The following is a 261,072-nucleotide window of genomic DNA, read 5'->3' as shown; positions in this document are numbered from 1 at the left end:
GGCACAGGGTGACTGACCTGAGCATGTTAGAGCTGCTCCAGGCCTACAAGCCCCTCCTTTCGCAGGAGGATCCTTGCTCACCCAGCCAACCCTCCCCACCCCCTTCTCATTTCTGCTTTAGCAGGAGTAAATGTAAACATTTAAAGGGTCCAGAAATTTAAAAGCCACAAACAAAAACTTAGATGGAACCAATCCGGACCAAGACGGCAGTGAATCTGGCCTCCCGCACACCCCGATTCTCAGTACTCCCTGACTTTAGTATGTCTGCACATTAAAAACACACCCACCGGCGGCCAGGACCAGATGTTAAGGACCAAAAAAATAAAAGAGGTGGCACCCACTCCTTTGGACAAAGCCCTGCCCCTTCCGCATGGGCAAATGCACAGCCTGCCCCCCTCCCTTGGGCTTTATTTACTCCAGTTAACCCCTCCCGCCAGGTGGACCAGAGGCTGATCTATCACCATGCTTTGGCCACTGAATAAAGCTTGTGCCCTGCTGATCTCTGCTTCATTACTCACCTACCCAAACAGAAAAAGGACCCTTCCCTGCCACTGCCACCGAGGCAGCTGACCTGGTTAGAGAAAGAACCCTGACACCCAACCCCGGGGACTGCTGGCGGGAAGCACCCACTTCGGGCATCTCCAGGGCCCCCAGTGGGTCTGGGAGCATCTAGTCAGACTTCAGAGGAGACTTTAACAACCAAGACAACTTGGATAGCGTCTCCCCTTCCAGCCCCTGCGAGGACTGGTTCAGGTTTGTTAGAGGACCAAGCGGGTCCCCCAGGGAAATCGCTGCGAGGATGCATCCTCCTTAACTGTTAATCCCCCCAGGTCCGCCCACTGACAGACTGCTTATTTTCTTTTGCAATACCGTGTGCCCTGACATAAACTGGCAGACAGGGAAAAGCTGGCCAACTACTGGCTCTCCAAATTCGGCCGTTCTTCCATCTGACCTCTGTAATGTACTGCTAGCACTGGAGAAAAATGGGACAAGATCCCCTATCCAATTTTTCAGAGCTTTGCCAAAACAGCCTTTACAAGAAATTTGAGGCTAGTTCAAATCTCTCTCCCAGCCCTGGAATCTCTGTCTGAGGATCTTCCAGACTTCTTGCCACCACCCAGGGTGGCCCCTGCCCCTCCTACAGCTCATAGGACGCCCCTACTTCTTCCAACTCAGCATCCTTACCTGCTGCCCTCGCTGCCCCAACTCTCAGCACAGCCCCCAAGGGACTAGTCCAATGCACACCCGTAGTGGCGTCCAGTACCAGCTCTCTGGAAGCAACAGGCCATTCCCCGTTCAGGAGGTCCCCACTGGGGAGGGGGATGACCACCATGTATGTCCCCCTTCCCTCCCTCAGATCTACAAAACTGGAAGGATCGACCCAAGGGGCTGAAGGAAGACCCTCGGGAAGGCCTGAATTTAGCCCAGGGAATACTCTACACACGTTCCCCCACCTGGGCAATGGCCAAACCCTCCTGGACATCTTATTCTCCGGGGAAGGAAAGGCAGTGATTATAACTAGTGCAAGGGAGGAAGCCTGTCAACAACACCCTCTACACCAGCCTTGAATCCTGGCCATTCCTGTCACGGATGGGGGGGGACCATGGAGAAGAAAATGGTTGGCAGTGCCTCACATTTCAGGGATTTCATTCCTTTTTGTTTTGTTTTTTTCCTTTTTTTTAGAGCTGCATCCACAGCATATGGAGGTTCCCAGGCTAGGGGTCGATCAGAGCTGTTGCTGCCAGCCTACTCCACAGCCACAGCAACGCCAGATCCGAGCCACGTCTGTGACCTACACCACAGCTCACGCCAACACCAGATCCTTAACCCACTGAGCGAGGCCAGGGTTTGAACCATCCATCCTGCCTCATGGATGCTAGTCAGATTCATTAACCACTGAGCCATGACGGCAACTCCTGTTTGTTTAGTTTTTTTTTTTTTTTTTTTTTTTGGCCTTCCCCATGGCATGGGAAAGTTCCCAGGCCAGGGATCAAACTCATGCCACAGCTGTAACCAGAGCCACAGCAATGACAACACCAGATTCTTAACCCACTATGCCACCAGGGAACTCCACAGGATTTGATTCCTAAGGGCATTCAGTTGGCTGGGAAGAAACCTATCAACTGGAATAGGGCTCAGGGTGGTATCCAGGGGCGGGAGGAAAACCCCTCGGCCTTCCCGTGTACACAAATGTGAACCTGGGGGCAGTGGAAGGGAGGGCCACTTTAAGCTCCATTTCACTTCCCAGAGCACCCAGACAACAGGAGAAAGTGACAGAAGTTGGAGGGAGGGCCCGCCGTGCCAGAGGTGGGGTCTGCATTTTGGATGTTAGGGATCTGGAGGTGGATGCCAGGGAGGATAGATGAAGAGAAAGAACTGTCAGTGTTCTGGCTTCAGGGATTCAGGATCAACCAACTTCCAGTGATGATGCACCCCCAACCCAGTGACATGGACGAACTGCGCTGGGTTTCAAAGACCATGCCCACAGTGGAGAGAAGGGCTCCAAGCCAATCAGCATCCATACCGCCTGCAGGAGGGCCCCTGGACAGGGGTGCCCCAATGGTACTGGAAGGGAGCTAAGGGACACAGTGTCCTGGCTCATGCTCACTGGTCATACACGTGAAAGAAGCAGAGAACCTGGAGGAGCCTCGGCTGAACCTGACTGTGGGGGGTAAAAAGGCTAACTCTCTGGAGTTCCTGCTGCGGTGCAATTGGATCGGTGATGTCTCTGCAGCGGCAGGATGCAGGTTCAATCCCCAGCCAGGCACACTGCTGCCACAGCTGTGGCTTAGGTCCCAAGTGTGGCACAGATCTGATCTCTGGCCTGAGAACTCTATGGAGTATGCTCTATGGCCATGCAGCCAAAAAAGGAGGAGAAAAACCAAAAAAGGTTGACTTTCTTTTTTTCCTTAGAGCCACACCACAGCATATGGAGGTTCCCAGGCTAGGGGTCGAATCGGAGCTACAGCTGCTGGCCAACACCACAGCCACAGCCACGCCAGATCTGAGCTGCATCTGCGCCCTACACCACAGGTCATGGCAACACCGGATTCTTAACCCACTGAGCGAGGAGGCCAGGGATCGAACCCACAACTTCATGGTTCCTAGTTGGATTCATTTCCACTGTGCCGTGACAGGAACTCCAAAAAAAAGGTTGACTTTCTTTTTTTTTTTTTTTGTCTTTTTTTTTGTTGTTGTTGTTGTTGTTGCTATTTCTTGGGCCGCTCCTGCGGCATATGGAGGTTCCCAGGCTAGGGGTTGAATCGGAGCTGTAGCCACCGGCCTACGCCAGAGCCACAGCAACGCGGGATCCGAGCCGCGTCTGCAACCTACACCACAGCTCACGGCAACGCCAGATCGTTCGTTAACCCACTGAGCAAGGGCAGGGACCGAACCCGCAACCTCATGATTCCTAGTCGGATTCGTTAACCACTGCGCCACGACGGGAACTCCCCAAGGTTGACTTTCTAGTGGACACAGTGTCCACCTACTCAGCCTTGAACACCGACAAAGCAAAAAGATGAAGGATAACTCTAAGATAAAGCGAGCAGAAGGGAGGCCGCAGGGATATAACTTTATAGAGCCCCTGGAGTAGGATGCAGAAGGTAGAATGCTGTCTCACTCTTACACGTACCAGAACGCCGCTCAGCTCCCCTCAAAGGAAAAGATGCACTATACAAACTGGGAGCTACAATTCACCTCAGAGACCAACACCTTACCATCGCAACACCCAAAGCTCCCTTCCATTTTGCAGCCCAAGTGCGACTGCCCTCTGCCAAGAATAACAGCCTGATTGACCCTGAGGGTCCCCAGTAGGGACCCGGGACACCATGGGCAGAGTCAGAAGGGCACCGCCCCTCGTAGTCAGGCTGTGACCCAGTCACAATCACCCAAATAAAAACACAATACCTCTTAAGCAAAGAAGCCTTAGCAACACAAAGCCTCCTCAAGCAAGAGCTCCTTAGACCCCGCTGGCCCCCTTGCAACACTCCTCTTCTGCTGGTAAAGGAGCCAAATGGGAAGCTCAGGACCTCTGGGCTGTAAATGAAGCTACAGAGGAGATTCACACTGTGGTGCCCAACACATCACCGCTCTACCTACGCCCTGAGAGGACCTGGTACTCCGGGTTAGAGGCCCTCTTGCGTGTGCCCCTAGCTCCAGAATCTCAATACATTTTTGCGCTTGGGTGGCAGAAACCCTGACAGCATGGGAAAATAACAATTGTGCTGAATGTTTCTGTATCTCCAAGGATTTAAAACCTCCCTATGGTTTTTTTTTTTATATTTTTTAGGGCCGCACCCACAGCAAGCACATGGAGGTTCCCAGGCTAGGGGTCTAATCCGAGCTATAGCTGCCAGGCTACACCACAGCCACAGCAACGCCAGATCCGAGCTGCATCCTCGAACTATACCACAGCTCACGGCAACACTGGATCCTCAACCCACTGAGCGAGGCCAGGGAGTGAACCCACATCCAGATACTCGTCGGGTTTGTTACTGCTGAGCCAAGGACGTTGGTCACCTCAAGTTAGAACAGGGAGCTATTCAACAGTGGATGACATTTCACCACCAGCCCCACCAAAGAGCTTCCTCACCACGATGCAGTTAAGGTCTTAAATCACCGGCTGAGGGAGGATACAGCTGCAGAGGAGAAAGCGCACACCTCCCTCTGGCAGGTAGAACACTTAGGGTTCATTACAGAAAAGGGGCAAAGGGCCCTGTACAGGGAGAGGAAAGAGTTGCCAGATGGCGCCTCTAGTACAAGGAAGCAGCTCTGGGGTTCCCAGGATGGTCGGGTCCTGCTGCACAGGGATCCCTAACTGTGGCTTAATCGCTAAGCCCTTGTGAGAACACTGAAAAGGGGAGGAACTTGACCCCTTCCAGGGGACCCCCAGTTGTGACCAGGCATTTCTGGAACTGAAAAACCATCTCATGAGACCCCCAAGTTAGCTCCTCTGACCTGAGCCATCCCGTCCACACATACATGCATGAGAAAGGAGGAGCTGCCCTGAGCGTTTACACAATCGGGGACCTCTGACTCAGGCTGCAGCCTATTTTTCTAAAACTGGTCCAAAGCACGAAAGGAGGACCCCATGCTTAAGGGAGGGGGTCCTCAATGAGGCTGACAAATTAACCTCTGGACAGTCCCTGACCCCCACTAGCTCCAGCTTCTCATAAAGAAAGGGGGCACACGGGTCAAACCCTCCAAGTCCAAGTCAGGCTTCTCTAAGATCCTTCTCTCTTCCTACCAGTTCCCCCAGAACTGAAGTCCTACACTCCCACCTACACCCCAGAAAAAAGGGGAAGGGCTTTGAGGTGGAGCTTTTTTTTTTTGGCTTTTTAGGGCCATGTCCGGGCCACATGGAAGTTCCCAGCATAGGGGTCGAATCAGAGCTGTGGCCGCCGGCCTATGCCACAGCCAAACGGGACCTGAGCCCTATGACCTACCCCGCAGCTCATGGCAACGCCAGATCCTTCCTTACCCCACTAAGCAAGGCCACAGATCGAACCTGCATCTTCATGGATATTCGTTGGATTCATTTCCATTGCACCACCACGGGAACTCCCCAGATGGGGCTATTTTAAAAGCCCAGGATTCCCAGGGTGGGTGGTTATGACCATGGGCAGCTGCCCCTCCCATTGGCCACTGCACTGCGCCAGCCGGGACGCCCGCCAGAGCACAATCACAGGCAGGGGGCCCCCATACTGATTGCTCATCACGTCCATGACGGCCCCGTTTCTCATGCCTCCTTCAACAGGTGGTTAAAGCTTGCCTGTCCGCCTCTGGAATAAGCCCACCACTCACCACATGCACCCCCCACCCCCAGAAAGGTCAAGGGAATGACCAACACCCAGCATAGAGCCACATACCCAGGTCAAGACAGATACACTGATTTGGGGGGGGTGGGCATGTAGAAGTTTCAAGACCAGGGATCAAACCTCCACCACAGCAGAGATAGCACCAGATCCTCAACCCACTGCACCACCAGGGAACTGCCTGGCAAACTGATTTTACAGTAATATCCTGGCCACAAGGAAATCTTAGCTATCTGCAGGGTTTTGACCGACATGTTCTCAGGCTGGATGGAGGTCATCCCCATCGAACCAACACTGCCCTGGAGGTCTGTCTCGATGGCGCTGCTCAAGGGACAAATCCTGGGTTTGGGCTAAGTCCATCCAGAGCGACAATGGCCTCCCTCTGTTTCAGACTACCGAGGGAGTCCCTAGAGCTCTAAGAATTAAATGGGGTTTACGTCCCATTCGGAAACCACAGTCCTCAAGAAAAGTAGAATAAGTCAAACCCTCCAGAGAAACTGAGCCAAACTCTGTCAAGACACTCATCAACCCTGGATCCCCCTTCTCCCCACTGCACTTGCGAGAATGGGACTCACCCCTCGAGGAAAGCTCAGTCTGAGTCCATACGAGCCCGTACACGAGAGGCACGTTCCTGAAGGACCAGCTCCAAGATCAACCTTAGGGACACAGCTCGACAGAAACATGCCTTACAGAGAGGGAAATAATCCCAGCTTTCCACCGCAAGACAATCGAGCCACCTTCCCTCCTGGCATGGCCATACATCCTTTCTCCCCGGGGACTGGGTTTATTTGAAAACTTGGAAGGCTGGAAACCCACAAGACCAGTTAGTGAGACCCCAAGTGGAGAGGACCTTATCTAGTCAACTCATTCTGCCCTCAAATTACAGGACCCATCCTACCAGAGGGAAAACATCACTATGTCTGAGGAAGAAGTGACTGGGCCACCCACTCGTTACCCTTGTGAACGTGTCACAGACCTTAAGTTCCTCTTCAAAAGGACAAACTTACCACCAACTAAGTAATGCGGTGGACAGGCTGAGTATTTGGCCTTGCCATTACTATTGCCTTACTTGACTTCTGGTGTTCTGCCAAATGCCCTTCTCTGGCAAACATCTTGACTGTCCATGCTGGATGTTAACACAGGAAACAGGATGAAGAGCCATTATGGACAACTCTTCCTTATATTCTCTGCTCTATTTCAGACAACTATCCATGCAGAATGGGAACTTAATGGAATCGCAAATTTCTTGCCCATGGGCAAAATCTATCCCAGGGCTGGTCCGTCACCCACATCCACAGTGACGCCTATGGATGAAAGGTGTTACATCTTACCCCTGAGAATGACGACCTCACTCTCACCTTGGCTCACAGCTCTGCCAAATTTAGCCCTCTTGAAGTCCACGTCCCACCGCAACATAGTTGCCTGCTTGGCCCTCACCCCTCATGTTAGCATCGCTAACAAACACAAAGCACTCACTCTCAAGTGCCACCACTCTAACTGATCTCCCACTTCCACCGCCCCATGAACGGCCACCCCCCCAAAGGGAAGAATCGACAGTAACACCCTGGAGCTGCTGTGAACTCCAATCAATGTTTCTCCCATTACCTCACAATTTAAGCGCCCTGGGATTGACTCGTGTGGAAATCTCACCCATTGGTGCCCTCTACTCTGACTCCGTGAATATACACAGGGACCAGATGGGAGATGCACCTGCTGGGAAGAGACGATGTCTGATGTTTAGTCTATGGCTCTCCCAAATTTCTGGGGAAAAGTCACCAGTCAAGAATTCCCCCAGTGACCCCCAATATGCAGGTGGGCTTCTCTTCCCACACTGCAAGGCCACCGCCTCTTGGGCCAGCCTCTTATGAAGGTGGTTCAACTCCTCATAAGTGCACCAGGCATGGGCTCCCTCTGGGTACCTACCTGTTCCTTTGGAGCCCAGGGATAAACCACTTGCCCTATCAGAACAAACCTAGCCTACCCTTGCTTAGATGATGCCCAGTTTGTGCAAAATGCATGCTACACTAGCTAAGTTTTAGGAACCTAGGTATAACCATTCATAACATCACCCAGGCCTGAGACAAAAAGGCAATAAAACTCATCCTGGAAGGAGTAGGGATTGCTCTGGGCCTGGCAGCCCCCTGGGAGGTTTTACGTACTACGAAATCACGGCACAAAATCTCACATGGGCCCTTGAGAACTTGTCTAAAAACATGAGGGATGCCTTCCAAGGATCCCCTACTTCTCTGGACTCAGGAGCAAATACTGTCCTTGACTATCTCCTGGCTGAGCAAGGGGGGAGTCTCTGCAGTTACCAATAAAACTTGCCCCACACTCTCATCAGACTGAGATAAACATAAAAGAGATACAAGAGCAAGCTCAGAGGTTACAAAGATATAACACACAAGGTCCTAACCCAAGCTCCATCTGGAATATAGTCAAACAGGGCCTTCCCAATAAAACCTGGTATCTTCCTCATCTTGATGCACTAACTGTTATTAATCTCCTGATCATCTTCAGGCCTGGCCTCTCGAACAGCCTTGTCAGCTTTTTTAGTAAATGGTTCAGAGTCCTCAAGCTTCAGCTGATACTCATACAGGGGGGTATAAGCACTGGGACTGCTGCCTGGTGACAATCAGATATATTTTAGGCAAGTCAGGAACAGCTCTGCTACAGAAAAAAACTATTCCCCAAGTTCAACAGGAAGCAGCCTCAGAAGACACACTTTCACCCTCAAGAATGAGGGGCAAAGGAGTTCCCGTCGTGGCGCAGTGGTTAACGAATCCGACTAGGAACCATGAGGTTGCGGGTTCGATCCCTGCCCTTGCTCAGTGGGTTAAAGGATCCGGCATTGCCGTGAGCTGTGGTGTAGGTCGCAGACTCGGCTCGGATCCTGCGTTGCTGTGGCTCCAGCGTAGGCTGGCAGCTATAGCTCCGATTCGACCTCTAGCCTGGGAACCTCCATATGCCGCGAGAGCGGCCCACGAAATAGCAAAAAGACAAAAATAAATAAATAAATAAATAAATAAAATTTAAAAATTAAAAAAAAAAAGAATGAGGGCAGGGAGTTTTCACTGTGGCACAGTAGATTAAGAATCTGGCTGCAGCGGCTCCAGTTTCTGGCCTGGCACAGCAGGTTAAAGGATCCTGAATTGCCACAGGTGTAACGTAAGTCATAGCTTTGGCTCAGATTCATTCTTCTTCTTCTTCTTTTTGTTTTTTTTATAACAACTGGCCACTCCTGCAGCATATGGAAATTGCCGAGCCAGGGACAGAACCACAGCCACTGTAGAAACAACACCATGTAGTTATGTTGTGAGCCACAAGGGAAGTCCTTTGGTTTGAATTCAATCCCTGGCCCAGGAACTTCCATAGGCCTCACCTGCAGCCATTAAAAAAAAAAAAAAAAAAGAAGAAGAAAAAAAAAAAAGGAATGAGCAATAATAAGGAAGGGAGTAGTTTGTCACCAGAGCTGCTCCAGCCCTTTCCTCACAACCTATCCACCCTGACCTTTTGCAGGAAGGAGGTCCCTGCTCAAAACCTGCCAACCACCACCCCACCTTTTAGTAGGAGTGAACAGAAATCTTTAAAGATTAACTTTCAGTTAATCCTAATGCATAGAACACGAAGACACATACACACAAAAACAAAACCACGAAACCCTGCTGGGAGGAAAATGGTGGCAAATCTGACTTCCAACAAACGCTGTCTCATTATGTGTGGATTTTACTACATTAGCTTATTAAATAACACACGCATCCGCAGCCTCGACCAGACATTAAAGACCAAAAAAGATAAAAAAGAGGTGGCACCCCACTCCCTCGGAAAAAGCTCAGCCCCTTCCCGCGTAGACATACACACAGGCCTCCTTGTTAAAATTAAGCCCCTCTCGCCAGCTAAGAAGCTGATCTGTGAGTTCGTTTGTTCACGCGTCTCCATACTTTAACTGCTGAATAAAGCTTGTGCTGTGTCCATCTCAGCTTCAGGCTCCACGGAACAGAAAAAGAACACCCCCTAGGAGACATAGAGCCTAAGCCGGCCCCCAACAGGGTCCATATGACACAATTCGGTAACAGGGGCACTAGGGAAGGCACCACCCGGGCCAGGGGCCCCCCAGACGCAAGTTACACTCGCCGGCACGTGTGCGCGAACGGGGCACGGAGAAACAGAATACCAACTGTCCCAGCACCAGTCTGGTCCTCATAAACTTCTGGCAGGCAGCACGCACACGTTGGCCCCCGCCTCACAAACAGCATTTATGGAGATGGAACTGGGAGTGGGGTGGGGTGGGAAGTGGGCTGCTGGCGCGTCGCGATCACATGTTGGCTCGTTCTCGCTGCAGCCGAGAGTTGTAGGCACGGGACACGGTGTTCCAGGCGTCCATGTAGCGGTCCATGCACATGGCGATGCACTTCTAGGGACGGGGAGGGCGCGGGGCTCAGGTCTGGACCGCTGGCTGGGACCCCCAACACTCCCAGCAGCGGACTGCGCACGTGCCCACCGCACCGCCCCGTTAGTCCGCGCAGGCGCAGAGACCTCCCTGTCGGTCGGGGCCCACGACCAGTCTGGCTCCCTGGGTTTTACCTGCTCCGAATTGTCCAAGGAGCCCCCCGGCTTCCCGATGCACTTCCGGAAGCACTTGTCCGTCATCCTCTGTGGGGACACACGAGCGCTCAGTTGCGACTCCTCTCCCAGGGGCCCCGACCACCCTCAGCCCCGCCCCCGGCCCGGCCCCGAACCTGCAGCAGCTCCTGCGCGTTGGCCACGGCGATCTGCACTTTCACCTGCTCCATGATAAGCCCCGGGTCCAGCTTCCCGCTGCCGGAGCTCCCGAAATCCGAGCCAAAGCCGCCTTCCATATCTCCGCAAAGTCAACTGGAGTGCGGCCGCGTGCGCCCTCCCCAACCCGCGCCGGAAGTGGGCCGCCCCGTGGACCCACGGGAAATGGAGTCCGGGCACGAGGGAGCATGGGCGGGCGGGATACCCTTACCGCGCGGGGGGAGTCCCGCGCATGCGCAACAGGAGCAGGCCGCCGCCGATTTCCCCGAGACGGATGGAGGCCCAGGGTTCCGCGCTCAGGCCCCGCCCCCCGCGGGTCTCGCCGCGCGTGCGCACGAGGCGGCGGGCACTTCTACACTAGACCTTGAGCCCGGGGAGGGACATGGGCGTGTCACGTGGCCAAAGGGGCGTTGGTGAAACCCGTGGGTGAGGAATGCCAAAAACTAGGATAGCGGGTCAAACTAGGAACATTAGAGGATGAGAGCTCCCGCTCCAGCTGGCTGGCGTCGGAGTGAACTCAGAGGGAGATTTTTAAAACCAAAATGTTTATTGGAGTGTTGTATAAAAGTTTCCAGTCATAAAAGGTATATTACAAATCATTGGAGAAAGCAAAACACACGTTTGGCATGCATCTTAAAAATCACCCACAGATGTCTGAAATGTGTCCAGACAGCCGGGTTCTTGAAGCCGAGTCCACCAGCATGTTGTACAGATGATCCCTTACGGGTTGGAATTAAGACCTTTCCAGTAGCTTTAATGTCCTTGAGGAATGTCAGTCCCAACTCGGATATGCTGATATAAATAGAACTGCTGGGAAGACCGTGTGAGTAAAAACCCCAAGTCAGAAGCCTTGCTGTTAGGAAAACAGCTGAACGCCCAAGTCTTAGGTGAGCACCCAGGCCCCGGGGGAAAGGCAGCAGTGTCTCCCAGGGATTGCCTTGCCGACCTCATCCTTGTAGGCCACTCCTTCCCTGGGCTGGGCCGAGAATGAGTTTTCTCTAAATTGGTGCTACAGTTACTTGCAGTCACATGACAAGGGCTTAGAAAAAAGAATCACTTCGGCATCATTTAAATGGCTGAAAGTTAAGCATGTTAAAGGGCAAGTGCAAATTGTTTCCTAGGCTATGGCTGCCATTTTAACATTGGACTCTTGTTTCCAAATACTTGAATATCCACAACTGTTATCCAACTCCAGCCATAACTGGCCACCAGCCCAGCATACCCACCAAAGGCACCTCAGTGCCTGCCTGGGCCACCTCTAGGGTCCACTCAAGACCTCATCCAGGCAACTGTGGGGCAGGGATATGACCAAAAGGTGGCTTTGAGGCAAATCACCTGCGAGGAACAATCCCAGCCAGGGAGCCTGGGGGCTCTTGCAGGCCCCAGTGCAACCCTGGGGCTGGTTTTTCTGGGCCGGCAGTGAGGGTAGGGCCCTCTCCCTTCCTTCTGGGCCAGAAGCCCTGCCTGCCAAATTGTGTCAGCAATTCAGACCCAAAAGCCAGGACATAGCTTTGACCCCCAAATTTCCAAAATACCTTGAAGGATGTGGCTGAGCCCAGTGCAGTTTCCACATGATTAGGGGTCACCTCCACCCACCCTCCCAGCACCTCATCACGCCCTCCAGACCCTCACTAGCCCTCACTTCCTGCTATGGGGAGGGGTGGGGAACAGCCCACGGCCTCAGAGGCCTGGAAGCCTCTCACTCTTGGGGAAGGTCACACACTGGGTGGGGATGGTGCGTTGCCAGGGCAGGAAATGCTCACCAGGGGCCTGCACCTTCCCCGAGAGGCGAGGCTCTGGTGAGATGCGTCTCCTTCCACAGGGGTGTCCCTGTCCAGGAGCTCAGTGGCTGTGGACTTAAAGCCAGGGGCTGCGGGGAGATTGTGGACTCAGCAGCAGCGCTGGTTTTATCACATGGGCACTTTCCTGGCCAGGCCTTGTGGTGAGCAATTCCCAAGGAAAGGAGGCAGAGTGAAGTCCGAGGGGCTGGCGCTCAGGCTGCATAGAAATTGCCCGCTTTCAGGGGCCAGCCTGCCTCCATGGCTCAGTATTGCGTCTCTAAGACTCAAGCTGCACTTTCTGAAGGACGTTTGCCGTCCGGTGCTCAGGGCCCACTGAGACGGTCCCCCTACGCCACCCCCCAAGGGGGACTGTCCTGGTGACCCTGGTGTGTGAGCCCCTGAGGTGGGATACCGGCAATCTGTGTACTGACCAATGTAAAAAAATAAATATCCGTTAAAAAAATAACTTCTGTGTATCTATGTGGCAGGGGTGTCAAAGGTAAGCTGATGTGGGGAGGGGGTCTCCGATGGCCAGAAGCTGAGCACAACGTGGAGCCATCGTGGAGGGGTCAGCTGGCACTGGCAGGCCTAAGACATCATTTCAGCAAGGAAGTTACAAAGGAAACCAGCACGTCACGATGTGCCCAAGGACACAGAGACAGCGGGCCCCCTCGCGCAAGGCAGAGCCAGAGTGGGGAGTCCAGTGGCTCCTCTTAAGTCACCCTCCTCCCAACAGGGGGCAGGGAGTGGTTACACGTGGATGTGCGGGAGCCCAAGGCGTTTGCCTCTGAGGTTGTCACACTGGCCCCTCCACACTTAGCTGGGCACAAGTTTTAGAATGGGATCGTCCCTGTGCCCCAGGCTTCCCTTTCTCCTGCCCCACCAGGTGAGGAACTCAACTGCAGAAAGCTCCAGAAACCTGAGGGTCCAGCAGCCAGAGAGAGAACCAGGGGGCCCATCCCAGGCGCCCCGAGTCCCACCGGGAGAGCAGGAACAAACTGCCAAAGCCCAGGCTGGAGGCCAAAGCCTGTGATTCCCAGCTGCTCCCAACCCCTCACCCCGTCCCCGCTGGGCTGGGTCACCAACGTCCGATGGGACACCCCTGCCCCCCACCAGGTCAGAACCTGGATTATGAATTTGGTTTTTTAAAAGCTTAATAAAACAAACGACAATTGAATTCCTGCAGTTTTGCTGTCCACCTCAAGACCTCCTCTTCACCCTGGCCCCCAGCCGCAGTGGAGACCGAGGCAGTGGACAGGCCCCAAAACCAGCAGCCTGTCAGCCACTAGCTTCCAGGGCCTCGAATTCGAAGGTGAGATGATGGGGCACTGAGACAGTCTGGACAGTGGTGATGAAGGGTCCAGGGAAACCCACCGACAGGAAAGATCAGCAGAGACCCACCCCCACGCTCTGGCAGTTTGCTTAAAAATTCTCTAGAAATGTACCAAGGACTAAAGCCAATGATATAAAAATAGTCTTCAGTGGCTCTGGGTAAAGAAAGACGTGTGATGAGGCGCGTTTGGTTCACATCACGCGGCAGCCTCGAGAGGTGGTCCTCGGGTCCCCCTGGAAGGAAGCGTGGACAGCTGCAGTCAGGTGAGCCCAGGAGGGCATGCGCCCACCTGGCCAGGCAGGTAGCTGGTAGTTCCCCCACCCCTGTCAGAGAGGGGCTGGACCAGAGCCACCACAGGAAGCTCGCTCCCAACAAGATGACAGGGCTGGTGGCTTCAGCCTCAGTGGCCCCTGTTCCAGAACCTTCCATGTCTCCCTCACCTATGTTCTGAGCTAAATGACATGTTACAGTTATTTCAGACCCCAGAAGAGTCTTATATTTACATCTAATTCAGTGTGGTCCCCGGGGCCCCCATCAGCTCCCGAAGGCCATGAAGTCACCAGCCTCTCACTATGGAGGAGAGATGGGAACAGGGCTCGACGAGAACCCTTGGGGCTGCACCAGGTCCCTCTGTGATGGAGCTGGCTTTCAACACTCCACTCCTGGGGTGCCCAGGCCAGTACCTGAGGACCACATGATAGCCAAGCCCAGGAGACAAGGACTCCTGGCCCCGCGGCTGTGAGCGCTGTGGCCTGGCCAAGGCCAGCTCTGCCCAGGGCAGCCACAGGACCAGGGCCCGTGGCAGTGGGGGTGGGGTGGGGTGTTCCTGCGCTGCCCGGAGCCTCTACCTGCTGATGGAAAAGATCCTCCTCTCCAAACTCAGCGGCCTCGTCCTCAGCCTCCTCCCCATTCTCGGCCTCCCGTGCCACTGAGGACTGTTTCACGGTTCTTATGGCCACTTCCTGTGGGAGACAAGAGCTACAGAACACGCCGACCCCAGATGCCAGGGACTCAGCTCACAGGTGAGGGTCACGGTGCTTGGATGCCAAGACTGGCCCAGGCTCCACCTCCAGAGGGACCCCAGGACTGAGGTGGAGGAAGGCACCCACCTCCCCGTCAGCGTTGACCAGGACGGTCCGGAAGCTCCCACCAGTGCCCCAGCTGTTCTGGCTCTTCCACACGAGCGTGGATGGGGGGCTATGAGCCACCCCTGCACCGGCCGCCCACACCTGGGGACACAATAGGAGAACCTCTGGGTTAATGTCGGCTCAGGTCCCAGAGGCATGTGCCACCAGCCAGCCCTCTATCACAGGCCCCCCTGATGCTCTGGGCATTTAATCCTTCCAGGCCTCATGGGTCCTGCCCGAGGATGATCATCAGCAGGGTAGGAAGAAGAGACTGAGGTTCACAGTGGCCAAGGGCTCTCATCTCAACAAATAGGCCAAGCTGGGATGGGAAGCCCTGGACCCTGTGCCCGTTACATCTCTCGCCAACAGCTGCCAGCCTGGACTCAGGCGCACTGCCACTGTGGGCCCTGGCACATCACCTAGGCCTCCCCAGGGCTGCAGGGAAAGCCTAAGAAAGAAATGCTGGTCCAGGTGATCCGTGATAGCAGGTGGCTGATATCAGAACTGTGTCCCCCCACCCCTTCCCAGCCGCTCCTCACACCCTGTCCCACCCACCCACTGGCACCCCCCAGCCCACCTGCCTGCCCCTCCGCAGCCACCTACCGTGACGGTCTGGCCAGCCCGCAGCACGTACTTGGGCGTGAACTTGTAGGCGATCTCTTCCCCTTCTAGGACCTGCCTCTTGATCCTCCAGTTGCCCAGAGACTGATCCTGGCAGGGAAGATGGACAATGGCACACAGTTCGGAGAAGACCCCAGGGCCTCCCAGCGGGTGGGGGTGAGTGGCCTCACCTTGTCCGAGCTATTCTTCAGCTGCACAAACTTGCCCTCCAGGTCAATCTCTTCTATGCTGATGCTGCCCGAGGCCGAGGCCTGCTGGGCCATGTGGAAGCTGCTGCTGCTGCTGGTACTGCTGCCTGAGCCGATGCCGCTCGAGCCCGTACCCAGCGGCTCCTCCACCTCCAGCCGCTTCCGCTTGCTGCGGCCTGAGCGCCCAGCCATGGACACACTGCTGCCGCTGCTGCTCGAAGTGGCTCGCGAAATCGTGATCCGCGATGAGGGGCTAGGGGACAGCTTCAGCCTGCAGTGGGGAGGCGGTGGGAGGCAAGGAGTGACTGGGGGCTGGAGAGTGGATGGTTCAGCACAGGACAGTGCCAGGTGGACAGACAGCTACACTCAGCCACCCACCTACCCCCTCCTTGCCCCCACCTCTCCTCCTCGCCCTCCAGGAGTTTGCGGTAGGCGTTGATCTCCATATCCAGGGCCAGCTTGACGTCCAGCAGCTCCTGGTACTCAGCCAGCTGCTGCTGCATCACATCCCGCATCTCTGTCATCTCCCGCTCCTTGGCATCCAGCATCTTCCGGAATTTGTCCCGCTCCCCTGCCATCGTCTCCTCCAGCTCACGGATCCGGTCCTCAGCCGCGCTCGCCTGGGGTGGGGGTCCACACATGTCATAAGCAGTGGCCACCCAAGTCCAGGCTTCCTCCCTGCTTTCCGGGGCCACAGGCAGGTGGCCACAGGGCTGAAGGTGGGAGGGAAGGCCCCCCAGCATGGACTGTGGACAGAGCCCAGGCCCTGGGAGAACCGAGGGTCCAGCAGCTGGGCAGCCCACAGCCCCACTCAGGGCTCAGGGGCAACAGGGGCAGGGGAGGAGGACAGGGCATCACTGGGTGCCTGGCATTCACGGCTGTGCCACCACCAAAGTCCCAGGGCTGAGGGGCTCAAGAGGTACCTGCTTCTGGAGGCTGGAGAGCTGGTAGCTGAGGGACTCAAGCCGCATGCGGGCTTCCTTCAGCTCCTCCCGGGCGGCGCTGGCGGCCTTGTCATTCTGGTCGGAGCTCAGCTTGGCGTTGTCCAGCTGTGGGGACAAGGTGATGTGAGGGCCCGGGTGGGACAGGGGAGCCAGCGTGTCCCGCCCTTCCACGGCCGTGCACCTTGGCCTGGTAGGTCTGCTCCAATTCCAGCTTGTAGAGCCGCACTTGCTCATCGTGCTGGGCCCGCAGCTCCTCCAGCGCCTGTGCCATCTTGAAGTCGTACTCTTGCTGCCGGCTGCTGTCCACCTCCACCAGGCGCCGCTCGTGCCGCCGCCGCGTCTCCCGCACCTCCTGGGAACACAGTACATGCTGACCGCCCTGCCCTGCTCACAGGATCCCTGACAACCATGGGGCTGGGTCCCTTGTTCACTCCCTACAGCACATGTCACAGCCACCGCACCTAGAAGCGCCCCACCTAGGAGTCCCAGCTGACGGCTGAGCAACACACGTGTCCTCCATGCACGGGAGCATCACTCAGCCTAAAGAGAGAAGCAGAGACACTCGCTACCATGTAGAGAGACCCTGAGACCATGATGCTCAGAGAAGCAGACACAGAAGGACACACGGTGTGGGAGTCCATGGATGGAAAAGGTCCAGAACAGACACATCCAGATATAGGGAGTGGGTTCCGGTTGTCAGGGGCTGGCAGGGAGGGATGGGGGTGACTGCTGAAGAAGATAAGCTTTCTTTTGGGGGTGATGGAATGTTCTGGAATTAGAGATGATGGTTGCACAACTCTGAATTGTATTAAATATCATTAAATTAATTGTATGCTTTAAAAATAGTTGTTGGAGTTCCTGTCGTGGCTCAGTGGAAATGAATCTAACTAGTATCCATGAGGATGCAAGTTCGATTCCTGGCCTCACTCAGTGGGTTAAGGATCTGGTGTTGTCATGAGCTGTGGTGTAGGTCACACAGACACGGCTTGGATCCTGCGTTACTGTCGTTGTGGTGTAGGCCAGCGGCTAAAGCTCTGGTTTGACCCCTAGCCTGGGAACCTCCATATGACGCGGGTGCAGCCCTAAAAAAACAAACAACAACAACAAGAAGTTAGGTGAAAAAAACCAGAATGCTCATGGCAATGGGTATAGAGTTTCCTTCTGGGGAGATGGAATTTTCTGGAATGAAGAGGTGATGGCAGCACAACTCTGAATGGACTACAACCCACTCTAAACTATAAGCTTTGAAAACTTGCTCCTACGGAACTATTTCAATAAAGCTGTTACCAAAAGAAGAATCCCTAATGGAGCCCATCCCAGGTGCCTGGGGTCTAAGACAGATACTGGCCCTCAGGACAGCAGTGGGCTGAGACAGTGACCAGTCGACAGACACCTCCGCCACACGCACCAGAAACTGACCAGATGACAGTGGGGTGAAGGGCAGGCGGGGCAGCTCCAGGGAAGGGAAGCTCTTTACTACAAAACTCAAGCTACAGAACCCAGGCCCTCATCACGAGCACGGATTATGAGAACAGCGGGAACATTTCTAAAGGAAGCCAAGCATGTTTACAAAGACCCAAGAACATGGCAGAACACCCTCTACAGCCCGCCTCAGAGACCCCTTGTGGGGTACCCTCCTGCCCCCTACAGCCTCCTCACGGGCTCCTCGACAGATGTGGGCTCCACCTTGGAGCTCCTGGCAGCTCTAGCTAGAGCCGGGCCCGGCTGGAGCCAGAAGCCACTGCGCAGCTGCATGGACATCCTTCCCACCAGCGCTCGTCCCCAGAAGTGAGCACCAGAGCGCCCGGCCCCAGGTTCCATCCTGGCTATGACAACACAATGGGCTGTGATGAGGTGGGAGGGCCCAGGGGACAGGCTCAGGAATGCTGGGTGCCCACACGAGCACCCTGCTGGCCCCAGCGGGTGCAGAAACCCCACACTACCTGCCGGGGACCCCTAGTGGCTTCAGGCCAGGTCTGGCCACGCCAAGGAGCCGAGGCCCAGAGGTCCAGAGATGAAGAGGTCAGGATTGGGTCTGCCGTGGGTTGAATGGTGCCCCCCCAACCCCCCACCCCCAAAAGGTGTATCCATGTCCTGATCCCCAGGACCTGTGAGTGTGACTTTCTTTGAAAAGAGGACTTTGGACATGGTTAAGGGCCTCAAGAGTATCCCAGACTATCCGGGGGGCCCTTAGTCCAAGGAGACAGAGGGAACACAGCCATGTGACGATGGAGGGAGGATCAGGGTGTCATGGCCACATGCCCAAGGACACCCGGACCCCCAAGGCAGGATGGAGGGGCACCCAGGCCACCGAGAGGGACCCACCTCCTCAAAGACATCCTTGCGGAAGGCCAGCTCCTCCTGCAGGCTCTGGCAGCGGTTCTCCAGGTCCACGCGCATCAGCGTCTCCTTCTCAAGCTGCTTTTTGGCCACCGCATGACCGTCCTCTGCCTGGAGACACAGGACAAGAAGCTGGTGACTCTGTCTGCTGCAGTAGGTGCTCCTCGGGGCCCCAGGATCACCTTAGACACCCACGGGGCATGTGCGGGGCCAGCCCCCAGCACCGCAGACGCTACCTTGGCCAGCTGGGCCCGCAGCTCCGCCACGTCATTCTCCAGGGCACGCTTGTCACTGAGGGCAGCGGCCAGCTCCATCTCACTCCGGTGGAACACGGACTCCAGGTCCCTGATGCGGTCCTGGGCCCCCATGAGCTCACCCTCCCTCTTCTTGGCGCTGAAAGTCAGGAGTAGAAGTTAGTGGGTAGCCCAAGGCCAAGTTCACACCTGTCTCTGGGCCCGGGGCCCTGATCAACCCTTGCTCTCAGTAACGGAGCCTCATCTTCTTCAAATCTGCTCTGCACCACACGCCCCAGCAGCGACTCAAAAGAAGCCTCGAGGACATCGATGTCCTTCTTTGAGACTTTTGGACACAGGAGGGATCAATGAGGGAAGGACTCTAATTTTTTAAAAAATTCATCTATAATTTATGAAAGTTATAAATTAAAACCCTGACCTTGGAAAAGTTGATCTCATTTGTAAACTTAAACTATTTCAGGTGACCTCGCCCTGCTTCTAATAGACAATTAATGGCTTGCAACTATAAATATGTAAGATACAAAGGATATTTTAACACATAACTCTTAATAGAGTGAGCATTTCTGATTCTTGTCCTATGTCTTCTTGGGGCTGAAAGCTTCCCCAGTTCCCCAGCAAAGAACTGAAACTGAGGGAGTTCCCGTCGTGGCTCAGCGGAAATGAATCTGACTAGCATCCATGAGAACACAAGTTCAATCCCTGGCCTTGTTCAGTGGGTTAAGGATCCGGAATTGCCGTGAACTGTGGTGTAGGTCGCAGATGCAACTCGGATCCCATGTGGCTGTGGCTATGGTGTAAGGTCAGCGGCTACAGCTCTGATTTGACCCCTAGCCTGGGAACTTCCATATGCTGCAGGTGCGGCCCGAAAAAACAAACAAACAAACAGAACTGGAACTGGGCCATGCCCAGCAACAGTGGGGACACGCAGGGTCTCTCCCCATGGACACCAAGAGGTGGAGCAGCATCCCTGGCACCCCCTCCACCTGCCTGGTCCTGACAACCACAGACATCCCTGGTATCCCGAGGGCAGGTCCGTCCAAGGTGAGAGCCACCAGGGACACCACACCTTTATGGAGGCATAAAGCCCAGTGACTTCAGCTGCCAGGCTATGTTCTCAACACCAGCCCTTGAGACAGGAGCTCTATGCAGGCGTCACACCATGAGGGTCTGGGGTCCCCCCAGCCCATGCTCTTGAGCTTAAACCACACAGCCCTGGTTCTTTACCTACAAGGGGCTACAGACCCCATTTCCCCAGAGAGTTTGGGGAAACTAGAATCTGTGCACCTGCAGGCCAGCTTCATGGAAACACTGTCTATAGGGCGGAACTTTTCCGTGGGTGGAGACAACAGAGATCTGCTGCCCCTCAGATGTGAGTGTGTGTTTCAAGGGCAGATGAAGTGGTGGGGGGCCCCACAGAAGCTATACTTCCACGGCCCGTGAAGGAGGGGGGCCTGGGCCTGAGGCCTGGGGTGAGGTGTGCAGGCCTAGACAGCAACGAGGCCAGGGTGATGGAAGCACGGCGTCAGGAAACGTAAAAAGCTCAACAACCTCACCCCCTTCTAGGGTTCTGCAGAACATGGAAGGGGCCAGAACGGAGGGGCACTGGCGGCCTCATTGGCTTAAGTGCCTGCTTCTTAGGAGCATGAGGCACAGTAGGGCAGATCCCGCCCCCGCCTAACACTAATTCCTGGAGGATTAGGCGGGAGAACCTGGCCTGCTTCTTAGGTCCTCCAGATGGCCACCTGCATTTCTGTCATCACAGGGTTTCCAAAATACTCTAGGAAAAGAAAAGCACCAGCCAGGGGGGTTCACCTTGTCGGGGGTTACATGTACCCACGTCTCTGCAGCAAGGGCTCAGCTCTCAGTGTGAGGGCCAGCGGGCAGCCCAGGAAGCCTTCCTCCCTGCCAGGGGGGCCAGGGAAGGGACCATTCTGACTGTGGACGGTCACAGGAGCCTTTGACACAGCCCAGGGACTGGGATGGCACTGCGCCACAGGCACCATTGGTGGATGGTGGAGCTCGCCAGCAGAAAACACGCTGCATTGTCTAATGGCGTCCACTTTGAGTTTAAATTTAAAAAGGCAGGAAAGAAATGTGCCAGATTGGCAGAGGTGATTCTGGACTGGTCGAGGATCTCTTTAAATTAGATGCATTATCTGCCTTCTCAACTTGGGAAGAACAAAGATAAGCAGAAAGAAATGTGAATTTTTGGCCCAGAGCAACACCCAGGGTTAAAGGTGTCCAGAAGGTTCCAGAATCCATGCTGCTACAGAGAGCAGCTGGAGGCAGGCAGTGCTGACTCTAGGGTTTTCTTAATCTATTCCAAGAAGCAGAGATCACTTTTTAGTTCAAAAACATAATAAGGAGTTCCCGTTGTGGCTCAGCAGTTAACCAACCCAACTAGTATCCATGAGGACACAGGTTTGATCCCTGGCCTTGCTCAGTGGGTTAAGGATCTGGCGCTGCCATGAGCTGTGATGTAGGTTGCAGACACAGCTCTGATCCTGCATTGCTGTGGCTGTGGTGTAAGCCGGCAACCATAGTTCTGATTTGCCCTAGCCTGGGAACCTCCATATGCTGTGGGTACGGCCCTAAAAAGACAAAAAACAAAACAAAACAAAACAAAAAACCAAAAAAAACACCCCACATAATAAATGGGGAGTTCCCTGGTAGTTCAGCAGGTTAAGGATCCAGCATTGTCACTGAAGTGATTGGGATCACTGCTGTGGTGTGGGTATGATCCCTGGCTCAGGAATTTCCACATGTCATAGGCGCGGCCAAAAAAAAGTCTATTAATTATTAAAAAAAAAAAAAAAAGAGTTCCCGCTATAGCACAGTGGGTTAGGAACCTGTAGCTAGGAATCTACAGTTGTATGTAGGCCCTCAGCTTCCCGGGGTGGGAGACACAAGAGGTGACACAGGGGCTGAGGCTGGGCTCTGTGGCTGGGGCGCCCCTTCTCTGGGGAAGTAGAGTCAGGCCCAGAACTACCAGCTACAGTGGATTCAGTCCCAGCAGAGCTGCTGGTTTTTTGGGGTTTTGTTTTTTTTTTTTTTAGGGCCACACCTGCAGCAAATGGAAGTTCCCAGGCTAGGGGTTGAATTGGCGCTGCAGTTCAACCTAGGTGGGATCCAACCTATGCTGCAATTTGTGGCAATGCCGGATCCTTAACCCACTGAGTAAGACCAGGGATAGAACCCGTGTCCTCATGAACACTGTCGGATTCTAAACCCACTGAGCCACAATGGGAACTCCTGAGCTGCTGGGTTTCACATTTTCCCATGGTCAAATTATGTTGGGGGTATAAAGGTTCTGGACAGGGCAGCCAGAGGGCCAAGCCACAGGGGCCATCCCCGCAACCAGCAGCCCTCTCCCAGAAGGGCTGTCCAAGTTGGGAGGCCGGCACAGACAAGAGCACCACCACATAGAGGTCGACCACCCCTGCCCTGGCCCCCTGGTGCACCCTGGAATCAGGCAACATCACACCAGCAGCACCCCCACCTCTTGTTGGCCTCTTCCAGGTCGGCTCCTAGCTTCCCGATTTCTATCTGCAGCCGGGCCCGGTCCCGGGCCGTCTCGTCCAGCACCCTGCGGGCATCAGCCAGCTCCGACTCGTACAGCGTCTTGATGCCGCTCACCTGGGGGCACAGCGAAGCCAAGATGAAGGCCCCCCCACCCCCGACACAGCACCCACTCACCCAACACTGCCCCGCTGGCTTGGCCCCGCCAACCCCGGGGCTATTCCATCCTGCCTGCCGCCCATATCACTGGCCCCCACCAGGTTACATGCCAGCTGGGCACACAACTCAGATTCCCTATTGACCTCCTTGTCCCCCCACCCCACATCAAGGGACACAGGGCTGTGTTTACAAATGTTTGCAACTAATAGGACTGCGAGGCACCACCTCACCCCACGAGGATGGCTACGTCCATTGAGAATGTCAGTGAGGACGGGGAGAAAACAGAAGCTCCACACACAGCTGGGGGATTAAAAAGGTGCAGCCGCCACAGAAGTCTGGCGGTTCCTGTGACGGCTAAACACGGCAACCACTGACCCAGCAATTCCTCTCCCAGGCATCCGCCCAGGAGAAAGAACACACACAGCTACACAAAACCTGAACCCACCCGTTCACAGCTGCCTCACTCCTAACAGCCCCAAGGTGGAAACAACCTAAGTGTCCATCAACAGATGGACAGGTCGGTCCCTTCACACTCAGGAGCATCACTCAGCTGTGAAAGGGAGAGAAGCAACCAACACTCACTACCACGTGGATGGATGTTGAGACCATGGGGAGAAGCAGACAAAGAAGGACACACAGTGTGACTCCACGGATGGGAAACGTCCAGAACAGGCACATCCGGAGACAGAGTGGGCTAGTGATTGCCAGGGGCTGCAGAGAGGGAGGGGAGGTGACCACTAAAGTCTAGATATATATATATTCTTTTGTCATTTTAGGGCTGCACCCATAGCATATGGGAGTTCCCAGGCTAGGGGTCGAATCAGAGCTGTAGCGGCTGGCCTACGCCACAGCCACAGCAACACCAGATTCAAGCTGCGTCTGTGACCTACACCATAGCTCACGGCAATGCCAGATCCTCAACCACTGAGTGAGGCCAGGGATCAAACCCACGTCCTCACGGATACTAGTCAGGTTCATTAACCACTGAGCCACAATGGGAACTCCGGTTTCTTTTTTTTTTTAAACTGTGATTTTTTTTTTTTTTTTTTGGGAGGTAGGTGATTATGTAAGTTACAAGTTCACAACATTCACACACTTTTTTGTGATTCACAATTTTTAAAGGTTGTAATCCATTTGTAGTTAGTATAAGATATGGACTACACTCCCTGTTATACAATGTATCTTTGCAGCTTTTTTGCTTTACACATAGTAGACTGTCCCTCCTAATCTCCTACCCCTATCTTGCCCCTCTCCAGGAAGGGGCTTCTTTTGGGGGTGATGAGAATGTTCTAGAATTAGATAGTGGTGATGGTTGCACAGCTCTAAATATATGAAAAACTACTGAACTTAAAAGTAGGGTTTGAGTGGGTGAAGTGCATGAATTATACCTCAGTAAAGTTGCTAAAACCCCGGAGTTCCCGTCGTGGCGCGGTGGTTAACAAATCCGACTAGGAACCATGAGGTTGCCGGTTCGATCCGTGGCCTTGCTCAGTGGGTTAACGATCCGGCATTGCCGTGAGCTGTGGTGTAGGTTGCAGACGCGGCTCGGATCCCGTGTTGCTGTGGCTCTGGCGTAGGCCGGTGGCTACAGCTCCGATTCGACCCCTAGCCTGGGAACCTCCTTAGCCTCAGGAGCAGCCCAAAGAAATAGCAAAAAGACAAAAAAAAAAAAAAAAAAAAAAGTTGCTAAAACCCTTTCTGGGGCTGGCAGAGGATGACAAGGCAGCTAGGTTTGAAAGAGGCACCATTTCCCACACAGCTACAAGTAGCAGCAGGTGTCTGTGCTGGAGGTTAGCTGAGCTCCTGCGAAGGTCATTCCCCTCCTTTCCATGGAAAAGGGCCCTGAGTTGAGGGAGGCTCAGGACAGCTGCCAAGGACTTGCTCCCTAGCAGGGTGGCCACCATCCTTGTTGGCCTGGGACCGAGCAGATGTGGGACTTTTCAAAGTTAAAACAGAATGTCATGGAGCTCCTGTCGTGGCACAGTGGTTAACGAATCCGACTAGGAACCATGAGGTTGCGGGTTCGGTCCCTGCCCTTGCTCAGTGGGTTAACGATCCGGCATTGCCATGAGCTGTGGTGTAGGTTGCAGACATGGCTCGGATCCCGCGTTGCTGTGGCTCTGGCGTAGGCCAGTGGCTACAGCTCCGATTCGACTCCTAGCCTGGGAACCTCCATATGCCGCGGGAGCAGCCCAAGAAATAGCTAAAAAGACAAAAAAAAAAAAAAAAACAAAAACAGAATGTCAGGACAGATCAGGACAAATCAAGAAGAGGTGGGATTTAACAGCCAGTCTGAGACGCCCACCCCCTATGGCCTGGGTCTAGCTATCCTGCCTCAATCCAGCGCCCCTGGTGATTTCATCCCTCAGCAGGGACCCATTTCACAGATGGGAAAAGCAAGGCATAGGCAGCACAATGCCCTTGCCTGAGCTGTCAAGGTTCAGGGTGCAGCAGTCTCCTGGGGCAATTCTGAGCTGCCACAAAGACAAGGCAAGCTTCTCCCTCCTGTGCCCTATCCACCCACCTCCATTTCAGCCTTCTGGAATGAACCCCACAGTCACCAAGGGTGGCCGATCCCACTATCCAAAGATAGCTGGACGCCTGGGTTCACACAAGTGTCTTTGCCCTTTCTCCCACCATCTCACCTTCCAGAACTCTCTGAAGCCCAAGGGAAGGCCTGGCACCTAGGTAGGGGCCTCAAGCAAGATCTTCAGCTCCACAGACCAGGCTCCTATGGGGGCCCTTTCTCTCTGGCCTCTGCTCAGGGCAAGAGGGGCTCAGATGGACCGATACAGTAGGAAATCAAGGGGAGATGGGAACAGAGGCTGTGCAGCTCAGGACCAAGGAAACCCAGCACGTGACACTTGTCCACTGTGGACTTCAGCTTTAATTTTTTTTTTTTTTCGTACCCTGGCATGTGAAAGTTCCTAGATCAGGAAATGAACCCGCGCCATAGCAATTGCTCAAGCTGCTACAGCGACAACAGCAGATCCCTAACTTGCTTCACCACAAGGGAACTCCCTGACTTTTAAAATATTCCATTAATGGAGTTCCCTTCATGGCTCAGCAGTTAACAAACCTGACTAGGAACATGAAGATGTGAGTTCAATCCCTGGCCTCACTCAGTGGGTTAAGGATCCGGTGTCACCGTGAGCTGCAGTGTAGGTTGCACACACAGCTTGGATCTTGCGTGGCTGTGGCTGTGGCCGTGGCCGTGGCCGTGGCCAGAGGCTACAGCTCTGATTCAAACCCTAGCCTGGGAACCTCCATTTGCCGCAGGTATGGCCCTAAAATAACCGCCCCCCAAAAAAATCCATTGAGATACCACTGTGCCCCTGGCCCGGCCTGCCCATGAGAAAACAGCAGGTGAACCCAAGGGGGGAGCACCCACAACATTCCAGACACCCCTCACACTGTCCAAGACATTACGGACCAGGAGAGGTGAAGGAACTATCACAGCCCAGCAGGGTCCAGTCAGGAGGCCCAAGGGGTCCTGGGGCCAAGAGGACATCAGGCAACCAAGGAGACCTGAGCAGGGCTGAGTGACGTGGGAGCTGTGCCACACTGACTTGAGACACTGATGGGGACTGTGTTGCCCTCACCTGTCTGTGCACCTGAAACGCCTGAGAACTAAGCTCAAGTAATTCAAACACATCACATGTTCATCTCTGCAGCTGAGAACTTGGGGACCCCACCAGACCCTTGTCCTGGACCTGCTCCGGCCATCTTGGCTAACTCTGGGGGTCTTGGTAAAGTGCAGGCAGACTGCAGGATCCAGCTGGTTCCCTTCCAGATTCCCTCCCACCCCCGCTGCAATGAAGTGAGTCAAGGTCATTGGTTAGTTTCCCAGTGCATATGTTATGTTAAGTGTGCAAAAACATTATGTCTAAAAAAACAATATACATCCTTATTTTAAAATACTTTATTGCTAAAAAATGCTAACCCTCTCCTGAGCCTTCAGTGAGTTGTAATCTTTTTGCAATAGTAATAGCAAAGGTTACTGATGACAGATCATCATGATGAATACAATAAAATGAAAAGTTGGAGGAGTTCCCAATGAGGCTCAGCAAGGTAAGAATCTGACTGCCATCCATGAGGACACAGATTTAATCCCTGGCCTCACTCAGTGGGTTAAGGATCCAGTGTTGCCATGAGCTGTGGTATAGGCTACAGATGCGGCTTGGATCTGGCGTTGCTGTGGCTATGGCGTAGGCCAGCCGCTACAGCTCCAATTCAGCCCCTAGCCTGGGAACTTCCACATGCCGAGGGTGCAGCCCTAAAAAGACAAAAAAGGGGCAAAGTTTGAAATATCTAGAAAATTACCAAAATATGACACAGAGACCTGAAGAGAGCAAATACTGTTGGAAAAACGGTGCAACAGACTCGTCCAATACAAGATTATTACAAACCTTCAATTTGTGAAAAACACAATCCCAGAGTTCCAGGCGTGGCTCACAATTAAAAAAAAAAAGAAACCAGAGTTCCCACCGTGGCTCAGTGATTAATGAACCTGACTAGTATCCATTTTTAAATGGCTAAGTGAAAACAAAAAAGGTATTTTGTGACACAGGCGATCATATGAAACACACATTTTGGTGTGTATAAATAAAGCTTTATTAGCAAGCAATGTGGCCCACTCCTCTGTGTACTGTCTGTGGCACTGTCCCCAGAGCTGCCTGCTCCTACCTGAGACCATCTGCACGCAGAGCTGAAAGCAACTCTCGCCCTTTCCAGAAAATATCTGCCGAACCCCATCTCCAGCACTGGGACGAACAGATGGCTGGTGTCACAAAGGCTCTTTCAGACCAGTAAACAGGTGTTCTCTGGACAGCCCTGGGCACAGCTTGGGCCTTTTGTTTTGTCTTTTACGGGGCTGCACAAGTGCTGAGCTTAAGGAATCCCAACAAATGTGCTAATGTGTTGCCGTGGTGGGAGTGGGGTTCATGTAACCCGAGATGGCCTTTTCCCGGGGTCCCAGACTTGCCCCCCTGAGGACCTGTCTGTGTCCCTGGGGAAGAAAACCATCTAGGTTTAGAACCACAGGCAAACACTGGTTGTCCCCAAACCAGTGCTCAGCTCCTGCTTCCTGGGTCCACCAAGGGAACCCTCACCCCACAGCAATGGGACACCTGGGCAGTAAGGGAAAGAAAGCAAAGCCTGGAGGAACTTAAAACCTGGCTGAGGAGGCTCCCCCGGGAAGCCTGCTCCCTCCCTGGTCCCCTCCTGCCCCCAGCACACAGGATCCCTCTCACAGAAATCTGGCCAGCCCCCAGCCTGCCAGAAACCCTCCGGTGACATGTGCACTTGGCTGTTCACCCCGGTACCGCTCAGCCGGACAATGTATAGCTGACTTCCGAGGGGAAAGGCCAGGCCAGGCTGGGCTTGCACACGGGAACTTTCCTCTACTTTACGCACTTGGACACTTCGGCTCGATTACACACACACAATATGCTCACAACGTTTTAAATGACATCATCAAAGGGTTCCTTAAATGGCTTCCCAGCCTTGACAATGGCATTTGGGGCCAGACTGTCCTCTGTAGGGGGCCATCTTGGACATTGTGGGGTGTGGAACAACATCCCTAGCTGCCACCCGCTCAACCCAGTGGAGCCCCCAGTATGACAACCACAGATGTCCCCAGAGTTTACTCAGTGTCCTCTAGAGGCACAGTCTTTACAGGTGAGAAGCGGCCACACAGTTAAAGTGCTGGGTCCTACCATACCACGCCTTCTGTGCAACTGACCTACTCACCACCAGCCAGAGCCCAGGCTGCTCCAGGAACCCTGCCGTGCCCACCTATCAAACACCGGACCTTTGGTAGCCCACAGCCATTTCCGGGTCACTTGCTCCACACAAGAGGTTATTGGCTCCCTCCACTGACCCACTACGAGGGGCATTTGTCACCTCAACCCCAAGCTCTAAGAGAGCAAGGTCGTGGGAACCCCCTATTCCAACTGGGGACACACCTGTCACCTGGGTGCCCTAGATCCTGAGCACTGCCCTCAGGCTCACAGTGGGGCAGGGCCTCCCCCGCTCCCACCCGCTGGTCCTGTCCTGCAACCACCTCAGCAGCTGGAGAGTAAGTCCTGATGCTGCCCAGACATACGGGGCCAGATCAGGATCTCCAGGCCCAACCCCTGCAAGCGCTCTAGGGCACAACCCCATTCGGTGGGACCGGCACCCCCAAAAGTCAGTGTGGTGGTTCATCCCGCTTGCAGGCAGGACAAGAGGCAAGGGGAATGACCACAGGCTCTGGGTCAGGCAATTCCAGCCCCATTGTACAGATGACAAAACCAAAGTTCTGGGAGACTGAGTGACCTGCCCAAAGTCACAGATTAAAAGCAGGGTTTGGATCCCAAGTTTTAATCAACCCCAGACCACCTAGTACACACTAACAACCACGAGATCTTCTCACTCCAGAACACCCAAGCCATACCTTATATCCAATCCCTGTCTGGAGACCATTAACCAGGAACAAAAGAGCCCATGGAGTCCTGTGGATACCTGTCTCTATTTTTTTTGCTTTTATTCCAAACAAATGTGAACTCATTGTGGCCCCACAAACAAGCCCAAAAGGTGGTTATTTATTATTTCCACTTTACAAAGGGGACACTGAGACACAGAGAGGTTTAGTGATTTGCCCAAGGTCACACAGAGGCTAAGTGGTTCCCAGAAATATGCCTCCCCCCAGCACCCCACCCCTCTTCTCCTCCCAGAAGTCGGTCACTTGGCCCATTCTCTGGATGGGGAGGAGCTAAATGCTACCTTCAGGACCTAACTGACCCTCCCACGGGGGAACCACGTGGTGGTGGGCACTCCTGCCCTGATTTAGAGAACCTGCCCTTTGGTTGGCCTAACCGGTGGGAGAAAGGGAGGGCATTAGGTTGGCAGCCAGTCAGGACAGACCACATCCAAGACCCCCAGACACCCACCCTCTTGAGCGCAGGGCTTATCCAGGCCCTACTCCCTCAGTCTGCACCAAAACTTCCCCTGGTTCCCCAAGACCTCATGCCTCCCCTACTCCTCATATTGCAGGGAAAGGGAGAGGCAGGGGCCACAGACTATTAGGCTTCCATCAGCCAAGGGGGTCTTGAGGCCCAAGGGACCTGGAGACATCAGATGCTTCCCCACCCACCCCAGGCCCTGTTAAGACTGAGCCTACTGGAGTTCCCGTCGTGGAGCAGTGGTTAATGAATCCGGCTGGGAACCATGAGGTTGCGGGTTCAGTCCCTGTCCTTGCTCAGTGGGTTAATGATCCGGCATTGCCGTGAGCTGTGGTGTAGGTTGCAGACATGGCTTGGATCCCGTGTTGCTGTGGCTCTGGCGTAGGCCAGTGGCTACAGCTCCGATTTGACCCCTAGCCTGGGAATCTCCATATGCCGCGGGAGCAGCCCAAAGAAATAGCTAAAAAGACAAAAAAAAAAAAAAGACTGAGCCTACTACTCAGCCCCATTCCAATCCCCAAACTCCCCAGGATTCATCACTGGACCATTGCAAAGTTCCACAGAGAACCGAGAGCACCTGAGTCACCCCAGGAAACCCCCTGAGAGCCTCCACTCCTCCTTAGAACCCCCTCAGAGAGCTGTGGCCTCCCAGTCTCCTTAGAGACCCCAAGAAACTCCAAGTTTTCTCCTAGGACACTTGAACACCCAAACACATCCCAAGATTCCCCAAAACTCCCTTAGGGGCAAAGCTTATGCTGGCTCACATCCCACCATTTAGGGGCCCCCTAGATCTCCTCGGACTCTTCGGTGGGTGGGGCCTGCCCCACTTCCACCACTCCCACAGCCCCCCTCCCCACTCCTCCAGGGATCCCTCAGGAAATAGACCAGCCCAGTCTGCATCCCTCATTCAGGAACCTCCACTGAGATCCCATCAAGTATGCCTCAGAGGATAGGTCTCCTCCCGTGTGTACCCCTTGTCAGGGCACCCACAATCCCCTGGGTCCCCTTCAAGGAACTGGTCAGCCTCAGAATGCACTCCTCACTCGTGAAATACGTGAAACACCTGCTCCAGTGTGCACCCCTCACTCAAAGCTCCCCAGATCCTCAGGGACCCATCAGAGAACGGGATTCGCCCTAGTCTGCACCCTTCTCAGGGGATCCCCAGATCGTCCGGGATCCCTCGGTGGATGGGGCCGGTGCTAGTTTCCAGCTCTTGCGGGGGTGCTGTACCCCAGAAACCCCTGGGGTCCCTTGTAGGCGCCCATCCTGACCTCCAACCCTCACTCAGGATCCCTTTAATCTCTCGCGGGGTCCCTCAAGCAGGGGCACGCCCCAGCATGCAACCTTCACTCAAGGGATCCCCGAGATCTTCCCGGACCCCTCGGTGGGCGGAGCCAGCGCCAGTCTCCACCTCTCGCATGGGAGATGTCCCCCAAACCCTCTGGAGACCCTCAGAGGCCGGGGCCCAACGAAACGTGCGACCCTAGCCCGGGGCCCCCGCAACCCCTGGGGACACCTCGGTTGGGCAGAACCCGCCCCAGTGCCCCCTCTCGCACGAGGGTCCCCGAACCCCGTGGGACCCTCGGAGGCCCGCCCGCCGTAGCGAAGATCCAGGCGCCCGCGCCCACCTCGCGCGTGGTCACCTCCTCCTTCTCGGAGATCTTGAGGAGGAGCCGGTCGTTCTCCAGCTCCAGCGCGCGGACGCGGTCGATGTAGTGCGCCAAGCGGTCATTGAGCTCGCGCAGCTCCTCCTTCTCCTGCAGCCGCGACAGGCGCGTGGGCGACAGCGGCGTAGCGGGCCCGCCCGCGCGGCCAGGCGGCGGCGTGGCCATGGCAGCGGCAGCGGCGGCGGCGGCGGCGGCTCGGGGTCCGCGCGGCTCAGAACGGCGGCCGCGACTCGGCGGGCTCATTCAATCCGCGCCGCCGACCAAGATGGCGCCCGCCGCCCGCCGCCGCCACCGCCACGGGGCAGCCTGGGACTTGTAGTCCCACCGGAGCCGCGCGCCGCACGCCGGGAGCTGTAGTCTCCCGCTCCGTTTCCCTCGCTGTCATCAACTCAGCAGGCGCGGGACGACTGCCCAACTGCCCGCTCCAAATTCCAGCTCTGCCACTGTGTGATGCCTGGTTTCTTTTCGGGCCTCAGTTTCCCCACTCATGTAACCTACCTACCTCTTTAGAGCCTCATTAAAATTAAATTTGGTGAAGAAACCTCAGAAATATGTTCCGTGATCTCACCCATATGTGAAATCTAAAAATCCTGAAACAACACCAAAAATCCCCCAGCCGCTTATAAATAGTGTCAGGTTGTCCTCCGAAGAGGTTTACCAATTTCCAGTTTTGAAGCAATGTGTGAGATTGTCTGTTTTCCTACATCTGTCAATCCTGAATCACTAACTTTTATTTGAATGTCTTATTATGTCTATAAGTAAAGTTTTGCAGTTCTCTCTTGTGTGTATGTGTTTCTTTCTTTTTTAAAAAATTGAACTTTGGTTGATTTACAATGTCGTGCTAATTTCAGGTGTACAACCCAAGCTCATGTACACGGAAAACAGATTGGTGGCTGGAGTGGAGGGTTTGAAGCAGTGAAGGGCATCAAAGGGTGCACATTTCCAGTTATAAGATAAATGCCATGGGGATGTTATGGGCAGCATGATGACTATAGATAACAATATTGTATTGCATATTTGAGAGTTGCTAACAGAGTAGATCTTGGGAGTTCCCTGGTGGCTCAGTGGGTTAAAGATCACACTGCAGTGGTTCTGGTTGCTGCTGAGGCATGGGTTCAATCGCTGGCCTGGCACAGTGGATTAAGAATCCAGCCTTGTCACAGCTGTGGCATAGGTCACTACTGTGGCTCAGATTCAATCCGTGGCCCAGGAACTTTCATAGGCTGTGAGTGTGGCCATAAAGAAGAAATTCTCATCACAAGAAAAAAAAATCCTATAACTATGTATGGTGATGAATGTTACCTAGGCTTATGGTTGTAATCGTTTCCCACTATATACAAGTATGGAGTCAGTAAGTTATACACCTGAAACTAATAGGTTATTTATACATCAATTTTAAAATATCTCAATTAAAAAAAAAATGCTCAGTGAAAGAAGCCAAACACAAAAGGCCACACAGTGTATGATTCCACTTATACAAAATGTCCAGGAGTTCCATCGTGGCTCAGTGGTTAACGAACCTGACTAGTATCCATGAGGATGCAGGTCCGACCCCTGGCTTCACTCAGTGGGTTAAGGATCCGGGGTTGCCATGAGCTGTGGTGTAGGTCACAGACAAGGCTCAGATCCTGAGTTGCTGTGGCTGTGGCGTAGGCCGGCAGCTACAGCTCCGATTCAACCTCCAGCCTGGGAACTACCAAATGCCACAAGTGCAGACCTAAAAAGACAGAAGACAAAAATAAAATAAAGTAAGATAAGATAAGATAAGATAAATAAAATAAAATAAAATAAATATCCAGAAGAGACCAAAAAATGGAACAAGTTCTCTCCAACTTGGTGCTTTGGACATTTGGGCTCCACTGCTCCCTCTGGTGGAGAACTGACTTATTCACTGAAGGATATTGATAGACAGCATCTCTGGGCTCCAGTAGCACCCCCACCCCCTTCAGCCAGGACAACCAAAAATGTTCCTGTTGCCACCTGTCACCAAAGGGGCAAAATCTCCCTCAGTTGAGAACCACTTCCTTCCTCTAACCCTGGCACTTGCCATCTGTTTTTTCTGCCTCAAGAATGCCTCTTCCCAAACATCTCACCTCCAGGAGCTTGGCGCAAACAGCCTTGCTCACGGACCCCAACAAAGCACACACTGAGAACTCGGATTCCTGCTCCAGCCCTTGCAGGCGTTGGGGGGGAGTCTCCCCTTAGTGCTCACCTGTCTTGAACCTGATCTTCACTAACATTCCCCTCTTACCAGAAGCAAAGCCCCCACCCCACCCCAGCACCCCACAGGTGTGAGTCCCTGGCTAGATCATGACTATGCGGTCCTCTCCAAAGTTACCTTTATTTGTGGACCCTATGCTGTCACCTTGTCCACAAATAGAAAAGAACTTTGGTAGAACATGATGGTGTTTAAAACAAAGTACGAATAAGTGATACCACAGGAGGCAGGGCTGGAGGAGAGAAAAATTATTGAGGTTTGGGTTTGGGGCTTTCAGGGGGTCATCTTTCTCCCCTCCACGCCCAGACTTAGCTGCAGCGCCCTCCCCATCAGAGCTGGGCCACAGACCAACTTAATCCCCACCTCCTGCCATTCAAGAGCCTGCAGGGTCCCATCTGGCACCCACCTCGCTGACCCCTTTTGGCACTTGAATGTTCCATCCACCTCCAGGTTTTTGCCTGTGCTGTTCCCTGCACCAAGAATGCTGTTCCTTGTGCCTCAACCACGGGCCTGGGCCTCAATCTTCCCGTCTGTGAAATGGCGTCGGATTCCTATTCTCTGCCCAGATCTGTGCCCCGAGCTCTCCCCTCCACGGCCCCCCCGCGGACCTCCGCACCCGCAGGACCCCCGGGGGGGCTGAACTCCAAGTCCCAGAAAGCCCTGCTCTTCCCAGGGTTGGGGCCGGGTCTTTCTCTCCGCGCGCTCAGTTTGGGAGGCTTCAGCAATTTTCAAATTTCGGCGCTGAGCGGACGGGGCGGGGACAACTGCGGCCAGGCCACCTCCCCATTAGCCCGAGGCCCGGGCAGAGAAGCTGGTCTGTCCACTCCGCTGGCTCTCCAGGCTCGACAGGCGGCAGGGGCTCTTGGTCCATTTCCAGGACGGGAAATTGAGGAACGGGGTGACCCGGGGACCTGTCCTGGGACCCCCAGCAGGGGTGGGGCGGAGGCGAGATTAGAACCCGCGGCCCTCTAACCCCAGGGCGCTGGAAAGTTAACAGCCAATTGCTGCCTGCTTTGAGGCCAAAGAGTGCGGGCGGTGGGAGAGAAATCCCGAGCCAGGGGTGATCCAACCAGTCCCTCCCCACTTCCATCCCCCATCCCCTCCCGCTTCTTCCCTCCCCGCTGCGCGCGGGAGTTTGGCGCCAGATTTTTCAAAATCTCAGCTGAACGGCTGCCGCTGGCTCCCAGCCAGGATCGCGAGACTTGATTCTAAATTCTGGCGCCTGGATTCGGGGGACCGCGGATTCTGGAGTCTGCACTGGAATCTCTCATTCCAGAGCCTGGACCTGGGGGGCTGTGGATTCTCCATCGGTCGAGTGGCACAGGTTCCAAAGCCTGAACCTAGGGGCCCCTAATTCGCAAACCTGTACTAGGGGGCTGGGATTCCAGAGCCTGAATTTGGAGGGTCCTGATTTCAGAGCCTGGAGGAAGGCTGGATCTTGAACCCAGATTCCAGAGCCTGCAGGCTAAACCTGCAGAACTAGGGAGCCTGGGGCTGGAACCCTGAAATCCCAATTAAAGTGCTGGGCTGGAAGGCATAATTAAATGGACAGACACTGATTGGACCTTTCTGTGAGCCCTGCATTGGGGCCACATCAGTGAGAACAACAAAGATCCAGCAGGGAGCTGACAAGTACAGAGTAGAGAGACAAAGAAAAGAGAGACCTAACAACTGAGTGAATGTATGGGGTGTTAGGATAGCAAGTGGGGAGGAACAAAGCAGGACAGGGGGCTTGGGTGGAGCCTGTGAGGTAGGGGGTGCATTTTTTTTTTTTTTAAGCATATGGAGGTTCCCAGGCTAGGGATCAAATCAGAGCCTCAGCTGCCGGCCTACACCACAGCCACAGCAACGCCAGATCTGAGCGGCATCTGAGATCTACACCAGCGCTCACGGCAATGATGGATCCCACTGATCAAGGCTAGGGATCGAACCCGCAACCTCATGATTCTTAGTCGGTTTCATTTCCGCTGCACCACAACGGGGACTCCAGCGGGGGTGCATTTTTAAACAAGGTGGGTCTCTTGGAGGAGGTGTCACTGGGGCAAGGACTTGAAGAAAAAGAGGGCACTATTCAGGTGAACAAGTCGGGAGCCACCTTCCGGGGAGAGGGACGAACCAGTGCACAGTCCACACCCCACAATGGTGGACATGGCAAGGGACAAGAGAAGTTCCAGTGGATGAAGCCAGGTGTTAGAGAAGGAAACATCTGTAACATCTGTGTATTCGTTATCAAGTGCCGTGTAGAGAAATATAGTGGCTTAAAACCATTCTGCTGAGCCAGGTAGGGAACTCCTGAATGTCTCTGTTCTTTAGGCTTGACAGCTAAGTTAGAGACACTCTTTGTGTATTTGATGTATTTCCCATTTCAGAAATGAAAAAACCCAGATTTCTGTTGTGGCTCAGTGGTAACAAACCCAAATAGTATCCATGATGATGTGGATTTGATTCTTGGCCCTGATCAGTGAGTTAAGGATCCAGCGTTGCTGTGAGTATGGTGTAGGTCACAGATGCGGCTTGGATCCCACATTGCTGTGGCTGTGGCCTAGGCCGGCAGCTGAAGCTCAGATTCAACCCCCAGCCTGAGAACCTCCATATGCCACAGGTGCAGCCCTAAAAAGATCAAAAAGATAAAAAATGAAAAAATAAACCACACTTCCTCATACTGCTGTATAGAACAACATGGTCCCAACAGAAACAGAATATCCCACAAAAACAAAATGATAATTATGTGACCAATAGAGGCAGTTAACCTTAGCAAGGGTGATCATGTTGCAATGTATAAATGTATCAAAACAATACCTGAAACTTAACACAGTGTTCTATGTCAGTGATATCTCAATTTTAAAAAGGAATATCTTCCCAAAAAAAGTAGTTACTAAATATTCTAGTAGCTGCTTTAAAGAACGAAAAGTTTGTGATTAGCAAATGCAAGCTATTATATACATGGACTAGATAAACAAGGTCCTACTGTAGAGCACAGGGAACTATATTCAATATCCTGTGATAAACCATAGTGGAAAAGAATATGAAGAAGAGTATATATGTATGAATCACTTTGCTGTAGGCAGAAATTAACACTGTAAATCAATTATACGTCAAAAAAATAAATTAAAAACAAATTATCAACAAAATCCCTTCCAGAATGCCATGTTTAAAAAAAAAAGTGAGGGAGTTCTCTTCGTGACTCAGCGGTTAATGAACACGACTAGGATCCATGAGGATGCAGGTTCTATCCCTGGCCTTGCTCAGTGGGTTAATGATCTGGCGTTGCTGTGGTGTAGGCACGCAACTGTAGCTCTGATTCCACCCCTAGCCTGGGAACTTCCATATGCCATGGGTGTGGCCCTAAAAAGCTAAAAAAAAAAAAAAAAAAAAGTGAAAAGAAACAGAGAGAATTTTCGGGGGGGGGTTCCCATGCCCACGGCCTAAGGAGGTTGCCAGGCTAGGGGTCAAATCAGAGCTACAGCTGCTGGCCTACACCACAGCCACAGCCACACCAGATCCGAGCCTCAACTCCTAGCTATACCACAGCTCATGGCAATGCCAGATCCTTAACCCACTGAGCAAGGCCAGGGATCAAACCTGCATCCTCATGGATGCTAGTCAGATTCATTTCTGCTGAGCCACAATAGGAACTCCAGAGAATAATTTTTAATATGTTTTACTTAACTTGACACACTCAAGATATTCTAACCAATACTGCAATCAACATACATTTTTTTTTTTTTTTGGCCGCATCCAAAGCATCCAGAAGTTTCCAGGCCAGTGATCGAACCCAAGACTCAGCAATGACAACACTGGATCCTTTAACCACTAGGCCACCAGGGAACTCCAGCATCCACAAATTACTAATGAGCTATTTTATATTCTTTTTTTTTTTTTCCTTACACTAAGTCTTCGAAATCCAGTGTGGTTTTTATACTTACAGCATATTGCAACTTGGATGCTAAATTTTCAACAGTTTAAGACAACAATAAAGTTGTGTTTAAGGGGAAAGTATTTAACACCATTTCTGTTTGTGTGTTTTAGTTAAATAAAATTAAATTCAGTTTGGAGTTCTCCAGCAGCCTAGTGGTTAAGGACCTGGAATCGTCACTGCTATGGCTTGGGTCCCTGCTGTGGCTCAGGTTCACTTCCCAGCCTGGGAATTTTGGCATGCTGCAGGCACAGCTGAAAACAAATAAACAACAACAACAAATTTTAATTAAATTTGAAATTTGATTCCTTAGTCAGTCTAGCCATATTCTAAGTGCTCAGTAGCCTCAGGTGGCCGCTAGCACCTAGCCAGCACAGGTGGAGAGGATGCTAAGAAGCCACCCAGGCAAGGGACTATAGTGACGTGGGCTGGGGTCGGTACTGCACTTTTTTTTTCTGGGACACCTGCCACTTATGGCAGTTTCCAGCTAGGGATGGAATACTCGCCACAGCAGCAACCCAAGTTGCTGCAGTGACAATGTCAGTTCCTCAACCCGCTGCACCACAAGGGAACTCCTAGTGCCACTCTTAGACCCACCTGTCCCTCTTCTGGACCTCTCCCCACACCTCCTTTTTCAGCCGTCACTCCAGTACCCAGGACTCCAGAACCCCCTGTTTCCAACACCTGGGCGGATGGCCTCTCCTAAGGCAGGTGGTGCCCCCAGTCTGCGCACCCCCAGGACCTAGAGGGGACAGAGGGGAGCTATTTTGAGGCATGGATTTGTGGGCTGATCTGCGTGCAGGTGAGGACCCTCCCAATACAGGACAAGCCTTGGGGAGACAGAGAACAGGATCTACAAAAGGAGGAATGTTCTAGAATTGTTGCCATATTGCTTTGTTCTCACAGCTTTATCAAGATGTAACTCACATACCATCTAATTCACTCTTTAATGTGTATGATTCAGTGGTTTTAGTACGTTTACAGATATGTGCAGCCATGGCCACAATTCTAGAACATTTTCATCTCCCTGAAAAGGAACTCTGTCCCCATCAGCAGTCACTCCCCACCCCTGCCCAGCCCCTGACAACCAGGAACCCACTCTCTGTCTCCATAGATGTGCCTGTCCTGGACGTCACCCATCCATGGAGTCACATACTGCGTGTCCCTCTGTGTCTGCTTCATATCACAAGTGGCCAGGGGAAGCCACACTGGGGGTGGGGGTGGGGACAGGGCCAGATGGTGCGGGCGGGGGACGAGCAGCAGGGACAAAGGGCCTGGGGCAGTACCATGCCAGGCACAGTCAGAGAACAGTGGGAAGGGGTTCCCACTGGGGTTTTGTGTTTGGAGGGTGAACAGAAGAGGGAAGTGGTGAGACCCCCAGTTTGGGTGGGAGCCCTCTGGGCACCGTAGGGAGAGCCTGCTGAGGGTGGCAGGGGTGTCTAGGGAGGGAGGGGTAGCTTTCAAGGTAACTGCAGTGGGGAAGGTGTACAGAGCATTTTCTATGGGCCAAGCCCAGTCTGGGTCTTGGATTTTGTTTTGCTGTGTTTTACTTTTTTTGGGCTGCGCCCCAGGCATGCACACGTTCCTGAGACAGGAATCAAACCTGCATCACATCAATGACAATGCCAGATCCTTAACCCACTATGCCACTAGGGAACTCTGTAGGTCATGGGTTTTTGCAATCCTTTGGACAAGCTGATTTTCCCAGAAAAGGGAGTTTCAGAGAGGTTAAGTCACCAAGTACAGGACACATAGCTTGTGAGGGCTGGAGTGGGAAGCGGACCAGGCGAGCCTGACCTCAGAGCAGAGCCTTCCCTGGACATGGAGTCAGAGACATCCTGGCCTCCTCCTGCAGTGGCCACTGCCCCAGGCCCCGCCCCACCCCCACCCTCCTCTTCAGTCTCCCCAAACATGCTCTGGCCTCCTGACCTGTGCCCTTGACATCTCTGCCACCTCGTGTGTGTCGCTTCCACCTCCTCCCAGCCCATCCTGTCTTCCCAACATCTCAAAGTTCAGGTGATGACTCACTCTGACTGGAAGCCTCTCCTTAGGGACAGAAATCATGTCTTGTTCATCTTTGGGAAAAAAAAAAAAATGATGTCTCTCCCCTGCCTCAGGCATGCCAATGGCTTCCTGGCACAGCCCAAGTCACATCCAGAGCCCTCCCATGGCCCCCAAGCCCCACCTTGCTGATCTCCCCTCTCTTCCCCCCACTCTGCTCCTGGGAAGTGCCAGGTGTGGCCCTGCCTCAGGGCCTTTGCACATGCTATGCCTGGAGCTCTCTCCCTTCACAGATTACCCAGCCCTGCTTCTTCATGCCACTCAGGTCGCAGCTCAAATGTCCCCTCCTCCAAGAAGCCCACCCTGACCCACCCCACCCAAGGTAGTTGTGTTACCACCCCCTATCTTGACACCAAGTCAGCACCCAGTAGGCCTTCAATCAACACCTGAAGGTGAAACAACCTCCCCCATTTAGAAAGCAGTTACTTGGAGTTCCCGTCATGGCGCAGTGGTTAACGAATCCGACTAGGAACCATGAGGTTGCGGGTTCGGTCCCTGCCCTTGCTCAGTGGGTTAACGATCCAGCGTTGCCGTGAGCTGTGGTGTAGGTTGCAGACACGGCTCGGATCCCGCGTTACTGTGCCTCTGGCGTAGGCCGGTGGCTACAGCTCCGATTCAACCCCTAGCCTGGGAACCTCCATATGCCGCGGGAGCGGCCCAAGAAATAGCAACAACAACAACAACAACAAAAAAGACAAAAAGACAAAAAAAGAAAAAAAAAAAAAGAAAGCAGTTACTTGAGTTCCCCTTATGGCTCAGCGGAAACAAATCTGACTAGCATCCATGAGGATGCAGGTTCAATCCCTGGCCTCGCTTAGCGGGTTAAGGATCCAGTGTTGCTGTGAGCTATGGTGAAGGTCACAGATGCAGTTCAGATCCTTTGTTGCTGTGACTCTGGCATAGGCCAGGAGCTACAGCTCCAATTGGACCCCTAGCCTGGGAACTTCCATATACTGCAGGTACAGCCCTAAAAATACAAAACAAAACAAAACAAATAGAAGGCAGTTACCAAGCACAGAGCCCTCTTCTAAGTGTGAACCAGAATGAACATAATTGTGCCTGGAACAATCCTAGATTGTGCTGTTACTTCCGTTTTGCAGAGGGGGAAACTGAGGCACGGGGTCGTGGAATGACGTGCCTGAGTTCACGCAGCTGGTCAGGAGAGAGGCTGGGGTCCAAAGCCAGGCAGGCAGAAGTCTCTTGGTCACCCCATCCCTGCCCTGAGTCCCACATTCTCCTCACCCGCCCTCACACCCCTCCTGTCTCAGCTGGCCCGTTCCTGGTGAGGACCTATACTGGAGCATGCAGACAGACGGCTGCCTTCCCACTGCATCCTAATCCCGTCTCTCCATCTCCTGGGACACTAGCCCCAGCAGGGGGCCCACCCTTGTAGCCTCATCTAACCCGAATCTCTCCCAAAGGCCCCTCCTCCAGTACCCTGCCATGAGGGTTAAGGCTTCAGTGTTTGGATTTGGGGGGCACAAACCTTTGGTCCATAGCACTTCCTGTGATGAGAGAGGCCCTCACCATTCAAATGTCCCTCCCCAGGCCTGGGAGTCCCAATCTGGCAGCATCCCAGCACCCATGCTGGGAGGGAAGCTGGTTTCACCCTTGCAGGCGGACCAGCGCCCCAGCCTCCTAGAGACTTGGCTTCCCCCTCTGAGCACGTGACATGGCTCTCGTCACCAGGTGTGCTTGGGGTGGGGTTAAGGTGGGTCCCAAGAAGCAGGGCTGGGACTAGGAAAAGGCAAGAACTGCGGCATGATGAAAAACCATATTTGCATGTAAGATTTTTTAAAAATCAAAACCAATGTGGGAGTTCCTTTTGTGGCTCAGGAGTTAACCAACCCAACTAGGATCCATGAAGACGCAGGTTCCATCCCTGGCCTTGTTCAGTGGGTTAAGGATCCAGTGTTGCCAAGAGCTGTTGTGTAGGTCACAGACGCAGCTCGGATCCGGAGTTGCTGTGGCTGTGGTGTAGGCCAGTGGCTACAGCTCCAATTAGACCCCTAGCCTGGGAACTTCCATATGCCGAGGAAGCAGCCCTAGAAAAGGCAAAAAGACCAAAAAAGAAGAAAAAACACAAAAGACAAAACCAAGACAGAAAAAAGAAAAAAGACATAAATTTAAAGATTAAAAAAAAATATACTGATCTTATTCTGGACTAGTGGTGATGCTGCTGCAAACTTGTGACTCTACAGAAACCCCCACTGAACTGGATACTCCAAAAGGGTGGATTTTATGGTATGTGAATTTTTCTCCCAATTTAAAAAATGAGAGGTAAAAAAAGATGATCTTGCTGACTGAGTTTCTGGAGCCCCTTTCAATCCCACGCCTCCCAGTTTCTCTTCTTTCCTCACCCTAGTCCAGGCATAGCCCTGTCCTTCCTCTGCATCTGCCACATCAGCCTCCCCGCAAGGCGCCAGGCCTCTGTCTGCCATTTCCTGTCTCCACCAGGAAACACCTACTCATCCTTCCAAACTCCCTTTGCTTATTCTCCTCCCAGACCCACATCCCCCAGCCTCCTCCCTCCAGACTCCAAGCATCTTGTGTGAACTCTTGGATCTTGGGACATCCTTGGACCATTCAGCTCTGTGCCCTTGGACTATACGGCACTGTCTTCCCAGGGCTCTGTTCCACCTCTGGAAATGGCAACAATCACACAGGTGCAATTTTGTAGGCACTGCAGGTGAAACTGCTTACAAAAGGCTTAGCATGAAGTAAATGTTCAAGAAGTTTGCTCTTATGAGTATCTTCAATTTAAGGCAAAGTTCATGTTAAAAGTGCTTATCTGTTCTGGCTCAGAGGAAATGAATTTCACTAGTATCCATGAGGATGCAGGTTCGATCCCAGGCCTTGCTCAATAGGTTAAGGATCCAGCATTGTTGTGAGTTGTGTAGGTCGAAGAGGAGGCTTGGATCCCATGTTGCTGTGGTGATGGTGTAGACCGGCAGCTACGGCTCCGATTTGACCCCTAGCCTAGAAACCTCCAGATGCCATGAGTATAGCCCTAAAAAAAAGTGCTCACATTGACCACTTCTAGAGACCAGGGATCTCATTCGCCAAGTGGGTGAGAATATGCCCTGTCTTTTGGCTGGTGAAGTCCCCAGATGACGCGTTCTCTGTCGGGGTGGGTGGGGGGGGGGTGAATGCTTCCCCCACCCCTGTAGACTGAGTCACTTCTAGAAGCAAACAGGGAGAGCCTTAGGGCTGCACTCAGAAGCAAAATTTAAGGGGCTGCCAAAAACTCAATCATCAAGATAAATATTTTAATGCAATATTTTAAAAAATCAAAATCAGGAGTTCCCGTCGTGGCGCAGTGGTTAACGAATCCGACTGGGAACCATGAGGTTGCGGGTTCGGTCCCTGGCCTTGCTCAGTGGGTTAACGATCTGGCGTTGCCGTGAGCTGTGGTGTAGGTTGCAGACGCGGCTCGGATCCCGAGTTGCTGTGGCTCTGGCGTAGGCCGGTGGCTACAGCTCCGATTCAACCCCTAGCCTGGGCACCTCCATATGCCGCGGGAGCGGCCCAAGAAATAGCAACAACAACAACAACAAAAGACAAAAAGACAAAAAAAAAAAAAAATCAAAATCAAAGCAAAAAAAAAAATTCCTGATGACTAAAAGATCAAAATTACAAGTAAAGATAGGATCTGAACTTGCACCTACAAAACTCACCTCCTTGCCCTCTGCCCTGTCAGATCATATCTGTATTTATTTATTTATTTGGGCCACATTCACAGCATATGGAAGTTCCCAGGCTAGGAGTCAAATTGGAGCTACAGCTGCTGACCTACGGTCACAGCCACAGCAACGCCAGGTCGGAGCTTCACCTGCAACCTACAACGCAGCTCATGACAAACCAGATCCTTAACCCACTGAGCAAGCCCAGGGATAGAACCTGCATCCTCATGGATACTGGTTGGGTTTGTTATCACTGACCTACAATGGGACATCCAGATCATGTCTGTACTTAAAATCTTGACTTTTGTTCATCATGGGTGGGGAGTTCTTGACATACATTTCGGTTAAAAATTTTTGCAGGGGTGGAGTTCCCGTCGTGGCACAGTGGTTAACGAATCCGACTAGGAACCATGAGGTTGCGGGTTTGTTCCCTGATCTTGCTCAGTGGGTTAAGGATCCAGCGTTGCCGTAAGCTGTGATGTAGGTTGCACACGCGACTCGGATCCGTGTTGCTGTGGCTCTGGCGTAGGCCGGTGGCTACGGCTCCGATTAGACCCCTAGCCTGGGAATCTCCATATGCCGCGGAAGTGGCCCTAGAAAAGGCAAAAAGACAAAAAAAAAAAAAAAAATTTGCAGGGGCGAGCTCCTGTTGTGGCTCATTGGAGATGAAACTGACTAGTATCCATGGGGACACAGGTTCAATCCCTGGCTCCTCGCTGTGGATTAAGGATCCAGCATTGCCATGAGCTGTGGTGTAGGACTGAGGCTACAGCTCCCATTCGATCCCTAGCCTGGAACCTCCATATGCCGCAGGTGCAGCCCTAGAAAAACAAAAAATTAAAAAAAAACTTTTTTGGCTTCACTCACAGCATGCAGAAGTTCCTGGGCCAGGGATCGAAACTGTGCCACAGCAGCGACACAAGCCACTACAGTGACAATGCCAGATCCTTAACCTAAGGAATCACCAGGGAACTACTAAACTTTGAGTTCAGAATTGTTGCTCAGTGGTGGGTTGAAAACCTGACATAGTGTTCATGAGGATGCATGTTCAATCCCTGGCCTTGCTCAATGGCTTAGACCCAGTATTACCACAAGCTATGGCATAGGTCACAGATGTGGCTTGAATCCTGAGTTGCTGTGGCTGTGGCTTGGCCAGCAGCTGCAACCTCAACTGGACCCCTAGCCTGGGAACCTTCTTATGCTGCAGTTAAGGCCATAAAAAAAAAAATTAAGGCACAACATTGTAAATCAACTGCAATCAACTACATTATTTGCTTATTTGACGACTGAGTTTTGTAGCATTCCCTTAAAATTTGTGCCTGAGGTGGTGGATGCTTCACTCTCCTCACCATACAACCTGCCCTGGTTCCGATAAAACTTTGTGGACAAAAACAAGTAATGCAACACAACAATTACTGGAAACCACCCCTATGCCCAACAACAGGTGAATTGGATAAACTAAATATGGTCTATCCATGCAATATATTAGTCAGCATTAAATTAAAAGGAGGAAATTCTTTTTTTTTTTTTTTTTTGCTTTTTTTTTTTTTTTGAGGGCCGCACCCGTGGCATATGGAAGTCCCTAGGCTAGGGGTCGAATCAGTTACAGCTACTGGCCCGTGCCACAGCCACAGCAAGCCAGGATCTGAGGCTCATCTGCAACCTACACCACAGCTCATGGCAACACAGGATTGTAAACCCACTGAGCAAGGCCAGAGCTCGAACTTGCATCCTCTTGGATCCTAACCAGGTTCGTTAACCACTGAGCCACGAATGGAACTCCCAAAAGTAGGAAATTCTGACGTATACATGGATGAGACTTGAAGACATTATGTTCAATAAAATAAGTCAGACACAAGAGGATGAATACACTATGATCCCATCTATGGGAGGTTCCTTTTTTACTATTATTAAAGTATACTTGATTTACAACATCTCTTCAATTTCTGTTGTACAACAAAGTGACCCAATCACACACAGTTTCCTGTGCTGTGCAGTAGGAGCCCATTGCTGGTCCATTCCAAATTTAACAGTTTGCATACAAAAACCCTGAGTGCCCGTCCATCCCACTCTCTTCCTCCTCCCTAAAGGATAAAATTCATAGAGACAAAGTATAATGGTAGGTGACAGGAGCTGGTGGTAGCTCATGTTTAACTCCCAGGAGTTTATGTTGGGAATGATAGAAAATTTTGAGGTCTAGATCACGGTGATTGTGACACAGCATTGTGAATATATTTAACACCACCAAACAGTATGCTTACAAATGGTCAAAATGATATATAGCACGCATATTTTACCATAAAAAAAAAAAAACAACAGGGGGGGAGTTCCCGGTGTGATGCAGCAGAAACGACTCCAACTAAGAACCACGAGGTTGTCGGTTCCATCCCTCAGCCTCACTTTGTGGGTTAAGGATCCGGCATTGCCGTGAGCTGTGGTGGAGGTCGCAGACACTGCTCGGATCCTGCGTTGCTGTGGCGTAGGCCAGCAGCTGCAGCTCTGATTCAACTCCTAGCCTGGGAACTTCCATATGCCGCGGGTGTGGCCCTAAGAACAAAAACAAACGAAAAACAAAACTCGCAGCCCTGGGCAGTAGTTTACTTGATTTTTCAAAAAATTGCATCTATAAACTTATTAAATACATGTTGCACATATAAAATACTGTGTATACAAAATACTGCCGCTGTTACCTCAGTCCTCCTCCTCACCCGGCCCCCGCCGGTCTGTCCCTTCCGGCGCTGCGGGCCGCAGGGACCTCGTATGGCCGCCAGGTGGCGCCAACTCGCCTTACAGCGCCCAGAACATTTCGCGCCCCCACGGTGGGCGGCGCGGAGGCGGCGGGATGCGTCAGCTCGACCGCTGGCCGAGGAGCTGGGGGAACCGAGCGGCGGGGCAGAGACCAGACCCCAGGCTGGCGGGGGAGGGGGCGCAGCTGTGAGTCACCCGGGAGCCCCTGATCGACCGTGGGAGAAAGTCCTACGCGGGCCTGCCCGCCTGGCTCGTGAACTGCTTTCCCGGGGAGAGGGCGAGGCTGGCGGCAGTCCCAGAGTGCGGCCGTGCCTGGCGCACAAGTGTGGTTCCAGTACGAATTAACCCGTAGCTTGAGGGAGTGGAAGCCTCACGAAGCCTCAGTTTCCTCTTCTACATCATGCAGATAAGCATAGCCCTTGCTTCCTAGGTTCTTGGGGATTAAGAGATAAGGCAAGTGATAGGGGGAGCCTGATACACAGTACTCTCAATACACTCAGCGCCCTCTCCGGAGGGAGGAAGTAAAAGTGGCGAGCATCGCGGGAAGCGTGCCAAGGTGGCAGCACGCAACGCCTGCAAAAATGTTTTCCCTCGATCTCTCTCCGGCCTCTAATTCCCCCACTGTCAGGTGAGGCGCGGAGGTGCAAACAACCCAAAGTGAGGCGCCAGCAGGGGGCGCGGAACCTGCGAGGCGGAGCCACCTGCACCTCCCACGCTCGCCCCACCCTGAAACTCGCGGCGGGTGGGGAGGGGGCATCGCGTCTCGGTCCTAGGCTTTGCAACCCTTGCTTCTGGGTACCTCGAGGCGGCCTCTTACGACTACCAGGTCGTAACTGACTCTACGGAGTGCGTACTGTGTACCTCCCTATTAAAGTCAAGGCTTCCTGCAACCCAATGAGGACAGTGTGCATTGTCATAGGACAGGTGGGGACTCAGGCCGCCTTCGCAGCCCCCAACTTTGGAGACCTGGAGGCAGTCTCCCGCAACCATCACCGCTTGCTTGTTATTCGCTTACTGCGTACTCCTAATTTTATTTTGCACTCCTGCAACCCAAGGAGGCCAGCGCTGCATTCCCATTAGACAAGGGCCCAGAAAGTTAAGTCACCCTGGGTCTGGGGTCCCTGCAGCCTGGGGAGATCCCGGAAACCATCACTAGAAAGGATCAGGCTGCAAACAGTGCTCTCTCCCCATGCAAAACCCCAGCAGGACTTGGAAAGGTGCAGGCCGGGGACTCTCCGAGGACGGGGAGGGGATTCCAGGCCCCCCCGAAAGTCAGGGCCGCCTGGCGCGCTGGAAATCCCGCGCGCGCCCCGAAACGCGGCTCGGCTGCCGGGAAATCAGGAGAAAACTTCTGCTTTTTTTTTTTTCTGGCACTCAAACTCCCCGCTCCCCCCCTCGCGCCCTCCTCCCAGCTCTCGCCCCCACGTGGGGCGCCCCCGCACGGCGCCCCGCCCTCTTCCCACCGCCAGCCAACCGCGGCGCCTGTTTCTCTCGCCTTTGTTTTTCCTCCAATAGGAAGAGAAGACGGTCCACCGGGGCCACGCCCCTATTGTACAGTCTATAAGTGGCGGTGCCCGCGGCCGCGGGTTCAGATTATTGAAGCTGAGGACTCGCGCTGTTAGCGGTCGCTTCCTGGATTATTTTTTGCTGAGGTATTTGCAATCTTTTTCGTTTTTTGTGGAGAGGATTTCGCTGCGATCTGAAGGTCTAGACGAACGCTCGGGCTCCGTGGGAAGGCTTTGGGCTCTCCGGCCTCGGATTTTTCATTTTCATCCTTGGAACTGTCGTGTGGCTGTTTTCCACTGTGGATTATAACTGCAACATGACACTGGAAGAGCTCGTGGCATGCGACAACGCGGCGCAAAAGTAAGTAACCGGGGCCCCGCCGCCTGAGGTCGGCCGGGCCGGGCGGGGACCGGAGTACCCGGTGGCCGATCCGGCGCTGACCCCCATCTTCCTTGGCTCCAGGATGCAGACGGTGAGCGCCGCGGTGGAGGAGCTGCTGGTGGCCGCGCAGCGCCAGGACCGCCTCACCGTGGGGGTGTACGAGTCGGCCAAGCTGATGAATGTGTGAGTCAGACCCCGTCCCCGGGATGGGCGCGGGTGGGGACTCCCTTCGCTTTGCACGATCCTTGCTGCGCCCCTCTCTTGCATGGGGCTGGGACATCTCCATGTGTCCCTACTGTGGGTTGAGGGCCTTTCTGCTTTCTGAGTGGGGAGGCTGCAGTATCCCGGTGCTGCATCATGTGTAAGCAACCTCCCCATCAATATCCCTGCCTTACCTCCCCCCGCCCCCGCCCAGAACCTTGAACCGAACATCACCTCCATCCCACCGTCTGCAGGCATACACGATTCCCGGCAACCTGCGGTGTCTTTGCTTTTGCAAACTCCGCGCTGCGCGGTGGCCCCTCCCCAGTCCCCAGCTGACCCATCGCCCTCCTCTGGCCCCTCAGGGACCCTGACAGCGTTGTCCTGTGCCTCCTGGCCATTGACGAGGAGGAAGAGGATGACATCGCCCTGCAGATCCACTTCACCCTCATCCAGTCGTTTTGCTGTGACAACGATATCGATATCGTGCGGGTGTCAGGAATGCAGCGACTGGCACAGCTGCTGGGCGAGCCGGCCGAGACCCAGGGCACCACTGAGGCCCGGGACCTGCACTGCCTCCTGGTCACGGTGAGCTGGGCCTCCGCCCTGCCCCGCCCCACCCGCACCTGGGCCGGTGTTTGTCAACAAAGCCGAGCTGACCGGTCTGCACCAGCTCAGCGCTCAGCCACGTTAGGCATGTCCCGTGGGCAGCCCGCTGGCCTTAGGGCCTCATCACCCAGCGAGCTATTTTGAGCCAGCTTGTTTTCCCCAAAGGGGCCCTGGGAGGGGGAGGTTCCCCACCCCCTTCTGGAGCTCCCACTGAACCCGGTCTTCTCCTCCCACAGAACCCTCACACAGATGCCTGGAAAAGCCACGGCCTGGTGGAGGTAGCCAGTTACTGCGAAGAGAGCCGGGGGAACAACCAGTGGGTCCCCTGCATCTCCCTCCAGGAACGCTGAGACCCTTCTGGTCAGAACCTGTTGCTGCCAAAAAATAAAACAAAATAAATATTTGACACCCCTCCCCCCAGAACAACCCCCCAAAACAACCCAACCCATGAGACCATCGGGGGCAGGATCACTGGAGACTGAAGACAGGAGAGGGGAGTGCGCAGCGGTGCCCAGCCTGGAGCAGCACGCCAGAAGTGGCCACCGTGTGAGGAGAAGATGGGACCCAGGCCAGCAGGAGAGGGGACCCCGGAGCTCGGGCCTGGTGACAGAGCAGAAGCTGCGGTGGGGGAGCTGCTGCCTCCCTCACAGTGGAGGGCCTGGACTCCACATTCCGGGAGTGGGGTGAGACTGCACCCCCATCCTTCTTGAGACGGGAGCTGTCATCTGCAGATGGGCCTTGCTTGGCAGAGGGTCTGCACCCTGGCCAGGACTTAGACTTTGGGACTTGGGAGCAGGGGCTGAATTTGCTCTGTACCCAGGAACTCCCAGTTTGCAAACTAAATAGACAATCTATTTTGTTACTTGCACTTGCTACTTGAACCACTGAAAGAGAGATGGGAGGCTTACAGATACATATATTTTTACTTCTACTATGACGGCCTTGTAATAAATTTCTAAAGCTTCTGGGTTCTTGCATACTTGTGCCCCGGCCTCAGGGAGCTACTGGGACCCCTCTGCCCCACCTCCCGCTGGCACTCCAGCAGCGCTACCCCTGCCCACCCACCCCCTCTGCAGGCTCACCAGGAAGTGTTACTTAAGTCCGAGTTAGCTGCTCCAGGCTCCTTGCAAAAACAGTGCCTCTTCTCTCTGCAGCCGGCGCCACCCAGGTCCAACAAATCTTTGACTCTTTTTTTTTTTCTTTTCCCCTCCTCCTGCCCCATAGCAATTAAAAGACCGGTTTATTACGAAACCTGGCCGCCGTGCCTCTGCTGTTACTGGCTGTTCTGGAGCCAACCCCAAACTCTGGGCACATATAGATGCACCCCTAGGGGGCTGGCCGCGGCCCCTGGCTGTCCAGCCGGCAACGTAGCCCAGGTCCTTAGAGGTCAAGGGGGCACCTGCGGCCACACTGCTAGGGGGGCTGGGAGCTCAGAGCTGCCTCTGGGCTTGCGCTTTGCAGGAAGTTTTGGGGATCACCCCCCAAGGGCACCCCCCGACACCCAGGTCTTCCTTCTCCCAGGATGGGCCTCTTCACTGCACTAAAGAAAAAAAGAATTTTTCTTCTCTCCCCAAACCGAAATCAACAAGCAGAAAAATATCCCAAGGAAGTCGTGCTGATGGCCCAGTTGGGCTTGGCACGCTGCTCTAAACCGAAACTGAGGCCTGGCCGGCCACCTCCCTGGTCTCCCCAAGTCGCAGGCGTGGCGTCGCCCCCCGCCCAGCGCTGGGAGCTGGGATCGCGGCCCACTCCCTAATTCCGGCCTCAGTCTTGCCGCCTCTGCAGCATGGTCTGCAATACCCCTTCCTCTACCCTGCATCCCAGGCCTGGGAACCCAGCCGGGAGGAGACCCGCGGACCAGCCGCAGGCCGCGACCTTTCCACGAGGCCCCACGTGGGCGCGTGAGGAAAACCCCGGCGGCCCCCTCACCGCACCCCCCGGGAGTCACGAGGCTCGGGGGAGCCCCGCCGGGGGAGGATGGGGGAGGGACAGAAGAAGGGGGAAGTCCCAGAGCGAGAGGAGGGGGAGGGGCGGGGATCCCTCCAGGCAAGAGGGGAGATCCGGAGAAGGGAGGGAGGAAAACTGGGGAAGGAGACTCCCTGTAAGGGGTGGGGGGAGGGGGGACGCTAAGAGGAGAGACCAGCCCCGAGGTGGGGGGGAGGGAGCAAGAGAGATGTGGGACGGAGGGGAAGGGAGGGAGAAGCCAGGGAGTCTAAGAGGGGGGGTGGAAGGAATCCCTGTAGGGATTAGGGGGAGTTTGAAGAGAGGCTTTAGGAGTGGGGGGAGGGTGTGGGGGAACTCAGAGGGGCTAAATTGGGGAGGGGGAGAAGGGCTGAAGGAATCTCTGTAGGGAGTGGGGGAAGGGAATGAGGAGACCTGAACCCCAGGGGAGAGTCTAAGGGGGCGTGGTGGGGGAGGAGTGGGAATCCTGTTTGTTGGGGTTGGGAGCTGAGGAGACTGGAGAGGGGGGATTTTTCACGGGAGAGGGGGGGATGGGGGGAGATGGGGAGGAAGATCCCTGAAATGGACCTGGGGAAGGGTGAGCAGAAGCTAAGGGACCTCGGCGGGGGTGGGGGGAGGGGTCTCAGTAGGGAAGGACTAAGGTGAACAAGAGTGGGCCCAGTGTCCCGGTGGTGGTGGTGGTGACCTGGAGTTCCCCTGTCAGGTGGTCAGCTAGAGGAGGCTCCCAGAAGGCTCCACCCATGGGTGTAGGCCACTTAGTCCCCAACCTGACTCTGGCAATCCAGAAAGGCTTCATGACCTCTGACCCACTCCTCCCTAAGTCCCCTATGCAATGGGGGCAAGACTCTCGGCCCCAGGGCTCCAAGGAGATTCAGGGCATGCATGGGGCCCCAGCTGTGCGACTCTGAGGTGGTGCCTTAATCTCTCTGTGCCTTCAGTTCCCCCCTCTGAAAAATGAGGATAATAATGCTACCTACTTTATAAATTGCTGAGGTTAAATCTTTAGATTAGCTCTTCCGACATAGGAGGTATAAAAAGGATTACCCGTTATTACAAGTACCACTATTATCAGCACTATTATTATATCTTCTGCATTTCTAGAATCATCTCCTTTAATCCTCTCACAGCCACCCTGTGAATTAGCAGAACCCAGGCTAGAGTGAGGAGAGTGGGACACGCCTTTGGTGAAAAATTTAAGACAGCAAGCGCCCCAAAACTCAGTTGGCAAGATAATTTTCAGACATTGTATTTTTTAACTCGAAGGCAAACCAAAAAAAGTGAGAAAGAGTTCCCACTGCGGCACATCGGGGTTGGCAGTGTCTCTCCAGCACCAGGAGGCAGGTTCCATCCCAGGCCCAGCACAGTGGGGTTAAAGGATCCGGCCCGTAGCTGTGGCTAGATCCCAACTGCCGCTCAGATCAGATTCCTGGCCCAGGAACTCCATAAGCCGCAGGGCGACCAAGAAAAGGATAAAAAAGAGAGAGAGAAAATCTCTTGGAGACCAGAATTGTAAGTTCCGATACGATCAGCTGATCTGTCCCTTGGACTATTCGCGAGCACCGCTCCTGACCCCGTCCGTCTCGATTTAAATTTAGGATATTCAGGCGCAGTTTGCAGGGAGAGTAAAGAATTCTCCAAGGGGGCGTGGCTTTCCAGGAGGGGCGTGGCTTCCCCAGGGAGGCGAACCCAAAGGCTTGGAAGCCCAGCTCCACGCTGAATGGGCGGAGTCGCGGCTCATAGGTCCTAACAGCAATTCTCATTATCATCATTACTGCTATTATTACTATTGCTGTTGTCTTTGTTGATATCGTTAATAAAAGCATGGAGTCTCCCTAACCCAACCCAGAACGGCTGTTTCCTGGAGTTAATAACAGCAGCTCGGCTTATTCCGTCTTCCCTGCGTGTAAACACCCTTAAACTTAATCGCGGTCCACGGAGGAGGATGCTGTTCTCCCATTTTCCAGGAGAGGAGCCTGAGGCCCAGAGCGGAGGAGCCACAGCCTGGCCAGGAGTCTTGAAAATCCAGGGGATGGGGGGCAGGCTGCACCCCAATACACTTCCCCACCTCGAGTTCAGGGAGGAGTGGCCACAGGTCACCAAGGCTAGGTCACTGCTGCAGGTAGCCTTCCCTCCCTCCTCGCCAGCCATTGCGGGCTGCCAGCATCAGCAGGACGGGGCGCGCAGCGTCCTTCTCAGCTCAGCGTCCTTCTCAGCTGGGCACGTGCGGCTAGGGTGTACTCGCTTCTGTCCACACCTACCCCCTCAGGACTGAGACACACCGGCTCACAGGCACACCTGGAGATGCACTAACAGCTCCCCAAAACTCATAAACACTGCCTCCCCAAGGGTTCCCCTGGAACACCCGACCTCCCTTTCCATGTCTGTCCCCCAAACACGCAGCCTCCATCAAGTGTCTGTCTCCACGTGTACACACACACACCAACGTGGACATGGACACAATCACATGCATGTTGACAGATGTGTAAATACAGCTGTGCTCCCTGTCCCAGGCCTCAACAGTGGGTAGGCTTCCCACTATTTCCCTGAACTCTCCCTGTCCGGGAAAGAAGGATGGCCTCGTGAGCAAGTCATGAAGTCCATAAAGTCCCCCTAGACTTGGGGAGCAGGCGGGGGTTGGGGGGGTGGAAGATTGCAGGAGTGAAACAGTCAAATATGGCAGTGCAAATGGGAGAAGCAATATGATAAGAGCTGACGTTGCAATGGCCCAGCCCTCAGCCCTGTTATCGTTTATCATCTTCGAAACAACTCCGTGAGAGTACAGTTATCCTCTGCTTTTTTACAGAGGGAACACGAGGGTTCAGAGAGGAGCAGGGACTCACCCAAGTCACACCGTTGGACAGTGGCAGAGTCAGGGACCAAGCCAAGGCCTGTATAATTCAGAGTTAGAACTTTATGTATATACAGTTAGGTACATATATATGATTGAGATATAATTCACATATCATAAAAGTCATCCCCTTAAAATATAATTTAGTGGGTTTTAGTATATTCATCAAGTTGTATGATCAGCACCAGGATACAACTGTAGAACATGCTGTCTCCCTAAAAAGAAGCTCTGTCACCCCTGACCACAGTGGTTGTGAGACCCTGGCTCCGCCCACTTCCCCTGCCTTGCACCTGCCCTGCCCTGTTTGGAATGACAAATCCATCCAGACATCCTTTGCTCCTCATTGTCTTCAGAGTTAGGCTTCAGGGCCAAGAGGGCTGGGAGAGATGTGTTTTTTTCAGCCCAGGCCTCTCATGGCCAAGCCCCTCATGCGACTCAGTTTGCACTTCATGCTTGTGGCATAAAGATTCAAGTCTGGATCCAGAGTCACGTATAACCAGAGAATGACCCATCAGTGACCTCCTTCTTGGACAGACTGTTTTGTCCCTAAGGGAAACACACTGGCCTGCCAAGTGCTGAGGCCTGGCCAGACACAGTGACACCACCCAGCCTGGGGACGCTGGAACCGGGCGTAGAGGCTACTGACCCTGTGCCCTTAGGCAAATTGCTGCTCCTCTTTGGGCTCAGTTTCCTTGTCTGTACAATGGGCATATTAAAGCAAATGCCCAGCTCTGAGGCCATCCTGAGCATTAAATGAGTGAAAATATGTAAGGTATTTAGAACAGCAGGGAGCCCTCCAGAGTCCACTGTCACTGTGCATATCCGTAGGTGACTGTTGATCTGATTCTTTCTGCCTCTGCACGTGTCTGCCTCTCAAGCTGTGTCCCTGTGAGCAGGGATCCGTCTCTGAAACTGTGTGGCCGTGTGTTTGGGGGGTTGCGTCTGTGTTAAGTGGGATCCTGGCCTCGAGGTTCTGGAGTCCCCACAGCAAGCCTGGGACCCAGAGCTCCTGACCTGCTGGGGTGCCACCATAACACACTGGTTCCCGGTTCCCATTTCCTCAGGATGGACATCTGAGAAAAGGTGGAGGTAGGGCTAGCTCCTTCTGAAGCTCCCTCCTGGTGGCCTCAAGTGTTCCTGGATGTTCTTCCCCTGTACCTTCATGTGTCTTTACCTCTGTGTCCATGTGTCCCCCTCTCGTAAGGATATCGGCTGTGATGGATAGGGCCGCCTCATGACCTAGTCTTAAACTGATCACCCCCAATGACCCTTTGCCTGATCAGTTCCTATGCCCAGGGGGTTAAGACTTCCACATCTTTTGAGGGGACACAATTCAACTCACCCCCCCATTACCCAAACCTGAATCCCCAGTCCCACATGAGGACACGTGAGCCCCCCACGGTCACATGCAACCTTTGGTTTCCCAACCAAGTGCTCAGCAGCCCCAGAAACCCTGAATGCGTGAAAACACACGCTCAGAGCCACTCACTGCTCTGACACACAGATAAAGGAACACGCTGCCTCCAGCACATTCGGGGCCAGGGAAGGAGTGGGGCGTTCATTTACTCACCCACCAACCTCACGCTCGTTGTTCTAGGGTGTTCTTGGCGGCTGACAACTCCCTGGTACTTCCTGCCCGCCCACAGTGAGATCAGGAAAGGCCAGGACAGCTGTGTGGTGTTGGGGATGAGGATTGTTTCAGGTGACCTCAGGGTGGCCCAGGGAACCTGGATAGCTAGCATCTCAGGAGTGGTTCTCAGACCTCAGGGGGGATAGCAGCCCAGGGGCTCAGCTTCACACCTCTGGGTCTTTTGATTCTTTCCAGCCCCCGGGGGTACCCATGTCTGGGGGAGATGAGGATCCCCCTCTCCTGGAAACAGCAAAAGGAATCCAGGCACTTTTCAGCAAAAGTGTTGGGCCTGGCTTCTAAATAGTGTTTCCTTCCTTGATCCCAGAGGTCAGGGTGGCACCTCTGGCCCTGTCCCTTTTGTCCTCATCTTTCCCCCTTCCCTCTGCAACCCCTACCCAAGGGCTTCCCAACTCCTCATCTTAACCCATGGTTCCTCTGCCTGGGGGGGCCCCCCACCCCCGGAAAACCACACCCCCCAGGCAGCTAGCAGTACTTCACCTGCTCTTTTCTCTCCTGACCCCAGAGACCAGGCAGAGAGTGCGGCCTCCCTACTAGATTTCCCTGTGGCCACGGTGCCCCAGGCAAAGGGGAGTGGAGGGACCTGGCCATGTCTGCTGGTAGGGGAAAGTCTGGGAATGATGCCCCTGGAGTTGTGCACCAAGGAGTCAGGGAGATCAGCAAGCTGCCACCCCCAGCCCCCACCCCCACGTGGACAGGGAGGCACCAAGTGGTCAAGTTCACTCAGCAGTTTGCAAATATCCAGGGACCCATGAGATAGCCTTCAAAGACCCAGAGTGACACACACTCCCAACCCACCCCAGTAAGTTGGGGGTGGCAGCGCGCTTGCACACACACACACCCACACACCAGCTCCATCTGGGGAGGTTCGCAGCTCCTCCCCATTCTTTCCCATTCCTTCTTGTTCCCCCAGCCCCCCACCCCTGCGGGGCGCCAGATTCCCAACCTCAGGATAGCACCAGGGCTCAGGTTGGGTGAGGGGTGTCCTGGGGCAGCCGAAGACTCTAGTGCACACGTGCGTGTGCCCACCCCAGGTATGAGCAGGCGCATTGCAGAGGGTGAGGCCGCGATCGCTAACGACATGACCTGCGGGCGCGGGGTGGCGTCTGTGCCTCAGCGTACACAGCAGGCGTGCAATAAATGCGTCTGGGATGGCTGGCAGGGTGGTGGAAGGGCAGAGTTCTGGCCAAACGGGGAGGGGCAGCCCCAGAGCTCTGGATTCGAATCTAATTTCAGCCGCTAACCAGCTATCGGCGGGCACACGCGTGACTGTTTCCCCCTTCAATAAAGGAAAAGCCTAACCGCCCTCCCACGCGGCGAGGTGAAACCAGAAAATGCCCCAAAGAGCTCTGCAAAACGCTCGGCCTGGAGAACCCTTATTACTCCTTCCCTCACCCAACTCTCCCGCCGGACACTGGGGGAGGGGCGGGTTGGAGGGCCCTGATCCAGGCCCCAGACTCCCCTCCTTCGCCACTAGGCCAGAGTCCCAGCTTCCTTCCTTGTTCCTTAAATTGGATAATTGGAGTCAGAGGCGGGTGTATGAGAGATAGGAATCCTCGAGTGGGCGAAATTCAGGGGCCCGTCTCCCTACTGTCCCCACGTACCGACCCTCACCAGCATCCCCGCAGGTGCGCCCTGGGCGCGCAGCCTGTGCATGCAGAGCCCCCAGCGCCGGCCGCGACCCCCTCCCATGCCCCGCGGTGCCAGCCTCCCTGTAGTGCCCGCCAGGCGCGGTGTCTGCGGCGGGCGCAGCATGGTGATGGTGGGGGGTGGTCCAGGCCGGCGGCGGCTGCGGCGGCCCGGGCGGCGTCTCCCCCCTCAACCCCTGGCGGCAGGGCGGCTGGGCCGAGGGCGGGGCGTCTGCACAGACCCTCCTTTTGTGAGCGGCGCCTTCCCCAGGCCGCCTGGCGCGCAGGGCCCGGGCACCGCGCCAGCGCCCGGAATAGCCTCCCTGCCCTGCCGGCTGCCCCACGCCCCGCCGGAGTCGCCTGACCTGCCCGGCTGGCGCGGGGGTGGGGAGCTGGGCCGCGGCGCGCGGAGCTGCGCGTACGAAGCCTGTCGTAGGCAGCCGCTCTCCTTCTTGCAAAGGCTACTGTGGGCGGACCACAGGCCTGCGTTCAAGGCCTACTGTGTGCACGCGCCCAGCTGCCTACAAACACCTACAGAGAGCAGATACCCTCGCATGGGCCAACGCCCACAGCGCGCAGACACTGACATTAAAACACCCCCTGGAGTTCCCGTCATGGCTCAGTGGTTAAGGAATGCGACTAGCAACCATGAGGTTGAGGGTTCAATCCCTGGTCTTGCTCAGTGGGTGAAAGATCACGGGGTTGCCATGAGCTGTGGTGTAGGTTGCAGACGTGGCTCTGATCTGGCATGGCTGTGGCTGTGGTGTAGGCCAGCAGCAACAGCTCCAATTAGACCCCTAGCCTGGGATCCTCCATATGCTGCGGGTGTGGCCCTGGAAAAGACAAATAAAATAAAACACCCCCTGTGTGTGGCCCTCCCACTGTACCCAGGCACAGACATGCTCACCAAGGTCCTTGAGCAGAGGGAGGCTTCTGTACTATCAGAGACCCCCATCTTTGCAGGCAGCAGGTAAAAACCCTGGTTCGAGCACATCTGCACGGACATGTACCGTGTGTGGTCACCAGGACGGCAAACACATTCCAAGTTCCTGTGTTCTATGTGTGGACTCCTGACTCAAGTGGATTTGGGGTGGGAGGAGTGTGCAGGGCACCCACTGAGAGCTTTTGTGGGTGCCTCAGTTTCCCCTCCTGGAGAAGAGCTCTGTTGTGCTGGGGTCGCTGCTGGTTCTGGCTGGGAGGGGCTCTGAAGGTGTGGAAGGAAGTGGGCTGCACAACCCCTCCTCAGTTGTGGTGGACTCAGGCCTGCAGGGCTGCGGGCAGGGCCTCCTGCCCTTCCTGGAGGCCCGGGGGAGGTGTGAAGGCAGGCCAGCTTTGCAGGCTGTGCGCCAGCGGGTGGCTTCCCTGAAACTGGGCACAGCAGCTGGGAGAGGTTTCCGGGCCCGCCCGGCCCCACCTGGCCCCGGGCATTCTCGGCAGATGGGTGGGGTGGGCGGGCAGTGCCAAGCGGGAGCTGAGCCCAGCCTGCACATGCCCGGTCAGGAGCCACCAGGCATGTGTGCACACCTGTGTGCCTGTGTGTGTGAACTCTGCAGCCCGCATGCCAATGTACATGCTGGGCACACACACTGGCTTACACCTGTGGACTGCACACTCAGCCAACAGCCCCAGTCACCCTTAGGCTCCACAGGACAGAAATGTTTGTCTGCTTCAATGACTGTGTCTCTAGCGCCAGACGGTTGGTTGGCTCTTGTTAAGTTTTTGTGGGTTGGATCAGTGGAAAAGTGGACACATCATTTTGCAACTGTGTTCCCTACATGGTGGACACTTATACATCTGGAAACAACAACAAATTCCTTGGGCTAACTTTCTAGCCATGTCTGCAGGGGTGTGAACAGATCACGCCTGCACACACACCTGTGGGTACCATGCACACTGAGGAGGAAATGCATTCCCCTGCAGAAATGAGCCAGGTGTACACACACAGGCCTGCCTAGTGGATACACACACATTTCTGTGCACACAATCTTCCCTCTTCCCTGCCTGCAATCTGCCTGTGCTGTCCACATGCCACCACGCTTCTGGGGCCACTTGGGTTTGTAGGGGCTCATCAGGGCACCATAAACTGCCCCCCACTCCCCAAACATCTGTTGCCAGGTGGCCATGTGGCTTGGGATTTCTATCATTTGAGCTTCTCCTCGGGCCTAAGCTGTTTCTGCAGAAGGCCCCGGAAAACATGAAGATGGAATTGGCGGGGTCAGAGCTATGCAGGATGGAGGGGGGCTTGGAGAGGTAGCTCCTGGACACCCCCAGGAACCATCCTTCCATTTAGCAGCCTGGAAAACTGAGGCCCAGGGGGAGGGGGATTGTGAGAAGCAGGCACCCTGGCTGGGCCCCTTTTCTTTCTCATCCTCTTGTAGCCGAAACAGTAGGTTCCTACAGTTGGTCTGCAGCCAGGGTGGGGACAGGAAGGTGGGGACCATGGGGATGAGGAGGCCTCAGGGTGGAGGGTGCCTGTCTGTATCCTGGAGACACAGAGTGAGGCCGGCAGCCCAGAAACGCCCACCTTGGCAGACAGACACTCACAGAGCTGACAGGGACCCAGTCTGGGACAAACACTCATTGGCTCTTTCCTGTCCTGTCCCAGATGCTCCCTCCTCAGCCTCCAGATGGGACTCCTGGGGTTCCTGTCCTGTAGGAAGTGTGTATGTGTGTATGTGTGTGTGTGCATGCGCGTGCCTGCGCGTGTGCTTGGGTGTGCATGTGTGTAGGTGTGTGCTTGCTGTGTTTGGTATATATGAGTGTATATGTGGGTGACATGCATTTGTGTGTATGTGGGTATTTGTTTAGGTGCACGTCTTTGTGAGTGCCCATGTGCACACACACACGTGTTTGTGTATTTATAAGCATGTGTACATGTATTTGTATGGATGTGTTTCGTGTGTGTGAGCACATGTGTTCCTAAGCACATGTATTTTTGTGTGTATGTCCACACATGTGCTTGTGTGCTTAAGTGTTTATGTGCTCTGTGTGTGTTCTCACGTGTGTGTCGGAGAGGGAGGTGGTGCTCCATGAGTCCCCAACATGCAAACTTCATATTTAGGGATCGACTTTCATGGGTTTGGGGCCACTTGTGCGCACACACATACACCAACAACAAGGGTAGTAATAATAACAGCTAGCTTCTATTGCTGCTTGGTCCCATTTCTAAACACCCCTTTTTTTTGGTATTGCTTCCCATTTCTTAACACCCTTTTTTTTTTGGCTGCACCCATGGCATATGGAAGTTCCTGGGCCAGGGATCAAACCCAAGCCACAGCAGTGACCCAAACTGCTGCAGTGACAACAGCAGATTCTTAACCTGCTGTGTTGCAAGAGAACACCACTTTTTTTTTTTTTTGGAAGCTAAGTTTATAGAGGCCTAATTCACAAATAGTAAGTTCAGGCTCTTTAGGTGTACAATTTGAGGAATCCTGACAAATGGGTACATCTATGTAACCCTTACATAATCAAGATTGAGAACAGATCCCCCCCCTTCCTGTCCCTTTGTGTAGTCAGTTCCCTCTCCCACTATCAGTATCCTCCCCCACTACCAACCCCTGCCACCACCCATCTCCTCTGTCCCTACATTTGGCCTTTTCCAGGAAGTCATATAAATAGGATTACGCAGAACCCAGCCTTTTGAGTCTGTTCTTGAAACTCAGCAAACTGCCTCAGAGACCCATCCACGTTGCTACATGTGTAAGTAGTTTGTTCCTTTAAAAAAATAAAAAATAAAGATACAAACACATACCATAAAATTCACCCCTTTGAAGGGTATAATTCCGTGGTTTTTAGTGTATTCAGACCGGTGCAACCGTCGTCTATAATTCCAAAATATTTTTATCACCCCCCTAAAAGAAGCCTGGTCCCATGAGCAGTCACCTCCACCCCCTCCCCCAGCCCCTGACAACCAGGAACCAATTCTCAGGGTCTGTGGCTGTGCCTTTTCTGGACATTTCCCATCAATGAAGTTTCACACTATATGGTCTTCTGTGTCTGCTTCTCTCACCGGGCATCAATATTTCAAAGTTAGTTTGTTCCTCTCTTTTCTTTTTTTGCCTTTTTAGGGCAGCACCCGAGGCATATGGAGGTTCCCAGACTAGGGGTCCAATCAGAGCTGCAGCTGCTGGCCTACACCACAGCCACAGCAACACCAGATTTCAGCCGAATCTGCAACCTACACCACAGCTCACAACAATGACAGATCCTTTAGCCACTGAGTGAGGCCAGGGATTGAACCCACATCCTCCTGGATACTAGTCAGATTCCTTTCCGCTGAGCCATGACAGGAACTCCTAGTTTGTTTCTCTTGATCACTGACTAGTATTTCAACCTATGGTCCCACCTGTTTGCCTGTTCACCAGGAATGGGGAGCTGGGTTGTTTGCTGTTTCTGGTGGTTAGGAATAAAGTTGCTACAAATATTCACCACGGAGGTGTGGACCTAAGTTTTCATTTCTCCTGGATAATACCTAGGAGTGGGGTTACCGGGCCCCCTGGTGAGAAAACGCTTTACATTAATTCATTTATTCTTCATAAACTAGGAAGGAAATACTATGATTAGATGCATTTTACATATACAGAGAGTAGATGTTCCCACAAAGGCGCGGGCGCACACAGACACAGAGCAAGCTGGGATCTTGCCCCGATCACCCACAGAGGCCCGCCAGGATCCACGCACATGCCCAAGACTCCCAAGGGCGCACACACGAAGCAGCCGGGTTGTCACGCCCCACACCCCCGGAACAGACGCCGGTGGGGCCTGCAGACCCAGACGTGCTACAGACACACTGCGATTTGTTCATCTTTCCAGCCAACTCGTCTCGTCCTGACAGTAATTAGCTCCCAGACTGGCGGGGAGACGGTGAACAGGCTCAGAGTCATCGCCGCGGCTCCACGCCCACAGGCCACCGGCACCCTTGTGTGTGGTGGGGGAGCGGGCGGGCTTGGTGCCCCTCCTCCTCTCCTCCATCACAGACAGGCCCTGCAGGGTCAGCTAGGGTTTCCCACCCTCTCCTCAGAGCCAGCAGAGGCTCTGTACACAGATCTACGGTGCTTTCCATGCGGTATCCCATGAACTTGTGCATGCCTGAACCCCCCAGGCGTGCAAGTGTGTCGCTGCACCGGGACCCGGGCACTCCACACTCGGGGAGCGTGTGCACGCGGCTGGGTGCTCCTGGAACTTGCGGGCGCGCGCCCAGGGCCGGCGTGGCGGGGGTGGGGGCGGGGCGGGGGGGGTCTGAGTTGGATCACGCCCCGCCCCGCTGCTCTGACGGGCCGGAAGACCTGTGGCGGCGGGCACTGGCGTCACGGATTTCCACTGGAGACCTTGCGCGGGGGCCGGGATTCCCTGGCGCAGGAACGCCTGTGACGGCGGCGCCCGCCTGCGCCCGCCGCGCGGGGAGGTTGGACCTGGCTGGGATGACATCAGCCCCAGCGTTGCTGGAGCTGGCCTGGGCGGGAGGAGGATCTGGAGAAATGAAAGTGATTCTGGCTGCGGAATCGCGCCCCAAGCCTTGTACTTGCCCGGCTACGGGTTGAGCGCTGTGTTCCGATCAGCCCTGAGCCAGGTGCGGCCAATGTCCCCATTTCACAGGTGTGGAAACTGAGGCTCGTGGGCCCTCACCTGTGAGACTTGCATGCCTCAAGTCCTCATCTCGGGGTTCTCAAAGAGTCACCCAGTCGAAAGAGTGAGGGGCCGGGGCTGGAAGCCCCCTTTTCCCAGCCCCTTCTGGGGTCTCGATCCCTCACCCACCAGTGTCCCTCTCTTTTCCGTAGCGAGCGGGCTCAGAGAGGGCCTGGGCTGCCCTGGCGCCACCCAGCAAGTTGGGCGCTCAAGCCAGGTCTGTCCACCCTGTTGGTCTCTCCCCAGCTCTGGCCCCTGCGGTGGCCAGAGGCGTTGCCGGCGTCAGAGCCGGGCGCCCAGGCTGCCCGGCGGGGTGTGCCCACCGGCTGGCTGCCTTTGTGCTGAGGCCAGGACGAGTAGACTCTAAAAATAGCCTGGGAGGAGGCGAGGGCTATTTTTAGCCTGCGTGGCGGGGCTAAGGCCCTCTCGATTCCTGGGTCAGCAGCCCTCAGGCCAGGGAAGTGGGGAGGGGGAGGGGACTCCACTTTACAGGGTCCTTACCCTTCCTGGGAGTTCCGACCCCTCCAGGTCTTGGGGTCAGCACCCTCCGCCCCCGGCCCTGTTCAGTGCGTAGCCAGCCCTGGGGAGGGCGGCTGGGGAGAAAACCTGGGGCGGCGGGGGGGGGGGGGATTGCCCGAGGCCACCTTTCCTGAAACCCCACCCGTTTCTCTAGCTGCCCAGGCCTTTTGTGGGGCAGGGAGGCTGCTTTCTATTTTGGGAAGGTGTTGGAATAGTTTATCCGGCTAAAAATAGCCGGTTTGGGGATTCCTCCACCCAGGCTGGCCGCTCCGCCTCTCCACCTCCTCCTCCTCCTCCTGGCTGACCAAAGGCTTGCCTGGATCACAAAGGACAGACAAGGACAAACAGCCCCCAGGAGTAGGGGTCTCCCTTGGGGCAGACCTAGTGGGGCGATTTCCTTGTTTCCTGATTGTGGGGGAGGGGCCGCTTAAGGGCGTTCCCACGTTCCAGGTGAGCCAGACTTTCTGGCCTCCGTGACATCTCACATCAGAATTCCGTCTCCTGGGCAGGGTGGGGCTTCCCCGACTCACCTTTCACCTCCTTTCAGGGTTGTGACTGTAGGCTCTGCTGTGAAGGGGTCTTGACTTCTACACTCTGGCTGAGGCGGGGAACAACATTCCCAAGAGGGAAATCTGCATGCGTGGGTAAACCGAGGCACAGAGGATCCAGGGCAGGAGTGGGACCCATTTGAGGCTCATTCCCCAACCATTTCATCTCTATTTACACTTGAGAGTTTAACAGCTGGGCAAACTTGAAGTAGTGACTCTATCTCTCTGTGCCTTCAGGAAAATGGCATAATAATCACGATAACGATATTGTAAAAACACAAGTGCACAGATTAGAGACTTTAGAACGGAGTCCTAGCAGGTGATGGAATGGGCAGCCCCAGAAAGGATGCTGCGATGGTTGGCTGGAGCAGAGAACATTTTGGGTTCCAGGTGGCTCCACACTTTGAGGCTTGATGCTCCTTACTCATAGTCCTTGAAGCTCAAAGGAGTGACCCTTTGCTATAGATCAGGAAATTGAGACCCTGGGATAATTTCATGGGACAAGGGCCTCATGACTGGTGACACATGGGAAGCCAGAGAGGTGTCCTGACTGTCTTGGCTCTGACCTGCACCATATTCCACAGCTGCCTTTTGCATTCATTCACCCGTTCCTTTCCTTCACTCACTCGGCAAATATTTGTTGGGCACTGTATGAGTTTCCTATTGCTGCTGAAATAAGTCACTGCAAACTGCCTTAAAACAACGCAGACTGATTCTCTTACAGTTCTGGAGGTCAGCAGTTTGAAGTCCATCTTACTGGGTTAAAATCAAGGTTTCTGCCAAGTCCGCCCATTCCTTTTGGAGGCTCTGGGGAGAATTCCTTTCCTTGCCTCTTCCAGGTTCTAGAGGCACCAGCCTCCTTGGTTTATAGCCCCGCAACCAGTGGCCTTTTCTGTTGCCTCTGCCATCACATCACTTTCTCTGACTCTGAACCTCCTGCCTCCCTCTCCTAAGGATCTTGAGAGGACATGGACTCCCCAGGGGGAATCCAGGATCATCCCCAGGTCAAGATCCTTAATCTAATCCCATCAGCTAAATCTGGAAAATATTCATAAATTCCAGGCATTAGGACAGACATCTTGGAGGATGGTGCTTATTCAGCTTACCCTAGGAAGCCAAGGAGGCACAAAAGCTGACAGGTGCTTGCCCTCAAGGAGCACGGGGTCCATGGCCCTGTGGATCAGGTGGTCACAAGGATAGACATGATTATAAACAGGGTTGCCAGATAAAATGCAACACACCTGGTTAAATTTGGGATTTTGGATAAATTTTTAGTATCTATATACTATTATATTTAACAATATCTGGGACATACAATTAGATTTTTTTCTCCCAGGCTAGGGGTCAGATCTAAGCTGCACCTGCCAACCACAGCCACAGCAACGCGGGATCCTAGCGGTGTCTGTGACCTACACCACAGCTCAGGGCAATGTGGGATCTATAACCCACAAGCGAGGGCTCAAGCCCGCATCCTAATGGATACTAGTTGGCTTCTTTTCTGCTGCACCACAATGGGAACTCCCAGAAATAATTTTTTTAAGTATATGCTTCATTTAATATTTGAGTTGTACTGATACGAAATATATACACTACTCCCGTGGGTGACTAGACCCCAAATTACAGTTCGGCAGGAAAGGGTTTTTATCAGAGGCAACAAGGTAATATGTGTGTTAGGATCGCATTGGCCTTGGCGTAGAGAATAGGCATAAGCACAGAAGTACGTTCTTCACCCAGCTTTTCATTTAGCGCTGTTCCAGGGACTTGCAGTATCTTCCAGCCTTTGGGTGGGCGGTCCCATGCTGCAGGCTTGTGCTAGCACATGCGTATCGCGCCTCGTGCCCTCCAGCTCACTGGTCCTCTCGCCCAATCAGAGGCCGAGCCTTAGCTGGGTCTGAGGGTGCACGAGCTTCCGCGGCTCTGGCGCCTTCTGTGCAGCCTCCGCGGGATGGCGGGGGGGGCGGAGCCTGGAGGTGGGCGTGGCGTAGCGCCGCTTCCCGGGCAGTGTGCCCTGAATGCAGACTTTCCGAGGCTTTTGGACGGGTACCGGGGCTGCGGAGCATCTGGGAGGGCCCGGCCGGCGTCTAGAGACCCCGGGGTGTGGCCATTCCCGCGCCTAGTGCCCTGCCTGTTGTGGGCGCGAGCCTGGGGGCGGTGCCCGCCCTCAGTGGCTCCTCCCAGTGATTTGGGCTGGAGGTCGAGGCTCTTGGAGGGGGCGAGGCTCTTGGAGGGGGCGAGGCTCTTGGGGGGGTGTCTCTGGTACCCCGGTCTCCAGGGCCGGCCTGGGAAATAGGGCGATGGCTGCGGCTCCCCTTCTGAGAAGGGGGATTGGATCCTCCTCTGTGGCCGCCCGTCTTCGGAGAAATGGGCAGGAAGTGGAGAGGAAGTGGCGGCCCCCAGCCCTGCTGGCAGGTCCTCGGTCCTGGGATGGATGGAAAGGCAAGCCGCCTAGACTGTCCATCTCCCCGATCGTTCCCCTGGATCATAGCAGCCAAGACAACGGGCGATGTGTCTCTTAGTGTTTTACTTTTACCATCCTGCCCTGTGATTTTTGCTGCCTGGCAAAAGTCTGGCAGGGAAGATAAGACCCTGGAACAGAGAGTAAATGGGGCTTGGCATTTGGCTGGAAGGGCCCGAGAGTCAGAAGAGAACCCGGTTCCTGGGACTCTTTAATCAATAGAAATTGATAAGAGGCCACAGGAGAAATTCAGGCACAGCTTTACTGGAACTTGTGCTTCCGCAAGAGGGAGCAAGAAAAGTAACAGATTCCCTTTCTGGATCCTGGTGGAGGGGCAAGCTGGTCCCTTAAAGGTGGTGAGGGTGGGGGCAGATTGCAGGGTCAGATGGGAGGGGTGGTTTAGGTGGTGTCCTCCCCCCCCCCCTCTGCCCTTGGTGATGTTGTCTGCAGGGATCATGCGCAGGACCCTGCTTTTGCTCACCACACTTCAAAAGTGTCAGTGGGGCTTTGGCCTTTTTTTTTTTTTTTTTGGTCCTTTTGTCTTTTAGGGCCATACTCGCTGCAAATGGAAGTTCCCAGGCTAGGGTTCAAATTGGGGCTGGTGTATGCCAGAGCCACAGCAACTCGGGATCTGAGCCAAGTCTGTGACCTACATCACAGCTCACTGCAACGCCAGATCCTTAACCCGCTAAGCAAGGCCAGGGATTGAACACGCAACCTCAAGTTTTCTAGTCGGATTCACTTCCTGAGCCAGGATGGGAACTCCAGGTTTTGGCCTTTTTGTATCTTACTCTAAATAATTGTTCCACTTGTGTGGGTGTTCCTATCATGGTGCAGTGGAAGTGAATCTGATTAGAAACCATGAGATTGTGGGTTCGATCCCTGGCCTCCCTCAGTGGGTTAAGGATCCGGCGTTGCCATGAGCTGTGGTGTAGGTTGCAGATGTGGCTTGGATCTGGTGTTGCTGTGGCTCTGACCTACGCTGGTGGCTACAGCTCCAATTCGACCCCTAGCCTGGGAACCTCCATATACCGTGGGTGTGGCCCTACAAAGACAAAAATAAATAAATGTTCCACTTGTGTATGTGTTTGGTTATTCTTAGTCCCTTATAATTTCTTTGTATTCTATTGCTGGAGGAGACCCTTGATCACGTGAAAGCGCTGCAGTAGAGGGTCCCAGATCCCAGCCTGTTTCATTTGTCCCACAGGCCAGGGGATGTCAAGGGCATTACAGAATCTTAAGACTGTCAGCCAGTTTTAAGTGTTGGAGGCTTATTATGTACTTTATGCCTATTAAATATCTTTACAAGAACCTGGTGCTACTAATTACCCTTGTTTCACAGACGAGACACTGAGAAAAAGAGAGTTGAGGGGCCGAAGTCCCCCAGCTAAGCTGGTGGTGGACAACCTGCCCCTTTACCATTTCATGGCTTGGCCTCTGGTTGGGATGCTCTGAGGCCATGAGACATGCTGCCCAGCTGGCCCCATGTTCCTGCCCTCCCAGACACTCAGAGGGAGATAGTGGGTTCCACCAACCTGGGCACTCCAGACAGCCTTCAGGAGCCCACAGAGGGGATGTCTCCAAGGGTGCTGGCCAGGAAAGAGACCAGACAGGAAGGTGGCTGGGACGAGCTGGCCGTAGACTCAAGCAGCAGGAGTGTCAGGGGATGCCGGCCCCCACTCCTTCCTCCCAGATGGGGGATTTCTAAGACCAAAGGGTGGGATCTTGGCTCCCTTTTACCGCCAAGCCAGAACTGTTTCATGTCTCCCACTAGATGGGGGACTGTAGCTCTTACCCCATAGGTGTGCCTAGGTTGTCCCAAGAAATTTTGAGGCCCTGGTCTGGGAATTCCTCCTCTACAGATGCAGCTTCCAGGTGGCTTTGGGGATGGGGACATGAGTGTTTGTCAAACTCAAAATCCTACTAGGAGTTCCCAGGTAGCTCACTGGGTTGAGGGCCTGACATTGTCACTTCCGTGGCTCAGATTCAATCCCTGGTCCCAGGGGACTTTCACATGTTGTGGGTGAGGCCAAAAAACAAACAAACAAAAACTTCAAAACCCATCTAGACTCTCCTGAGATGTGGGGAGGGGTTGGGGGCAGTACAAGCAGAATTTTCCTGAATGTTCTGTAGGGGAAGAACTAACCTTTCTCCTGCTAAAAGCCAACCTTCTACCCAGGACTGGAGGCTCTAGAAGGGGGTGTGTCATCACATGCTCCAGAATCCCGTTGCCATCAACCTGTGATGATTCATCTTCTCAATAAAAGGAGAGGAGTTGAGTTAGCAGACATCATTAAGATGTCTCTAGGAGTTCCCATTGTGACTCAGCAGAAACGAACCTGACTAGTATCCATGAAGATGCAGGTTCGATCCCTGGCCTTGCTCAGTGGCTTAAGGATCTGGCATTGCCATGAGCTTCAGTGTACGCGCAGATGCGGCTCAGGTCCCACTTGGCTGTGGCTGTGGCCAGCAGCTGAGGCTCTGACTCCTAGCCTAGGAACTTCCATATGCTGTGGGTTCAGCACTAAAGAGAAAAAAAAAATCATCTCTGGAAACCTAAGAACAGAAGACCAAAGTTATGAGAAGGGATGTGGTCCTGGCCACCTGCTGGCTGGCCCCACCCACCTCAGTGTGGAGCACAGACTGCATGCTGACCTGAGGGAAAAATGTCTTTCTCAACTTTGGGTTTGGGGTCCTTCCCAGAGTGATAAATTCAGGCAAGAAAGAGCCTGACATTCTTAGAATTGGCTCTCTAGAGAGGCCTTGCATCACTTTTTCCATTGTAAACTCTGTGCTGGTATCTCCAGACCAGCTACACATGGACAGCAAAAAGTGCCGAGCCTTATGTGGCCACCCAGGGGGAACTCCCTCATCTGGGACACCTTGCTGCCCTTTGGGGTGTTTCCCACAATCATCTCTCTGGATCTCAGTGGTGGGGAGACTGAATCCTGAGCCTGCCTCATTGGCTACTGGGGCTCCAGAGTCCAGCCCCTGCCTGTGAAGGTCTTCCGTGGAATCTCAGACACTCAGCAGGGTGGGCTTCCAGAGGAGGGCTGATCCCAGTGGGAGGGGTTTGAGGTTGGTTGTGGGTCAAAGGCAGAAGTCCTGATAAACTGGATTAAAGTCATTGCTTAGATAAGAACTTTTGCATCCACACCACGGCCTCACGCTTTTTTTTCTTTTTCTTTCTTTCTTTTTTTTTTGGTCTTTGGTCTTTTTAGGGCTACACTCACGAGATATACAGAAGTTCCTAGGCTAGGGGTTGAATCAGAGCTGTAGCCTCTGCCCTACACCACAGGCACAGCAAAGTGAGATCCAAGCCTAACCTGAGTCCTCGTGGATACTAGTTGGTTTCGTTGCTGCTGAGCCGTGATAGGAACTCCCCCCTCCCCCTTTTTTTTTTTTCAATAAATCACAGCAGCAGCTTGTTGTAGGATCTTAGTTCCCAGACCAGGGATCAAACCTGGGCGGCAGCGGCGCAAGTGCCGAATCCTAACTGGATCACCAAGGAACTCCCAGTCTCACACTTTCTTTAGTATGAAAACAAACCTTCCAATTATTAGAAAGATTGGTGGGAGTCAGATGTCAGCACATGTCCAAAGGTTTCTCGTCAGTAGAGTCTATTGGTGCCAAATGTTTAAGCATAGAAGAATGCCTGGAGACGATATGAGAAAAAGAACGTATGTATATGTCGACTGGGTCACTTTGCTGTACATCGGGAATTGGCACACCATGGTAAACCAATTATACTTTAATAAAAAAAAAAGAATGTTTGATATGAAAGGTGAAGACAGGTGTGGAGAGGCACTGCTCGCGTGTCTTCAACGAGGGAAGATTACCCTGGCTTCTGGGAGTGCGGTCAGTGGATAACCCTCAGCTGGCAGCCCCTTGAGGAAGCGCTTCAGGTGCAGAGGCTGCTGGCCCCAGGTCAGCCCATCCAGTAGCTCATCAAGGTGGAGGGAGAGAGGCCATGAGGTCAATTCTAAAGGACTGTTCCAGCTCCAGAGCTCCAAGTTCTTTCTTTCTTTTTTTTCCCAAGTCCTTTCTAGTAAACATCCTGAACAGGACGACTGGGTCTGTGTGTGGGTGTGTCACATCTCCTGTAGGGAGATGAACTTGAAGTTACAGAAATGGTGAAAACAGACAGCAGACTTGAGTTTGCAGGGGTGGGGGAGGGAAGGATTGGGACTTTGGGATTAGTAGAGGCAAACTATTCTCTATAGGATGGATAAACAAGGTCCTCCTGTATAGCACAGGGAACTAACTGTATTCAACCTCCTGTGATAATGCATCATGGAAAAGAATCTGAAAAAGAATGGATATACGTATAGCTGAGTCAATTTGCTGTACAGCAGATATGAACACAACATTGTAAATCAACTATACGTCAATAAAATCATTTTATATTTTATTTTATTTTTTTGCTTATTAGGGCCACACCCGCAGCATGTGGAGGTTCCCAGACCAGGGGTCGAATCAGAGCAGCAGATGCTGGCCTATGCCACAGCCACACCAATGCCAGATCTGAGCTGCATCTGCAACCTACACCATAGCTCACGGCAACGCTGGATCCTTAACCCACTGAGTGAGGCCAGGGATCGAACCTGAAACGTCATGGTTCCTAGTTGGATTCATTTCTGCTGCACCACAAAGGGGAGCTCCTATTGATAAAATGATTAAAAATATCTTCTAACTTGAAAAGACAAAAGCAAGGAAAAAAAAAAAAAGAAATGGTCAAAGAATGGTAGGACTAGTCTTTCAGAACTACTGCAGGATCTTTACAGTTCCTATAGTTCTTGTTTTGACTTCATGTTACTGGTGTGAGATTCATCTCGGTTGTGGATTGTGCCTCTTACTGTTATGAAGATACCCCCGAAGGTCTCATTTGGTGCTTTTGGCCTTGCTTTCAACTCTGAAACTAAGCACCAGTGGTTAGACTGACTTGCCCAAGGTCACAGGGAGGCCAGGCAGTTTCCACTTGTTGAAGTTTTTAAGTGTGTTTAAAAGAAGAAGAGGAAGAAATCTAAAAACAGGATAAAGGAATTGTAGAAGGAAAAATATAGGTTGTAGTAGAGAAAAGGCAATACATAGTTTAAAAAGGGATGATAGGATTTATAGACATGAATTTGCTGGGCACTACAGAAGGCGTGGTTGGGAGATGGGCTGCTGATTTAAAATTGTGTAATGGATCTGGTCTTCCCATGCTTTTCACTTGTGGTTTCTTCTGAAGAGAGCATCCAAGTCTGAAGGGGCGCCAAGGCCAGTGATGGAGTTGGATATACATACATCTGGCACCTTAATCCTGAGTTCTCACCACCGTATTCATGTCCCTATTCTGCACTGCTCAGCATTTTGTGTTGATAAATTAAAAGAGCATGATGTGCTGGAATGGCCCTGTGCCATAGTCCTGACTGCGGGGAGGCTGCTGTCATGCAATGGTTCTGAGCATCTGAGTTAAAGGTGAGCCTCTTCATTTCATAAATAAGATGCAGTCATTTTGCTTTGAAAGGGACATAGTACATATTTTTTTTAACTTTACAACACCTCCTGAGCAAGGGTTTTGTGAAGGAGAACGCCATGTCAGTGAACACTTGTACACTGCGTTTCTTAAAAAGTTGGTTGCAAATGCAAGAAAGGTTACAGGTTCCCGTCTTCTGAACAAACTGTCTTGCAAGTTCCTGTGCTGAGAGGCAGGCCAGCTTTGTGGGGCTTCGCTTGCTCCCCCCACAACCATCCACGTTTAGAAGGTTAAATGCTTACCATCGTGACATTTGCAATTTTTGAACAAGGTGCCCTCAAATTATGGATCTGGTCCCAAAGAGAGGCCTTGTGACTCAGAACTTGCCATTTCTCCCCTCTTGGTTTCAGTGAACTCATGCGTGGAAGGGGTACATCTAAAAACGATACTAGTGTCTTAAGTTCGTGTATCGACCTGATGGTCATTCCGAATTCCTTGCTGACTCTCTGGGGAAGGTCCCACATAGTTCGTTCCAACTCAGCCCTTGGACTGGACCGGCTGGCTGCTGTCCTGTTTATAGGGTTCCCAGAGCTGATTAGAAATGTTCCAGACTCCTTAGCATGAAGGGTCCTGCCATCCCCACCACCTCCCCTCCCCTGCCCGACTCCAGCACACCTGGCTCCATGGCCCCCGGCCTTGGCTGCAGTGGCTCTGTCCATCCGATGTTGTCACTTCTTCCCACCTCATCTCCCAGCCCCAGGTTAACCTTAGAGGTGCCCAGTTATGTGACATTCCTGGGGCTGCCTAACAAAGTGCCACAACAAGGTGGCTTAAGACAACAGGAATATATCCTCTCAAAGTTCTGGAGGCCAGAAGTCCAAAATCAAAGTGCTGACAGGGCTGATTTTTTTTTTTTTTTTTGGCTTCACCCACAGCGTGCAGAAGTTCCTGAGCGAGGGATGGAACCCTTGCCACCACAGAGACCTGAGCCTCAGCAATGATAATGCCAGATCCTTAACCCAGTGTTCCACCAGGGAACTCCATGAGCTTGTTTTTTTTTTCTGGAGGCTCTAAGGAACCACCTCAGGCCTCTCTCCAGCTTCTGGTGCTGCTGGCAATCCTTGGCTTGTGGCTACATCACTGGATTTCTGACTCCATTGCCTTGTGGCCTCCTTCCCACTGTGAGTCTCCCTGTGTCTCTGTATCCAGACCTCCCCTTCCTTTCTCTTATGCAGACACGATCGCTAGATTTAGGGCCCACTGGGATCCAGCATGACCTCATCTTCACTCAATTTCACCTGTAAATCTACTTCCATCTAAGGCCACATCCAAAGGTACGGGGGTGGGGGTGGGGGGTGGTTAGGACTTGAGCATACAATTGCGGAGGGAACAATTCAGCCCAATGCACGAGACCAGCTCATGCTCTGCAGCTTCTCCTGGGCCCTCTCCCTGAGTCTCCAGGTGGAGTCATGTCTCCCACTCTGTGGACTGATGACTTCATAGAATTTGCTGACTTCATTCAATGTCCCTGGGCCATAAGCTATGGACTGGCTCTTCATACTGAAAGCAGGGAGTGTGTTTGCTGGGAGCACAGTGAGTTATATCCTCAGCACAACAAAAGAATTTGGAAACATCTGTTGCAGTGGGTAGACCCATGTCTTCCCCTAATTTGTGCTCACCTGGAAACTCACAGGGTGATCTTTCTTGGAAATAGAGTCCCTGTGGATATAGTTAAATTAGATGAGGTCATGCTGGAGTAGGTGGCCCTGCCAATGACTGGTGTCCTTACAAGATGGAAGTGTGCACACAGCCACATAGGCCTTGTGACAACTGAGGCAGAGACTGGGGATGAGGACACCAGGGATGGCCAGAAGCCACCAGAGCTGGAGGGGGCAGCAGGGGCCCTCCCCTGGGACTTCAGAACTTGGGGAGGGTAAGTGTCTGCTGGGTTTGTTTTTTTGTTTTTGCTTTTTAGGGCCAAACCTGTGGCATATGGAAGCTCCCAGGCTAGGGGTCAAATTGGAGCTATGGCTGCAGGCCTACACCACAGCCACAGGAACTCAGGATACGAGCTGCATCTGTAACCTACACCACAGCTCATGGCAATACTGGATCCTTAACCCACTGAGTGAGGCCAGGGATTAAACCCATATCCTCTTGGATACTGGTTGGGTTCATTACTGCTAAGCTGCTAAGCCACAATGGGAACTCCTAATCTTATACTTTTTGTTTTTTTTCCAGGAGAAAATTTTTTTTTCAGTTATATATATATATATATATATGTTTATTTCAGATTATTTTCCATTATAGGTTATCAAGCTTTGAATATAGATCCCTGGAGTTCCCACTGTGGTGCAATGGGATCGGTGGTCTTGGGAGCGCTGGGATGCAGGTTCGAGGCCTACCTAATTCTCTAACAAGAAATGGGAAAGCCCATTGAAGCTGGTGTCCACTTGTCTATGCTGCTACCTAAAGCCCGGTTCCAGCCATGAGCCTCTTCCCAGGGCAGGTCGGTGGTGGCGGTGGCAGGGCAGCTGTCACCACTGTCATCACCATCACCACCACTGGAGCCAAGCCCCTGCATGCCACCCCATCCCTACAAGCAAGCAGTGGCCAGGGAGCCAAGGATGGTACAGACCCATGAGGAAAGGGACAGTGAGCCTTTTTATTGTGGATTAATTCACTTGGTATTAACAATTCCACACAATATTAAAACACTGCAGGAAAGTGGGTATGGCACACCTGGAATTTTTTTTTAAAAATCAGAAATAAAAACCACTGGACATCCAAACACAGTTGGGGTAGAATCTGCTAGAAGCACAGTTTGCTCTGAGAACTGGAACTGGTCTTGACAATGTTTGGCAATGGTCTCTGCAGACAGAGAAGGAAGGGGCAGGGTATTGACATATGGCTTCTTTTCAGAGGACCCCGCACAGGCTCTTGAAGGACGAGCGACCTTTGGTGGCCTCACCGTGTCCCGGAAACTGCCTCTGGTCACTCATGCTGGGATCAGGGGTCCGATGGCCTTTTCCTGCCTGCCTGCAGCTCGAGATGGATGAGCTGCCTGGAGGCCCAGCGACGTCTGGACAGAGTGGCCGGGACATCAAAGGAAGAAAGAGCACCTTCTGCCCGGCCCAGAGGTTTGTGTCCCCATCCCGTGGGCCAGAGGTCACAACCCAGTCACTTAATTCTCGGGCTGGGGGACACCTTGGGAGAGAAAGGGGGAGGGGAGAGGAGGCTGTGGGAGGAGGGAGACTCCAAGTCACCCAGCCCTGCCTTCTTGTGTTTCCTTCACTCCCCTGTGACGTGCTTGAGACATGCTGGTTTCCCCAAGGTCCACTCCTGGCCTCATGGGGGCACTTACGGCCGCCAAAATACCCTCAAAACGTGTTTTCATGCCGACACGTGCACAAGGAAACCACAAGCAGAACACACTGTCACGTGGGCACTGATGCTTCAAGCCTGCATTAGGGACACTGACGATTACTCTACAAGGAGGAAAGGAAGGGAAGAAAGAGGCCCTTTTTCTTGGCTAGAAAGAAGCCCAGAGTGGGGCCTTGCTGACAGCCCCCCCCGGGCTCCGAGACTGTGGTGCTTGGGCAGGGGTGGCCTTGGGTGGGTGGATGGGGAGGACAGTGGTCCAAACCTTCCAGGAGCCTCAGTTTACCAAGACAGCTGGGCCCCTGGCATTCCCACTAGGGGACCCCTGGCCCAGGAGGGGACGATGTGGCCGCTGAACTCAAGTTCCTCCCACCCCTCAGCCAGGGGTCCTGGGCTTTGCTTCCCACTGGCTGCTCGGGTCACTTGGGTGGGGACACGCAGTGGGGCTGGGCTTGGCACAGCTGGCAGGGCAGGGGGTGGAGAGAGAGGGGAGGTCTGGGCCCTGGGGCTCTCCTGACGCTGATCAGGACCCCTCCTGCTCTCGGGGGCCAGGAGTGCATGGCCCCGGCTTGGGCTCAAGGGATTAAGGCTTCTGACCCAGACCAAACAGTTACCAGTCAGCAGAAAGCTGGTGGGGGGGTCCTCGCTGGCAGATGCGCTCTGCCAGCTGCCCCCCTCTGCCCCTTGGCTTCAGTCCCGCCATGCCCTGCCCCCAACTGGGCATGCCCGGGGTTTCTAGAATGAGCTTTGTTTGTCCTGCTGCTCTGTCAGAGTGCAGGCTCCCTGTGCAGTGAGAGGGGGCAGCATCGTGGGGGGGCTTTGGGGACCCTCCCCGCCCAAGTGCTGCTTCAGAGAAGCCAGACTCCCCAGGCCCCAGGTGCTCCCGGACCAGCCGGAGAGAGCTGGATGCCAGGGAGAAAGTTGGCCTTGGTCTGCACCCTGTGTGGGCCGGCTGCGAGGTGCAGCCATGCAAGGTCTGAGACCCAGGGGCACGAGGGGAGCTCGGGGCTCTGGGCCTGGCCCCAAGTGCCTTCTGCCGGCTGCCCAGGATGCTCCTTCTAGGCCTGGGATTCTGACCTCCTCCCAGGTTGCAGGCAGCTGGACCCAGAGCTCAGGGCGGGAGTCCCGGCAGCTGTTGGTAGTGCTGGCAGGTGAGGGCAGGTGTGCGTTGGGCCTGTCCTCCTGCCTCCCATCCTTTAACTGTCCTTGTCACACAGAGGAAACAGCAATTGTAAAAAAGCCTCTGTCCTGTCCCCAACGGTCAACTCTAGGACCTCACATTTCCAAGGATGTTGGGAGACACATCTCATTTCCTCCCGCAGATAAGACGCTCCACGTGGTAGGGCGATAGTGCAGAGGGAGCACTGAGAGTGTCTCTCGAACTCCCCGGCCTTCACAGCTACTTCCAGATAATCTCACACCTTGTTACACCCTGAAGCACCAGGCAGCCCTACTCACTGCGTAGGCCTCCCCAGGCTGCATTTCTGTTTGAAAAATGGCCTTGGAGATGCAGAAAGTGGAGAAAAACAAAGCAAAACAAAACACAGAGGAGCCGAATATGACCACAGCCTCTAACTGCCCACGCCGATGTCTCGTGCTTAAAACAAAAGAAAACACAGCTGGCAGGCACAGTGACCAGACCCCTGGGCTGAAAACCCATTTCTGGGACGGGCGGGGTGCCCAGGAAAGGGCAGGGGCCGCGGCATGGCTGTCGGGTGGCACATGCCATACAAAAGCCACACAACAGGGTGACCCTGGGTGACAGGGATGCATTTCACAGGCAAAGCCCCCCTCCCGGCCCCTAAAATCCACATGTGCAATGTCACACAATCCAGTTTAGCTCTAGGTTCAGCCGATGTAATCTGATTTTAGCGGTTTGGAATAACAAGTTTTCAAATGAAAGGGAGAAAAACTTCCCCCCCAAAAGGTCATTATGTCCCTTCCCAGCCCCCACCCAATCTTATTCTGCTTGAGAGCCCCCCCCCAAAAAAAAGCATCACATCATCAACCTGGCAGAAGTCATCACAAACGGCCAACAGTGTGAGACTTGCCACCTGGCCGGGTTGCCCAGGCCAGCGGCTAGTTCACCCACCTCCTTCCCATACCCTGGCCCAGCTCGGCTCTGAGCCACAACCCAAAGGTCAACTCAGTTTTCAAAAACTGTTAGCACACCACTTGGGCATTTCAGTTATTTCCAATCGGAAGCGGTGCAGAAGCCCGGCCCTTAAGGGGGCTGCATTGCGGGGTCTGAAAATCCATCTGAAATCAGAGGATCCATCTTAACCCATCTGGGCAGTGGCAACTTTTTGCATTTCTTTTGGAATTAAGAGTTTTGCTGGACTCTGTACTGAATGGCGCCCTGACTGGAGGCTGGGTGTCGGGGAGGAGTTGAGCGCAAGAAAACAAAGCTATAAGATAATACAAGGCTTCTTGTCCTTAAAGGGGTTCTCGGAGGCAGGGACTCCCACGAGCAGGGGGTCATTCCGGGCGTGCTGCTCACAGTAGCTCATGAGTTCAGATGAGGCTTTGGAGACCTGCGTGTGGGCACAAGGAGCAGAGAGGAGAGATAAGAAGGGGCCGAGGTACCCCTGTCCACTGCAGCACAACTCACAGAGGCCAAAAGGTGGAGACAACCCCAGTGCCCATCAGTGGTGATGGATAAATAATTCGGTCCCTCCACACAAGGGAGCATCGCTCAGCTGTGAAGAGGAAAGAAGCACTGACACTCGCTACCACGTGGACAGATCTTGAGACCACGATGCTTAGTGAGAGCAGCAGACACAGAAGGACACACAGTGTGGGATTCCATGGATGGGAAACATCCAGAACAGGCACAGCCACAGACACAGAGAGCAGGTTCCTGGTTGTCAGGGGCTGCGAGGGGGAGAGGTGATGCTCATGCGGCCAGACTTCTTTTTGGGATGATGAGAACATTCTGGAATTGGATAGTGGTGATGGTTGAATTAAATACCAGACTGTTTAAGATTAGAGAAGGACTGAGCCTTCTCCAGCAGCTGTGCAGGGTTTGAAGGTAAGGGTCAGATGGATTCAGTCTAAGACTCCATCTCTGCCCAAGAAAGGGCCTGGCAGGAAGATCCCTGCCTGTCCACCACCCCACGTGGGGACAAGCCCTTCCACCTTTCATTCTTGGGCCCTTTGACCCCTTGGGGTTTCAGTGGCTCTGGTAAAGGGCCTGATCCTTAGGACCCTCTGCATCAGAGTCCCCCAGAGAGGAGGGAGACAGGAAGGGGGGGTGGTGGTGCTGGTGGGGCCGGCTGCGCTCTGAGAGCCTATCTGGGCTCCCCCCGCCCTGGGCTCCTCGTTGGTCACTTCGGCCTCCCCCACCCCCGACGCAGCCCCCTTCCCATCCTCGCAGCCCATAGGACCAGGGGAAGGAGTAGGGGGAGAGGAGCGCTCTGGTAAGTCTGCGGAGGGGCTGTTGCACCCCAGACCCGTGGCTGCCGGCTGGGATCTCATTGCTCCGCTTGGAAGATGAGCCTTCCTGGGCCCTGGAGACAGAGGTGCTACGCTCCCTCTGCCTCCGCTTCCACCCGGCCGGCCTCTCAGGGCCGGCCTGGTCGCCGTCTTGGGGCCGCAAAACCTCAGGCGGGACTGGGAGGGTGACCGGTCATGCCCGACTCTGCTCCTACGTTCAAAGCTCGCGGGGAGCCTTCCCAGCATCAAGCCGGCAGTGAGTCAGCGCCCTCCGCCAGCGCCGGGGCTGGCTCGGAGCAGAGGAAAACCACTTCAATGGGGGCCTGCTTTGCCTTTAGGCCCAAGGAATGCTTTGAATGCTCAGAGTCCTGGAATATCCAGACGCCCCGTGGGAGGCCCCCAACACTCCCAGGGCGGTGCAGCAGTCTCCTCCCCACCTGGCTCTGTGGGGGGTGCAAGGAATCACAGCAACTCCCACCCCTCCGCCTGGGCAGTGTCTGCACGCCCCGCCATCCCTTCCTAAGGAGTCCCTACCACCAGCAGCCAGAGAGGATGACGGCGCTGAGGGAAGCAAGGCCTGAACAAACATGAGGTGATGGCTGACTTCATGTGTCCACTTGGTGAGGCCATGGTACTTGGCTGTCTGGTCAAACTGCTAGCCTAGATGTCTCTATGAAGGTATTTTTAGATGAGATTAACATTTAGGAGTTCCCCTTGTGGCTCAGTGGAAATGAATCTGACTAGTATCCATGAGGACATGGGTTCAATCCCTGGCCTGGCTCTGTGGGTTAAGGATCCAGCATTGCTGTGAGCTGGTGTGTAGTTCGCAGACTCGGCTCAGATCCCATGTTGCTGTGGCTGTGGTGTAGGCTGGCAGCTGCAGCTCAGATTGGACCCCTAGCCTGGGAACCTCCATAGGCCGTGGATGCGGCCCAAAAAAACAAAACAAAACAAAAAAAGCATTTAAGTCAATAGACTTTGAGTAAAGCAGATGACCCTCCAGAATGTGGGTGGGCTGTATCTAATCAGTTGAATGCTTTCAGAAAAAAGACTGAGGGTCCTTCAAGAAGGAAGGAATTCTGTCTCCCAAAGGCCTTGGGACTCAAGCTGCATCAGCTCTGCTGACTTCAGACCTGCCAGACCCACACTCCCATGAGCCAGTGCCTTAAAATACCTCTCATGCTCCCCATCTCGCTAATGTATATGTACACTCCTGATTAATCCGGTGGGTAGCTGCAGCATGGCTAATGTGGAAGCACAAACCACCCGTGTCTTCCAGTGGAGACTCCTTGGCCCTCACCTTGCTGCCTGCAAGCGGGGGTCTGGGGCAAGCATCAGCTTTTTGGAGGCAGTTCACCAATCTTTGCAAAGAGGATATGGGTTTGGTGAGAAGGTGATTCTGAAAAGTGTCAGGCACTTTTGTCATGTGAAAAGGCATGACTGGCCCATTGGTCTAGATGCTTTGAAGCCCAAGATGTCATCCTGATGGCCACTTTAGATTCAACTATGAAAACAAATGTGGTCCCTCCTCACACAGAGAGATCACCGAGCTCTTGAAAAGGAGAGAAGCACCAACACTCGCTACCATGTGGACGGACCTTGAGATCATGATGCTCAGTGAGAGAAGCAGATGCAGGACACACAATGTGTGATTCCATGGATGGGAAACATCCAGAACAGGCACATCCACAGAGACAGAGAGTGTGTTCCTGGTTGCCAGGAGCTGGGGGAGGGGAACGGGGAGTGACTGCAAATGGGACAGGGCTTCTTTTTGGGGTGATGGAATGTTCTAGAATTTATTGATGATGGTTGCACAACACTTTGAGATAACCAAATGCCACTTGAATTGTGCACTTTAAAAATGGTTAACTTTATGCAAAAAAAAAAAAAAAAGAAAGAAAAAGAAAAATCCTACAGAGCTGACTGACCAATTATGCACTATGTTATTTTGCTTTGCATGTTCCTGGTCCCTGATGGGTTAAGCATCTGTGAGCAGGAACTGCCTGTCCCTTTTCTTTTCTTTTCTTTTTATTTTTGACTGCACTGTGGCCTGTGGAAGTTCCCAGGTCAGGGATCAAACCTATGCCACAATAGCAACCTGAGCCACTGCTCAGGTTGATATTGTGACACCAGATACTTAACCTGGGAATTCCTGTTTTTTCCTTGTTTAGCACAAAAATAAAAAATGTTTTTTCTTTTTCTTTTTTATTTTATTTCTTTTTTAAGGGCCACACCTGTGGCACATTGGAAGTTCCTAGGCTAGGGGTTGAATCAGAGCTGCAGCTGCCGGCCTGCACCACAGCCACAGCATTGCCAGATCTGAGCTACGTCTGCAACCTACACCAGAGCTCACAGCAACACCAGATCCTTAATCCAGTGGGTGAGGCCAAGGATCAAACCTGCATCCTCATGGATACTAATTGGGTTTGTAACTGTTGAGCCACAATGGAAACTCCTGTTTATTAAAAAAAAAAAAAAATGCAATCAATGCAGAGTGAAGTGATGGAAGTAAACAGTGAAAGGCCCTGTGTCCTCCTTTCCCCAGGGCTGGGTCTCTAATTTCTATTTGCATCTGTTACAAAGGAGCTGGACAGAAATCTGAGGAAAAGGGGGCAGAAGAGAAAGTGCCTGTCTCATGCTGACCCTTTTAGCAGGACCCAACATGGCCTACACTGACTGGTCAATCGCCAGTCTAGATGTCTCATGAAGGTATTTTTAGATGAGATTAACATTTAAATCAGTGCATTTTGAGTAAAGTGGATGACCCTCTATAACATGAGTGGGCTATATCTAATCAGTTGAAGGCTTTCAGAGAAAAGACTGTGGTCCCTCAAGGAGGAAGGAATTCTGTCTCCAAACGGCCTTCAGATTCAAGATGCATCAGCTCTTTCCTGGGGCCATCCAGGGAAGGACCCCCTAGGGCTGGGACTGCTCACAGAACTTGAGGCCTGGCTCTGGTCCCCCTGTGTTTATAAAGTATACTGGCACATCAAGTGTCACAATCACCCGCAATGTATGTTTACATCAATCAGCTGTCCTTCCACTGAGAAAACTGAGGCTCAGAGAGGTTAAATGAGTGGCCCAAGGTCACATAGCAAGAGGCACAGCTGAGTGCAAACCCCTGCTGTCCTGCGAGCCTCCATGCCCACCGTTTGCTGAGGTCATGCCCAGGGTCTCTCTCTGCTCACCTTGATGCGCTCGATCCCGGCCTCGATGCGGAGCTGCTCCACCAGCTTCCGAGCCTGGGCTATGTTGTTAGTGGCTGACATTGTCTGCCATCAGCTTTGGGCCCCTGTCGTCCAGAGAGCTGTGGGGGGAAGCAGACAGATGGGAGATGGCTATGAAGTCCCAGGACTGCAGGTAGAGGACAGAGAGGAGGGCCACCCCAGTTCTGACCGTTAGCCACAGATCTACCATGGGCATCCGTGGGAACATACGTCTTTATTTCTTAGGGATAAGTGCTGAGGAGTGCAATTGCATGTTTAATTTTTTTTTTTTTTTTTTGTCTTTTTGTCTTTTTGTTGTTGTTGTTGTTGCTATTTCTTGGGCCACTCCCGTGGCATATGGAGGTTCCCAGGCTAGGGGTTGAATCGGAGCTGTAGCCACCGGCCTAAGCCAGAGCCACAGCAACGTGGGATCCGAGCCGCGTCTGCAACCTACACCACAGCTCACGGCAACGCCGGATCGTTAACCCACTGAGCAAGGGCAGGGACCGAACCCGCAACCTCATGGTTCCTAGTCGGATTCGTTAACCACTGCGCCACGACGGGAACTCCTGCATGTTTAATTTTTTAAGAGAATGCTGGACTGTTTTCCAGAGTGGCTGCACAATTTTACATTCCTACCAGCCAGGTACGAGCGACGTTTATTTTTGTAATTCAGCCATGCACATTTTTTCTATTCCCTACGGCAGTGAAGATTCTCCCCCCACCCCACCTTTTTTTTTTCCTTTTTGGGCTGCACCCACAGCACATGGAGGCTGGAGGTTCCCAGGCTAGGGGTCTAATCGGAGCTACAGCTGCCGGCTTACACCACAGTCACAGCCACATGGGATCTGAGCCACGTCTGTGGCTTACACCACAGCTCACAGCAACACTGTATCCTTAACCCACTGAGAGAGGCCAGGGATCGAACCCAAAACCTCGTGGTTACTAGATGGATTTGTTTCCACTGCACCACACTGGGAACTCCTGAAGCGTCTCCCTTTTCCATCCAATCTACCTTTAGTGAGCCCTGGGAGAGTGGTTCTCAGACAGGGCGGTCCTGCCCCCAGGGGACATTGGGCCATGTTTGGAGACATCTGTGGTTGTCATGACTAGGGGGCCCCTGGCTGCTCAACCCCCCACAGTGCCCAGGACAGGCCCCCATAGAGAATGACCCAACCCCAAATGTTGACAGTGCCAAGGCTAAGACGCTGAACCTGATCCCTGCTCACACTACACCCCGGAACAAAGCCCTGGTGGGTCAGACAGTGTAGACCAGGGTGGCCCCCAGCATCTGTGAGTCACCTCCCCTCCCTCCCACTCAGGTGTGTATTTAAATGTGTGCTGAATCCTAGGACCTCAGGGGTCAGAGGGTTGTGGAACCCAGTGTACTGGGGTCAGTGGAATCCCTAACCCTGGGGTCTCACCGGGGGACATACTGCCCCCAGCGGACACTGGGTGACGTCTGGGGACCTCTGTGGTCACAACAGGGGGAGGGTCTCCTGGCATTGAGATGGGGGCCAAAGAATGACTTGGCCCCAGTGTGCACAGTGCCTGGGTTGAGAAAGCTTCCAGTGGGACCCTCATGGTGTTAGCTTGGGGTCTGGGGTGCAGAGCCCAAGTTCAGAGGTCCGGGGAGCCGCCTGGCAAGGCTGACATTTACCTGGTCATTCAGTAGCACTCTGTGCTTCTGTCATGCTACACTGTACCTCTGTCTGCTCCCATCAGGAGAAATGGGTAGCTGCAAAAAAGTAACACTTTCATGTTTTCAAAAAATCTACTTGGCAATAAAAAGGAATGTACTCTGACCTGGCACGTCTTGGATGGACCTCCAGGGAATTGTGCCAAGTGAAAAGGCCAGTCCCCAGAGTCACCAGCGGTATGGTTCCATGTGTAGGACATCTCCGAGATGACAAGGTCACGGAGATGGTTGCAGGGGGTGGCCTGGGAGGGGCCTGGATGGAAAGGTGGGTACCAGGGTCCTCGTGCTGCAGGAAGTGACTGTGGTGGTAGGTTCATGAGTCTGCACAGGGATAAACTTGCAAGAGATGTAATATACACCCAAGCACAGCTGCGGGAATCTGTGTCAGATGGGTGGTCGCCCCACCCCGGCTGTGACCCTGCTTGCACTGGGACATCGCGACCACGGGGGGAAACCGGGTGAAACATGCAGGGACTTTCTGTGATTTGGTACAATTGCGGGTGTATCTACAGGGATCGCCATCCAAGTTTCCATTAAAAAAGATCCCTGCCACATGGCTGGCTCTCTGCCTTCCCGCCAGACACCCAGGGCCCTTTCTGGGTCAGAAAAGGCCCGCATGTGTCTGCTCTGGGTGCACAGGGCCCACGTGTGGGCTTCCAGAGGGCTCTGATTCAGTAGACAGCTTCAAAGCGGCCACAAAATATCCAACTCAGGGAAAACCGCCCTTGGTTCGGCTTAAAAATACCTAAATTACTCAGCGCTAAATATAGACGCTTGCAGAGAACAAATGGGTGGCCCCATGGTATGTTTTCCTTGGAATGCTGGGGAGTCCTGCTCAGCACCCACACTTGGAGTGGCCACCAGGACCCCAGGAGCCCTGGCCACCTCATGGGGCTACCTCCAACCATGGTCTCTGTCCTAAGCTCTGCACCGCGGGCTTTCTGTCTGGCACAGGGCCCTGAGAGGCTCTGTCTGGGCTGGGTTACAACTCCGACGGCCAGAGGCAGCTGCAGTGGGGTGTGTGTGTGAGTGCACACACGTAGGTATGTTTATGTGTATGTGCAAGTGTGAGTGTGAGTGCATGCACACGTGTGTACATCAGTGTGTATATATCTGTGTGCATGTGTGCACGTGCATGAGCGGCTGAGCCGCCAGGACCAGACAGACTGTTACGGCAGCCTAGGCCGCACACTGAAGCCCTGGTCCTGGCAGGTGTTGCCGTCAGTCGCAGCCTCACAGGCCAGCGTGCCCCCCAGGATCAGGTCAAGTCCCACAGGATGGGCGGCGGTGGTGCTGAGTCAGCCCAGGCACAGGCCTCACCAGCTGCTTCTCCACCAGAGGCACGTGACAGCCACGGGCACCGACCTGGCTGGGCCTGCCCAGGCTGGTGGAGCCTTAAAAGGCCCTGGAACCAGGCAGGGCCCTGGGAAGCTCAGGGGAGAGAGCGGGAGCAGGTGGCTCCAGGAGTTGGGGGTGAGGTGGTCGGAACTGCAGGCAGTGGTCAGTCTCCCAATTGTGGGTTCAGCCTCTGTGGAGAGGCCGGTTGAAGCCTGGTGAGGCCAGGGTCACGACTTGGGGTGAGGTTTGCCTAAAAATAGAACCTTAACAGAGGCCACCAGGCCCTGGCTGGCATCCCAGGAAAGGGCTAGGAAGTCACCGGGTTCAGGCTGGCGCCCGCAGAAAAATCAGAGGCACATGGCTGAAAGGCAAGGACCGGGAAGGCCAGTGCACAGGGGACGCCTGGGGAGCTGTGCTGATTATGAAGGGAGGGTCATTACCCACATGTTACAGATCTGGGCTGAGGTATCAGGCCCCAGTGCACATGAGAATTAAATACGGCCGGGGAGAGTGCTATTCTCGATGGTGGACTCGGGGATGGCCCCTCCTTAGAACAGGGGCTCACCCCTGAGGCACTGCTGGCACTGCGGCGGGTCACTCTCCGTGGGGCTGTCCAGAACACTGGGGGTGTGCAGCAGCCTCCCCAGCCCCCACCTACTCAATACCAGGAATACTCCCCACCCTAGTCATGACAACCACCGACGTCCCAGTCATGGCCCTGTGTCCTTTGGTGGCAGGAACCTCTGGGTTAGATGAGGCCTCGTTTTCACAACCAAAGAAATTCTGTATAAAAAGCCATAGAATGAAAAAGAAAATATTCACAGGTTGGTGAAAATGTACAGGGTAATGATTCTCTGCTACGGAGAAGTTACGTTCTATCAACTGAAGCAACAGAACAAGGGGAGAGGCTCAAAAGCTATGATCATATACAAGTATCTACAACTTCTTCATGGCAAATTGATAAAACTATAACCCCCAGACCAGTGACTAGGAAAATTCATGGCAGTAATAAGCTAGAAGGTGGCCTCTTTGTCACCAATGAAATATTAGGAATGGACTCACTTGAGTAATTCATGTAAGACGTGATTTAACTGGTAAAACACAAAGTGAATGAAGCAATGGAGGGAAGTAGGCTGGAGGAATCATGAACTGCCACCACTTTGTTTAAGTGGGACACCAGGAAGCCACAGAAAAGTGGCACCTGATGGAGACAGGAATATGCTCATCCCCAACGCTCTGGTCTTGTCAGCCGACCTCAGTCTCACAAACTGGACATCAAGAGCTACAAGGCTGGGAGTTCCTGTCGTGGCTCAGTGGTTAGCACACCCAACTAGCATCCATGAGGATGCAGGTTCAATCCCTGGCCTCACTCAGTGGGTTTAAGATCTGGCGTGGCCATGAGCTGTGGTGTGGTGGCAGATGCGGCTTGGATCCTTCGTTGCTGTAGCTGTGGTTTAGGTTGGCAGCTGTAGCTCCAACTTGACCTCTAGCCTGGGAAGCACCATGTGCCAAGAGTGGGGCAATAAAAAGAAAAAAGACGAAAAAAAAAGAAAAAAAGAGCTACATGTCTGTCCCCTCAAATCCCTCGCTGGGGCATTTATCCCAAGGGTAAAAACCAAAAGAAATAAAAAGTTGTATATAGAAGATGTTTACAACAGTGTTATTTATAATAGGTTAGAATGAAAAGCACATGTTCTGCAATGGGGGAATGATGGATTCAATGGGGTGTTTTCCTGGTGGAGCCTTAGGCCACTGTTATAAATGGTACCTGAAGATGTGGAGACGGGAGTTGTTACATGAAAAAAAAAAAAAAAAAAAAAGAAGGGATATGTATGAAGTGAGGATGTACTGTTATTTACCACTATATTAAAATATACGTGGATAAAGGCAGAAAGGGAACCTCGAAGTGACAGTCTGGTTAGTGATTGTTCTTATGAATTCCTTTAATGAAATGATTTCCATTAAGGTCAGTTTGCATCCAGGAAAATCCTTGCTTTTGGACGTGCAGTTGATGAGAGCTTACATACGCCAACAGTCCTCCTATAGCCAATACATTATCAGGAAAGCTGTGGTGATCATTGATGTACAGGTTTTTGTAGAACCTGTCTCCATTTTTCCTGGGTAAACTCCTGGGCGTGGGACTTCTGGCCACTAGGAGAGGTGTATATTTAACTCTACAGGTTAAACATTTTCAAACAATTTCCAAAATCAACTCACTATTTTGTATTTTGAAATAATCACGGGCAGGCAGTTGCAAAAATAGTACAGAGAGTCCCGTGCACCCTTCTCCCTGCCTCCCGGGATGGTGACATCTTATGTGACTGTGGGACAATATTAAACTGGGACCCTGGAATTGGCCTGATGCTGTGCTGTGCTCAGGCTCTACCAGCCCTTCCACGACTCATTTGTGCAGAAGCGATTTCAGTCATCACACATCCCTCCATGAAGGTCTGGTCTAAACATCGCCTGTCACGGCCGTTGTCCCTGACTGAGAGCCAGGTTGCTCCCTGCTGTACCTCCGACAGAGCCAGGCCACTCGCCAGCAGACCTGCCACTGAGACCACCCCCACTGACATCTGTGGCTGGATCATTCTCTGTGGGGCTGTCCTGAGCACTGCAGGGGTTTGAGCAGCATCCTGGCTCCCAAGCACTCTGTGCCAGGAGCATCCTCAGTTGTGACAACCACAGATGTCACCAGACAGTGCCCAGTGTCCCCAGGAAGCAGGATCTAAAGCTTTTATGAAACTCTCTCATCAGAAGAAACCTTGCAGCCAAAAGAGGTTCATTTAGGTAAAAGGCAAACAGCTTTTTGGAACTGAAATGGTTCAGTTTGAACTGAATGGTACTGACTGAAATAGAAGTTTGTTTCAAAAGGGGTTTAAATTTCTTTCTTTTTTCTTTGTCTTTTCTAGGGCTGTACCCGTGGCGTATGGAGGTTCCCAGGCTAGGGGTCTAATCGGAGCTGTAGCCGCTGGCCTATACCAGAGCCACAGCAACGTGGGATCTGAGCCAGGTGTGAGATGTACACCACAGCTCACAGCAACGCCGGATCCCTAACCCAATGAGCAAGGGCAGGGATCGAACCTGCAACCTCATGGTTCCTAGTTGGATTCGTTAACCACTGAGCCATGATGGGAACTCCCAAAAGGGGTTTAAATTTCTTAACTTCCACTGACCTTTGTGACTGGCAGAAGTCACATGGGGCCAGGGCTTCCCTCAAACTCAATCAACAATACACTTGGAGGCAAGAGCACAGGCCCTGGGGGAAAGCACAGGAGGCGGAGCCCTGTGGAAAGTGGCAGACCTGAATTCTGCCCAAGCTCCCAAAGCTGCGTGTGGCTTGGGGAAAGTTATCTCCCTGCTCTGAGCTCTGGGAGCTCTGTTCACTGATCAGAGCGACACTCCCTCTCAAAGCAGGGCCTAGTGAACCTCTAGGTCCCCAAGCTCCTGTGCAGGAGAACAGGGACCCCAGATGCTGGCAGCCATGGGGAGGGCCCTCTTTCAGGAACCCGTAGCAATTGCGTAATGTAAACACAGTTGTTGGTGAGCCAGAATGAGAGATGAGGTGACCTGGACTTTCTGTGCCCAGTGAACGTGGATGGGCCGGTTTGTTGGAAGCTATTGAGAAATCTCGTTCCACTCCAAGTTTGCTGGCTCTGAGGTGGCCTCGCCCCTCACCTGCCCAGGGGCTTGGGCAGGGCAGGTTGTCACCAAGCCCACCTGGCCCAGGGGAGATCCAGTTTGAAGTGGATCATATTGCAACTAGGGGTGGATGAAACAGAGCCAGAGCTGGAGAGACCTGAAATGGTCCATTTTCTTGCCCTCTGATCTGACCTGTGCAGGCCCCTCCCCTACTGAGCCTGAAACAGAGCTGAGGCTGAGCTTCTTTCGGCTGGGCTCCGAGCCCCAAGAGTCCCTGATGCTGGTCATGCTCAGTCACTTTCGTGCCGGTTTTGGACACAATTAGCATCGGGTGACCCTCCGTTGTGTAACTTGCCTGCTGAGTCCACCGAAGTCATGGGTCTCGGGGAGAAGCAGGGCCTCCTCCCAAGGGACAAAGGCCACCAGTTCCTGAAGATACAATGTGCATTTACAGCCTGGCTCTGCCTTCAGTCTCAGCTCAGCCTCCTTAACCCGGAGAGGAGAGTGGATTCCCATCTGTCCTCCTGCGGTTCTGAGATCACGATGACCTACATCAGTGGCCCCCTCCTCAGCCCCCTGGACTTTGGATAAAAATCTCTACCTGCAGATTTTGCTCATATGATTGTGGGCCAGCTTGTGTGGACAGGCTCTCCTGCTGAGGGCAACTGGCAAAGCTGCACAGAATAGAGAAACTTGAAGGCACTAGAGGGCTAGTAAGAGAGTGAAGGACTTCCATCCAGGAGCTAGGGGAGGATGGAAGCCCAGAGGTCTGGTTTTGGAGCTACTTTTTCCTGGCGGGGAGGGTTTGCTAAGGGGCTGAGTGATACCTCTATTGGCCTCACAAGGCTAGGGGTGCAGAGGTGGAGGTCCAGGGCCTCCTAAGAACAGAGAGATTGAGGTGCTCTCCCTTAGTATAAGCAGAGATAAAAGCACTTAGTATAAGCAGGGACAAAAGCCTTCTAAGAAAAAGGTCCATAGGAAGCAGAAAGACCCTCACAGCTACTGCCTCTGAGTTTGGCATAACCTTAGTCCCTGATACTGAACTGAGGCAACCTTAGATTGCTAGCAGCCCTAGGTGCTGGACAGAAGTAAACGTATGTGAATCCTTTCTGTTGGAGAACAACAGTATCTTAGGCTTCAAATTATTTCCACAAATAAGTCAGCAATCACAATATCTAGCACACAATCAGAAATGACCAGGCATATGAGAAGACAGGACCACGTGAACAAAAATCAGTAGGAGCAACAGGCAATACAAAAAGACTCACAGGGGTTCCATACACTGGAAGTGACACATTCTTAAAATAACTACGTTCAGGAGTTCCCATTGTGGCTCAGTGGTTAACAAATCCGACTAGGAACCATGAGGTTGTGGGTTCGATCCCTGCCCTTGCTCAGTGGGTTAAGGATCCGGATTGCCATGAGCTGTGGTGTAGGTCACAGACACGGCTCAGATCCCAAGTTGCTGTGGCTCTGGCATAGGCCGGTGGCTACAGCTCCGATTAGACCCCTAGCCTGGGAACCTCCATACGCTGCGGGAGTGGCCCAAGAAATGGCAAAAAGACAAAACAAAACAAAACTATGTTCATTATGTTCGGGGATTAATAGGTAAGATTGGAATTTTAGCAGCGAATTGGAAACCACAGAAAAAGAATCAATGGACATGTGGAAACTGACAATATCTGAAATGAACACAATGGAAGAAGTAGTATCATTGGAGGAAATTAAAGAGAAAATCAGTGAACTAGAAGATAGGAAATATCCAGAATGAAGCATGGAGACACAAAGGGAAAGAAATCACAGGAGACAAGGTCAAAGACGCAGTGGATTACACGGTCTGATCCACACGTAACTGGACCTCTGGAAGGAGAGAGAGAATGAAGCCGAAGCAATCTTCGAAGAGATGGTGACTGATAATTTCCCAAAATTGATCAAAAAAGGACTCTAAATCTGACTAGGAACCATGAGGTTGTGGGTTCTATCCCTGCCTTGCTCAGTGTGTTAAGGATCTGGTGTTGCCGTGAGCTGTGGTGTAGGTCGCAGACGTGGCTCAGATCCCGAGTTGCTGTGTCTCTGGTGTAGGCCGGTGGCTACAGCTCTGATTCAACTCCTAGCCTGGGAACCTCCATATGCCGCAGGAGTGGCACAAGAAATGGCAAAAAGACAAAAAAAAAATTAAAAAAAAAAAGTGACCCTTAGCCACAGATATAAGAACCCTAGAATCTGCAGGAAAAATATTTTATTTTTTTGACTTTTTTTTTTTTTTTTTTGGTCTTTTTGCCTTTTCTTGAGCCTCTCCTGTGGCATATGGTGGTTCCCAGGCTAGGGGTCTAATCGGAGCTGTAGCCACTGGCCTACACCAGAGCCACAGCAACTTGGGATCCGTTAACCACTACGCCACGACAGGAACTCCAGGAAAAATATCTTAGAAACTAACAGAGAAATGGCCAATGAGCACAAGAAAAAGTTCTCAGACTTCCTTTCATGGCTCTGTGGAAACCACTCTGACTAGCATCCACATGGATGCAGGTTCGATCCCTGGTCTCTCTCAGTGGGTTAAGGATTTAGCATTGCCTGAGCTGTGGTGTAGGTTGCTGATGTGGCTAGGATGCTGCATTGCTGTGCCTGTGGTGTAGGCCAGTGGCTACAGCTCTGATTTGACCTCCATATGCTGTGGGTGTGGCCCTAAAGAGACCAAAATAAAGAAATAAATAAATAAATAAAAAGAAAGAAAGAAAAGTTTCTCAATGACTAGTTATCAGGGGAAGTACATGGGAAAATCATCAAAGACTGCTTCAAAACCACTAGAGTGGCAAAAATCTAGAAGACTGATAGGAGGATGTGGAAACACTGGAAGTTTCACATTACTGACGGGAGTGTACCGCAGTACTACCACTCTGGAAAATGGGTTAGCAGATTCTTAAGAGGTTAAACACATACTTAACCTATGACCTCGTAATTCCTCTCTTAGGGATTCATCCAAGATAAATAAAAACATTTCCACAAAATGACTTGTACAAGACGTTCATATGTCTGCAGTTAAAACAGCAAAAATTGGAAGTAACCCAAATGCCCCTACAGGAGTAATAGGAGAATGGATAAACAAACAGTGGTAACGCAAGGATCTGGTGTTGCCACTGCTGAGGTGCAGGTTCAATCCCTGGCCCCAGAACTTCTGCATGCCTCGGGCACAGCCAAAAAAAAAAAAAAAAAACACCACTCTGTCAAGTGAAGGACAGACATTAGAAATATTCTCTATCTCGACTGAGGTGTTGGTGTACACAGGTTATAGATTTGTCAAAATTCATCAAACTATATGTGTAAAATCGGTTCATTTTACAGAAGAATTAGACCTTAATAAAATCAGTTCACTATAAAACAAACAAACACAAGCTGCAGGAGAGAAAAGGACAAACATTTTGACAGACCCATTGAAAATTCTAGACTTGGTGAAAATAACCGTCAAGAATTAGGGTAAAAGAAAGACATTTTCAGACAAATGGAAAGACTCCGTCACCAGCAGATCTGCCTTATTAAAGGCAAAATATGGCATTTTGGTTACTGGGTTCCAGGGGTTGGAGTCCCTAGTACTACTTTGGGAGGTGGCTCATTTGAATTGTGTGATTTTTCACACAGAAAAAATGAAGTTAGCATCTAAAACAAATATACATATGTTTCCATCTGCTGCAATGGGTCCAGAGCTAGAGTGATGGGGACCAGGCCAGCCATCCCTGGAGACTTCTCGGTCTAGCTGACCCCTCCCTCTACTGCCCCAGAAGGGCCCTCAGCAGCCCCAGACAGACTCCTTTGCCCCCTCCCCACCCCCTCCATCCCTCCTCTCAACAGCTGGAGCAACACCTGAAAACATCTTTGAGTCTGTCCCTGCCCTACTCAGAAACTCCCCAGGGCCCCTGAGCCCTCAGAAAATCAAGTACAAAGTCAAAGCTTGTCACTCAGTCACTCACTTTCCTCTTCCTGGAATTCCACCCCCCAACCAGCCTGCTTGCTTTGGACTAAATGTTGTGTCCCGCCAACCCGCACATACAGAATGCATGATGAAGCCCTATTCCCAATGTGACGGTATCAGGAGGTGTGGCCTTTGGGAGGTGACTGACTAGGTCATGAGTGTGGACCCTCATAAATGGGATCAGTGCCCTTAGAAGGGGCTGAAGTAACCAGAGTTCTCTTTTTCCACCCCCTGGGTAGAAGTGCTCCCCAGGTCATGCAACGCACCATCCTGGGCCTTTCTGCGTGGGGTCACATCTTGTATGGGGACCTGTGTTCACCCAGGTGATTGGTACACCTGTCTGCCTGCCTCTCCCAAGGGCTGGCAGTTCCTTATGATATCTTTTTCTCAGGATGTTTTTCTCAGAAATATCTTCCACTCTGACCCCCTGAAGCATCATCACAGTGTGACTGCTCTGCCTAAAACCATCTCAAGTTGAAATTTTAAAGAGAAATAGGATATTTCACATCCACAGAATCACACAATCTGTGTCCTTCTGTGTCTGCTTCTCTCACTGAGCATTGTGGTCTCAAGGTCCATCCATATGGTAGCAAATGTTGATGCTTCTCTCCTTTTCATGGCTGAGTGATATTTCATCATATGCATGGAATGACTTTTTTTTTTTGGCTTTTTAGGGCCACACTGGCAGCGTATGAAGGTTCCCAGGCTAGGAGTCCAACAGGAGCTGCCGTTGTCGACCACAGCCATGCCAGATCCAAGCCGCATCTGTGACCTACACCACAGCTCATGGCAACACCAGATCATTTAACCCACTGGGTGAGGCCAGGGATTGAACCTGCAACCTCATGGTTCCTAGTTGGATTTGTTTCTGCTGGGCCATGATGGGAACTCCCTGGAATGACATTTTTAAGTAAACATTTTGCAAAAAAAAAAAAAAGAAAGAGGGAGTTCCTGTTGTGGCTCAGCAGTAACGAACCTGACTAGTATCCATGAGGACGTGAGTTCAATCCCTGGCCTCCCTCGGTGGGTTAAGGATCTGGTGTTGCTGTGAGCTGTGGCATAGGTCGCAGACAAGGCCTGGATCCCATGTTCCTGTGGCTGTGATGTAGTCTGGCAGCTGCAGCTCCAATTTGACCCCAGCCTCAGAACTTCCATATGCCGTGGGTTCGGCCCTAAAAAGAAAAAAAGAAAAGAAAAGGAGAAAAAAAAAAAAAAAAAGAAAAAGAAAAAGAAAAGGAAGAAAAAGAAAAGCCCTCATCTTGGTGTTGAAGTAGAAGCTATATATTTTCCTAATCAGAAGGAAAGTACGTACAACCACTATGGAAAACAGTATGGAGATATCTCAGAAAAATATAGAAACTTTAAATATAGAACTACCATATGACCCAGCAATCCCACTCCTGGGCATGTAACCAGACAAAACTTTCATTGAAAAAGATACATGCACTCCTATGTTCATTGCATCACTACAAACATTAGCCAAGGCATGGAAACAACAATCAGCAAATGTCCATCGACAGATGAATGGATTAAGATGTGGTGTATATACACAATGGAATATTACTTAGCCATAAAAAAGAAAATAATGCCATTTGCAGCAACATGAATGGAACTAGAGACTCTCATACTAAGTGAAGTCAGTCAGAAAGAGAAAGACAAATACCAGCGGGGCACGGTCCCTGTATCGTCCATGGCCCAGTGCATTTGGCAAAGAGTATAGACATGGGGGGACCCAGGTCTGAGGGTCTCCACACACTGGGGGGTGATGCTTCTTTTTCTGAGGAAGGACTAGGGCAGAACACTGGGGACATCAGTGACACCAGCACTGGGCCTGGGGCAGGCCTGAGTGGCCACCAGCGTCAGAGAAAACCCTGAGTGCCTCCTGTCTGGTTATGGTTTGTAAGTGATGCTGGGGATCTTGGAGTTCCCGTCCTTTTTTTTTTTTTTTTTTTATCTTTTTCAGCCACACTCACGGCATACGGAAGTTCCCAGGTCAGGGATCAAATTTGAGCTGCATCTGTGAACTACACTGCAGCTGTAGCAACACCAGCTCCTTAACCCACTGTGCCAAAGAGGGAACTCTGCATTTTCTCCCAGGACATGAGCAGGCTGTCCTGCCAGCTTCCAACACGGCTACACGTGTGTGCTCCTGAGAGGCCCCTGCATAATCACCTCTGCCCCCATGGAGGACAGCCCCTCCCCACCCCCCAGGAGGACTTATCATGTCTCTGTTCCTTTGCTACTGCTGGCTGGTGTTTCCTGGCAGTCATGTCTGCTTCCTTCTGGCTGGGCGGGTTAGATGGGGTAATGGGCACTCCCTCAGGCAGGCCAGGCACTGTGGGCTCTAAGGTGGCTTTCTACTCTGGGTCTGCCAGGATGCCTGACATGACTATGTGTCCGGATCGCTCTTGTGGCGGGGTGGGGGGAGGAACACATGGCAGACAGGGATCTGAGACCTTGTTGGAGGCAAAGCCAAGAAGCAGCCAGCCAGCCTGGGGCCCCGAGGCTGAGGCGCAGGGCAGATGGGAGAGTGGGATGGGCATGTAGCCCAGGCGGCCAGGGAGGACACCCCATCCCGCAGGGCATCTCTGGCAGGCAGACACAGAGGCCCCAGCAGACATGCCCCCTGCTCAGCCTGCGATGCCATCTCAGCACCGGAGGTGCTTTCCGGCTGCTCAGGAAGCAGTGACAGCGAGAATGCCATGCCTGCAATGGCTTTGAATTCCATACATAGCTCGCATAGCTGGGAGGGTGCCGCTCGGCCGGCCTGAGAAACGACACCGGCCACCAGTGCTGCCTCCTCACCAGAAGAGAGGACAGGATGCCAGTGGAAGCCTCTGAAAGTTGGCTGCTTCAGGCTGCGTAGAAGGAAAAGAATGTGAAAAATGTGGCTGGCGGGGCAGAGGCAAGGGGAGCAGGGCCTTCGAGGAGCGGCTTCTGGTTCTGGTGGCCCTAGAGGGAGCTCCTGAGGACCCCGCCCCAGCCGGCCAGGCTGTCATTTCCACAACCTGCAGAATGTGGACCTGCAGAGCAGCCGGTTCCTGGGAAGCCACGGCTGCACCTCTTCCCCCAGGGAGGTTCTAGGCAAGACCTAGACTAACTGCTCCGTTCATGGAAAAGCGGGTCACGTAGTGCTGGAGGATTGAAAACAGGGGGTTCAGGACTCTGTTCTCCCCCTAGCCCGCTGCTCCTCTGTTCTGCATCTCAGAGATACAACGACTAGAAGCAGCATGAGCTACCAGGCCTGGGATGAGGTGAGGTGGGAGCCCTGGCTCTCAGAGAGAGAGAATGTCCCCAAAAGGCCACCTACTGTCCTGAGGAGGATGAACTAGTCCAGGGTCTGTCCTCCCCCTGTCCCCCTACAGCCCTGCTGACACTGGTGCAGGTCATTCACTGTGGGAGGCAGAGCAGCATCCCTGCCCTCCCCACACCAGAAACCCCTTAGCTGTGACAACCACAGGTGTCCCCAGACATAGCCCCATGTCTCCAGGGGGCAGGACCACCCCTCCAGTTGAGAAGCACTGGATTAGAATCCCTTGACAGAGCCCTCATGTCAATGCCTCTGTCCTGAATTTTGCCATTAATGACAACAGGGAGGCTCATGAGACATGGGAATGAAGGTTTTATTTCTGGGGTGTGGTGCTGGTTTCAGGGCCTACCCTGAGTCAGGGCTAATGCCCCCCCCCCCACCTGTGACCTGGAGTGACCCCCCTGGGCCGCACCTGGGGGACTGGCTGGCAATTATGAAGCCTTTGTCACACACCCCACCTTCACCAGCAACCTAGCAAGGGCCTCGTGGGGTCTGTCCACACCTCTACGATGACGCCCAGTGACCTTGTGCCATCCCCTCTCTAAGTGTGCAGCACCCGAGAATACTAGGGGACATGGCTCTGGGGCCACCTTGTGTCCATGATAGGGGCTGTCCTTGGTGGGCCTACTCTAATCAGGGGAACAAGGGTGAAAGGGATCCCACATGAGGGAGAGCCCTTGTTGCCAGCTCTGACGATGGAGGTGGCTAGGTGACAAGAAATGGAGGAGGTTGCAAGGGAAGGGGAAGCCCAGTGCTATGGCTGCAAGGAACTGAATTCTGGAACAACCAAAATGAGCTCCAGATGAGGCTTTCAACTGCAGCCTGGTGAGGCCCTGAGCAGAGAGGGTGGCCATACCTCGGCCTGACCACTGACTCCCAGAACCATAAGCTGGACTCGATAGCTTGTTAGGTGGCCTGGAGAGCTGATGTGCTGGCCAGGGGGGCCTGAGAGGGGTCTTCTGACTGTCAGCCTGCTTTTTTCTAGCACTTTCTGTGCTAGATGCTGGTTGTGGGGCTGGCATCCACTCTTCCCGCTGGGCATGGACAGGACACTGAGCGGCTGCCCTTCTCTTTTGCACCAGCCCTGAGGCGCAGGTAAAGTGTGCAAACCAGAGGTATTCCTGGCGGCTTCTCCATCAGCAGGCCACCCTGCTCCAGGACATGAGCACCACATGCATGTCATCTCCTGATGGCACAGGAAGTCGGCCTTGGTGAATCCCAGCTCAGAGCCTGGCTGCTTCCAGGCAGTTCTGAAATCCTCCTCCCAGCCTCCTCATCCAGGCAGCTGGGGCTCGTATGGCCAGTGAGCTGGGTGAGTCAGAACCTGAGGAAGGTGGCCTTGTGGAAGGAGGCGGTGTTGGGCAGCAGGAGCCAGTGTCCCTGTTGTCCCCAGCCTTGTCCTGGGCCTGCAGAGCTCTGCTTTCGGGAAGGGGTGGGGGTGTGTGTGTGGAGGGGAGGCAGGCAGGCGGCAGAGACTGCTTGTCCTCGGAGAGAACAGAAACAGCCTTCATTTTGCTTTAAAACTTCCGGAACCGGTAGCTTTACAGCTCACCGAGCTTCTGAATTCTTTCCTCCCAGGGCCCGGCAGTCTGACCCTCATCCCCGCCTGACATTAAAGAGGAAGGAAAAAACACAAAACCCTCCCAAACACAAACCTCCAGCCAGATTTGACAGGAGGACAAACAAAGCAGGGGTGGGAAAGCAGGCTCTTCCCCACCGGGGCTAAAGAACTGCTCCCGCTCCCGGTACACTGCGTTCAGAAGCAGAGGAGGCGGGCGGGCTGCTGTGTTAAAGAGGAAAAAAAATCCCAAAGCAAAACAGAATGAGATGAGGTTTGGGAAAGCAGGCTCCGGGCTTCTGCTGAGAATAAGCCACCCTCTTGCAGGGCTGGGGAGCTGGCTGGCTGATGGCTGCACCAGTGTGCACCGTCATGGCTGTGGACCTTTTCTTTTCTTTCTTTTCTCTTTTCTTTCTTTCTTTCTTTCTTTTTTTTTTTTTTTTTGGTCTTTTTGTCTCTGTTGTTGTTGTTGTTGTTGCTATTTCTTGGGCCGCTCCCGTGGCATATGGAGGTTCCCAGGCTAGGGGTCGAATCGGAGCTGTAGCCACTGGCCTACGCCAGAGCCACAGCAACTCGGGATCCGAGCCACGTCTGCAACCTACACCACAGCTCACGGCAATGCTGGATCCTTAACCCACTGAGCAAGGGCAGGGATCGAACCCTCAACCTCATGGTTCCTAGGCGGATTCGTTAACCACTGCGCCACAAAAGGAACTCCCTTTTCTTTCTTTCTTTCTTTCTTTCTTTCTTTCTTTCTTTCTTTCTTTCTTTCTTTCTTTCTTTCTTTCTTTCTTTCTTTCTTTCTTTCTTTCTCTCTTTCTCTCTTTCTCTCTCTCTTTCTCTCTTTCTTTCTTTTTTTGCCTTTTAAGGCCGAACCCGTGACATATGGAGGTTCCCAAGCTAGGGGTTGAATCGGAGCTGTAGCCACCAGCCTACGCCACAGTCACAGCAATGCCAGATCCAAGCCGTGTCTGCAACCTACACCACAGCTCACTGCAACACTGGATCCTTAACCCACAGAGTGAGGCCAGGGATCGAACTCACGTCCTCATGGATGCTAGTCAGGTTCATTAACTGCTGAGCCATGACGGGAACTCCATGGCTGTGGATTTCTTGCAGAGAACAACCTGGCACCAGTGTCTGTGGTGCTGAGGGGGGAGCCCTGGTCTAAGCTCTGCAGAGATGCACGCACATTGTATGTTAGGGTGATCAGCTCAGAGGGAGGGGCAGGTGCCTTGCAGGGTCCTCAGCAGCTGGGGTGGGATGGTCTCCTGGTCTTGCCCCTGGCCCCAAGCAGGGTCACACAGAGAGGGGACCTGTGAAGGGCCACTCCCACCACACTGGCATTGGGACTTTACTACAAAGGAGACAAAATCTCTTACAGCCCCCCAGAAGCCAGGAGCCGAGCTACCCCCTACCCCCAGCCAGGGCTGGCTCTGGGCTCCCAGCTCTGGGCCTGAGCTTCTCCAGGGTCAAGGTCACCCTGGCCTGGCGTGGAGAGGGCTGGCCATGTAAGGGCCTTCTGTGACCTTGTGCATCGTGACCTTTGGTGGGATGCGGGGGCTGTGAAAGACCAGTTGGGTCTTTGCCAGGCAGACGTTTCCCAACAGAAGGCGCGTACCCCCTAGAGACCAGCGTCTTGTGACTCCCTGTCAGCTGGTCCTTTTGTACACGGGCTAAATTGGGTCCCCGGGCAGCTATATTTAGAAAAGGCTAGGAAAAAAAAAAAAAAAAAAGAATGAATGAGATGCCCACAAGCGAGGGGAAAACAGAGCTGCAGGGCAAGTGGCCGCCCTCGACTGAAGCCCGGAGGCGGGAGGACAATGAGCCGCGGTGACAGAGGGTGACAGTGCAGCTGATGCAGGAGCAGAAGAAAGGGCCCTCTCTGTCCACCCAGAGGATGACTGTAGTCATGTGAGGGTGTGCAAGCTGGGAACCAGGCCGGGCCAGTGCGCTGAGTGCCCGTGGATCAGGTCACCCCTGTTCTCAGCTTCCCGGCACCAAGGAAATGCCGTCACCCTGGCCCCGTGAGGGTGTAGCTCAGAGCTAAAGGGCAGGAGGCTGTGAGAGAGGGAGGGCAGGTCCAGGCCTTCCCACCTGGGCCTGGACAAACTCCTACACATCCTGCAAAACCCTGTGAAGTGTCACCCCCTCTGAGAAGCTCCTGGTCCACTGTCTGTGCACAGGCCGCATCAGAATCCTTCCTTGGGGTATCCCACAGCTCCCCGGACCTTCCTTGGGCTGCATTTCCTGTGGCCACCAATTCCCACAAATCTGGTGGCTCAAAACCACACATTGATTATTTCACAGCCCTGAGGACAGGAGTCTGACTCCGGCCTCATGGGGCTAAACCCAGGTGTGGGCAGGGCCGATCTCTCTGGAGACTCCAAGGAAGAGTTGGTTTCTGCCTCTTTCAGCTTCTAGAGGTGCTGCATCCCTTCTTCCATCCTCACAGCCAGCAGCGCAGCATCTCCTGTCTCTCTCTGCCTCTGATCCTCCTGCCTCCCTCTTATGAGGACCTTGTGACGACACTGGGCCCCGGGGGAATCCAGGATCACCCCCATCTCAGAGGCCTTCACTTAACCCCCTCTGAAGAGTCCCTCTGCCACATGAGGTCACACGTCCAAGCACCTGGAAGTAGAGAATGTGGGCATCTTTGGGGGCTGCAGCTGGAAGCTGAGCACCAAGGGACCATCTGGATGGGAGGGTTTGGTTACAGCAGTTCAGGGCGTTTACAAAGGAGGCTCCTTCCAGGAATTCACTCTGTCCCCAGGATGAATCGCTTTCCAAGGATAGGCCTCCCAGGGGCAGAGGACCTGGCCACACTTGAAGTCCATGGTGGATGCCACTGGTAGGCATGTGCCTGGGATGGCGCACTCTGCAGATCAGGTGCAGTGCTGCTGAGGACGGACCTCGGGCCTGGGTCACAGGCTCTAGCTTCTTGCTCTGAGCTCTGGGTCACTGGCCAAGATGGCAGCACCAGTGTGACCAGTGGTTCCTGAGCATTGCTGTTCCACCTTGATGTTGTTAAAAAGAGCTGGAACCAAACAGACCCAGAGAGGCTCTCCCCAGGGGCTAGCTAGAGTAGGGACATTTTTCATGTTAAAAAAAGAGGGCCAACAGTATAATTACTTGAACAACTTTAGAGAGCTGCCTGGTGTGGGGAGCCAGACTCTAGAGCAGAGGGGGCACTGGTGAAATCTAGGGACATCTGTGGTCTTCCCAGCAGGGGGAGGCTCCTGGCATGGAGGGGGTGGGGCTAAGGGTGCTGCCCGATACCCTGCAGTGCCCAGGATGGCCCCCCACAGAGGACGGCTGGGCTGTGTCAGTGGTTTGGGGCGGGGAGGGGGGACCCCCGCCCAGGGTCCTCTTTCCTGTGAAATGTATACATTGTTTTGGCTCCATCAGTTTCAAGGGAGAAGCCCGGGTGAGCCAAGGCCACTGCTGTGGCTCCTGGGGCACCTGCTGTAGGCTCAGGCCACGCATCATTAGTGTTAAAACTCCTGAGGGGCCCCAGATGCTCACCAGGTGTGGACACAGGGGTTTGCGGTCAAAGCTCAGGATGTCCTGCGCTGCAGCAAAGCATCAAAATTTCTGGATGGAAACCTGGCTTGGCGCTGACCTTTGTGTGTCCTGGCTGGAAGCCTGACCTTCAAGCCCAGCACCGAGGGGTGGGAGATGGAGGGGGGCAGAGAAGCAGCAGTCTTGTCTGAGATGCAGGTTTTAGCCTCAACAAAAGTGCTGCTGGGCTGCATCCTCATAGGACATGGAAGGGGAGCACGTGTGGAACTGTGGTGTCTCCTGTGGAATCTTCCAGAGGCCAACTGCAGAACTACTGCTCCTGGTGATCCAGGGTGCCCTGAGCCCCCTGATTGGTTGGGAAGGAGGGATGTCAGGGCCCGGGTTCTCGAGGGGGTGCAGAAAGCCCCCGGCCAGAGTGAGTTAATCTTGGCTTCCAGCGGCCTCTGCCCCAAGATGAGGTTTCGCTGACCCGCCCGGAATGTCTAACAATGAGACTGAGTGTCTGGTTCAGCTCACGCTGACATCTCCTTTCTCGTCCATCCAAATTCCATTACGCCTTTTCTTGTTAATGCAGAAACGCAGCCAAGCCCGGCTGCCCGGGAAGCACCAAGGTCTCCTGCTGCTCTCGCCAGAAAGGGGAGCCATGGCTGGGGGGCTGGGTGCCTGGCTCTCAGGGTCCCTGAAGGACTTAGGAGAGGTGGCTTGGGCTGGCACCGCACATTAGGAAGTCTCTAATGCATGGGCCCTGTGGGGTCCTCACAGGACTCTGCGTTCTCAGAGAGCCAGGCAGAGCTGCCAGACCTCTGCCCCTGCCCTGGAGCCCCTCCTTGCTGGCCGGATGAAGCCCACATGCAAGGAGCAGTAGGTGACCTGTAGCAGCTGCTGGCAGCCTCCAGCTGAAAGGCAGCAGGCACCCAGGACCCAGTGCCTAAGGTAACAGCCTCGAGGTAACAAATTCTGCCTATACCTCAGGGACCCTGGAGCAGAGTCTCCCCCAGGTGAGCTTCTGGGCAAGAACATGGCCTGGTGGCCTGGTGGGACATGGAGCAGAGGACACAGTTAGGCTGTGCCTGGACCACTGACTCGCTGTGAGATGATGAGTGGGTGGAGCTTGGGATAGTTTGTTATGCAGCATCACTAACTAATACAGCAGAGGGGCATGACCTGCAGAGAGGACCCAAGCCTGCAGGAGATGGACGGGGATGTGGCCTGATAGGGCCTGCCAGGACGCTCCCTCATTCTTCCCACCAGTGTCATGTCACTTGGGCCTGCCACTCCTGAATTAAGTTATGCGACTGTAAAAAGAGTATTAATAGAAAATACAACACTGATGTAAAAGACATAATAACATCTCCCTCCTGACTCCAAAGTCTTTGACTAGAATGACTGCTCTAGGAAGGTACAGTGTATGTCCTGCTTGGAGAAGCCAGTCCCAAGCCACGCAGCTGGGGAATGATAGGGCCAGGAGGCAGCCAGCTGTGGCTCCCCAGTCATGTCAGGGAAGGGGCTACATCAGGGAAAGAGATTTGCTGATCTATCAATTCCAAGCCAAAGAGCCTTTTTTTTTTTTTTTTCTTTAGGGGCCACACCTGCAGCATATGGAAGTTCCCAGGCTAGGGGTCGAGTCAGAGCCAGCCTATGCCACAGCCACAGCAACACCAGATCTGGGCCCCATCTGCGACCTATGCCACACCTTGCGGCAATGCCTGACTCTTAACCCACTGAGCGAGGCCAGGGATCGAACCCACATCTTCATGGATACCAGTAGGGTTCTTAACCCTCTGAGCCACAACAGGAACTCCAAAGAGCCACTTTGAAAGGAAAGCATTCATCACCAGCCACACTCCTTGGCGCCTTTTCAAACAAGTCACCTGGAACCCCACTTGCAAAAGCCCAGGACTTTCCCACCTCATCAGAGCCCCGTCTCCTCCCTCGCTGTCTGTGCCTTCACCACCTACTGCAGATGTGCCTAAGTGCACCCACTTACACCCAGATGGGTCCCATGCCAGGCATGGCAGGGACGATGCCTCTGTCACGGCAACCACCTGCTGAGATAGAGCCTAGGTCTCCATTCCTGTTTTGCACTCTTCCCTGCTAGACACTTGCAAACATCTGTCCCCGTTACCCTGGCATAGCCCGGGGATGTTGGGAACACAGGAAAGAAAACAAATCGCTGTGATTCAACTTCTCTGCCTCCTCCTCTTCTCCTTTTTGACAGCTTTGCTAAGATATAAATTCAGCAACCAAGCAATTCACCATTTAAAGTGTTGCCTCATTCAATGGTTTGGGGGTATATTACACTATTAATTTTAAAAAATCATGATAAAAATATATAGGTGACATAACTTTTGCCACTTTACCTTTTTTTTGGGGGGGGGGCGTGTCTGCAGCATGCTGAAGTTCCCGAGCCAGGGATCAAACCTATGCCACAGCAGTGACAACACCAGATCTGTAACCTGCTGCACCATCAGGGAACTCCTCATTTTAACCATTTTAAAGTATACAGTTCAGTGGCAGGTGTACCAATTATCTGGGTGAAAACAGGTCCCTATACAAGATGTGACCCCACACAGGGAGGCCCAGGATGGCACACTGCATGATCCGGGAAACACCCCCAGCCAGAGGATGGGGTCAGAGGGTGGAAAAAGAGAACTCTGGTTGCTTCAGCCCCTTCTAAGGGCACTGATCCCATTCACAAGGGGCCCACCATCATGACCTAGTCAGTCACCTCCCAAAGGCCATACCTCCTGATACTGTCACATTGGGAATAGGGCTTCGACATGCATTCTGTGTGTGGAGGTTGGCGGGACACAACATTTAGTCCAAAGCAGGCAGGATGGGGTGGGTGGGGGGGAATTCCAGGCAGAGGGAAGTGAGAGACAAGCTTTGACTTTGTACTTGATTTTCTGAGGGCTCAGGGGCCTTGGCGGGTTTTTGAGGAGGGCAGGGACAGACTCAAGGACATTTTCAGAAGTTGCTCCAGCTGTTGAGAGGGGGATGGAGCAGGTAAGGATTGGAGCAGACGCCCCAGGCAAACTCCTGGCCCCCACCATGAACAGTCACTCCCACCCCCTCTCCAGCCTCTGACACCATGAACCCACTCTGTCTCTGTTGATTTGCCTGTTCTGGACATTTCATGCCAGAGGAGTCACATACTGTATGTCCTTCTGTGTCTGCTTCTCTCACTGAGCATCGTGGTCTCAAGGTCTATCCATGTGGAACCAGCTGTCGGTACTTCTCTCCTTTTCAGGCTGAGTGATGTTCCTCATCCACTGGTGGGCTGGGGTTGTGTCCACCTTTTGTCTGCTGCGACTCATGCTCTGTGGACACACCTGCACAAACCTCTGAGCACCTGGCTTCTCAGAGCCTGCCTCCTCAGCTCACCTTCTCACCGAACTCCCATGGCTATCCCCGACCTAACTCTCTCAGGGAAAGTAGCGATGGCCCCAGAGGGCACTGAGGGGTCCTCTCCAGGGGGGCAAGTGGCCATGGAGCCTAGGAGACCATGTGATGGTTAATTTTACATGCCCAGTTTGGCTGCCTAGTTATGCATATGGTCAAACATTCTTCTGGATGCTTCTGTGAGGGTGTTTCTGGATGAGCCTGCCACTTAAACAGGTGGACGCTGAGTAAAATGGACTACGCTCTGGGACACATGTGGGCGCATGCCTCATGCATTTGCATGAAGGCCTGAACAGAACAAAAACCAGGCCTCTCCTGAGCAGGGGGAATTCTCCAGTGACGGGCTCTGGGTCTTCACTTGGCAGCCTCTAGTTTAATTCCTTAAACTAACTTTCTCTATTTATACATCATTTTGGTTCTGTTTCTCTGGAGAATCCGGACTAATACGGACCACCAGGTGCTTTGTGGGTGGAGACAAATGAGCTCGAACCCTGGCCTTGTTGTCCACCAGCCCTGGGCCTCTCTGACTCAGGGACTCCTCGGCTGATAAGCCTCAGTTTGCTCACCTAGAACCTGCTCCCTGGGGCTCCTACAAGAACAAAATAAGAGAAGGAGCTGGGCCTGGCTCACAGGAGGCACCTGATAAACATCTGTTGGGCTGCCGAGGGGGGTCGGCAGGAAGTGGTGTGGCAGCCAGCCGGGTGCGAGGGAGCAGAGCCAGGCCTGGCTGGAGCTGGCTGACGTCACTGGCCAGAGCTCTGTGTCTGCAGGTGCTGCAGCACAGGGACCTAATCCCGCAGCACGAGGCCAGAGCCACTGTCCTGACACCTGAGTCTGGTGGCAGTGGCTCTGCTGTGATCCCCATACACGTGTATATCCCAGGGGACCTGGTGCAACTGAGCCCTAGACCCCCTGTCAGGAAAATGGGGTGTGGACCCGTGCTTCTCTAACCAAGAGCCTGAAAGGACCGAGGCTGGGGGAACTGGTGACCACTGGGAAGTATCGGGTTTCAAATAATCATCTTCACGGTCATTATTGCTCCTGTCGGCTGGGCTGGGGTATGGATGGCAGGGCACTGGCCCCAAGCATGAAATCTGAAAACTGTCACTGTGATCACATTTTTTTTTTTTTTTTTTACTGCATCAGTGGTATGTGGAAGTTCCTGGGCCAGGGATTGAACCCTCACCAAAGCAGTAACAACACTGGATCCTTAACCCACTGAGCCACCAGGGACCTCCCAATGATCACATATTTCATGCAATATTTCTTTAAAAAGTCAAAATGAATGCAAAATATCCATGATGAATCAGAGGTCAAGGTTTTCATTAGAGACAGGATCTGATAGGGCTGGGATTAGGGCGAAGCAATCCTCTTTGTAACTGAAATTTTTAACCTTCACCATGGATTTTTTGGGGCATGAACTTAGATTTTTAGGACATATTGCTACATCAGGCTACAACATAGCAACGGTGACAGTGTTTCCTAGTGTCCCCTTCAATTCTACACCTGGGGCGAGTGTTTAGCTCTGCTCACTCTGGGCAGTCTCTGCCTGGGACATCTGCAGGCTGCACAAAGCAGAGGTGTGGCACCCTCAGGGACAGACAAGGTCCAGGGAGCTGGAGAGTTTCCATGTGTGACCACTATGATTAATGATGAGCCCTGCATGGGCCAGGCCTGTGTCAGTGCCTGCAATCCTCCTTCGAACTCCCGGGAGCTCTCAGCCCCATCTCATCAGTATGGGATGTGAAATGTGCGCTCCAGGCTACACCTTGGATGGTGGCAGGGACCTGGGTCCCTGAGATTCAGCCGTGTCACCACGCCATACAGCAAAAGCTGCTCAAAGGCCTTCAGGACTCCAGGATTAAGTGCCCTGTGCGTGGAAGCGTGCAAGCCTGGGCTGAGGATGCTGGGGGGTGCAGGTGGCTCTGGCCCTGCTCAGGTGTGGCTGACTCAGGCTCTGTTCACAAAGCAGTGTGGGGAGTTCCCGTCGTGGCGCAGTGGTTAACGAATCCGACTAGGAACCATGAGGTTGCGGGTTCGATCCCTGCCCTTGCTCAGTGGGTTAATGATCCGGCGTTGCCGTGAGCTGTGGTGTAGGTTGCAGACGCGGCTCAGATCCCACATTGCTGTGGCTCTGGCATAGTCCAGTGGCTACGGCTCTGATTCAAACCCTAGCCTGGGAACCTCCATATGCCGCAGGAGCGGCCCAAGAAATAGCAAATAGACCAAAAAAAAAAAAAAAAAAAAAAAAAAAAAAAGCAGTGTGGGCTGCAGATAAAAGCCCCCTGCACCCTACTGGGCCATTAGCCGGGGCCCCCCGGGCAGCACTGGCCATACCGGAGGCTGTAAGGGGAGCCCCACAGAAAGACTCTAGGGTGACAGGGAGCAGGGCCCTGAAATGTCTAGGAAGCACACGGTCCCTCAGAGGTGGGGAGGGAGCCCCAGAGCCCTCTGGCTTCTCTCTAGCCCAGGGTGTTGAAATCCCAGCACCATGGGTACCAGGTACCCTCTGGGACCCACCCCGTGGCTACGAAGGGCACACAGAGCCAGGAGTGCTGTGGGTTAAACCATATCCCCCAAAGACACACTCCAGTCCTGACCCCTGACCCTTGGGAATGGGACCTTATTTGGAAATCGGGTCACTGAAGATGTAATTAGTTAAGATGAGGTCATACCGGAGTCGGGAGCGGGGCGGGGGGGGGGGTGGTGGTGTCGCTAAATCCAGTGACTGGTGACTGCATGAGGAGAGGAGACACACATACAGGGAGAGGCCAAGTGAAATCAGAGGCAGCGACTTGGGTGGTGCATCTATAAGCCAAGGACACCAGGGATGCTGGAAACCACCAGAGGCTGAAGAGGCAGGAAGAACCCTCCCCTGGAGCCTTCTGAGAGGGGGGGCCCTGCTTTACCTTGGTCTTGGTACTTGGCCTCTGGAATATGAGAGGATGCACTTCTGTAGTTTTAAGCCCCCAGCCTGTGGTACTTTGCCAGGGTGGCCCCAGGAAGCCACTTGGGGGCTTTCTCGCAGCCCCTGCCAACCACCAGTGCCTGTGCCCCAACCCTCAGAACGGAGCAGGCCCTGTGCCCTTGGGCTGTACACTGTGTCTATGAAGCAGGCAGCCCTGTTCCAAGGCATTAAGAGAGGCTCAGGGAGTTCCCGTCGTGACGCAGTGGTTAACGAATCCGACTAGGAATCATGAGGTTGCGGGTTCGGTCCCTGCCCTTGCTCAGTGGGTTAACGATCCGGCGTTGCCGTGAGCTGTGGTGTAGGTTGCAGATGCGGCTCAGATCCTGCGTTGCTGTGGCTCTGGCGTAGGCCGGTGGCTACAGCTCCGATTCAACCCCTAGCCTGGGAACCTCCATATGCCGCGGGAGCGGCCCAAGAAATAGCAACAACAAGAACAACAAAAGACAAAAAGACAAAAGACAAAAAAAAAAAAAAAAAAGAGAGGCTCAGACTGCTGTATAGCACAGGGAGCTATATCCAATCACTTGTGATGGAACATGATGGAGGATAATGTGAGAAAAAGAAGGTATGTATATGTGTAACTAACTGGGTCCCTTTGCTGTACAGCAGAAATGGACAGAACATTGTAAATCAACTATAATACAATGTTTTTTTTTGTTTGTTTGTTTTTGTTTTTGTTTTGTTTTCAAAGAGAGGCTCAGAGGTGAAGCAGTGAAGCCCCACCACAATCCAATCCCCCCACCTCTTCAGCAAGCCCCACAGTGGGTCCCCGCTGCCTACGTCCTCGATGGAGAAAGACGCTCTTTCCTTCCCAAATCAGTGGTGGAACCCATGGAAATGAAACACCAGGCTCAGACAAGCACAGGGGTGGAGAAGCCACGGGGCCCTGAAAACAAAAACACCATGTGCAGAAACCCGTGGTGAGGGTCGAGGGAGAAAGTGACAGCTGCAGACGGCGTGTGAGGGAGGGTCTCAGTGTACAAATGGACTTTACGAGTAAAGGGACGAGGGGATGGGAAGACCCAGCGAAAACCAAGGCCGGCAGGAGGAAGTGAGAAACTACGATCAACGAAACAGAGAGAAACGAGAGGGGAACCTGCGAAACCGAAAGCTAGTGCTTTGGGAAGAGGGGGGCAACTCTGGCAGGCCTTTAGACAGACTGATGGGGAGACACCAGGGACCAGGGTCAGGGACCAGAGCCGGGCGTGATCAACGAGCATCTGGTAGGGGAAAGGCTTGTAGGAGGATGCTGCAGGCTCCAGCAGCCAGCGGATTAGGTAATCTACACGAAATGGACCAGTTTCCTGGAAAGGCACGTGTTTTCCAAACCAGTTGTGGCTCCAGATCCGGCTCCCGACGGTTCGCACTCACTTCGATGCCCAGCCCTATGCTTTTCCCGTCCACAGCCCCCTTCATCTCGGCACCATGCTTGGGAAGAGTATTGTTTCTGTTGCAGGAGATGAAAGGAATCCGCCTGAACGAACGTGGCTGAGCCACTGGGAGGCGGACCTGGGGTTTGAACTTGGGTTTCCTGGCAGGGGGCCCAGCGCTCTTTTTGCAGTGACACAATTCCCAGTGTGTCATGTGCGCGTGAAATACTTGGGCTTGTTTGTTCCTTTTCTAAAAAACAAGGGATTCCAAGCTCATGAAGTAAGATAAAACGTTACATACCTTTTTCAATTTTTCCAAGAAGCAGCACCACTCTACCCTGTTTAGAAAGAAAGAGAGAGAGAAAAAAAAATCGTGGTTAAATATTTTTAACTTAATTATCTCCAGCTTTTCTCAGAGAGATACTTGGCTGTCGCCAAAAATGTGGCATTTGATTTGGAAACTGGCTGTGTCCTCCAGAGAAACGTGGTGGGGGCGGCTTCTGGAAAACTCACTTTATTCTTTACAACCGAGCCATTCAGGAGGGACAACTGCTTTTCTTTGGGGAGGCGGGAGTCAAGTTTTCTTGCAGAACTTGTATTATTCCATTTTGGGACATGGGGACCCCAAGCTTTGAAATGGAACCGAGCCTTGGCATGTAATGCTTGGGGTTTTTCCGTGTCTCGTTTTCAGCTTTGATGGAAGCCACGTGCCAGGCCAACAAAGGGAGAGGTGGAAAATTCGATGTTGGGGCAAAGCCATTAACCTTGGGTGGAAGAGGTGACAGGTATATGGGGGCAGGAAGGCGAGGGGTCTGAGGCTGGCTGCCTGGGGTCAGAAGGTCACCGGGAAAGGAAGGAAGTCCCTGTGATCAGCCCCGAGGGCAGGGTGGGCTCTGATGCTTTGGAACTGCTGTTTTCCAGGGGATGGGAGCTCCTGCTCCAAGCGGAACCCTGTACGGAGCCAAATCTCTGATGATGGATGCACACAGTGTGAGGGGTCCTGGGGCTGCCACGTCCAGCTGCCAGAGTGACCCCCTAGACTGAACGCCACACTCCATGCTGCACTCACCAGCTGCCCCAAGGACACACCGCCCAGGGAGGCATCATGGGCTACAGAAGCCTGACTTGTGCTGTGGGGCTGACAACCAGCTCGGTCAGAATGATGCCTCAGCCTGTGCTCCCAGGACCCTCACAGCTGCTGGGCCACAGGCCACACTTGCAAAAGCCAGCAGTTAGCCCACCCTTGAGTTCTCGGGGAGCCATCCTCAGGGCCCATTCTGCTATCAGTTGCCCTGGAGGGTTCAACTGAAGCCCCAGCCCCCAGCCCCAAGCAGGCCAGACCTCCTGAGCTACCAGGCCATGAGCAAGGCTGTTTTCCTCTGGCTTCGAAGGTCCCCTGTGGGCTCTGCAAACCTGCCCCTCTTCCTCTGCAAACGTTAGCTCTTTCTACAAATCAATGGAGTTTTTTTCACCTACACAAAGGGACGTGCTACTGCTGCCACTCCCAGACCAGAGCCCAGGGCCACTGAGGGAGGCCCAGCAGGTCTCAGCCATAGGAAGGAGGTGGCCGAGGTGGCTTCTGGCCCTTGGCACTGCTGACCTTGGGGTTGTCCTGGGCACTATGGGGTGTGGAGCAGCCTCCCTACCCCACCCACTCGGGGTCAGGAGCCCCCAGCTGTGACAACCACAGACTGGGGGCAGAGAGGCAGAGTCACACTGATGAGACACACAGACACAGAGCAAGGCACCCAGCGGGGTGGTCTCCTGCCCTAGGCCCCGGGAGGCCAGGGACTCCAGCTCCTCCCTGCTGAGCTGGGTGTGCCAGGCCCCAGGGTGCCAAGGCCTCTCCTCCCTGCACAGCCAGGCCTCTGAGGGCCAGCCTGAGCATGATGCATGGATGACAGTGTGGGAACAGGGGTGGGGGTGGGGGTGATATATAGGGTCCGGCCTCATCATCTGTGGGTTCTGTACTTGGGAATTCACCTACTTGCTAGAAAGTATTTGTAACCCCCAAACTGGTGTGGGGTGGGGGGAAGTCTGCAGTCATTTGTGGACACAGGCAGAGCAGTAAAACATCTGAGTCACTGACAAGCATTTTCCCAGCTGAGGTGGAACTGGGCGGTAACCAGGGTCCTTTTCACCATTTACGGCCATGGGGTTTTTCTGCTTCTTTTTTGGCTGCGCCTGCAGCACACAGAAACTCTTGGGCCAGGGATTGAACCCACACTGCATCAACGACAACGCCAGATCCATAACCCACTGAACCATCAGGGAACTCCACATGTTTGTTTTCTGGTGGGTGATTCTACCACTCGTAGAGCTGCGGCTGAGCACAGGAGGCTGGGACGAGCCTTATGGGGAGAAAGTAGGTGTGTCAGACAGCTTCGTTCAGGCATGAGTTACGGCGCTGCAGGCTGTGAGCTCAGTGGGAAGGAATCAACAACGTGTGTTAAACAGGGTGTCTTTTGACAGAAATGCACATACTGTCACGAGATTACGTGTGGGTCGGTTGTGACCAGAGGCTTACAGGAGCCTGACCCTGCATGTCCCCAGGAATGACCACTCATTTAGAACTGCTCCTCATAACAAGAACCACCTGTATGTGTATTTTCTCTTCTTTATGACTCTGAAAGTAACACAGTTTCATTTTACCAATTCTGGAAATCACGTAGAGTAAAAAAAACATCCATAACCCCACCACCTTCTTTTTCCAGCCGTACCTGTGTCATATGGAAGTTCCCAGGCTAGGGGTTGAATTACAGCTGCAAATACCAGCCCACACCTCAGCCACAGCCATGTGGGATCTGAGCCGCATCTGTGAACTCTGCTCACGGCAACGCCGGATCCTTAACCCACTGAGCGAGGCCAGGGATCAACCTGCATCCCCATGGATCCTAGTCAGGTTCATTAACTGCTGAGCAACAAAGGGAACTTCTCCATTTTTTTTTTTTTTTTTTGTCATTTTTGCCATTTCTTGGGCCGCTCGCACAGCATATGGAGGTTCCCAGGCTAGGGGTCTAATTGGAGCTGTAGCCACCAGCCTACACCACAGCCACAACAACCCGGGATCTGAGCTGCGTCTGCAACCTACACCACAGCTCACGGCAACACCTGATCCTTAACCCACCGAGCAAGGCCAGGGGTCGAACCTGCAACCTCATGGTGCCTAGTTGGATTCGTTAACCACTGAGTCACGACAGGAACTCCTTTTTTTTTTTTTTTTTTTTTTTTTTTTTTAAAGCATATACGCCTACCTATCCATTTTTACAAATTCAGGTCCTCTAGACTATTTGACCATCTGCCTTTAATCAATTTTCTTAACGTCATACTGTGAGGGAATCATTATTTTCCCATGGCATCAAATTCTTTTGCATGGCATGCAAAAGTTCTTGCCCAGGCCAGGGATCAAACCCGCACTACAGCAGTGACAGCACTGGATCCCCAACCCACTGAACCACCAGGGAACTCCAGACCATGAATTTTCAAAGTGTATGCACCTGTGTCACCATCACACAGGTGACACAGGACATTTGCAGGACCCCTGCAGATATCCCAGCATCCCCGCCAAAGTAAATCACTGTTCTGATGGAATTATTTATTGTGATAATCATCATTTTCGTCATTATGATCATCCTGACTTTCCCTCCTGAAGAAAGGAAAGAAGGTACAGATTCTCACTGCAAGAGGAGCAGCTGGTCAGGTGGGAAGAATGTCCTAGAAGATTCTAGAAGGTTCTAGAAGCCAGCTTGCCAGTATCTGCTGGAGGGGTGGTCGAGGAGTAGGTCTTTCTGGCCTGAGGTGCACAGAGGGGGCTTTGAGCAAGCTCTGGCCCTGGCTCATGTTGTCGGTCTGTCCGCCCACTGGCTCTCAGAACCCCGACGCCCCATCTGTAACATAAGGACCCCAGGGCATTGCTCTCTGGGTCACAGTGAGGACAAAAGGGGACAAACACGGCCCAGTGCAGAGGAAGGCACCAATCTACAGCAACGATTATAAGAAAAATATGATGGATATACAACATAACACAGAGGTGCGCTGCATTTTACTGTGCTTCATGCAGGTTTGTGGCAACACATTCCGCCAGTAAGAGTGTGCTGCTCTGCCCTGAATGCCAAGAAGTGGTTTTGGGGCTGGAATCTCCTCCCCGGTAGGATGCTGTGCAGACTGTTGAAATGACAACCAACGACTGAGAATATACGTAGCTTAGTTGATACGGCAGAGCCGGGGTTTGGGAGGACTGACTCCATTTGTGAAGGGAGTTTTCCTGGGGGGTAAAGTGCTGTCAGACAGCAGCACAGAGAAGCTGTCTGTGAGAGGAAGAAGCTATCTATTCCGCAGACTTCACTGTTGAAAAATTTCACCATTTAAGAAGCTGCCACAACCTCCCCATCAACATAGAGGCAGGACCCTCCACAAGCAAAAAGATTACAACTCACTGAAAGCTTAGATGATGGTGGTTTGGTTAGTGTTTTTTAAGCAATGAAGTCTTTTTTTTTTTTTTTTTTGTCTTTTGAGGGCCGTACCCACAGCACATGGAGGTTCCCAGGCTAGGGGTCGAATCAGAGCTGAAGCCGCTGGCCTACACCACGGCCACAGCAACACGGGATCTGAGCCACGTCTGTGACCTACACCACAGCTCATGGCAATGCTGGATCCTTAACCCTCTGAGCAAGGCCAGGGATTGAACCCTCAACCTCATGGTTCCTAGTCGGAGTCCTTTCCACTGCACCACGACTTGAACTTCTGAAGTCTTTAAAACAAACAAACAAACAAAATAAAACTAAACTAAACTAAACCTGAATTGTTAGCAGTAGGAGCTGGCTGGCTCCAGGGTCAAGGGCCTGGCTCTAGGGCAAAGGTCTTTGGTCCTGGGGCTGACATGGGCTACAGCTGAGGATTTGATCCTCGTTTCGTGGATGGTGGAGGCTGGGGAAGATGTGGCTGGGCTGGGGTCACACAGGATTGTGGTTGGGGACATCATGGTCACTAAGTGTTTGTCATGGGTCATAAGTTGAATTTCCCTTCTTTCTCCTGAGGCAGGTTATGAATGCTTTGCAGACTTGGCTTCGGGGTCCCTGATGCTTCTGGAGACACACGTAGTTCTGTGGCTCACCAGTGAGACAGAGAAAAATCCCAAAACCCCTGGTTCCTTGAGTCTGCTTTTTCATTAGCAAGGCCCTGCTTTCCATGCAGGAGTTGGGGGAGATCTTCACACATGTGTACGAGTGTGTGTGGGGAGGGAGTGGGTCACTAGGGCAAGGGGTCTCTCCCAGGGCAGTTCTACCCCACTGGGGACACTGGGTCATGTCTGGGGACATCTGTGGTTGTCATACTGGGGGATTCCTGGCCTCATAAGGGGGCGGGTGGGGAGGCTGCTCCACACCCCACAGTGCCCAGGGCGGTCCCCGAGAGGATGACAGGCCAATGTCAGCAGTGCCAGGCAGGGGACCTCATCTTGGCTGCTGCACAAGCACTCTTACACCGAGGCAGGGACTCCCAGACCGGCCTGTGGCAGCAACTTGGGGTGTCCTTGCCTAAGTTCTCATCTTGGCTGGTCTCAGCTCAGCTGCTCAACTGCCAAGGCCTCTCCTGGAGAGATTAAAAAATAGATCATCTGCTTTTTCTTTTTTTTTTTAAAGCCTGAGAGCACATCGCCCAGCAGAGGAAGCTGCCGGGGCAGTGAAAGAAACCGGAAGTGCTTCTTTTTGATGTTCTACCAGCTCATCTGCAGAGGCAGGAGGGTAATCCCCTTCCTCCGGCGTTTCTCTTAGAAGTTTCTCTGCATTCTACTTCTCAGAACGAAACTGGGCTCCTGGGCAGGCACTTACGCCCTCCACCCACACGGGGCTTTGCAGCAAAAATCCAACGGATTTGGAAGGTTCACATCAGAGCAAGGACCCTGGTGCCCCGTGACATCCCAGAGTGGCTGCCACCACCTCCCCGCCCCCGCCTCCTGTGCCCTCAGCCTGTCCTTGGCCCAACACGAGGGGTGTCCCAACTTGTCACATCTGCAAGGAGAGACACCTACAGCTGACTCTTTAAAAAAAATGACAAATAAACATTATATGTGTTTTTTTTCAGTTGAAAGCTATCCTCACTTTCAGTATTTACGACACTGGGGTCAGGGTCACCCTGTGGGGGCCTGTCCTGGGCACAGATGTGTGAGGACGGTATATCTGCTCCCACTCCCTCGGTGCCAGGAGCCCCCTGGTCATAACAAGCACAGATGTCCCCAGACTTGGCCCAGTGACTCCTAGGAGGCAGAGTTGCTCCCACTGCTCTTCTACTGAGAACTTCTGTTCCAGGATTCTTGCGTTAATGTCTTTGAATCCCTTCAGTGGATTCGTTTTAAGTAGAAATTTTTGCAGAAGCTCCCAGGCCAGGGATTGAACCCACGCCACAGCAGCAATAAGGCCGGATCCTTAACTTTCTGTGCCACAGGGGAAACTCAACTTACTTCCGGATCCTTAACTTTCTGTGCCACAGCGGAAACTCAACTTACTTTTAAAAAAATGGATTCATATTGAGATACAACATTGTGTAAGCTTCAGGAGTTCCTGTCTTGTTTTGATACATTTATTTATTGTAACATTTCTACCTACCCCTCACATCCTTCCCTGGCCTGAGAAGGATTTGAGGTGCTTCCATGAGGGCAAAAAAGAAGTCATTGAGGAGACAGCGATGTGGTACTTAGCGTGGGAGGGGAAATGGCAGGAAGAAATTAATAAAGTAATTTAAGAAAAGAAATAAATAAGGAGAGGTGGCAAAGTGGGGGTGACCGTTCTGAGAAAGGACTGTCTTGTACTCATTTTAAGTATGGGTACTTTTCAACTATACGACAACAAAAATAATATCCACTGGTTACAGCTGGTTGGATACTGTCTGCCAAATATCCACCTGTCCCCACTCCACTGAAGCTCAGCACATGGCTTTCTTTGGACAAAGGGTCTTTGTACTTGAAAGATGTTAGGGATCTAGGATGAGATTGTCCTGGGTTCAGGGTGGGCCTTAAATCCAATGACGGGTGTGTTTATAAGAGAAAGTGGGAGAGATCTGATGCTCAGACACACACAGGGAGAGGCCGCAGGAAGATGAGGCAGAGAATGGGGTGACTGGCCACAAGTCCAGGACCCCACACCACCCAGAAGCTGGAAGAGGCAGGAAGGGTCCCCCTATGGAGGGTGTACTTCTGGACTCTGGCCTGCAGCAGGTGAGAGAATGTCTGCTTGAAGCCACCCAGCTTGTGGTCCTTTGTTACAACAGCCTCAGGGGGAAAAAAAAAGTCTTTTGGTATGGGACCTTGAGTGGGAAGGGCTCCCCTCCCGCTGCTGGACCAATGGGCTCTGGGCACTTGGGGGAACACAGAGAGGGTGCCCTGACCCTCACACAACTTCTGAATCTCACAGGGTCAAAAGATCTAAGCTGCTGGTATGGGAGAAAGGCATTGGTTGGTTCCCTGCATCCAGGATTAAATCGACCAGAACTACAGACATTTGGGATTAGGAACCCCTTAGCCCAAGGTTCCCAAACCCTGGAATCCCCTGGGGGGATGCTGCAGTTGACCTGGAGCACTCAGGCAGTGGTCTGGGTGTGGCCCACTGGAGAGGCCCCAGGCGACTGCTCTGGGCAGCCAGGGTGAGGACCACCCCCCCACCCCCCCACCCCGCCCCGTGAGGCCAGCCCACACCCACAGGAAAGGGAGGCCCAGGAGTTCCACGTGTTTAGTGCTCCCGGATGGTGAGGGTGGAGTAACGCGTCCAAATGTTTAATGATGGTAGGAAACAAATAAAAGATTACATTTCCGCCCTTGGGGAGCTTTCTGGGCAGTTGGAGGAGGTGGGAAGGGAGGGGTTCTTAAGATGCATAATAGACTACTGTATGTCATATAATGCTACATAATGAACACACTTTTTTCTAAAAGGTCAAATATTTCAGTTTGGTGGCCACATAGTCTCTGCAGCAAAGACTCAATTTAGTAGCCCCCAAAGACAACATGTAATGAACATGCTGTGTCCCAATAAAACTTTATTTGCAATCACAAGCAGAGGGCCAGATTCTACCACCTGGCTTCAGTTTGCAGAACCCTGAGCTGAAGAGATGAACAGCCTCTGAGGTTAAGGAACGGCAGTAACTTAATACCGTCTGACCCTGCCATTCCACTCCTAGGTATGCATGTCCCCAAGAGACATGAAAACACATGTCTGCACAGAAAAGTGTTCCCTAACGTCCAAAGGAGTATTATCCATACTAGGCAAAAAGAAGACACGACCCAACTGTTCATCGATGGGTGAATGGATAAACAAAATGTGCTGTATAGATGCATATAATAGAGCATCACTCAGCCTGAAAAGGAGAGAAGCACTGACACCCACTACCATGTGGACAGGCCTGGAGTCCACAATGCTCAGTGAGAAGCAGACACAGAAGGACACACAGGTTGGGATTCCATGGATGGGAAACGTCCAGAACATACACATCCACAGACAAAGAGAGAGGGTTCCTGGTTGTCAGGGGCTGGGGAGAGGGAATGGGGTACAGGGTTATTTTGGGAGTGATGAAAATATTCTGGAATGAGATAGTTGTCACAATTGCACAACTTGGGGAATGTACCGAAAACACTGAATTGTATACTTTATTTACGCATTTACTTTTTATGGCTGCAACTGCATCATGTGGAAGTTTCTGGGCCAGGGATTGCATCTGAGCTGCAGCTGCAGCAATACCAGATCCCTTAACCCACTGTGCCAGGCCAGGGATTGAACCCATGACTCTGCAGTGACCTGAGCTTCTGTAGTCAGATTCTTAACCCATTGCATCACAGTGGGAACTCCCAAATTGCATTCTCCAAATGGGTGAATTTTATGAAATGTGAATTATATCTCAATTATTTTTTTTAAATTTTTTTATTTTTTGCTATTTCTTTGGGCCGCTCCCACAGCATATGGAGGTTCCCAGGCTAGGGGTCGAATCGGAGCTGTAGCTGCCAGTCCACGCCAGAGCCACAGCAACGTGGGATCCAAGCCGCGTCTGCAACCTACACCACAGCTCACGGCAACGCCGGATCGTTAACCCACTGAGCAAGGGCAGGGACCGAACCCGCAACCTCATGGTTCCTAGTCGGATTCATTAACCACTGCGCCATGATGGGAACTCCCTCAATTATTTTTTATTTTTTTGTCTTTTTGCCATTTCTGTGGCTGCTCCCGCGGCATATGGAAGTTCCCAGGCTAGGGGTTGAATCAGAGCTGTAGCCACCAGCCTACACCAGAGCCACAGCAACGCGGGATCTGAGCCGCGTCTTCGACCTACACCACAGCTCATGGCAATGCCAGATCCTTAACCCACTGAGCAAGGCCAGGGATCGAACCCGCAACCTCCTGGTTCCTAGTCGGATTCATTAACCACTGAGCCACGATGGGAACTCCTCAATTTTTTTTTAAAGTCTGAGAGGCTTCCTACAGTAGACAATGTCCGTGCCCAGAGCTTGAGGGTGGGTAAACCCTGGCTGGAGGCCCCATGACAGGCCCTAGCTGGATGGTACCTGGAGTTCAGGCAAAGATGCAGGTGGTCAGAGCAGAGTGGATGGAGGATCCATAGCTGGAGCCAGGCAGGTGTGGTCAAAAATGGGCAGGCCATCCATGTAGAGTTTGGGTCTCTTCCTGGGCCTGAAGGAAATTTCTGTGTCGGTAGTGATGGGTCCAGGGTGGAAGGACAAAAGCAGGGTCTCACTATGACTTTCGAAGTCCCCCTTCATGAAAAAATATTAAATGTACTTAACGACAACATAGGTTTAAAGATAGAGACCATCTGGGCTGGATTACTATATTCATGGATTTCTTCTTTAAATTAAAGCCCTCTTGTGGGCTTCATGGATAAGCAGTCCTGGAGACCAGGTGGGAGGAGAGGCTTTCAATAGCCAGGATGAGAACCATGTGAAGGACATGGATGGAAGCTGTGATGGGTGGAGAGGAATTTAAGTCGTTGACAATGTGGGGGAGGGATCGAGGAGGATCTGAAGTTCAGGGAGGCCCTCTGCCAAACCAAAGAGTAGGCTGTGGGGAGGGAAGAGGTGGGCCTGAGACTGGGGGTATCTCCCCAGAGGACCAGAAGTTGGGCCTCTGTGCCCATCCTCCACCCCCACCCCACCCTGTCGCTAAAGGCCTGACCAGGGGTGATAGAGCAGGGCTGGCGAATCATTGCTGCCTGTAAGGTGGTCGGCAGTCAGTCCTGTCCTAGCAGCTCTCTGGGCCTGAGCAGGGAAACAGCAGGGCATGTGAATGGATGGGCTTGGCCCTGTGTTGATAAAACTTTATTTACAAAACACACAATCACCATGGGCCATGATTTTTGCCCCCTGGTCTGGAAGCTCCATCAATTCCAGTTACATGCTGACAGTGATTTTCCCTAAAACATGAGGTGCCCTTACCATCTGCAGATTCATTTCTCCTTTGGAGTCTCCCGTGTCCTCTTATTTACACGTTGTCTACACCAGCCAAGGGGGTGCATGGGACAGTGACTGGCCACACAGCTGGAGATGCCCACCATCCACCACACTCCGGTCAGAGGGGCAGACGGCCCAGAGCAAAGACCAAGGCTTCTTCCTGAGCGCAGTGTGAATGGAGCCAGCATCTGCCCGGGTGACAGGAGACACCGGGTGCATGGGGGCTGCTGCTCAGATGCAGAGTGAAGGGAAGCAGCTGGGAGGCCTGCATCCATAGAGCCCGCCTGGGAATGGCCCTCACGGCCGGGTGTCGACATGGGGAACAAGTCTATACACGCAGATGCACACCCTTTACACTCACAGTCATGTGCACAAACACACACACAGACTTAGACACCCCTACCCAATATATACACACACTAACACATCTACACACATACGCACACCTCCACATACAAATACGCACATATACAAACACAGCCACACATACAAATGCACACACATACACACATACCTCCACACATACAAATACACAAACACACACATACATACACACCGCCTCCACTGTGGTCCACATACATACACACATATACTCACCTACACATTCGAATACATACACACCTCACATACACACACATAAAAATACACATGCGTTTCCGTTGTGGCTCAGTTGTTAATGAATCCGACTAGGAACCATGAGGTTGCAGGTTCGATCCCTGGCCTTGTTCAGTGGGTTAAGGATCCGGAGTTGCTGTGAGCTGTGATGTGGGTCGAAGACTCAGCACGGATCCTGGGTTGCTGTGGCTGTGGTGTAGGCTGGCGGCTACAGCTCCGATTAGACCCCTAGCCTGGGAATCTCCATATGCCGTGGGTGTGGCCCTAAAAAGACAAAAAAAAAAAAAAAAAATACACATGCACCCACACACACATCCACACACCTACAGATACAAATATGCACACTTCATATACATACACCACACACACACTTTTGCATATAGATGCAAATACACACAGATAGACACACATACCACACACACAAATACATGATGATCACATACAAATACACATATACATACACAAATATACACATATACAGAAAACACGCGTACAAATATACACACACAACACATACAAGCACACAGAGTTACACACCTACACAAAGACATCTATACATACATACAAACACATGCACACAAACGGAAGCTTACACACACACACACAAACACGTAATTACACACACAAACACAGTTCATCAGTGGGAAAAACCACAGTATGAAAAACCTGGTTGAATCCATTAAACACAGAATTAAGTCTGTCTAATTTGGTCTCATAATGGCTACAAAACAGACTGTAACATTTAGAATTCTTGCAAGAAAAGCACGTATGTGATACATAGTTTGTTGAGATAATACTAGACCAAGTCCCCCTTGGCGCTGCTGACACTGGGGCGGGTCATCCTCTGGGGGGCCTGCCCTGGGCGCAGTGAGGTGTGGACCAGTATCCCTGGACTCCACTCACTTGATGTCAGGAGCCCCCCAGGTGTGACACGCACAAATCCACTTTCTATCCGAGTGGACTGGTTTATTGTGGTCATTTCTGCTGGTGGAGCTTTAAACTGGTACAGCTCCTGCCAGGTACCCAGTCTGGCAGTTACATACAGAAGGCTGATTCTCTCTGAGCCAACACAATTCTGCAAAGCCCCAAATATGTGCTCTCGGTCTCTGCCCAAGAGGCTGAATACTACACAGCAGTGAAAAAGAGGGGGCAGATTTCCACATACTGATGTGTAGAGTGCTAGGAGGGGATTATGTCGGGTCAAAGGGAGTGGGTTTCCCTGACTGAATGGACACCATGCAGGTCACAGCTCTGGGTACCCCTCTCCCGTCAGGTTCTGTGCAGATGGAGGAGGCCGGGCTGGCACGTGACCGGAAGATACACACCGTGTCTGTGCCCTGTCCCCTCACATCTGCTGTCTTCTCCGCTCTCTGCAGAGAACCATCTAGACACCTCCCATGGCTGTGTGTCTGCAAGAAGCTGGAAAAACACTGCATGAACGTGACAGACCTTGGGAGGTAGAGGCTGGCTGTGGAAGGAGGCCGAGGTGCCGGGTTCTGCAGCTCCAAGGAGCAGGGACATCCCCAGGTGGAAGCTGCCTCACCTCACCTCCAAAACTGGGTCTGCCAGGAGCCACCACACCTGTGCTGGGTGGAGTCCAAGTAAATCCATCCAGCATCCCCCGCCTCCACTGTGGTCCACCCATCACCTCTGTGGGGTGGGTCTCACTGTACCTGCACCTGGTCATCACATGCTAAGCGCTACAGCCTGGCCCACTGAGGATCTATGCCGGCGTATGCCACACCAGAGCTCGAGTTTTCTCTCCAGGAAAGCCTGCTTTGAGTTTAAATTTAATTTAAAAAATTTAATTCTGTGAGGCTAGAGGATTGAGCAAAGGCTCAGAGCCAGAAGCATGCAGAGAGGGGGTTGTCAGAAGGAAAGCAGCTGTCCTGCATTGGCGTCCCAGAAAGGCAGGTGCAGGGTGAGACTTTTTATTTTCAAATTGTGGCAAAATACACATAACTTAATATTCATCATCTTCACCATTTAAGTGCACAGCTCAGTGGCATTAAACACATTCACACTGTGCAACCATCCCCACCATCTCCAGGACTTTCCCTTCTTTCCCCATGTGTCCCCATGAGACTGACTCCCCCTCCCCTCCTGCAGCCCCCGCCCCACCATCTCCTTCCTGTCTCTGTGGATCTGACTCCTCTAGGGACCCCCTGGGAGTGGAGTCAGACAGTCTCTGCCCTTCTCTGTCTGGCTTCTCTCACTGAGCATCACGTCCTCAAGGTTGATCCACGCTGAGGCAGGTGTCAGAATGCTCTCCCTTTTTAAGGCTGAGTAACAACAGCAAAAAAGCCAGTCACCCAATGGAAAAATGGGCAAAAGACCTGAATAGGCTGTTCTCCAAGGAAGATATACAGATGGCCAACAAACACATGAAAAAACGCTCAACATCCCTGATTATAAGAGAAATGCAAATCAAAACTACCATGAGATACCACCTCACACCAGTCAGAATGGCCATCATTAATAAGTCCACAAATAACAAGTGCTGGAGGGGATGTGGAGAAAAGGGAACCCTCCTCCACTGTTGGTGGGAATGTAAGCTGGTACAGCTGCTATGGAGAACAGTGTGGAGATACCTTAGAAATCTATACATAGAACTACCATATGACCCCGCAATCCCACTCTTGGGCATATATCCAGACAAATGTTTCCTTAAAAAAGACACATGCACCTGCATGTTCATTGCAGCACTATTCACAACAGGCAATACATGGAAACAACCCAAAGGTCCATCAACAGATGATTGGATTAGGAAGATGTGATATATAGATATATATATACACACACACACACACACACACACACACACACACACACAATGGACTACTACTCAGCCTTAAAAAAGAATGACATAATGCCATTTGCAGCACCATGGATGGAACTAGAGACTCTCATACTGAGTGAAATAAGTCAGAAAGACAAAGACAAACACCATATGATATCACTTATAACTGGAATCTAATATATAGCACAAATGAACATTTCCACAGAAAAGAAAATCATGGACTTGGAGAATAGACTTGTGGCTGCCTGGGAGGAGAGGGAGGGAGTGGGAGGGGATTGGGAGTGTGGGGTTATTGGATGCAAACTATTGCTCTTCGAATGGATTTACAATGAGATCCTCCTGTGTAGCATTGAGAACTATGTCTAGATACGTATATCGCAACAGAACAAAGGGAGGAAAAAAATGTATACATGGAAGTGTAACTTGGTCCCCATGCTGTACAGCAGAAAAAATAAATTAAATTAAATTAAAAAAAAAAAGGCCGAATAACATTCCAGTGTGTGGATGGACTATGTTTGTTTATCTATCATCCGTCCGTGGACATTTGGGTTGCTTCCGTCTTTTGGCTGTTATGAATCATGCTGCTGTGATTTACATGCTGTGATTACAGGTTTGCCAGTTATCTCTTCCAGCCCCTGATTTCAATCCTTTTGGATCATTCCCTGATCCAGAAGTTGAATTGCTAGATAAAGTGGTAATTCTATGTTTAGTTCTTTGAGGAATCGCCAGACTCTTCTCCATAGTGACTGCCCCATTCCCATCAATAGTGCATGAGGGTTTCAATTTCTCCATGTCAATACCTGTCCTAAGTCCTATTTTTGTCTGAACCTCAGTACCCTCATCTGTTGAATGGGCTCATGGCTCCTCCCACAGGCCTGCTGGGAGGCCCCACGAAAGACAGTGTTTGGATGTCAGACCTTGTTTTGCTTTTAGGGGACCTTTTCCCCTGAGCTGTCAGGGAACCAGGGAAGATATGCTGGTTGGCTTCTATCTTGTGTGTGTGTTTGTGTGTGTGTGTGCACGTGTGTGTGCACACCACCCCTGGGGATTCATCTGGAAAGCTGCTGAGAGATGAACAGCCCAAGAGAAGACGCTGCCCTCACATACACACAGACACGGATACATGTCGCGTGTATGCATGTCCCCAGAGCAGGGGTCACAGGGATGATGGCCTCCGAGACTGAGTTTCCCAACCCACGGCAGGACTGCCTCAGATGACGTGCAGACACGCAGCCCGGGCGGGCCTGGGAAGCCGGCAATAAAAACAAACACGCCGGGGTCAGTTCCGGCAGAGAGCTCCGTTCGGGTGTGCACGTGGGGTGCTGGGAATCTGCACGGGGTGGGGTCTGCCCCTTCCTGCAGGGCTGCTGCGGCTCCGGGACGTGTGCAGAGCCAGTGGAGGACAGGGTCACCAGCGGGGGAGGGGCGGGGCGGGGGGGGGGGAAGGCTATAAGTGGTGGCTGGCAAGCCTCAGACTTCTGGCAAAGGGGGAGACTTGGCACCCCTTTTCTTCTGAGTTCACTGACTCTGCACCAGTCACCAGCTGTCCCGCACATGTGCAAAGCTCTGGCGGTCTGTCTCCTCCACAGGCTTGCAGGCTGGGTACTAGGTCAGTGGATTTGCTATACTGAGTAACAAATCATCACTATCTAGTACCACAGGGTTTGGGAGTCAGGGCAGAGCTAAGTCCTGGGCCCCAAAAGGCTAATCCAGGTGAGGCCTGGGGCTGTCTTCTTATCAGAACCTTGACTGGGGAAGGGCCTGCCTCCTAACTTCCCCAGGTTGTTGCTACAACTGGCCTCCCCTGGCTGCAGGGCTGGGGTCCCCACTCTGGGCTCTCAGTCCTGGCCTCGGGGCCCCTCCATGCACCCTCTCAGAATGTGGCCCCTGACGTCTTCAAGGCCAGCAAGGGAGGGTGTCGTGGAGAGCCTGCCAAATCCCAGTTTTACAGGGCATCACCCACTCCCAGGTGTGACATCTGTCACCTCTGCCACCTTCTCCTGGCTAGAAGCAAATCACAGGCTTTACCCACACTCAGGGAGAGGGCATTATGCAAAATGTGATACTGGAAGGGTCAGCATGTGCCTGAGACCATCTCCCTGGGCTGAGAAAAGGCAGAGCGAAGGTTCATGGTTCCCTGAGGTGGCCGTGCCGGGCTACGAGGGGTGGGGATGCCCTCCAGGTAGGCCCTAAAGTGGGGAAGGGCCTTCCAGCAGTGGATCTGGCCATTACACGTATTACTCACAAGTATAACTTATATGTAACACACGTATACACACAAACACATATATATGCCTACATATATACATTTGAACAAATTTAAAAAGAAAACAGGGCTTTCCCACAGAAAGCATATGGTATTCATAAGCAGCACCACATCACAGACAGATTTTTTTTTTTTTTTGGCTGCATCCATGGCACACGAAAGTTCCCAGGCCAGGGATTGAACCTGTACCACACCAGTGACAACATCAGATTCTTAACCCACTGAACCACCAGTGAACTCCAGAGAGTGGAGACTTTTAGAAGTGAGGCTCTGAGGCTCTGAGATGTGCTTAGATTCGGCTGGAGGCAAGAGTTCAGCCTGACCCCCTTCCCAGCCTGGGGCACTTGCAGAAGCGGGTCCTGGAACCTGAGCACAGAGGGCAGCCCTGTGAGGACTCGCCTCCTATACAATAAAAAAAGCTATTTGTGTTTTTCTATTTGACTCTCTTTCTGTATGGTAGGCTTGATTCTTGGTGGAAGGAGGCAGAATATGAACAACAAAACAAACTGCACTCAGGGTGAGGGCAGGTGGGCTGTTGTCCTTTGCTTGGTCAAGGGCAGCCTCAGCTCCCACGGTTCCAGGATCCAGGGAACCTGGGCAGAGAAGCACCTGTCCGCCACACCTATGAACCCCTCGGCCCTGATCAGGGCCCAGGTCTTTCTCTGTAGGGGGCATTGGGGGCATGGAGCAACATCTCTGCCCCACTCCCACTAGGAATCATCTGGCCCCAGTGTCCACAGAGTCAGGCATTAAAGGAATTCCAAGTCACATGCTGGGAAGGGGTGCAGCAGGGCTGGGAACCCCTGACTCCTGCATCCCAGGTCGGGGTGTGGACCCAGACTGACCCCCCTGCATGGAAAACCACTGGCTCTGGCGGGGTGCCAGTGCCGTCTGTCTGCAAGGGGCCAGGAAATGGCTGGGAGGGACGGTTAAACAGACAAACATCCCGAGAATGCAAACCGCTCCTCCCTGCCCTGGAGGGACCCTCGCTCCTGGGGTCCTATCCCTGGACAGGTCCAGACACAGAGGCCCGGAAGGTGGCCATCCAGATGCATCTGACATGTGTCATGTTAACAAGAGCCAAAGAGGCCACACCCAGCAGCTCCACCACTGTCTCGGGTCACCCGTCTACAAAGGGGCAGCTGGTGACCCACCTGGAACCCCGCAGGGACCTGAACCCCTACCCTGGCCACGGGGGCTGGTTCTGGGAGCCAGGTGCCCGCCCAGGATAAGGGAAAGCAGGAAAGTCACAGGATGGATGCGGGGCAGGAGGTGGACAGCAGGACTGGGCCAGAGTGTAAGAGTGCTTCCGCTGGAAGCCTTGGGAGCGTACGCCTGCAAGTCTGGAAGTGTCTAGGGTGACGAGGGGAGACAGGCAGCTCTGCCTGTTCCTGGTCACCTCCTTGGTGACGTGTCCACAGTTCTGGTGATAAGGACATAGGAGTCTTTGGGGACCATCATTCTGCTGGCCACACACAGTTTTAAAATAATTTTTTTTTTTTTTTAAGGGCCGCACCCACGGCACATGGAGGTTCTGGCGCTAGGGGTCGAATTGGAGCTGCAGCTGCCAGCCTACACCACAGCCACAGCAACTCCAGATCTGAGCTGCATCTGTGACCTACACCACAGCTCACAGCAAAGCTGGATCCTTAATCCACTAAGCAAAGCCAGGGATCAAACCTGCATCCTCATGGATGCTAGTCAGACTCATTTCTGCTGAGCCACAACGGGAATTCCTAAAAGAATTTTTAAAAAATGATTGCCCATATTTAAAATCAAGCTGTTACAATAGCTGGTATGAATCACAGGGAGTCTGGGTGGTGGTACCTCAGACCTTCAGGGGGCCTGGGATCCCAGGATGTGTGAACACTGTCCTGCAGGCCCAAAGAGCTCTGGAGGCCATCCTGGCCTGTCCCAGCTCATGAGCTGTAACACTCCCCGCTGCATATATGCTTTCATGAGTGAGGGTGGGGTGAGGGGTTGAATTGCTCCCCGCCCCAGTTCCTGTGTTCCTAACATGAGGGTATTAGGAGGCAGGGCCTCTGGGAAGTGCCTAGGTCATGAGGGTGGGGCCCTCATGAATGGATCAGCGCCCTTACAAAGGAACTCTTACCAGAGAGTGAATGCCCTGGCCCTTCTGCTGGGGTGAGAAGATGGCTGATATGAACCAGGAATTGGCCCTCATCAGACATCGGATCTGCTGGTGCCTTGATCTTGGTCTAGAGCCCCCAGACTGTGAGGAATAAATGCTGTTGTGTATTAGCCTCTGGTCTCTGGCACTGAGAAACAGCAGCCTGAATGGAAACAGTCACGGCAGGTGTAACTGTTAAGGGGAAGTCACACTGGAAGAGGGTGGGCCTAGTCCAGTATGAATGGTGTCCTGCAAGAGAGGACATTTGGCATGGCCACACACAAGGAGAGGCCACACAACAATGCAGACAGAGACGAGATGATGCTTCTACAAGCCAAGGGACATAACAGGCTGCCAGCCACCCCAGAAGCCGGGAGAGCATGGGACAGAGCCTCCCTCAGAAGGAGCCGCACTGCTGACACCCTGACCTTGGATGTCCAGCCTCCAGGGCTTTGGGGGACAGATCCCTGCTGTTTAAGCCCCCAGGCTTCTGGCTGTGCTAGGTGGCCCTGGGCAGCTCAGCAAGTGGCATCCTCTGGGCTGACAAGGACCATGCAGCAGGAGAGAGAACACAGTTCCAATTCTATAAACAAGGAATCTAAAACGGAGAGAAGTTTCCAACTTTCTCATCACTGCAGTGCCCAGCTTAGGTCACGCTCCTTCTCTTGGATTCCCTCACCCTACCCCAAGCCCACCCACCCGCCTGCCAATGGCCTTTGCTCTGCCTTTTCTTCCAACTCAGCTTGGCTCCCTCCTCCTCCAGGAAGCCTTCCTGGCTTGCTCTTCCCTGGGCACTGTCTTAGAGCCATATCCTCTTTAGCCACTGCAGTCTACATGGGGACTTTAAGTCATCTTTGCATCCCCAATGTCCGGCCCTGAGCAAAGGCTCAATCCATGGGTGACAAACTTTGAAGGGAGCAGTGGGAGGGACGTGTGTGGGGAGACGAGGGCCCAAACACCACAGCTGAATGTATCCCCCCATCCTCCGCCCGAGACCTCCACCCCTGTCTGCACAGGAGAGCCCTGGCTGGTCCGGACACCTCTGCCCATCTGCCCAGTTCTTGAGGGCCTTTCTTCTCCCCTCTTTAGCTCCAGGTCAGGCTATGAGGCAGATTCAATGTGAATCTCACAGGACAGTCTCTGCAGTCCCTGGGTCAGAAGGTTCTTTGAGCAACCCCAGCCTGATAGTCATCTGCGCTTTGGCCTCCTTCCCGCTTCCAAGAGAGTTTTCTTTAAGGACAGAAAGTTCCTGATAATGAGACTAGAGAAACAACAAAAAAAGGACAGTCAAGGTGACAAAATGGTGGGGTGGTGGTGGTGGATGCCAGGTGTCAATTCCCTCACTTGCAAATCGCCCAGGAGGGCTGGGGGTGGGGTGGGGTGGGGGGGAGGAGCAGTTCCCAAACCGTGGGAGGGTGAGAACTGGCCCTCTGCTCATCCTTGGTGTCCAGAACACAGCAGCAGCACTGTCACACCTGCAGCCAAATCCCCAGGGAGTGGCTTGGCACCCTGCCCAGTAGTGACAAGGTTTCCTGCTCCCTGCTCTATATTCTTGGGACATCAGCTCTTCTCCTTCAGGAGGGAGACCATAAGACATGCCCTACCCCCCTACCCCCCCAGGTGCCTGGCGAGGTTCCTCCCAGTCACTCCTCCTCATTCAACATATGTGTGTTCGGAAGCTCTACTCATGGCCAGCACAACTTTGAGGGGGAAAATAGTACAGTTTTCCCACGAGAATGTGTGGCTGTTTGTTCAACATGTGCTAGGTGAACAGCAAATGTTTAGGGGGGATGGGGGGGGTGGGAAGGTGTGCATGGTAGCAGTTTGTGCAGGGCCTGGCCTGTGGCCTACGGCCTGCTGGGTGCCTGATGTTTGTTCCCATAATTCTCTTTTTTTTTTTTTTTTGTCTTTTGTCTTTTTGTTGTTGTCGTTGTTGCTATTTCTTGGGCCGCTCCCGCAGCATATGGAGGTTCCCAGGCTAGGGGTTGAATCGGAGCTGCAGCCACCGGCCTACACCAGAGCCACAACAACGCGGGATCAGAGCCCCGTCTGCAACCTACACCACAGCTCACAGCAACGCCGGATCGTCAACCCACTGAGCAAGGGCAGGGACCGAACCCGCAACCTCATGGTTCCTAGTCGGACTCGTTAACCACTGCGCCATGACGGGAACTCCCCCCCATAATTCTCTTTAATGCAGGATGCTGATGTTGTCCTATGAGACCTGCTCATCATCTCTGGCTTGGATTAGGACTTTGGTCAATGACTTCCTGATTCATCACAACAAAACAAAAAGGCAAAATGGGAAATACTTTGTCACAGGTGCAAGGAACAAAACGTTGAGGTCCTTGTTATATAAAGATCTCCAGGAAATCACTAAGAGATGAACAAACCAACTTAATGAATGTGGGATCCTAGATAGGATGGACAATGGAGAAAGTTCATTAGTGGAAAAACCAGTGACATTTGAATCAGTTCTATGCTTTAGTCAATAGTACTGCAGCAAGATTGGTTTCATAGCTTTGATAAATGTTCTGTGGTTATGGAAGAGATTTTGACCAGGGGCAAGCTGGGTTAAGTGTTTCTCTTCACTGTTTCTGTACCTCTTTCATAAGCTGCAAATTATCTCAAAACCTTCAAAATGAACTGTTAACAATGGACATAAAAATCAACCAAAAAATTACCACTACAATGACCATTATGAAAAATTTAAAACTCTCTAGTCCTCTAAAAATTATAGGGAAGGACATCTCTGGTGGCTCACTGGGTTAAGGATCCAGCATTGTCACTGCTGTGGCATGGGTTCTATCCCTGGTCTGGGAACTTCCACATGCCATGGGTACGGACAAAAAAAAATTATAGATAGTTCACTAAGACATTACTTTTGGACTTTAATCCAAGGAGACCAACAAACCCTGGTACCTGGATGCACAGAGGGGTCTGGGCCGGGGCCGGGGGGCGGGGAATGGCTATGATAGACAACACGGGGGCTGGTGACAGAATTTGGATACAGATCATGGCTTAGATGAGACTGTGTCAGTGTGAAATTTCCAGATTTTGCTAACAGTCCTGCGATTCCATAAAAGAATGTTCTTGTTCTTATTAAAAACCCACTGAGGTATTTTAGGGTTAAGGGGCATGACGTCTCCAACTTAACCGTAAATGGTTCCAAAGTCATGTGTGGACTTTCACACAGGAACAACTACATAGATATACAACTGTATGTGTATAAATGACCACGCAACTATGCATACTGCTATACGTACCCTGTAACTCTGTATTCGCTCTCTATGTGCACATGTACACTTAGGCAACACATGTACACATGTCTACAAACACATATATACACAGAAAGAGTTATACGTAAAATAACAAAGCAAATGGAGCAGATGTACACAATTGGCAAACCTGATATCAAAGGTATAAGGAGTACCTTGACTTATTCTTGCAAATTTTGGGTAAGTTTAAAATTATGCTGAAGAAGTTCCTGTTGCAGAGCCATGGAAATGACTTCGACTAACAACCATGAGGTTGTGGGTTTGAACCCTGGACTCGCTCAGTGGGTTAAGGATTCGGCGTTGCTGTGGCTGTGGTGTAGGCTGGCAGCTGTAACTCTGATTCAACCCCTAACCTGGGAACTTCCATATGCCACAGGTGCAGCCCTAAAAATGAAGTAAAATAAAATAAAATTACACTGAAAACAGTTAGAAAAGACATCCTGGAGCATACTTTAACAGCAATGACCTTCAGACTGGGACAGTGGGTGAACTTCTATTTATTTTATTTTAATTTATTTTTAAAAATTATAGTTGATTTACAATGTTGTACCAATTTCTGCTGTAGAGCAAAATGATTCTTTCTCTATATACAAATATACACAGACACACACACATTCTTTTTTATATTCTTTTCCATCATGGTCTATCCCAGGAGATTGGATACGATTCCCTGTGTTATATAGCAGGAACTCATTGCTTATCCATTCCAAATGTAACAGTTTGCATCTACTAACCCCAAACACCCAGTTCATCCCTAAACTTCTACTTTTTTTTGGAGGGGGGGTTCACACATGTGGCACAAGGAGGTTCCCAAGTTAGGGGTCTAATTGAAGCTGTAGCTGCCAGCAGCCTACACCACAGCCACAGCCACATGGGAACCGAGCCAAGTCTGCGACCTACACTACAGCTCATGGATACGCTGGATCCTTGACCCACTGAGCAAGGCCAGGGACTGAACCCGAGTCTTCGAAAATACTAGTCGAATTTGTTAACCGCTGAGCCATGATGGGAACTTCAAATTCACCCTTTGAAGTGTACAAATGAATGACTTTCAGTGTCTTTTCTTTAAACCTGTGTGTTTTCTGAAAAAAAAAAAAATTTTTAAACAAATGAGCAAGCATTATTTTCATAAATAGGGGGAGGGAAACTACTTAAAAATACCTCACTTTTTTCCTCTTTACAAACTGTGGACCAGCTGGGAAGACAGAGCTGTGGAGCTGGAAGACAGGCGGGTGAGAAGCACCCAGGCCTTGGAGATGGCCAGTCTGGGGCCAACCCCAGTCTGGACATCGCCTGGGTTTTTGCTGAGCCTCGGTTCCCTCGGAGGAGAAAACGGAGATTGGATTCACACATGCTCCCCCGCCCTTGTGGAAACTCAGAATAAACACTACATCTGGATCCAAACAAACACAACCCCAAGTCGTCACTGCGGCAGAGAAGGCGGACACGGCCTGGCCAGGGACTTCGGTCATCGAAGCAGTTAAGTCACACAGCCAGTGTGACCCAGATGTGCTGGGTGAGAGGACCCTTCACCTCAGGGGTCTCTCTGCCCGAACCCATTGCCCCAGCCTGGCCATGAAGGACACCAGAGAGATCCTAAGGGAGGGACTTTTTACACAATCCCTGGCTAGTCCTCAAAACAATTCAGATCATCAGAAACACTCTGAGAAAGCCACAGCCCCAGGAGCCTGAGACGTGATAACTAGACGTCATTGTGTGGGTCCTGGGACAAAAAGAGGATGCTAATGGAAGGCCTGGTGACCACGGAATAAACTAAACGGTTGGGCCCCACTAAGGCTGTAAGTTGTCAACTAGGGGGAGGGCGGGTGATAGGGAGACGGGCACTCTCTGTACCGTTGGCAGCTTGTCTGTAAATCTAAAAACAACCACAAAAGGGAAGGTTTACTTAAAAGGTAATCAGAGCTGGCCAAGCAGTTCTGACAGCTGTGTTTGGTGACATCGTCCTGGGAGGCCATGTCACAGTTCAGGCTACATACTGTTGGCAATGGTGAGGCTGGGTTTTGGCTGAGGGTCCTGCCCCTCTGCAGGTCATAGGTCACCTTTGGGTAAATAAATGGTTTTTTTTTTTTTTTTTGGTTTTTAGGGCCACACCCACAGCTAGTTCCCAGGCTAGAGGTCTAATCAGAGCTATAGCTGCTAGCCACAGCAACGCCAGATCCGAGCCACATCTGCGACCTTCACCACAGCTCACAGCAACGCCGGATCCTTAACTCACTGACGAAGCCATGGATCAAACCCACAACCTCATGGTTCCTAGTTGGATTCGTTTCCACTGAGCCACAATGGGAACTCCGTAAATAAATGTTCTGTTCCCTGACAATGCTCCCCCAGTGATGTCAGCATCTGTGGGTACTGACTTGTGTCCCCACAAATGACATGTTCAAGTCCCAACTCCCCAGGCCTGTGAGAGCAATTTTATTTGGAAATAGGGTCACTGGATATGATCAATTTAATGCGAGGTTGTGCTGGGGTAAGACATCCTGCGAAGCTGAGGGAAATAAGGACACGGAAACACACAGGGAGGCCACAAGCCAAGGGATGTGACGTAAGGATGCCAGGGACCCTGGGAACTGAGACAGCAGGAAGGACCCTGCCCTGGAGCCTTTGGTGGGAGCGCGACCCTGCCACACCTTGATTTCTGACTTTCAGCCTCCTAAACTGAGAGAACAGATCTCTGGTGTGAGCTGCTTGTGTGCGGTCCAGGCACTCATGCAGCATGTGACAGGTGACAGGCCGGTGATGCCGAGCTGGGCCGCCATAGTTCTCTGTCGGTGTGGGAAAGGTGTTTTCTGAGCCCTTCCTTCCATTTATACATATATATATATATATATATATATATATATATATGTTTTTGGTAGGGCCGCACCCGCGGCATATGGAGATTCCCAGGCTAGGAGTGTAATGGGAGCTGTGGCCTCCGCCTTACACCACAGGCAAAGCAATGTGGGATCTGAGCTGAGTCTGCGACCTACACCACAGCTCATGGCAATGCCGGATCCTTAACCCACTGAACGAGGCCAGGGATCGAACCCGAAACCTCATGGTTACTAGTCGCCAACCACTGAGCCTCGATGGGAACTCCAGCCTTTCCTTCCTTTTTTTTTTTTTTTTTTTTTTTTTTTTTTTTTTTTTGTCTTTTTGACATTTCTTGGGCTTCTCCCGCAGCATATGGAGGTTCCCAGGCTAGGGGTCTAATCAGAGCTGAGCTGCCAGCCTACGCCAGAGCCACAGCAACGTGGGATCCGAGCCACGTCTGCGACCCACACCACAGCTCACGGCAACGCCGGATCGTTAACCCACTGAGCAAGGGCAGGGACCGAACCCTCAACCTCATGGTTCCTAGTCGGATTCGTTAACCACTGCGCCACGACGGGAATTCCTTTCCTTCCTTTTGCATTTGTTATAGAACAGCCTCTTCCGCCCTCTCCTTTATGGGGGCATGAGAAATCCAGAAGGTAGGACGTCCTACAAGACTCTTGGGCTTTAGAAAAGAGGTCGCTTCCGTGTGAAAGAAACAGACACCAAAGGTGGAGGCTGTTCCTCCACGGACGGAGGCCACGCTGGTCACTAGATACAGTGGGGTTGGGACAGGGCTCTGGTGCTCAGGAAACAGCCACCAAGCCCCAAAGACACACTCGAGGGGTGACATGGAAATTTCTGATTTGGGGCTGGATACCAGGTGACATAAGGATGGGGGTTTTGTGCTGAGGTACATGCTGGAATATCTGGGGTCATGGGCATGATCGTTGCCTGCAAATCACTGCCAGGTGGTTCAATGAAAAGTGTGTGCAGATTGATAAATAGATAGATGACAGGGAGATATATCAACAGATGACAGATAGATAGATTTTATGTATGTGTCAAAGAGATGGTAGAGAGACAGGTAGGTGACATCAATCAATAGTTAGAGGATATATAGCTAGACGACAAGTAGACAAAGATAAATAGATGAGGTACAGGAGAGAGAAGACAGATAAACAGGACCGACGGGTGACAGATAAAACAGCTACAGACTCCTCCCACAACTTAGTGCTCGTACACACATAAACTTCACACAAATGCCAAGTCTCCTCTATGGGATCCTAGAACTTTCCCAAATCTAAGTTTTCTGAGACACTCGACGAGAGCTTCCTTCCTGCCTCCCCCCACCACTGGTCTCTGTCCATAGACCAGGCACTTCGTCCTGCCTGCCCCTGCTAGGTGCTGCCCCGTGGCATCTGCAGAGTTGCTCCCCACCACCAGCCTGGCTGCTCTGTGCCCTCACCACACTCAGCCATCCTTCTGAGACCTAAGCCTGGCCCCATACATCTCTGGTGTATTCCTGCCCTCCCGACCCTGCACTCTGGGGCACTGTGGACATTCAGGGCGGGTTACCCTGTGGGGGGCCGTCCCGGGTGCTGCAGGGGATGGAGCAGTCTCCCTGGCCTCCACCCACTCAATGCCAGGGGCCCCTCAGTTGTGAGGACCACGGATATCCCCAGGCACCTTAGGGTCATGGGTTGGGGGCTTCACTGTGGCCGACTTGCAGACCCAGGAGGCGATGAGGGAGAGGCTGCAGTCAGACCCTTCCTGAGCTTCTGCATCTGGAGATGCTGCTTGGACCAACTGTTTCCTAATGGGATCCGGGGTCTCTCCTACCCCCTAGACCTCCTCTGTGCCCCCATCCTCTACTTAGGGAGGGCTCCGATGACCAGGGCCCTGGAAGGTGGACAGACAAGATGCTCCTTGGGTGGTGATTTCTATGATGAGAATCTCAGCTGCAACGGAGCTGGGCTGAGGTCTGGCAGCATCCCCAGGCCCCAGGGAGCCAGTGGATCCAGCACCTGGGCCTGGGAGCACCCGGGGGCTGGGGCTGTTATGACAACGTGGAATAGGATGCACAGGGCAGGCCCCACTACCCCGACTGGTCAGGGGCTGAAAGGAGGCTTTGCCCAGGAGGGAGGGGAGCACAGCTGGGCTGCTGAGTCATCTCGGGGCTCCTGCATTTCACAAAAGGTTATTAACTCCAGGCAGCATCATGCCAACCACTGTAGCATGAAAGGAACAAGATGCTGGCTCAGGCTCCAGGGGTCCCCAGGAGCATCTGACCATCACTCGTGAAACAGAATTCAGAGATACCAGGAAAGCCCATGACTAATTTCCTCAGAGGGTCTTCATCTCAGCCAGGGTGCCCCCGCCCCCACACTGCTAACATCACAGGTCATTCTCTGTGGGGGGATGTCCTGGGGTCTGTGGGGGTGCAGCACCCCTGGCCCCCACACCCTAGATGCCAAAAGCCCCCCAGTCGTGACAACCACAGATGTCCTAGACATAGCCCAGCGTACCCTGGGAGGTGCAGTCGCCTGGGGGGAGACCCTTGCTAGGGGACGGCCAGTCCCCACACCCCGCTACTGCACACATCAGGAATAGGGCCATAGTCAGGACTAAACACATCAGGGTGAGAGTGAGGGAGGAAAGAGGCCTGATGTTGGGCTCTGGGCTCAGAAGGAAACAGGGTCATGAAGACATGATGAGTCAGAGAGAGCATTTGGCTTACAGGCCCCGGCTGGCTCATCTCTGAGGAGCTGGTGACGGCACTTTCCTTCCCAGAAAACTGAGAGGTATGGATCCACCCTCAGATAAGGACGGGGGCCCTTGCTGCAGGATTACGTGGAAGGGAAGCTTGGTTAAATCTGCGAGCTTCCGTCTTGGTGGCCCCTCTCCCTGTTCTCAGCGTGGAGCCACGTGGCAGCACCTTGCTCGGCAGACACTTACGAGCGGCCCTCACTCCCTTCTGCAGCTTCGCTGGGTTTCCTGAGTGTACGTGTAGGAAGGAAGGACTGTCTAGGTCATGGCCCCCACCTTTGCTTCCTGGCTCGGGGCTGGCGGCAGGATCCCCCACCTGGCAGAGAAGGGGCCAGGGAGCAGCACTGGGGACCACGAGGCCGGGCAGGGGTGCTGGGCAGCGGGGGCCAGCAGGATCCGGAGGGTGGTGTCCTTGAGCAAAGGAAACTCATGGTGGGAGAAGGTGTCTGCAAACGTGTGAAGGGGCAAGTGACAAGGAAAGTGGAGGTACTGGCTTGGAATTAGGATCTCGGTGTGACCGCACAGCTTCTCTAGTAGGTAAGTAAATAGACAGACGGAAAAGTGCTAGAAAAAAAATGTACATACATAGATTCTTAGATACATGACACATGGATAGATAGGTAGGTAAACAGCAGATACATCTAGCCACCTAGAAGCCATGACACCTCAAAGGCCCACGAGAAGCCAGGGCTGTCCCCAAACAGGGCTTGATGGTCCAGGTGAGATGTCCTTCATCTGGCACCACAAGACCTAAGGATTTCTCTGTAGCCGTGGAGCAGCGGACCCCAGCTGTTCTCTGAACCCAGTCACCAATCCCAGACATGTGCCCGAGATCTCAAACTTACAGAAGCAGGTCTCATTGCTTGGCCACCAACATCTGGCCCAAGGGGAGACTTGCTCACTCCCAGATTCAACCAGGGATGGGCACAGAACAGCTCAGGCCCCATCCAGCCAACAGCTTGCTTTTGTAAATAAAGTTTTATTGGAACACAGCCGCCCACATTCATTTACAAGTAGCTTTTGGAGTCCACATGGCAGAGTGGGAGAGTTGCAACAGAGGCCTTCTAGGCTCCAAAGTCAAAAATAGTTGTTCCCTGGCCTTTCAGAGAAAAAGTCTGCCAACCTCTGCATGAAGTTGACCTCGGGTGGCTGACAGCTCTCGATGGCGTTGGGCATGTTGCTGGTCCTCCTCTGCTGAAAGGCTTCTGGCACTTCTGCTCCATTGTCACAAGGGGACTGCTGAGCTCCCTGCTGCCTCTCTGAGCTGAGAGAGAGGATGTGCTGGGGGCCCTGGCCTTCACTGTCCTGGTTGGAAGCTTCTGAACACAGTCTCTTTCCAGGCCAGGGACTGCCACTCAGAGGGCTATTGTCCCTCGCTGCCAGGGCCCTCACAGGGGCTGCTGGGCCTGTGTGTTTTTAACTGCCCTCTTCCACTAAGCTCCCCAGTGTCCTTTTTGCTTTTAATTTCTGCTTTAAAAAGTAATTTTTGAAAAATTTTGTAATCATTACAGATCCACAGGAAGTTGCGAAAACAATGTGCAGGAAGTCCTGTGGACCCTTCCCCTGGCCTCCCCAGGGGTAGCATCTTGCATAATTATAGTCAGTATCATAACCAGTGTATCTTCATCTGCTTGGACTGCAGGGATACCACAGGCTAGGGGAGCTTAAAGCACAGACATTCGTTTCTCTGGTTCTGGGGGCTGGAATCTGAGATCAGGGTGTAGGTGTGGCTGGTTCCTGGTGAGGGTTCCCATCCTGGCCTGCCTTCCTGCTGAGTCCTCACCCAGCAGAGAGTGCTCTGGTCTCTCTTCCTCTCCTTATAAGGACACTAATCTCACAGAGGGGGTCCACCCGCATGACCTCATCTCCTCATGTAACCCTAATCCTTCCTAAAGGCCCTACCTCCAATATCCTCCCACCTTTCAGCCATGGGGTGGGGGGGTTTAGATTAGGGCTTCTACATAGGAATTGACACAAACATTCAGTCCATTGCAACCAGGAAACTGACACTGATACAACCATAGAGCATACTCAGATGTCCCTGGTGTTCTGTGCACGTGTGTGTGTGTGTGTGTGTGTGAGAGAGAGAGAGAGAGAGATTCTATGCAACTTTAGCACACATGTACATTCATTCCCTTGCTATCAAAATCAAGACTCAGTTCCAAGACATTGCCCCCCCGCCCCATCTTTCAGCCACACTCCCCCCTAATCCTTTCCCCAATGCACCTGCTCAAAGACCCAGGGTCCTCCACAAAATATTAGCAAACCCCATCAAGCAATGTATGAAAAGGATTCTACACTGTGGCCACATGGGGGAATGCATGATCGGTTTAACATCAGAAAGCTGGTCAACATAATCCATCCTGTTGACAGAACAAAGGACAAAACTCATGAGATCATCTCAAGAGGTGCAGATGAAGGTCTGACATGTTTCCATGCTCCTCTGTCACACAGACACTCAGCAAATTAGGAATAGAAAAGAATTTCCTGGAGTTCCCTGGTAGCTCAGTGGGTTAAGGATCTGGCCTTGTCACGGCTGTGGCATGGGTTTGATCCCTGGCCTGAGAACTTCCACATGCCATGGGTGCAGCCAAAAGAAAGGAAGGAAGGGAGGGAGGAAGAAAGAAAGGCATCCAGATCAGAGAGGAAGAAGGAAAACCATGTCTCTCCTTGCCAATGACAATCTGGGTACAAACTGCATGGCAGAGCACTGGAAGAACTAGCTAGTCTGGGAGCCCAGAGTCTCTCCTGGGCTTGGCTGGGGGTGGGGGTGCCGGCTGGGGTGATGGGGGTCCTGCCAAACTGTGACTGGCCTTTCCAGCCTCATCAACTTCCTTGGGACACCCTGAAGGGCATCAGATTAGAGAGTCCCACTGAGATAAGCCCCTGACGGGCTCTCTGTAGAGGGATAGGTTGTAAACAGACCTCTTAAAACACGTCATGAGGGTTTTGCTTTTTATTTTTAAAGTCACCAGCTGCCCAGAGCCCAGCACGGTGGGTCAAAGGGCCTATTCTTTGGCTGGGAACAGTGAGGGGACAGAGGGCAGCTGGAGTCAGAAGCGAGCCCTATGAGAATGTTGTCCCATCAGGGGCCATATTTCTTCTCTGTCCTCCTCTGACCTCTGCTCCAAACTGTCTGCTGACGTGTCTGTCCTTGGCTGCTCGGTAGGAACCCCAAAAGCAAGGTGACCAGCCCTTCTGGTCGAGTGTTCTAAGTTCCGCAACTGAGAACCCTCAGCTCCAGGAAACCAGGGCAGCCCAGACGGCTGCTCACCTCAGAAACTTCTCCAGCTGGTCCCCTTTCCTTCCAGGCTCCCCCTGGGCTACATGGCACCATCGTTCTCCTTGGTGGCTTAGGTGTTACACTAGGGACCCCATGCTGTACCCCAGCCAGGTCTCCTCTCAAATCTCCCATGCGCCTCTCAGCCTTCCTACATCATTCCCACCTCTACTCCTGCATCTGGTCCCCTCCTCCTTGTCCAGGCCATGGGAGCAGGGAGGGCGCCCCTGGGCCCTGAGCACAGAGAGTTGTGCAATGTTTATTATCATTTAAAACATCACCACCCATGATGGAAGACAGTATAAGAAAAGGAATGTATATATATGTTTGACTGGATCATTTTGCTGTACAGTAGAAATTGGCACATTGTAAATCAACTATAATTTAAAAACAGTGAAAAAAAAAGAAAAAAGAAAACATCACTGTACAGTGCTACAACACAGATGAACCCCAAAATGTGCTAGACACAAAAGACCACATACGGTGTGATTCTACTTACAGGAAGCATTGGGAACAGGCAAATCTACAGAGACAGAGAGTGGGTTATTGGATGCCAAGGGCTGGGGCGCTGGGGGGCTAGGAGAGATTGATAGGGGGACAGGGTCTCCTTTGGGGGTAATGGGAATGTTCTGGGTGTACATGGTGGCGGGGGTTGTCAACTCTGTAAATATATTAAAAACTGTTGAGTTTGTACACTTAAAATGGTAAAGTTTAGAGTATGTAATTTTTTCTCCATAAAGCTGTTAGAAAATAAATGATAGGCAACATTATCAAGAGGTTAGGCCCTTCATCCAAATGAACTTTTCAAAGGCATAGGTTTTTAAAAGCATTAGTTATATATTTTTTAAAGGATTGAAAGAGTTATGGGGAAAACAGATCAGGTAAGGGAAAACGAGAAGGAGATTTTCAATTTTATCCATTGAGCACATAATCATTTTCACATAGTTTATAGATTAGAAAACCAGGGCTTAGAAATGGTAGAATTATGTGAATTGTATGTCAGTAAAAGTGCTCCCCATCAATTGATCAATCCATCCATCCATCTACCCATCCACCCGCTTATCCATCCATCCATCCACCCACCCATCCATTCATCTGTCCATTCATCCACCCATCCACCCATCCATTCACACACACACACACACACACACACACACACACACACACTTGCTCAAAATGGAAGAAACACAAATAGAATTCAGGATTTATAAATCATGGTCCAATACTATTCTTATCCTTTAAAAATGTCAACACCTATTTTATTTCTCAAAGTTGAGCACGATTCTTATTAGTACATTGTTCCCTGGATTCCTGATGCTCTTGGTAACCTAGCAACGTGACGTCTCTCAGAGGATAAGGTGGAACATTCTCCTGCAGCATGTTCCACTCACAAATAAGCGCTCCGCACTCAGAGGGCTGTACGAACCAATGATTCGGAGGGTAAAAGTTAGCAGCCCTCCTCGGCATCTGTTACAAGATTTGTAAAAAACACTTCTAGGTGCCCGTACTATTTCCCACGCTACCCTGTCTCCACTCTGCCCTGCTTTCTCTCTTGTAAGATGCCAGAAATGCACAAGGGATCCAACCTCGGCATTTCACCGACCCCATGAACAGCCTGGGAGTGACAGGCTGTTGCCCACTGCCTGTATCTTGAAGGACCAACCCCACCTACTGAGCTTCAAGGCAAACCTTGCTTTTGTGAAGTCAGGTTGAAAAGCAATGGTGGCTGGCATTCAAGAGGTAAAACATAATTTATCCTTCTTATTTATGCCTATTTGCTATTTTCTAGCTTTTTCAGAATACTGTCATTTGAAAAAAAAGTTAATTTTTTAAAGGGAGAAATTATGGGGGACCAAGCATGTGACTTGGAGTTCCTCTCTCTCCCAACTGCTTGACAAGACTCTTCACCTAAAGAACCAGTGTAGATGGAGTTCCCATTGTGGCTCAGTGATAACAAACCTCAATAGTATCCATGAGGACGCAGGTTTGATCCCTGGCCTTGCTCAGTGGGTCAAGGATCCAGTGTTGCTGTGAGCTGTGGTGTAGGTCACTGACATGGCTTGGATCCTGCGTTTCTGTGGCTGTGGCTGTGGCTGTGGCTGTGGCTGTGGCTGGCAGCTACAGCTTCGATTTGACCCCTAGCCTGGGAACTTACATATGCTGTGGTGCAGCCCTAAAAAAAAAAAAAAAAAAAAAAAAAAAATGTAGAGGAAAAATTTTTCCCAGGGCTAATGACTAAAGGAAACCCTCTTCCACACTTGGGGAGATTCAGGATGGATGAGAGGCATAAAGTCAATAAAAAGAGCAAACTGGAAAAATTACTCACAGCATATGTAATAGACATATAAAGAGCACCTAACAAATCAACAAGAAAGCCTCAGGAAAAATAAAGGTACTTGAAGAGATACAAACAGCTGAGAAGGGGGAGAGAGGGGAAGTGATCTCTTTAATAACCAAATAAATAAATTAAATCAAAGAGACATTATTTTTCACACATTTGACTGGCAAAACTTTTACATTTAATTACTAACCATTATAGTAAGGCTGTGGGGGCAATGGTTCTGCTGAAAGGAGTTTAAATTGGTATAAGATTTGTGGAAGGTCATTTGTCAACTAACTCAATTTTAAATGCGTGGGGGAGCATATGAGAAATCTGTACCTTCCCCTCAATTTTGCCATGAACCTAAAAGCCTCCTAAAAATAAAATCTACTGAAATAAAATAGAGCATACTTATTGTACTGTCAAAAAGTGATGGTCGAAATATACTGCTACATTTTTGTTACAGATGGAAAAGTATAAGTTGTTTTATTTTTATTTTGTTTTAATAAAGCTCTCCCTCTGTCACACGACTTGTTTCTAGCAACAAAGCAGACTGCATTGCTTATGTCTTCCCTCCTGTAAAACCCAAGCAATACTGGATTGAAGAAAACTAACATCCTGGCTCACAAGAAAGGAAGAAAACCAGCAGAGACTCAAGATTCAAGAGAGCTAAGGACCAGAGTGGGGAGAGATGGTGCCAAGGCTGTCAGGCTGAGAGCCAGGGTGTTAGGCTCAGCCACCAGGACCTTGGTGTTACTTTTGTGTTTTTGATCTCTCTTTCTTTCTTTTTTTTTTTTTTTTTTTTTTGTCTTTTGTCTTTTTTGTTGTTGTTATTGTTGCTATTTCTTGGGCCGCTCCCACGGCATATGGAGGTTCCCAGGCTAGGGGTCCAAACGGAGCTGTAGCCACCGGCCTACGCCAGAGCCACAGCAACGCGGGATCTGAGCCGCGTCTGCGACCTACACCACAGCTCACGGCAACGCCGGATCCTTAACCCACTGAGCAAGGGCAGGGACCGAACCCGCAACCTCATGGTTCCTAGTCGGATTCGTTAACCACTGCGCCACGACGGGAACTCCTCTCTTTCTTTCTAAGTTATAGTTTTAGGTTTACAGAAAAATTGTGAAGACAGTACAGAGTTTCCACATATCCCACACCCAATTTCCTTTTTTTTTTTTTTTTTTTGCCATGCCCAACTATACAGAGGTTCCCAGGCCAGGGATCGAACCTGAGCCACAGCAGTGACAACACCAGATTCTTAACCACCAGGCCACCAGGGAACACCTCAAGTTTATACTATTGTTAATTTCTGGCAGATCTGTCTTAATTAATGAACCAATATTTATATATTATTATTAATTAAAATTCGTATTTATTCAGATGTCTTTAGTATTCCCTAGTGTTTGTTTTCTGTCATAGGATTCCACCCAGGATCCCATGCTACATTTGGAGGTTGTGATGGCTAATTTTATGTGTCAACTTGAGTGGGCCAGGGGGTGACCAGATACTTGGTGAAACAGTCTGCTATCAGGGTTTGTCTGATGTTTTCCTCATAGTTAGACTGGTGTGATGGATTCTGGGGAGAGATGCTGCAGAGACAAAGTGTCCCTTCCATCCCAGGACATGATGGGGACACACTTGGTATATGTGAAACCAAAAGCACAGGGAAAAATAGAAAAACTTGTGCATCAGAGGACATTATCAATAGAGTAAAAGGCAACCCACAGAATGGGGGAAATCGTAGGTCCAATGAGGGGTTAATGTCCAGAACACATAATGAACTTCTATTAAACCAACAACAGCCTGGTTTAAAAATGGGCACCTGAGTGGACATCTCTCCCAAGAAGACATACAAATGGCCAAAAACCAGAGGACAGGATGCTCAACATCACTAATCATCAGAAAACTATGAGTCAAACCACAGGAGATTGCCCTTTTCGCCCATTAGGATGGCTACAATGAAAATAAAAAAGCAGCAATAGAAAAGAACAAGATTGGTGAGGACGTGAAGGACGGAAAGCCCACCTGGCTGTGCAGAGGTGCAGTGAGACATCCACCTCCATCTGTGTCTCTGGGCTTCTCTGAGGATTGGTAGCCATGGTCCTGTTCTCACCCCAAGTGGCTTAGTACCTGGAGCTAAGAAACCATCCTAGGAGTTCTTGTTGTGGCTCAGTAGTAACGACAGTGACTAGTATCCATGAGGATGTGGGTTTGATCCCTGGCCTCGCTCAGTGGGCTAAGGATCCGGCATTGCTGTGGCTGTAGTGTAGGCCGACAGGTGCAGCTCGGATTTAACCCTGGCCTGGGAACTTCCATATACTGCGGGTGTGGCCCTAAGAAGACCAAAAAGAAAGAAAGAAAGAAAGAAACCTAAAAGGTGGTCCCACACATTTGAGGAATCTACTAGAACCCAGCAGCTGGGAAGAGACATGCTCTCAGCCCAGGCCACCCGGGGTCCTCCCAGCTAAAGCAAGTATGCAGTGCACCCAGCATTTTCACACACCCCCACCTCCATGGAAAGGTCTAGAAAGGTCAGAGGTCGAATGGGAGCAGCAATCACATTTAGCACGTGATTCTCATCTGGCCGTCCACTTAGCTTTTTCCATAAGTTACCCAGTTGCATGCTCACAACAACTTGGATGGTTATTATTCCACCAGCAAAGAAGGAAGCTGAAATATAGGAGGATGAAGAAACTTGCCTGAGACTCGTAATTATAATTCATGGGCAGATCTAGACTGGACACTCGGCCCTCTGACCCTCACATCAATGGTGGTCAATTCCCATCTACCCCACCCTCTCGACGGGGCTTGATTCCAGGGAGCAGGGCTTGCTATTGGAGATTTCCACTTTCTCACACGTGTTATTAGATTTATGTATAAATACATTCTCAACGGAGCGGGGAGAGGTGTGTGTGAAACTTGATTTCTAGGGAAAAGAGAAAAATCTTTATTCTTTTATGCATAAAGCACAACTGTGCAGATAGTGCATAAACAGATATGCACTATCTGCACAGTTGTGCTATGCGACAGACCTGTGTTACTGGCATTTCACGGGTCTTCCATAAGGAGAATTTTTTTCTCATCAACACCTTTTTAAAATTTTTTATGGCTGCACCCTTGGCATATGGAACACATGGAAGTTCCCCAGCCAGGGAGCGAATCCAAGCCACAGCTGTGACCTACATCACAGCTGTGGCAACACAGGATCCTTTAACCCACTGCACCAGGCTGGGGATAGAACCCATGCTACCACAGAGACAAGGCCATCCTTAACCTGCTGCACCACGGTGGGAACTCCTCTCATCAACTCTTTGATTATGAGAACTCCAATTTCTTCCAATAATGAACAACCTCCAAAGGTGAACAATTAAGATTTTTTTTTTTTTTGTCTTTTTGCCATTTCTTGGGCTGCTCCCGCGGCATATGGAAGTTCCCAGGCTAGGGGGTCTAATCGGAGCTGTAGCCACCAGCCTACACCAGAGCCACAGCAACTCGGGATCTGAGCCGCGTCTGCGACCTACACCACAGCTCATGGCAACGCTAGATCATTAACCCACTGAGCAAGGGCAGGGATCGAACCGGCAACCTCATGGTTCCTAGTCAGATTCGTTAACCACTGCACCACGACAGGAACTCCATCTCCAAGATTTTTTAATTGAATTTTCAGAGTTCCCATTGTGGCTCAGCAGTAACAAACCTGACTAGTGTCCATGAGGATGCTGGTTCAATCCCTGGCCTCACTCAGTGGGTTAAGGGATCCGGCATTGTTGCAAGCTATGATGTAGGCCGCAGATGAGGCTCATATCTTGCATTGCTGTGGCTATGGCACAGGCCAGTGGCTACAGCTCCAATTTGACCTCTAGCCTGGGGACTTCCATATGCTGTAGTGCTGCCCTAAAAAGACCCCCCCCCCAAAATTGAACTATAGGTGACTTACAATGTTGTTAGTTTCAGGTGTACAGCAAAGTGATTCAGCTATATATATATATATATTATTCTTGTGCACAGCCTATAAACTTAGCACTCTCTGCATCTCCACTTGGCATTAGCTATTATTTCCCCCCATGTCAAGATTAAGCTAGTAGCCAAGAGATGTAGTGCCAGCCTTAAACTGTTGCACAGCATCTCAGCTCATCTTTATGGCACCCTGGATTTGCCTACACACTTCAAGATCCCATCTGAATTTCCTAGTGTCTAAACCACTGTGGATTCTAGAGTGTGCATGTTTATATTCTGTTAAAGAGCTGTGTTAGCTCAGTTCTCTCTTTCCAAAGTAGCTTATTCTGATTAGCTTTGTCATCGTTTCGCCGCTCAGCATGGAAACAAAATGAAATTCCAGTTGGAGGGAGGGAGGGAGATGAAGCTGGCAATCTATTAAAGAAATAATAAATATCCACTGAATGTGGGAAAAAAATTAACATCAACATGCTGGTGGTTTTTCAGATTTTTTTTTTTTAGGGCCAAAGATGCGGCATATGGAAGTTCCCAGGCTAGGGGTCGAATTGGAGGTACAGCTGCTGGCCTACGCCACAGCCAGAGCAACAGAGGATCCAAGGTGCATCTGGGACCTACATCACAGCTCGTGGCAATGAGGGTTTCTTAACCCACTGAGTGAGGCCAGGGATCAAACCTGCATCCTCATGAACATTAGTTGGGTTCGTTTCCATTGAGCTGCAATGGGAACTCCTTCTATTTATTTATTTATTTAATGGCCACACCAAGGCATATGGAAGTTCCCAGGCTAGGGGTCAAATTGGAGCTGCAGCTGCTGGCCTACACCACAGCAACACCAGATCCATAACCCACTGAGCAGGGCTAGAGATCAAACCTCAGTCCGTATGGATACTAGTTGGGTTCATTACTGCTGAGCCACAACAGAAACGTCATAAGATTGTTTTCCATGTGATTCTGTTTCTGATTTGTAAATAGGTTCATTTGTATCATATTTTAGATTCCATATATAAGTGGTATCATATAATATTTGTCTTCCTCTGATTGACTTCACTTATGATCATCTCTAGGTCCATCCATATTGCTGCAAATGGCATTATTTCATTTTTATGGCTGAGTATATTCCATTGTGTATATGTGCCACATCTTCTTTATCCACTCCTCTGTCAATGGACATTTAGGTAGTTTCCATGTCTTGGCTATTGTAAATAGCGCTGCAATGAACACGGGGGTACATGTATCTTTTCAAACTAGAGTTTTCATCTTTTCTTGGATATATGCCCAGGAGTGGGATTGCTGGATCATATGGAAACTCTATTATTAGGTTTTTGTTTTTTGTTTTTTTTTTTTTTTTTTTTGGTTGTACCAGTGGCATGCAGAGGTTCCGGGGCCACGGATCAAACCCACACCACAGCAGTGACACCAGACCCTTAACCCAATAGGCTACCAGGGAACTCCTATTTTTTTGAGGAACCTCCATACCATTCTCCATAGTGGCTGCACCAATTTACATTCCCACCAACATTGTAGGAGGGTTCAACACTTAAGTTATTTTTTTTTAAAGTATCACTATGAACTCATATTGTTTAGCTATATGGTATGTCTTTATCCACAGCCAGCAATAGAAAATAACAATTGTGCTGGATGTTTTTAAACCTCCAAGGATTTAAAAATCCCCCCTACCTTTTTTTTTTAAGGGCCGCACCAGCGGCATATGGAGGTTCCAAGGCTAGGGATCAAATCGGAGCTGTAGCTGCCAGCCTATGCCACAGCAACGCCAGATCTGAGCTGCGTCTGCAACCTGCACCACAGCTCATAGCAGCACCAGATCTTTAACCCATTGAGCAAGGCCAGGGATCGTCCTCATGGATACTAGTCAGATTCGTTTCCGCTGAGCCACGATGGGAACGCCAGCATTATTCTTTTTGATGTGCAATTAGGATAAAAAAAAAAAAGTCAAAAAAGGCTGGGCTGGGGTGGGGGCAGTGATCGCAAAAAAAAGAAAAAAAAAAAAACAAGGTTAAGAAAACACTGATTTATACTGAACCAGTATCACTTCCTCATTAATTTACTTTTAAGGGAAGGAAAAAAAGATTGAAGCTGAACTAAAAGGTCACCTCACTATAAGCTGGAAAGGGGTCTAGTTTCTAGAAGCATCTCCAAAAATGGGAAGTTGAGTTTCCAGTGAACATTTCCACTGAGTGCCAATGAAGAAGAGGGACCTGGGGTGGGGGAGCGGGGCATGACAGGAAGTTTGGTGCCCCACGCATGGCTGGAAAAACCAGATGCCACTGGGTTCTGCAGTCTGCTCACAGGACGGCCGGCTGTCCCGCTCTGCGAGTGTAAACACCACGTGATGCTCTGCTGACGTGCGGGCTGCTGTCCCGGGGTAACCCTGGGGAGCCGGCACTTTCCTTCGCTGACTTGAGGAATGTCTGTCTGCTTGAAAATCTACGCTGGGATCTGAGGTTTCAGTTTCACCCATATAAATACTGCACTGGCCTAACCCTTCCTCGGTTCATCCAAACAAACCAGGCTGGTTTCTGAGAGCATTTCAAGAGGTGCTGGCCAGAGAGCGATGCCCTGCTAGCTGGGAAACGAGGGATGCAGGGGCTGAGGGAGAGGATCCTGTGGCAGCCCAGCATGACACTCCCCGAAATTCCCAAATTCCGGGAGGTTTGGGCATGTCTCTAAGGTTGTCAAGTAGGTTGTCAACCTGGGTTTGGTCTGAAACATCGAAGTTCAGAGGCAACATGGAAGGGCTTGTATGAAAGAATCTGGTGGTTCTCCCCCCCGCCCTGACCCCAGGATCCTTGACTCTTCCTTTTTTTTTTTTTTTTTTTTTTTTTTTTTTTTTTTGCTCTTTAGGGCTGCACCTGCCGTATATGGAACTTCCCAGGTTAGAGTCGAATCGGAGCTACAGCTGCTGGCCACAGCCACAGCCACAGCAACACAGGATCCACACCTGCAGCCTACACCACAGCTCATGGCAATGCTGGATCCCTGGCAAGGCCAGGGGTTGAACCTGCATCCTCATGGATACTAGTCGGATTCTGATGCACAACAGTGGGAACTCCTTACTCTTGCATTTTTAAGGTAGCGTCTTCCTTTGTTAACAGACTGCACAGGGTAGGAAAAGGGTTCTCCCCTCGGGAAGCACTGTGGACATTTAGGGCCCTGACATCCTCTGAGAGGTATCCTGGGCACTATACGGGGTGAAGCAGCCTCCTTGGCCCCATTCACCCAGTGCCCGGCTCCCCCCAAAATCATGATAACCGCAGATGTCCCCAGACATGGCTCAGGGTCCCTTGGAGGCCAGAGTGCCCAGGTGAGAACCCTATCTAGAAGAACTTGTGATACATGAACAAGCAACTGTCGTTTGTGGCTTGACCTTAAGGAATATCCGTGGCGCAGCTACTGAAAGGCTGGGCCAGGACTCCTTCTCCCCCGCATCAGGGCCCTAGGCAGGCCAGCCAAACCCTCCTGTAACTCGGGGGCTGCACAGTCAGTGCCCCATGGGGTACTTGCTACTGCAGCCATAGTTGGGTGAAGGCACAAAGGAACGGTGTAGAAAAAAAAGACATGGCAATGCTGGGGAGTCCAGCTGACACCCACGCAAGTCATCGACAACATCCTTTTCCTCATTTGTAATCTCATTGAGAAAGTTACATCTGCAACCTCCACAGGACTTAGAAAAACTTAAGCCAGAAGTTTAGAAAAACAAGTGACGAGTGAACTGAAATGTTGCCTCCGGGACAATGAAAAGGTGGAAACAGCATTTTGTTCCTTGAAATTCCAGGCCTTTCTAGTGCATTTAAAACAGGATGCAATTTGTAAAAATTCAGATTATTGAGTGGCCTGTGTTTAGGGGGTGGGTTACAACAGGTCTCATTATTTGAGCATCTGGTATCATGAATTCAATGGCCATGAGCTGGATCATGAGATACAACCTAAGAAAAGTTTTGTAAAATAAACCCACTGTTTTGCAAAGGCACTCACAGGGGATGCACCCAGAGCGAGAGGGGTAATGCCAAATGGAGCTTCCCCCATTCAGTCCCTGTTCTAGATGTTCTCATGGTGAAAAGCCACGCACTGTGTGATTATTGCTTCCCTTCTTTTTTTTTTTTTGGCCTCGCCTGTGGCATGTGAAAGTTCCCAGGCCAAGAACTGAACCCACACCACAGCAGAGACAATGCCAGATCCTTAAGCCACTAGGTCACCAGGGAACTCCTTAATTTTAACCATACAGCCCCTAAATGCAGGCTGTCCGTCTCTGTATGTAAGTGAAGGTACAGCAGAGTGTTCTGACACTGGAAGGAAAACAAGCTGTGTTTCTGGACTCACGAGGGACAGTCAGAATGTTCTGCCTTATCTTTTTTTTTATTAAAAAGATTTTAATCTTTTTAAAAAATCTAATAATTAGGGGAACACTTTCAAGGCAGCTAAGAACATCAACTCTGGAAGCAGAAGCTCGACTGTCCAGTGGCTGTGGGATACAGGGAAACTGAACTGGAATGGATTTCCTGGCTCGTTGCCTGCAAAATGAGGCCAGTAGTAGCATTTGCCTTAAAAGGCAGATGAGTCAAAGATCTCCTGGAATTGTTGCTCCAGTGAGTCTCATATTTCCTGGTGGAGGGAACTGTATACACTCTTAAGAATGATTGAGGAGTTCCCGTCATGGCTCAGCGGAAATGAATCTGACTAGCATCCATGAGGACACAGGTTCAGTCCCTGATCTCACTCGGTGGGTTAAGGATCCGGCATTGCCATAAGCTGTGGTATAGGTCACAGGCACGGCTCTGATTTGGCGATGTTTGGTGTGGGCTAGCAGCTACAGCTCCTATTAGAACCCCAGTCTGGGAACCTCCACATGCTGAGAGTGAGGCCCTAAAAAGACCAAAAAAAAAAAAAAAAGAATGATTGAGGCTACACTGTATGATAAAAATACATAGACTCTTACACACACAACTGAGTGTAAAACCAGTGAAGTCTGAATGAGCTTTATGGGTTTTACCCCATGTTGGTTTGCTGGATTTGACACCGTACTTTAGTTAGTCGAGATGCCAACAACTGGAGAAGGAAGGGGTCCATGGGATCCCTTGCACTTTTCTTTCTAATTCCCTGTAAATCTATATTTAAAAATTAAAAAAAAAACATACAGGTTGGAATCCTTCTTAGATACAATACCAAGAGCACAAGTAACACAAGGAAAAAAAAGATAAATGGGGACACTTCATCAAAGTTAAAAGCATTTGTGTTTCAAGGAGTTCCCTGGTGACTCAATGGGTTAAGGATCTGGTGTTATCAATGCTGTGGCTCTGGTTACTGCTATGGCCTGAGTGTGATCCTTGGCCCAGGAACTTCCATATACCGTAGGTGTGGCTGACCCCCCTTCCACAGATATGTACAACATTATGATGATAAAAAGGTATTGGGGGGCAGTGCATGAGTGGGGGACCAGGGGGCTTCTGGGAACTGTGTACTTCCTCTCAGTTTTGCTGTCAACCTAAAAATGCTCTAAAAAATAGTTTATCTTTAAAAAAAATTATTGAGGACCCAAACAATTTGTGTTGAAAAAATAACCTGGAGTTCCCATCATGGCTCAGGAGAAACGAATCTGACTAGTATCCCATGAGGACACAGGTTCCATCCCTGGCCTCACTCAGTGGGTTAAGGATCTGGTGTTGCCATGAGCTGTGGTGCAGATCGAAGACGTGGCTCAGATCCAGTGTTGCTACAGATGTGCTGTAGGCCAGTGACTACAGCTCCAATTCAACCTCTAGCCTGGGAACCTCCATATGCCTCTGGTGTGACCCTAAAAAAAAAATACAAATTAAAAGACAAAAGAAAAAAAAGCCTATTTGTAAATTTTTAGTAGGGCTACATTTTTATATGAAAAGTAACAAAAAAAACCCCATTTTTTTTAGGGAGAATAGTGGGGTTTTTGCATTTGCAAATGTCTTCCATGTCTTGCTTGATTGAAAACAGTTGGATGCTCGTATCAATTTCTGTGTTCAGCCTGCTCTGACATCAGAACCCAGTACCTGCTGGGAAACTGCGCACGTGCGTGAGAATATGCGAGCGACAGAGGCCAGGAGCACTTAGCCTTGTGATGCAACCAGGGAGAACCTGCTGCAGACTCTCCCTCCACTCCACAGCTGGAGAAACAAGCTCAAAGTCAGCACCAGACCTGCCCAAGTCCATATCAGTGCAGCTCAAGCAGCGAGTGGCCCGGGACACACCTGGAATCCTGTGCCTCCAAACACCTTGGCTGTGGGGAGGTAGCTCCTGACCAGCAGCACCTCGCCACTCGGTGACTCCAAGGTGACGCGATGAAGGAGTCCTGCTGAGGCCCGTGCCATTTTGCAAGCTCACTGTTCACATGCCCATGTGCGGTATATGCCTCTGTCACCCTTGCCCTGCCACCAGTGTTCCCGCTGCTGGGCAGCAGGAAAAGATAAACGCCTGCAGATGGAAGAAGATATCACTTCCCCCTCCAAGATGCCATCGAGGAAAAGAAAAGGAGGTGGGCATCCCAGATGGTCCTTCCCGCTCCTTCCAGGAGCTGCCAGGAGCACTTGGGAAGGAAGCCAGCTGAGCCCCCGAAGCGATTCTGACCAGGGCTGAAGCACCCTCGAGCTCTGGCTCCACTCTACCCACCCCCTTTCAAGAGGCGTAAAACTCAACACTTTCAAGAGAGAAAATCAGTCTGTGCAAGAGCCCCAGTTACACCAGCCCCCGAGTTGGTGAGCAGATCGCAGATGGTGAGTGGCGGGGACACCTTGGGCCGGGTCCCCCGCGCATCTGAGCACCAGCCACTAGGCTCACAGCATGAGCCGCCTCCGATGGCATTCTGGGAATCTAAATTAATCCCAGACGCCAGGCTGTGGAGCAGAAGCCGGGCTCTGCCCAGGCAGCAGGCCACCCCTCTCCTCTTTTCCGCTTTTCTTAGATCACAATTGCCTTTTATAGCCAGGTTGGTGTTTAATAACCAGAAGAGGTCAGAGGGTGAAAGTAGTAACAAGTGAAGGGTAGGGCATGGGAGGACAGGCCAGACCAAGGCTAGAGCCCAGGCCCTGGGCTCCGAGGCAGGTGCTGGGCCCAGAAGTGCTGAGAGGTTGTAGGTTGGGGGCTGGTGAGGGTGATAGGGAGGGGCAGGGTGGGCATCCCGAAGCTCTGTGAGGAAGGGTGCATTGCCCACCTTCCCTTAATTTTTGCTTTTGGCCACACTGAGGCATGCAGAAGTGCTGGGGCCAAGAATCAAACCCGTGCAACAGCAGTGACACTAGCCACAGCAGTGACAGCACCCGATCCTTAACCCTCTGCACCACCAGAGAATTCCAGTTTTTAAAGATGGAGGCGAAATATTTCGGCCCATGTCTTGCACCAAGAGGCAGACCTGCTGTGTTCTTTCCATCCCACCAGGCTGTAGGGGGATGGTGGTGGCCCTCTGGAGAAGCCCAAGGGATCCAACCATTCTGGGGAAACACGCATGCAGGGCCGAGTTCTCGGAGTCTGGACCCACTGAGACTATGCAGGGCTCATGCTGGCAGGGTGGTGACAGAATTTAGGAAACCCAACTGTCTGAACAATGCAGCTCTGCAATGGAGAGGATAACATATGTGTGTTTTTATCCATTGTTAACAGATTTTTTTTTTTCTTCTTTTTATGGCCGCACCTGCGGCATATGGAAGTTCCCAGGCTAGTGGTCAAACTGGAGCTGCAGTTGTGGCCTATGCCACAGCCACGGCAACACTAGATCCAAGACGCCTCTGCAACCTTGTGGCAACGCTTCATCCTTAACCCACTGAGCGAGGGCAGGGATCAAACCCACATCCTCATGAACACTAAGTCAGGTTCTTAATTCACTGAGCCACAATGGGAACTCCCTGTTCACAGATTTTTTTTTTTTTTTTTTTTGCCTTTTTGCCTTTTCTTGAGCTGCTCCCGTGGCATATGGAGGTTTCCAGGCTAGGGGTCTAATCAGAGCTATAGCCACTGGCCTACACCAGAGCCACGGCAACGCTGGATCCTTAATCCACTGAGCAAGGCCAGGGATCGAACCTGCAACCTCATGGTTCCTAGTCGGATTCGTTAACCACTACACCATGACGGGAACTCCTCACAGATTTTTTTTTAAAAAAAGTTTTTCACAGGGCTTTACAGCCGGGAGGAATTTCAGAGTTTGTCTCATCCAGACTCATTTCACAGTTGGGCCACCTGAACCCCAGAGGGAGGCACATTTCTGTTTTGAGGAACTGAAAGCTTCCTGCTCTGTGCCTCAACCCTGGCGAGAAGCCCTTTCCCCACACCGTCCACGACTTGCCTCAAGGGGCTGCGTCTCCTTCGCCGCATATTTGGGGATAGAGCGTGGGCTGGGGGGCCGCTTTTCCCAGGTTTAGGCAGGGGATGGAAAGAGTGAATTCCAGCTGGGGCTTCCCCCTCCATCAAAACAGTCAGCCCTGCAGGCCCGGGAAAGCAACTGATTTCTGGGGGTTGATCAGGTAGTTACTGGAATCCAAAGCTTTGTTCCACGGATGTTAGCTTCCTGGGGCTGCTGCAACAAACCACACTGATTTGGTGGCTTAAGGCAGCAGAAGTGTATTCTCTGCAGTTATGGAGGCCGGAAGTCTGAAATTAGCCTCACTGGGCTGTGATCCAGGTGTGGCAGGGCCACACTGCCTTGCAGGCTCCAGTGCAGGGTCCTTCCTGACTGTTCTCAGCTTGAGGCCGAGTCTCTGCGGTCTCTGCCTCCATCTTCACATAGCCTCTCCTGTGTCTGTGCTGAACCTCCTTCTGCCTCCTTCTCATACTTACGACTGCCTGTAGGGACCACCAGGATTCTCTCTCCAGAATCGTTGTCCACTAAGGGAATACAGTCACCGGTTCCTGGGCTTTGGGGCCTGATATCTTTGGGGCCATTCTTAAGCCAACCACAAACTCTCTCTCCAGGGCAAATGTGCCCAATGCCTGGGAATGCCTCAATGCCTGGGCCTGGTGGCCCCCTGTGGGAGTTTCCAGAAGCCAGAGGTGGGAGGAGAAGGAGGCTGAAGCAACGAGCGAGGTGGTGCAGTCTCCCTGAGGACGCCCTGACCTGAGGGTGGGAGAGCTCCCGTCTGGGCTGATGAGAGAGTTCCAGAACCAGGCAGTGATAACTACTGGACAATAATGAGGACGTGCCAAATGCCAATGAATTGTCTACATCAAAAAGATTTTTAAAAAATGAAGGAGTTCCCATTGTGGCGCAGTGCAAACGAATCCGACCAGGAACCATAAGGTTGCAGGTTTGATCCCTGGCCTCGCTCAGTGGGTTAAGGATCCAGCGTTGCCGTGAGCTGTAGCTCTGATTCCAGCCCTAGCCTGGGAACTTCCATATGCCAGGGGTGTGGCCCTAAAAAGCAAAAAAAAAAAAAAAAAAAAAAAGAAGAAGAAGAAGATGGGAAATAAAATCCACCCAGGCTCAGCCTTCTATCTGCCAGAGCTCAGCCTGACCCAGGGGCTCGTCCCTTGTCTGCCCCACTTCAGCTGCAGGGCTGTTGTCGAATGTGGTGGCTGTCAGGATCAACCCCTTGCTCACTACTGAAAACAAGTGAGAGGCTTTCTAGGGAGCAGCCCTGAGACAGCCTGCCCACTCCTCCCTGGAAGGTGGCCAGACAGCACACGCAGGACACGGTGCTTGGGGAGGCAGCCCCTCGACAAGAGGGCCTGAGATCAGATGGCATTTGAGAGAAAGGTGAGACAGAGCCAGACCTCCCCACAGAGCAAACCACGTCGGTCTCAACTCTTAAAAGTCAGGACAGTTTGCAGGTGGCGAGTAGGTGGAGGGAGGGAGGAGCGGGGGAGCTGAGGAGGAGAAAAACCGAAAGGCGAGAGTAATATCTGATTCAGCAAAGGTTCTGCCCACACAGGATCTGCCCCGTGAAAAATAGAAACCCAACACTGAGCAGGGGCAGACTTGCAAACTGAGATGACAAATGGGACCGGGGAGGCTTTCTGCCCGAGTGCACAAGCGCCCATGCGTGCACTCGCACACTCATGTGCGCACACACACACACATGCACACACACACGCGGGGCAGGAGAGCAGCAAGGCTATTCTGGCAGAGGCAGCCAGTCCAGCCAGCACTGTGGGTGCCAAGGGTACAGCACATAAGCTCCCCAAGTGACGCAGGTCTATGATCTGGACACAGGCAGCTGGCTCACATGGCCCAGATGCAGGCACACCTGTGCCGGCTTGGACTCAGCCCAGAGTCATGAGGCGGCGACCCTGGCAAGCTGCCCTCACTTCCACTGGACACCCCGGGCCAAGGCGCTTGGGGCCTCCTCAGGCTACTCCTTCTCCTGCGGAGAGCTCAGAGGGAGGGTCCCAGAGCACAGAAGCACAGGACATGGTGGCCCTGGGGCCTCCCAGGGCTGGGGTTCGCTGGCACCCTCTCAGCCAGCTCCTGGCCTCTGTCAGACGCCTGCAGGCCTGTGAACACAGCCCAGCCTGCGTGCCTGCTCGGAAGCCACACTTCCTTCTGCAAGCTTTTTAAAAAACTGAGGTGAGATCTGCAGAAAAGCAAATGAACCAGTTTAAAGGGAACATTTCAGTAGCATTGAGTGCATTCACAAGGCTGTGCAGCCTCAACCTCTGTCCAGTTCCAAAACATTCTCAAAGGAAGCCTCGTCTCCAATAGCATTACCCCTCTCCCTCTCCAGCCCCTGACAACCAGGAACCCACTCTCTGACTGTGGATGTGCCTGTTCTGGATGTTTCCCATCCATGGAATTCCACCCTGTGTGTCCTTCTGTGTCTGCTTCTCTCACTGAGTGTCGTGGTCTCCAGGTCCGTCCACGTGGTAGGAGAGTCAGGGCTTCTCTCCTTTTCAGGCTGAGTGATAGTTCTGTGAGTGGAGGGGCCACGTGGTGTTTATCCACCATCTGCTGATGGACACTCGGGCTGCATCCCCCTTCTGCCTGCTGTGAATGCAGCTATACACTCGTATGTTTGAGGATCTCTTCAGTTCTCTTGGGAACACACCTAGGAGCGAACTTGCTCCGTCATTTGACTCCCTTTCCACTGATGCCCCAGGCCAGGCCTCCCAAGTCTGCACCCTGCAGCTGGCTTCCGGAAGTGTAGCTCCTTATAATGGGCAGGTGCACATCTATGGGGATGATGAGGAATGAGGATCTTCAGAGGGGGCACCCCCAAAACCAAGCAATCAAGGTAAATGATATCTTAACAGGCTGTTGTAAAAAATCAAAATGAAAGCACAAAACTCACCACCGACTGTAAAATTAAGACAGGATTGGGAGTTCCCTGGTGGCACAGTGGGTTAAGGACCTGGTCTTGTCACTGTAGCGGCTCAAGTCGCCACTGTGATGTGAGTTTGATCCCTGGCCCAGGAATTTCTGCATGCCATGGGCGTGGCCAAAAAAAAGAAAATCAAGACAGGATTGTCAACAGTGCCCAAGTCAGGAGGAAAAATCAGAATGACTGATCCTGTCTGGATTTATTTAATTTTTAAAAAGAATTCAGTGAACTTTTATTATATTTATAGTTGTACAACCATCATCAAAATATTTATTTATTTATTTATTTATTTGGTCTTTTCTAGGGCCGCACCCACGGCATATGGAGGTTCCCAGGCTAGGGGTTGAATTGCAGCTGTAGCCGCTGGCCTACGCCAGGACCACAGCAACTCAGGATTCAAGCCGAGTCTGTGACCTACACAACAGCTGTAACTTATACCACAGCTCACAGCAACGCCGGATCCTCAAGGCCAGGGATCGAACTCACAACCTCATGGTTCCTAGTCAGATTCATTAACCACTGAGCTACGATGGGAACTCCAAAATATTTAAATTTTCTTAAACAAATTTTTATTACAGTTGATTTACAATGTTGTCAATTTCTGCTGAAACTTGGTTCATCATGGATTTGTGCTTTGCTTTTGGATTTTCAATAGAAATAATGTTATGTCAAAATATTTTGCTTTTGGAGTTCCCATCGTGGCACAGTGGAAATGAATCTGACTAGGAACCATGAGGTGGCAGGTTCAATCCATGGCCTCGCTCAGTGGGTTAAAGATGTGGCGTTGCTGTGAGCTATGATGTAGGTCGCAGAGGTGGCTCAGATCCCACGTTGCTGTGGCTGTGGCTGTGGCGTAGGCCGGCAGCTACAGCTCCAATTAGACCCCTAGCCTGGGAACCTCCATTCTATAGAACTGGGATGCTAGAAGATGGGAGCATGTGGAGGGTGGGAGTGACGCTCGCCCAGCGTGTCCCAGTACCTGGCACCCAGAAGGGTCCTGCCTGTTAACATCAGTTGGGCTGCCAGGACCTGGGAGAGGCCAGCACAACCCAAGATGACCTATAGGAAATGGTGCACAAGCTAAGGTTTGCTCTTTGTTTTCTGTTGGTCCAGAGGTGGAGGGAGTGGGTGGCCCTGGCCTTGTCCTCTAAGCCCGTTTCCTTGCTGGCAATGTAAAGCCCCTGTTAGTAGGGTTTTGTGGGGACGAGAACAGATTCTCAGTCAGTGCAGCAGGTTCTCAGTCAGTGCCAGGCCCCTCTCCATCTCCATCCCCCCGGGGCCTTAGGATGAACTTTTCAAAGGAGGAGAAGCAGGCTCAGGACAGGTGGCAAGGTGTGGGTTTGTGCCACCCCAAAGCACCTGGCATGGAGACACCATGCTGGTGAGGCCCTTCTGAAAACCAACCTGGTTTGTGTGTGTTGAGGGAGGCGGTGGGGAAGCCACTGGCTTCTCCCCAGGGCAGCAGTTTCCCTGAGGGGCACCTTCTGCCACCCTGCCACCCTATGGGGCTTTAAGGAAGCATGTCTAATTTTCTTAGAAAATTATCTGCTCTGTAGGTGGCACCAGCGGGCACTTCTCTCGGCCCTGCCTGGCCCTGAGCATTGCTCAGTCAGTGTGGCCAGGCCAGGTTTGTGTCCCAGCAGCCCAGTTCCCAGAAAGCAAGGGAGGCTGGGGACCCAAAGGGCCAGCATCCAGTGCCTTGTGTGAGGCCTCCAGAACTGGGAGAGGCTGCATTTCTGCTGTTTCAGCCACTCAGCTCATGGTACGTTGCTACACCCATGCTCGCAAACCAATATGCTGCTTCATGCAGTGCAATGGCCTTCGGAGCCCAGGGCCACAGACTGTCCACCGTAGAACATTCTGGTGGGACCCTGGCCATGCCTGGTTTCCACCCCCAAACCCTCAAAGGTTCATATTGGATGGAGACGATGACATTTCAAGAAAAGCACCTGTCAAGGGTCTCAGCCGCAGGGAGAGGGCTCAGGCAGCCTAGGGATGGACTTTACAACGACCAGCTTTAACGTCTGCAAGATGCTGAAAGAAGGGGTTTGGAGCAGGGTGGGTTGGGGGTATCGTCTTCCTGGCTGGTTTGGTTTCCTGTGGCCAAGGATGCGGACACCTGTCTTTTGAGCACTGAGTTTGAAACTCTTAGTTCCCAAAAGGCAGCAAAGGGAAGAAACTCAAAGTCAGACCCAGGGCAGGCACTGGGGTCACGATGTCAGACCGGGCAGAGAGCCAGTTGGGAGAAAGGCCATAGCCGTCCTCAGAAACCGTCCCCTCCCCCACCCCCCACCCCCAGCCCAGCCGGTGGCGCTGGCCCTGGTGGTGTTCAGTTCTGTACTCTGTGGAGCTAGTTCCCTTCCCCGCCCGCTTTCCGAGAAGCAGGGGGCCCCTGGGTGCCGTGCCCAGGGCTGCCCCCGCCCAGACCGTCGCGAAGCCACTCAGTCGAGTGATCTGGCCCCTGGCGAGACAGCCTGGAAAGGCACCGTGGGAGATGATGACCCAGCACCAGGCTCGCGAAGGTCTCCGCAGACTGACTTCAGGGGAGAGGAATTCCGCCGGCGGGTGTCTAGACTGCGGTGTTTCTGGGATGCAGAAACCGGGAGCCAGAAGGCCGGCGCGCGGGAGGGCTGTGCTGCCACCTGGCGGCCGCGGCTGAACGGGCTGCATGGCCAAGGCCCAGGCGCATGTGAGGTGGCCCCCGGGTGCTGGGGCATCCGCAGTGAACAGGGCAGAGGGGTCCCGGCCCTCGAGGGGCCTACGAATCAGGGAAGGAGCCGTGCAAAACCTGCCTTGATAGAGGGCAGGTGAGATCCCGGAGCTAGGGATTCCACGGACCCCAGGAGGCTGGGTTCCACCACCATCTGACCCCTGAGGACCTGGGGATGCCTCACACGTTTAAATATACACCTGAGTGGGAGGGAGGGAGACTCAGAGCTGGAGGCCACCCTGATTTATGCCATTAGACCCACCGGGATTGATTTTGGAGTCTAGTCTGAGCTGTGGATCAAATTCAGTATTTTTCCAAATAATTAACGCAGGGTTTCTCCCCCTTGGCACTGCTGATGTTGGGGCCAGGTCATTCTCCGCGGTGGGGCTGTCCCAGGCATGTGGGGTGTGACTTCTGCCAGCCGGAGGCAGGTTTACCTTCATAGGCCCCTGCTTCCAAACAGTATCATGGAAAGTTACAATTTGTCACTGCCTGGGTGTGAAGAGGAATACAAACCAGGCTGAATCCTTATTGTCTGTTCCTCCAGGTATTATTCACTGTGGGTTGACTGATTTTAAAAGAATTTAGGAGTTCCCATCGTGGCACAGTGGTTAACGAATCCGACTAGGAACCATGAGATTGCAGGTTCGGTCCCTGGCCTTGCTCAGTGGGTTAAGGATCCAGCATTGCAGATGCGGCTCGGATCCTGCGTTGCTGTGGCTCTGGTGTAGGCTGGCGGCTACAGCTCCAATTGGACCCCTAGCCTGGGAACCTCCATATGCCACGAGAGCAGCCTAAGAAATGGCAAAAAGACCAAAAAAAAAAAAAAAAAAAAAAAAAAAAAGAATTTAAAAGAAGTGAAAGAGGAGTTCCCTGATGGCCTGTGGTTAAGGATCCAGTGTTACTACCGCAGTGCAGGTTCGATTCCTTGCCTGTCAACTTCCAAATGCCATGGGTGTGGCCAAAAAATTAAATAAATAAAAATAAAAAAATAAAAGAAGTGCAAGAAGGCTGCTAAGTGTCTCTGGGGGCCCTGGGCACAGGCCTCCTGGGACGATGGCTGCATCTGTGCTGCCGGGACCACCTTGGGTGTGATGCCGCTTCTCACAGAGGCCTCCCCTCTCCTTGCCCAGGCTGGGTTGGCCCACTCTGCACAGGCCCAGCTCCTGGATGTTTGCTTTGAAGCGTGGGGCACAGGGCCATGTCTAGGGATCCCTGTGGTTGTCACATTACGGGGGATCGGCCCCACACGTCCACAGTGCTGAGTGAATTGTCCTGAGCCTGAACTAAAGAGATGCCTATTAGGCACTTAAAGCTCTCAGGCTGTGGGTGCAGGGGCACTGAAGGAGGTGGGGCAGCCTGACCCATTCCTGCAGGAACCACGTGTTCCATAGCCTGAGCAGGCCACAGCAGGCTAGGGGGCCACGTCTGGGAGCCATGTCAGCTTGAGAGATGGATGGAGGGAGAGTGGGAGGACAGTTTCTACATGGCTGCCTGAGTTTAAGACTTCCCTGAACAGGCACTCACTCCCTGCCCACCAGGTCTTTGCTGAGGCCTGGTTTGGGGTTTGGGGGTTAAAATGTACATAACATATAAGCTGCCATTGTAACCATTTTACACAGTTCAATTCAGTGGCATCAGTGCAAACATTACCTCTATTTCCAGAACTTTCTCATCTTCCCCCCAAAAAAGCCCCAACCCCATCATCACCCTCCCCCAGCCCGACAACCTGGTACCCACTCCCCGTCTCTGTGGATGTGCCTGTTCTGGATGTTTCCCATGCACGGAATCACATAGTGTGTCCTTCTGTGTCTGCTTCTCTGAGCATCGTGGTCTCGAGGTCCATCCACATGGTAGCGAGTGTCAGTGATTCTCTTCTTCTCAGAGCTGAGTGATGCTCCAATGCATGAAGGGAACTCATTTGTTTATCCATCATCTGTTGATGGACACTTGGGCTGTGTCTGCCTGTGTGCACACATGTTTCCCACACCTCAAAGTAGGGACCTGGGAGGGGAGCTGCTGGGCACGTGGCAGCTCCAAGTTTAACTTACTGAGGAAGCACCAGTCTGTGTTCCATCTGACTGTGCACATTAGTTTTCAAATACCAAGACGTCCTCACTTTTAAGTGAGCAGCCAAGGCTGCAAGCAGCACACCCAGGAGGACGGCTAGGGCCTCACAGTGCCAAGGGCAGAGCTGGAATTCGCAGCTGTGGTTCCTGCAGTGGCGTAAGGATCAGCTGAGATCATGCAGGCAGAGCGCCCTGCAGTGCTGGGTGGCCCTGAAGAAGTGGGCACTTGCTGTCCCCTCACATCCTTATAGTCCCCCAGAGTGTGCTCATGCCAGGCTGGGCGGCAGCAAATCCCGCCTGTTTTCCAAGCAGCCACCGCAGGCAATGATGTCAAGTTCCCTAAGGGTCTTTGTCCCTGGGCACCAACAGGGACGAGGGCAGGGCAGACAGAGAACCCCCTGGGGGGCCTGCTAATGTTATCTCGGGGTCTCTATCCCACGGCACCAACTCAGAGGCCTACTTGAGGTGATGGAGCAGGAGAGGTCACAGCCAAGACTGGTGATCAGAGCTCCCCATGGATGATGAGGGTGCTGGACCTGACTGCCGGCCTGTGCCCAGCCTGCCTCGCTGGTCAGGGGAGGATGGGAAGAAAAGCAGGCTGTAACTCGGAAGTTTGTGGTCAGCGTGAACCTCTCACACCTAACATATGCACTGTGGAAGCTTCTGTAGGTCACAACCCAACATGTTCAGGGTCAAGGCATCCAGGCCCGTCATCCTCAGCAGGGCAGTCCTCGAGACACGTTCCATTCCTTAATCACTCCACACATATTCTCCTAAATAAAGGTTTATTGGCATGCAGCCCTGAGCGGTAATTTACAAGGACAGCTCTAAGTCCTCTTGATGGAGGGTGTCCAGTCCACAAAGCCAAAAATAGTCCCTCTTTGGCCATTTCTGGAGAAAAGTTAGTGACCTCTGGACTGGACAACGCCTGACAGACCTAACATTCTAGGTCGGGGAGAGGAACACGTACACAGATAACTGCATGAAGCAGAGACGGTTTCACTCGGTGGCATCCAGGAGAAAAGGAAGGCTGTTCGGAAGGACTGGGGCTGTGGCACCCTCACTGGAAAGGGACGCGGGAGCACAGATCCTAAAGTGATGCGGGCCAGCAGTGCGAGTACTAGGGGGAGAGGAATCACATAGTGTGTCCTTCTGTGTCTGCTTCTCTGAGCATCGTGGTCTCGAGGTCCATCCACATGGTAGCGAGTGTCAGTAGCTCCTGCAACTGTCGGGGGCTGCGAAGATGTCTTTGGCGGTTGGCGGGGAGGGAATGGGTGGCCACGTCCAAAGCTGACCGGCCCTTGGGAGAATGGGGAGCGGGTATGGGGTGGCAGGGGCAGGTCGGGGGTGGCAGGCTAAGCAGGGACTTCACTGATCTGACGAAGCTTCTAAGGCTGCAGCTGAGCTGGCATTTCTTTCCTCCACGTGACACAGCCCTGACTCAGCCCTCCGAGCTGGCAGCCTGGAGGTGAGACCTGTGGACGCTCAGAGGGGTTTGTGGGAGCTGCCTGGGCTGGGCCCTGATGCCCTGTCCACCTCCCTCACCCCCCCACCTGGTGCTGACTGGAAACAGGCAGCTCCCCCAGAGCTCCTTCCTGGGAGTGGGCGTGAGCTTTCTGGAAGCCTTAGGCCGGTGGCCATGGAGCCAGCTGCTGACATCACAGAGCAAGGCTGTGGCTGTCAAGACCCCGGGGCAGGGGTTAAAGGGCTTTGAGGAAACCAGCACAGGGGATCAGGACCACATGTCTGAAGACAGTGCCCCATTCACACACAGGCAGTGATCCAGGGTCCCGTGCACCCCATCCGCTGCAGAGTGGACAGGGCCGCACCAGCCTTCTGACCTCATCCTGTGGACCTGAGACCAGAACCATGAGCTCCCCAGACCAGGAGTTCCGGGAGAGCTCCGAGCTGAGTCATCCCCCTGGCGGGGGGTGGGGGCGTCCTGGGTGCTGCATGGTGTTGAGCGGCTTCCCTGGCCCCACCCTCTTAGGGCCAGGAGCCCCCAAGTCGTGACCACCACAGATGTCCCCAGACATGGCCCAGTGTCCCCTGGGGCAGGGTCACGCCCGATGAGACCCCGGTCTTGGTCCAGTAATGGAAATGACTTTGGAAGCAGCAGCTCAGCCCCTGAGTCTGGACCCCTGTGGGCACAGGATGGGTTTGGGGGTGGAGTGTGGAGCCCACAGAGCTGCCGATTCCGGGCTGCTGCGTGTGGAAGCCGTCAGCATAGACGCTGAGGTTTGTTGCCCAATCCCTGGAAAGCACAGCTCCCAGCCCTCCATGTTTCACGGCCAAGAAATCCAGCAGAAGCCCGGGCAGTGTTCCTGGCACTGCGGCTGCAGCAGATCCCTGTGACACCAAGCTTGTTCCCAGGGGGTGCCGGGAAAGAGACCCAGCTGCCCGGTGCAGCTTCTGAAGCCCCTCCCCCTCAGAGGGCTGGACCTGAGGTGCTCTCACCCTGGGGGGGGGGAGTCTGGGGACATCTGTGGTCATCAGGACTGGGGGTACCCCAGCATCTAGGGCTTGGGGACCAGGGAGGCCACGCCACACTCCACAGTGCCCAGGATGGCCCCCCACAGACCGTGACCCGGCCCCAGCAAACACAGTGCCAAGGGGGAAACCCCGGGTTAATTATTAGAGAAAAGATTGAGTCTGATGCCTGCTTACACTAGACACAAGGACACATTCCTAGGGGTTAGACGGTACGAACCAGGATGACCCCAGACTATGCAGGTGGCCTCCTTTCTCTGCCACTCAGGTTGTGTATTCTGTCTGCACGTCAGGAACACGCTGGGGGCATGGGAGACAGAAGCCACAGTCCTTGTAGCCAGGGGGCAGGGAGGGCAGGGCTTGAAGGCCATCGACCCAGGCTCCAGCCCAGGCAGCCCATGCTTTCCCCAGGTCTGCACGCCCCTGGAGGCCGCCCTGCGAGCAGAATGATCTTTCCCAGATTTTCCTGGTCAGCCCGGCCCAGCTGAAGCGTGTGGAGTAAACAGGGATGGGCGCCAAGGACAGCGGCTTGGCCTTGCTGCAGGGGACACGCTCGGGGGCCAGGGCCCAGCCCAGAGTGCCCCCCCCCCAAACTTCTGGCCTCGACCTTGGAGCTGAGCCAGTGCCGGCCTCGGGCCCACCCTTGGTTTAATGCTCTGCTCTTGCTATCTAGAATCTCCTGGTAATTTTTGAACAAGAGGCCCGGGTTTTCATTTTGTACCAGGCCCTGAAGATTCTGTGGCTGATCCCACAACTGAAAGCGAGTTTCTGAGGCCTCCCAGCTCTGAGCACCATGTGGCCACCAATGCCCTGGGGGAGGCTCAGGATGGGGGTGCAGGAAACTGGGGAAACCCAATGTCACAGGTATTTGAATTTCCAAGCAGAAGAGTGATTTGGGGTCATACCTCCTGCGTCCAGCCTGGCTCTAAACCCAAGTGTCCAGTGTGAGCAGAGATCAGACACAATATTTTTTCTGAATAATTAACATAGGGTCTCCCCCTGGCACTGCTGACATCGGGACCGTGTCATTCTCTCTGGGGTCGGTCCTGGGCACTGTGGTGGGTGGAGCAGAACCCGCCGGCCCCCACCCACTCAATGCCAGACTCCCCCCCCCCGCCCCATCGTGACAACCACGGATGCCCCAGGCATGGCCCACTGTCCTCTGGGAGCAGAATGCCCCCTGGTTGAGACTGCTGGCCTAGCTGAGGGCCTGGGCATTTTCCAGGAGGCAGAGGTGACCCATGTAGGGACCAGACCCCATGTGCCACTTCAGCTCTGACTCTGCCTCAGGGACTGAGAGCCTGGGGCCTCCATGAGTCTGATCAAAAGCAAGAGAGCAGCCTGGACAGAGGGCCATTCTCCAGGACTCCTGGCCATCACAACTCACAACTGTCCATGCACTGCCCACCGATTCCCACCTCCAGCCCTGCAAGCCGCCACCTCCAGGAAGCCCTCAGAGCTCCCTCCTCACCAGCACCCTGCCTTCTGCCTCCAACGCTCCTTCCAATTCCTTAAGGTTGCCATGGACGTGGCCTCCTCCAAGACCTCCCTGGACCTCAGGCTCTCATCTCTTTGCTCAGCCCCGCCTCAGCACATTTCCTAATTTCTTCTTCTTGTGCTTCTCGTTTTCTTAGGTGTCTGTGCCAGCATTGTCCTCGGAAGCCGGGGCTTCACTCACTGATTCACCACTGTGTCTGGCACCTATGACCGTCCTTGGCCTGTGCTGGGCGCCAGGTCAGTGTTTTGATCGGCAGCCTGACCCACCACTCACTCTCCCGCCGCCTGGCTTCTCCACTTTCCCCCTCCTTCCCCTCCTCTGACTGAGGCCACAATGCTTGACTGTACAAGTTCTTTCCTTTAGTCCTTTTTTTTTTTCCCCCAACAAATGTGTACTTTGAAATAATCTGGGGTTTACAGAAAAGTTACAAAGACAGCAGGGAGAGTGCCACCTGCCCTTCCCCAACCACCCTTCCCTGGTCCATGTTTGTCACAGCTGGGAAAGTGATATGGGGACACCTTTTTCAGATTTCACCAGTTTTCCCCCAATGTCCTTTTTGGGCACCAGGATCCCCACACTTTCATTTAGTTGACATGTCTCCTTAGTCAACTCCGGGCTGTGACAGCCTCTTTTCCCCTGCCATTTTATTATTAATTCTTTATTTCCCATTAAAAATGTCAGTTAAGGTTTGTTATCGTTATCTGTAAATGAATTAATAAACATTTAACATTTTTCTCGGTTTTAATTTTGAATCTAGTAACTTCCAATAAATGTAATCCAAATAACACAAAAGCTCTTTGGAAACTTCAGGACCAAAAAGTTGAAGAACCTACATCCTAAAGTGGGGTAGGTGAGCTCTGACCTGGGGCCACATCCAGCCTCCGTGTGGTTTTGTAAATAAAGTTTTATTGGCACACATCCACGCCAATGGATGGCATGGAGGCATTGTTTCTGGCAAGTGTCACGCCCAAAGGGCAGAGCTAAGTAGTTATAGCAGAGACAGCCTGGACTGAAAACATGAAAATATTTAAGGTCTGGCTCTTTATAGAAAAAAGTTGCTACTGTCGATCTACATTGTAACAAGTTTGTAGCAAGTGTTTAAGATCAGGCCAAAACCTAATCAGGGTGTGAGGCCCCCCCAGACATTGAAATACCATCAAAATGTCCATTAGGTAACATCTTTCACAAGCAGTAAAAAGGGGGAGTTCCCATTGTGGCTCAGTGGTAATGAACCTGACTAGAATCCATGAGGATGCAGGTTCAATCCCTGGCCTCGCTCAGTGGGTTGCCATGAGCTGTGGTGTAGGTCACAGACTCGGCTCGGATCCAGCGTTGCTGTGGCTTGTGGTATAGACCAGCCACTACAGCTCCGATTAGACCCCTAGCCTGGGAACCTCCCTACGCCGAGAGTGCAGCCCTAAAAAGTAAAATAACAATAATTATAATAATAATTTTTTTTAAAAAGCAGTGAAAAGGAGAGAAGCACTGACACTTGCTACCATGTGGATGGACCTGGAGACCACGATGCTCAGTGAGAGAAATGGACAAAGAAAGACACACGTGTGGGATTCCCTGGATGGGAAATGTCCAGAACAGGCACATTCACAGAGTGGACTTGTGGTTGTCAGGGGGCTGGGGGAAGGGGGAAGGACTGCTGATGGGGACGGGGCTTCTTTTGGGATGATGGAATGTTCTGGAATTAGCTGGCAGTGATTGTAGCACAACTAGGTACTAAAATGCACTGAACTGTACACTTTAAAGAATGCATTGTATGGTGTGTGAATCACATAGAAATACAGCTGTTACTTCTTTAAATTTTTTTAACTTGTAGAATTAAGGAAAATGAGGCAACAGGCTACAGGACACTATCCTATTCCATCTCCCCACACACCAGGCCTCGTGACCACTGCCCTGCCTTGTAGTCCCCCCTCAGACATAGCAACGGCCCTCACTCTCCCCTCCCCCGCCACTGCACCCTGGAGCAGGGCTAATGGCACCCCAAGAGGTCACTCATCCTGCAAGATCAACACGGTATAAAGAAGGGCAAGAGTCAAAGCCGTTTCCTCTCAAAGCAAACTGGAAAGATCTTGGGCATGAATCCAACATCTTCAAACAATTACAGGCAAAAGAGATCTTTAGGAAGTGTCCCAGCTATTGGTAGGATTCTAGGCCCACGGTGCCAGCCACACCAGGGCCCCGGGGGGTCTTCACAGCACGGAAACCCCTGGCTGGGCAGCCGGCAGCGTGTACAGACTGGACTTGTGGGGCAAAATGCTGGCTCCACGCAAGGCTGTCCTGTGACCTTGGGTAACCTCCTCCGGCCCTGGTTTCCACTGTCATTTATCAAGGCGCGAAGACTCCTGCCGGCAGCACGCTCCACAAGGCGGAGATTACATGACCCGAGCAGGGCTTGTGCCAGGAGAGGCCCCATCCACGGTGCTTTTGTTTGCTTTAGGCTCCCTGCCCTGCCCTGGAGGCCACCGGTCCCCCTTCCCTCCTATACCCTCCAGTGCCTTACTTGAGTTCAACCCAGAGCCCCCAAGGTGGGTTGAGCCGTGTCCCTCAAAATTCATGTCCATCCAGAACCTCTGGCAGTGACTGGTATAAACTGAATTGTGTTTTCCCCCAATTCCTGTGTGGAAACCCGGACCCACAGGACCTCAGACTGGGACCAGGACTGTATTTGAAGACCTGGTCTTTAAAAAGGACATTAAGTAAAATGAAGCCTTGAGGGTGGGCCCTGAGCCAATGAGACCTGGGTCCTTATAAAGAGGGGATTAGGGCAGAGACCCGCACAGAGGGGAGACCACGTGAGGACATGGGGAGAAGGTGGCCATCGAGGCACCAGCCCTGCAGACATCTCGATCTGGGGCATCCAGCCTCTGGCACCGGGAGAGAATAAGCTCTGTTGTTTCAGGCCCTGGTCTGTGGTATTTGGTCATGGCAGCTAGAAAAGACTAGTTCAGTGACCTTATTTGGAAATAGGGTCTTGGCAGATGTAATTAAAGTAAGATGAGGTCACACCGGGATAGGATGGGCCTGAACCCAATGCTGCTGTCCTTATGAGAGGAGAGACACCCAGAGACACAGGGAAGAAGGCCATGTGATGCTGAGGCAGAGGTGGGGTGATGTCTCCACCAGCCCAGAAGTGCCTGGAGCCCCAGAAGCTGGAAGAGGCAGAAAGGACACTCCCCTGGAGCCTCTGGAGGGAGCACAGCCCTGTGACATCTTGGTCTCAGCCTTCTCGCCTCCAGGACTGTGGGAGAATAAACCTCTGTTGTTCAAAGCTGCCCAGTCTGGGGTCACAGGCTATGGTGGCCCCAGGACACTGCCACCCCCTTCCAGTGTCCCCTCCCCCCCTTTGACTGTCCATGGGGGAGCCAGGTCATCCCAGGCCACCTTTAAAACACCGCTCTGGTTAGCAGAAGGTCTCCTCTGCCCACCCTTGTCCTGCTTCTGTTCACTTTTTGTTGTTGCTGTTGACTTTTATCTTTGATGAGATATATCGGTCCACTTGGGCTGCCGTCACAGAACCCCAGACTCTACTCCTCACCATCCTCACCGTCCGGGAGGCTGGAAGCCCAGGATCAGGTGCCGGTGTGGCCGCTTTCTGGCCTGCAGATGGCCACCTGCTGCGACCTCACATGGCGGGGGGAGCTCTGGTTTTTTCACTTCCTTATAAGGACACTAACCCATCCTGGGGGCCCATCCCCATGACCTCACCTAACCCAAGTCAACTTTCAAGGCACCCATTTCCAAACACCATCCTGCAGGGGAGTTAGGGCCTCAGCATATGAACTTGGGGGGCAAAAATCTTCAGTCGATTATTATTATGTAGCATCCACTGTGTGCGGGCCAGGGGCCAGGCATGGGATGCATGAGGCCTCTGCGGCTCCGCAGCGCCTGGCAGGGGAGCTGGCCAGGAGCTGACACAGGCCTGCTGCCCTAACAGCACCCCCTCTCCCCAAGCCCTGGCTCCCTCTGAGCCACTCCTCTTAGTGGAAGTTTTCAAAGAACACGCAGCTTGGCCCTGCAAAAGTTAACGGCCACAGAGGATTCCTAGGATGCAGAGCACATCTAGGGAAAGACTCGGAAACCAGTGATGTCAGTCGTCACAGGAGGGAACGCCAAGAGCTGGGGGCACAGGTGGGAGGGAGATGCCATCTTCACAGGACACCATCTGCATTCTTGTACCATGGCATATTTATTTCTGCAAAAAGTCTATTTTTCTTCCTAGGGGCGCATGGCCCAAGTGAGGGTGGGCGAGGGAGAAGCCATGTATTGATTGGCCCGGCTCCCCTATTCTGCAGCTCAAACTGGGTTCCCTGCATTGCTGGGGGCAGACAGGCGGCTGGGGCCGAGGAGTCGAACCAGAACAAAAAAGTGTCTCATACCCCAAAGAACTGAAAGTGGGGTCTTAAACAGATAACTGAGCACTCGTGTTCATAACAGCATGATTCACAGCAACTAAAAGGTAGAAATAACCCAAGTGTCCATGGACAGATGATGGCTAAATAAATGTGGTCCAGCCATACAACAGAATATGATTCAGCCTTAAAAAAGAAGGAAATTCTGACGTTGCTCTAATGTGGATGGATCCTAAGGACATGATGCTCAGTGAGAGAAGCCAGACATGGAAGGACAAACACTGTCTGACTCCACTCCCAGGAGGTCCCTAGAGGAGTCAGAGCTACAGAGACAGGAAGGAGATGGTGGGGCAGGGGCTGGGGGAGGGGAGGGGGGAGTCAAGTTTCATGGGGACAGAGTTTCAGTTTGGGAAGGTGAGAAAGTTCTGGAGATGGATGGTGGTACAACAATGTGAATGCCACTCAATTATGCACTTAAAAATGGCTATTTAGGATGGTAAGTTTTATGCTATGTGTTTTTCAATGCACACACACACACCAAAAAGATGCCCCAAATGCTCATGGGAGCCTGAGTCTGTCCTGGGGGTGTGTGTGTGGGGAGCAATGCAGCCCGTGTACAAACATGGCAACCCTGGTGGCCCCACAACACAGGTGACGGTCCCCAGCTGGCACCTCTGCCCCCCAAGAGGTGGCTGAGCACATCAAAGTCCTGAGAAGGGCACAGGAACCAGGTCTGCAAACTTTCCTGTTAATTCTCAAGGATAGAGGAGGGGCAGGCGGGCAGGCAGGGGGACCCGGCACCTCTGCTCCCACCCCCAGCTCCTCGGGTGCTTACTGAGCTTGGACAAGTCCACTCCAAGGGCTGAGCTGTTCCTGCCCCAAGAACAGGAAGACAAGGTCAGCTCAGGACACAGAAGTACCGCCTCACTGCTGTCCTTCCTGGTGGACGCGGGGTGGGACCTGCAGAGGGTGCACTCTTGCTGGTCACCTCCCAGGGGAAAGTTCTGTCCCCATGGTTCTTTCAGTCAAGGGGAAGGGTCCTGGGGTGGGGAGCAGGGGCTCAGAGCTCCCCACCAACCTGCTGAAGGGCTTGGGGTCCCTCACTCAGGCCCAGGTTTCCATGGATACCAGGGAGGCTGGACGACCCCTGACACCTTCAGGAAGAAGGAAGGCAGAGACCAGAGGGGAGGGTCAGGGGCTCAGGCAGGAGAATTTCAAAGACAACAGGGTGATGTGACATGCTTCCTGTCCATCCAGAACCCTCACTGTGCCTCCTGGGGACACGGACGGCAGAACTGATAACCTCACCTCCTCTTGCAGCAGCCTTGGGCAGCAGGGCAGTCATCACCCCAATTTACTGAAGGGAAAGAGGGTGGGAGCAGATGCCTGCCTGAAGGGGGTCTCAGAGTGGGAGGTGCTGAGGTGGTGCTGCTTCCCGCAGGCCTGGCGCCAGTGGCCACCCCACCCTCAAACATTGTGGAAACAGCCCTGAAGCCTGCTGGGCCTTTCCCCATCACTGCTGGGGGTGATTGGGGCACCTCACCTTCTCTGTGGCTCAGTTTCCTAATGCAGAAAACCAGGAAATCAACTGATTGCTGCCATGGGTGGGATGGAACCCTCTATGGCTCCCTACTGCCCTCAGGATAAGATAGTCTCTGCCCAAGGCCTCCTTGCTCCCTCTGCTTCACCTTGCACCCTTGCCCACTGTCCTGGAAGCAGCTTCTGCTCCCAAGCACACACCCTCCCACCCCAGTCAGCTCCATGGCACCACCAACCTCAACTCAGACGTCACTTCCTCCAAGAAGGCCTCCCTGAAGCCTTGGGGGAGCACCTGCTGTTGCTCTCAGGCAGTGCTGTCACTATCAGCTCACTCAACCAGGGTCTCAGCTGGAGTGATTCTACTCCTCTCCCACCCCCCCACCCCCGAGCAGTTGGGGACACCTGTGGTTGTCATTAGTGGGAGGCTCCTGGCATTGAATGGGTGGGAGCAGGGATGCTGCTCCACCCCCCACGGTGCCTGGCCCCGTCCAGAAAATGACTGCTCCCTCCTACCCGGCCATCAGTGCCGAGGGGGCCAGCCGGCCCTGCCCCTCAGCATGGGGACAAGGGAGACTTGGTTGACGGTTCACCAAGGGGCCCGTGTGGGTGTGGCCCCATCCCCAGTCCCCAGCTGCCTCTCTTCCCACCTTCTCCGCATGCCTGTCCTCACTGGCAGCCCTGGCTCCCTGGTCAAGGACACCCACAGCTCGCAGCCCAGCTCTCCCTGCCTTCCAGCCGCTTGGCTTTGTGAGCCCAGCACCCAGGGGCCCTGGCTCCAAGCTCGCCTGTCATCAGGCAGAGCTCTCGAATCAGCTGGGACGTTAGTCAGGGAGCCAGGGACAGCATGTCCCATTCCAGGGGACTCACGAGCTGACCTCGGCCCTGGCCGCTGACTCAGCGAGGGAGCCCAGTGTGATCATCACTGCTTTCGGGGCGTGGTGAGTGCGCTCCCTGCAGGCCCCTATGTGTCATGAGTCCTGCTCACAGGCTCGCCTCTCCGCTGGGGAGGTCAGGTGAGGATTCCTCCCCAGCTCATTCCTTCCTTCTTTTGCTCACTTGCTAAACATCCGGCCGGCGGTTGGGCAAGATCCTTGACCTGAAGGAGCTTACGGTCCAGCCTGGGTAACAGATGCAGCTAATTAGAATGTCACAGAACAGTTACCGCGTGGCCCTGGGCCAGTTCCTCAGCCTCTCTCAGCTCCTAGTTTCTCTGTGAGACGGAGCTGGTGATCTCTAATTGGCAGGGTTGAGGTGAGTTTCAGAACGAGCACACCTGAAGGCAACCGGGTAGGTGTGTCAGTCAGCTACTGGTGTGTGACAAGATGCCACAAACGTAGGGTCAAAAACAACATCCTTGATCATCTCCTGGTTTCTGTGTTAGGAAAGAGGGTGTGGCTTAACTGGGTCCTCAAATCGGGGTCTCAAAAGCCTGAAATCGAGGGACTGGCTAGGTTGAGTTCTCCGCTGGGAACTCAGGGTCGCCTCCCAAGCTCATCTGTGTGGTTGGCAGAATCCACCTCCCCGCAGTGGTAGGACTTTTCCTGCTGGTTGTTGGGTGAGAGTAGCTCTCAGCTCCGAGGCTGCATGGCCTCATCCAGCTCATGATGTGGCTGTTTGCTTTCTTCAAGGCCAGTAGGAGAGTGTCTGCCACTACTCTGGTCTTTCTCCCTCTCGCTCTCTCTCTCTCTTTTTAATCTTTTTAGGTCTGCACTCACGACACATGGAGGCTTCCAGGCTAGGGGTCGAATTGGAGCTGTAGCTGCTGGCCTACACCATAGCTCACAGCAACGCCAGATCCTTAACCCACAGAGCGAGGCCAGGGATCGAACCTGCGTCCTCATGGATGCCAGTCAGATTCATTTCTGCTGAGCCACCATGGGAACTCCCCTCTCACTCTCTTTATTGTGATAAAAGGCATCTTGCCATCTTAAATATTTCTAAGTGCACAGCTCAGTGGCATTAGGCACATTCACAATGTCATGTGACCATCCCCACCATCATCTCCAGGACTTTCTCATCTTCCCGAATGGAAACTCTGTCCCCATGAAACACTGACTTGCCAGCCCCTCCCCCAGCCCCTGCCCCACCATCCACTTCCTGTGTCTATGGATCTGACGCCTCTAGACACGCTTCTGATCTCTTGGAAGGGCCCATCCCACCCAGATGGCCCCCCTTGTGATGAACTCTAAGGTCAACTGATTAAGGGTCTTCGTGACACCCGCCAAGTCCCTTTGGCCATATCACACCAGCCTAACCACAGTGGCATCCCACCCATTCCAGGCTCCACCCACACTCGGGAGCAGGGATCACACAGGGTGTGGACACCAGGGGCAGCCGTCATGGGCGCCGTCTTGGAGTTCCACCTCCCGCAGGAGGTGCACAGACGTGGAGGGTGCTGCTATTGTGAAGGCTCCCGTGAGGGAGAAGCACACGGCAGCTCTCTGGGCACAACCCCCCTTACGTGGGGCACAAAGGAGGCAGCAGTGAACTTCGGGGAAGACTTTACTCCAGCCACGGGCTATTTCAGCAGGCCTCAGAGCTCAGGCCGAATGGCTGGGCGAGGACAAGGGACGGTTCTCACCCCCACAAAGAACTGGGGTCCCTCACAAGGATTCTGGCCCTCCCCGTCACCCATCTCTTTGGGGAACCCTCAAGAGGCAGCACTTGGCGGCCCTCCTGTGGATAACAGGACTGCGGTGGTGACAGCAGGCCCACCTTCTGTGCTTGAAAAGGTCAAGTGAGTCACCTGGGGTGCCTGTGCAAGAGGGAGGTGCATCTAGATCTGAACCTGAGCCTTCTGGTGCTGGTAGCCCCCACAGACATGCAGATGCCCCCCCCCCCGAGAATAAACCCACCAGAAGGGCTGGCTACCCACAGAGGTGGCAGATAAGCCACACAGAGCTGTGGGAAAAGAGTGCCGCCGCCCTGCACAGCAAGCATGGGGCACAGCACCACCGAAGGCTGGACATTCGTGTTTCTTCAGCCCCGCCTCCCCCCAAACCCCCGCCCTGCCTCCCCCCAAACCCCCGCCCCGCCACACACACAAGCAGGAGGAGCTGACTCCACTTTGCAGACCTGTGGTGGTTCTGCACACCCACAAATGAAGCAAAGCCAAATTCTGCGCACATGATACATAGCCCGGAACTCTGCACACACAGTCCCCACGCCAACTTCCTATTTTCGCGCTAGAGTTACGTGAGATGTCACCACTTGGGGGGAAGCTGGGTAAAGGGTGCATGGGACTGCTCTGTACCATGTGTGCAACTTCCTAGGGATCCGGAATTACTTCACATGAAAAGTTGTCGTTTTTTTTTTTTTCTTTTTAGGGCTGCACTTGCGGCATATGGGAGTTCCCAGGCTAGGGGTTGACTCAGAGCTACAGCTGCTGGCCTACACCACAGCCACAGCCATGCCAGATCCAACACATCTGTGACCTATGCTGTAGCTTGTGGCAATGCCAGGTTCTTAACCCACTGAGTGAGGCCAGGAATTGAAACCGCATCCTCACGGACACTATGTCAAGTTCTCAACCTGGAGAGCCAAATGGGAACTCCTCAAATGAAAGTCAGCTGAAGCCATGGGTCTGTTTAGGTGACTGAGACAAAGCAAACTAAGGCTTCTTCAAACACCCTGACTGGCCTATGGCACCCTGGCAGTACTCCCCAGCAAGGAGGGTATGGAGGGCGGAGGGGGAGGGTGAAGAGACCCTTTGCTCAGCTCTGGTGAAGGCTCAGTGTGGCTGTGTCTGGAATAACCGTGTTCCCTTCTTCCCCATGTGGCCAGCAGGATTCTAACTCCTCAAGCCCCTGCCCTCTGCAGACCAACCCCACAGTGTGGACAGGAGTGTGAACCTCTGATAAGATTCTATTCCTCTGATTAGGTGATTTTGCACAGAAGAAGGCATCTGGGGGAATGTAATTAAAGTGCCAAGTCAGTTGACTTTGAGTTCATCAAAAAGACAATTCACCTGGGTGAGCCTGACCTAATCAGGTGAGAGACTAGAGGGAAGAAGGAACCAGGGAGGAGACCACGCCGCCAGGCCAGACTTGGGTGGCCTCCAAGAGCTGAGAATCGCCATAGGTGGTGGCTAGCAAGACAGCAGGAACCCTGTCCTGCCAATGGTCTGAGAGAACTTGAAAGTGAGTCCTTTCCCAGTCGAGCCTCAGATGAGAACTCGGCCCCAGCCAAGCCCTGTGGAACCCTGAGCAGAGGCCCAGCCAACTGTGTCCACACTTCTGCCCTGACAGGGGAGACATAAGCTGCTGGGTATGTGGTGGCCTGTTATGCAGCAATAGCTAGCTAGTATACTCCCATGTGATGTCAGAGCAGAGTGCCTGGGGTTTTACTATCACTGTCATACTTAGTCACACACAAGATGTTCCTCCAGATCAGGAAATTCCAAGGGTTTTGGGAGCTGGAAGCCGAGAACTGCGGCTGAAGTACAAAATATGTATTTAGCAAGATCATACCACCCAAAGGACCCACCTCTAATTACCACCACATCGGGGGGTAGGTTTCAACATTTGAATTTGGGGGGACACTAATGGCAATTGGAAACAAGCTCCCAACACCCCAATTCCCTGTGATACTGTATTTGTGGTACCTGCTCAGGCCCCCACCCCCACCCCCAACTGCTGAGCACATCCCCACCCAGGCCTCCCCCGGCTATACCTCAGTCCTGTTACCCACACCCACTGTGTACTTGGCACACAGACATGAGTGTTTTAGCCTGGTAGGGCCTGGCACACAGTGTCTGCTGACTCAGAGGACAAAGTGGTGGGAGAAGGAGTAAGGAGGCAAGAGGCAGGTCCTCGATGCCCACTGGCTCAGGTGGAGTCAGGCAGGGCTGCGAATGGACCCTAGGATGTAAGGGACCCCTTCTGCCTACCCCCAGTGGGCCCCGCTTCAGCCTCCACATGGCTCTCTCTGCTCGCCTACCTTCGTGTCATATGTGATGGTCACCTTGTGTGTGTTTTGAGTCAAAGAAGGCCTTGAACCTGTGACTCTACCAATGACCACATGTGTGCATCATCTCTGCCCTGAGGGAGGCTGACTGTTCCAGCGGTTGCCTAGCAATGCACCCAGGCCTTTGGATGCCCCACTTTTCGCCTGGGCTGAGCCAGTCCCTGCAGCCCTACGAGTGGAAGCCCTGCTCTGCAATCTCGCACATGAGTCTCTCGGGGCCTCAGTGTTCAAACTGGCAAATTTGGGTGGCGGCACTAACCAGCTTGTGAGTGGATTAGGCTGCAGGGTTGGGAAGACTGAGCTTGGGTGGGACCACGGTGGGAACACAGCGGAGCATAAAGAGACTGATCTCCATTCAGCCTGGAAGCAAGACTCTTGTGGAGCAGGGTCCCCCCTCAGTGCTGCTGACATGGGACTGGGACTTCTTTGGGGCACCATCCCAGATGCTGGGGGTGTGGAGCAGCCTCCCTGCTCCAGCCACTCAGTGCCAGGAGCCCCTAAGTGTGACAGCCACAGATGTCCCCAGATACCACCCAGTGTCCTGGAGGGGCAGGATCACCCCGGATGAGGGGTCAAGCTCATATTTTGAGTCACCCACGTGGTAGGCTGCAGGGAGAGGTTTAGGCCCCCCCCTCAAGGCAGCAGCAGAGGAGGGGGTGCGTAATTCCGTTTGTATTGTATAAGCTTTCTGTCGGGAAGGCTGCGGTAGCAGCCGTGACCTTCTGTAAGCAGAACATTTTAAGGTTTTGACTGTATATCTTGGCAGTTCTTTCAGGAGAACAACTTGTCCGCGGAGAGAACTGATAATAACGTGCATTTCAACATGCCCAGGACAGATCTGAAGCGGGTAACCAACCAGGGGAAGAAGCGAGCTCTAACTCCCCACACAAGGGCCACCCTCTCAAGATAAAAAGCTTTCAGCAGAAATGCTCCTCAACTCCGGGGAGAATGAGGGCTATCAGGAAAGCACTGCGCTTGGCCAGGTGGGGAGTTCTGGGTTTCTGTGCTGAGCAGGAGCTCTGGGGAAATGCTGCAGAACCTTTTGTTTTTGTTTTTGTTTTTTTTGGCAGCCCCATGGCAAATGGAGTTCCCAGGCCAGGGATCATATCTGAGTTGCCATTCTGACCTACACTGCAGCCGTGGCAACACCGGATCCTTAACCCCCTGTGCCAAAGTGGGTTTGGGGGTGCAGGGGCCCCATACTCCCAAGGGCACAGGGCCTGTGCTTTCTGCCTCCCTCTTACACCCAGCAGATCCACAGAGGATCTGGGTCTGCAAGGTGGGGGCCTCAGGACAGGTGTCTATGGGACTCTGGGTGCTGAACCAGAATGTCCCAGAGAACATGAGTGGGTGGTCACAGGGCTCTAGGAGGGTGGAGGGGTTGACTGAAGACCCCTGGGTGGCTTCCTGCATCCCCTACATCTCCACCCGTGCCTGCTCAAGGTCCAGCCTCGCCAAGCTTCCGTGGACCTTCTCCTCCCCCTAGTGGCTAAAGGTGGGAAGTGCAGGACTCTGGAGCCCGTCTCCAGCCCCAGGCACCCAAGGAGCAAATGCCCAAACAGGTTCTCTTTCAGCCCTGGCATCTGCAGAAATTGAGTGTGGCGGATCAGGGTGCTGTCGCCAAGAGGGCGGGGGTGGCCCTTGCTCAGTGACATCCCAGCTCCCCTGGGATGAGAACCCATAGCTCATCCCCAGCGCTATGGGATATGAGGGCTCCCACAGACACCTAGCATAGAGCCTGGCTAAAAGGATGTGCTCACAGTGACGTTTAAACTACAAAATCAGGAGTTCCCATCGTGGCTCAGTGGTTAACAAATCCGACTAGGAACCATGAGGTTGCAGGTTCGATCCCTGGCCTTGCTCAGTGGGTTAAGGATCCGGCGTTGCCGTGAGCTGTGGTGTAGGTTGCAGACGCGGCTCAGGTCCTGCGGTGCTGTGGCTCTGGTGTAGGCCGGTGGCTACAGCTCCGATTAAATCCCTAGCCTGGGAACCTCCATATGCCACGGGAGGGGCCCTAGAAAAGGCAAAAAGATAAATAAATAAATAAATAAACTAACTAACTAAAAAATCATCAGGAAAAGCCCAAATTCCCAACTTGGAGGAGCAGGTACAGGAGGGAGTAGGCTCCCCTGGATCAGGGAACCCCGGCAAGGCCTGCTGCGTTCGCCTGCTCAGTGGAGAATTCTATCTCCTTCTAGCAGGGTCTGTCCACTGGGCATTGCTGACATGGCCGGGTCACTAATGAGGCCATCCTGGGCACTACGCAGTGTGGAGCAGCATCCTTGGCCCCCACCCCCTTGATGCCAGGAGCCCCCACAGTTATGACAACCACTGATGTCCCAACATGGCCCAGTGTCCCATGGAGGGGGAAGGAGATCAGAATTACCCAAGGGGGAGACAGCTGAATTTCAAACAGTGCAAGGATTTAAGTGTAAAATATGCAATCTGAACAAAATGCAGGTGAATTGTTGTTTATGTTTTTGACATGTGCAAGAAGGCCACACAAAACACGAAGGAGGACACAGATATGCATGAAATGGTTCAGATCCCGGAGGGCAGTACCCAACGTGAGCAAAGTGCAAAGACACGCTCAGGAAAACAGCAGAGGGCGTCCAAAGAAATAAAGAGAGTTCAAACAAATCACCAGGAGAAACCAGCACAGAAAGGTCAGTGAAGGACACAGCCTGAGAAATGGCTGTGCTCGCGAAAAGGAGGCACAGACACAGCAGCTGAAATTGTCCTGGCTTGTCGGGATGGACTTGGGATGGAGGAGATGGGCCTGGGATGGGAAATGGCGCATTTCTGGAGGCCTTTGCAGCTCAAGGTCAAAATGTAAATGAGAACACCCAGACTTATATTCACAGACGAGGCAAACCCACTCCAGGAATTTCCCCCAAACCAAGGACGCTGGAAGTTTGCACAAGGGCAGCCATCCCAGCGCGTGGCAAGAGTTGAAAAGTTGAAAAGAGAACAAAAAGAAAAACAGAAAAAGAAATGAAAAAAACCCCAAAAGCCCACCAATAAGACCAGTTAAATCAATTATAAAATTATTTTTAAAGAAATAAATTATAATTCAAACAACAAGGAAAACTACTGTATAGCACAGGGAACTATACTTAATGTTCTGTGATAAACCATAATTGAAAAGACTCTGAAAACGAATGTATATATATGTCTGACTGGGTCACTTTGCTGTGGACCAGAAACTACCACCACATTGTAAATCAACTATACTTCAATAAAATAAAGATTTTTTTGTTTTTTTGGTTTTTTTTTTTTCTGGTTTTTTTTTTTTTTTTTTTTTTTTGCTTTTTAGGGCCACATCCAAAGCATATGGAAGCTCCTAGGCTAGGACTGAATCGGAATTACAGCTGCCGGCCCACACCACACTCACAATACCAGATCTGAGCCGCCTCTGTGACCTCTACCACAGCTCACAGCAATGCCAGATTCTTAACCCACCGAGTGAGGCCGGGGATTGAACCTGCAACCTCATGGATCCAAGTTGGGTTTGTTAACCACTGATCCACGACGGGAACTCAACAAAGTAAAGTTTTTAAAAAGAAATAAATTATAACTTGCCTCTAACACAAAATGTGAAGCCAGTATGAGGAAAGAAGATGGAAATCTAGGTTGCTCACCGAGGTGTCATGGCAGCGGTCCTCACTGGGCAGGGGCTGTGGTGTGACTTGCCTCTCCTTTGTCTTTCTCTAAATGAAGTTTCTTTTTTTTTGGCAGCACCTGCCGCATATGGAAGTTCCTGGGCCCAGGATCAAATCAGAGCCACATGGAGTTCCAGTTGTCATGCAGAGAAAACGAATCCAACTAGGATCCATGAGGATGCAGGTTTGATCCCTGGCCTCGCTCAGTGGATTATGGATCTGGCATTGCCATGAGTGCTGGTATAGGTCACAGATGTGGCTCAGATCCTACATTGCAATGGCTGTGGTGTAGGCCAGCAGCTGCAGCTCTGATTCGACTCCTAGCCTGGGAACTTCCATATGCCATGGGTGTAGCCCTAAAAAGCAAATAAGTAAATAAGTAAAATCCAAGCCACAGCCATGACAACACCAGATCTGAGCTGCATCTGTGACCTATGCCACTGCCTGTGACAACACCAGATCCTTAACCTGCTGAGGGAGATCAGGGATTGAACCCACATCCTCACAGACAACATCAGGTCCTTAACCCAGTGAGCCATGATGGAAACTTCTCAGTTTCTCATTGAGAACTATGTCTAGATACTCATGTTGCAACAGAACAAAGGGTGGGGGAAAAAACGTAATTGTAATGTATACATGTAAGGATAACCTGACCCCCTTGCTGTACAGTGGGAAAATAAAAAAAAAAAAAAAAAAAAAAGAAAGAAACTTCTCAGTTTCTTTTTACAGGAAGTCCTTTGGACATTAACACCGAAGAGAAGGCATGAGCGGGCTCACTCCTCCCTCACGCTGCACAGACACAGACACCCTGCAACAGCCTCGCCAGGCTGCCGGTGGCTCTCCCAACTCCCCTCCTGCTTGGCGACTTTGTGAACCAGAGTTAACACTGGGCCTTGGCGGAACATAAACAAGCCAGATGGACCCCAGGCCTCCAATCTCAGCTTCTGGTCACTGTCTGCAGGGACAGCTTCTCTCCCCAGCTGAGCTAATAACTTTACTGAGGCTCACTTTCTACATGTCATAAAATCAGCCAGTTGGAAGTACATAATTCAAGGATTTTTCAGTCATTTCACAGCCACCCCCGCCACACGGCACAGAGTTCTGGATCCTTCCCTTCGCCTGGTAAATGCCTGGTGCCCAAGCACAGCTCATCCCCAGCCCCTGGAAAACCCAGTCCAGCCCTGCAGATTTGCCTTTTCTGGAAATTTCATCTAAATGGAATCAAAGAATGCGTCATCTTTGGGGTCTGCCTTCTTGTCTAACATTTTTTCTTTTGCACACATACACACACGCACGCATTGGATAAGAATGTATGTTATGAAGCTGTCAGAGCTCCCTGAAATTTACTGAAATAGTAAACACAACCTGAATCAAAAATCCATCAGAATTTTTTTTTTTTTTTGATCTTGCCCATGGCATGCAGAAGTTCTGGGACAGGGATTGAACACAGCAGTGACCACACCAGATCCTTAACAGCTAGGCCATCAGGGAACTCCCCAGAATTTCTGCTAGAAATGGAAGCTTATTCTAAAGATAGCATGAAAGAGGAAACTCCGTGGGAGGAGCAAAGACACTTGCGACAAAAGCAGAGGAGCACAGAGCATGATCCTGCCCGCAGGGAAAGAGGCTAGGCTGAGTGAAAGAGCAGGCAGGCCACAGGCAGCAAAACCGCAAGGAAACTTCATTCACTCTATTTCCTCTTCCTATCTCACAAAAAGCCACGCAAAGTCCTCTTGAGAATAAGACCAGATAGCAAACAGAGAAGAGACCGGGTCAGAGCTCTAGTTTGCTTCTACATCTTCCTGAGGCCTTTGCTAATTTTCCTGACCAGCAGTCCAAGGATGGAAGGTGCTCCCTGTGGCTCCCGTGCACTCTTGGTGGATGAAACAAATCCTGAGAAACGCACAAAGCTGGGAAGGTGCAGGTGTGCTGGTGTGCCGCGCAAGGACACCCGCCTGGACAGCAAGACAACTTCTCAACTGACCCCGGCTCCGAATGGTCAACCAAATGCTCTCAAGAACTTTAAACATGGACAAGAGAAAAAAACTCAAGACACTGACCTGTGCTTGAGGCCTGGCTGTCTTCAGTGAGGAGGTTCAGGAACCCAGTGTCCACTTTCTGGAAGAAAAATGCACTTTGTTAGCTAAGCATGATTTGGCCTGAAATGCCAGGCGGGTGTTCCTCGGCGTCAGTGAGGAAGATCAGACATAAAGATGGCTCTGGAGCCCCGCCTTTTGGTTACTTTGCCAGACTTTGGGGATAGCACAAATAAGATGATTCCAAAGGCAGAGAGGTTAACAAGGCAAGTTGCCAGAAAGATCTGCTAGCAATTTATGATGTTTTCCACAGGTTCCAAAACTAAATTGGAAGAAAAGATTAGATATCCACATGACCTTTTATAGTTTATACAAAGACATTCGCCTGCATCATTTGACCCTCATGGTCCCCTCGGAGGAAGGGAAGGGGGCTGAATCAACCCCCTGCCTGGAGATGCTCCAGGGTCGTCTGAGGCAGGTGATCCACTAAATACAAGGTGGGATCCCAGATGGGGCCTTGGGGCCAAAAAAGAACAATAGGTGAAACCAGTGAAATCTGAATAAAGAGTGCATGGAGGTGAGTTCCCTGGTGGCACAGCAGGTTAAGGATCTGGCACTGTCACTGTGGCGGCTCAGATTGCTGCTATGGCACAGGCTTGATCCCTGGCCAGAGAGTGCACTGAGGTCACAGAAGTGTCTATCTCTTGCTCGTCACAAACTCACTGTGCTTATGAATGACATGACCATTGGGAGAAATTAGGTGATGGGTAGACAGGAACTCTCTTTGAAATGTCTCTGAAAATCTAAAATCATTATAAAATTAAATGTTTATTAAAAATAAATGTAAAAATTCAAATGCTGGTTCCCTTTCTCCTAGTTGAGGCTGCTTTGTGGCCAAAGGCCAGGATGGAGAACTGCCATCCCCTCTATCACCTGCAGGTGGCGCTGCGGCCCCAGAAACGCCCTCGGCCCCGGAGCAGCTAGAATCTCATCCTGTCGCAGAATCTTCTGTATACAGACCCTCCACCTCTGCCTGAGGCCCTAGGGGCACCCTGGACAGCGCGGAGGGTGGGGCAGCAGCGGACTGCAGGGATGAGAGATGAGAGGACCAGAACAACAGACCTGGAGGACAGGACTGGCTTCTCAACCTTGCAGGGGCCATCTATGCGTACAATCCTTCAACTTTTCATTTTTTAACCAATTAAAGGCTCAGAAGAAGTTGCAGAGGAATTCTCGCTGTGGCGCAGTGGGTTTAGAATCCGACTGCAGCAGCTTGAGTCACTGTGGAGGCAATGGTTTGATCCTTGGCCTGGCACAGTGGGTTAAATAAAGGCTCCAGCACTGCCCCAGCTGTGGCTGGGATACATCCCTGGCTTGGGAACTTCCATATGCTGTAGGTGCAGCCATATTAAAAAAAAAAAAAAAAAAAAAAAAGAAGTACAGGTGTCCTGGGCACCCAGGGAGCTGGGTAGCTCCCTGATGTAGGCTCCTTACCCAACTAGGGAACATTATCAAAACCTAGAAATGGTGACTGATAAACTAAGCACCATTTTTTCAGTCTTATTGAGATGTAATTCTCATGCCACACAATTTGCCTATTCAAAGTGCATAATTCAGTAGGGCTTTCTTTTTTTTTTTCTTCTGTATATTCACAAAGTTGTGTGACCATCACCAACTTTGTGCAACCCCAAGAGGAGAACTCATCCCCATTACCATTCCTCCCATCTCCTTCCCCCAGCCTCTGACAACCAGGAATCCACTCTCTGTGGACGTGCCTGTTCCATGGAATCCCACACTGTGTGTCCTTCTGTGTCTGCTCTTCTCACTGAGCAACATGGTCCCAAGGTCTATCCATGTAGTAGTGAGTGTCGGTGCTTCTCTCCTTTTTGTGGCCAAGTGATGCTCCGGTGTGTGGAGGGACCACACTGAGTTCTTCCTTTTACTACTGATGAGCATTTGGGCTGTTTCCACTTCTGGCTACTGTGAATCATGCTGCTGTGAACACGGGTAACTTATGAATCATTTTTGAGATGTTTTCTCTCTTGCTGCCTCACATCTACCATCTGCAAATCTCCCGGCCCCAGCACTTTAACGCCAGCTGCTGGCTGTTCTCTAGTCCTTGGAGCTGGACTTGGGCATTGAGGTGACTGCCACAGAGCCCCCACTCCGGCTGTGCTCAGCCCAGACCAGCTTGGGCCAGAGCAGAGAGGACAAAACTCGTCCCTGCAGCTCCATCTCCGGGGGCTCACAGGACAGCAGGTTGCGAGGTGTGCCAGCTGGCGCCAGGCTGTCCCTGTGTCCTTCATCCGAAAAAGACGCTGGGCTGTCACTTTCCCATCAGGGTGAACCTCAAGCCCCCATGAAGGGAGGTGGGATCCATCAGCAGGATCTGCTACAGAGTTTGTAGAGCTGATGGCAAAATGAAACTGGGGGACCTTTTGACCAAAAATTATTACAAATTTCAAAACAGTAACAGCAGAACCCTGGGAGGCAGGGGCCTGCCTAGAGCAGGGCCTGTGGACCACACACCCTCTGCCCTTAGGAACTGCCCATGAGACAGGGTCGGAAATCTCAGACACAGAAAACGAAGACACCATGTGCAAAGTGCTCAGTGTGAGGGAGAAACAAATCACAGGGAAAACAGGCAGAACTTACAACGGTGGCGAACAGAGGCCCTCGTGGAAAAGACGAGAGCTCACTCTTGTCACAGGCAACACTTCCTACAGCTTGGGAGCCTCACCTTGTCACATGCTTTCTTTTTCATTTTTAAAAAATTAAGACAGAATTCACATACTATAAATTCACTCTTTTAAAGCATGCAGTTCCGTGGCTTTTAGGATACTCACAAGGTTGTGCAACCACCACACTAACCCCAGGACATTGTCATCGCCTCTGAAGACACCCCGAGCCCATCAGCATCATATGGTTCAAAGCCAAGTCTCCCCCAGGAGAGGCGAGATCCCAAACTGTAGGAAGCACATGTGTTCTGCTCACCATGGCCTTCAAACTGCTTTCACAGCTGGCCTGCAGGCGGTCCTCCCGAGTTCTACAGATTTTGCAGAGTCCAGTCGGTGCCAAGGGCACAGCCTGGGGAGCGTGGTGGATCTGGGAGGAGCGGGCTGGCCCCAAAGGAACTAAATCCTGCCTACAACCATCTGAACTTGGAAGCAGCAATTTCCCCAGTTGAGCTTTCTTATGAGACCCCAGCCCTGGCCAACACCTTGATTCCAAACCAGTGAGAGACCCTGAGTGGAGATCTCAGCTCAACCACATCCAGATTCCTGATCCACAGAGACTATGAGATAATAAATATGTTTTTCAAAATTAAACTATAGTTGATTTACAATGTTGTGTTAGCTTCCGGTGTATTGCAAAGTGATTCAGATACACATATATATATTTTTCCAGATTCTTTTCTCTTATAAGGTATTACAAAATATTGAGTAGAGTTCCCTGTGCTATATACAGTAGGTCCTTGTTGGCTATCTATTTTATATATAGTAGTGTGTCTCTATTAATTCCAAACTCCTAACTTATCCTCCCTCCCCTTTCCCTTTCAGTAACCATAGTTTGTTTTCTGTCTGTGAGTCTGTTCCTGTTTGTTACACAAGTTCATTTGTGCCATAGATTCCACATATAAGTGCTATCATATGATATTTGTCTGTCTAACTTCACATAGTATGATCATTTCTAGGTCCATCCATGTTGCTGCAAATGGCATTATTTCAACCTTTTTATGGCTGAATATTCCATTGTATATATGTACCACACCTTCTTTATCCATTTCATCTGCTGATGGACAGTTAGGTAGTTTCCATGTCTTGGCTATTGTAAATAGTGCTGCAATAAATACTGGCGTGCATGTATCTTTTCAAATTATAGTTTTCTCCAGATATACGCCTAGGACTGAGACTGCCAAATCATATGGTAACTCTTTTTAGTTTTTCAAGGAACCTCCATGCTGTTCTCCATAGTGGCTGCACCAATTTACATTCCCACCAACTTTTCTGTAAAGGACCAGACAGTTACTATTCAGGCTTTGTGGGCTATCAGTCCTTTGCTGCATATTCCTGTTTGTTTTTCCCAACCCTTTAAAAATGTAAAACGCATTCTTAGCTCCCAAGCTGTATAAAAACAGATGAAGGATAAACAAATGTGGCCCATCAATACAGTGGAATATTACCCAGCCTTAAAAAGGGACAAAATTCTGGGCGTTCCCTCAGAGGGTTAAGGATCCAGCATTGTCATTACTGTGGCTCTGACAATAGCTGGGGCATGTTTTCGATCCCTGGCCTGGAAACTCCTGCATGCCACAGGTGTGACCAAAAAAACTCCCAACAGGAATTCCCATCATGGTGCAGCAGAAACGAATCCGACTAGGAATCATGAGGTTTTGGGTTCGATTCCAGGCCTCGCTTAGTGAGTTAAGGATCCGGCGTTGCCGTGAGCTGTGGTGTAGGTCACAGACACGGCTCCAATCTGGTGTTGCTGTGGCTGTGGCTGGCAGCTGTAGCTCCAATTAGACCCCTAGCCTGGGAACCTCCATATGCCACGGGTGCGGCCCTAAAAAGAAAAAGAAACAACAACAACAACAAAAAGGAAGGAGATTCTGACACCTGCTGCAACATGGATGGACCCTGAGTACGTGATACTCAGTGAGAGGATCTGAATACAGAAGGACAAATACAGTCTGATTCCACCCCCAGGAGGTCCCTAGAGGAGTCAGATCCAGAGACAAGAAGGAGATGGTGGGGCGGGGGCCGCAGGAGGGGGAGGGGAGTCAGTGTTTCATGGGGACAGGGTTTCAATTTGGAAAGAAGGGAAAGTTCTGAAGATGGATGGTGGGAATGGTTGCACAACATGAATGTGCTAAATACCACTGAGCTGTGCTCTTAAAAATTAAGATGGTAAATTTTATATTGTGTACATCTTAAACAATTAAAAGTAATTAATTATAATTTAAATACCTAATTTATTAATTTGTCTTTTTTGTCTCTTCATGGCTGTGCCCGCAGCATATGAAGGTTCCCAGGCTAGGGGTCGAATCTGAGCTGTAGCCACCGGCCTACACCACAGCCACAGCAACACCAGATCCAAGCTGCGTCTGCGACCTACACCACAGCTCACGGCAATGCTGGATCCTTAACCCACTGAGCAAGGCCAGGGGTGAAACCTGTGTCCTCATGGATACTAGTCAGGTTCGTTAACCACTGAGGCACGACGGGAAGTCCTAATTTATTAATTTTTAAAAACAGGACAATGTAGGCTGGACTTGGCCACCTGTCTCGTTTGCCAGCCTCTGATGTCCATCACCACAGTATGTTTGTCACAACTAAGAAACCAACATTGGTACATGACGACAAATGCTATACTTTATCCAGATGCCACTGGGTTTTCCATGAGTGTCCTTCTTCTGTCCCAGGATCCCATCCAGATCCCACAGTCCATTCAGGTGCTTCCCTTTTCTCAAAATGATTTCACTCTAGGTCCTCATTTTAGGAAAATCTAGAGTTTCCGAGCCACTTAGCAGGAAAGGTCAAATAAAGGAGGGATGGTAGTGATGAAAGCAGGTGGTCGCCACTCGGGGCCCAGTACCCCCACTGAACTGGGATGAGGGGTATCTCTGGACCCTCACAGCAGGCATCAGGTGGGACTGGCATCAACACTGGCCATGTGGCTGCACCAGAACTTGGGAGACCTCATATCCATGGCAGCAGGGTTGTCCTGCTAATCTCTGTGAGGAAGGACATGATCTTTCCGTTCTCCCAGGAACAGGTCAGTGGTAGGACCTCGGGGTCTGTGGCAAGTCCAAGCTGAACCTTCTGAGGAGCTGCTAGACTGTTTTCCAAAGCAGCTGCTCCATTTTCCACTCCCGCCCATTCTTAGCCATGTGCTCAAAATGGTGGTGTTGCTTTTATTTGTTTGTTTAAAAATTTTTACTTGAGAGTTCCCTTGTGGCACAGTGGGTTAAGGATCTGGAGTCATCACTGCTGTGGCTCTGGTTGCTGGTGTGGTACAGGTTTAATCCCTGACCCGAGAACTTCTACATGCTATAGGCACAGCCCCAAAAAACTTCTTTATTTGATTATTTCATTTTTATGGCCTATTTTAAATTATTTCATTGATTTATTTTATTACTTAAAATTATGTTTATCTCTCTTTAGTATTTTTATTTTACTATTTAAAAATTTTTAATTATTTTATCTTCTTTCATTATTTATTATTTTTATTATTTAAAAATGTTTACAGCAGCATTGTTTACAATAGCCAAGACATGGAAGTATGTCCAATCAATCTAAGTGTCCATCAACGGAGCAATGGATAAAGAAGCTGTGGTACATATATACAATGGAACATTACTCAGTCATAAAAAAAGAACAAAATAATGCCATTTGCAGCAACATGGATGGACAGAGAAACTATCATACTAAGTGAAGTAAATCAGAGAAAGGCAAATATCTTATGACATCACTTATAGGTGGGATCTAAAATATGACACAAATAGAAGTTCCTGTTGTTGTGCAATGGGTTGAACGGTATCTCTGTAGCACCAGGTCACAGATTCGATCCCTGGCCCAACACAGTGGGTTAAGGATCCAGTGTTGCTACAGCTGTGGCATAGGTGACAACTGTGGCTCAGATCTGATCCCTGGCCTGGGAACTCCATATGTTGTGGGGCGGGAAAGAAAGAAGGGAAGGAAGGGAGGGAGGGATGGAGGAAGGGAAAGAACAATGACACAAATGAACCTATCTATGAAACACAAACAGACTCACAGACATAAAGAACAGACTTGTGGTTGCCAAGGGGAAGAGGGGTTGGGGGAGGGATGGATTGAGAGTTTGGGATTAACAGATACTCACTAGTATGTATAAAATAGAAAATCAACAAGAACCTGCTGTATAGCACAGGGAACTATATTCGGTATCTTGTAATAACCTATAAGGGAAAAGAATCTGAAGCTGTACACCTGAAACTAACACAATATTGTAAATAATTTATAGTTTAATGAATACAATTTAAAAAAAAAAGAACAGGAGTTCCCATTGTGGCACAGCAGAAACGAATCTGACTAGGAACCATGAGGTTGCGGGTTTGATCCCTGGCCTCACTCAGTGGGTTAAGGATCTGGCGTTGCCCTGAGCTGTGCTATAGGTCTCAGACATGGCTCAGATCTGGCATTGTTGTGGCTGTGGCATAGGCCAGCAGCTGTAGCTCCAATTAGATCCCTAGCCTGGGAACCTCCATATGCCGCGGATACAGCCCTAAAATAAATAAATTAATAAATTAATAAAAGAACAACAAGAATTCCTGCTGTGGCTGAGCGGTAGCGATAATGGATTCAGTTTGACCCTGGCCTCACTCAGTGGGTTTAGTATCTGGCATTGCCATGAGCTGTGGTGTAGGTCACAGGTGTAGCTTAGATCTGGCATTGCTGTGGCTGTGGCGTAGGTCAACAGCTGCAGCTTGGATTCTCCCCATAACTGGGAACTTCCCTGGCGAAAAAAAAAAAAAAGGGAAAAAAATTATTTTGAATAAAAAATAAATAAAAATTTTAAAAGAACAATGTGGTATGTGTGAAGAACATATTTACAAAAGTGTGATTTCATGGTACAGTCTGATTTCCTGTCTTTACAAACCACTCACTGATCTGGCAAAAACTACCTCAACATGAATAAATAAGTATTGGTTCATTAGCTGTGCTTTTTTTTTTTTTTTTTTTGTCTTTTGTCTTTTTGTTGTTGTTGTTGTTGCTATTTCTTGGGCCGCTCCCTCGGCATATGGAGGTTCCCCGGCTAGGGGTTGAATCGGAGCTGTAGCCACTGGCCTACGCCAGAGCCACAGCAACGCGGGATCCGAGCCGCGTCTGCAACCTACACCACAGCCCATGGCAACACCGGATCGTTAACCCACTGAGCAAGGGCAGGGACCGAACCCGCAACCTCATGGTTCCTAGTCAGATTCGTTAACCACTGCGCCACGACGGGAACTCCTAGCTGTGCTTTTTTTTGGTTGCCTGCGGCACACTGAAGTTCCCAGGCCAGGGATTACACCCTTGCCACAGCCGTTACAATGCCAGATCCTTAACCGGCTGAGCCACCAGGGAACTCCTACCTGTTCTTCATTAACACAAAGTGACGAACTACTCCTCCAAGTTATTTTTATCTTCTTTATTATTATTCATTATTTTTGTCTTCCTTTATTATATTTATCAGAATAGTTCATTATCTTATTTCATTATTATTAATTTTAAAATTATTATTTATTTATTTTTGGCTATTGCATGCAGCGGCTTGATATGGGATCTTAGTTCCCACACCAGGGATTGAACCCCGGGCTGCAGTGATGAAAGTGCCAAATCCTAACCACTACACCGCCAGGGAACTCCCTCATTTTGTTATTGTTACTGTGTGTATGCATCTGGCATGTCTAGTCTCAGAAAGTAGGGTAATGACCCCTTCTCACCCTCTGGAGATTTTTGAGAGTGGAGGGTAGGAATTAGGAACACTCTACACTTCTGTAGCAGATGGAGCTCTCTATGATGTAAAGAGGTCTGCATTCAGCCTGATGCTGGTGCGGTTTCCTGTCTGAACACCCACGAAAGCAGTGCCACCAGGGACATCGACCTATTCAAAGTCACATGGGTGTGGCAGGCCCAACTCTCGTGTGGAGCATTTCAGGAAAATGCTTTCTTTCTCCTTTTTAATTGTTATTTTTCACTTCGAGTTTAATGCGATAGGCACTGAAGACCAACCACCTTCAGTTCCTAATCCCTGATTTGCTTAGCCCCGGGCCCTCCAGCACCTCAGCAGGATCTGATTGGAAAAGCACAGGACATTTTACAGGCGGCCACAGGGAGGTACACTGGTGTGATCTCAGAGGCCAGACGTTCTTCCATCAGAACCAACCATCACACAGAGATGACCTGCAAGGGCTCCGGGTGTGGGGCAGGAGTCGGGGACACCCAAGCCCATGGCCAGGAGTGCAATGGTCACAGCGGCTGTCGGTGCCAGGACACAGCACCCACAGCCCAGCCGAGCTCTCTGCTCACAGCCCTGAGGTCAGGGCTCCAACTTGGGCTCCCAGGGCTAAATCCAGGTGTGGGCGGGGCTGGTCCTTCCAGAGGCTCCAGGGGAGAGTCGGTTCCTCCTTTCCCAGCTTCTGGAGGCGCTGCATCCCTGGCTCACAGCCCCTTCCTCCATTCTCACAGCCAGCAGCGAGGCATCTCCCATCTCTTTCTGCCTCTGACCCTCCCGTCTCCCTCTTATGAGGACCCTGTGATGACAGCCCCATCTTAGTGGCCTTAACATGCCCTTCTGGAGAGTTATTTCATCACATAAAGTGACACATTTCCAGGTTCCAGGGATTGGGGCCCAGACATCTTTGGGGGCAATTATTCTGCCCACCACTCCCCATAACACCTGACAATGTGAGTGAATCTAACCCTAAGAACATAGTATTCAAAGGCAGATCCCAAAAGATCACACGCAGAGCAATATCTTATTTATAAAGTTAAAAACGACTCAGTTTTCTTGAATAGGTTTTTTAGGAGTAAAAATCTACTTACAACATACTTCTAAGGAATACACGTAAATAAGACAGAAGTAAAGAAACGACGGGAAAGTGGATGTGAGATCCTGGCGTGGGCCACTTTGGCTCTGGGAGGCAGGCGGGTGGGTTGGGGGATCCCAGAGTCACAAATGGCTGGTGAGGCCCCAGTTTTTGTGCTCAGTGCTGAGGCCGTGGGTGCCTACTCTGCAGAATATAGACATAAAAGAGGGCCTGCCTACAAGGGAATATTACTCAGCGCCAAAATCAAATGAGCTATGAAGCCAGGAAAAGACAGGGAGGAACCTTAGATGCAAATCAGCAAGTGAAAGAAGCCGATCTGAAAGGGCTACACGCTCTGATTCCAACTCTAGGACATTTTGGGAAAGGCAGAGCTATGGAGACATGGAAGGATCAGGGGTTTTGGAGGCTGTGGGGAGAGAGGATGGATAGGTGGGACACAGAGGCCATGAAACTACTGTGTGACACCGTGATGATGGACCCATTTGTCCAGACTAATGCAGGATGGTAATAAGAGGGGAAAGTGTGTGAGAGTGTGTGTGTGTGTGTGTGTGTGTGTGCACACGCGCGTGCGCGCATGCACACACACACGTGTAGGAGGGAGGCAGTATGTGGGAACTCCTTGTACTTTCTGCTCATTTTTTCTGTAAACCTAAAAGTGCTCTAAAAAGCAGGCTATTAGAAGAGGCCCTTGGAGTTCCCATCATGGCACAGCAGAAACAAATCAGACTAGGAACCATGAGGTTGCAGGTTGGATCTCTGGCCTCAATCAGTGGGTTAAGGATCCGATGTTGCTGTGAGCTGTAGTGTAGCTTACAGACGCGGCTTGGATCTAGCCTTGCTCTGGCTGTGGCTGTGGTGTAGGCCGGCAGCTATAGCTGCAATTAGACTCCTAGCCTGGGAACCTCCATAGGTCTCGGGTGAGGCCCTAAAAAAAAAGAAAAAAAAAAAGAGGCCCTTGAAGGGATGAATTAGGAGAGTATACCAAGAATCAGGAATCTGATGAAAGAAACACACATATACACAAAGAGAGAGGAGTTCCTGCTGTGATGCAGTGGGTTAAGAATCCGGCTGCAGCAGCTGGGGTTGCTGTGGAGGTAAGGGATCAATCCTCCACCCAGCACGGTGAGTTAAGGATCTGGAGTTGCCACAGCTGTGGCATAGGTTATACTTGCGGCTCGGATTCAATCCCTGGCCCAGGTCTTCCATATGCCATGGGTGCAGCCATTAATAAAAAGGGGTGGGGGAGGGAGCCCATCTTAGCCTAGATGATGGCTCTGTGCTCACACTTGACCAGCCGACTCCTTTATCAGGCTGTTGTGAACAAGACCCAGAGACAAGCTGGATCAGGCCTGGCCAAACGGATATTCTGCTCTTCCCTCAATCCTCTGCCAGTATCATAACAAGATAATACCATCAGGATCAAGACCTCTTGGCTGCTCCAAGTCTGGATTAACCCACTCCAGAGCCACCCCCAGGCCTGGGGACCACAGTGGCCCCATGTGCGGATCAGATGAGAGCCCTAATAGAATCAGGCCCCAGGATTACTCCCAAATCCCATTTGACTGTTGGAAAGCATATTCTGGCCGGAGCTGAGCTGATTTCTTTCTTCTTCTTTTTATTAGAGCTGCACTCATGGCATATGGAGGTTCCCGGCTAGAGGTGGAATCGGAGCTGTAGCTGCTGGCCTACACCACAGCCACAGCAACTTGGGATCCGAGCTGCATCTGTGACCTACACCACAGCTCACGGCAGTGCCGGATCCTTAACCCACTGAGCAAGGCCAGGGATCAAACCTGTGTCATCATGGATACTAGTCAGATTCTTTTCTGCTGAGCCACGATGGGAACTCCCTGGAGCTGAGCTGATTTCTGGAAGATTGTGCCGGGTGGGAGGCAACATTCTTCCTTCTCCTGTTATACCGGCCAGGCTCCGTGCACTGGACCCTCAGCCGGTTCCTATCACCATTCCCACTTGGGAGATTCCATCCCTTCCACCTCCAGCTCAAGGCTCTTAGCCAGGACCCTCTGCCTCCCTCTGCTCCAACACCATTCGGAACCAGAAATGGGACCTGTATCTGTCTCCCACCCACCTTGTTTCTGTCTTCAAAGCTCTGAGGGGAGAAGGGTGAAAGTGGCTGAAATAAGTGGACAAAAGCCATCCCAAAGAGTTCCAGAAACTGCAACTCTGCCCAAAATGCCCTGGGAATGGACTGTGCTCCTAATTCCTGGTGAAATCACAAAGTCAGTCACTCCCTAGGGCATTTCTCTGGGATGGCAGGTGGTATGCCTTTTTTTTTTTTTCTTTTTTCTTTTTTTCTTTTTAGGATCACACTCACAACATATGGAAGTTCCCAGGCTAGGGATCAAGTCGGAACTGTAGCTGCTGGCCTATTCGCCACAGCCACAGCAATGCCAGATCCTTAACCCACTGAGCTGGGCCAGGGAATCAAACCCATATCCTCATGAATACTAGTCGGGTTCATTATCGATAAGCCACAAAGGGAACTCCTGGTGTGCCTTTTTTTTAAAGGGTAATTGGGCAAATAACTTAATGTTCCCATCCTGACTGATTTCCAGAGCTACATTTACCTGCTGTGATGGGCGTCTCCAAGGACCCCAGCCTCGTGGGGTTCACACCCACCCTGCAGTCTTCTCCCATCTGTAGCAGGGTGGGTGTGCATGACCAATTCAATGTGGCAGCAGTAATAGCATGTCACCTCTGAGGTCAGTCACAAGAGACATGTGGCTTCTGCCTGCTCTCAGGCAGTGAGGAGGCTCAAGCAGCACTATGGGAGGCCCTCCTGGAGAGGGGCCAAGTGAGGGGTCGTCCTGGAAGCAGCTCCCCCACCCCAACCCCGTCAGGCCTTCAGATGAGGCAGCCTCAGCTGCCATGTGCTCTGCAACCTCCTGAGACACTCTGAGCCACGACCACCAGGTTAAGCGGGTTCCAAATTCCTCACCCATAGAAACTGTAAGAAGGGGAGTTCCTGTTGTGGCTCAGTGGTAATGAACCCAACTAGTATCCATGAGGACACAGGTTCAACCCCTGGCCTCACTCAGTAGGTTAAGGATCCGGCATCATCATGAGCTGTGGTGTAGGTCCCAGACACGGCTCAGATTCTGAGTGGCTGTGGTATAGGCTGGCAACTGCAGCTCCAATTTGATCCCCAGACCGGGAACTTCCATATGCTATAGGTACAGTCCTAAAAAGACAAAAAAAAAAAAAAAAAAGGAAGAAATTGTGAGAGAATCTATGCTGGTTGTTTAAGTTTCTAGGGTAATTTGTTACATAGCAAGAGACAACTGATATACCTGTCGTCTGGGCTGATTCAGCTGACAGCTTCACACAGACGTTTTGTCAACCACTAGGACTTTCTAATGGAAAGCAACAAACACCACCAGGTTTTTCATTTGCTTGCTTTCCTACCACCTACAGACCTGATAAATGAGGGGTGGGGACAAGACAAATCCCGATGTGGCAAAGTCAACTAGGGGAGAGAGCAAGACACTTGGGATGAGAAAAGGAAGCCATTGGGATCTCACAGATTATCGAGAAATACCAGCACCTGGTTTCTGAGACTGAACAAATCCACTGCCCTGACCCACTTTCTTCTAAAGCAGGGTCTCCCCCTTGGCTGTGCTGACATTTGGGGCCGGCCATTCTCTGGAGGGACCAGCCTGGGCACTGTGAGGGGGTGAGAGCACCCCTGGTTCCCACTCGCTTCATGCCAGGAGCACCCCCAGTGTGACAACCACGGACATCCCCAACTTGGCCCAATATCCCTTGGGAGGCAAGATCACCCCCAGTGGAAAACCGCTGCTCCAAGCACATCCCTCTCAGGCAGGAACGGTGGGGACCTAGTATTTGACAGGCAGACCTCCCCTCCCCTAGACACACCCCCACCACCCAGGCTTCAGGTTCTTCTTCTGGGAACCAAGTGTGTGGGACTGGGATGTTGAGCCCCCTTCTGTTCCCACAGTGACATCCCACCAGGGCGTGGCAGGAGCGCCTCGTCTCTCTGGAGTCTCCATATAGAAATGCACTGCAGTCATCAGCCCAGCCTTCACTCATCACCACAGCAACCATCTAAATATGTCACCCTGAGGAGCACTGATTTCAATGAAGGGGGAGGAGAAGCCTTGGGGCTGGGATAGCAGCCTGAGCCTCGCCACCTGAGCTCCTGAGCCTGCTGGGGAGAATGGGGAGGTGCCCAGGGCAGATATGCTGCTCCACAGCCACGGGACTGACCCAGGTCAGGGGCCATCACACCCCAGTGGGGTGGGACAAAAGGGCCTGGTGTGCCTGACCCAGGGGACAGAGATCTCTGGGAGCCGAGCAGAGGGGGAAGGAGGCTGTTGCCTTAGACTCCCAACCCTCCTCCACGTAGCACAGGGTGGGGCCCCTGCTTTATAGCATCTGACCACCAGGGTTTATTCTGCTCTATGATGGAGGCAGGGATCAGATTCAATATTGTGCCAAGTAATTAATACAGGGCCTCCCCCCAAGCCCACACTGTCAACGGTGGGGAGGTCACCCTCTGTTGGGGGCTGTCCTGGGTGCTGTGGGGTGTGGAGCAGCATCCCAGCCCCCACCCACTCAATGCCCAGGGCACCTCCAGTGTGATGACCACAGATGTCCCTAGACCTCTCCCAATGTCCCCTTGGGGAGACGATCACCCCCTGTGCTAGGCAGCAATCCTCAGACCCCCACTACCACCTGGAACTGCACTATACGAAGGGAAAGGCAACAGATTTGGGAAGAGGACCAATATCCAACCATAAATAAAAGAAAGAAAATGTATACACGCGGGTTTCTTTTTCCACTCAAAATTAAAATCGCTTCACTCAGTCCCTCTTCCGGGGGTGGGGTTGGTGGGGACAGATATTCCTGGGTCTGAGAGGCAGTGTGGCAGCATTCGATTGTGACTTCATGACCGACTAATTACCCTGTGCCTCAGTTTCCAAATCTGCAAAATGGAGATGATGGCAGCACCTCCTGAACGGGCCTGTTTTCTGGATTAAATAAATGAATGTCTATAAAATGCACAAATCAGTGCCTGGCATACTGTTAACAGTGTATAACTGCTTTATTACTAGATCATCTTCCTTATATTAGAACGTCCATTACTTGCTTTGTTGACGTGACTGGGGATCAGCAAAGGGTCTCTACAAAGGGCCAGATGGTGAATATTCACAGCTCTGTGAATCAGATGGTCACTGTCGCTACTACTGGACTTGGCCAGTTGCAGACCAGGAGGTGAGGCTCTGTGTTAATAAGACCTTACAAACCCAGGTGGCTTAGGTCCGGCCCACAGGCTGGAGTTTGCGACCCCACAACTGGAAGACGGTATGGGAGGAGATGGTGCTATTTTAGCCACCAGCACTCCAAAGGAGGCAACACTACAGAGGCCACGCTGCAGTCTCTTGTCCTGAAACTAAAGCCTGGCTCCTAATGAAGAGCTGCCTGCTGCTCCTCACCATCACTCAGCAAAATCATCCCAGACCGTCCGTGACACAAAACCTCCTACCACAGAGGTATCGCTTCTTAAGCTTAGATTCAGGGAAGAGGCTGCCCTTCCCCATCCCCTGGAAAAATCCACCGGCCACCTTCTGTTAACAAACACCTCCTCTTTAACAACATGGGCTGCAAAAGGCATCCCAATATTTTGACCTGCTGAGCAAAATTTTCTTACTATCCTAGACAGGGCAGTTTACCACTTGCAAAGTCGCCACCGGGAATGTCCCTGAGCAATCCGTCCATCACCAAAGTGAGCAATGCCTTCTGTGAACGGAGGGCCTGAAGACGCCTCTAGGAATGTGACTCGATGTCCTGTGGAGGCTGCAGGGGTCCTGGGACTGAAAAAGGGCGCCAGGCAAAGATGAAAGAAATCCCAATGAAGCATGGGCTGTAGTTTATAACGGTTTCTTAATTGGGACAAATGCACCAGACTGAGGCATGATGTTAAGAACAGGGGGAGCGGGCGGTACGTGGGAACTCTCTGCACTGTCTTCTCAATTTTCCTGTGTATCTAAGACTCTAAAATGAAAGTTCATTTAAAAAGAAAAGGGGAAGAAGGGAGTGACGACAATTAGCTACTTATGCGGGAGAAGGCTTAGAAATGTGATTGAGGGAACATTAAGTTCCTGTGACAGCATCCCATAATGACAGGGTTATATAAAGCCCAGAAAAGAAAGACGCTAAAAACAGGATATGCTAATCAGCGGAGGAAGTTTGCTCCCGGGAAAGGAATGAGGAGGGGGAGAAAAGACAGGTGGCTGGGTGGCTCCTGCAACAGCCATGGTAGACCTTGATGCAGGGGCTGCTGGTGGAGGAAACTTCTGGAACATCCCAGGCAGATCCAGGCAATGTGGTACATGCACTCGGGAGGCCGTGATGCCCAGGCCCACTGAGTGTGCAGCCAGCACCTGAGCCTGGGGGCAGGCAAGGGTTTGGAGGATGGAGAGTTCTAGAAAATAGGGGTGAAGCCGTGGTCCAAAAACAGCGGGTATGATGCAGTTAACTTACTGGACACTTTCATCTACAGCGCAGTCTCTCCCCTTTGACTATTCTTCGTGGGGGGCCTTCCTGGGCGCTACAGGGTGTGGGGTGACATCCCCGGCCCCCCGCCCTACTGATGCCAGTAGCACCCTTGAGAGTGATGACCGCTGATGTCCCCAGTGGCAGAGCATCCCAGATGCTTTTTGTCCTACAAAAGCTAGCAATGTACACACAGCTCACAAGAATGTAATTACCCTCATTCTACAGATGGGGCACTGAGGCTGGGAGAGGTGACAAAGCCAGGAGGAAGCCTCAGAGAGGCGGGTCATCAAGACTGTGGAATACCACTTTTTTTTTTGTGGCCTCATCTATGGCATATGAAAGTTCCTAGAGCAGGGATCAAACCCGAGCCACAGAAGTGACAACACCAGATCCTTAACCCACTGCACCACCAGGGAACTCCAAACAGCTTTGAATGTTTTTGGGGTGTTTTTGGCCAGAGTAAGCAGCTTGATATGGGATCTCAGTTCCCAGACAAGGGACTGAACCCAAGCCACAGCAGTGAAAGCGCCAAGTCCTGTCCACTAGATCACCAGGGAACTCCCTGGAATACCACTTTTAATAAAAAGGGGCCTCTGCACTTTGCCTGCAGGCCAAATCAGGCAGCCCTTTGGGTTTGTAAATAAAGTTTTGTTGAAACACAGCCATGCCCACTCACCTACTTACTGGAAATTCGTGCCCCCCAAGGGCAGCCAGCCTGGGAGAGGTGAAATGTTTACCCTCTGGCCCTTCCTTGAGTTTACAAGCACCTCACAGAGATCCTCCATCACCGCCTCAAGGCCTTGCAGCATTTTCTTTTCAGGCTCTAAGTGCTCCCTGAATATTCTGTTGAAGGAATGGAGACAGCAGAGGCAGGCTCCCCTGGAATAGAAGGAATCTGGGCTGGTTCTGCCTGGCCCTGGCCAAAGAGGCCACCTATTCCCACTGGCCAGCTCCACCCTGGCCCAGGCCCCAGGAGCGCCCCAGGAGGTATGCGGGACTGTGGGGGTGACTAGGAGCTGGCGTGTAGTCTGCCTTTGAGACCCAGGTGCGTGGGCTGCACTGTCATCTCCGCCAGCTCTCACGTGGGATGGACGGAGCAGGCCTGCTCTGAGCCCTGGTGTTTGTGGGAACCTCGTTCCCCGACCCTACAAGGTCAGCCCTGCAGCCTCGGGAGAGTAAAACTTGCTGAGTAAGGACAGGCACCGCTGTTCCAGCTGCCTGGGTACAGTTTTGCCTTCTGGTGCTGAGACCCACGGAACGTGCTTTCATCTAAAGGTCACCTTCGCCCAGGCTTTCTCCTCATCAGCACTGCGGACACTTGGTGCCGGGTCACTCTCTGGAGAGGAGCAGCCTCCCCGTTCCCGACACACTTGGTGCGGTGCCAGGAGCACCCCCAGTCCTGACGACCACAGATGTCCCAAGACATGGCTCAGTGTCCTATCGGGGCAGAATCATCCAAGTGAGTCCCCAGGGTTAGGGATTGCACAGACCTGAGATGACTGTGCTCCACAACCATCTGACCCCTGAGGTCCTAGGATGCTGCACACACCTGAGTGGGAGGGAAGGGAGGTGACTCAGAGCTGGGGGCCAACCTGGTCTACACGATCTGACAAGCAGAAATTTATTCTGGTGTCTAGTATGAGCTAGAGACCTAACTCGATCGTTTTTCCAAATAACCAACACAGGATCTTCCCTTTGGCACTGTCGACATTCAGACCCAGATCATTCTCTGTTGGGGGTGAGGGGTATCCCTGGGTGCTGTGGGCGGTGGAGCAGCATCCCTGCCCCTACCTGCTTGATGCTAAGAAAGAGCCCCCCGCCCCCACTCATGACAATGAAAAATTTCCCCGACTTTGCCCAGTGGCAAATATGGAAACTACCTGCTCTGTAAAAGTAATGCCTTGGCAGCAAGTGCTGGACTCTACTGGTCAATCAGAGGCCAAACTAGGGTGGTGATGCAATGAAACTAAAAGTCAGGCAGGAACAACCCAGACGCCTCTGAGTGTTCCCACCTAACAAGACCCAAAGGTGTGGTTTGCTGGGGGTTCCTGTTTTGTTTTCCAAACCTTGTTTACTGCATGAACTGACCCACAGCAACTGTGTGCATTTCCTGGGGCGGCCGGATCCGCAGACAGAAACGGATCCTCTCCCAGGTCTGGAAGCCAGAGGCCCAAGATCAAGGTGTTCGCAGGGCTGGTTCCTTCACAGGCCGTGAGGGAAGGGCTGTCTGATACTCTTGCAGCTTCTGGGGTTGCTCTCTTAAGTTCCTGGCCTGCTGACACAGGCACATCACCCCACTCTCTGCCTCCATCATCATACTACCTTCTCTGTTGCGTCTCAGTCTCCACATGACTTTTTCTTTTCTTTTTTGGCCACGCCCGTGGCATGCAGAAGTTCCTGGGCCAGGGAATCAAACCCAGGCCACAGTAGTGAGCCGAGCCACAGCAGTGACAACACCAGACCCTTAACCCACTGAGCCATCAGGGAACTCCACATGGCCATCCTATAAGGACACCATCCACTGGATGTCAAGCCCTCTGAAATCAGGCATGGTTCTTTTTTTTTTTTTTTTTTTTATCTTTTGTTGTTGTTGTTGTTGCTATTTCTTGGGCCGCTCCCTCGGCATATGGAGGTTCCCAGGCTAGGGGTTGAATCGGAGCTGTAGCCACCGGCCTACGCCAGAGCCACAGCAACGCGGGATCCGAGCCGCGTCTGCAACCTACACCACAGCTCACGGCAACGCCGGATCCTTAACCCACTGAGCAAGGGCAGGGACTGAACCCGCAACCTCATGGTTCCTAGTCGGATTCGTTAACCACTGCGCCACGACGGGAACTCAGCATGGTTCATTTTAACTAATCACACCTACACACACCCTAATTCCAAATGAGGTCCAATGCCCAGGCACTGCGGGTTGGGACCAGAACATAACTTTGGGGGGACACAATTTCGCCCTCAGCACCACCTCTTTGGCCGTCTCTCCCGTTTCTCCTGCCCTCCTGGCCTCGCCCCACCCCCCAGCTCTCCTGCCCAACACGTGCTTGCCTCAGGCCACGTCCTTCACGCTGACTGACTGTGCTCCTGGATAACCGGCAACCCGCCACACTCCTGATTTCCAGCCGCCTCCTGGAGGGCTGTGTGCTCAGAACCAGCTCGCTTGGGAACATTCCCTCTCAAGGGCTGAGGAGGGGGCGTGCTCAGCTCTGTGCCCGTCCCAGGGTCATGAGTTTGAGGCAGGCAAGTGGATGACGGCATCGTGGGCCCCTGGAGAGTGACACCTGGCTGGTTGGAAGGAGGCACTGCTCCCAGTCCAGCTGTCACCACATGGGAAGTGGTCCAATGTCAGAAGTTCTTCCAAGTGTCCTGAGAAGCTGAGAGGTTGGTTTTTTGTTTTTTTTAAATCATGAAAGCTCCTAATTTTTAAACACTGGCAACAATTCAAAATTTAAAACCCTGGGTTTAAAAAAAGGTTTGTCCACCAGAAACAAGGCTAACTGCATAACACTTAAGAGGATGCTCACAACTGCCTTATAAATACATCTTCCAAACTCAAGGGGCTTATAATCAAGTGACCTCCAGGAGTTCCCTGGTGGTTCAGTGGTTTAAGGATCCAGTGTCCTTACTGTTGTGACTTGGGTTCCCGCTGTGGTACAGGTTTGATCCCTGGCCCGAGAACGTCCACATGCTGTAGGTGCAGCCAAAAAAAAAATTACGTAAAAATTAAAAGTGACCGGAGTTCCCATCGTGGCGCAGCAGAAATGAATCCAACTAGGAATCATGAGGTTACTGGTTCGATCCCTGGCCTCGCTTAGTGGGTTAAGGATCTGGCATTGCCATGAGCTGTGGTGTAGGTCGCAGATGTGGCTCAGATCTGGTGTGGCTGTGGCTGTGGCATAGGCTGGCAGCTATAGCCCTGATTCAACCCCTAGCCTGGGAACAACCATATGCTGCGGGTGCGGCCCTAAAACAGACAAAAGACAAAAAAAAAAAAAAAAATTTAAAAGTGGCCATCAAATAAATATAAGTATATAGCTCTCACCATTTTTTTTAGAAATTAAAACACCACTAGGTTGGTTAAGCTCCCAGGCATTTGGACTGCATTAACCTATAAAGCACCAGAACCAGAGTTGGAGAGCAATAATTAGAAGGTGGGGAGCCCTGGAGTTCCTGTTGTGGCTCAGTGGTTAACAAACCCGACTAGCATCCATGAGGATGCGGGTTCAATCCCTGGCCTTGCACAGAGGGTTAAGGATCCGGCGTTGCCATGAGCTGTGGTGTAGGTCACAGACGTGGCTCGGATCCCATGTCTCTGTGGCTGTGGTGTAGGCTGGCAGCTACAGCTACGATTCGACCCCTAGCCTGGGAACCTCCATATGCCGTGGGTGTGGCCCCCCAAAAAACAAACAAAAAAAGAAGTGGAGAGCCCTCTGGGGCGCACAAGCACAGTCCTTCAAGGTACAGAGGGACATAGAGGCCCCTGGCCCCCTGCAGCCTCCAAGCCAAGAAAAGCCTTAAAACCATGTCTATGGACACTACTCCTGAGCAGGAGTTGCGATCAAGTTGCCCAGCTCTGAACTGAGGCCCTAGGGGACCTTGAGGCCAACATAGCTGCAAGGTCAGGAACCACTCCCTAGTTTAGGAAAGGAAAAAAACCTGTTTCAAAAAAAGAAAAAAGAGGCTAGACATAACATAAAATACTGTCCAAAGCCAGCAAGAGGAAAAGGAAGAATTCAAATTCGGCCTTAACTGCAAAGCTCATAAACAGGGAGACCCAGTGTAACCAAATGGTTCCCACAGGGAAACAGTGATGTGTGGAGACACTGTGAGGGGGCTCCCGGCACTGATCAAGTGGGTGGGGATCAGGGATGCTGCTCCACAGTGCCCAGGACAGCATAGGTAACAGACATGGCTTGGATCCCAAGTTGCTGTAGCTATGGTGTAGGCAGCTGTGACTACAATTTAACTCCTAGCCTGGGAACTTCCATATGCCGCAGCTGTGGCCCTAAAAAAAAGCAGAAAGAAAGAAAGAAGGAAAGAAGGAAAGAAGGAAGGAAGGAAGGAAGGAAGGAAGGAAAGAAAGAAGGAAAGAAGGAAAGAAGGAAAGAAGGAAAGAAAGAAAGAAAGAAAGAAAGAAAAGGAAAGACAGACAGACATATTTGAATATGTGCTTGCATATGCAAAAAAAAAAAAAAAATTCTAGAAGAAAACACCAAAGCTGTTAACAGTTACAATGGTGAGTAGAACTGAGGTGCAGGGCTCAGGGTTATTCTTTGTTTTATGCCCTTATATATAATTTGACGTTTTATTTACCATGAGCATAGTACTTTGACAATTCAAAAAATTAGTTCTACTAGGAGTTCCCATCATGGCACAATGGAAACAAGTCCAACTAGGAACCATAAGGTTGTAGGTTCGATCCCTGGCCTTGCTCAGTGGGTTAAGGATCCAGCATTGCTGTGGCTGTGGTGTAGGCCGGCAGCTGTAGCTCTAATTAGACCCCCTAGCCTGGGAACCTCCATATGCTGCAAGTACGGCCCTAAAAAGAAAAAAAAAAATTAGTTCTACTAACTGTAGGTTTGATGATATTAAGGAATTATCCAGCCCAAAATGTCAATAGTGCCTAGGTTGAGAAACCCAGATGTACAGAAAATACAATTTAAAGAAATCTCTACAAGACCCATATATATGCTGTCTTCGAGAGACCCACTTCACTTCTAGGGACACATACAAATTGAAAGTGAGAGGATGGAAGAAAATATTTCATGCAAACTGGGATAAAAAAGAAAGCTGGAGTAGCAATACTCATATCAGACAAAATAGACTTTAAAATGAAGAATATTTTAAGGGACAAAGAAGGTCATTACATAGTGATCAAAGGATCCACCCAAGAAGATGATATAACAATTTTAAATATCTATGCACCCAACATAGGTTCACCACAATATATAAGGCAACTGCTTACAACCTTAAAAGGATAAATCAACAATAACACAATAATAGTGGGGGGCTTTAACACCCCACTTACAGCAATGGACAGATCAACCAGACAGAAAATCAATAAGGAAACACAGGCCCTGAATGATGCATTAAACCAGATGAATTTAATAGATATTTATAGGACATTCCAACCAAAAGCAACAGAATACACATTCTTCCCAAGTGCACATGGAACATTCTCTAAGATTGATCATATCCTGGGCTACAAATCCAACCTTGGTAACTTTAAGAAAATTGAAAGACAAAGACAAATACCGTATGATATCACTTATAACTGGAATCTAATATACAGCACAAATGAACATCTTCACAGAGAAGAAAATCATGGACTTGGAGAATAGACTTGTGGCTGCCTGACGGGAGAGGGAGGGAGTGGGAGGGATCAGGAGCTTGGGGTTATCAGATACAACTTAGAATAGATTTACAAGGAGATCCTGCTGAGTAGCATTGAGAACTATGTCTAGATACTCATATTGCAACAGAACAAAGGGTGGGGGGAAAAATGTATACATGTAAGAGTAACTTGATCCCCGTGCTGTACAGCAGGAAAAAAAATTAAAAATAAATAAATAATTATAATTGTGATACACACTAAGGGCCCTAAAAAAGAGGTGCATGATGATGTGAGAGAATAATAGTCAGGGAAATTGACCTAGTCATGGAAATTAATAAAGGCTTATCTGAGAAAAAAAAATTGAAATCATATCAAGCATCTTTTCCAACCACAATGCTATACGACAGGAAATCAACAACAAGAAAAAATGTGCAAAAAACACAAACACATGGAGAAGAAACAACATGCTACTAAACAACCAATGGATCACTGAAGAAATCAAAGAGGAAATTAAAAAATACCTAGAAGCAAAGGACAACAAAGATACAACACTCCAAAAAACCTATGGGATGCAGCAAAAGCCGTTCTAAGAGGAAAGTTTATAGCAATACAAGCCCGCCTCAGGAAATAAGAAAAAGCTCAAATAAATAAGCTAACCTTACATCTAAAGCAGCTTGAGAGAGAAGAACAGACAAGACCTAAAGTTAGTAGAAGGAAAGAAATCATAAAGATCAGAGCAGAAATCAATGAAATAGAAACAAAGAAAACCATAGAAAAGATCAATGAAACGAAAAGCTAGTTCTTTGAAAACATCAACAAAATTGATAAACTCTTAGCCAGACTTATCAAGCAAAAAAAATAGAGGACTCAAATCAATAAAATTAGAAATGAAAAAGGAAAAGTAACAACGGACATCACAGAAATACAAAGGATCATAAGAGATTACTATATGCAACTATATGCCAATAAAACGGAAAACCTAGAAGAAATGGACAAATTCTTAGAAAAGTACCATCTTCCAAGACTAAACCAAGATGAAATAGAAAAGATGAATGGACCGATCACAAGAACTGAAATTGAAACTGTGATTAAAAAACTTCCAACAATCGAAAGTCCAGGACCAGAAGGCTTCGCAGGTGAATTCTATCAAACATTTAGAGAAGAGCTAACACTTACCCTTCTGAAACTATTTCAAAAAATTGCAGAGAAAGGGATAACCCCAACCTCATTCTATGAGGCCACCATCACCCTGATACCAAAACCAGACAAAGATACCACAAAAAAAGAAAACTACAGGCCTATTTCACGGATGAACATTGATGCAAAAATTCTCAACAAAATACTAGCAAACCGCACCCAACAATACATTAAAAGGATTGTACATCATGATCAAGTGGGATTTATCCCAGGGATGCAAGAGTTCTTTAACATCCGCAAATCCATCAGTGCAATACACCACATTAACAAAAAAAGAAAAAAGAAAAAAAAAAAGAAATCTCTGAGAAAGGGCTATGAGACAAACAACCAATCAATCAGTAAGACTTCCACTAATGGCTCTGTTCTGTTCCAGGATCCCATCTAGGACACCACATTGCATGTATTACGGTGTCTATGTGTCATTCCTAAAACACCCATACATCCCCGTTTTGCTGATGAGAAGATGGAGGTTCAGAGAGGTTAAGTGACTTGCCAGAGTCACAGAGCTGGTGAGTGGCACAACCTGGATACAGCTCACACCTGAAAGACTCCAAATCCAGGAGTAAGTACTCCAAGAATGCCTCTCTCCCTCTCACCCCATCCTAAGTCCCTCTCCAAACACGCAAAGGCTGGTCCCTGATTCTCCATTAACACATGGGATGATCTGAGGCAAGCAGCTGAGTGATTAACCACCATGACAGAACTAAGTAGGCATCCTTCTCTTCAAACAGTCACCTTGAGAAACTATTTCAAAGCAATATGCCATCTCATGACATTTCTGGATGCATTCACGGAAATCACATTCAAAGACAAAGCAAAAGTCATACCTAAGAAATACAGTCCTGTGTCTTGGCAATAGTAGTATTTCCCACTCAACCCAGATCACCTCTGTTCCTCTTGGACCCTCCACCTTATTCACCCTTGAATGAGCTCTGGCCAGGTAGAGGGCACTCTAAGATGGTCCCCCAGCAACCCCCAACTCCTGGTACTCATGCCTTGTACCAATGCCTCCTGCTGAGTGTGAGCAGGACCTGTGACTTGCTTCTAACCACTAGAATACAGCAGAGGGATGGGATGTTATTTCTGTGACTATCTTATGTGAAAGTGTAACTTCCATCTTGCTAGCAGGATGCTGCTATGATGAAGCTGCTATGATGAAGCAGGTTTCCATGCCAGGGAGGCTCAGTGGCCAACAGCCAAAACACTGAGAATGGCCTCCAGCCAATGGCCAACAAGAAACTAAACCATGCCAACAGTCACATGTGAGCTTGGAAGTGATCTTTCCCCAGCTGAGATAAGACTGCAGCCCAGACCGACAATTTGATTGCAATGGAGAAACCCTGTGCAGAAAATCCAGCTCAGCTGCTCCTGGATTCCTGATCCACAGAAACTGTGAGACAATAAACGTGTGTGGTTTCACGCCACTAAGTTTGTGGTGACTTGTTATGCAGCATTAGCAGATTAATACAGACTGTTTCCAAATTCAAATCCACCCTCTAAAGATAAAAATCTGAAATGTATTTGAAATACACAAAAGCAGTGCAGCCTGCTCTTGAAGGCAATCACCACCCAGCAATGCTCCAAGGACAAGGTCCTCCAAGGTGACTGTTTGAAAATGGGGACGGCACTTGCTTCAACGTGACATCTAGGGGTGGTGGAACAAAATAGAAATGCTCTTAGCTGACAATCATAACCAGATTTTCACACTTAATAGCATATACTACATCAGGCAGTGTTTCTACATTATCAAGCTGGACAAAAATCTGTGCTGCTGTGTGTCACCAAAAAGAAAACCTGATTCAGAAAACAATGCTATATGTTATATATATATATCGTACTACTTTTCTTAAAACAGAACTGCCATAACGCCTCCTCCTCTAGCTGAGACTAGAATAGACAGAAGTCCAGATTTTTACACACTTGGAACTGGCAATGTTTTAACACATGGAACATTCTATGGGGTTGCAACTGCTTTATATTCTTCAAACATATTCCAACTGTGCCAACCACCCTAACAGTTGGTGATATTCATAAATGAACAGAAACAGATCACATTCTCAGAGACAGAAGCACAGTGGAACTAAAGGGTCTCTCCACCACAGAGCGGGTCTTGTTAAACCCCCGAACCATCACAGAAAAGAGGAGTCTGGCTTTTATGAAACATCCAGGCTCAGGGAAGACTGGGAGAGAAAATGCCATGGCCAAGTTCAGTGTTATCCATTGAAAGCCCGTTACTGGGAAGACCAGAAAATGCAGGCGAACAAGGAGAAAAAGAGGTCGCTCAGGGTTAAAGAGGCAGGGAACATTATTTACCAAACCAGGCTGTTGAAAGACCACAAATACCAGCTTGCATGGCCCCTCCTGAGCACAGCTCTGAAGGACAGCCATGACCTAAACTGGTTCACGTGTGGACCTTGACCCACAAGAGAACTGCTGGGAAACATTTCCCCAGGGTCCTATAGGATACCAAGAAAAACATAGGAAAGGAGTTCACTGGTGGCCTAGCAGGTTAAGGATCTGGCATTGCCACTGCAGCAGCTCGGGTCACAGTGGTGATGTGGGTTCCATCGCTGGCCAGGGGAACCTCCACATGCCATGGGCATGGCCAAAAGGAAAAAAAGGAAAAAGAAAAATACATGAAAAACTTCCATTCACATATATTGCTTGGGGGGTTCTCAATGGGAGATGAGAAACAATTTTGCCCCCAGGGGAAACTGGCCAATGTCTGGGGACATCCGTGGTTGTCATGACTGGGGCATCGAGTGGGTGGGGCCAGAGATGCTGCTCCACACCCCACAGCGCCCAGGATGGCCCCACAGAGGACGACCTGGCTCCAGAGCCGCCCGATGACAGCAATGCTGAGGCTGAGAGAGCTGCCCAGCCTGGCCCTCAGGGCTGGAGGGACGCATCTGTCTTTATTACAGACCCAAATCTGTGTCGTCCCCGCAGAGGAAAACGGCCATTTAATTACATTTCCATACCTGCTACCAAGAATTTTTCTAGGGAAGATGGTTTGGTCCTATAGGATACCAAGAAAAACATAGGAAAGGAGTTCAGAGCAGCCACAATTCCAAACACATTATCTTTGGCTTTAATCTCATTACATATGATTAAGGGGCAATTATGCCCCCTACCCAGGGATAATGTCTGGGGACATCTGTGGTCATCACAACTAGGGGACTCCTGGCATCGAGTGGGTAGGCCCAGGGATCCTGCTCCACCCCCCACAATGCCTAGGATGCCCCCACCACAGAGGATGACCACTGTGTCAGCAGGGCCATGGGGGGACCCTGCCTTATAAGCAATAAGCCTGGAGGAGAAGGTCCAGAGTGGAAGGTGAGGCGTGCAGTCAGTGGGGATCGCACCTGCGAGAGAGCAACGAGGATGAAAAATCGGGAGAGCAGGTAACTGTGCGCAGCTCTTGCAATTTATCTCATTTTGTCATCACCTGAAGTTTGATATTGAGTTCTTGTATTTCTCCATTTGAAAGGTGAGGAAACAGAGGAGGGAGGCTGGGTGGGGGGCTGGAAAGGGCTTTGCAGTGCACAGGGTGTCAATGGACAAGTGGGGTCATCATGGACTCATTGTATAACCTCCCCGCAGGCTTTACGACTGCTGTTTTGGGGTTTGTTTTTCTTTTTTTTTTTTTTTCTTTTTTTTTAGAATTTTAAAAAAATTATTTTTTATTATTTTTTATTTTTTTGTCATTTCTTGGGCCGCTCCCGCGGCATATGGAGGTTCCCAGGCTAGGGGTCGAATCGGAACTGTAGCTGCCAGCCTACGCCAGAGCCACAGCAACGTGGCGTCTGCAAGCTACACCACAGCTCACGGCAACGCCGGATCGTTAACCCACTGAGCAAGGGCAGGGATCGAACCCGCAACCTCATGGTTCCTAGTCGGATTCGTTAAACACTGCTCCACGACGGGAACTCCTGTTTTTCTTTTTGTCTTTTGTCTTTTTAGGGCCTCACCCTCAGCATATGGAGGTTCCCAGGCCAGGGTTCGAATCGGAGCTGCAACTGTCCCAGCCACAGCCACAGCATCACCAGATCCGAAATGCGTCTGCCACCCACAACCACAGCTCATGGCAACACCGGATCCTTAACCCACTGAGTGAGGCCAGGGATCGAACCTGCATCCTCATGGATGCCAGCCAGATTCATTTTCACACTGAGCCACGATGGGAACTCCACAACTGCTGTAAACCGGGAACAATGACATCCACCTCAAACGTTTAAGGCAAGGTCTCCCCCTCAGCACTGTACATGGGCCGGGTCATTCTCTGTGGGGGGTTGTCCTGGGTTAAGGGCTAACTCAACTTGGATGGCTCAATGGCTTCTGGCACATGGCAGGAACTCGGTGAATCCTTCTGCCGTTTTCCATTTTTCTAGGAAGTGGGGTGCAGAGAAGTCCCCCCAGCAAGGCCCCTTGTGCTGCTCCCCTGATTTGGGGTCAATACTCAGCCCTGCACAGCCTCTGTGTTTAGGTCACAGACTGCCCTTATCTCCAAGCCAGGGACAGTCCATGGCACAGATATTCCACTAGCCATTCCTGGGCAGAGTGGGGTAACTAGATGCCACCCTAGCAGTGACCTAGCATGGCTTGTGTGCCACCATCCTTCTCCAGACATGAGTGTGAATGTCTCTTTGACTCAAAGGACAAGCCCATCCCTGTGACACCATAATCCCCCTCTTGCCCCAACCAAAAATCTCTAATTCTCTGGCCACCCGCTTCTGATCACCAGGCCTCTGGACAGAGGTCAGTGGCAGCCTTTGGAAAATTGTTGACAGTTTCCTGTCCCATCTGTGTGGCCCTGAGCTGGGAGGGGCGCAAGTGGATGCCACCATGGTCCCAGTGACACACACCGAAGGAGGACATACAGCGACCCCCGGGCACATGCTTTCTGTGGCCAGGCTTGGGCACAGAGCCCAGGATGTGACAGAGGGGGAACCACATAATATGACCATCCAGGGATGACACCGCCACCCCCTGGCAAGCTGTCTTCCCAGGTCCTCCTCAGCCTGGCCCGCTAGGGTCATGGGACAGTCACCTGCTGTGGGGGCAGGGCCGCAGAAACCAAGACCAAGTCCTCACTCTGCTCCCACCAGGGGCCTGACCTGGGACATGCCTGTGTCTACAACACAGATGAGAGGTCAGACGGGGGGATGCAGCCCTGGAGCGGAGGGCAGCATCATTTCCCAACTTCACCTCCAACTTCGTCCAGCCTCGGCTCCCAGGGTCAGGAGTGGCCTTCAGGGTCGGACCACACCCACCGCAACTGAAACCCTCCCAAGGCCCCAAGAACAGGCCTAGACTCTTCCTCACGTTGGCCTGTGGCTATGGTGGCAGCCAGTGCGGGAAAAAAATATTCGCATTAATGTACACCACAGTACTTATATCAGCTGCAATGTAACATCAACAATACTATTAACAGTGATCACCACAACTGCACTAATAACTTGTCTACCCCGCACCCAGGTTAGCGCCTTGTGCACCATCTCAACCCTGAGGACGATCCTGGACCAGGATTCCTATCCCATTTTGTCAAAATGACAGAAACAGAAACAGACATATCCAGTGTTCTGCCCAAAAATCCTACAGGGAAAAGTCATCCAGAGGCCAAGCAATCATTCCAACCCCAAAGTCTCACCATGCCACAATGCCCTCTAAGTCCACAAGGCTCCCGAAGGCTCCAGAAAGTCTCATGATCCTAGACCTTTCACCTCCTCCACATCTTATCACTCTAGGGCTCCCTTCCACAAAGGGGGAAGGAACCTACAACAACCCCAGAGTCTCACCTCACTTGCTGCTTTTGGTTCTTCCTTCTGAGTTACAGGCATGGCCGGTTAAGGCCCAGGGCTGGCAAGACCCACATCCAAGGTGTGACAGCTCAACAGCCCCAGACACAGAAAAATTCACGCCCTTGTGCCAGACTCTCAAGGACAGGGCTTAAAACGAAAATGTGTCAAAGATCACAGCTACACAGGCTTGACCTGAGCCAGAGATGGGCATCCCCAGCAGCCCGTCAAGGACTACCAGTGGTCGAATGTCCTAAAATGCAACCACTTAGACCAGGAAAGGTGGGGGGTCTTGTAAAATAAACACAATATAAAATTCACAGTTTTAATCCTTTTAAAGTGTATGATTCAATGGTATTTAATAAAGTCACAGAGTTGTGCAAGCATCAGCACTATCTATCACCCCAAAATGAAACCCTCTCCCCATCAGCAGTCACTCCTCATTCCCCCCTCCCCAGCTCCTGACAACCAGGAACCCACTCTCTGTCTCTGTGGATGTGCCTGTTCTGGACATTTCCCAACCGTGGGATCACTGGGTCCTGCGTCTGCTTCTCTCACTGAGCATCACGGTCTCAGGGTCCATCCACATGGTAGCGAGTGTCAGTGCTTCTCCCCTTTTCGTGGCTGAGTGATGCTCCCATGTGTAGAGGGGTCAGTTTTGTTTATTTGCTTGTTTTGTTGGATGAAATGACATTTGGGTGGTTTCCACCTTTTGGCCATCGTGAGTCATGCTGCTGTGAACATTAGTTTTCAGAGTTTGGTGTGGATGTATACTCTCATTTCTCTTGGGCAGATACCCAGGAGTGGAATCGCTGAGTCACATGGAAAGTCTAGAGTTACTGCTGTGGCTCAGCAGGTTAAGAACCTGACTAGTATCCATGAGGATATAGGTTCGATCCCTGGCCTTGCTCAGTGGGTCAAGGATCCAGCATTGCTACAAGTTACAGCATAGGTCGAAGATGTGGCTCAGATCCCACATTGCAGTCGCTGTGGTGTAGGCCGGCAGCCACAGCTCCAATTCAAGCCCTAGCCTGGGAATCTCCATATGCCGCAGGTGCAGCCTTTAAAAAGTGGGGGGAGGGGAGGAAACTCTATGTTTGACCTTTTGAAGAGCTGCCAGACTATTTTCCAATCAGCTGCCCGTTTTCCACTCCCACACAGGACATGGAGGTTCTACCCTCTTCATACCCTTGCCAACACTTGTTATTATGTGTCTTTATTCCAGCACTTATGAAGGGGTGTCTGTGGTTTTGATTTGCATTTCTCTGAGGGCTAATAACATGGAGCATCCTTTGATATGAGACCACAGTTTTTAATGCTAAGAGAATGGTGCCTCAAAGCTGGTCTTGCACACCCAACTCTGTGGCTGGTTCTGTCACTTAGACAAAAAAGCCCGTGCAAAACACAGGCAGTGTTGGAGTTCTCGGCATGGCTCAGTGGTTGGTGAATCCAACTGGGAACCATGAGGCTGTGGGTTCGATCCCTGGCCTTGCTCAGTGGGTTGAGGATCTGGCATTGCCATGAGCTGTGGTGTAGGTTGCAGATGCAGCTCGGATCCCGAGTTGCTGTGGCTCTGGCATAGGCCAGTGGCTACAGCTCTGATTCGACCCCTAGCCTGGGAATCTCCATATACTGTGGGAGCGGCCCAAGAAATGGCAAAAAGACAAAAAAAAAAAACAAAAAAACAAAACAACAACAACAACACAGGCAGTATAGTCAGCTTTGTCTTGTGGAAGAGCTGTAAGGTGGTACAGTCCAGGGCTGGTGTCCCTCCTGGTTCAGCACCCCAGTTGTTGTTTTTAATTAAAGTATAGTTGATTTACCATTGTGTACAGCAAGGTGATTTGGTTACATGTGTGTGTGTGTGTGTGTTTTCTGATTCTTTTCTTTTCTTTTTTTTTTTTTTTAGGGCTGCACCTGCGGCATATGGAAGTTCCCAGGCTAGGGGTCAAATCAGAGCTACAGCCACTGGCCTATACCATAGCCACAGCAACTGGGGATCTGAGCCGCATCCGCAACCTATACCACAGCTCACGGCAACGCCAGATCCTTAACCCACTGAGCAAGGCCAGGGACTGAACCCACATCCTCATGGATACTAGTCAGGTTTGTTACTGCTGAGCCACGATGGCAACTTCCCAGATTCTTTCCTCTTATAGGTTTTTACAAAATATTGAGTAGAGTTCCCTGGCCCTTGTTGGTTATCTATTTTATATATAGTAGTGTGTATCTGTTAATCCCAAACGCCTAATTTATCCCTCCCCCTTTCCCCTTTGGTAAGCATAAGTTTGTTTTCTATATCTGTGAGTCCGTTTCTGTTTTGTAAATAAGTTGATTTGTACTGTTTTTTAGATTCTGCATAAAAGTGATATTGTTTGTTTTTCTCTAGCTTGCTTCACTCGATATGAGAATCTCTAGGTCCATCCATGTTGCTGCAAATGGCATTCTTTCTTTCTTTTTATGGCTGATTGATATTCCACTGTAGATACGTGCCACATCTTCTTTATCCATTCCTCTGCTGTTAGGCACTTAGGTTGTTTCTATGCCTTGGCTACAGTGAATAGTGCCACTATGAACATTTGGGTGTCAGCTCCTCAGTTCTGAGCCTTAGTTTCCTTATCTAAAGACAGACCTCAGAGGGCCACCCCAGGAGGTTGCTCTTGGGGCCAATGCAGCCTTGGATGGGATCTACCATGCACAAAATTAAATGCAAGAAAACAGTGACCAGTGAGTCACTGGAATCTTGATCTGGGGCAGGAGGAGGGGAGCAAGATGCAGCTGCAGCCCTGGGGAGGAGGAGCATCACATTAGCCCCAGAACCCACACTCTAGCACATTTTGGAAGAGTCAGCCCTGGGCTAAGTGAATAAGAGCTCTTCTAAAGAAACAGCTGATGTAGCTATAACAGCAGCTTGTCTCCAAGAGGTACCAGGCAAGAATCCTGCATTGTGGGTTCAGCTATGGACACCAGGGGAAAGTGTGTGGTTGGAAACTCCATCCACACTTTAGGGTCCAATGCAGCCCACAATGGGGAGGCACTGTGATCCACATCACAGGCAAGAAAGGAGGTAAGAAGCTGTGAGGAGACAGAGCTTTATCTGTTAGGTAGTTCCCTAAGCCCTACCAGTTTCCTGCAGCTGCTATAACAAACTGCCACACATTTAGGGCTTAAAACCCCACATATTGACTCTCTCACGGTTCTGCAGAAGTCTGACTCTGGCTTCACAAGGCTAAACCCAGGCCTGGGCGGGGCTGGCCCCTCCGGATGCTCCAGGAGAGAATCGGTTCCTGCCTTTTCCAGCTTCTGGAGGCACAGAATCCCTGGCTTGTGGCCCCTTCCTCCATCCTCACGGCCAGCAGCGTGGCATCTCCCATTTCTCTCTGCCTCTGACCCCCGCCTCTTATGAGGACATGTGATGACACTGGGTCCCCTGGAGAATCCAGGGTCACCCCCATCTAAGGGACCTTCACTTAATCCCACTGGCAAAGTTCCCTCAGCCATGTGAGGTGACATGATCAGAGGTCCCAGGATGGGGACATGGACGTCTTTGGGGCCATCACTCTGCCTATCACAGCTTGCTTCTGCTTTTTTCACTCTTCCATGCCTTTATCTGAATAAAAAAGCCCATTTTTTCCTGCCCATTTAATCCTTGCTGGCTGCTATACATACATTCTACATGGTCTGTGCAACTGCCCTTGAGGAAGGAGCCTCTTTTATAAATAAAACCAATCAAGCAATGAAAAACTGAAGTTCAGGCTAAAGAAAACTGGGTAAGGTCCCCTGGTGACTGCGGTACAGAGATGGATGGATGCTAGAAGGGTTTGGCATGTCACTGGACCCGAGGGTAGATGGAGGCCGGGCACAGTGGGAAGGGGTAGCCATGGAGGTGGGGGTGGGGGGCTGACAGCAAACAGGTTTGTCAGAGCAGAGAGCAGAGGACGTCCTAGGGGAGAGGAAGTAGGGGTGCGGCCCAGGGGCAGGAGGGAGATAAATCCACCCTGCAGAGAAAGCTGCCCCAGGCTGGCCACAAAGGGACAAGGATGGGGGTGGAGAGCTGGTGAATGGAATCAGCCAGAAGAACTCAGATCTTTCCAAAGCCCCCCAGGGCTGCTGCGAGAGAAGCAGCAAATGGATGAAAATCCCACCAGGCAGAGAAGCACAAACAATTTAGAGGTTTAAAAATAGATGATGGGCCCTGTGATGCCACTTCTGGTGTCCACCCAGGAGAACCAAAAACAGCTGTCCACACAGAAACCTGCCCGCAAATGTTCACTGCAGCATGGGTCACTGCAGCCAAAAAGCGGGAACATTCCAAGGGCCCATGAATAGAGGAACGCACAAAGAAGTGACATTCACACAGTGGCACACTAATTCCACTGGAAAATACGAACATGGACCGACCTTGAGACCACGAAGCTCAGTGAAAGAAGCAGACACAAAAGGACACACAGTGTGTGATTCCATGGATGGGAAATGTCCAGAACAGACACATCCACAGACACAGAGAGTGGGTTCCTGGTTGTCAGGGGCTGGGGGAGAGACAGTGTTTAACAGGGACAGTTTTAAATTTATAAGATGAAAAGGTGAGGAGATGGATGGAGGGCATGGTTGCACAATGGAGGTGAATGTACTTAACACTACTGAGCTGTATGCTTAAAAACTGTCAAAATGGAGAATTTGGTGTGACGTGTAATTCACTGCAATGAAAAAAACAAAACAAATCAGAGTGGGCAGAGGTGGATGCAGGGAGGTGAGTTAGGAGGCTGACACAGCACTGAGCAGAGAGCTGGGGAGCGGGAAGTAAACGGGGCAATGTCTGGTGTGTGATGAACTGATTTATTGATCCCCAGAAACTACTGTGACCAGCAGGCCCCTCCTCCTGAGCAGTGGCAGACACTCGGGGGATGGTCCGTACACCCACCCCTGGCACCACTGGCTGTTGTTTGCTGAGTAAAGAGACCACTGAAAAAAGCTTCAACACAACAAAAGGTCCCATTCAGTGTCCTGGAGCAGCTCTTGGAGGAATTCCTGCCCCTTTCTCCAGGGACATCTCCCGGGGCGCCTGTTTCACTTTTAAAGGACACACCAAACACTTCCCCTCAAGACAGCCTGCATTCTATCATGCCCCTGCTTCCGCCAGGTGCTCCACAGACCTGTGAACCAGCCCTGGGAAGCAGGGACTGGGCAGGATGGCAGGAACACCAGCGCTGCTTCAAAGCCTTGGGCCACCTGTCTCAAAACTCTACATCAGGGTTTTAAAGCCAACCCCCGCCCCCAATCAGGATGTGGCTCCTATCCAAAACTGAGCCAGAACACTCAGGCAGGGCCACTTCTGCTGTGACTTCAGCCACCCACCCCATGCATGGATTTCTACAATGGGACCCATCTGTCTCACAGTAGGAGGACACCGTTTCTCCCCAATACCCTTCGGTATCTATGACCACAATATGCAAGAAAACGTGTTTCCAGCTCCCCAAAATCACCTCCAGGAGCACAGCCTTTGCTGGGTGTGGTTGAAGCAGGAAACAGTTGACATCACATTGCAAAGATCAAAGTAAAGTTCGCAGCCCAGGTCGGAGGCTACGTTGTCGGTTAGGGAACCCAGTGAGGTGTTGGGTAACCCAGGCCTCCTTCAGCAAGTGACGGGCAGGAGACTAATCCAGGCCTCTGAGTACCTGGTAGGGTACTCACGAGACATGCTGGGGCCAGTGATCAAGTTTAGAGCAAAATATCTCACAAACCCAGGCCAAGAGGCATCTTGCAAAACTCCTGACTAGTCCTCCTCATGGCTGTCCAGGCACAAAAGACAAGGAAAAACAGAGAAACTGTTACTGCTCTGAGGGGCTAAGAGGATGTGATGACTAAATGTCCTGTGGGATCCTGGAGGGGTTCCTGGGGCAGAAGGGGACATGAGAGGGAAGCTAGTGAAATGCAAACACAATAGAGGCTGGAGTCAACGGTGACGCACCCAAAGGTCACCTGGTAGGTGGCAAAGGTGCCGGGAATGCAGGATGCTAACATCAGGAGAGGCTGGACGAGGAGTACACGGGGCTCTCTGTACTACCTCTGAGACTTTTCTGGACATCTGAAATTAGCCCAAGTAAAAAGGTAATTAAAAAATAATAATAATAAGTCTCGGAACTCAGGCCACTATCTTTCTTAGAGATGATGAATGTACAGGGTGCTGGCTGTGGTACTCAGAGCCACAGGCATGGGTATCGGCTCATCGCCTGCCCCATCTCATAGCCAGGCAAGCGGAGACCCAGCCGAGCGGGGAGTCTGCCGATCTGGAAATGAGAAACGGAGCCGAGACTGGAATCCAAGGTTCCAGTGCTCTGGTTCCCCATCCTTCGTCCCCTCAAACCTGTATACACATCTGAGGTTTGTGAACCTCACCAGATGGGCTTTTACTTTCCTTACACAGCCCTTGAGAAGCTCCTGGAAGCCTCCAATGAGACAGAGAGAGACAGGACATACAGAGAGACAGACACAGAAAGACAGAGACCAAGGCCAGGGGGTGGGGGGAGCCAGTAGGTTTTTTTAAACAATAAAAACCGCCCACCCAGCTCCTCCACAAAACCCACCCAGTCCCATTTCCTCCATCACCTCCTCTGTCTATTATTCAAGTCAAAAACAACTTTTTGGAGTTCCATCGTGGCGCAAAGGAAACAAATCCAACTGGGAACCATGAGGTTGTGGGTTCGATCCCTGGCCCAGCTCAGTGGGTTAAGGATCCAGCATTGCCGTGAGCTGTGGTGTTGGTCGTAGACACAGCTGTGGTGTAGGTCACAGACGCAGTTCGGATCCCACGTGGCTGTGGCTCTGACGTGGACCAGCAGCTACAGCTCCCATTAGACCCCTAGTCTGGGAAATTCCATATGCTGCGAGTGTGGCCCTAAAAGGACAAAAAGACAAAAAAAAAAAAAAAACAATCAAAACTTTGCATTTCATTAAGTAGCAATTTGAAGGAAAAATTCCACATCTCAATCCTGCCTCAAATATTTAAAAGTCAACCTGGAAGAACTAATTTGTCAGTTTTTCAACCTAAAGAGAAAAGTGTTTCTAAGCTCAGCAGGTGTTAAAGAAGAGCCCTGACCTGGTACCCAGCCAAGGGAAAGGGAGTCTTCATTTTCACGACAACCCGGCTTCTTCCAAGCTCGCTCTGGGAAGCTTGGCCAGGCAACCTATGACTCTTGGAACATCATTCTGAAAAACTTCCATGGCCTGACATTAAACGGGTTTGTCTGAATATGCGTTTGGGTGACTGTTACTTCACTGTTACTGTTTTGTTTTTATTTACCTGCTTTTTTTGGTTTATTTTGCAAAAGCTATGAGCACAAATATTTATACATAATTTTACATTTTACACCTTAAAGTAACATTATAATAAGCATAATTGATATTTTATTTTATTTTGTGGCTACAGCATGCAGCAGGTTGATGTGGGATCTCAGTTCCCAGACCTCAGCAGTGAAAGCAATGAATCCTAACCACTAGGCCACCAGGGAACTCTCCATAATCGATGTTCTAAAATGCGACCTATTTTTGAGCTATCAGATGCAACAGGTCATCAAATCTAAGAGCCTGCTGTTTTTTTTTTTTTCCTTCTCTTTTTCGTTTTTTTAGGGCCACACCCGCAGCATATGGAATTTCCCAGACCAGGGGTCTAATCAGAGCTATAGCTGCCAGCCTACACCACAGCCGCAGCAACACCAGATCCAAGCCATGTCTGCTTGGACCTATACCACAGTTCACAGCAACACCAGATCCTTAAACCACTGAGCGAGGTCAGGGATCAAACCAGCAGCCTCATGGTTCCTAGTCAGATTCATTTCTGCTGCACCACAACAGGAACTCCGAGCCTATTTCTAAGACACATGTCCTTATGTATCATGACACTTGAAATAAATGCTCTGTCTCAGTACAGTACAATGCTATGGGAAACATAACCATTCCATACATTTGTTTCCATATCATTAACCCCTGCTCAGTCAGAAGGCTGTGGGAACCAGCTCCTAAATAGGCAGCATCTGAAGCAAGTTCTCAGAAGTTAAGTATTATTTGCTTTCCCAATACTGGTGCTTAAATGAAACCATAAAAGCTATGAAACCCCAAGTTCAAGTCCAGCATCACTATGAACCTGTGAAACCCCTGGACTGCAGTCTCCCCATATGTAAATCACTCATGTTGGAACAGAGGGGTGGACAGACTTTTTCAGGAAGGGGCCAGAGAATCAATATTTTCTGCTTTGCAAGCTACACTATGTCATATGTGGTGGGAAGCCGCCATGGGCAACACATGAACGGATGCATGTAGGTCTCTGCTAATAAGTCTTTGTTTCTGGACACTGAAATGTGAACTGTGTATCATTTTCATGCATCATGACATATTATTCTTCATTTGATTTTTTAAACCTATTTAAAAACATAAAAGAAATTCTTATTCTTAGCTCAGGGGTCATATAAAAACAGATGACAGGTGAGGATTTGGCCCATAAACCATGCTGGTCCCTGGACTGGAACAATCCCAGGACCCTTCCAGAACCGACTTTCCTCATTCTTTTTCCTTTTTCCTTTCTTTTTTTTTTTTCGGACATGCCTGAGGCATGTGGAAGTTCCCAGGCCACAGGAGCAACCAGAGCCACAGCAGTGACAACACCAAATCCTTAACCCACTGAGCCACCAGGGAACTCCTCAAGCCACATTTTTCAACGAGCAGATACTTGAGCAGCTCTCCAAATAACCCACAATGTGTCTAAATGCTAAGCTATACTCACATGCCTCCAGAAGTATTATCTTCTTCTAAAATTCCCCCATTCCCTTCCTATACCTGCCACATCTGGTGTGGCAGCCACTAGCCACGGCAGGGGCGGGGCGGGGAAGGGGGGGTTGTCCAGAATTGAGCAGGAGGGATGAAGCTCATTCTAAGATGTAAAAATCTGTGAATGCAAATACACATCAGATTTCAAAGACGGTAGGAAGGAAAGAACATGCACATCATCTCCATGCTGATCACATGCTGAAATGATAGCATGTCAGACACTTTGGGTTATAGAAGATATAACCTTGAAATTAGTTTTACCTGCTTTGCTGTTTGGACTGTGGCTGGTTGAACATTTAAAATTACATCAGGAGTTCCCGCCATGGCGCAGTGGTTAACGAATCTGACTAGGAACCATGAGGTTTCAGGTTCGATCCCTGCCCTTGCAGAGTGGGTTAAGGATCCTGCGTTGCCATGAGCTGTGGTGTAGGTTGCAGACACGGCTCAGATCCCGTGTTGCTGTGGCTGTGGCGTGGGCCAGCGGCTACAGCTTCGATTAGACCCCTAGTCTGGGAACCTCCAAATGCCGCGGGAGTGGCCCAAGAAATGGCAAAAAGACAAAAAAAAAAAAAAAACCTTAAAAAAAATAATAAAATAAAATAAAATTACATCAGAAGCTGGAATCCTGTTTCTACTGGGGAGCATTGGCTTTTGGAGTGGAGAACATGGAGGAAAAAATTCATATAAAACTCCATACAGTACAGTTACACCTTTCCCATCGGGCACTCAAGGTTACTCCGCTGTCCTTAGTTCCTTGTCCATAAAAACAAAACAATGGGGAGGGAGGTAAGAACTGGCAGAGAGCACGGAGGATTTTTAGGGCAGTGAAATTGTTCCACATGATACTGTAATGGTGAGTACATGTACGTGTACGTCGGTCCCAATCCAGAGAATGTACAAAACCAAGAGGAAATCCTAAACCCTAAACCATCACCCAGTCCTAACTATGTCCGTGTAGGTTCAGTGATTGTCACAAATGTCCCACTAGTGGGGGATGTTGATATGGAGGAGGCTGTGCACACATGTGCCTTCTGCTCAGTTTTGTTGTGAATCTAAAGCTGCTCTTAAAAAATAAAGTTTGTATTTTAAAAAATATATCTTTTTTACTTTAATGCAATCATAAGACCATAAAATCTTATCAGAAATAGTTTAGCCCAGTGGTTCCCATGTGGAGGTGACTCTGCTCCCCAGGGGACACTGGGCCATGCCTGTGGCATCCGTGGTCATCATGAGCAGAGGGTTCTTGGCATCGAGCGGCTGGGGCCAAGGATGCTGCTCCACACCCCACAGCATGCAGGACACCCCACAGAGGACACCCTGGCCCCCCGTGTGCATAGTGCTGAGACCCCGCCTTAGTCAAACCCATCACATGAATAACAAGAACACTTCCTGTTACAGAGCACTTTAGAATTCCCATTGCCTCCTTCCGCAGGTGCCTCATTTGATCCACACAACCTGGAAGGTAGCCAAGGTGGTACTCCTGTCCCATCTTACAGATGACAAATAATCAAGAGCTTCTCCTGAGCCATAAGGTAACTTGTGACCTCCACATTCCTGTCCCTATAAATGTGAAAACTCCCACTTCCTCCCAATTAGACTAGAGTTCTCCATTTTCTGTGAGAAAGTGCAAGTTTTTACTTTTCCAATATTGAGAAGGGGGTGGCATTTGTAACTGGGACCACACAGCATCACAAAACTCTCACACCCCAAGGGTAACTCTTTTCTAGGGGGTATGGGGTGCACTGTGTCCCCGTAAAAAGATACATGTATATTCCAAGCCTTGTACCTGGGATGAGACCTGATTTAGAAATGGCATCTTCACAGGTGTCAGCAAGTTAAGGTGAGGTCACACTGGAGTAGGGTGGCCCTAACCCAGTGGCTGGCAGCCTTAGCAGAGGGAAACATGGACATACATGAGGTTTATAAAGATTCCCTCTTGGACCAGATTCTACTCAGGCTATCTTGAACTTTTCAATAAGGTCTTGACTTCGGGGTTTCCATGCTCATCTCTGCATTGTCCAATTTAGGCAAGAAGCCTGCTAACCTGGTTGATCAAGACTCCCCCGTCCTCCACATCTGATCACTCTCTGCCCCAGGAATCCTGAGAGATCTCTTTAGCCAGAATACCCCCTGATGTTTCCTCTTAGCAATTCTCCACCCTCTGACCCCCACCTGCTCCTTGGCCATGTGTTCCCATTTGTCCATGCTGTATTCAGAGTGGAGCCCAGTTCTTTTTTTTTTTTTTTTTTTTTGGTCTTTTTAGGGGCACACCCACAGCATGTGTAATTTCCCAGGCTGGGGGTCTAATTGGAGCTGTAGCTGCCAGCCTACACCATAGCCACAGCAATGCCAGATCCGAGCTGTGTCTGCGACCTACACCACAGCTCACAGTAACGCCAGATCCCTAACCCACTGAGCAAGGCCAGGGATAGAACCCGTGTCCTCATGGATACTGGTTGGGTTCATTAACCACTGAGCCATGATGGGAACTCCGAGCCCAGGTCTACACTGAGCTCCCTTTTCCCCACTGTAATAGCTACCAAGCAAAGCCTGCTTTTACTACTCTAACCACTGTCCCGTCTTGGGTTTTCTTTGACAGACGCACAGGGTGATGGCCACGTGATGACAGAGGTAGAGACTCAAGTGATGCATTTCTAAGCCAAGAGGCACCAAGGGTTGCTGGAAACCACCACCCTCCAGAAGCTGAAAGAGGCAGGAAGAACCCTACTCTGGAGCTTCCGGGGTTGGGATGGGGTGGGGAGAAATTTCTGCCCACACTGATTTCAGACTTCTGGCCCCCCAGGACTGGGAGAAGATAGATTTCTGTCACTTTCATCCACCTGGTCTGTGGTGCTTTGTCACAGGGACCTCAGGAAAGTTGCTTGAGTAGGGAAAGACAAGGCTGGTGGGGCCAGGGCCTTATTCACTGACCCTCCTGGCCCCAGCCTGTCTGCTCCAGCACCAGAGCTGCATGGACCTGGCTGGACTTCTCTTGACTTTTTTGTCCATCAAATTAAGGAATTTCTTAAGAAGGCAGGGGTCTTGGCCTTGATAACAAAGAACAAAAGATCTGATGAGTTGTAACTGTCACAAAGCAGAGCTGGCAGGCAGCTTTCAAATTAATTTGTACCCTAGACTCACCCAGTTCCTCACCTGGACACATCCTCTTGATAGCAGAGGCAGCAGAAAAGTGACATGTGCACACCCACGCAAACCCACAGTTATGAAAAGCAGACTCTCAATTAATCGACATACACTGAAGTCACCTTTTTGTGTTTTATCATCACCAAACAGTTAACTTTCAGAAATTCCCCAAAAGATAGCCATTTCCACAAATCAGCTTCTCTCCCTGGGCAATGCACCCCGGCATTCAGCAGGTGGGGGCCGGGAAGGCTGCTCTACACTCACGGCCCCCAGGAGACCGCCCCCAACAGAGAATGACCAGCCCCGGTGTCCACAGAGCCTGGGGAGGCAGGGAGACTCTGCGCTCAAGGTAGCGAGGAAAGGTTCACCCTGCCCTGTGCTCACACCAGGCCAGCTGCGCTCCCCCCACCTGTCCCCTGGCAAGCCTCACAGTGCAAACCTTCTCTCTGGCCTCTTCCCTGACGTCCTTTGCAAAGGCACCATCCCCACCTCTCCGCCCCTGAAAGGCCTCTTCCTGTCGCCACACCTGTGGAGCTCAGGACATACACAGGCCTGGGCGCCCATCTGCGTCACCCCCAGGGACCCTGACTCAGAGAGCCAGGCCAGGGACAGAATGGCCCCAGGGGCCCCCATCCCCACACCGCCCCCCACCCACACACAAGCGTCTCATTCACGTGGCGCTCCCGGCGCCTGGCACCCGTCTGAAGCTTAAAATAGGCACACAACCAGCCTTTGTTGGGGAGAGGAAGGAAGGAAGGAAGGTTTCAGACAAAGGAGACAGCAAACTGCACCATCCAGGAAAGCCAGGGGGCCAGTGCTGGGCGGGTGGCAGGGAGGAGTGGGAGGGGCCCCTACTGGGGTCAAAGTGAAGGTCGCTCCAAAGGTAGGGTGGGGCCAACTCCCTGGTGCCACCAGGGCCCTGGGAGAAATTTCAATTTTGTTGAGTGGGTGATGAGTTGGTGAAGGTGGCAGGGAAATGACAAACCATCCTCAGCTTTAGGGAGAGGACTGGGGGGAGAGGAGGTCAACCTACCAGAGCAGAGAGGCTAGAGGCTGATCGGCCAGCTGGGATGTTTGGAGCAGGAGATGGTGAAGCATTTAACCCCAGGCAGGAAGAAACACATATGCAAGAGAGAGGCAGAACCAGAGGCTGACGCCAGAAAGACCCCACTTCCAAGCTTCAGTTTAATGGGTTACTGAACTCCCAGGAAAAAAGAAGCCATTTACACAGCAGTATGAATCTTCACTTCCAAAACGTGGAAGCACCCCAGATGTCCAGTGATAGATGAATGGATAAACAAATGTGATCCCTCCACACATGGGAGCATCACTCAGCCGTGAAAAGGAGAGAAGCCCCAACACTCGCTACCACGTGGATGGACCTGGAGACCACGATGCTCAGTGAGAGAACAGACACAGAAGGACACCCAGTGTGGGATTCTACGGATGGGAAACGTCCAGAACACCCACAGGCTGTGAAGCAAGGGAAGGGGGAGAAGTTTGTGTCAATGCCCAGCAACCATGCAGCTGTCCTGGGAACCCTCCTCTCTACAAAGTGACAGAAAGTTCCAAAATCATGGAGGCCAGGCCCAACTACGCTTAAAAGACGATTATTTGTTTCCAGATGCAAATGAGAAAACCTGTAATAACACTTTGGAGGGAAGAAGGCGCTTTTTACACTACAACAGGGTGCACCAAAAAAATGCCTCCATTCAGTAAGCACAGGGCTACAACGTGTGTGTCAGGGTAATTCACATTTGGTTGCCTCTCCCTTCAAACTATAGGGCCTCGGGCTTTATGAAACACAAACAAGAGCAGAAAACAATGGCAACGGTCATAATTATTTTTAGTGTGAGACCAAAAATCACCCAAAGAACTCAAACTTCTGCAGAAGTCTCCTGCACTAGGTAACAACTAAGGAAATGAACCGCCTATTTAGGCATCTTTCCTGGCCTGAAACTGAGCTTAAGCTCATATTCAAAATCAGTGTACGTGTTCAAAAGCCCCACAAAAGACCCACCTAGGAAGAAGTCAGCATTTCTAAAATTCTTTAAAAGTAGTGTGATCTTTTTTCCTCTCAAAATGAGAGCATGAGATGATACAAAAAACTAACCCAATCGTGTAAACCAACTATACTTTAATAAAAAAATTTTTAAATTAAAAAAAAAACACCAGGAGTTCCCATCGTGGCGCAGTGATTAACGAATCCGACTAGGAACCATGAGGTTGTGGGTTTGGTCCCTGCCCTTGCTCAGTGGGTTAACGACCTGGCGTTGCCGTGAGCTGAGGTGTAGGTCGCAGACGCGGCTCGGATCCCGCATTGCTGTGGCTCTGGCGTAGGCCGGCGGCTACAGCTCTGATTAGACCCCTAGCCTGGGAACTTCCAAATGCCGTGAGAACGGCCCAAGATATAGCAAAAAAAAAAAAAAAAAAGACAAAAAAACACCAAATCTGCATGGCCATACTTCTTTCCTAAGGCTCAAAGGTGAGATGTAATCTTTAAAGAAGAAAATAACTTAGTTTTGTTTCCAATAGGGGGTCTCCACCAGAGGCAGCTTTGCCCCCTTGGGACAGGGAGTAATGTCTGGGGACATTTGTGGTTGTCATGGGGAGGATCTTGGCATGTCATGGGTGAGGGCCAGGGACGCTGCTCCACAGCCCAGACCACCCACGACAGGACATGCAGAGTATGACTGGACCCCAATGTCAGCAGTGCCCAGGGGAGCGACCCTGGTCCATCACACACACTCCAGTTCTAAGTAGGTGTACAGGTCCCATGACAAAGCTTCAGAATCCAAGGAGACCCAGGCAGATCTGTCTTTTTATGTTGTTGTTGTTGTTGTTTTGGCTGTGCGCATAACATGTGGAAGTTCCCAGGCCAGGGATCCAACGCTCGCTCGCCATAGCAGCAGCCTAGGCACTGCGGTGACAATGCCAGATCCTCAACCTGCTGCACCACAGGAAAACGCCTTCCCCTCATTTTTAATAATAATGAAGAATAAACATTTTCGCAGATTCTTTTTTAAAGTTCCAGAGGGGATTCTTATGTGCACCCCAAGATTGAGGGACTGGAGTCAAGTTCCAAGTGATTCCTTCCCTCCCCTCCTTGACAAGCCAGTAATTCTACCCACCCACCTTCCTCCCCCCCAAAAAACCTTAATTTAGAACATTATTATCAAGGCGCACGAACCCTCACCATGTGCCAGGAGCAAGCAAGGTGCACGCATCCCCTCATTTGACCCTCGCGGCAATCCTATGAGGTGCCTGCTCCTGTTTTCTTTGCCATTCTACAGAGGAGTAAACTAAACCCCCCAGAGGCAAGCCAGCCAAGCGAGCAGCCAGAGTCAAGATGGGAACACAGGCCCACCTTCCAGAGACCATGACCTCAATCTGGGCAAGACCACAGCACATGACTGAACAAGTTTGTGAACTTGGCATTTGCCTCGCTGACACCTAGCAACAGGGAAGGCCCTCAGCTGCTGTTCATCAAGCTTGTCTTCTCCTGCCCACCTTTCAACCCTGAGCAACCCTACTCCCTGGGAAAAATAAAGTGCCACCTACATCCCTTAGTATCATTGTCCCCAAAACTCCCACTTTGATTCCTCGCTCCTGAGCCCAAAATTTCCTGAAAAATTCAGTCACCAACTCCAGGCTTTCTGCTTCCCAAGACATTCCCCTTTGCGCACCACATCCCAGAAACGGACCTCGCAAAGTATGTCCAACGCCCATCTCCTGCAGCTCACTGCTTTGCCAAGGAGTCTCTGACCCATGCCCCCTTGGACCCCAATGATCAGCCAAAGCCTCAGTGACTCCCCTCGTCAATCTTCATAACTGACTTCTGAGGCCCCCATTTCCTCCTGAAGTCACCCTCCTGCAGAACACCTGCAGCTTCTATCCCACCTCCCCCTTTCTCATCACCCACACACTCCTAACTCTCCACCTCTCCCCACAGCTCTCCCATGCCTTTGGAAAGGAGCCTGACCCCCACCTGCTTCCCTCAGCTCCCCCTCAGCTCTGCTCTCTGGCCCTGTGCCAGCTCATCCTGACCAGAGGTCCTCAATCACCCTTCCTAGACAAGGGGACCAACTCCATCGCAGTCCTCTTCCCAGCTAACTTGGAGCCCCAACTCCAGTCCTGATCCCTAATTCTAATGCCAGCCCCCAACTCCGGCCCCCTCTTCACGATCCTGACGCCCAGCTCCAGCCCAGATCCCTGACCCCTCTTCACAGACCCTAGCCCCTCCTCACAGACCCTGACCCCCAACTCCAACCCGAATCGTAGGCCCCAGCCTCCCCTTCACAGACCCTGACCCCCAACTCCAGCCTGGATACCCCAGCCCCCGTTCAGTGGACCCCAATCCCTAACTCCAGCCCAGATCCCTGGCCCCTCCTCATAGAACCCAGCCCAGATCCCCAATTACAACCCAGATTCCCCGGCCCTCCTCAGACCCCAGCCTCTCCTCACAAACCCCGACCACAACTCTAACCCGGATCCTCGGCCCCCCCTCACAGACCCCCACCCCCAACTCTAATCGGGATTCTCCGTCCCTCCTCACAGACCCGGACTCCCAACCCTGTCCGCAGCCAACTCGGAGCCGTTCCAAGACCCCCACCTGGGACCGTCCGGCCTCCCCCTCCGCCCCGGCCGCACGCCCGCCCCTGACGCCCGAGACAGGGGCGGTGGACCCCATCCCGATTCGCGGCCGCACGTGCCCTTACCTGCGCTCGGACCTTCGCGGCCGCCTCAGCCCCGCCGCGCAGCCGAACCCACCACGGGGCCCGCGAGCGCTCGCTCCCCCCCGCGGGGGCGGGGCCGGCGCGCGAGGGGCGGGCACTGGAGGCTGGAGCGGCCAATGGAAGGCCAGGGCGGCGGGAGCTAGGAGTGGGGGCGGGGCACAGATCAGGCAGCGGGGTAGGCTGCACCCAGGAGAGGGGGCGGGGCGTGGGACGCGGGCGGGGCCAGGAGGCGGAGCGCTGAGTGGCACCGCCGCTGGCCACACGCAAGGGGAGAACGCGAGAGGGAGGAGCTATGTTAATATGCAAATAGGTACGGTGTGGTGGATCTAGCAGCTGGGCGACTAGCCGATTTTCTGAGGTGACTTGGTGACGTCAAGGAGGCGCTGGGCTGCTCGTGAGTTTGAATCCCGGGTGGGGCCATGGGTTCAAATCTAAATCTTAGCTCCCTTGCAGGGTAAGACTGTCCCCTACTGGAGTTCCTGACCTAGCGCCGCGGAATCCAACTAGGAACCATGAGGTTGCCTGTTCAATCCCTGGCCTTGCTCAGTGAGTTAAGGATCCAGCGTTGCTGTGAGTTGTGGTGTATGTAGGTTGCAGACGCCGGTCAGGAACCTGCATTGTTGTGGCTGTGGCTAGGCTGGCAGCTGTAATTCTGATTAGACCCCCTACTCCGATTAGACTGTCCCCTACTAATCAGTCCCTTGATCTACAGGACTACAATAATAACTGCTCCCTCTAGCTTAAAGCTCTGCATAAGGCTAGGAGGTGAAATGATATTATCCCCATTTTATAGAGGAGGAAACTGAGTCTCAGAGAGGTTAAATTCAAGTTCATTCACGCAAGCTTGTCTCATAATTTCCAGGGTTTCTTAATGTCCTAACTGCTGGGCCTTGATTGTAAAATACAAATTCCTGGGCCACACACAACTCAAATGAACCTAGACCCCTGGAATGTGCATTTTTAGCATGCTTCCCCCTCCACCGCCCCATGGGATTTTAGGCAACATTTGGTATGTCTCCAAAAGCATCCAGTGGACATGAAGGGGAGAATTTCTTACATGGGAAGCTGGAGCCACCTTATTCTGGGACTTTGAGAACTTTGTGCAACATTGTTACCCTGTGATCTGAGCTGCTGGCCTCCCAGCTGAGCCCCCCCAGGGCTGCTTTCATCCCAGCAGGAACCTGTCTCCTCAACCCTGCCACATACAGGCAGAACCCAGCGCCGGGGCCTTTCACTTCCCAGTTCAACCCTGCAGAAGGAGTTACTCTCTGAACAAGAGTTACAAACCTGTGGCCCTCTGACAAGACACAGCCCCCAAAATCCTGTAAAAATTCAAAATTCGTTGCCAACATTTAAAAATCAGGACATTTCACAAAATGAACCCAGATTTCCAGGCCCTCCCAAAAAATTGAGAGGTCTGGTAATTCCTAAGAGCCCTGGGAGAAGGAGCTGAGCACGTGTCACTCAAGTCTTCCTTTGTGGCCCCAAAAAAGATTACGGCAGGGCTGGGGCAAAGCAAGTGAGGCACTTTTCTCAAATCCAGAACCTGAAGGGGTGCCCCCAAAGAGACAGAAACACTCACCATCAAGATAACTAATGACATTTTTTTTTTCTTTTTGCCTTTTCTAGGCTGCTCCTGTGGCACATGGAGATTCCCAGGCTAGGGGTCTAATCAGAACCGTAGCCACCGGCCTACACTAGAGCCACAGCAACTCGGGATGCGAGCCACATCTGCAACCTACACCACAGCTCACAGCAACGCCGGATCCTCAACCCACTGAGCAAGGCCAGGGATCGAACCCGCAACCTCATGGTTCCTAGTCGGATTCATTAACCACTGCGCCACGACGGGAACTCCACTAATGTCATATTTTAAAAATTCAAAATAAATGCAGAAATAATTCATGATGAACAAAATAGCCAAATTTTTAAAGAAAGTCAAGGTCTGATTCTGGCCTTGTGCAAACCACCTCCCTTGCCACCAGCTACCCCTAGCTTCCTTTGCATTAAATATTGCATTAAAGTAAGTATCTAGACGGCTGAGTTTTTGATCACCTATGGCAAGTGCCTCCATCTCCTCACCCTAGTCCTGGCCCTGCTTATAAATCTGTGAACTCTGGAGTTCCCGTTGTGGCTCAGTAGGTTAAGAACCCAGCTGGTATCCATGAGGATGCAACTTCGATCCCTGGCCTCACTCAATGGGTTAAGGATCTGGCATTGCCACAAGCTGCAGCATAGGTGGCACAGGCAGCTCAGATCCAGTGTTGCCATGGCTGTGGCGTAGCCCTTAGCTGCAGCTTCGATTTGACCTCTAGCCTGGGAACTTCCAAATGCCATAAGTATAGCCATAAAAGAAAGGAAGAAAGAAGCAAAGGAAGAAAGGGAGAAAGAAAGAAAGATAAATAAATAAATTTGCAAACTTTGCCCTGAGCAATTTAGTAGATGGGAAAACTGAGGCCCTGCAAGTTTCTCCCCACGTAACATAGGGACCATAGTGCCCATCCCATCCGTTCCACTTGGTGCGGTAAATACAGGGTCCAGAAGGACCTGTGAGATGTTTTGTGGGGACCACAGGGGTGAAACACTGAAATGTTCCCACCATGCCCCAGAATCCTCATCACAAAAGTCCAAACTCCCCCCACACCCCCATCCCTCACTTCCCCATTCCTCCCATCCCTCATCCTTTTCAGGGGGCGAGCTGACTTCCCCACCCCAAAGAAGGTGCACTGGTGGGGGATGCAGGATCCACTTCTTTATTGCAGGAAGACTATTTCTAGAGCGAATGCTACACAGACCCCACGACGGGGGCGGTGGGGGTGGGGGGCACCCACATGCGGGGGGAGAGGGGACAGGGGTGGGGTCACAGAAAGCATGGCCTGGCACAGACCCCAGACCCAGGGGTGCCGAGGCAGGATGGGCCAGCAGCTGGGGCAGGTTCTGCGCCCCTACTGCAGAACCCCTCTCTTCCCCAGGGTTGGGGCAGGAGAGGCCTGGAGGCGGGCAGGGCCCCAGGGAGATTGTGCTATCAGGGTGTGTCCCTGAGAAAGGGCTGCAGACCCCTGCCCAGCCCCACTTTCTCCTGCACCTTCAAGGGGGAGAGGTCAACACCGGCTGCCGGTGGGCCCTGGACCCGCCACAGGGTAAGTGGCTCAGCTGTGCTCAAGCAGGGTGCTGCCCGTTCTTCTTCTGTGAGCCTGTCCATGTGCCGGGTGGTGACACACACATGCACTTGCACACACACAAACACACACACACTCTCACCTTCTCACGGTGTGCCCAGTAAATATTTGCAGAGTGAATAGCCACACAAACACAGAGGGGAAAAAACACACAGCTACCAAGACAGACGTGAACAGTCCCTCTTATCCACACACAGTCCACATTGTCCTACGACCACAACCACACAGGCTCTCATTCATATGCACAGGCATGTGCGCACACACACACACACACACACACACACTCACACACACACAGCTTCCTTATACCTAATGACACCAGTGCTGCCAGTGGCCCCAGGGAGAGGCCCAGGAGGCAGGGAGCTGAGGGCAGCTCCAGCCACGTCCAGCAGGCAGCCAAATGCTGCCCACCAGCACATGAGCTGGGAGGTGGGTCTTTCCCTGGTCAGGCCTTCAGATGAGACCAGAGCCTTGCTGATGCTCCCAATTACTGCCTCACAGGGAGGCCATACGTGTGTGCTATTGGCCAGCTGCTGAGTTTGTGGTCATGTGTTACCCAGCAATGGCTGATGGATACAGATGCGGAGAGCCACCTTACTGCAGAGTCGTGTTCCTCAGACATTTGGGACAAGCAGATCTACAGATGCTCACTGCTCAGTCATCACCCATTCCTGAAAATATAGCCATGTACAGTCAGCCCTCTTGCAGGTGCGAAGGCTCACATATCTCAAGGGTCCAGTCCTGTTAACACCACCACAACCTACCCCTACCTACACCCTATACTGTTATCACACATACAGACTGTCACACACACAGAAGCCACCCCCAAATGCTTTTGACTCAAGATGGACAGTGCATCATCCCAGTCCATCCCAGATGGACAGTGTCTCCCCCACCCCCTGCAGGCTTATGTGTCACCTTCATACTCGTCTTACACAGCCTCATCAGGTCCCATGAGTGTGGTATCATCAAGACACCCACAAAAACACTCAGAATCTCACTGTGGTGCACACACCCTAACTCCAGGACCCACACCTGCCTAGGTGATCCCCCCACCAGGGCCCAGATGGGAAGAAGTGGGCTGGGCAGAGCTTGCTGGTGCTGAGTCCAGTTGCCTGCCTCTGGATGGGTCCAGCACTCCCTCCCCAGCACCTCAGGTCCCCTACCCCAGGCTCAGTGGTGACAAACTGTGCCAGTCTCTGTCTGCAGGCTGTGTCCTGGAAGGCCCTCTACTTTCACTCTGGACAGACCCCTGGAGTTGTGCTGTGGCCATTGGCCGGTTCTGAGCCGTACCTGCCTGCACCCCAGGCCCAGGGCAAGGAGTGGGACTCGGGGCTGGCGGGGTGCTGCTGTGGGCCCTGTGGTTATTGCCTGGCAGCCTGAGACCCAGCCCGCAAGGCCCCCCACCAAGGTGTGGGGACAGGAGTGAGAAGGGAGGTCTGGGACCCGAGAAGAGGGGTGCAGGCCACAGGTCATGAGGGATGGAAGGGCGATGGGGAAGCGGATGTCAAACACCTAATTGGAGAAAACAAAATCTGAGGTCCATGTGCATTTCAACTCCCTCCTCCCCGGCAAGGTCACAGTGATCTAATGGGGGCAGGGTGCAGGTCTGGCTGAGGGCACCCAAGGGAAAGAGTCAGAAGTGGGGGTCATGGGAGACACAGAGACAGGCAGAGATGGGGAAAAACCAGCATCCTGGGTTCCGACAGGCAGCATCCCCCATTTTCCCACGTGCAGACCAAGGGGGCCGCTTCCAGCACTCAGCTTGGGGTGGTGGTATAGACCAGATGGGAGGGCGGGAGCAGGAGGCAGAGTGATGAGACAGAACCCGGTTGGGGCCCCGAGTCTGCCGCAGCCTCGCCGGGGCCTCAGTTTCCCCACTGGAGATGTTGGATAAAGGGAGAGGAGTGGAAGAGATGAGGCGGGGAGGGGAGGAGAAATGGAGGGGGAGGGGTGGAGGAGGAGGGGCAAGGGACTGGGGAGCCTGGGGACCCAGACAATGGGGCGCTGGTGGTGGCGCTCTGGGCTCACATGAGGACGCATTTGCCCTTGATGCGGTCTGTCCTCTTCTGTTTGCTGGAGCGCTTGCCGTCGATGTTTAGGCTCATGTTCCGGCGTGTCTCCAGCGTAAGCAGCTCTTGGAAGAGCTCCTTGACGTTATAGTTCATCTTGGCCGACGTCTCCATGAAGGCGCACTTCCACTCCTGGGCCACGGCCTGGGCCTCGCGGGTGTCCACCTCCCGCTGCGTCTCGTCGCACTTGTTGCCCACCAGCATGACGGGGATGTCCTCCACACTGCCCTTGATCTGCACGATGAGCTTGTAGATGGGGCCCAGCTCCTCCAGCGACTGCTTGCTGGTGACTGAGAAGACCAGGATGAAGGCATGGCCCTTGGAGATGGACAGCCGCTGCATTGCTGGGAACTGGTGGCTGCCCGTGGTGTCGGTGATCTGCAGCGTGCACACGCTCTTGTCACAGCTGATGACCTGCCGGTAGGTGTCCTCAATGGTGGGGATGTAGGTGTCCCGGAATGTGCCCTTGACGAAGCGCAGCACCAGCGAGCTCTTGCCCACGCCACCCGCCCCGAACACCACCACTCGGTAGTCGTTGCTCTGCTCAGGCATCTTCCACGCAGGGGTGGGGGGCGGGGCTGGAAGGGCTGGCGTAGGCTGCTGGAACCCCAGACTGACCCTGCATGGAGAGGAGCGTCAGACACCAAAAGCCACCGAGTCGAGAGGGGGTGGGAGGGGCGGCTTCTCAGAGGAGGCAGCGTTTCTCCAGGCCCACCGAGAAGGCCACTCTAGTCGATCTTGTCGACTTGGCCATTCTGCCCAGCAGGCAGGCTTGGAGCCAGACCTTCTCTGCCTGCCTGCTTCCCTTCCATGGAACTCTGGGGTCTAAGCTCCTTTCCAGGCTCAGGGCCAGGTACTCAGCTGGAGGAGGTGTGGAGATGGGAGCATGGGGTGCCCAAAAACTCCTTTCCCCCTGCGTCCTCCCCTAGGCCCTGGACGGTGCTGAATTTTCCCTCTCTTCCCAGCAGGCCTGGCTCTGTGACCTGGGCAAGCTGCTTTGCCACCCTGAGGCTCAGTTTTCTCCTCTGCAAAATAAGTAAAATGCTGCCTCTCTCCAGGAGTCACAGGCTCCCTGCTCTCCCCTCAGCCTAGACGCTTGGAAACCTATTGCGAGCTGGGTAGCAGGGCATCTCTAAAATACAGCTTGCTGGGCCGCTACCCCAAAAGTGGTGAATCCTTTGATCCAGGGCCACAGCCCTGGGAACTTGCATTTTAAAACTGTTCTCCTCCCCTGGTCCTATAAGTGTGATCCTAGTGTTGCATATCCAAGAATTTGCAAATAATGAATCAAGTTTTCCAAAGCAACCCAGCTTGTAAATGAGAAAACTTAGCCTAAAAGAGAGAAAGTCTCCCTCCCTGAACCCCAAACCCAGACTATGGTCTGGCCTGCCCTGGCCTCCTGTTCAGGTCTGTTATGCCTGTAGGGACAGAATTCCCTGGGAGGGGGGGTCTTTTATCCTCTCTCCCCTTCCCTGTGCTCAGAGAGGTCGGGTGACCTCGGGAGGTCACACAGCACAGCAATTCCTAAAACGATGGAAATGGGGGAAGCACCATCCCCTGGGGGTGAGATGGCAGGAGGCCTGTCTCCAGCATCTGCATCCTTATTTTATAGAAACAGCTGAGACCCCCTTCCCTGGCTCCTTCTCAGCCATCTCTGAGTGACCCTCAGCCAGGGAGGGGGGATGTCTACAGTGGGAGGGAGAAAACATGGGAGGATGCAAGCAAGATTGCACCCCAGCCATGCTGCTTTCCTCAGGTGTGTGTATCAGGGCTGTGTGTGTGTGTGTGTGTGTGTGTGTGTGTGTGTGTGTGATCCAACAATGTGAACCTGCTGGTGAAAACCCCGGCAAGTAAGTTGTCGGCCTCGGTGTTTTCATCCATGAAATGTGACCAGTGGCAGTACCCACTCCATGGAGCTGCTGGGATGAGCAGTGCCATAAGCTGGGTAAAGCCCTTGGCCAGGTGCGTGGCACATGGGAGCCCTCAGTAAAGATGGACGGACATGATTATCCATCACAAGGGCCCAGCATGTGAAGCACTTGGCTGGTGGTGGGTTGGGAAGCCACGTTCCAAATCATCAAAAGTACCAGGTTTGTCAGGAAGACATACGATGGAGGTAACAGCCGACTTGGACCCCACAAATGACATGCCAGGCACACTTGTGGGAGCTTTAGCAGTTCTAATGCAAGGTGGACTTTGAGGCACATCCGTGACAAGCAAAGCATTGGGAAGAGGTTTGGGGGCTCTAACAGGGCTGCCAGTCTGCTCTGCAGTCACTGCCCTTTCCCGGGTGGGCATCTCAAGACCTGGTTGACAGCCAGGCACTGCCATGACTGCTCAGGGGACCTGGGGTGCCCAGAGACCAATGGTTCTCTCGTCCCAGACCTGGTCCTTGCCTTGCTCTGGGGGCAGACCCCTTGGCAGAGCTCCAAGCCTGTCAGCAGGGTTGTCCTCTAGGGGGGCTCCCCAGGGCCTGGAATCCCTGACTAGGAGCCCCCATTTAATAACCCCCCAAAGCCACACCAGGATCCTGCCTGGTGCCCTTTGAATCCCACCCTCACCTCCCATGGGCTGAGGTGGGGGGAGGGGGCTGTGGGCACTGAGACTCACAGGGGGGTCGCATGGGCTCAAGGTCACAGCAGGAAGGTGGCAGAGCAGACCAGGTTTTGAACCCAGCTGTGGTTGCCTACACAGCCTGGGGTCCTTCCCCTGTGCAGGGCAGCCCATCCAGAGACTCCCAGGCCAGGTGGGCCTCCCAGGTCCTGAGTCCCCAGAGCCCAGCCTGCAGCCTGGAGACCTCCGGTGCAAGAAAGCAGGCCCCAAGCCAGGGGAGGGCCTGGGTACAGAGTGCCTGCCCCAAGGGGTCTAACCTAGGGACTACTGACCAATGAGGGGTTTGATGAGAGAAGTCCTGCTTTAGGGGGGTCTGAGGGAACGGAGACAATCCGGGCCGGCCCAGGGGCTCCCCTCGGCTCAAGGAGGATCTAAGCAGTGGGGGAGGGGCACCCCCAGGGGAGGGGCTCCTGGGCCAGTGGCTGGGCTTGGAAGGGGGGCAGGAGGGAGAGCTGAGTGGGTGTGCGGTGAAGGAGGGGGGAGATGGGCTCAGAGTCCAGCTGACTGCTCCCGGAGGGGCCCTGACTACGGACCGGACAGAGAGAGGGGCTGCGGTGGGCCGGAGGAGGGGCTGGCTTGGCCTAAGGCTCCCTGTGAGTACCATGGGGGAGGGGGGATTGTGCGGAGAGGGAGCTGTCCAAGGTGGGCGCGCGGAGGGCATCCAGGCCAGGGCCCAGCCTGACTGGGGAGGGGGTTCCGGTGGGGCCTGGCGTGGAGGAAGAGGGCCCGGCCCCGCGGCGGGGAAGGTGGGGCTCGGACAAAGGAGGGGCGCGTGGGGAGAGGACCTGTGGGCCTCGCGGGGGGATGCAGCGGGCCCCGGCGCCCCGGCCCCCGCCCTGGACGCCTACCTGGGCGCTCGTCCCTGCGGCGCCGCCGCGGCTGCTGCTGGCCGGCTCCGTGTCCGCTTGGGCGCCGCCGCCCCCCGCACGCCCGCCGCCGCCCGCCCCAGCTGCCGCCGCCGCGCCCGCGCCCGTCCCCGCCCGTCCCCGCCCGCCGCCGGGCGCCGCGCTCCGCCCCTCCCCGGGGACCCGCGCCCCCGGCCAAGGTCACCACCGCCCCGCGCCCCGCTGCGCGCGCGCAGCCCAACACGGACCCCCTACCCGGACCCCCGTCCCGCACCCCTTCCAGGACTCAGATCGGACCCTCGCCCTGCATTCCCCTCCTGGGGTACACTGGGTCCTGCCAGAGGCGCAGTAGGGAGCGGGGGTCTGCTTTCCAAAGAGGAAGCTGGCGCATCCCTGGTCACCCAGGAGCACGTCTCGGCAAGATGGGGGCAGAGCTGAGGTCACCGGAAAGCAAAGGGAAGGGGGCAGTTGGAAGAAATGCAGGTAAGGGACCTGGGAGAACAGAATGGGACATCCTTGAATTGTTGGGGCTGGGGTGTCCAGTGCAGGGTCCTCTCCAGAGGGAGTTCATTGAAATCAATAAATAATCAACCAATCAACATACAGACTATGAAAAGGCAGAGGTGGCCCTAGGGGGCTTGTGGCAATGGGGGTGTACCTAGAGAATAGACCTGTTTCCTCGATTTTGTCCTGGCAGGGGTGGGACTTTGTCTGGGTTGGTGCCCCTAAAGGCAGCCCACCAAGGCAGAGATTGCAATTGGGCCCTTGAGTTGGGGTGGAAGGGGCATTTGAAGCTGGGGAGTGTACAAAGGGAGCCAGGGAGATGGGTCTGTGGTTTTCCCAAAATGTTATCTTCCTCAAATAGGAGTTGTCTCTGAGAATAAAGGTTTGCCTCTGGGAAGTGTCTGTGCACCTGATGTCTGTGTGTCCATATTTAAGCCAACAAGACACCATCAACCCTCCCTCTTGAAGATTCGGAGGGTGGAGACTCATCTCAGAGGAGACTGGGCTTTGGGAGACAGCAAATAGATGAGGCATGGTGTGAGCCTGTTAGAGGAAGCGCCCCGTGATGGGGAGGGACTTTCTGGGGTCAGGTGGTGAGCTCCCCATCATGAGGTATATGAGCAGATGGTCAGCTAGAGCCCAAGGGCCCCTCTGGCTCTTGATTCCTTGATTTTTGCTGACCCACCATGTCCATAGCTCTGGCCGAGCCAAACCTTCCTGTTCCCTTAGAGATGTGGGCATCTGGTTCCCCCAGAGGCTGGGCCTCTGAGGTTCATCCTGATTCTGGAGCTTGAAGGGCTCCATTTCTCCCTGATTCACATACCCCCCCACCCCCCACTGATGCATCTCCTGGCCACTCGCTCACACCTGGACCACCCCACCTGCCTCCTTCCTGATCCTTCAGGATTGTCCCCTCCAGCCCTCCTTCCACCCTGGCATTCACTGCTCAGCCTCCTCTGTTCTAAGGCCACCCGTGGATTCCTTCACTTCTGAGTCAAGGTCCAGCTTCTCAGCCTGGCATTCAAGTTCCTCCTGACCGTCTCTGTGCTCCCCTCCATTTCCCCATCCAGCCTCGGCTGCTTGGAGCAGTTCCTGGGCACACCTCCTATCTGCCCTGTCCTAGATGCCCCAGGGGGGTGGCATGGCTCCCTCCCCACGATCTCCAAGGCTCTCAGCCCCTGGGGGCAGACAAATCCCACCCTCTGGTCTGGATCACCACGTCCCAGCTTAGGGTTCCTTTGAGCCTCAGCCTCCCCATCTGTGAATGAAGCTCCTCACTCCCTCCCCTCTCAGGGCTGCTGGGAGTGATTGGGCATGATGGGCATGATGTCTACCCTCATGGGCCTGCCCAGGCGCACAGGTGCTCAGAGGCGACAGTCCCACTTCTTCCCGCTCTGACTACCTGCCTGCCTGCCTCCAATTTCTGAGTGACTGGCGGTGCTGGGCTGGGCTTCAGGCCTCTGGCCGGCCTCTGACTCCTCGGGCTCCAGCCCAGGCAGGGGGAGGCTGACTCATGCGCAGGAGCGTGGGCACAGGCAGCAGTTCCACGCTGTGGCTGCTATTTATAGCTCCCAGGCCAGGCTCTCCGCCTCATGAGCCAGGGGAGGACAGACCTGAGTCTCCTTCTTGATCTCCTTGGGCACGGGGCCCAAGCCCCACCTGAGCACCCCAAACTAGGACGGCAGTACCAATGTCCCCATGGTCACCTGGGAGAGCCCTAGCCCTCCTGAACACATGGGTGTGTGTTGGGAATTGTCAGCTCAGAGAAGGGAATCTGCTCGCCGTAGGCAGCCCAGCTGGAAAAAGGCTAGGCTGGGGCTGGAGCTCGTGTTCATCAGGCTCCGAAGCCGCAACCCAAGCTTCCTGATGTCCCTGGCGGTCTGGGGACCTGGTCTGGGAACCCACACCTGGCCTTTGCCATTCCTGATCTGCAGAAGTCCTCTCAAACACAAAGGGACAGCCATTCACCTGGCAAGCCCCAGCCCCTCACCTGGCCTTGCAGCCCAAGGGACTTCCCCCAGGCCCACCATGCAGGAAGGCAGCCAGCTGGCTCACATGCTCTACTCCTTCTGTGCTCCTAGGGTTAATGCAATTATGTGGACGAAGCTGAGGCTGAGCACCACGGCCTTTCACAGATGCAGTTTGGCCCACAGAGGATTTTTTGTTTTTAACTTTGGTGTCAACATTAAAAAATAAGGGGAGTTCTCGTCATGGCTCAGGTGTTAAGACACCCGACTAGGATCCATGAGGACACGGGTTTGATCCTTGGCCTCGCCCAGTGGGTTAAGAATCCAGCATTGTCTTGAGCTGTGGTGTAGGTTGCAGACAAGGCTCAGATCCTGCGTTGCTGTGGCTGTGGTATAGGCTGGCAGCTGGTAGCTCCGATTAGACCCCTAGCCTGCGAACCTCCATGTGCCATTGGTGCGACCCTAAAAAGCAAAACAAACAAACAAAACAACAAAACCATTAAAAAATAAGAAGATCCTGTGTCAAAACACAATTGCCTTGAAAAGTGAACAGGCTGGCATATCGAGCCCAAGTTCTGCCTGCCAGCACCTGTGGGGGCTGGAGCCCAGCCCATGGTGGAAGATGCTTGTCCTTCACTGAAGCTGCCTGCCTGGCCCCTGAGGGGTTCTGCCACCTCTGAGGAGCAGAGTCACCGACGACTTCCCCACCAGCAGGATAAAGCCGGGCAACACTTGGGTCCTTTAACTGAGAGTCAGGGCAGCTTTGATCAGTTAGAGGAAAGGACTGTGACAGGCACAGAAGACCTTAGGCTCTTTGCACAGCTTGGAAGAAAGGCAAAATTCCAGCCCTCTCTCCTGTCAGCAATGCTGCTCACATCCTAGTATGCACAGGATGGCTCAAATGTCCACAGTGACGAGGTAGGGGGACCCTGTTCTAGGGGCCAACTTGCCCACCTGAATGGCAGGACCTGAAATTGCTCTGAGGGAGGCCCAGGAGTTCCTGCTGTGGCTTAGTGGTAACAAACCCAACTAGCATCCATGAAGATGCAGGTTCAATCCCTGGCCTCACTCAGTGAGTTAAGGATACAGTGTTGCCATGAGCTGTGATGTAGGTTGCAGATACTGCTGCAATCCTGTGTTGCTGTGGCTGTGGTGTAGATAGCTCTGATATGACTCCTAGCCTGGGAACTTCCATATGCTGCAGGTACAGCCTTAAAAAGCAAAAAACAGAAAAAACAGGGAGGCCCAGCCGGTCCCTGGGGGGAGAGGGCTGTGAATGGGCTCTACATGTGGCACCTCAGCCATGAGTCACTCAGACACTGAGGAGACAGGGCTCTGAATGGCCCGCCTGCCCACCCAGCTCTCTTCTGCTGGGCTGGGCACACAGCCATCGCTTCAGCCCTCAGTGAGAACAACTTGGCCAGGTCAGCTGTTCTGCCCTGGGAGGTGCAGAGGCCTGGGCAGTGGTGGAGGGCAGAGAGGGTCTTTCTTTTCCAACCCCATCTGGCCTCAGCAGGCTGACAGCCTGGAGAAGAGGTCTAGGGTCTTTCCAGAACTAACCCCATGCCTTGCATCAACCCCCCCCCCCCCCCGCCCTTGGGAGTCCCAGCCTAGTGCCTCCTGCAGGTGGCTCGGGGAAGATAAGATGGGTTGATTGCTGGTCATCCCAGAGTCTACAAAGGCAGCTCAGGGCAGACAGGGGCTGGGGCAGGTGAGATGCATGGCCTCTTCCTGCAGGGCTGAGAGTCCAGAGCTGGTGCTCAGGGTGGTTCCTGAGGGGCCAGGTGCAGGGCCACACCGTCCCATCTGGTGCCTTCTTGGGGCCCACAAGGTGCAGACGGGCTGGGAACCGGCACTCCCCTCCCACCTCCCAGCTAATAACTTCACCAGAAACGCAAACAGCAGACAACAGAAGCCAAGACACACTGTTATTACTGTTGATTCAACTTGAGAGGCCTAGGTGCCGCCTCCTAATTTTCTTTTCTTTTGTCTCCAGATCAAGGAGGGGAACCCAGTTGACTCTATCCAGCTGTTGCCTGCATGGTGAGCCCTGATTCCACTCCAATCAGAGCAGACTATGGAGGGTGACAGGCTGGGCCGGAGGCTTCCTAGTGGAGGGTGACACTCCAACAGATTCCACTGAGGATTGGAACCTAGTCCCCGCTCAACCCTTCCACTTGCAGGGCTCTGAATGGTGCCCTGCCCCGTGGGGACCCCATAATTGTGCCACCAGGAGCCTGCCTGCTCGGGGCCAAGAGGAGCCTTGTGGAGCAAGTGACGGGGTGGCTACATCTGTGTGCAGACTGGTCCAGAGCCCCAGGCAGTGAGCCACCTGCAGTCTCCTTTAGCCAGAGCTCCTGTCACCACATGATTCCTCTCATGTCAGAGTGGGGGGTGGAGGATGGAGCCACTGAGCTGGCCACCATGGGTGGGTGGTGGGGAACTCAGGAGGGAGGCTGGCCTCCATCAGATGGGATGACCACTCTTCTTACCTCAATGTGGAGACACTGACTCGCCCTAACTGGGGAAAACCGATCAAAACCTGCCACATGGGAGGTCCTATTGTGGTTCCGCAGGTTAAGAACCAGACTAGTATACATAAGGACGTGGGTTCAATTCCTGGCCTCGCTCAGTGGGTTAAGGACCCAGCACTGCCATGAGCTGTGGTGCAGGTCACAGACGTAGCTCAGATCCTGTGTTGCTGTGGCTGTGGCATAGGCTGGTGGCTACAACTCTGATTCCTCCCCTAGTCTGGGAACTTTCATATGCCACAGGTGCGGCCCTAAAAAAAAAGAAAAAAAAAAAAAACACTGCCACGTGACACTGTCACCCCTGTGGCCTAAGGAAGCAGATGCCAGAGCTGACCCTTTCTCCTCTGGTCACAGCAGACAGCAAGGGCATTCTTGGGGGGCTCACGGGACCCTAGAGTGAGGCCAGAGCCTAGCCAACAGAGGCTGGCAGGTGCAGGCATGCTGGGGATCCAAGGGGACTGGGAACCCGGGTGGCAGTGTTTGAGGGGTGAGGAGGGACACTGAGGTCCCCCTTCCTCAATGGTGAGGTGGCCTGCAAGCTGGCTTAGAGTGGGGATGATGGGGGCGGGTGGGGACACTGCTGTGTGTGCTTCAGGTGATGGGGGAAGGGGTAGGGAGTGAGGGACTCCACCCAGCCCCACCCCATGGGCCACACCACTAGCTGAAGGCAGCTCTGGAATCTGGTGGCTCCAGAGCATTCTGCCCACCAGGACCAAGGCGAGCAAAGTGGGGGCAGGTGGATGCCAACACCGCTGGGTTTAAGACAAAGTGGAGATGATGTTCCCACACCCACAGGGTCCCTTTCCCAGTGTGGGAACAGGGTCAGGCCACAGGGGATTCAGAGGTGGGTCCTTGTAAAAGTCAGACAGAAGTTCCTAGAAATCGGCCCAGTACTTCCAAGCAGTGGATGGGAGACCAAGAAATTGGAACTGAAGGTTCTCATAACAACATTGAAGGAGGCTGTGACAGGGGCCAAGGTTGTACGCTTTTGCGTTTGTGTAGCCGAGCTGGAGGCAGCAGGCCAGCGCCTGGGGTGTCCCCTCGGACAAGCAATTAGCTGCACCTGGAACCACCCTGGGGCTGGGGTGATGGGCTAGAGGCCCTGCTGAGCCCAGGCGACAGCACGGGGAGGCCTGCCCTCATGGGGAGCTTAACCAGCCCCACTATGGCAGCAGTCTTCCTGATGTGGCTCTGGGCTGCAGGCAGCACTGAGACAGGAAGGAAACCAGATTCAAGGAAGGCCCTTGGGCCCCATGGCCAAGTGGCTGAGTGAGGGGGCAGGAAGGGAGAGAACTGGGAAAGCCAAGGCCCCACCTCCAGGCTTCCAGACAGACACAGCGAAGTCCCCCAGGAAGGGCGCTCAGCTCATCCCTGGGACCAAACACTGGTTGCTACAACTACGCTAACAGAGGTCTGTTGCCATAGAGCAGAGTGGCACCAAGGGTTTGCACCAGCCCCATAGGGCTCAGTCTCCTGTGTTCTTGCTTCATCTGAGTCTGGTGTGGGGAGTTGAGTCATATGACCCCTGACCCTGGCCTGCAGGGGTCCACCCTGCCCTGGAGACCTGGGCACGCAGGGCCAAGAACCAACAGCCAAGCCGCCTCCGACCTGCCCACAAACTCTTGGCTCTGGGCCCCCTTTGCCTTAAGGAACCAAGAAGCTCAGCCCAGCCCAGTGCCCCAGCCCCCATGGAGGGGCTCCCACCAGAAAGCACAGAATTAGAGGTGGTTCCAAGGTCCTTGGGACCCCTTTCCCCCCAGAAGCATAGCCTTGAATGACAGGAATTACAGTCTCCTGTGGATCTGAGCCTCCTCGAGAAGGAACTCTTTCAGAAACTGTTCAGGGCTGCATGTGACCAGTGTTTGGACCCCCTGCGAACTCTGGGTCCACACCAGTCACATTCTGCAGGGCTTGAGGGAGGCTGAGGATGGCCATGGTGTTGGCACTGGAGCCAAGGGAAGGAGGACAAAGGCCTGGGGGTTTTCAACAGCAGCTCAGCTGGCTGCTCCCATCCTGGTCCACAGTCGGGGGCGTATTTGGGGTGGGGAGGGCCTGGGCCTGACCCCACCTGGACGCCCGTCTCTGCAGCCCCTATGAGTCACCAGATCCCTATGCCCGAGGACGACATGGCCACACAGCTTTGGTAAACACTTTTTAAGTGAAGTATCTGAAAAAGGAGTAGTGGTGCCCCATGGTTCAGGGTGTAAGATCTGGGGCTCAGCGTGGTCTCTGTCAGCCCCTCTGTGCGCAGGCGAAGCCTGGGCCCAAGCTTGTCCCCTGGGGTTGGCAGGGCGGGTCCACGGCCTGTGTCTGGTGGGACTCAGGTCCAGTGGGGGTAGGGCAACCATGACGGGTGCAGGGTGGTCACCATTTGAGGAAGACCATGCCGGCCAGGACGGCATAGCCCAGCACCAGGAAGAGGACCTTGAGCAGCCGGTCACTCTTCTCCTCCAGTTCCTTAGCCAGGATCTCAAAGAAGGTGACAAAGAGGAATGTGCCACCCGCCAGGCCCTGCAGCAGCACAGAAGCCACGCTGCCTGGCACTCCCCGGGCGCGCTCAATGCCCAGGCCCAGGCTGATGCCCAGGGGGATCATGGCGCTCACGGGAATGGCCAGCTTGGCCGCATCCCTCAGGGCCATGGAGCTCCTGGCCATGCTGATGCCCAGGGCCACAGCCACCAGCGTCTCATGGATGGCCACACCCACAAACAGGCTCACCACCTTCTCCCCCTCCTCCTGCAGGCCCAGGGCCAGGCCCTCAAAGACAGAGTGGGCTGACAGGGCAAACACCAGGCTGAGGAGCCGCATTGGGCTGGAGCGCGACAGCTCCTGGACGCTCAGCCCATGGCTGTGCCCATGGGGCTCCCCATAGAGCGTGTGGCCCCGCGGGCCACCCATGAAGGGGCTCTCATACTCCGAGTCACTGCCGGCATCTGAGCTGGCGTTGAACGTCTCCAGGTCGATGAAGGCCGGCCTCTCCTTGCGGAAGGTCAGGACCAGCTGCTCCAGGAACACAGTCATGAAGAAGCCCATCAGCACAATAGTCTCAGCCAAGGGGTAGTCGGTGCTGATGTGCCCGAGACTCAGGACTTTCTGGAGCTGGAGCAAAGAGTGTAAGAGGGGGAGAGGGACGGAGAGGTTCAGAGGCAGGCAGTCTGGAACCCCACTGCCCTCACAACATGGTTCATCAGATGTCACTGTTCCATTAGCAGAAACAGCCAATTCATACAGGTTTAAAAAGGGGGGAAGGGCCAGTGGCTCATCTTGGATGGATTAAAAAAAAAGAACTTTATTAGAAGGGGAATAGGCCTTTCCAAATTTTAACACAGTATAGTGGGCTGCACTGTGACCCCTATAAGATGTGTCAACCAGGAAACTTAGAATGTGACCTCATTTGGAAGGGTCTTTGCAGACTTAACTGAGGTGCAATGGGCTGAACTGTGTCCCCTCGACCAAAAAAAAATTTCCCCTCTCTCTCTCTTTTTTTTTTTAAAGGCCCATACCTACAGCATATGGAAGTTTCCATACCAGCAATGCCAGATCCAAGCTGCATCTGAGACCTACACCACAGCTCACAGCAATACCAGATCCTTAACTCACTGAGCAAGACCAGGGATCGAACCTGCATTCCCATGGATACTAGTTGGGCTTTTAACCCGCTGTGACACAACAGGAACTCTAGGACTGGTTGCTTTATAAGAAGAGGAAGAGGAGTTCCTGTCGTGGCGCAACAGTTAACAAACCTGACTAGTATCTATGAGGACTCCGGTTCGATCCTTGGCCTTGCTCAGTGGGTTAAGGATCTGGCGTTGCCCTGAGCTGTGGTGTAGGTCGCAGACACGGCTTGGATCCCGCGTTGCTGTGGCTCTGGCGTAGGCCGGCGGCTATAGCTCCGATTCGACCCCTAGCCTGGGAACCTCCATGTGCTGTGGGAGTGGCCCTAGAAATGGCAAAAAAAAAAAAAAAGAAAAGAAAAAAAAAAGAAGAGGAAGAAACACTGGGGACCATCACGTGAAGAGGCAGCCAGAGGTAGCAGTCTGCAAGGCAGGGAGAGAGACCTCAGGAGGCCCCAGCCCTGTCAGCATCCTGGTCTGGCACTTGCAGCCTCCGGCACCAGGAGAGGATAAACGTCTGTTGTTTAAGCCTTGGTCTCGAGACTTTTGTTATGGCCATCCCAGGAAGCCTGGACATGAGATAAGGATCTGGAGATGACATGATCCTGAGTAAGGATGGGTCCTTAATCCAATGACAGCCAGAATCTTATGAGACAGAAATCTTATGAGACAGAAAAGGAGGGGCTGAGTGACAATGGAGACCGAGATGGGTGATGCTCACTCAAGGCAAGGGACGGCAAGGACTGCTGGCGATACCCCACAAGCCAGGAGAGATGCGGGACAGAGCCTCCTCACAACCCCAAGAGGCCCCAGCCCTGCCAATACCCTGGTCTCAGACTTCTGGCGTCCAGACCGTGATATCAACCAGGATTTGGCCCTGACGCCTGCCCAGGGTCTGCCTCCTACCCAGAGAGGCTGGTTCTGGCCTCTGACCACCCTGGTCAGTGGCTGGGAATAAATGCAAGGCTTGGCAGCACATTCAGCCATGCTCCTCAGATCCCCTGAGCCAGGACTGTCCAATAGAACTTTCCAGATGACAGGAATGTTCTCTATCTGTGCTGATACAGAAGCCACTAGCCATGCGTGGCCCATGAGGACTTGAAATGTGGCTGGTGAGGCTGAGGACTGGCATGTTGAACTGCGTTTTATTTTAATTCACCGAAACCTGACCAGCAGGAATGGTGAATGGCAGCCACAATGGACCAAGAGACAGGCGCTCTGGCTAAGGCTGGCAGGTGGCCAGGAGGCATGGGAAGCCTGGGAGGAGGGGCAGGACGAGGGAATGGTTTGGGAGGACTGAGAGGGCCTTGAGCACACTGAAAGGGAATAGGAAGGGGCAAGGTCATTCCCACAGTCCAGGCCTGAGGGGTGATACTACAGGAATGCAGAAACTGGGGGCGGGGGGACATGTGCAAGAGCATCAGAGAGGACTCAGATCTTATCTTTATTGATGCCATCTTTATGAGTTCACTGAACTGTGTAAAGAGGAACTCAAGCTTAGCAGCCAGGAGTCCAGGAGGGAGATGGGCTTATAGATAAAGCAAACAGCATGGCGGGGAGGCCTGTGTGCCCAGGGATTGAGGCTGGCTCCCAGCCAACAGCCAGGGAGAAACTAGGCCCTCAGTCTGACAGCCAGGAAGGAACTGAGCCTGCTTTACATCCACGTGAGCTCAGAAACTGATCCATCCCCAGTCGGATTCTGAGATGAAACCACAGCCCAGTGGATACCTTGACTGCTGCCACATGAGAGCCAGGAGCAGGGAACCAGACAAGTGGTGTCCAGAATCCCAATCCAGAGACACCACGTGGAAATAAACATGTGTTGTTTTAAGATGCTAGGTCTGTTATCACCTGTTAGGCAGCAGTAGCTAACTGATACAGGAGTTGTAGAGAGGCCCCAGTCGCTACTTTCAGGGTGAAGTGCATGCTGACCAGGGCAGGCAGTCTAATCAAGTATTGACTGATGAGCCTATCAGCTGGGAATCTCAGGTCTAGGGCAAACCCCCTGTTTACCAGATAAGACCCAGAGGGGAGAAGCAACCAATGTGTGATCACACAGCAAGTTCATTTTCTACTTCCCAGCACCCTTACAGTGTCAAGGCCCCCAAGCTTGGTGTTAGGGCTGAAAAGCACTAGAGAGGGGAGGAGCAAGACAGGGGAAGGGGATTAAGAGGTACAAACTATTATGCATAAAATAAATAAGCTACAAGGATATATTGTACAGAACGGGGACTACGCCAATAGTTTATAACTACACAAGGAATATAACCTTGAAAAATCATGAATCACCATGTTGTACACCTCTAACTTAAACAATCTTGTACATCAACTATATCTCAATTTAAAAAGAAAGGAAAAAGGGAAAGTATAGAGACCCTCTACCATAAGGTGCCAAGGGCTGCTGCTTACCTTTTCCCTCACGGCGGGCAGTAAAGCATTGAAGCATGTGGCCAGAAAGACCCCGCCTCCAAAGGTGTTGCACAGTGAGAGGATCTTTTTCGAGCGATGGGCCTTCTCAAAATCTGACTCGATGATCTTTACGGGGAGCAGGGAGCCAAGCAGCATGAAGAAGAACACGCCCACCATGCAAAGGATTTTGGCCACCAACAACTTCATCATGGTGGCGGCCCGGACTGCTCCGGTCACCGGTCGCGGCAGGGCCAAACCATGTGTGGGCGTGCACTCTGTCCCAGGAGGTGCTATGGGGTCCAGCCACACAGCCGGGCGCTCATGCCTCAGCCTAGCCACTGTGAATGCCAGGAACAACCACGTCAGCTGTTGGACTGGTTATACAACTAGCTCTAGGGAGCAAGCCCATCTCCCCCAGCATCTCACCCCCATCCCAGGTCTGACACACATCACTGCCTTCCGCAGAAAATTCTCCATGGCTGTCCAACATGGCTAGGGAGTTAAACTTAAATAAGATGTAGAATTCAGCTCCTCAGGTGTGCTACCTGTATTTCAAATGATCAGGAGTCACCTGTGTCTAGCAGCTACCATACTGGACAGCACAGAGAACATTTCCATTGTTGCAGAATGTTCTGTGCCCCACTGCTCTTACATAAAATCCAAAAGTTTTACCCTGAGGCAAAGACTCTCCACCATCATCTCCCCTCACTGGTCTTTATGATCCCTAAAGGTGCCAAGCACATTCCTGCCTCAGGGCATGTGCACCAGTTGTTCTCTCGGCTTGGACCCTTTCTCTTCCCTGACCTTCCAATGATGTTTGTTTTCCAGGTCACTGCTTCCAGGACCCCTCAGGAGGGCCACCCGTGGGCTGACCCCTGCCCTAAATGGCATCCCTTGTACCAACCGCAAGGCCTGGTGCAGAAGAGACGCTCAGTAACCGCTTGCTGAACAAATGGATGAGCTGAAGCATGTGGACCTCTTTACCAGACTCAATGAGCCAAAGTGGTACAGATCTCACCCTAGACCTGAAAACATCACTGTTAGTAGGAGGGACCCTGCTCCCTTGTCCTTTAGGCTTCCTCCCCAGTCTCCCAGTTCTCACTGCCTGCGATCCCACATCAGCTAAAATGCCACCTCCCACCCCCTCCCCTGGCATTATTTTCTGGCATTATTGGTGCTACAGGGAACTACATGATTTAAAATCCCTATATGTCCACAATCGCCCTGGGCTGCTACCTCCACGGGAAAGGGGAGGCGCCAAATACCTGTGAGTGTCCAGATCCCCCGGTCTGTGGCGCTGGGGTGAGGGGAGTGGCCTGGACGCCCTCAAACCGAGGGCTGATCGGGCTGGGTAAAGGTGATCGGCTCATTCATTCATCTTTTCATTCAGCACGTAATGAACGCCTTCTGTGTGCTCCGCGCTGCACCGGGAGCCTAGCCCAAGAGGGGACAACTCGCGCTCCGCTGGGAGAACCCGACGCAAATCACACATATCACCGGTAAAGGCGAAACCACGGCGGGTGCCCCGGCGGGCCCTTGGCTAACGGACGAGAAAGCCTCCTCCGCCCCGGGATGCCCCGCCCGGCCCCCAGCCCCGACCCAGCCCGCACGTACCTTCGCCGAGTCCTCACCCGCCAGTCTGAGCCGCCCGCCGCTCAACCGCCGCGCGGTGTTTGACCCCACTGCCGCGCTCCCGGCCAAGCCCTAGCTCGGCGCGCCGCTGCCTACGCCCCGCCCACGCCTTTGTCTACTGGTCCCCTCAAGCTCAGCGGGACAAGTTCTCCAAGCCACTGGCTACTGTGACTGCCATTCACCCCGCGACTCCACCTCTCCCACAGGCATGGGAAAGTAGTTTCCTCCCATTGAGCGGCGGGTACAGCCTCCGGGCGGCTCCGGCGGGAAACTCCAACCATAGAGGAAAGGTTCCGGTAGTTTGGTTTCCAGAGCTGTCCAGGGGCCCCTGGTGCTGAATACCGTTCAGATCTAGGCTTGGCCATTGTCAGGAAACGATTTGCTAAGGAAGACTATTTCTCTCGGAGAATCCTCGCTGATGATGCCCTTCCTATGGGCTTAAGAAGCAGGTTTATCCGTTCAACCTCTCTGCCTTCTATGTGCCAAGGCCTTTCCTTGGAGAATATCTGTCAAGAGAACAAAAAAATCTCTCCTTTTTTGGATCTTACATTCTAGGAGAAGACAGAGGAAATAATTGATAAACATAATAAGTGATAAAGTCATGTCAGAAGGCCACAAGCGCTCTGGAATAATAGAGCCTAGTAAGGGTTATCAAGAGTGCTGGGTGGGAATCCCCGCTGCCATGCAACAAATCGACAACGTCTCTGCAGCGCCAGGACACTGGTTCCATCCCTGGTCAGGTGCAGTTGGGTGAAAAGATCCGGTGTTCCCACAGTGACTCTGATCTAATCCCTGGCCCAGGACACTTTAATTGTAGCCTTTGAGAGGCCCTGAAACTGAGGACTCATTTATGTGAACATGGATTCCTGACCCACAGAAACTGTGAGATAATAAATGTTGCTCTTGTGAGCCACTGAGTTTTGTGGTAATCTGTTAGGCAGCAAAAGATAACATATATAACCTCATGGTTCCTGGTGGGATTCATTTCTGCTGTGCCACATGAGTAACTCCCAGAAAGTTTTAAAAAATGATTAAGAAACGTCTTATGATGTATTACTAAAGTTGTCTCATAAAAATATTAAGTCGGAGTTCCCGTCGTGGCGCAGTGGTTAACGAATCCGACTAGGAACCATGAGGTTGCGGGTTCGATCCCTGCCCTTGCTCAGTGGGTTAACGATCCGGCGTTGCCGTGAGCTGTGGTGTAGGTTGCAGACGCGGCTCGGATCCTGCATTGCTGTGGCTCTGGCGTAGGCCGGTGGCTACAGCTCCGATTCAACCCCTAGCCTGGGAACCTCCATATGCCGTGGGAGCGGCCCAAGAAATAGCAACAACAACAACAAAAAAGACAAAAGACAAAAAAAAAATAAAAATAAAAATATTAAGTCAAATGTAAAAGAAAATATAGGAGTTCCCATTGTGGCTCAGTGAGTTAAGAACCCGACATAGTGTCTGTGAGGATGCAGGATTGATCCCTGGCCTCACTCGATGGGTTAAGGATATGGTGTTGCCTTGGCTGTGGCGTAGATTGACAGCTGCAGCTCCAATTTGACCCCGAGCCCAGGAACTCCCATATGCCACAGGTGTGGCTGTAAAAAAAAAATTGTCTCAGGAGTTCCCGTTGTGGCACAGTGGAAATGAACCCAACTAGGAGCCATGAAGTTGCGGGTTCAATCCCTGGCCTCACTCAGTGGGTTAAGGATCTGGCATTGCCATGAACTGTGATGTGGGTTGCAGACTCGGCTCGGATCTGGTGTTGTCGTGACTGTGGTGTAGGCTGGCAGTTGTAGCTCCAATTAGACCCCTAGCCTGGGAACTTCCATGTGCTGCGGGTGCAGCCCTAAAAAAGCAAAAGACAAAAAAATTGTCTTGTAAAAATATTTAATTGAATATAAAAGTAAATATAAAAAGGAGAAATGATAACCTTTGGTATAAAATGGTAATAAAATTACCAATTGAAAAGTGGGCTGACAGTTAAAAAAGCAATAATCAAGAACCAATGCTAATTTAAATGAGGGCATTGGCAGGAGAGGTGGAGGGGAGTGGATGAATTTGAGAAATACCTTGGAAGAGGAATGGACAGGATTTGGCACTGGTCTGTCTGTGGGCTGCAGAAGTGGAATGTGTTGGGCATGATTTCTGGTTTTCTAGTTTGAGCAGTTAGATGGATCCTGGTGTTGTCCACTAAAATAGAGAAGACTGGAGGAGGCACCAATGTTGGAGGTGTCAAAAGACTAAGTTTGGCTTTGCAGAGGTTAAGTGTGAGACATCTATAAGTTCTTAACCTTTAATGCCACTTTCTGCCTGCATGGACTTGCTTCATTATAGACAATATGTGGTAGCTATTTTTATTATTAGACATAAAGTGACTTGACTCTGTTTTCCATAATTCACAACAACAACAAAAGATTGTTTTAAATAAGAGCACACTAGGTTAATGCCTGCAGGATGACACCCTACAGGCTGACAACCTCCTACAGGAGAATTATTTTTTTAGGGAAGAAATAGATTTATTAGGATAGGACACTTGTGAGAGATGTAAGCGGGCAGGCAAGGAGGCTCTGTCCCGAGGATTCAGTGGGCTACAGTTTTTTCATCTAAGGGTACAGGAGAATTAATAATATGCAGTATTTATTCATAATTCTTTAGAGGATAAGACTTCTCAGAGAAGAAGCTGCCTAGCTTTGGGCTTTTATTTATTCCAGACGTATTTTTGAAAGCTTCCTAGACTCTAGGACCTATGTAAGAGCGGGTATCTTCAGAGTACCATACAAAAACAAATACTGACAAATTGGATTGCACTGACTATTTCAAAAATCTCCCCTAGTGGAGTTCCCCCTGTGGTGCAATGTGATCGGTGGCATCTGCAGCGTCAGGACACAGGTTTGATCCTGGCCTGGCACAGCGAGTTAAGGCAGCTGATCTTGCTGCAGCTGCAGCGTAGGTAGCAATGTGACTCAGCTCTGGCCCAGGAACTCCATTTGCAGGGGAACAGCCAAAAAAGAAAAAAAAAATCTCCCATAGTCAATGACTATGAATGAGCTAAAAAGATAAGTGACAGGCCAGGAGGAAATGTTGATGATAGATGAGACTGAGATTTTTTTTTTTTTTGTCTTTGTGCCTTTTCTAGGGCTGCTTCCTCGGCATATAGAGGTTCCCAGGCTAGGGGTCTAATTGGAGCTGTAGCCACTGGCCTGCGCCAGAGCCACAGTAAAGCTGGATCCAAGCTGCGTCTGTGACCTACACCACAGCTCATGGCAATGCCAGATCCTCAATCCACTGAGCAACGCCAGGGATTGAACCCGCAACCTCATGGTTCCTAGTCGGATTTGTTAACCACTGCGCCACGACAGGAACTCTAAGACTGAGCTCTTAATAGAGAGCAAACATCCAAAAATGGGAAAGGATTTGAACAGACAATTCTCAGAGCAAGCACAAGAGGTGAATAAATATAGAAAAAGATGCTCAAGACATACAGATAACCGTGGACATAGGAACTAAAACCATGTGAACAGGTTTGGGTTTTTTTCTGTGTTTGGGTTTTTTTTTGGGGGGGGCACACTTTTGGCACATATAAGTTCCCAGGCAAAGGGTGGAATTAGAGCTGCAGCTGCCAGCCTATGCTACAGCCACAGCAGCCCCTGATCTGAACCCCAGCTGCAACCTACACCACAGCTCATGGCCTTGGTGGATCCTTAACCCACTGAGATCCTCATGGATACTAGACATGTTTGTTACTGTTGAGCCACAATGGGAACCCCAGAGCAGCTTTACTGAAGTATAATCAACCCTTCATGGTACAATAAACATATTCATATTCCAAGTATACAGTTTGATAAGTATTGACTTATGTACACGCCTGTGAAACCATCGTCACAAGACAGTGGACATCAGAGTTCCTACTCTAAGGGCACTCTTCCAACACTGCTCTGCATGCTGCTGCATGGCCATTTAGATGTCTTGCTGATAAGCGTACATCCACAGGGGAACTGTATATCCAGGGATTCTAGGATATCTGGATGCTCAACTTTAAAACTTAATGTAGGAGTTCCCACTGTGGCGCAGCAGGTTAAGAATCCAGTGTTGTCTCTGTGGTGGCACTGATGCAATCCCTGGCCCAGAGCAGTGGGTTAAATGTCGTAGGTCGTAGCCATGGCTTGCATCCCATCCCTGGCCAGGGAACTTCCATATGCTGCATGCGGCCAAAAACGGGAAAAAAAAAAAAAAAGGAACTTAATGTCCAGCTGGCTTTTCTCCTTTGGCACTGTGCAAACACAGGGTCTACAGGACACCTGCTATCCTCCTGGAATCTGAGATCTTGGTGGAATATGGCAGAGGTGCCTGTGTGACTGGCCCCCGGTGAGAACCTAGGTTGGGTCTCCAAGAACTAACTTCCTTGCAGGCTGTACCTCACTCATGCAGTCACGTCTCCTTTGGGAGGAATTAAGTGTGTCCCTTGGGACTCTGCTGGGAAAGGACTCTGAGAGTTTGTCCCTGGTCCCCTGGACCCTACCCCACGCCTTTTCCCTTGCTGATTTTGCTTCATATCCTCTTGAGATAATAAACCACAGCCATGATCACTGCTGAGTCCTGTGGCTCCTCCTGGCCAGCCCCCTCGCCTAGGGTGGTCCTGGACACCCTCATGGATGCCCTTTTGTAATGAACAACACTTGCTTTGTCTTTCCATCTTAGCCATTCTGGTGTAGTCATCTCACATTATGGTTTAAATTACTGTTCCCCCAATGGTTAGTGAAATTGAGTCCCTTTAAATGAGCTTATTGGCCAATTGCATATCCTATTTTTCAAAATGCCTAAGTTTCTAGGGTTTTGTTTTGTTTTGTTTTGTTTTTGTCTTTTGACGGTTTGCACCCAAGGCATATGGAGGTTCCCAGGCTAGGGGTCTAATCGGAGCTGTTGCTGCCGGCCCACACCAGAGACACAGCAATGCCACATCTGAGCCGCATCTGCGACCTACACTACAGCTCATGTCAATGCCGGCTCCTTAACCTACTGAGCGAGGCCAGAGATCAAACCTGCAACCTCATGGTTTCTAGTCGGATTCGTTTCTGCTGAGCCACGACAGGAACTCCAAAATACCTAAGTTTTTTGTTCATTTAAAAAATGGCTTATTTCTATTTTTCTCATTGATTTGGAGAGGTATTTTATATCTTTCATCAAGTATGTTACAAATGCCTTCACCCATTCAATGGCCCACCTTTCCCTTTTTTTGGCCACACTCATGGCATACAGAAGTTCTCAGGCAAGGGATCTAACCTACGCCACAGCAGTAACCAGAGCCACAGCAGTGACAACACCAGATCCTTAATCTGCCGAGCCACCAGGGAACACCTCCCTTTTCTTTTAATGCAGTCCAGTTTTAGGTTTTTTTCTTTTTCTTTTTCTTTTTTAGGGCTGTACCTGTGGCATATGGAATGTCCCTCACGCTAGGGATCGAATTGGAGCTGCAGCTGCTGACCTGTGCCACAGGCACAGCAATGTGGGATCCAAGACTTAGCTATGACTTACACCACAGCTTGTGGCAACGCCAAATCCTTAAACCACTGATTGAGGCCAGGGATCAAGGCCAAATGCTCATGGATACTAATTGGGTTTGTAAACTGCTGAGGCATAATGGGAACTCCTGTTGATTCAAAAAAAAAATTATGGTTAGAGCTTGTGTTAGTCAGGGTTCTCCAAAGCAACAGAACCAATTGAATGCCTGCCTACCTACATACCTATCTATCTATTGAGAGAGGGAGAGGGAGAGAGGGGAATTTACCTATGAAAATGAGTCATGAAGTTGTGGGAGCCGGCAGGTCTGAAATCTTAAGGGCAGGCTGGAGATCTAGAAGAGATCTGACATTGCAGCTCAAGTCTCAAGGATTTCTTGAGGCAGAATTCCCTCTTCTCAGGAGGTGAGACCTCAGTCTTTTCTCTTAAGGCCTTCAACTGACATGGAAGATCAGCCACTCTACGCAAAGTCGATAGATTCAAGTATTAATCTCAGGAGTTCCTGTTGTGGCACAGTGGAAACAAATCCAACCAGTATCCATGAAGACTTGGGTTCGATCCTTGCTCAGTGGGTTAAGGATCTGGTGTTGCCGTGAGTGGTGGTGTCACAGACTCAGCTCAGATCCCACATTGCTGTGGCTGTGGTGTAGGCCGGCAGCTAGAGCTCGGATTCAACCCGTAGGCTGGGAACTTCCATATGCTTCGGGTGCAGCCCTAAAAAGACCAAAGGAAAAAAAAAAAAGTTCATCTCATCTAAAAATATGTCCCCAGCAACAGCTAGCCTGGTGTTTGACCAAATATCTGGATGCTGTGGTCTAGCCATGTGGACACATGAAATTAACTACCACAGTGCTTTTTGTGTTCTCTTTAAGGTAATTTTGCCTACCTCAAATCATATCTTGTATTTTCTTCTGCCATCTTTTTGGCTTTACCTTTCATAGATTTTATTTGTATACATTTTAAAAACAGGCAAAACTAACTCACCAGCAGATGCTGGGGCAGTGCTACCCTTTGGGGGTCATGAGTGGAGGAGGCTGGTCAAGTTCTGCTCTTGGTCTGGGTGCCAATGACACATGGGTAGGGGTTCTCCCTTTGTGAAAATTCATTGAGCTGTTTGCTTATAATGTGTGTACTTTTGTGCATGTATGTTACACTTTAATGAAGAGTTTAAGAAGCATAATAATGAGAGAGAGGAATGAACTCCCCAAGTTCACAGGGGCTTACAAAGACTGGGAAACAGCTGTAAGCAAAGCAGAATTATTTGTAGTTTGCACCCTCCAGCCTCTCTGCTGAAGGTTTTTACATTCTCTGACCCCACATGACATCAGGCAACGCAAGATGGTGGCCCCATCACAGCATGGCGCCCAGCACAACGCCCCTGGTTAGGAGGACTTAAAATGATGGAAGGGGAATCAATTCTAGAGGCGCAACTGCAATCGGCAGGACTGGACCCATTTCTAGGCTGCAGCCCAGGTGGTTTCAGGATTAGAGGTGGCCCTATTCCTTTTGGTCCTTATGCTGAGCCTGGCCCGCAGGGATGGAGGTGGTACCGTTGGGGAGGCTGCGGGTCCAGTGCGCCCCCTGGTGGCTTTACTCTGTCATCTACGGGGCCACGACCTGAGGGCTTGGTCTGTGTTGTGACCTTAAAATAATTGATTTTGCATTGGTGGGGTCAATTTGGGAAGGGATAGGGTCATGTGGGGAAGATAACTTACTTTTGGAGTTTTCGAGTTGCCTGGATTGGGTGGAAACCTTTGCTATAAAGATACAGCGACCCTCTAGAACCAGTGAAAAAATTATTTTTGCTGGTGGCAAAATGGTCTGGAATATTCGTGGGGGTATTTCTGACACATTTATTTAGGGTCTACAATGTGCTGGTAATACTTCAGGGTATGGTTTCTCAGACTGTGCACTGCTGATTTTCCAAGCTGGGTCATTCTCTGTGGCGGGCTGTCCTGGGTACTGTGGGGTGTGCAGTAGCATCACTGGCCCCCATTGTGAAAGCCACAGATGTCCCCAGGCATCACCTGTTGCCTCTGGGAGGTAGAATTGTCCCCGGGTGAGAGTCCCTGCTTCTGTGAGAGAGAGTCATACCTTGTTTCTACCTCATTGCTTCATGGGATTTAATCTACGTGGGGTTTGCTGTCCAGCTCCTAGGAATAATGACCAAGGGGGTGAAGACGGTGAGAACAGAGCCTTTGTAACTCCATTGACAGCAGCGGCTGCCTTACATCTTTTTTTGTGTGTGGTCTTTTTGTCTTTTTAGGGCTGCACCCGAAGCATATGGAGGCTCCAAGGCTAGGGGTCAAATTGGAGCTGTAGCCACTGGCCTATACCACAGCCACAGCAACAAGGGATCCAAGCCACATCTGAGACCTACACCACAGCTTACGGCAATGCTGGATCCTTAACCCACTGAGCGAGGCCAGGGATTGAACTCATGTCCTCATGGATGCCAGTCGGGTTCGCTAACTGCTGAGCCATGATGGGAACTCCAGCTGCCTCACATTTTAAGGCTCAGTCTAGTCCTGGAATATTTTGCCAAGTCACGACTTACGCTAAATCTATGTTTAATTGCCATTTAAAAAAAATTCAATGTACTTTTTTTTTTTCTTTTTCAGCTGCACTCTCCACATATGGAAGTTACCAGGCCAGAAATAAAACCTGAGCCACTGTGAAGATCACAACAGATCCTTGACCTGCTGTGCCACAGTGGGAACTCCAAAATCAATGCACTTCTGACAGGAATATTCAGAAATATCCCATTTTGGGAGTCTTTTTAGGAACCCACCCATAGCATATGGAGGTTCTCAGGCGAGAGGTTGAATTAGGGCCACAGCCACAGCCATGCCAGATCCAAGCTGTGTCTGCAACCTACACCACTGGGTGGGGCCAGGGATTAAACATGCATCCTCATGGATACTAGCCAGATTCTTTTCTCCTGAGCCATGACGGGAACTCCAGAAATATCCCATTTCTAACACGCGTGGGATCAAGCACTCATTCTCCCTGATACACTTATCAAGTCCTGTATAGGAGCCTCCGGCTTCTGGGGTGAGATGTTGACATACCCTTTTTTTTTTTCTTTCCCTCTTCTCCACATTTCCAGCGGTTCCAAAACAGAAAACTTCTGGATCTTTCGCGAACTCTTAGACTGGGTGTTGGGTAACTTTGCAAGAGTCTCTGCAGGGCCTCCCAGGGATGCGCACACAGGATGGGAGGGAAGGTGTGACTTCTATTCCCTCCCTCCACCCTGTGCCCACCAGCGCCCCTCAGCATGGGCTTCTCCAAACAGGTGCCTCAGGATCTCCAGGTCTGCTTGTTTGAAAATACAGAACCAGTAGGGGGCTGGCTAAATAAATTCAGGGGAATGCATAGTCTGGGTCAGTAGTTCTTGAGCTCTGCAGGGTGTTGAGTAGCCTCCCTGGTTTCCACACACTTGATACCAGGAGCACCCCTCACTCCTGACATCCAAAAATGTCCCCAGATCTCACCCAGTGTCCCCTGGGGGGCAGAGTCACCCTGGTTGACCATTGCCACCCTAGGTGAGTTTTTTGGGGAGGGTGGGATGCAGGTGTCAGTGATAAAAGCCCTCAGATGATTTCAAGGGCAGCCCAGATGGGGACCACTTAATCTGCACCTCTGAGCAAGAAGCCCCCAGCCAATCCTTGATCATCACAGATAAAGAGGAAACAGGCTTCACTGGCACCATGAAGCGTTAAGATTTTGCATGTTCTAGAAGGTTTGTAAAGCCTTAGAAGGATGCTGGAATTTTTCTCTCTCCTTTCTTAATTTTTATTTAATTTTTTACTTTTTAGGGCTGCACGCGTGGCATGTGGAAGTTCCCAGACTAGGGGTGGAATCTACACCACAGCTCTAGCTCACAGCAATGCCAGATCCTTGACCCACCAAGTGAGGCCAGGGATCCAACCCCATCCTCATGGATACTAGTCAGATTAGTTTTTGCTGCACCACAACAGGAACTCCTTTCTGAATTCTTGAACAGACTGATCTAAACTGGGCTTGCATGGAAGTGACGGCAAGGGAGTCACTAAAGACCCAAGATGCCACGACTCCTGCCAGACTCAGGCCCTGAGGACTCAGGACTGCTCTTCAGAACTTTGGACAGGACAGAGGCTTAGAGGCAGGCTATCAGGTTCTGGTTGGCTGGGAGACTTGGCTGAGCTCAAGTCTATGGCAAACGGGCTCTAAGACAGCCCAGTAACTCCCACTTCCCAGTGGCTGTGGTTGTCCTTTGAGGACAGGACCTGCAACTCACTTCGAACCAACAAGATAGGTGATGACTATCCTCAGGATTACATCATGTTACAGAAGGTTACGTCCTGCTCACTGATTGCCCCCTGCAGCTTTAATGATGAAAGTGGCCATGTGGGGAGTTTCGGAAGGCTATTATTATTTTGGGGGCCGCACCTGTTGCATATGAACAAGGTCAGGGATTGAACCCACGTCCTCATGGATACTAGTCAGGTTTGTTAACTACTGAGCCATGACGGGAGCTCCCAAGGCTATCTATTATTGATCCCAGTGATAGCCATGTCATAGTTGCTGGAACCTGTGATACCATACATAGCAAAAGGGTTTTTGCAGGTGGGATTAAATTAAGGACTCTGAGATGAGATGGGGGTGATCTCTCATCACCCAGGGCGGGTCCAGTATCACCACAAGGACTGTTATAAAAAGGAGGCAGAGGGAGTTCCCTGGTAGCTCAGTGGGCTAAGGACCTGGCATTGTCACTGCTGAGGCTTTGGTTGCTGCTGTGGACTGGGAACTTCCAAACGGCACTGATGTGGCCAAAGGGGGAAAAAAGAGATGCAGAGGGGGATTGGACACAGACAGGAGAGGTCATGTGAAGACAGAGGTAGAGACTGGACAGACGTGGCCAGAAGCCAAGGACACCACAGCCCCTGGAGGATGCAAGGGGTGGATCCTCCCCTGGGATGCCTGGATGGAGCGCTGGCTTTTGAACTGGAGAAACTGGTTTTGTGCATCTGGTTCCCAGAACCATGAGAGAGTAAAAGTGTGTTGGTTTAAGCCACCAAGTCTATAGTAATTTGCTCTGGCAGCCCCAGGAGATGAATAGAGGAGGCCCCATTGGGAGGCAGGGGGACACACAGAGCTGAGGGCCACTTCTGGGAGCGGAGGGAGTCAGGCCTCAATCTACAAGGTAAGGACTGAACTTTGTCCACAACCTGTGAGCAGATACCACAGACCAGGCTGGGACCCAGGCAGAGACCCCAGCTGAACCTGATTTCTGACTCAGAGAAACTGGGAAGTAACCAAAGTATTGGGTTTTTTTGGGCCATGCCTTTGGGATTTGGAATTTCTGGGGCCAGGGATTGAACACATACCACAGCAGTGACAACACCAGATCCTTAACCCACTGAGCCAGCTGGGAACTCCTGCATTTTTATAAAGGAATCATTTCCTTGGGCAGGTGGCTGAAGCTATGTAAAATGCCGGTTTACTGCATCAACTCAGTGGTTCTCAAGACTGAGTGAGCCACCAAGATTAAGTGTGCAGAAATCAATGAGATTCTGTGCAAACACAGATCAGAAACTCAGAGCTGGCCGGGCCACCTTCCTCACCTGCTCCACTGGTGCCCACAACACTCGGCCTGTGCTGGGGAGTTGGGGTAGTGGTGTAGGGGAGCGGTGAGGACAGCAGAGAGCTTCCATGTCCACCAGTGGCACCAGGAATGGGCCCTTCCTCCTCTTTGAAATTTAAGTCTCTGCTGGCCACCATCCAAGAGACAAGGAAAACACCATGGGAGTTCCCATTTGGCAGAGTGGAAACGAAACTTACTAATAACCATGAGGTAGCGGGTTCAATCCCTGGCCTTGCTCAGTGGGTTAAGGATCCAGTGTTGCCATGAGCTATGGTGTAGGTCGCAGATGTGGCTTAGATCCTTCGTTGCTGTGGCTGTGCCAGCAGCTATAGCTCTGATTCAACCCCTAGCCTGGGAACTTCCATGTGTCACAGGTACAACCCTAAAAACCTAAAACAAAACAAAAACAAACAAACAAAAAAAGGAAAACATTGAGGTCATCTCTGCAGGACGTGGAAGCTCAAGGTCACTGGAGGATGGAAGGCTAACTCCTTGGAGCTGAAGGTGGTAGGTGTCGCAGGCTCCTGTTCCAAGGGCTGAAAGTGTCCCCACAGCCCAACGGCCAGCTTGCAGCCAAGTGCAGGTCCTGATGGGCCCCTCTGCCCATGTCATATGTGTGGCCTCCAGAAACTGGAAAAGGCAGGAACTGATTCTTCCCTGGAGCCTCCAGAAGGTGCCAGTCCCATCCATGCCCAGGTTTAGCCCTGGTCCCACTCCTGGCCTCCAGGACTGAGATGATGTGCGTGGTTAAAAGCCACTGAGGGAGTTCCCATTGTGGCTCAGTGGTAATGAACCCAACTAGTATCCATGAGGATGCAGGTTCGATCCCTGGCCTTGCTCAGTGGACTTAAGG

The 261,072-nt window shown here is 52.0% G+C and overlaps 6 protein-coding genes across 15 annotated transcripts; 1 reads left to right on the top strand and 5 right to left on the bottom strand.

Annotated features, from left to right (window-relative positions):
- TIMM13 (translocase of inner mitochondrial membrane 13) lies at positions 9,525–10,742 on the bottom strand. Its single transcript, XM_003353990.4, has 3 exons — positions 10,556–10,742; positions 10,401–10,469; positions 9,525–10,230 (listed from the first exon to the last, which is right to left on the bottom strand). Exons 1-3 carry the CDS (start codon positions 10,673–10,675, stop codon positions 10,132–10,134), a joined length of 288 nt encoding a protein of 95 aa, XP_003354038.1. The 5' UTR covers positions 10,676–10,742; the 3' UTR covers positions 9,525–10,131.
- On the bottom strand, positions 11,124–31,756 carry LMNB2 (lamin B2). The gene is made up of 12 exons (XM_003353991.4): positions 31,434–31,756; positions 22,683–22,819; positions 19,166–19,322; positions 18,915–19,040; positions 16,771–16,941; positions 16,569–16,694; positions 16,045–16,265; positions 15,628–15,916; positions 15,440–15,547; positions 14,819–14,938; positions 14,558–14,671; positions 11,124–13,942 (listed from the first exon to the last, which is right to left on the bottom strand). The coding sequence occupies exons 1-12, from the start codon at positions 31,713–31,715 to the stop codon at positions 13,901–13,903; spliced, it is 1,893 nt and encodes a 630-aa protein (XP_003354039.2). The 5' UTR covers positions 31,716–31,756; the 3' UTR covers positions 11,124–13,900.
- Positions 46,230–49,760, top strand: GADD45B (growth arrest and DNA damage inducible beta). Its single transcript, XM_005654701.2, has 5 exons — positions 46,230–46,726; positions 47,614–47,964; positions 48,067–48,168; positions 48,552–48,774; positions 49,032–49,760. The coding sequence occupies exons 2-5, from the start codon at positions 47,921–47,923 to the stop codon at positions 49,143–49,145; spliced, it is 483 nt and encodes a 160-aa protein (XP_005654758.1). The 5' UTR covers positions 46,230–46,726; positions 47,614–47,920; the 3' UTR covers positions 49,146–49,760.
- GNG7 (G protein subunit gamma 7) lies at positions 74,131–227,811 on the bottom strand. 5 transcript variants are annotated; one of them, XM_021084181.1, is made up of 6 exons: positions 227,702–227,811; positions 181,607–181,664; positions 117,826–118,032; positions 108,586–108,622; positions 81,491–81,609; positions 74,131–77,401 (listed from the first exon to the last, which is right to left on the bottom strand). In XM_021084181.1, exons 5-6 carry the CDS (start codon positions 81,569–81,571, stop codon positions 77,276–77,278), a joined length of 207 nt encoding a protein of 68 aa, XP_020939840.1. In that variant the 5' UTR covers positions 81,572–81,609; positions 108,586–108,622; positions 117,826–118,032; positions 181,607–181,664; positions 227,702–227,811; the 3' UTR covers positions 74,131–77,275. The 5 variants fall into 5 exon arrangements, 4 of the variants coding, with proteins under 4 accessions (XP_020939840.1, XP_020939838.1, XP_020939837.1 ...); XM_021084179.1 differs by lacking the exon at positions 117,826–118,032 and adding an exon at positions 94,960–95,012; XM_021084178.1 differs by lacking the exon at positions 117,826–118,032.
- Positions 230,457–236,543, bottom strand: DIRAS1 (DIRAS family GTPase 1). The gene is made up of 2 exons (XM_021084177.1): positions 236,432–236,543; positions 230,457–233,589 (listed from the first exon to the last, which is right to left on the bottom strand). The coding sequence occupies exon 2, from the start codon at positions 233,520–233,522 to the stop codon at positions 232,926–232,928; it is 597 nt and encodes a 198-aa protein (XP_020939836.1). The 5' UTR covers positions 233,523–233,589; positions 236,432–236,543; the 3' UTR covers positions 230,457–232,925.
- Positions 240,811–249,237, bottom strand: SLC39A3 (solute carrier family 39 member 3). 6 transcript variants are annotated; one of them, XM_005652816.3, is made up of 5 exons: positions 249,068–249,236; positions 248,719–248,917; positions 248,358–248,478; positions 247,454–247,791; positions 240,811–244,529 (listed from the first exon to the last, which is right to left on the bottom strand). In XM_005652816.3, exons 4-5 carry the CDS (start codon positions 247,661–247,663, stop codon positions 243,795–243,797), a joined length of 945 nt encoding a protein of 314 aa, XP_005652873.1. In that variant the 5' UTR covers positions 247,664–247,791; positions 248,358–248,478; positions 248,719–248,917; positions 249,068–249,236; the 3' UTR covers positions 240,811–243,794. The 6 variants fall into 6 exon arrangements, with proteins under 6 accessions (XP_005652873.1, XP_005652872.1, XP_003123074.1 ...); XM_005652815.3 differs by having other exon boundaries at positions 248,719–248,887; XM_003123026.4 differs by lacking the exon at positions 248,358–248,478 and having other exon boundaries at positions 248,719–248,887; positions 249,068–249,237.

The sequence above is a fragment of the Sus scrofa genome, chromosome 2 (genome assembly GCF_000003025.6).
Source record: "Sus scrofa isolate TJ Tabasco breed Duroc chromosome 2, Sscrofa11.1, whole genome shotgun sequence".
NCBI lineage: Eukaryota > Metazoa > Chordata > Mammalia > Artiodactyla > Suidae > Sus > Sus scrofa.
This window is presented reverse-complemented; position numbering and strand designations above follow the sequence as displayed.

Excerpts from the sequence above, each read along its gene's own strand:
- TIMM13 (XM_003353990.4), bottom strand. The coding sequence starts at position 10,675 with ATGGAAGGCGGCTTTGGCTCGGATTTCGGGAGCTCCGGCAGCGGGAAG. Across the intron at positions 10,470-10,555 it reads ACGCGCAGGAGCTGCTGCAG|AGGATGACGGACAAGTGCTT; the intron begins GTTCGGGGCCGG and ends GTGTCCCCACAG. Across the intron at positions 10,231-10,400 it reads CCTTGGACAATTCGGAGCAG|AAGTGCATCGCCATGTGCAT; the intron begins GTAAAACCCAGG and ends CCCCGTCCCTAG.
- LMNB2 (XM_003353991.4), bottom strand. The coding sequence starts at position 31,715 with ATGAGCCCGCCGAGTCGCGGCCGCCGTTCTGAGCCGCGCGGACCCCGA. Across the intron at positions 16,942-18,914 it reads GCAAGGATGTCTTTGAGGAG|GAGGTGCGGGAGACGCGGCG; the intron begins GTGGGTCCCTCT and ends CTGTGTTCCCAG. Across the intron at positions 15,548-15,627 it reads TGAAGAATAGCTCGGACAAG|GATCAGTCTCTGGGCAACTG; the intron begins GTGAGGCCACTC and ends CTTCCCTGCCAG.
- GADD45B (XM_005654701.2), top strand. The coding sequence starts at position 47,921 with ATGACACTGGAAGAGCTCGTGGCATGCGACAACGCGGCGCAAAA. Across the intron at positions 47,965-48,066 it reads TGCGACAACGCGGCGCAAAA|GATGCAGACGGTGAGCGCCG; the intron begins GTAAGTAACCGG and ends CCTTGGCTCCAG. Across the intron at positions 48,169-48,551 it reads TCGGCCAAGCTGATGAATGT|GGACCCTGACAGCGTTGTCC; the intron begins GTGAGTCAGACC and ends CTGGCCCCTCAG.
- GNG7 (XM_021084181.1), bottom strand. The coding sequence starts at position 81,571 with ATGTCAGCCACTAACAACATAGCCCAGGCTCGGAAGCTGGTGGAGCAG. Across the intron at positions 77,402-81,490 it reads CCGGGATCGAGCGCATCAAG|GTCTCCAAAGCCTCATCTGA; the intron begins GTGAGCAGAGAG and ends GCCCACACGCAG.
- DIRAS1 (XM_021084177.1), bottom strand. The coding sequence starts at position 233,522 with ATGCCTGAGCAGAGCAACGACTACCGAGTGGTGGTGTTCGGGGCGGGT.
- SLC39A3 (XM_003123026.4), bottom strand. The coding sequence starts at position 247,663 with ATGATGAAGTTGTTGGTGGCCAAAATCCTTTGCATGGTGGGCGTGTTC. Across the intron at positions 244,530-247,453 it reads TGCCCGCCGTGAGGGAAAAG|CTCCAGAAAGTCCTGAGTCT; the intron begins GTAAGCAGCAGC and ends TCTTTGCTCCAG.